Source organism: Canis lupus, chromosome 18 (genome assembly GCF_048164855.1).
Source record: "Canis lupus baileyi chromosome 18, mCanLup2.hap1, whole genome shotgun sequence".
NCBI classification, from domain to species: Eukaryota; Metazoa; Chordata; class Mammalia; order Carnivora; family Canidae; genus Canis; species Canis lupus.
The window spans coordinates 49,935,589-50,223,946 of NC_132855.1; the positions used below are offsets into that span (position 1 = coordinate 49,935,589).

At 34.5% G+C, this 288,358-nt stretch overlaps 2 protein-coding genes, 1 long non-coding RNA gene and 1 pseudogene across 9 annotated transcripts; 2 read left to right on the top strand and 2 right to left on the bottom strand.

The window, feature by feature from the left end:
• Window positions 1-354: 354 nt before the first annotated feature.
• POT1 (protection of telomeres 1) lies at window positions 355-85,752 on the bottom strand. Of its 6 annotated transcripts, none has more exons than XM_072784428.1 (21): window positions 85,616-85,752; window positions 84,651-84,834; window positions 75,686-75,758; window positions 72,353-72,444; window positions 67,637-67,756; window positions 61,426-61,539; window positions 60,601-60,648; window positions 58,395-58,509; window positions 39,744-39,874; window positions 36,254-36,544; window positions 32,148-32,303; window positions 26,631-26,800; window positions 25,473-25,561; window positions 21,058-21,114; window positions 18,652-18,808; window positions 16,917-17,122; window positions 13,441-13,576; window positions 10,352-10,440; window positions 8,396-8,487; window positions 6,575-6,680; window positions 355-4,149 (listed from the first exon to the last, which is right to left on the bottom strand). In XM_072784428.1, exons 2-21 carry the CDS (start codon window positions 84,771-84,773, stop codon window positions 4,037-4,039), a joined length of 2,478 nt encoding a protein of 825 aa, XP_072640529.1. In that variant the 5' UTR covers window positions 84,774-84,834; window positions 85,616-85,752; the 3' UTR covers window positions 355-4,036. The 6 variants fall into 6 exon arrangements, with proteins under 6 accessions (XP_072640529.1, XP_072640530.1, XP_072640528.1 ...); XM_072784429.1 differs by having other exon boundaries at window positions 84,651-84,831; window positions 85,616-85,672; XM_072784427.1 differs by having other exon boundaries at window positions 84,651-84,831; window positions 85,309-85,660.
• Window positions 85,688-207,600, top strand: LOC140609187 (uncharacterized). Of its 2 annotated transcripts, XR_012011128.1 has the most exons (6): window positions 85,700-85,777; window positions 172,207-172,342; window positions 176,511-176,606; window positions 185,299-185,383; window positions 204,017-204,114; window positions 207,388-207,600. It is a non-coding gene; the product is annotated as an uncharacterized lncRNA (long non-coding RNA). The 2 variants fall into 2 exon arrangements; XR_012011127.1 differs by lacking the exons at window positions 172,207-172,342; window positions 176,511-176,606; window positions 185,299-185,383; window positions 204,017-204,114; window positions 207,388-207,600 and adding an exon at window positions 86,391-86,853 and having other exon boundaries at window positions 85,688-85,777.
• LOC140608528 (developmentally-regulated GTP-binding protein 1 pseudogene) lies at window positions 151,734-152,969 on the bottom strand (annotated as a pseudogene).
• LOC140608529 (ubiquitin-conjugating enzyme E2 N-like) lies at window positions 192,046-192,723 on the top strand. Its single transcript, XM_072783266.1, has one exon. The coding sequence runs from the start codon at window positions 192,046-192,048 to the stop codon at window positions 192,721-192,723; it is 678 nt and encodes a 225-aa protein (XP_072639367.1).
• Window positions 207,601-288,358: the final 80,758 nt, after the last annotated feature.

Below are 288,358 nucleotides of genomic sequence, written 5' to 3' on the forward strand. Positions count from 1 at the left end.
CCAGTGATCTTGCAGGGCAAGCACAGGAAGAGATATCTTTATTTCCACTCAAATGATGTTTTACAACTTTAGGGTGACTCATCATGGCTGGTTCTATGATGTAATGAAAAGCATTACAGGACTCATTCTCCTTTCTTACATTAACATAAACTCATTTCTCTTACAATGAGTCCTTTGAAGCATGAAAGAACATTTCAAGATGATTGTGTCATGGTAGAGTCCTAATCTGTACCAGGAGTTGGATAGGTCTTCAAAATTCTGATCATCTAAGAACCTCCAGTAGATATAATGAAACCAGGTCCCAGGAGCTTCAGATTTACTTAAAGGGAAAATAACACCAGACAAAAGACAGACTAAAGTAATAATAATATTATTATGAATAATGATAAGGCAATAAAATCAACAAAACAAGTAATCTGAATGCATTCCTATAAAAATATAAAATTCCAAAATTGTTACAATAAGAAATAGAACACTTAAATATGCCAAAAACCACGATAAAAATAGAAATAAATAATCAGAGAATTCCTACTTATGCTGAATAATTACAAATAAGTTTGTCCTTCTCTGTGTATTTATATAAAATACAAAGTCTACTTTATAAAGTGACAAAAGCAAGTTGCAGAAATATATTTATAGCATGAGCTATTTTTAAAAGCATATATACATATATTTACCCATTCATAGGGAAAATAGTCCGCAAAATTATATACCAAACGCCCTCTGGGGTACTAGTTAGAGTAAGAATTAATGTTCAACTTCATATGCTTTATATTGTTTCAATTCATACCAATACAATTACTTTTATTTCAAGAAATTCTGGATACAAACAAAACTTAGTGAAATACATGGCCAAAATTCAAAACACTGAAAATAATCAGAAGAATCTAGCTATTTTCCCAGATATCAAGGAAAGGTGCCAGAAAGTGTAGAAGAGAATCATCTGGCTTGAGAGTCACAAGTCATGACAAACTCATGCTTTGACTTTGGAAACACAAAAGCACAGCTGGTTAGATTCTGGCCTATCTCTGGGACCTGCAAGTAGCTACAACATGGGAGCTACACGGACTCAAAAATTGTGCAGCCAGTACCCTATTGTGTGGAGATTGCTTTCTTAGGTAGACAGAGGTGTATTCAGCGTCTATTCCATTAACACCAGTCTTTCTATATTCATTCAGAAACAGTTCCCAACATGCAACATGACCAGGGGTTAAAAAAAGGGGTGGGGGGAAGAAGGAATGATGCATCTCATCTTGGCCTGTGTAGTTCCCTTAAATAGCAGTGTAATGGAGGGTAGGGAAAGAAAGAGCCTCGGTGTCCATTGAAAGATGAATGGATAAAGATGTGGTCTATGTATACAATGGAATATTACTCAGCCATTAGAAATGACAAATACCCACCATTTGCTTCGACGTGGATGGAACTGGAGGGTATTATGCTGAGTGAAATAAGTCAATCGGAGAAGGACAAACATTACATGGTCTCATTCATTTGGGGAATATAAAAAATAGTGAAAGGGAATAAACGGGAAAGGAGAAAAAATGAGTGGGAAATATCAGAAAGGGAGACAGAACATGAGAGACTCCTAACTCTGGGAAACGAACTAGGGGTGGTAGAAAGGGAGGTGGGCAGGAGGTGGGGGTGACTGGGTGATGGGCACTGAGGGGGGCACTTGATGGGATGACCACTGGGTGTTATTCTATATGTTGGAAAATTGAACATCAATAAAAAATAAATTTATTAAAAAAAAAAGCGTGTGAGCAGTGCATTTTTCATTATTGTGTAATTGACTACCTCAGATTTTCTAAGCTACGCCCTCTCTTCCTCATATAGAACAGTGCAGGGGTGACAAGAGACAATCCAGTAGTAGCTAATGGATGCTGCAGAGACTGGAAATTGAGCAAGAAGTTGTGCACAAACTACATTCTTAAATTTATGTAATTTTAAATCTGACATGAAGACTACTGGTATTCACATGAACAGGAAAGAGGACATGGCTCAAATCAGAGCACAGTGAACTACCATCTACTTGTTCCAGAAATAGAATTCTCCTAGCATTCTGCGTTCCTGCTTCATGGTAAGGTGCATACATCATCACTGTATAAGCACTAGGTGTTGAGAGACCAGTTCTTGTTACAAGCTGAAAGGTTAAAAAACAAACAAATGATGACAATGTGGGGGAGTTTATTAAAAAAAAAGAAAAGAAAAGAAAAGAAAGGAGACGGCACTGTGACCTGCTGTACCTTCTGACCCCTCCTCTTCTAGACTGGGTGTTTCCTGAAGAGGAAATGGCTCTCTCGCCTTCAGATCCCCGCATACCACTGATACTGAAATCGATCTGTTCTTTTATACAGTTCCTAAAACTTTTCTCTGAAGATGTTTTGAACCAAAGTTTATATCCCCAAACCAGCAGCATCAGCCTCTTTTTCTACCATCTCCAACAAGCTGATAATTCAGTGATGAGAGACGGGTAATTAGGTCTGGGGATAGGCTAATGTACTCAGAAACTAGAATTTGGAGTTGTTATGAGCAGAGGAAATCAGATATTTGACCCTTTCTTGGCCAATAAAATGTTAAAAGCCTTTTGATAGTCTAAGAAAACATAACATGGACTCCTCTCATAATTTATTTCCAATGTTACTTCAAATATTTAAGGAAGGTCTCATTTGTAGAAAATCCCATGCTAGCTTTTGCCCCAGAATCCTGGAGTGGTTAATAGTGCAGCCTCTGAACACAGATTACCTGAATTCGAGTACTGACTAGCATTTAATAACTGTGTGAACTTAGTGAAGTCAGCTCATCAATCAAGCCTCAGTTTTATCAGGAAAATGATTGTTGTGAAACTCAAATATAGTTAAATGCTTTGCACAGTACCTAGTATATAGACAATCTTAAATATCTTCTATATGGACACTCCTGTGTGATTCTTTGCCTCTAATCATGCTTCAACTCAACACAGAGCAAATAAAGAAAACAGGTGTAATATGTGTATTAATTTATTCTTCACTAATATTGAACTAGGTAGATCTGTATGTCTCAGTATTTACCAAATAATATACGCAAGTCTATACATATATACAAATATTTGTATATTTGTATAAAACTGAATATTCACGATTCTAAATTTCACAACCACTGTCATATAAAAAGTAGACTACCATATAAATATCTCATTCTATGTTCAATCTGAAATATAGATATATATTACACAAGACAATTTTAAAAAAGGTAATATAAGTCACTAACACTGTAAAATCTGACTGCTTTATTAGATCAAGGTGGACTGCAATACCTTCTAATACCATGTAGAGACGCAAGCAATCAGAAGTACATAATTCAGGTCTTAAAAAAACAGATTTATCCTAAATTGGTTTACAGCACTGAAAGAAAGCAATCCTGCCACATACACTAAAGTGAATCAGTCCTGTAAGCGTGCTGTCATCAGTCAGAAGAGCACTGATGAGTGCTCTTTAAGCAGCAAGAGTACTTCTTTAAGCAGATCTGTTGTACAAAACCAAATCAAACCACTAGCCGCTACATGCCTCGCACTTAGTAAAAGCAGAATGAGTTAATGTAAGGACATTTTCTAACCCCATATCCATGCTAAAATCATTAACACTGCTGATATAAAAATCAGGGCAGGAAAAGAAGGTCAAGTATAGATAGAGGCTGGCAGATAAATCACTGGCTGACCCATGGAAAAACCAATAAGGAAAGTGATTTTTAGTGTAGAGTATCAGAACAATTTCTCTGAAAGGGCTACTAGGGGTAAACAAAGACAGTCCTACTTATTCTCCTTTCTCCTTTATACCCCTAGCAACCACCATACTGGAAATTTTGAGCCAAAGAAATATTTTTAACTTACTCACAAGAAGGCAGTAAGATAACATAATGTCTATTTGTGGAAAAAAAATTAAATGTGGTTAAAATGGAAAGATAAACTATACAGTTAAACTATGTGTTTGATAACAATCTCACAGAAAATTATGTTTTCTAAAATTATAATATTTTACATATGCTAAGCTAAATGACAATATTAGATTATATCTTCTGCAACTGTGGTGTCAAAAATCTGATAGCAAATTTGCTGCTCTGTTCCACTTGTGACATTATACGACTTGATGAAGCATTCCAACCATGGATATGCATCTACAAATGAGAAAAAAAAAAGTTATTTAACTGTTAACGTTAAACAAGTATCTCTGAAATATGTATCTAAGTATAATGCTTAGCTAGAAAAATTAACATTTAATTTAGCTTGAAAAGTAAATAAATACACTTTAAATTTAATATTATCTACTCTTCCATTATACACTGGGTTCTTGTTACTGTTTTGCAACAATCCTAACTAATTTGATTTTTTTTTTCCCAACAGAAAACAATAATTAAATGTGGGATTTTCCAAACATTTGACAGCAAAGGTAGCAGTCATCTCATTCTGAACTTTTCTTCCTGCTGCTTACTGACCTCCCCAGATTTTTGTTTTTTGCTTTTCCTTTTTTTTTCTTGGTTGACTGCAAAGAAACTGTGAGATTCACATCAGCTGCTCAGGCTCTTATACTTGTCTAGCTGAAACTCCCATCAGGTACCAGGCTCTGAGTTCAGACAATGTTGGCACCTGAGGTGCTATTTCTAACCTTTGGTCAAGACCACAATAAATCTATTTAAAACTTCTAGAAAAGTTTCTTAATGCTTCTTCATATTCAAGTTTGAAAGACACTTAATATAGTCAATACTGGCAAGAGTCAAGCAAGACAGGCATTCTCCTCTCCTTATATTTCTGGTAGAACTATAAATAGGTAAAATATTCTTGAAAAGCAACCTGGCAACATTTATCAAAAGCCTACCAAGCCCGTGCTCTTTGATATGAAAGTTTTATTTCCAGAAATTTATCTAAAAGAATTAAAACCAAAATTTAAAGCTGACATCAAATAAAAGTATGTAAGTTAAACCTAGCTACAGATTTATATAAAAGCTATCTTTTTGGAATTGTTATAAAATGCAGACTGACCAGGGGATAATAAAGTCTGATTAAAAATAACCTAAACAGGGCAGCCCCGGTAGCCCAGCGGTTTAGCGCCACCTTCAGCTCGGGGTGTGATCCTGGAGACCCAGGATCGAGTCCCACGTTGGGCTCCATGCATGGAGCCTGCTTCTCCCTCTGCCTGTGTCTCTGCCTCTCTCTTTCTCTCGGTGTCTATCGTAAATAAACAAATAAAATCTTTTTTAAAAAAATAACCTAATAAGTTAAAGTGACAGCAGCTAAATCTGCAGCTGGTGAAATTGGTTATTGATGAGAAATTGTTAGGGGAGTCAAGCTGTTTTTCTATGATGGAGGTCTGTAAATTTCTTTCTCCTTCCTTTCCTTCCTTTCTTTCTTTCTTTCTTTCTTTCTTTCTTTCTTTCTTTCTTTCTTTCTTTCTTTCTTTCTTTCTCTCTTCTTTCTTTCTTTCTTTCTTTCTTTCTTTCTTTCTTTCTTTCTTTCTTTCTTTCTTTTTTCTTTTTTCTTTTCTCCTTCCTTCCTTCCTTCCTTCCTTCCTTCCTTCCTTCCTTCTTCTTTTCTTTCCTTCCTTCCTTCCTTCCTTCCTTCCTTCCTTCCTTCCTTCCTTCCTTCCTTCCTTCCTTCCTCCCCTCCCTTCCTTTTCTTTTTTCTTTTCTTTTTTTAAAGATTTTATTCATCTGTTTGAGAGAGAGAGAGAGAGAGAGAGAGAGAGAGAGGGAGAAGCAGATTCCCTAACTCAGCAGGAAGCCTGAAACCATGACCTGAGCAGAAGGCAGATGCTTAACTGACTGAGTCATCCAGGTACCCCTAAGGTCTGCAAATTTCAAATAAACAGAAATGATGGCCACAAAAGGAAGTCAGTGGCAGTAAATGTAATCAACATGCTTTGATCTGAAGATCTGTTTAATGCATAAGATGTTATCCAGAGAACAAGTAAAGCTGACAGAAAACAATTAATAAAATAAAAATGTATAAAATCTAAAACTAGTTACTACTAAGCAGAAATTCATGAATGAATTAAACTGGCTAAATGAAGTGTTATAGAAAATGTCTCTTGTCAAAATTTCATCTCTTGGTATAATCTCAACAAAAATATTTGTATGCATAAACACAGTATCAAATGTGCTTGTGATCAAAACTACCTCCCTTTTATTATATTTCAAAAGATTTTAAAAATCTTTTCATTTCATGAATTCTGATTCTTACCTATTTTCTCCCTGCTGTCTTCATCAAAAGGTAAACCAGACAATAGATTATTTAGATCCAGACTTCCAAGTTTTCATACCTCTATTTTCTTCTTTTTAAAGATTTTATTTATTTATTTATGAGAGACACAGGGGGAGAGAGAGAGAGAAGCAGAGACACAGACTGAGGGAGCAGCAGGCTCCATGCAGGGAGCCCGACATGGGACTTGGTCCCGGGACTCCAGGATCACACACCCTGTCCCGAAGGCAGACGCTCAACCGCTGAGCCACCCAGGCATCCCCTTTTCATGCCTCTAAATCTACATATTAGATACATGTCAAGTACTGTTTCAAAAAAAGAATGAATGTTAAAAATATTATTGCCTACCAATTTTTATTCCTGAAGGACAAAACATATCCATGATCGAATCCATACTCTGCTGAAGGTCATCATTGATGAGGATTTCTGATGCTGGGATCTGGAAGAATTTGTCCTTGAAAAAATTTAGAGGAAAAAAGGAAATTAATCTTTTTTATTTTTTTGAAGATTTTATTTATTTGAGATAGAGAGAGCACTGGGGTTGGGTGCAGGGAGAGGGAGAGGCAGGCTCTGCTGAGCAGGGAGCTGGACGAGGCCTTGATCCCAGGACCGAGATCATGATCTGAGCCAAAGGTAGAAGTTTAACCGACTCTGCTACCCAGATGCCCCAGAAGTTAATTTTTTAAAAAGTTATAATAAAAGTATTTCATTATTATCTAATTAAAATAATCGAGACTATTTTACTCTACCAATATTGTAGAATTCATAGAGTTCTTGTCTGAATTCTTAAAATCTGATTTACTACTGGAATCTAAAGACAGCATAGAGGTGTGTGTGTGTGTGTGTGTGTGTGTGTGTATAATCCAATTAAACTGCTTTGACTTAATGATAAGAATAATGGTATTTAGGAAAGAGTGGGGTCTATCATTCTCCTTGTGTATAGGAAAAAAATCTAGTGTTAAAGTTTAAAAGAGTATTACACATGATGAAGTGTATTCATTTTTCCCTCCTCTATCAGATTATAAGATTATACTTTCTTAAAAGAAAAGATTTTGTTTGCTTTGTTTTGTTCACTGCTATAACCTCATCACATACAACAGTACCTGGCACATAGCAAGTGCTCATTAAATATTCATTCAATAACTGGACAAATGAATTGTTTAAGTGGGAGGGAAAATTCTCTCAGCGTTACCCCAGACTGTTTCCCAATGTGTGCAGTAAAAATATTCAACCTTACTGCTAACAGAAATCTGGCCTCTGCTGTTGGCTTCTGGAAATAATCTCTCAGCCTTAGAAAATGCCTGTTAGGAATGTCCATGTTTGTTACACTAGAGGTTTAGGTTGTGAGTTTGGGGCATGTGGTATTTACTTGATCTCTGAGGGGCTGAAAACTGAGATCAGCCATATGGGCTAATTAACCATGAATGACAGAGTCCCAATAAAAACTCTAGACGCTAAGGCTCAGTGAGGCTTCCCTGCTGGCAAAACTCCATGTGTAACATTACACATCATATAAGGCTGGTAACACTGTCTGCTACTCCATGGGAAGAGAACCACTAGAAGCTTCATGTTTGGAACTTCCTGGACTCTGTCCTATGCACCTCTTCCCCTGGATGATTTTAATTTGTATCCTTTAGGTATAATAAACCATAATAGCACAGTAACTTACAGAAAGTTAACAGGAGTCTTTCTAGCACATTATCAAAACTTCAGGGTGGTCCTAGGAACCCCCAAACTTAGAACTGTTGTTAAAAATGAGGGAGGTTTGTGGATAGCTCCCTAGCTACACACAATATAACCATCTCCCTTCTGAAGTAATTTAGTTCTCTCTAATATGGACATATGGAGACTTAAAAAACCTCGTAAAATGGTGCTAGATAATGTCTAGAAGTTGTGGTCATACTTCTGCCTCTGGCTCCTGGAGTAAACCTTCTGAAGACTCTCTCTTCAAATTCCTATTCTTCAATTTTTCATGATTTGGATATTAAATTTACAGAGTCAAAGCAAGACAGGATAAATATATAGACACTTCAAGATTTATGTGCTTGTATTTTATTTTTTTAAGTTGCCTTAAATCCTCTCAGTAATAAAGTAGGTATGAATACATACATTAGAATTTAAAAAAAATTTTTTTTTGTTATAAATACCTATACCAACTCTGTTACTTACAGAATCCATGAGATAAGCTTCCAATACTCCTGTTCCATCATCAAGAGTAAATGTCATTACAAACACATGTTGAAGGGGTACAATACCCAGTACTAGTGAAGGGAAAAAAAGATCAAACTATGTGAATCTTCTATTCCTTATAATCAAAGTGAAGTAAAAATTGTCTTATGCTGTTATGTTTTGTTTACTAAAATAATTTAAGATAAAAAGTTATATATGTGACTTTCGTTCTTTAATAACAGTATATTATATTCATTTAGCAGGTCCAATTTAGAACATTACATTATACCTATGTAGGGACAATGACTCATAAGCAATTGCTTCTATTTTTTTGATTAAATATTAGCATAATATATCATTAAAATGAGTTGCTAACTTGATAGAAAACATAAAAACTGATTCATGAACTACAATTCACTGTATGTCTGCCTCATGAAAGACAAAATTAAAATTCAGAATGTTCTAAAAAAATAGTATACAGTTTAATATTTATGATTCTGTAACATGTCTCTCCCCTCTGTATTATAAACATGGGGATCACTTATTTTTTAAGATATCATCTGGTTCAATGGACAAAAATATCAGAAGATGAGATTTCATAATTTGGTAAGATGAGGAAGAAGAAATTAAAGAGAGATACTAAATGATATGAAAATTCATAGGTTAAAATGGTACTTTGTATTTGGAGATAGGAGACATTTAAAATTTATAAAATGAAATACTGTCTTCCATTTGTGGAATCCATATTTAAAAGGAGTAATTAAGAATAAATTAGGATAGAGAGAAATGAATTATGGCATGCAGACATGACAAAAATTGTTACTATAGAAGAACTGATTTTTAGGATTCTAAAGGTCTCCATAGGTTAAAACTAAGCTAAAACCAAGAAGGGTGACCATAAAATCCACCCTGAGGGACCTACCTAAACAAAGAACTGCATTAAGAATGGGATAGGGAGACCACACTGTAAAGCAGGGAGCTCACATGAAAGTAACCTGGAATTGCATGGACCACAAACAAAATGTGAGGTAGCAATATCATATAGCTAGATTACAAAAGAAAGAAAATAAAACCAAGTATACAAATAAATATCTACACAATAAAATTTTCAGGCTAGTAGAAACAAAGTGTCCAATTTTAGAGAAATAAAGGTTTTCTTTATATGCTCAACTGGATAACATTTGCAGCCCTATTTGCAGCTTTAAATGATAAACTTTGAGAAGAACAGTGGTAAAGTGAAATGTTTACTAAGGAGGAGAAATGAAATAGTAAGGAATGTGAGAAAATACCAAATGAAGTGAGGGTATGTACCTAGCTGGAGAAATAAAAACTTGGTGAAGGCTTGATGGGGATCTTTAAATGCACAAAGCCGGTTAATCTTATTGAAGACATGTACTCTAATTATAGTTGACAGAACATGGTTTATATTAAAATTTTAAAGAGGCAGATTTTGCTTAAAAATTAAGGGCATATGTTGCTTTGCAATGTAATGAGTCCTCTGTCACTGAAAGAGTTTTACGCCGCAGCTGGATGATCACAGTTGAAGAATATGATATAAGAAGTTTTTGTTCCAGCTAAAAAATGTATATTGGGTAAAGAGCTGTGTAATAGCCATCATTAAAACTGTTTTTAATCCTAAAATACTGTGAACTGGAGAGATTTTTCAGAATCTGTATCTGTAATTAATAATTAAAACTGAAACAAATTATTGAAGATTAAAATGTAATGGTTAAAGATATTGGTAGATGCTTGAAAGCAAGTTTTCAAATATTTTAAACTTCACTTTATACTTTTATTATAACCACTGATAAAACTGGTTATAAAATCACCATAAAAATGGTTTTGCCTAAGTAAAGTTAAACTATAGCTCAGTCTTTGCTCCGGTTTTACTATACCCACAAACACTGAAATATAATCAGTGAGGTCACAGTTGCACGACACACAAATTTAGCTCACCTTCAGCCACAGAAGATGGAATCCATTGTGTTTTATCAACCAGGGAATTTAGATTTTGAATTGGTCTCAAAGTAGAACATTGTTTACATCTGAAATTAATGATAGAAAAAAACCACAGGCATTTAAAAATAATTATTATAACTCATTTATTATACTTTATTTTTGTTGTTCAAACAAGCAGTTTAAAAAGTTAAATAGTGTTGTACCTTCCCTACTGTAATGCACAGAGTATAAGCCAAATTATAAAAATATAAGCTTTTTACAGTAGAAGCAATTGAAAAGAAAGAATAGTTCAGAATAAGGAACTAGGTTGAGAATAAGAGAGAGGGTCCAGATCCAGATTGTTAATTTGGCTGATTTCTTTATTTGGTAAAATGAAAAAGTGTGAAAGAGACAATCTCTAAGGACTCTTTCATTTGATGGCTCTGTGATAATAGTTACGGTCTTAGGTAAATATAACCAATAGGAAAAAATCATTCTCACTAAAGAAGTCAATGAGACTTTGGATAATATATTCAGTGAGCACATACTTAGATTTAGAGGTTCACAGTTTCTAACACCTACTACAATACTTATCTTTCATAATAAAATCAATGTGAAACTACACAATCTACTAAAACTGCACATTATTTAGTAGAGGTATTTTGCTTTATTTATATACAAACATACTTTAAGTACAAATAATTGTTTTTTTTTATTATATATCATCGTAAGATTAGGAGATGTTGATAAGAAAATATCCTTGAATAAAAATATAAAAATCAATGTCCAAAAGGTTCATGCAGACTTTTTTTTTTTTTTTTTTTTTTCAGACTCCTTTTCACTTATAATCTAGGGAAAGATAGAGGGTACTTATATTAAATATTATCTCCTCCCACCCTTCAAATACATAGATATTTCTTCAACAGAAAAAGGGAATATTGAATGAAGGCATATTATTTCCTAAAAAACGGGCTGTGATAATAACTTTAGACATTGATAAAGTATGCAAATTAAAAATTAAATATACAGATTAAAATATAAGGGTAACATAAAAATTAAGTACAGAATTCATTACTTCCAAAGTAGCAAAAGAGGAAAAAGGGGAAAAATCAAGAACATTTTTATAAATAAATCTAACAGAATACTAGAGGGAAAAAAAAAGCTAAACAATAACAAAAAAAGGTGGGGAGGGGAAAGAGTAATAGTTTTTTTTTTATTTTTTTAAAGAGTAATAGTTTAAATAGACAACATAAAATGTAGAAACAAAACCTAAATATATCAGTAATTAACATATTTTAAACTCATTTAAACATATTTTAAAATAACTAAAATCTAGTCCTAATTATTTATGAGACTTCCTAAAATATAACAAAGAAACATGAAAGCTAACCAGCAAAGAGCCCTGAAATCTACAAAAAAATCCTGATAAAAAAAAAAGATCATAAACCTACAACCACTGAGGATATTAAGCAATCACTCTCTCAGAAGTGATTAAATAGACAAAGTTACAAAGGAAAAAGAAGTTTTAAATATGATTAACAAGCTTGTCTACTGGACATAACACTATTAAATACTAAACACAATTACTAAAAAATACATGTTCTTTTTAAAATATAGGCAATATATACAAAATCTGAACAAATATCCTGGGATACAGCAAAGCTAAGTGAAGCTTATAGAATCATTATGAAATGTATCAAGCTATGTGGTTAAAAAGTAATCCAAATAAAATACAAAAAAACACAGCACCTAAAATGTGTGTGTGAAGATTTAAAAATACACAGCTAAATAATTAATGGGCCTAAGAAGAAATCACAATGAGAATTAGGAAACATTTAGAAGAGACAAAACACAACAAAAACACACAAAAAACTCACTACATATCAAATCCTGGGTTAAAGCTATGGCCATTTTCTCAGGGGAAATATTAGGGGCCTAAATGTAAATATTGAAAAATATACTAAAAATTAATGAGTTAACTGAGGTAAGCATTCAATTAAAAATGCTTGAAAAAGAAAAACTGAAGAAATCTTAAAAAAGTAAATGCAGAAAATAAAAATACAAACAATAATAAAACAATAGGGAGTGTTAACAAAACAAAAGCTATTTGCTTTGGCAAAAAAGGTCAAGAAAAAAAGGTGGCAATAATATTAAGTGGATTCAGGAACAAAGTGGAGATTTAAAAATCATCAAAAGCACTATGAACAAGTTTATGTCAACAAATTTAAATTTACATGAGACAAAAACTTTTCTGAAAAAATTTCATTAGTAAAAGAGTCAAGAAATAAAAAACCATAAAAGATGTGTTACTATTAAAGAAACTGAAGCATTAGTTTTTTAAAAATATTTTTATTTATTTTTTAAAGATTTTATTTATTTGAGAGTGAGAGAGCACATGAAAGTGAGCAGGAGCGGGCTGAGGGGCAGCGGGAGGAGGAGATAATGGGCTTCACATGGGGCTCAATCCCTGGACTTCAAGATCATGACCTGAGCCAATGGCAGATGCTTAACCAACTGAGCAACCCAGATGACCATGAAGCAATTACTTTAAATTCTGCTTTTTAAAAAAGAATCAGGTCCAGAAATCTGAGTAAAGTAACTAAAACCTAAGTAAGTAAAACCTTTAAGGTTTCACAAGCATTTTGATAAACATAATATTTTAAATTTGTAAAACAGAAGAAACTATAAAGTTAAAAAGGTACAAGACAGACTACAAATTACTTGATATGCATGCCTGTTTCTAGTTCCTAATATATCCTGATTATCTTCCAGTTCCTCAGTGGCAACAAATCTGGTACAGAAATTTTGGAATTCAATCACTTAACTTCTAGTAGGATACAGCTCTAAACCATCTTTGCACGAGTATCTAAATCTTTGTGAAAGAAAACAAATGAATATTAGCCTCTGGGTGAGCCTTATACTTGGCACATTGTAGGTAATTGACACATATGCTATCAAAAGAATAAATATATACCAGAAAAATCTAGTACCTATAAGTTGGTATTCAAAGAGTATCCACTGAATATACAGCAACTAGTGGGATAAAGTAATAAAAGTTATTTCTATGCAGTTTTTAATTCTCAAAATTCTCAGATTTGAAAGCATACCCATAGTGATGAATTTTCCCTTGTATAAGGAATGGTGCTGAAAGATCAAGGACTTCCAGGTCTTCATGGCCAGATCTCACAGGAATTACACTATGAAACTTGTCTGCGAGTTTGCAGATTTCACTGAGTGTACCTCCTATTAACAAAGAATAAATAAATCCTTTAAGTAGTACAAATACAATGAAGGCAAAGTTGAGTGTCTATTAAGTAACACATGAGGTATAGCAAAAGACTAAGGGGATTGCAAGAAAAAGACAATGAAGGCATGAATTTAGATGATTAATACATTTATACATTGTAAAATACAGTAATTTGTAAACTTAGTATACTGCCCTGATCACAGAAACCAATGCACAAAAATGCCAGGACTTGAGCAAAACACAAGGCTTGTGAAATTTTAACCATTTCCCTAAATTTTTTTTTTATTTTTAAAATTTATTCGAGAGAGACAGAGAGAGAGAGAGAGAGAGAGAGAGGCAGAGAAACAGGTAGAGGGAGAAGCAGGCTCCATGCAGGGAGCCTGATGTGGAACTTGATCCCGGGACTCCAGGACCACGCCCCTGGGCCGAAGGCAGGCGCTAAACTGCTGAGCCACCCAGGGATCCCCCATTTCTCTAAATTTTTATACAAATTGCTCTTTTATGCCAGAACAGTTTGGTTCAAGTATTCAAAAGAAAATTGAGAGCCGAAGTTTAACAGGATTCTCATTATTAAATTTGCTATGTCTAAGTAAATCTAATATTGGGTTTGAAATAAATCTTTTAAACTTTTAGGTTATTATATTTAAATATAGATGCAAACAGTCTGTGTAATAGGGATTCAAATATAGTGTTTGTTTTTCCTGAAAAATCCTCAAACTTCCATTAAAGCCATCATGTTGGCAGAGAAGAGTGAGCATGCCCAGTGGTGTACTACCACAAGGCACCGATATCTATAATAACTCAAACCTACTGGTACCTTTTCTGGGTGCACTTTTCACCTAGATTGATAATTCTCCCTCTCCAGGGAAAGAGAATATGATTTAAAAAATATTTCTGTGTATTTCCTAAAATCTGTAATGTTAAATTCAATTTTGAGGGGGAAGCACTTCCCGCACAGCAGAGTAAGGACATCCAAAAATACACTTCTCCAGAATAGGAAAAAGAACAAAGGCAAAAACTGTCAAATTTGACTTTTTCAGAACCCCATTAATTAGCCAAATTCTTGAAACAATCCAAGAAGCGTTTATTCAGAGAAAAGAGATAAATCTTGGTAAGGACAGCAAGGTCTGTGGTGTTTTAATGTGCCCAGGTCCCATTCCTCTTTTCACAGCTTTGTGAGGCTGGAAATCACAGTTCTGCTATGTCATACTGCAGTTAGGTAGGCCTTAGCCTATGATTAGGGTTATAATACGATAAAATAAAAATAATTTTATTAAAGTGCTTTCAGATATATTTTCATTAGCATCTTATTAAAAAGCTCTGTAAGTGTTATTACTCTGGATTACCTATTTACTCAATATATATTTACTGAGAACCAGTTGCATATCTCTACTGTTATACCCTCGGAGCTAAAGATCCATAGATTAAAATAAACACATATCCTGTATTAGTTACATACTGATAAGCAAACAAGTCTATAAACAGATATAATGCAAATATAATACAAAAAGAAAAGTGATCCACTGAAAGTTCATACACCATGCAGTAAGAACCACTCAAATCTGCCTGGTGAATCAGAAGAGTGCTTGGTACGTGTAAGTGCTCATTAAATATTTCACATGAACTGCTGAGTAAAGGGAATTATTGCGTTACTTATGAACATGTACTGGAGCATGGAGAATAGCGATGGAATGGCAAAGAGGCACAGAGAAATATCCTGGGTTTAGGAATTGCTACCAGTTTGATATAGCTGGAGGGTGGAATGAGGATCGAGAAATTGTAGGAGTTGAGACTGATAGGTTGTGAGATGAGTGATAATTAAAGACAGGATCAGGAACTAAAGGTACTTCTTCATTCAAGCTTCCTTGGGACCCTCAAGTTTCATTTGGCTTCAGCACAGAATTGTGGGAGGCCATATAACATAGGAGAACTCTAAGACACAGGATATCCTTTTAGCCCTACAAGGAGAGTTCTTATAGAACCTGATAGATCCAGGGCTTTATTTTATTTTTAGGGCTTACAAATAGTCTTATCCATTTTATTGTGTGTGCATGTGTTTGTGTGTTTTGTTTTTATATCTATTTCCTGGTAGAGATTAAAATATTGCTAATGGAGTAAGATACCACATTTCAGTCACTAAAGTAGACAAATTTTCTTAAGTGCTAGTGTATGATGATGTGGATGGGGAAACAGATAATCTCATATACTACTAAATCATATGAACCAAGATAGCTTTATTGGAAAGTAACTAGGCAACATTTACTTTATTCCATGTGTCCTCCTAATTACACTTCACCCAGAGGGAAGATAAAGTTCATCATAGAGTTACTATGTCAAAAAACAGGAAACAATTCAGTTCCACTTACTACCTGTACTGGGAAAGATCTAAAACTTCTCTATGATTCAGTTTTCTCATATATAAAAAACAGCTTTTAATAGTACCAACTGAATAGGATTATTGTGATGATTAAGTACATAGAAATTAAAATTATTTCTGGTACACTATAAACGTGTTAAAAATGTCACAAAAATAATACCAATGGTAAAATTCATGTGTATTCATATATATATATGAATATATATATGAATATATATACTAACAATTTACATATTACTTTTATAAATAGAAAAATGTCAGTAACAAAAATGATCATAAGTAATAAAGATCAGTTCATTTATAAAATGAAACTAAAGATTTTCTGCAAATTAAAGATGATGTTTCCTTTTATTATAGAATATTCTCAAGGAAAATAATAAAACTTTAAATTTGGCATGGGAAAAGAATGTGGTGTGTGTGTGTGTGTGTGTGTATATATATATATATGAAATAAACATCAGATTAAAATTAGACAAAAGTGGAAAGGAAATGCAAAAATAAATGACTCGATTTCAGTCTTTTAAAACATGTCAAGTCTTCTTTACTCATTTCAAGGGTCCCTTCCTTGACTTACATATCAAGAGATGACTTTCTTCTACTTTTATGGAACAACAGTGACATCCAGAGGCTAAGACAGCAGCAACTGTACATAACAAGCAGCCTCTTGATTAACACTACTCAGCTTGAGAATGAGCTTGAATCTGTTTAAGATTATATCTAAAATCCAAGATGTACAAATGCAAACACTTGAGTTCAATGTATAATCTCAAAAGGTCATTCAGATTAATTTGTGTGTGTGTGTGTGTGTGTGTATGTGTATATATATATTTAAATCTACCTGTTATATATATTCCATTTTATCGAATTGTCCTAGGTTGCCCTAAAATATATTTAATGATCATTAATCAAAGAAAGACATAGACAAAAGCTGTATTCTAATAAAACAGTAATTTAAATACCTTCTATCAAAATCAGACAGTCACTTGAAAGTGGAAGAATACCATTATTTTTTACAAAATGAACAGCCACATTTCGTTCTCCTTGATCTGTAGTGGTCCACATTTTTGAATCATATAATGATGTATTTTGTAGTTTGGTATCTGGGGTCTTACTTGCACCCTCTTGTAAAATTATATCCATATCACCCTCATGTGGAACTTCTTGCCTAAAATCATCAATGACGAAATACAAACCAATTGGTATAAACTTAGAAATTCAAATTTAACAAATTATCCAATTAAAAAAATTTTGTTTATATGCTGATGAGCCAGCTACTTATTTTAAAATATGGAGATAATTCACTTTGCAGATTGAATGACTTATTCAACAAAAAAGATACATTTGATGATACTTCACGTCTGAGTAGATCTATCATAATTACATTAACCACCAGCAATTTCCTTATCTGGTTTAGTAATAACAAGGATCTTATAACTATTTCTAACACCAATTCATTCTCCTTTTGTAAAGAATGTTAAACTTCTCTGTGGGGGGAAAAAAGACAGTTGCCCATTAAATATCCACTTACCTAACCTAAGTAATCCCCCTTTCGTAGGGCACCTACTTTACAAACCGATATTCCCTTCGATTACATTTAACCTAGAATAATAATTTTAAAAAGCTGCATGCTAAAGTATGTATACGAAATAAATGACATGATCCAGAATCAAAAGGTCTATGTCCTCATCCTGGTTCTGTCCCCAACCTGTTGTGTAACTTAAGGTAAGTTTAAGGTAACACCTTTAGCCTTTCTGAGATGATTTTATTTGTTTAAAAAAATGCTCAGAGAGGATGGCTTTGTTTGGCAAAGCTATACAACTTTACAGAATTTGACAAGCTTTAACTTAATATTTCAATAATTACCTAAAATCTGTATTTTAATTCCAACTACCATTTCAAGCTCAAATGGGTAGCAAATGGCCCCCCCATTTTATATGAGGAAGTCTGATGATCAAAAATCTCTACAAATAGCACTATTTTGTAATGTAATTAGTATTAGTGTACACAGATGCACACAAATATATATACACACAAATATGTATTTTAAAATGGAAATGTACTTTATTTACACATTATATATTTAGAGGGAAGACAAATTGCATGAAAAAGGAAAAGAGATTAAATATAATTTCAGAATATGTCTTGACCTAATAAGTACATATTCATTCTAATGTCTTATAAAGTTACTTACATATGTATAATAATTGATGTTTGGAATAAAGTCTGCTGTACTGAGAAGTTCTCAATGATTAGTAAAAATTTAAGTTATGAATACTATATTGTAAGACAGAAATATTATCAACAAGGCTTTCTTTATCATTTATTTAGAAATTTCATCTAAACAGAATTCTTCTCTATTTAAGAGTTTTAGTTACTAAAGGTTTACTTTTAAGAAGTTCTTTTGTGAAAAATGAGAAAGTCTCCCCAAGTATTTTTATAGTTTGTTTGCATGAATCAGAAATACTAAATAGAATTTCAGATTTCAAAAAAGCACTCACTTTTATTTATAATTACTAAGAAATATCAGAAGGATTTACTTTTTAAAAATTTAGTATTTTTTCTTAAAAATGTTACCAGTGTTTCAAAATACAATACACAGTCACAATTTACTCATTGCCAGGACTTAAAGTGATATATAAGAAAGCATAAATATTATGAAATAAAAACTTTTGTTTTATTACAGAAAATACTTACAGTGCATGACATTTAGGACAATGGAGTTTAACAGACTGAAAGAGTCTTCTGGGCTTATATGACCTTAATTTGGCTCGGATACGATACTGCTGAGGAGCTTTTTGTTTCAAAATAGTACATATTGGGGTTTTCTCCAAATACTGATGATCTGTAAGTACTTAAAAGAATTTTTAGATTAAATTAGAATAATCTACAAGAATAAGAATATTCATAATATGAACTCCCCCCAAAACAGATACAAAAGTGAATTATTTAAGGCATATTGTCAGCCTTGTTAATATTTTACCACATTTATCATCTCCATCTGTCTTTAGCTCTCTCTTCATATATATATAACTCCTTATAGATTCATATATACACATATGGATCATTGTAGATTAATTTCCAGATATCATGCTCCTTTATCTCTAAATATTTCAGTGTATATTTCACAAGAAATTTCATTGACCTATCACAGTGCAATTTTCAACCTAAAAACATATAACATTGATGTAATATTATCACTGAATCAACAGATATTATTCAAATTTCTTCAACTGTCCCTATAATGTTGTTTAGAATTTTATTTTCAGGTCCAGAATCCAATCCTGAACCATGTATTGCATTTAATTTTCCTATCTCTTTGGACTTTTTTTTTTTTTTTAAGATTTTATTTATTTATTCATGAGAGACAGAGACAGAGACAGAGAGAGAGAGAGAAGCAGAGACACAAGCAGAGGGAGAAGTAGGCTCCATGCAGGGAGCCAGATGTGGGACTCGATCCCGCATCTCCAGGATCACGCCCTGGGCTGAAGGCAGCGCTAAGCCACTGGGCCACTGGGGCTGCCCCTCTTTGGAATTTTTTAATGTAGAAGGTCCCTCAGTTTTTCTTGGTCTTTCATGACACTGATAGATTTGAGGAGCAGAGGCCATTTATTTGGGTGTGTCTGATTCTGCTCATGATCAGATGCAGACCAGGCATTTTTGGCAGTATATTATACTGTAAGTAGTGATACAAACATCCTCTGAATTGTATCAAGAGATACATATATATTATTGATGTTTTCATTCCTGTGGATGTTAACTTGGCTCAGTTGGTTATGCTGGTGGTGTTCAACAGGTTTCTCCACTATAAATTCATTATTTTCCCCTTTATAATAAGAAAGTACTTGGGGAAGTATAAATATCCCATTCTTCAGTAAACATTTAGGATCCTGATAGTTTAGAATCCACTGATGATTTACAATTAAATCAATTATTACCATCATGGTTGCAAAATGATTTTTCCCCCCAACTTCATCAGTCCTTTTACATTTATTAGTCGTCATTCTATTATAAGTAAGAGCTTTCCATTCAATCTCATTTAATTGTTCATTTGTTCTTTTATTTAACTATCCACATGGACTAATGGATTCCTACTTTATTCAGTTTTATTCAATTACTAGTATTTTTTATTTTGATGCTCCAATTGTATCAGATTTGACATGCTCCATCATTACCTGAGAACTTCTTTACCTTCTGGCACAAGATGTTCCAGACTCATAATTCTCCTGCCCCAATCCTGGAGTCTGCTATTTCTATAAGCAGCCCTGACTCCTTTTAAGGGAGAATATTATTTATCAGCCAAGATTCATGCACTAGGTACATTCATTGCTACTGGGCCATGCCATTACTTTGAAGCCCTTTAGCTGGACAGAATTGGGTGTATATGCACATGTGTTCATACCTATACTTACACACATGCACCTGTATATATATGAATATATATGTAAAAAGACACATTTACATCTACTTCTATATCTATAAAACCATGAATACATACTAACACTTCCTATTCCAATAACACCACCATAAGCTTCTTTCTTCTAGCTTTCCCCTGTTTCATAGCTGTATGTTCTTTCTCCAGTAATGAGAAACTCATATTTCTTAAGAGTATATTATACAGAATTTCACTTAATAGGCTTGTGCTTAAAAATATTTTTTTCTTAAATTATTTTATCTTAGCTAAAGTAACAGAAAGAGGTATCTGACAGATTTACTATCATTGCTAACATTAAAGTTTTGGGGTATATTGTAAGGAGCTCCTTTATAGGCAGATGGCTAAATGAACAGCGTGAAAAGATAAAAATTATGTCATATTTTACATTCTCAAAATAAAATAAGCCCCACTCTACTGTTAAATGGAATATGTTTTATAAACCTTACAGATATATGACTTAAAACATATAGTCAATGTAAAACCATGTATCTTTCTGGGTTCCCATTTTATGCCACTTAGGATGAAGTAGGGAAATAAAATATAAATAGGGATACATTTTTGCCCTCATGGATCTCTGTTCTCAATATCAGATAGGAACAAATTAGTTGGTAAGACAATTTTATTATGCACACTATCACACTCATATTTTAAAAATGAACTGATCTTACTTGTAGCTGATAGTTGCTGACATCTTTCTATTTCATACAGTGATACTGATCCAGAGCCTACACGAAGGAGAAGGGAAAAAGAATTAAACAATTTTAAAATCCGTTAAAAATTCCATGTAGCACTGAAAAATTGCTGACAGGAACTGAAGAAAATCTAAACAAGAGTAAAATATGCTATGTTCATGGACTGGAAGGCTCAAAACTGTTAAGACATCAATTCTCCCCAAATTGATCTATAGATTCAATACAATCCTAATCAAAATTGCAGAGACTGTATTGCAGAAAAAGACAAGAGATTCTATCACTCAGGTATAAATGGGAAGAATCTAAAATATAAAATATAATCCTGAAAAAGAACAAAACTGAAGGACTTATTCTACTTGAATTCAAGACTTATTATAAAGCCATAGTAATCAAGGTAATATGATACTGGCATGAAGACTCACAAACCTATCAAGAGAATTACAAAGGAAGCCTAGAAATAAACCTGCATTTCATTTTTGATAAAGGCAGCAAAGCAATCCAAAGGGAGAGCAAAACTCTGGTACTGCAACAACTGGAAATTAGTATGAGGGAAACAAATGTTTACTCACACCATACTACTGAGAACTTCTGACTGGAAAGCCCAGAAATAAATCCACATTTACACTCATTTGATTTTTGACAAAGACACCCAAGGCATTTTACAGAAAAAAAGGAAATTAATGGTGCTATAATGATTGGAAATTCATCTTTAAAAAAAAGTCTACCTCTAATACATGCGATGTGGATGAATTTCAAAAACATATAGTACATAAAAGAGTATGTAACATATTATTCCATTTATTTGAAATTCTGGAAGAAGCACAATTATCTATGGTGGAAAAAAATCAGAACTTATGGGGTTGTAATGGGGATGACGATTGACTGGGAAGGAGCATGAGGGAACTTTCTGCAACAAGGGTGATGTTTTAGATTTTTAAAGGGATTTATTTTATTTTATTTTTTAAAGATTTATTTATTTATTCACGAGACAGGCAGAGACATAGGCAGAGGGAGAAGCAGGCTCCATGCAGGGAGCCCAATGTGGGGCTCGATCCCAGATCCCAGAATCACTCCCTGAGCTGAAGGCAGACGCTTAACAGCTGAGCCACCCAGGCGTCCCTAAGGGGATTCAAGTTACACCACGAATTGGCCAAAGCTCATGGACTGGTACACTCAGGTTGTCCATTTCACTGCATATAACTTTACACCAAAAATAAAAAGGGTCAACAAATATTGAATTCTAGTTAACGATATTCATTGGAAAATGTTTAGGAGGTGTATTTATGCCTGCAACTTTGAATTGTATCAGAATATAAGACAGACTGATGGATTAAAAGACAGAAGGATAGAACAGAGGAAAGAGAATCCAGATAGAATGTATATGAGTATTCACTGTACAACTGTTTTGGTTTTTCTGTATGTTTGAAAATTTTTATTATTTTGGAAAAACACACTGTGAAAGAAATGAAAACAGAAATGGATAAGATAATAAACTTACTCTATTGAACAGGATGACTGGATGAAGACCGTAAGATAGGATTTTACTTTAACAAGAAAGTAGAAGTAATGAATGTAGCAATAGGTTTTAATAGTGCTTTCTAAAATGAAGAATTTGAGACTAAAAAGTACTCATATTTTGCAATTACTTTAGCTTACATTCTATTATATAGAACAGCATAGTATGTTTCTATAATTTATGTGGCATCATATACAAACATATGCATTAATTGTCCTTCTTTCTCAACATCACTAATAAATGGCATAAGAATCAATGACAAGAGAACCTGAATGGAATCTTAAGCTGGCAAAATATAATTTCAATGAATCTGATTACTTAGCATCAGCTGTTCTGCATGAAGTGAAAATAATGGCAAAAACTTTAAAACATTCAAATAATATGAAAATTAGTGTAAAATATATATTCATGGTCTCCCACAAACTGATAAGATGGTTAAAAAAAACCAACAGAAAAATCAGATAAAGAATAAGAACAGATAAACCAAAAAAGAGGAAGTAAAATGGCCGATGAATATATAGTATTTTCAAGTTTCCAAGTACTCAAGGAAACTAAATAAGATATCGCCTTATACCTGCCAAACTGTCAAAATTTACATACACTGCTGACCTCCAATACCACTTGAGAATGTAAGGAAAGGACATTTTCCTACAAGTGCTATTTGCATATGAATCCTATGACATTCTGTCATATAATCTGACAGCATCTCTTAAAATACAAAGATGTGCTTACCCCTTGATCTATCAATCCCTCTTTTAGGAGTTTATTATAGAGAAAGAAAAGCAGGAATGTACAATTGTTCAAGGATGGTTTCTAAAGCATTGTTTGTAAGAGCAAAAAATTGCAAACAACTTGAATGTCCATGAAATGAAAAACAGCTGAATTTATAAAGTTAGATTCACATTATAAAATATGTAATTATTAAAAGAATGAGTTTGAGGAACATGGACTAGCCCATAGGTCTATGGTGTGTACTAATAAAGAAAGCAACTGTATAGTATGGTCCCATTTTTGTAAAAAAAAAAAAAATTTTTTTTAAAGCATGGAGCCCAACACAGGACTTGACTCACAACCCTGAGATCAAGGCCTGATATGAAATCAAGAGTCATACGCTAAAACAACTGAGCCATCAGGCACCTCATTCTTTTTTTTTTTTTTTTAAAGATTTTATTTATTTATTCATGAGAGATACAGAAAGAGAGAGAGAGAGAAGCAGAGACACAGGCAGAGGGAGAAGCAGGCTCCATGCAGGGAGCCTGATGTGGAACTCGATCCCAGGACTCTAGGACCACGCCCCTGGGCTGAAGGCAGGCACTAAACCGCTGAGGCACACAGGGATCCCCTGGGCACCTCATTTTGATATTTTAAAGAGGGGAAAGTCATGTTTGTTTATGTACAAGTGTATATATATTTGTATAAGCATGAAAGTGTTGAAGAAACTACACTACACTAAACTGTTAACGTGACCTCAGGAGTGGACACAAGGGCATGGGGAAGCTGTGTAACTTGATATCACGACACGTATTAACTTTATAATTTAAAAAAGATTTAAAAATCTTTGTAAAAGGAGAAAAGGGATTTCATAAAGGATAATTACAAATTATGCTGTCCCCACATGACTGTCAGGTAAAGTAAATTAGCCTGCTAGTGGGAGTTTAAGTAATCACAGATCAGGCTAAAATGCCATCACCAAGGCACTAAGAAATGTGGAGTTTTAAGGCAGGATAAAGAAATAAATTTAAAATATGTACAAAAAATTAAATAACCTGTAGTTGAATCTGACTTTGCCATCAGTTAATAGCTAAGTAACTCTGGGAAAATTACATGATCCCTATCACTCAAAGCCTCAGGTACCTTTCTGTAAAAGGGACAAAATAATTTCAAGCTGAAAGGAATGCTGTTAGGATTAAATAATAATGCATGTAGGCACCAAGCAATACAGGTTAATTTTAATGCTTGTCATTACTGGTATAGAAAGAGAAAATACTCATAAAATAGTTTATATCATAATAGGGAAGGAGTTAGATTGAAAAAAAATATGGGATAAAAATATGAGATAGATTCTAGGTCCCAGAATGTACAAGAAGATATTAAAGCAAAATGGTAAAGGAGAAAATCTTACAGATTTTTAAAATTTAGACTTGAACTGTCACCTTTCAGGTAGACAATAATATAAATACAGAACCAAATATTTAAGATCTTGCAACTAGGTACCTGATGAACTTGATAAAGATTGGGAATCAGGGTTACCTGGGTGGCTCAGTGTTGAGCATCTGCCTTCAGCTCAGGGCGTGATCCCAGAGTCCTGGGACTGAGTCCCACATTAGGTTCCCCACAGGGAGCCTGCATCTCCCTTTTGTCTCTGTCTCTGCCTCTCTCTGTCTTTCGTGAATAAATAAAATTAAAAAAAAAAAAAAAAAAAAGACCGGGAACCATGTGTATATCTAAAATATGTGTGATCAAAAAATAATCTAGCTTTTTGAAATAAAATAGCAAAAACAATCACCGTTCATTTTAGAAACTGACAAAGTGGTTGCCTAGGAAATACAGAATTTTAATGAATATACAAACACACATATGTATCACACATATGTATACATATATACACACATATAAACATATATACATAAATACTACATATACCACCAATCAGTATATATCATCCCAATTTGAAAATGCAATTAAATAATTAAGGGAGAAATAATGTTAACCTCTGCACAGGATACAGATAATAGATTTAGCCTGTTCCTTTACAATGAATACGGATTTAACAAAAAAAGCTAGGCAGAGATAGGAAAGTATTAAAAAAGAGAATACTGATAAAGCCATTTTACTTAGCAAAGATTAAACCGTTAACATTAAACACTGTCCTTACTCGAAAGAGTCCGAAGGCTGTCCTCCTGTTCTGAATGACATATAGCATCGGAACACTGACTGGCTGTCAAATCTGCAGATTCTAAAACCCTGTAATTGAAAGAACATAATTTCACATCAAATTGCATAAAATAGTCAATATGACTAGTTTAATTCTATTCTTAGAAAACAAGAAATCACTAAAATTGTGTAAAAGATTATGTGTGTGTGTATCTTCTTCAGTAGAAGGTCTACAGCTTTCCTCAGACTATCTGAGGTTCTAAGGTCCCCCACGTTTAAAAAATCTGATCCTCGAAATATAGGAGTAAAACAACATGATGATGAAATGCTGCAAACAAAAATTAACTGGGAATTTAATGATGGCATTCTGTCAAAACAATCTCATTCCAGAATCAAAAAGTGAAATATTGTGCTCTATATATGGCAATATGAGAAATAAAGAAGTAAAACTGATACAGGATTATAAAAATAGCTTATTGGTTTTAAAAGTCATACTGATTTCAACATATTAAAACTTAGAAATATTCCTTCATTTCAACTTACCAAATGGGTTTACTTAGTTACTTATCCAGAATATTGTACACAGTGAGCAGTAGAGATACTTTACAAAAATGAGAGCTGCATGTATAGCAGGACTTAAGATACAATTCACTTCCTGGGCACATCTGTAAGTTTTTAAAATAGGATACTCCAAAACATTTCTGTCACCTGTTTTATCAGTCATAAGCACTTTAAAAAGGTAATATTCTTTCATGGCAGGATTAAGTATGTCTGGAATTCTAGATATGTATCAAGTTTTCCAAACTTTAGCTAAGCTCCAATTTCAACTGTTTGTTGGTATGCTTGGGAAATGTGCCAAATGGTGGAAAAAGAGCATAAGCACACTGTAGATATAAGTGCACAAGTCACTACTGGAAACCATACACAATACCCTGCCGGGCTCTGCTACTACTTATCTATTTGAACTTACAATCATTTAACTTCTGTTTCATTTGGTTCATCTATTGAAACAAATGGATAACTGGCACAGTAGATTATGAGGATCAATTACAAAGAACTCATTGGATCCATCTGCCCCAATCTAGAACAACAGCATCTTGGAAATCAGCTTAATTAATACCTTATTTGAAATTTCTAAATAGGCATATGATATGCTTACTTTTTCAGTTGATCCACATCAGAGTTACTCTCTGGCAAGACTCTGATTCCCCGGCCGTAACTGGTACCCCCATGGAGATGAAACTCTAGAGCTAACAACGTTGCCTGGTTCTCTGAATTCAGTGACTGAAGTTTGGTATGGAGGCTATAAATTCTAAGAAAGCTTCCAACCTAAAAATACATTATTTATTATTTAGAAAATGAAGAAAAATCAAACAATTTCTGATATATAAAATACTTAGCCAAAATGGGGCATAAGACCAATAATCAGGAGTGCAGAAAGAATCCTGGTATGTTATCCTGGTGTGTACAGAGTATCACCCCAAGGACACTGTATCAAAACTAAAACGTGTTCGTTCGTGTGTGATGTGCACACGCACATGTATGTATATATACAAATGTACGCGCGCGTGTGTGTATATATATATGCATGTATATATGTATACCTAGACCCATGGATATACATCTACATTAAATATGTAAGTGCATATATATATATATTCATATATATCCATCTATATATGTTTTTTTCAAATGGAAGACATATATCCATGTCTGAGATATTCAAGTGTGACATAAGATTGAGTCTTAGCATTGATAAAATACAATAGTTAAGAAACCCACTATGTAAATCAAACTCAAGCCCTCTATTTAATTTAGAAAACTGAGTCTTCTGAAAATAACTTGTTTTAGCTACTTAAAGGTAAGATTTAATTAAATACGATTGCTAAAATACTCTCATTATGCAAATACTAGAAAAATTTTTAATGTAATATAAAAATATCCCCCTATTCCACAAGTAATAATAAATATCCCCCTAGTCCACAAGTTTTATGGAAAGAAAACTTTTGTAATAAGCACTGTGTCTTTACACCATAACGTGAAACACATTCTAAAATGAGTTCAAATACAAGATTAAACCATTATAATTTTGAACTAAATGTTCCGTAATTTTAGAGGTCTTGTTTAGTCTTAAAAATGTCTTTATAGAGTATTTGATATTCTTTTAATGTAGAAGACTTAAAATGACAGATGCAGAATGTTTATCAAAGAAATTGACACCTACTCAAAGGAAGAAGCTATATAACTTTTTTTCCTCTCAGTCATGTTTTTGTGAGGAGGAGGTAGGGATTTAGGTCTTTTTGTCTCTGATTCTTCCACTGACATCTACCCTGCAGGGGAGCAGGGTAAAAAGTCAGAGAAGGAAAATACAGAAAGCAAAAAATAAAAGAGAAAACTGATTTTCCTCATGGTCTCCAAAGTATGATACTGGAAAAAAAAAAATCAGTCTACTTCTATTCACTCTTTCCAACGTTTATTATTCTATGATTCTTTTTAAATATAGGTTATACACTAATACAGGACATGTTTATACAAAGCACTGAAAATGGGCCGAAACACATGCGGGTATGTGGCTGGCTCAGTCAGTATAGCTTGTGACTCTTAATCTTGGGGTCATGAGTTCCAGACCCAAGTTTTGGGAAGATATACTTAAAAAAAAAAAAAAAAAATTAAAAACCACCTCCCTCTAAATAAAATGCTCTGTATAGATATAAAAAAAAGTTTAGGGGCGCCTGGGTGGCTCAGTCTGTTAAGCGTCTGCCTTCAGCTCAGGTTATGATCCTGGGGTCCTGGGATCCGAGCCCTGCTTCCAACTTTCTGCTCAGCAGGGAGCCTGCTTCTTCCTGTCCCTGCCACTCCACCTGCTTGTGCTTTCTTTCTCTCTGTCAAATAAATAAAATCCCTAAACACGTGGAGAAAGATATCATATTCATAAATGAAAAGTTTCAACATTATAAAGATAGCAATCCTCCCCCAATGAATTAATCTTTAAAATCAGTGTAATTTCAATCAAAATCTCCACGGTCTTTAATGGAATTTGAAAAGCTGATCTGAAAATGTATATGGATATGAAGCACAAGTCAAGTTTGAAGACTAAACTGGGGTGGGGAGGAAGTTTGCTTGATCTACAGAATATCATTTAAAGACTAAGCTATAAAAAATAAAAATAAAGCTGTAATAATTAAGACCCTGTGGTATTAATGCAAACACATATATGAACACGGATAGATCTTAAAAGTATAACATCAAAGAAAGAAAGCAAATTACAGAATAATACATATTCCATATGCATTTTTCAGAGATGAATACATAAAAGTATAATAAACATGTGTACATACCTACATATTAGGATAAAAAGAAAGAAGATACTAGGGAGCAAAATTTAGAATGAACAGACGTACAAAGAAGATTCAAAATGTAGAGATTTATGTCCTAAAAATTAAAAGTACCTGAAATTAGTGTGGCAAAAACATTTAAAAATGTTAAGTTTAGATGACATGCACATGGGTATTTATTGCATTAACTTTTCTACTACTGTCTTTCATAATAAAACAGTAAAGATTAAGAAAGAATTTATTTATATAAATAGCCTATCAAGATGACAAACTGTTATTTCCAGAAATTCCTTCTGGAGGCAGCATTGTATTTTTTTTAAGCTTGCTAAATATACTATGAAATGTGCCAGATGCTCTACTATAATAGATACATATTGCCTCATCTTGTCAGTAATGTGGTAAGATTCTAAAAATGTGAGTCATAATCAAAAATTATAAAAATATACTTTCAAAAATTGTGATAAAAGTCCATTTCAGTAAACATAAAAAATAAAGCAAATATAGCTATCAAGAAATTGCTATCCCTTTAGAAATAATTTTAATCTTCCACAAACTCTCAAGAAATTCCGTTTAAGTTTAACGTTTTAATTACTTGTGTATGTCTGAAAACAATCAGTTGAACTGAGAGTCAGCTCTTGGGACACTGAAGGCTAAAAAATAATTAAGACTATATATTTTTTATAATTACTTTTAAATTGTGTCAGGATAAGACTAATGATTGGGAATACACTGCTTTAATTTCTAGACAAAAACTTTGAATTGGAAGTTTGTGTGTGTGTGTGTGTGCGCGCGCGCATGCATGTGTGCCCATATATATGTGGGTTTGTGCATGTATGCTTGTGTAACACTTTTAAAAAGCAAAATTTAGGAGAAATGTTAAAGGCAATTTCAATTATAAAATGTATTATATATAAAAGACAATTATTCTTTAAGATTGCCTTAACTATTTTATTAAAAAATATTTTTTCCCTGTTCCTATTCAATAAAAATCTGTTCCATGTATTTCAGTATCAATTTCAAACAGTTGTCACCAAGTGCTGATAAGAATTCATTTATATCAAGGTCATCTAACTCTGGGGATTTCTTAAATTAATATCAAATGGTTGTCTTAGAACAAATAAAATGGGATGTCAATATACATTTAATAAAAGCCAACAGATGCATTACTTACACAGAGAAAATCCTTTTCATTTTCCTATTACATTGCAGATAAATAATATGATATCTTTTGAAAAAGATGAAGTGTACTATATTTCTAATAATGTGTGCTCAGAGCACCCTCTAGTGGGTGAGATAAAGCAGACAAAAAGGGAGCTGAATAAAAATTTGAAAATTCAGTGCTCACTGATTCATTCACTACTAGCAGATATTATTCACTTCATCCTTACTAAAAGGAAAACACTGTGCTAGGCGGTATTCAATAACTTAGACAAGGAAATCAGGACAAGCAAGGGGGGATAACAGAAAGACCTATAAAAGCAGCATAAAGAGAGAAGGGAATTACATTGTGAAAGTAGAATTTAACAGAAAATGTAAACCTTTTTCATTCATAAGAACTCGATATATTTTTTTTAAGATTTTATTTATTTTATTTGAGACAGAGTGAGAACGAGGCGGTGGGTGGGGCGTAAGCAGAGGGAGAAACAGACTCCCTACTGAGCAGGGATCTACTGCAGGACCCTGAGATCATGACCTGAGCCCAAGACAGATGTTTAACCAACTGAGCCGCCCAGGTGCCCCAGAACTCTATCTGCATTTAAAAGACTTTGAGTTAGCTTTATCATTACATTTATTTTTAAAATAAAGTAATCCGTGTAGAGAAAATCAGGGAAAAGCATCAAAACATGTATTTTCAAAAGCCAATTTTCTCTTGATATTTAGGTATGAAAACATGTACACACACACACAAAGGACAAGAAAGTTCAGTTATCACTTTCCTCACTTTAACCTAAATTTATTGACTTGAGTTGGATGGGCTTATTTGTAATGCAGTGTAGGAGGAACTATTTCCTTTTCCAAGAACATTTATTTACAAGGGAAAACAGGGCATAAAATTCAGATCTAAAACAACTGCAATTCACTTTTACTGTTTTCGTCCGATAAGCGGGCCATATAACTTTCTATAAGTAGGTTGTATAATTCCCTAAAGGTAGAATGGAAACTATTTGCAATAAACAGAAATCATTTCTTTATACTGCTTTAAAAGGACTGGCTTTGGATGCAACAACTAGATTCAAATACTGGCTTCATCCACATAGCCATGAAATCTTGGGCTTAAGATTACCTTAACTATTCTTTATTAAAAAAACTTGCTCGGTTTTCTAATTTGTAAAATAGGAATGGTGACAATGGTGACCAACTACACAGGATAGTGCTAAATATATATGATGTGCTTACCAAACATTACTATTGTTATTAATGATGCCATTTGTTGCTAGAAAAGATATCTGCATTAAAAAAAATAAAATATTCCCAATAGTAATAATCAAGAAGTGCCATATCTGAAGTTCACTTTTACCTAAAAAATAACTCAGAAGCAGTGAGCAAATTCTAAAAAACTGTACAGTACAAAAATATAATTTATGATATATATTAGAAGTGGATTAACAATTTATTAAAATAATGAGTACAAAGTTGTAGGCTAGATTTTGAAAAACCAATTAATAAAGCTTAACATTTAAGCTTACAAGTTTTTTATACAATTTCGTACAATAAAATTTTTCCTATTTTTATAGTAAAACTGTGTACAGCTTTAAAATATTCAAGAAATATTCTTTATAATTTCAATAAGTTAAGACACTATAACTTAATGCATCTTCTAATTATTTTTTTTAAAAGATTTTATTTATTTATTCATAGAGACACAGCTAGAGAGAGAGAGGCAGAGACACAGGCAGAGGGAGAAGCAGGCACCATGCAGAGAGCCCGATGTGGGACTCGATCCCAGGTCTCCAGGATCACACCCTGGGCTGCAGGCGGTGCTAAACCGCTGCGCCACCGGGGCTGCCCTAATAATTTATTTTCAATATATTTTACACATTAAAAATTAAAGTTAATTTCTAGACCTCAAATATCTGTAAATGTGATTTACCCATCTGTAAAAACAAAAAGAGCAAACATGGGATCCCTGGGTGGCGCAGCGGTTTAGCGCCTGCCTTTGGCCCGGGGCGCGATCCTGGAGACCCGGGATCGAATCCCACGTCGGGCTCCCGGTGCATGGAACCTGCTTCTCCCTCTGCCTGTGTCTCTGCCTCTCTCTCTCTCACTGTGTGCCTATCATAAATAAAATAAAATAAAATAAAATAAAAAAAAAAAGAGCAAACATTTGCTACCAACATCACCTTTAGAGATTTTGCCACTTGAACATGATTATCATAGACTAAAATGTCCACTGTCAGATTCTGCAGCCGATGGATATGACTTAAATCTCCTTCAAGTACAAGGTCTTGTATTAAGACTCTCCATGATGGGAACGGGGTCCTGGTGCCATCCCATACCTGCCATAACAGAGTAGAGCAAAGTTTAAGGATCTTTTTGTGTAACTGTGGAGACTTTTAGAAGAATTTTATTTGCTGATAACATAACTTAAAAGTAATTAAATGTATTCTTTCAAATATCTGCTAAACCTTAAATATGGTGTATGTTCTGATAACATGTATATAAAAGGACTATCTATGTAAAAGGACTACATAGATATAGGACATGTAGAAAATACAAAGAAGAAAGAAATTCATACTGCTTAGAAAAAAGTATTAACATATTGTTGAATTTATCTTTTTACCATCTTACATACAAACCTTTATGACTATATCTGCTCATTTTCTTAAGTATGAATCCCTAACTTTTAGGAATGTTTCCTAAACTTCGCTCATTTTTTCACTTTGTTCTATTTTGGAAAAGGCCTTTAAAAGTACAGATAGGAACATTCTGTTTATATCAGAGATTATGAATACAAATGAATGAAACTCATGGGTGCTGGAAAAGGAAAAGATATACTGAACTGCTATGTAAGCTATGTTGAGATAAGGATGCAACAGGGCACAGGATGAGTAAATATGCACCATGCCATCCTTAAGATGCAAGCTAGCCTGTGCTGTGCTAGGCCCTTTGTTATAGAAGGGCATGACAAAAGACATCTGGCATGAGGTAAGAATCCCTCTGTATGTAAGAAATTTGGCTAGGCAAGAGAAACAGGCTCGCTAAACAGAAAACACTACATTTCTACAGAGTTCTTGTCTGCCCGTGTCCACTTACAGAGGAAGTATTCAATAACGCTGGTGACTAGGCCAAGTTTCAAATAAACAATCATTGAGTCTGGGTCACTCACTGTTCCCTAGATTATTCAAAGAACTAGGACAAACACTTTGGAACACTTATATGTCACAAACATTTGTCTCCACTTGGAATTTGTTCTTTCATTTTGTGTTACTGTTTTTATGACTTTAAAATAGCTTTACAGACAAATCTACCAGTCTTTTGGGGGAGGAGCTGAGAGAGCAGTGTAGCTACATTGCTTTTATGCTTCAGTTTTAATCACTTACAACCCAGTCTTGCTTTGTTTTTTAATGACTTCTGGAACTTTTGTAATTTTGTATCAAAACTTAATCTGTTAGAAATTATGTATTATATATAGATCTGATTCTTTTTTCAAAACAGGTAATAATCACTATTTAACAACCTATCAATTTGAAATGATTTTTAATGTTATTTTTATCATGCATATATTATACGTATAGTGTAAGATTGTTTCTGAGGTTCCCAATCTTTTCATCAGTTTTACTATAAACTTAATTAATGTAATTGAACAATATGCTTTGATATCTGATATGGTAGAAAACGACCGAGTTTTCTTTGTCAAGTTTTTCTTGTCTTATTCTTGATCATTTAGTGTTTCTAGTAAATTTCAGAACCACTGTCAATTCAATAAATACAGTTATAACAAAAAGAGCACTTCATTAAAAAAAAACAAACACTTTAAAAAAGAATAAAAAATCTTTTAGTAGTCCTAACTTTTCTTTTATGCTCCTCAGTAAATCTTTCTAGTTTTCTTCACAGACGTTCAGGGCTTTCTTGCTATAACTGTCTTGTTTTACAGTCACTGCGATGTTGAAAGAACTTTTGCTCAATTATATGTTCTATTTGTTATTAATATGGAGCAAAGCTGTATTTCACTAATGTTTTAAATCAGCTATGTCAATGAATAATTTTATTAATCCAAAAAGCTTTTCAGTTCATTGTTTGGGTTTTTACATCTTAAAAGTACTGATTTTTTTTTTCATTCTTTTAAAGAGAGTTATAACTCCATTTTTTTTTAATCTTAGTGAATTCTTGAGATTTCCTGAACAATGTAACAGAGAAATAGTGGGTATTTTTGTCTTGTTCCTGGCATTACTGACAGAATTTTACCACTAAACATTTTGATTAATTTACAGGAGAAATTGTTTATCAAGTTAAGGAGGCATACTTCTATTTTGCTAAACATTTTCACAAATATATTTAACATTCACAAAGAGGATTATAGTTTTCTTTAAAAACAATCATTTCTGATTTCTAAAAATAAACTGGATTACAGTGTATAATTGTTTTAATGTGTTACTGGTAAAACATGTCTATAAGAATAATTAAATTAGTATCATAGTTACTAATAAAGGAAACTGTACTACTATCATATCCAGGATGAGACAGGAAATAATTGTTACATTTCATGCTTTCCATACCTCACCTTGGAGTAATGTCTGGCTCTTTTTGTGTTTAAAACATAATTTAAAAAGTTATTTCTGGTATGTGATAGGAAAATCAATTTCAGAAAAAAAAAATCACTCAAAATTTGACTTCCTAGAGATAACATGAGTAAAAATATTGCTATATATTCTTCTTAATGTATTTTTACTATGCATATAATACATTTTAGTATGTAAATAAAATTGCATTAATTGCCAAGTAAAATTATGAATATCCATATTAATAACTATGTCTACAATGTCATTTTATTGAAAGAGTATTACATAATACATTACTTCACATAATTCTATTGTTAATGAATTTTTCCAATTTTTATTACTGTAAGAAATATAAGAATATTCTTTTAAATGCAATTTTCCATATTTACAAAATAAACTTAGAAAACTTACAAAAATAAATTTAGAGAAAGAAAATTGTTGAGTCAAAGAGTATACAGACTTCTGAGATTTATTTTAAATTGTCCTCAAGAAATTTTTACATTCACTTCTGAATGCTGTATTCTAAAATAACATCGACATGAAAGCTGTTTTCACTTATGTGAAATGGCTATCTATAAAAATGGGATGCAGGCATATGTTTTGTTGCTTTAGAGTGAATGCAGATTCAGCCATGTCAGCTAAAAGGCTGCAGATTATATCTCAGAATTTAAGAATTTTCTAACCCAGCAGTCAAAAGATGGGGGTATACTCTGCACAATAGATTACTTGTCATCAGAAACATTCAGTGATTAACAAAAGCTCATTTGTTAAGAATGTCACTTTGGGCAGAAACTATAACTGGCTGACCTATGATTCCTTCTAACTTTGGATGATTTTACTTTGCTTTAACTTCAGATGTCATACTTGACTTAACTTTTTTATAGCACGCAATTAATTTTTTTCAGAGTACTTACAACTTTAAAAAACTTCATCTTTTATTCAGGGATTTCTATCTTCCCCATTCCTTAATAAGAGCAAGTTATAAATGATAATTAAGGTAAACCCAATACTTGTCCAATACTTGTGCCTCTGTATTGTTTCTTGTCCTATTGTTTCAAAGAGTCAGAAGCTAAAGAAATAACCATAGGAGCAGAGGTGAAGCAGTGTTTGTTTAAATGCATCCTGCCTAGGATGAGTAGGTGAGGATTAACATCAGACAACTGTCTTTTTCAGAAGCCATTCATGAGTAAATTGGGGTATGTAAACAAAGATTATATGGTCTTATGTTACTTTTTAAAAATCATGATGATTTAAAAACAAAAGAGAACAAGAATAAAAATAAATACTTCAAAATCATCTGTGAATGAAAAAAAAAAATCATCTGTGATCTACCCAATGAAACAAGCAGTGAAATGACATGGGAAGAAAACCCAACATCCATGAGCCAAGAAAATAAATGAGAAGGAAGGATACCTTGACAGGGAAGCAAAAACATGCATATGTAGAACTGTAACTAAACTAAAACAGTAGAAAATAACTATATTTTATTAATTCTAAAATAAAAATAAAGCATAAACTATGAACTATTGTAATACTATTTTTCTCTGGAAGTATAAAGAAATTCAAGAGTAGAGTTGCATGAATATCTCAGCTCATCATAAATGGTTAAGCTGGATTTAAAGCTCTTAATATAATAACACAGTATGCATACTTATCCCATCAAAATGAAACATAAACTCATATGCAGGTGGTGTTAACTTACAACTTAAAGCATTTAAAATACCTACCTTTAAAAGAAATGATGCTCCATCCACTTCTGCTTTGCCCAAGAGCTGACAAGTCAGGTCAAAATACTGCAATGGTTGAACATCACACAATTTTACTAATGTTGAAGAAGGTGAAATATGAGTAGATGCCCAAACACGTAAAGCTTCTACCATTTTCTGGTCCTCAGCAGTGAAGTTAAAATACTTGCTTGAAGTACGAGGTATGACAGGAGCTCCCAAAGTCCCCTCAAATGTCAAAGATGCAAAGCCAGAGCTGGTGATACCTTGAGTTTCATTTTTATATACTTGGATCTAAGAAAGTTGGGCAGAGCAGAAAACAAAACAGCTTACCTATGCAGAACCCAAGAACTGAAGAAATTTGAGAGATTATAAATTCTGCCAGCATAGTTGAGAGGATATAATTATTTAATATGTTCATTTAATTAATATACAAAATGATAAAATCAACCGGCTGTATCAAGATCCACAAGCACCATACAAACCATAAAACACTATGTAATATTTATTGGTCTTTTTTAAAGATCTAGGTGATCCACTCCCTGACCCTATCAGGTTTGCACTTTTACATTTGTTACTTTTCTTACTAAGGTATAATTTACAAAAGGAAAAAAGATGCTAAGTGACCATTACTTATGACTGTTACAAGGAAAACTAGAACACTTAAAGTACAAGACTTCAACTTGACTAAGATGCAGTGAGGCTATGATTTCAATGCAGTGAGGCTATGATTTCAGCAGACTGAGAGCCAAGATCATCAACAAAGACTCTGGCTTTCCAATTCTGAAGCTCAGCTAGTGGATTCATGTGTATGTCCATTTACCATGGTTGTATCTTCTTCACAAAGAAACCTTTTTGTCCTTATGAGATGCATCCCTTTTTAATCTCCTGTAATACTGTGATATTAAAATAGTGTTTTCATTTTCTTTATGCTATTGTTTGCTTGGTATAACTTTTCTACAGTTTTACTCACAACTTGTTTGTGTCTTCATTTCTTGTAGGGAGTGATATTTGTTTTAGCTTTTTTTTATTCAGTCTACTTATCCCATACAAAAGAGCTGTTTAGTCCATTTACATAAAAGTTATTGATATGGTTATATTTTACTATCTTATTTGTTTTCCTTTTGTGTCTCCGTTTTTGCTTTTTAAAAATTTTGCTTTTCTATTTTTCCTTTTGTCTTATTTTGAACTTATTAGTATTCTGTTTACTTCCTCTGAGCTATGAAAGAATCCTTATCTCAAAGTCTACTTGGAATCAATATAGTTCTACTACATAATCCCTACTTTCCATATCACATTCCCCACATGTCCATATCTGTTTTACACTTTCTACCGAAAGTGTAATAACCTCTAAAGGTACTAACCTTTCAATAGTATGATTCCATTTAACTATACTAACCATCCTTTGAGCTATCGTTCATATTCTTTTACATATTTTATAAACTCCATCTTCCTAAATGTTTTTCTTTTTCTTTTAAGCAGCCATTTATCTTTTAGTGAAATTATGGGAAGAACTACAAAACAGTATCTTTTACCATTTACTCACCATTTCCTTTTTTTGTTTGTTTTTAATCATTTCCTAACCATGAAGTTTCTGGTTAGTAGCATTCTTTTTTGTCCTGAATACCATCCTTTAGCATTTACTTGTAGTGAAGACACTGGCCATGGATTCTCTCATTTTTGAAAAACATTTTCTCTGGATACAAAATTCCAGGTGAATAAATTATCTATCACCACTCTAAATTTATCATTGTTTTGTTCCTCTCAAGATGGCTGGTATTACGGTTTCCTATATGGAATGTCTTATTTCTCTGCCAGCCCATATGAGGATCTTTTTTTCAGATCTTTTTCAGTGGTTTCACAGTGATTTGGTTAAGTGTTTTTCTTTGTGGTGCCATGCATGGGGTGCACTGAGTTTCTAAAATCTCTAGGTCCATGTTTTCTATCAAATTTGGAAAAATTCTGGTTGTTTCTATTTATTTCTATAAAGACTTTTGTTTCCCATTCACATGGATTTCTTGTGCATCTCAAATGACATGTTTCACCATTTAACATTATTTCACAGGTCCCTAAGGCTCTGTCAATCTTTTATTTATCCTTATTCTTCAGAGCAGATAAATTCTATTGATCTATCTTCAAGTAAACATGATATAGCTAATCTATGTAGTCTATCCAGTAAATTTTCCATTAATAAATAAAATTAATATTAACATATATATTCACTAAAAACCATGTATTAGACTATTTATAAGCAGCATAATATCCTCATACTTACTGAATGTCCCAGATTATATAAATTCTGATGCATTCACACAATGGAATACCACTTACCAATGAAAATGAACAAAGTGAAACTATATGCAGTAATATGGTTGAATCACACAAGCATAAGCCAGACATTAGAAAACAAAACCTAGAGTCTATTCTCTTTAGAACAAATAGAACTGAGATGTATATTCTACTTCAATTAATAGCAAGAACAACTAAAAACATTAGTAGGGAAGAGTATACTGTCTGAAAAAAGTGTGTGTAGGAAATAAGTTATTTTTTGAAGTTGGAATAAACCTGAAATATAGTGCTACAATGACAATACTTCTATTTCCTTTTTAACTTTTCACAAATATTCTCTACTGTTCTCCTATTCTCGGGGAAAGGCATAGAGATTAAGAAAGGTAATTCCCACCAAAGCCAAGAATAGAACACTTCCAGAATATTTTGCTCGCTTATGAGCATCGCACTGACCATGAGAGACACGATAAACTGAAGCATTACAAAAAAAAAAAAAAAAAGACAACCAAGATAATAAAAGAGCTTCATGGAAACCCATGTAACAAGAGGAAAAGATGAAGGGATTAAAATGCTTAAAACCTAAAGGCCTGAAAATATTAAAGTAATTTCTTTTTAAATTACATACTATTTAATAGCTCTACCTTCATATTAAAGGTTTCCTTACATATAATTGTTTGACAGCTAGCATAATTTTAAAAGTACCAAAATATCTGTTCATGCTTTAATACATTTTTCATAAAAGAAGATGAACTTACTGATTTTATACTTCTCAATGCTTTCACTGTACTTGAATTAATACAACAAACAGGGAAAATAGAACTTCTCAATTGTTTATATACATACATTATATATGTATGTGTGTATGTGTGTATATGTATATGTTTGGTTTTTTTTTTTTAACCCAGCTCTACATGGAAAACCTCTAAAAGTATCAATCTATACTCAGAAGTGAGAAGACAATGCAACTAGTCTTAATCTTGGCATCTAACACATTTTTGGTAGAAGGAGGGCAGGAAATTTGTCCAAATGAAAAGGCTTCCTAATATTAATTATTTGAAGTCTGGTATTATTTACATTTCTTCTTATCTCTTGAAATGCTTGATGTCATGTTCTACCACAGTAACCACATAATTAGTGCTAACTAGTATTAGTGAAAAATAGAGTTCTCTTCAAACAGATAAGTTCTAGATAGTATGAACTATACCTTCAGCCTGTGAAAGCGAACAATATCTCCATTTTTATAAATTATTGGAAGGGCTTCATAATTTCCACTAAAGAGCATGCAGGTTAGCTTTACATTTGTCTGGTCCACAATTGTTACAACCGAGCAATAATCTGGAAAACACAAAAATATTTTACCGTTTAGTATTTCAAACCATTTGACAAAATAAGAATATAGTTGAATTCAAGACACCAAACAAATTCTTATCCCTCCTTTTAATTAAGCTTTGAACAGGATCAAAACAGAGACAATTTCTTGGCTCTTAAAATGCCCTGCCAAATTATTCTGCAAGAGTGTTTCACAGAAATTAATTTTAGAAAGTTTAGTAAAACAAAAATAAAAGTCCTAATTAACATAAATTGTCTGGGGAGGTAGTAACTTTATTATTTCAAAGTTTAGAAATCATGAAGCAGATAAGCATGTTCAAATAAAAATAACTGATAAAATAAACATAATTAAAATTAGGGTGAAAAGAAAAGACTAGCAGATATTTGAAGCAAATGTACTAAAGACTCAATGTACTGCATAAAGATCCTATGAAAACTGCTTATGAGACCCAGGACTTCACAGTAACTGTAATTCAAAGTAATCAATAATTCATAGAAAATTATATTAACAACAAACTCAAAAGAAAAAAATGAGAATTTGCTAATTTCTTATAGAAGATTACACATTAGAAAAAGAAACACACTTTAGCTGGCAAAAAAATTTAATAGTTGGGCTGCTATGAAAATGAAAATTTCAAATACTAGTGGTAGTAAAAACTCTGATAGATGCTGCTTTTTGATATGCATGTTCCAGAAAGTTGCACACTGAGAAAATGTGTTCACTTCTAGTACTCCCTAGTACCCTAGTACTTATAGTACCGAGACAGAAAAGCCTAAACCCACAACAGTGAAGGAAGAGAGGAGAGGAGAGTGAAGGAGCAGGAGAGAAGATAGCAACATGTTTCAAGAAGGGAAAATAAAGAGTTAGGAATAAAATTAACAGAGGAGACAACCCAGAAGACAGTATAAAGTGGTTACACTGAAGATGGGAGTCACTGAGATTAAGGGTGGCAGTGAAAAGTAGAGCCAAAATCAAGGTTGATTAAAGGTTTACAAACAGAACAACTGTTGCAATAACCACCCATCATGATCTGTATTGCCCAGGAAAATGGTTTCAGGTTGGGAGGCAGAGTATTTAAACCTACCACTTCCATGAATACAGGCTGTTTTCCAAGAATATTTCACTGAATAACGGAAGTGCTAAGGCTTCCGGTGTGGGTGTTACCACCCAGAATGAATCCCTCCTCATTAACACATTAGGGAGCCCAGAGCCAGTTGGGCAGCTCTTTCCACCCACCCAACAGTGACAATGTCAGTTAACATGCCCTATCTCTATCAAATTTCCCATTCAAGGAGAAAATCAAAACAGAAAAGCAATCATGAAAAAGAACAAAGCTGGAGGTATCACAGTCACAGACGTCAAGATGTATTACAAAGCTGTAGTAATCAAAACAGTATGGAAAAACAAAGTACTTACATAAAAAGCAAACAAGACAAATGTTTATAACCTAAAATAAACCATACCTAGTTTTAAATATAAAGATGATAAACAATTACCAGATACAGAGCAAAATTAGAAGGAAGGAGGGAAGAAAGGTAGGAAGGAAAAAAGGACTGGTGGACAATGGAAAGAGGGGAAGAGTGGAGAAGAGAGCAGGAGTGAAGGGACAGGGAAAAGGAATAGGAGGGAAAGGGAGGAAGAAGGGCAAGGAGAGAGTTAAGGAAGGAGGGAGGAAAAGAAATCTGATTCTATGAGGAAAGGGAAACAACTAAGAGAATATTAAAAAAAAACAACCTTAAAAATAAAACCTTGATAAGCATCTTCAAAAAGTAAAATATATTACATTCTCATTCTTAATACATCAGCAGAATCTACTGGATCCAAATTTATATTCTGAAGTTTTTTTTCAGTAGCTCTCTTTGTGAGGAATATTGTTTCATGACATTTTTTTCTCTTAGCAGTCTTATAAAATATCAAAGGTCAATTTTATTTATCTTTTTAAAATATTTTATTTATTCATGAAAGACCAGAGAGAGAGAGAGAGAGAGAGAGAGAAAGGCAGAGACACAGGCAGAGGGAAAAGCAGGCTCCATGCAGGAAGCCCGATGTGGGACTCAATCCCGGGTCTCTAGGATCACACTTTGGGTTGAAGACGGAGCTTAACCGCTGACCCACCCGGGCTGCCCAATTTTACTTATTTTTAATAGAATCAAACACACAGCCTTTTTTTTCCCCAGTTATCATATGGCTTTCTTGTACCCTTCTATAAATCTAAGATGAATTATGGGATCTTAATCATCTGTATTCCTGTATCTTGAAATATTTTGCTATTTCATTACCCTAGTAATTATTTTGTCATTATTCCTATCTATGTTGTAAAGGACTAAATTGATTTTTAAAATGGAAAAATGAGACCTTGCTTAGAAGACAGATACAAGAGTAAAATGAAGCTTCACTAGTGCACTGGATTGCTCAAGTATTGTAAAAAGAAGATAAAGAACTTTGGAGACACTATCTTCGAGTTTCTTCTTTAGCTTTATGTAAACACTGTTAAGAATTAAGAACTGAGAAGTTTTTGCAGATAGTCACTGAGAAAAATTGAAAGAGCAGTCCCTTCACCCTGATTAGATGAAATCAAAAGCTAAATGCAAAGACAGCCACACTTTAGATTCTATTGAAAATTCTACTGAAATCTGTTCAAAGTACAAATAAATGCTTTGAATAAAACACAAATGCTCTGAAGGTTTTCAGTTTCATAAAATTTCATGACAAACAAAACACAGGGCAAATAAATTACTAGTCTATCAAAATCCGATTCAGGTATGCATCGTCAAACTTGACTTTTTCACATTTTTGTTTCTTGATAGCTTCTGCAAAATTACATATTGCAGATTCATTTGTAATAGAATGTGCAAACTTACACATCATATTTGTACTGGAGAACTATTTACTACTTATATTCATAATGTTATTTTAAGTTTTAGTAATCCTTTATTATTCTTCTCACTTTATATGGCTCGAAATGAGCCACTCTTATAAATTGGGGCTACAACACAAAAACAAAACTGCAAATTTAGCAGACATAAATAATAATAGCTAAATTTAAATCTTAGCTAAGGTGAAGTGACACAGTTGAGTCCTGTAGCACATATATAATATTAAAGAATAAGTGAAAAAAAATCACACTGGGATTTTGGCTTTAAAAAAAAAAAGGTTTAATCTGAATTTCAAAATATTGAAAACTATTTTGTTTTTCCTAAGAAAAGTGTCAGCTTTCCAAAAAATGACTCAATGGACAGCAAAGGATGCCAGGGGACACTGAAAATAGTCCTACTATCTACAGGGCCTTTACTAGCTTTTGCAGTGCCTTTCTATAAATTAGAAAAAAGGTGCCCCTTTTTCAAATAGGAATATTGACAACCTGAAGAGCTTTCCAGAGGAACTTCACTGAGTCCAAGAGAGTAGCAGTCATGGCTGCACACATACATGCATCTACATTCTGGCCTTTTCATATAAACCATCAGTAAGAGGGACATACGTGCTACTTGCAATGTACACATTCCTTCCTGGGCCCTTCCACTCCCTCCCCCACAGAAGTATCTGTGTCAGGTTCAGAGTTAGGACGGTTAGGGTCTTTGTCAGGTTCAGAGTTGAAGCAAGAATGGATCACCGAGAGACAACAGTAACCTCAGGGGATGGCTAAAGATACACATAGCAGGTATGTATCTGCCAAGTGGTTCAGTATGTGCTCAGAACTGAGTCAGTAAATGGGATGGCTCCATGTGCTGGTACAGATTTATGCAGAAGAGGGCACTCCCCAGCTGCTTCGGGATGTGACTGCAAGGCCTGAAATCTACACATTTGTATGTTTTCATGTAAGTGACTCTATGTAGATGAAAATGGCATATCCTTAGATGGAGCATATTTGCACACCACATATGTGAGCTATCATATGCTAGTAAGTCATTGTTCCTTACTCTTTTTCTCTTGACTTATATTTTCTCCTTTGAAAGCATTATCCATGACTTCTATCAAGTTTAAACCAAACAGACCCACCTGTGTTCAAATCCTTTTGTATAATAAGATTTTATTAACAAAGAAAGAAGGAAACAAAAATTCAGATTCAGGAAAACAAGTGGCATTAAAAAGAAACAAAACAAAAGAAAAAACAAAAAAACTGTCCAGGGGCACCTGGGTGCATCCAACTCTTGATTTCTGCACAGGTCATGGGGTTATGAGATCAGGCCCCATGTCAGGATCCTCCCTGCTCAGTGGGGAGTCTGCTTGGCATTCTCTCCCTCTGCTCCTCTCCCCCTGCTCATGCATGTGCATGCTCTAAAATAAATAAATAAAATCTTAAAAAAAATCTTGTCTAATAATTCACTCTCAATAACAAAAACAAGTAACAATCTAAATGAAATATTAAGTAGCTTTCAGGTTCTTTCAACTAATATGATTCATGACCAGAAACTAAGCTACTCATTTTAACAAATACTAACAAGGTAAACTGCTAAATGTTTTACTGCTTCAAGGAAGTGAAATGTCTTACCAAATAAACAGTCCATCAAAAATGACTACATAAAATAATAAATATACTTACTTTCCCCATGCCTCATTTTTAACTCATTCCCAAATGGAGGAAAAATAACTTGTGAAATTACAAACAACTTCATATTTTAACAATGAAGTTACAAAGCTAAAAGATAATAGTCCATTTTCTTGATAGCTAACACCAGTAGGAAAATTAGGAAGAGTAGAAAGAGCTTTCATAAATCAGTATTTTTACCTTACCTACCTAAATAGTACATTTAGGTGCTAATGTAATATAAAAATAAATATAAATTACTTTAAATACATTTTAAAATATATATTTAAACTTGATTAAAGTCTTGACTTTAATGCTTTAATAAAACTTCATATGTAAACTGCTGACAAAGCATTTAGACTAACTCCTCATGTAATCTCATACAAATCTGGAAAAGATAACAAATGATAAATTAAGTCCTATATTCTGCAATCTTGAGTAATTCACCTAATTTCATCAGCATGATTAAGTGTAAATTGCCTTGGAGTTTTACTGTAAGGGAAAGCTGGTAATTCATCTAATCAAAGAAGCATGCATGTATAAATTATACAATCCACAAAAAATTCCTTCACAAACGTTGTTTCACCTCCTTTTTTTTTTTTTTTTTTTTTTTTTTTTTTTTTTTTTAATTTTTAAAGTATTTTTAAATTGTATTTCTTAAGCATTGATTCTCCAGGTATTTCTACCGGTCTTCCTGTTCATCTATCCACCCATCCACATACACCCCTTTTATTTTCTTCTTTTTTTTTTTTTTTTTTTTTTTTTTCCTGTTTTTTTTTTTTTTTTTTTTTTTTTTATTGGTGTTCAATTTACTAACATACAGAATAATACCCAGTGCCCGTCACCCATTCACTCCCACCCCCCGCCCTCCTCCCCTTCTACCACCCCTAGTTCGTTTCCCAGAGTTAGCAGTCTTTACGTTCTGTCTCCCTTTCTGATATTTCCCACACATTTCTTCTCCCTTCCCTTATATTCCCTTTCACTATTATTTATATTCCCCAAATGAATGAGAACATATAATGTTTGTCCTTCTCCGACTGACTTACTTCACTCAGCATAATACCCTCCAGTTCCATCCACGTTGAAGCAAATGGTGGGTATTTGTCATTTCTAATAGCTGAGTAATATTCCATTGTATACATAAACCACATCTTCTTTATCCATTCATCTTTCGTTGGACACCGAGGCTCCTTCCACAGTTTGGCTATAGTGGCCATTGCTGCTAGAAACATCGGGGTGCAGGTGTCCCGGCGTTTCATTGCATTTGTATCTTTGGGGTAAATCCCCAACAGTGCAATTGCTGGGTCGTAGGGCAGGTATATTTTTAACTGAGGAACCTCCACACAGTTTTCCAGAGTGGCTGCACCAGTTCACATTCCCACCAACAGTGTAAGAGGGTTCCCTTTTCTCCGCATCCTCTCCAACATTTGTTGTTTCCTGCCTTGTTAATGTTCCCCATTCTCACTGGTGTGAGGTGGTATCTCATTGTAGTTTTGATTTGTATTTCCCTGATGGCAAGTGATGCAGAGCATTTTCTCATATGCATGTTGGCCATGTCTATGTCTTCCTCTGTGAGATTTCTGTTCATGTCTTTTGCCCATTTCATGATTGGATTGTTTGTTTCTTTGGTGTTGAGTTTAATAAGTTCTTTATAGATCTTGGAAACTAGCCCTTTATCTGATATGTCATTTGCAAATATCTTCTCCCATTCTGTAGGTTGTCTTTTAGTTTTGTTGACTGTATCCTTTGCTGTGCAAAAGCTTCTTATCTTGATGAAGTCCCAATAGTTCATTTTTGCTTTTGTTTCTTTTGCCTTCGTGGATGTATCTTGCAAGAAGTTACTATGGCCGAGTTCAAAAAGGGTGTTGCCTGTGTTCTTCTCTAGGATTTTGATGGAATCTTGTCTCACATTTAGATCTTTCATCCATTTTGAGTTTATCTTTGTGTATGGTGCAAGAGAGTGGTCTAGTTTCATTCTTCTGCATGTGGATGTCCAATTTTCCCAGCACCATTTATTGAAGAGACTGTCTTTCTTCCAATGGATAGTCTTTCCTCCTTTATCGAATATTAGTTGCCCATAAAGTTCAGGGTCCACTTCTGGATTCTCTATTCTGTTCCACTGATCTATGTGTCTGTTTTTGTGCCAGTACCACACTGTCTTGATGACCACAGCTTTGTAGTACAACCTGAAATCTGGCATTGTGATGCCCCCAGATATGGTTTTCTTTTTTAAAATTCCCCTGGCTATTCGGGGTCTTTTCTGATTCCACACAAATCTTAAAATAATTTGTTCTAACTCTCTGAAGAAAGTCCATGGTATTTTGATAGGGATTGCATTAAACGTGTATATTGCCCTGGGTAACATTGACATTTTCACAATGTTAATTCTGCCAATCCATGAGCATGGAATATTTTTCCATCTCTTTGTGTCTTCCTCAATTTCTTTCAGAAGTGTTCTATAGTTTTGAGGGTATAGATCCTTTACATCTTTGGTGAGGTTTATTCCTAGGTATCTTATGCTTTTGGGTGCAATTGTAAATGGGATTGACTCCTTAATTTCTCTTTTAAAAACATATTATGAACAGCTATACGCCAATAAATTAGGCAATCTAGAAGAAATGGACGCATTCCTGGAAAGCCACAAACTACCAAAACTGGAACAGGAAGAAATAGAAAACCTGAACAGGCCAATAACCAGGGAGGAAATTGAAGCAGTCATCAAAAACCTCCCAAGACACAAGAGTCCAGGGCCAGATGGCTTCCCAGGAGAATTTTATCAAACGTTTAAAGAAGAAATCATACCTATTCTCCTAAAGCTGTTTGGAAAGATAGAAAGAGATGGAGTACTTCCAAATTCGTTCTATGAAGCCAGCATCACCTTAATTCCAAAGCCAGACAAAGACCCCGCCAAAAAGGAGAATTACAGACCAATATCCCTGATGAACATGGATGCAAAAATTCTCAACAAGATACTGGCCAATAGGATCCAACAGTACATTAAGAAAATTATTCACCATGACCAAGTAGGATTTATCCCTGGGACACAAGGCTGGTTCAACACCCGTAAAACAATCAATGTGATTCATCATATCAGCAAGAGAAAAACCAAGAACCATATGATCCTCTCATTGGATGCAGAGAAAGCATTTGACAAAATACAGCATCCATTCCTGATCAAAACTCTTCAGAGTGTAGGGATAGAGGGAACATTCCTCGACATCTTAAAAGCCATCTATGAAAAGCCCACAGCAAATATCATTCTCAATGGGGAAGCACTGGGAGCCTTTCCCCTAAGATCAGGAACAAGACAGGGATGTCCACTCTCACCACTGCTATTCAACATAGTACTGGAAGTCCTAGCCTCAGCAATCAGACAACAAAAAGACATTAAAGGCATTCAAATTGGCAAAGAAGAAGTCAAACTCTCTCTCTTCGCCGATGACATGATACTCTACATAGAAAACCCAAAAGTCTCCACCCCAAGATTGCTAGAACTTATACAGCAATTCGGTAGCGTGGCAGGATACAAAATCAATGCCCAGAAGTCAGTGGCATTTCTATACACTAACAATGAGACTGAAGAAAGAGAAATTAAGGAGTCACCTCCTTTTTTTATCTATTACAGCACTGTCTATAAACCAATCAGCATTTCAATAAATTTCCATTTGTATAAAAGTTTATTACTGAAACACCCAACTAAAGTTATGAAGGCAACTCACTGAATCAAGGCAATATTATCTTACTAATTTTATAAGAAAACTTTACTACATATAGTAGCATTCCTTTTATTATGCTGGTGTAAAATTAGGTAAATTTCTCCTCATGTTTTAATCATATTGAAAAAAGTAATGAGGGATGCCTGGATGGTTCAGTGGTTAAGCATCTGCCTTCAGTGCAGAGTGTGATCCTGGGGTCCGGGATCAAGTCCTGCATTGGGCTCCTTGAGGGGAGCCTGCTTCTCCCTCTGCCTATGTCTCTCATGAATGAATAAATAAAATCTTTTTTAAAAAAAAGAAAAAAAGTAATGAAAGGCAGGAAAGAAAGCATAAATATTATGCTAGAGATGTATACATGAACATATATATTAGTATATATACAGATTAAACACAAATTAGAAAGGTGCATGCGTGGCTCGGTCAGTTAAATGTCCAACTTGTGATTTTGGCTCCAGTCATGTATGATCTCATGGGTCATGAGATTGAGCCCTGTGTCTAGCTCCACATTCCGAGGGAAGTCTGCTTAAGATCTCTCTCTCTGTCACTCCCCTCACTCATACTTGCATTCTAAAATAAATAAATCTTAAAAAAAAAAAACAAAAAAAAAACAAAACACAGGACAGGTATGAAGGCTAATATTCTGTGACTTCATAAATGTTATTCTGGAATTCTGTCTGGATTTAACATTTTACTCCACATACTAAGCAATCACAGTAGATGGTATTCCTAGATTTAAGGATTTATACTAAGCAATGATCTCTATCTTCAGAGAATTTGTATTGAAAGTAAGAAAGACAAAACAATTAGAATAATTTGTTAAATAACTATAAAAGTATATTGATATTCAGCAATAAACATGAACACATGCTATACCATGACTATACATTTTGATACATGCTACATGAATAAACCTCAAAATCATTATGTTAAAGTGAAATAAGCCAGAAGCAAAAAGACCATGTTATATGACACTATGTGAAGTGTCCAAAAGGGTATAGAGCCAGAAAGCAAAGTAGTATGAATATTGCATATACATGCAACATATTCCTGCAACTCTTAAAAAATACTAAAATGATAAACTAAAAAGCCTGAGATTAACAATAAGACTGTATTATATGAAAAATTAAAATTGAGATAAAGAATCTTATCAACCCATTATCTCCAAAAAGCTCATGTGGAGATTGTAGCAAATACTCTGCCTAATGATTAAAAATTGGACTACATCTGAATAGGCCTCCTCTTAACAAAGGAGAACTATCACAGGGTCACATACGGGAAGAAGAAAATTCATCTCAGGCTCTCTGTTAAGTGTTGCTCCATAGATCTTTATATACAGGTATGACTTTTACATCACATGATTTAATAAACGATTTTCAAATAAGTGAGTTAACAACAAAAAGATTATTTCACACTACATACAAAACAAAATTCCAGGTAGTATATACAATATGTTTTTAAAAATATAAAAGAATTTTAAGAAAATACAGACTAATATTTTTCAGATCTTGTAATGAATGGGTAAACCTTTCCAAACAAAATTATGACTCCAAAGGTATGTTAAACATTTGTATTTCAAAAACCATCAGCACTAAAATGCTAGAAAAGCATCTAAACACTTATGACAAAAAAGAGATTATCATTAATATATGAGAAGCTTCCAGAAATAGCTGAAAAAAGTCAACCAAACTGATAAAGAGAATATATTTTGATTTTCTAAATCAGTAATGTGTAAAGTGGAGGAAAAGCAGTCCACTGAAAGAGAGGACCTTAAAAATGCAAATGGAAATCAAAGCAATTTGTAACCTGAAAGTAATTTTTGTGAACCTAAATATTAGAATACATTTGACCTGAGAAGTAATGTAGCAAGCCATTCCATTGATAGCTGCTTAAAACATTTTATCTGTAATAATTCTGAGTACATCATCTTTCAAAGACCAACTGCTAACTATATTACAGTTCTATCATATAAACTTACTGATTACATACATATTAGAAAATCAGTTTTACCATATATAGAAACTATAAATTAAATATAAAAAATACTTTAAAATTATGGTCTAGAATATAAACAAAGTGTACACCACAAAGTATCAGAAGTCTTTAATAATGATCTCTGAAAAAGACTGCTTCAAGAGCATAAAATTATGCATCAATATCCTGCAGACATTTCATTGCTTAAAATTATACCTAAGTCAACTTCTCCAGCAGTTAGCTTTTGAAATTAAAAAGTTCACATTTTCATTATAAAAATCTCAACTTTTGTTGCAATTCCGAAGTCTGGAATGTTAGCCTCTTCTTCCTCATCTATCAAAATCCAATTTATCCTCAAAAGTTTAGCTCAAATGCAGTATCTCTTAGAAGTCCTTCCCCTGTTAGCATTAATCTCTCCATTCTCACTCCCAAAGCACTCTGCTTGTTTCTGTAGTTATAGTATACAACTGTGCTTTAGCTAGTTGATTAAATGTAGGTCTTCCTCATCTCCCTCATGATAAACTCTCTGAGAGTCTATCACTTTATCACCATCGACAACTACTAAAGTCCAGTACAATGCCATACGAGACTAGCAAAGAAATTTTTTAATTGAATGAATAAAAGCACTAAGTTTTAAGAAAGAATGAGGAAACAGTACCGATTTTTATGATCCATTGAAGTAATTGAAATTATAAACTAATGAAACCTAAGGGTAATCTCTAAATTAGCAGGTAAATAATTTCTTAGAGGAAAAGGTCATAAAATACACAGTCAATCCTAGGATATGGATAGAAAGCCAGATGGAGATCTCAAGCATCATCACAGTCATTCCTGAATGTAAGCAACCAAAGTAATACAAAGGTTCAGTGACGGGAAGGATGATCTTTCTCCACCTTCATTTTCTAAGTGGAAATCAACTTCTTACTGGCATGGACAAAAGAGAAGAAAATAATAATGAAGAGAGGCTTAGTTCATCTCTCCAAAGCCTTAAGGAGACACATGATGATTAACCATGCACCGCTAGGTGTTTTCCATTCCTGAAATATAGCCGAACACTCTTACCTGAGTCAACTAGACATAATTTTTTAGCTCTTGGTAAATGGAAAACTCCATGCCTACCCAATCCACAACCTCCAGCCTTTAGAATAGGTAAAGCTATTGTTCAACTTTATTTTTTTTTATTGTTCAACTTTAATAAACTCAAAAGGACAGTGTGTTTTACAATGAAAAGTCTATCTTACATAGCTGACAATAAGAGGACAAATAAAAGTGGAGCCTTATAAATTGAGGAAAGACTAAAAACAGTAAAATCACAAATAAATATATTCATTGTATCATAGTCTATCTGTCTTAACTATTTCTTGAGAATAGAAACAATGACATATATCTTTGAATTTCCTACATCTAATATAACACCTGGCATACAGAAAGTACTTAATGCTTATTGAATAAATGAATAAATGAGTGAATGAAAAAAAAACTCTATATATTTATTTATTTTAAAAACCACACATTAAACCAAAAATGTATGTGTGGCTTTGATATTAACTGAATATTCAGATTACATATGTACATACCATTGATTAGTACTTTGCAATCTGGTGTTCACAGGGTGGGGCACGAACTTTTGGTATGTTTAAGTCTTTAGGCACGTATGTGCATCCTGTGCAGCAAGCTCTATAACATTAACTATCATCACATTTTCTTACGGATAAAGGACTGCTAAAGGGTTAAAACTTCTAAAGATGCAAAATTCCAGACTTCAACCTCTATTACAAAGCTGTAATCATCAAGACTGTATGGTTCTGGCACAAAAACAGACACAAAGATGATTGGAATAGAACAGAAACCCAGAAATGGACCCTCACCTCTATGGTCAACTAGTCTTCAACAAAGAAAGGAAAAAACATCCAACAGAAATAAAAGTCCCTTTAACATATGGTGTTGGGAAAACCAGACAGAAGAATGAAATATGGCTCACTTTCTTACACATACACAAAAATAAATTTAAAATGGATGAAAAACTGAAATGTGAGACAGGAGTCCATCAAAATCCTAGAGGAGAACACAGGCAGCAACCTCTGTGACCTCAACCCCAGGAACTTCTTACTAGACATGTCTCCAGAGGCAAGGGAAACAAAAGCAAAACTGAACTATTGGGAAACTTCAAGATAAAAAGTTTCTGCACAGCAAAGGAAACAACCAACAAAACTAAAAGGCAACCTATGGAATGGGAGAAGATATTTGCAAATGACATATCAGATAAAGGATTAGTATCTAAAATTTATAAAGAACTTATCAAACTCCACACCCAAAAAACGAAAAATAATGGGCAGAAGACATAAACACACATTTTTTCCAAAAAAGACGTACAGATGGCCAACAGACACATGAAAAAATGCTCCACATCACTTGGCATCAGAGAAATACAAATCAAAACCACAATGAGATACCATCTCCTACCAGTCAGGATGACTAAAAAATTAACAAGTCAGGAAACAACAGATGTTGGGGAGGATGCAGAGAAAGTGGAACCCTCTTATACTGTTGGTGAGAACTCAAGCTGATGCAGCCACTCTGGAAAACAGTATAAAGGTTCTTCAAAAAGTTAAAAATGGAACTATCTACAACCCAGCAATTGCACTACTAGATATTTATCCAACGGATACAAAAACAGTGATTTGAAGGGCACATGCACCCTCTTGTTTACAGAGGCATTATCAACAATAACTAAATTATGGAAAAAGCCCAAATGTCCATCAACTGATGAATGGAGAAAGAAGCAACACACACACACACACACACACACACACACACACACACACACAGAAACATTATTCAGCCCTCAAAAGAATGGAATCTTGCCATTTGCAAGGATGTGGATAGAGCTAGAGTACTATGCTGAGCAAAATAAGTCAGCCAGAGAAAGACAAATACCATATGATTTCGCTCATATGTAAAATTTAAGAAGCAAAACAGATGAACATAGAGGAAAGAAGGAAAAAAAATACAGAGAGGCAAACCATAAGAAACTCATAGCTACAGAGAACAAACTGAGGGTTGCTGGAGGGACAGAGAGTGGGAAGATGGGGAAACTGGTGATGGGCATTAAGGAAGGTACTTGAACACTGGGTGTTATATTAAACTTGATGAATCACTAAATTCTATCCCCAAAACTAATAATACACACTATATATTAACTAACTTGGATTTAAATAAAATCTTAAAAAACCCAAATAAGCCCAAACAAAAAAATCAAAGCAAACTTCCAAAGATGCATTATCAATTTTAAAATATTAAAACATATATTTTAATATACATGTAATTTTACATTATAGTAAATGCTTTAATCTCTCTTTGATGAATCAGAAGTGTCATGGATCTTATGGAACGCCAATGAGTTATGAATTATTCAGTAATTAATGAGTTCTCTTTTTTTACCATTTTAATATGGAGTTTGTTACACTTTAAAAAATTATAAGACACTACATAATCATTTAATATGCAACTAATATTACCCATGCAAAATGAAATATTCAAACAAGAAAGCTATGTATATTAATGTACAAATGTCAAATCATTCTCCTAAATGAATATATTTTTACACAGCCAAAAATAGCATTCTAGTGTTAGATGGGATGTTATATAGACAGGAAAAGAAAAACTCCTAGGGAGGGCCCTATATCCTAGCATCCTACTCCAAGAACTAAAAGAAAACAAAATAGATAGGGGCTCTCAGAAGTCCAATGTTTGGATACTGCTCTAAGAAATTTGATTATAATGCTCAGTTCATGGCTAAAATAGATATCCTTTTATGATAATGAACAACAAACGATCTGCTTCTAGAAATACTCTAACATCCAGAACTGTTCAAGTTTAATCAAACTGCTTTCCAAAAATGGAGAATCTTAATGGGAGACAAGTATGGAAACCAAATAATTTCAGAACATAAAGCATTCCTGAGATAAGACTAGGGACCCACAGGTGATGTACCACATTATGTGGCACAAAAAGGCTGAGACCTATAGGGCCCCAAAGTTTGAGGAAAGGAAAAAAAAATGGGGGGAGACGTGGACAGTCAAAAAATGATATATCAAGTATTTTGGCTATCCTCTCCCTTCTTCCACACTCAAATATTAGAAAAGTAAGCACCTCTACTCCTCCCGTTTGCTTCAAGAGCGAGCAGGCATTATGATATTAATAACAGCAAGTATGAGCCACATACTATTAAGTCTGCAAGTGTTTGATGGCCTGCATACATTTATCTTTACTTACCAAGAACAGACAATAAGGACAGAGTAAATGTGTCTCAAGCTTAAAGAAACTGTAGGCTATTTCTTAAAATCTGAGACAAAGTAAAATTAAACTTTTCATAGGCATTATCTAAAGAAAATATGATCAATGGTACCTGTGTAAGGCAAAAAGCTTATACACCAGTCTAACCAGCTCTCTGAAGCAAAAGTAAATGTGAGGCTTTCAAAAATAAATGCTATAAAGTCTCAAAATCCTAAGAAGGCAGCAATGACCTTGTCTTCCTATATAAAAGAGGACATATTATGTACCCCGGATGAATCAATATCAAAAATCAATTTTGATGATACAATGATCTTTTAATAAATGTTGTTTCCATAATCTTTGAGAAATTCTCAGTTTTCATGATGAATCTTATCACAATTAAGAATGTAACTATCTATTTCCTTTAAACAACGGGACTGATAGACTTCTGCAAGAATAAAAAGCTACAGCTTCTCCAAGACTGAATATAAAGCTTGGGAAATAAAGCATTTGCTACCAGAAGTGAGACGGCAGCATGCTACAGGTCATATGCAATCACTATTACTGTGGAGAGAAAAGTCTTTAAGAAAAATTTTAGTCAAGAAATACAAGTGCTAGAGTATACCAGTAGCCTTAGTAGCACTGAATTTAACATTTATAAAATAAATTTTAATGAAAAATTCCAGCTAATGATATATATAAGAGAAGAAACTTTTTTCCATTTACCTAAATTTGAGCTGCATAAAGGTAATCTTCCTCCACATAACTAGTTATGTACATCTGGATGTAATATTTAAGATGGTGGTCTCATATTTGCAAAATAATATTGCTTTATGTAATATAAAAAAGGCACAGCTGTGGATTGTTCCTGTACATTTGTTCTGGTACATCTCAGTGGTAACACTAATGAAGTTGATCCTTTCCTCAACACAAAAAGTGTTATTTGTCTGACTCTCCTACAGCATGTTAAAGGATGAGTTCTATCAATAGAAATAAAAAGTATAACTAAAGTTATGTAACAGATAATTTTAAAATTTACCATCTTGCTAGTAGTAGAGACATCTCACTATATTTTAAAATATACTTCAGAGTTTCAATGAATATGTTGTGATAAAATTTATGACATTCATTTTAATTTAGTATCTCAGAATAAATAGAGAAACATATTATCATTGTAATAACAGATGGTTTATCACTACTCATGAATTTTTTTATTAAGGGACTGGATCCAACTAAACATATCTGATAGAGATATAAAATACATATGAATATATAATAAATATTACAGTTCCCCAAGGCTTTCATTATATACACATGATTTAGTAACACTGTCAGAAGAAAACATAATTATGCTGTCTAATAACAGCTTAAAATTAATACTGAGTCATCAATGTTTTAAAATCAGCTATCAGGGAGCCCAGGTGGCTCAGTGGTTTAGCGCCACCTTCAGCCCAGGGCCTGATCCTGGACACCCGGGATCGAGTCCCACATCAGGCTCCCTGCATGGAACCTGCTTCTCCCTCTGCCTGTGTCTCTGCCTCTCTCTCTCTTTCTCTGTGTCTCTCATAAATAAATAAATAAAATCTTAAAAACAAAAACAAAAACACGGGATCCCTGGGTAGCTTAGCGGTTTAGCGCCTGCCTTTGGCCCAGGGCGTGATCCCGGAGTTCTGGGATGGAGTCCCACATCAGGCTCCTTGCATGGAGCCTGCTTCTCCCTCTGCCTGTATCTCTGCTTCTCTCTCTCTGTCTCTCATGAATAAATCTTAAAAAAAAAAAAAAAAAGCTATCAATTTATTCTATATTACTAACATGTTATTTTTGAATACATTTGTTGATTTAGTAAAAACGTACAGTGACAAGAATTAGCAACATATCAAGTGTGAAAAGTTTTTAAATTTTATCTTCTATCAAGTCAGATAGACATAACTGACAGTAATGTAGTTTATTCCTAAATTCAGCAGGCCAATTAGAGCTACCAGGTAACACTCGCAACTGGAAGAGGATCATAGTGATCACACCTTTACAGTAAATTCACAGAATGTTAAGATTCAGAGAGGAGTAAACCTGATGATGAAAACAAACCACCAAGGTAAATATCCAAGTGTATTTTGAACAGTATTATGGAGTGGGGAATGTAGACTGTGGGAGAAAGTAAAGTCAAATGAAAATATTTGAGAAATAAATACTTAAACAAAAACTTCTCTGCTTCAACCTGTTTAACATTCCCTTTCTGCTAAAACAGAAATCATCAGTTTTTAATAGAACATCCCTCTGCAACCTCCAGACTTAGTTACCACCTATTTCAAATTTCTCTGGATTTCTTAGTTTTCATGCAGTCACTTTCATGAGTAAGTCTTTATATTCTGCATTAACAAAATCCTCTGACCACATGAAAATAAGATGTTCTTCTCATCCTGCACTAAAGAGTACATTTCAAGTTCACTCAATAATAAAATTTGCATATGTATAATTTAATAAAGTATTTTTTAAAATATGAACTCAATGAGAACATTGAGTTGTGTTTCTAGCAGGAACCACAGCAGCTGGCATGTAACAGATAAAGACTATTTCACCAACAACACTGTTTTGCGTTAACATATCTAAAACATGGCTACATCTTAAAATTTACAGTGAAGCATAACTTAATTGGCAGAGCTTTTCCCGATGATACATACATAATGGTGCCTTTTACAAACCTTGTTTCAGGTCAGATTAAATAGATTAGTAACTATTAAATTTAGTTGAACTGAATTAAACCAAAGTAAAGGTATATGGATTATTTACTATCAGAAAACTGAAATTCCTGTGTTCTGATTCTTTTCCACATCAGTCTGTTTAAAAGCTGGCATTATTATATAGAATTAGTATGTTATATATTAATTACCTTTAAAAAAACCAAAGTACTATGCCTTTTGACTGAGGTTTAATTTATTCTTTCTTTTTTTTTTTTAAAGATTTTATTTATTTATCCATGAGAGACAGAGGCAGAAACACAGGCAGAGGGAGAAGCAGGCTCCCTACAGGGAGCCCAATGCGGAACTTGATCCCAGGACGCTGGGATCACGCCCTTAGCCAAAGGCAGATGCTCAACTACTGAGCCACGCAGGCATCCCTAATTTTTCTACATCTGAAGTCGTTATTGATAGGAAAGTACTTACTACTGCCACTTGGTTAACTGTTTTCTGTCTTTTAGCAGTTTTGTTCTTCATATTTTGTCGATTTTTTTTATGTAGTGACATACTCTGATTCCTTTCTCATTTCCTTTCGTATATATTCTGTAGGTATTTTCTTTGGTCTACCATGGAGTTTACGTAAAGTTATAACAACTTATTTTATGCTGATAAACATTATACAAAAACTATACTCCTACTCCTCATACACACTTGATGTTGTTATAATTTGTATCTTTATATTGTGTATTCATTAACATGTGTTCACAGATATTTTTTATACTTTAGTCATTTCATTTTAAAGTTCTATACCAGAAGTAAAAGCGATTTATATATCACTGTTATAGTATTATTCTGTATTTGTCTATATATTAACCTTTTCTAGCCTATTTCATATTTTCACAGGCTATCATGTTGCAGTTTAGCAACCCTTCCTTAATTTAGTCTTTGGAATATAAAGACCATACTTACTTTATAAATGAAAATAGCCAAAAAATATGCATCAGCATTGTTTGACAATTATAAATCAGAATTGAGGGGCATCTGGGTGGCTCAGTCAGTTATATGGCTAACTCTGGCTTTCAGCTCAGGTCATGATCTTTGGGTCCTGGGATAGAGCCCTTCCTTGTGCTCTGTGCTCAGCAGAGAGTCTACTTGGGGAATCTCTCTCTCTGCAACCTCCTCTCCCCACTCACAGGCAACCATGCATGCATGCATGCACTCTCTTTCTTTCTAAAACAAAGTTTCTAAAAAATTTAATTAATCAAAATTGAGCCTCTAAGATTTACAGTATTGAAAGAGTATGTTTCTGAAACCAATAAATCAGTTCCAGCCCATCAAAATCTTTACCAATTTTAATACCTACCAGTTCCTTTGCTTAGATATGGAGGCTTAAAGAACTTCACAACACCATAGACATTGACGACTGTGCCACCCTTAAGTTGATTCAGGGGTGTATATATATAGTGTGTTGTTGGAACCTAAGAAAGAGAAGCCAGTGAATATATCAATACTAAGTATTTACATTTTAGAATAATGTTATGATTAAATTTTTAAATTATCAATCTAATTGCATTTTTTTCCCTGTTAAGTGTCTAAAAAGAGGCTGTAGCCTGAAAAAAAAAAGGAAATACACAACCTATAAAGGTTACTATACAAACCAGTTTTTCTGAGAAAGGATTTTGATTATAAATACTATAATTTGTATACAATACTAAGAAATGCAATTTAAGAGATTTTGGTTCTGGATTTTAACCTTAAGTAATACCACTTCAAAACTTGTGGTATATATTTCTTTTTTTTTTTTTTCCGATATTACTATAAAGATTTTACTTAGGCCTAAAAAGCCAGGTTTTGATTATAAATGGTATAAAGACACTAAAAATGGTAAAAATAGAAAAGTTTTCTGAAATTATTGTACATAAGTTTGGAAAGAAAGGGGAAAGTGATTTATAAGGACATGTCTGCATATTAGTCAAATAGACCTTAAAAGGGTTTAGACATCTGGCCCCAATACCCATCCATCCCATCCACATCGAAAATAAGGTTACTACCTACCACACTATGAGCTAAAATTTTAAAAAATCAAACCAAAATGAGTTAATTGGCTTTTTCAAGGAGTCTGATCCTTTAGTTCAAATGCAAGAAAAGTAGAGCTTAGAAATCTCATCAATCCTTGATATAAAAAGTTGTAGCTCATAAATGATGAAAGAAAAATAATGGTCAGCATTATGGGACAGAAAAGAAAGATGTGTGATCAACTGACAAAATAACTAGATCCAAGATATTATAGTTATCTCTCTAATGTATAGGTAAATGGGGCAGAAAAGCACAGTTCAATGACACTAACTATTATGGTATTCCATGTAGATGAACAACAAACAACTTTTGATTCTAATTTGACTTTCCATGTAAATAACCCAGTATATAATGTGCACAGCATTTAAGTTATATTCTAATAGTTCAGAATACCCCCTGGGCTCTCTGAAAAGACATTTTTGCCAATTTCATAGGCTTTGTTTACTTCTTCCTTAAATACAGGTTCATAAATGTATCAAATATTTGAAGCTGAGAATCTAAGAAAATTTTGAGAAAAACTAATACCTGGGGCTAATTCATGCTTTTAAAGTTTATCAATCCTTTTATTGGTTACAGTTTCTATAGACAAACATGAATTATACTACCATATAGTATTATTCAGAATTTAAAATCAATATCCCATAGTCACTGTTAACTAAAACAAAGTTCCTGGACTCTGTCCATTAGAAACAAAAGGGTTAAGAATATAGGCAGAAGGAGGATGCCTGGGTGGCTCAGTGGTTGAGCATCTGCCTTTGGCTCAGGGTGTGATTCCAGAGCCTGGGATCCAGTCCCACATCAGGCTCCCTTTGAGGAGCCTGCTTCTCCCTCTATGTCTCTGTTTCTGTGTCTCTCAGGAATAAATAAATAAAATCTTAAAAAAAAAAAAAAAAGAATATAGGCAGAAGGTAAACTTTATATTAAACTTCATCATATATATTACCTTTTTCCAATTCCACTCAGTTACATGTAGCTCACCTATAAAAATGGGAACCTTCCTATCGCTATAACAAAATCTTAAAAAATATTGAAAAAAAGATTAAAAAAATGAAAAATGTATCACAAATATAATAAACTTCTTAGGATCAAATAATTTGTCAAATCACAATCTGGCACATGATAATGTTTATAAATACAGCTGATGAAGAAACAAAAGTATCTGCTAGATGTTTAAATATAGTACTAATCCCAGTACCTTCACACAATTAAAACTTTTTTTCCCTTTTAATTTTCTTGATATATAACTTATACAAAATATCAGCAGATATTCCAGGCAATAGAACAACCAGGTTTTAATTACTAGGTAAACATATGACTCAAATTTAACATTTTTAGATATAAAAAAGTTAGAGACTTTGTTTTCCCATTGTATTGATAGTATTTTAAAATGAGTCTATAAAGCGGATCAAATATATATGTATGTACATACATGTGTGTATCTTTACGTGTGCGCGTGTGTGCATATTTCCAATTAAAATTGAGTATCATCTTACCAAAGACATTGATTCTGCAGAAAAATCTCTTACAGATTTAACATAAACCTGAAAACAAATAAAGAGCATTAACTTGTATATAAACAACCTCCACTGTGATTACAGACGTTTAATTGCACCTAAACAATTTGAATATTCAAATTCAAGAGAATGTCATAGAAGTATGGCTTATAAATTAAGATTGACATGTTTAAAGTTGTCTAAGTTAAATTTCAGTCTAATCCATAAATTTAATATCACAGGACCATCCCCAGCACATATAATTCCCTTTCGGATACCACAGAAAAACAGGCAGAAAGTGGTCTTAGAAGCACATGGCTTAGCCCAACTCTACTTGTCTGACAGCCTAGACCAAACAAGTAGTCTCCACATGTGCGCATGTGCACACACACAGACACACACGCACAGGGGGTGTGGGGGAAGGGGTTAAGACAGAGGCAGAGAATGAACATCTTTATAAAAAATAAAATAGAAGGAAATCAATTTTATGTAATAATGGGCACTTAATCAATTTAAAGTGAAATCAAGTAGACCATCAAAAGAGAGTGCTGGTTTAAGTGCAAAGAATAAGATCAGGTCTAAAAATTCCATTAGTAATTATCTTTAAGGGATCTTTTAAAAATTCCGTTATTTAAATAATTATCTGTGAGGGATCTTTTTTACCTGGAGTCATTCTAAACATAAAGCCAAAAAAAGAATTACGTTTTAAACTTAAAATATTTAATTAATTCAGTCAGACTAGTTTATCTGCAGCTTTACAGAAATACTATTCCATCCCCTTAACTCATTAAAACCATATGATTGGACTAAAAGTTACATACTTACATAAACAGTTGATTTGAAGTCCTCAAATGCTTTCAAAAATAAACAATGTTTACCATCTCTGCTTGTAGATGAAGATGCTGACAAGACAGCAAATCCAGCCACTGCAATGGTGTCCTACATAGGAAAAAGTGGTTTTAAATCATCAAAATATTTGTAATTCTGAATGTATATAAATTCTTATTTTTATTATTATTTAAAAACAGGAGTAATTCTACAAAATGGAAAACTGGTTACCCTAAATTTGTTTAATGCTTCCTGAACATAAGATTGAGACTCCTACTTCCTCTAAAAGGTATCAACAATGTAGTCCTAGACAGGTATAATGTGTCATGTTATGAACCAGGAAAACATTAAATCACTCAAAAAATTTTATTTATTTAGTTGGAGTTCAAAAATCAATGTTTATCTCCATTTATATGAATAGGTTTGCAGAAATAAACAATGGAGACATAACAGATGATTCAATAGTATTAAGAATGAAATTTAAATGAAACTAAATGTCACAGTTGACAGACTACAGTGAGAAAGACATGTCATTAGTATAAAAACTCCATATTGTCACAAAGCTAATATATGTGCATATAAATCCAGGCTATGAGACATAAATAAGAAATTTCCATTTACATACTAATAAGAAAAAAATTGTCTTTCTACTTAGGTTTATAATATTAATAAGAAGCCAGTCCCCATTTATTCCTGCTTCTCTCATTCTTTCGTTAAATCTCATTCTCCAAATACTGGATCATACGCATTCAGAAAATCTGGTCTTGCTGCACTCTACATATATAACATGTGTGAGATTTTATATATATATATATATATATTACATATATGAAATTATTACCCTATTCTCCTAATTTTAACACCAAAATCTTAAGATGCATAAAAATTCCTGGGCTTTAGGCAGCTTCCTTCAATAATCTTACTTCCTAACAAATGGAAGTCTTCTGCATTATTGACTTCTGCTTTGCACATACAAGGAAGGGAGGGTCTGGTCTCAATGCCTGGAATTCTCTGTTTAGATCCATTAAAAAAAACTGTAAACACCTTAACAACAGGGGTCATGTCTTATTCTGCTCTGTATTTATAAGGTTTGGCACAAAGTGGGCCTTTTGTTAACAAACTGTGAACAAAATACGGATCTTACATCGCCTTTCTAAAATCTCTAGCCCTATTCAGAAATTTTAGCTCTGCAAATTTCTGCATTTTTTTCTTTCTTTATGGGAGACTGAAAACATAATTGTGTCTGTGCTGATAATGCTAAATAACCACAACTCTTCAAAGATAAACGGGAGACAATATTCCTTCTCACTGAATATTCTCTGTTTTTACCATGTTTTTAGGCAGTTTTAAGGGGGAATAAAATAAACAGTAAGATCGCCTCTGGAATAAATAAATTACTCTTATAAACTGAAAAATACACAATGCTTTCAACTTACCTCAGACTAAAAATTCTGATTTAAATGAAAACTTGAGATTTTAGTCAAAGATTTAAAGTTGTTTAATCAAACTAACACAGGAAGATAAACAGAAGTAAGGTAGTCAATGGTTTATCAGTTCTAAATCCTCTTAAAAGTACACAAAAAAATAACCTATCTCATGTTATTTTCTATTTTACTTAAAAATGTCTTAAATATTATATGGAAAGAAATACACAAAATACAGGTGGTTAGTCATAGAGATGAACATTTTTCCATTTTTCTGTATAATCTAAATAATGAGTATTTTATGATGGAGAAAACATTTTAAATAGAAAAGATCACTAAAAGCAGGACATCAGCATTCATAAGAAAAAAATTTTTCAAAAGTCTGATTCTATTATAACACTAGCAATACAATTCAGTAGAAGGTTACAGTAAAACTTTTTCTCCAACACAAATTCAACAATATAGAAATACCAAATATATTTAAGAAAACTATTGTGTTTATTATATTTATAAACCTGAACTTATATTTGAATACACATCTATAAACTACATTAAAGGCTCTCAGTGATTCCATCCCCATCAACCTGGCCTGTTTTACTACCATATACATCTATTCAATACTTTACAAATCAGATTCTCTTATATGCCTAGTGCTTTTCCACATACATTTTTTGCTTATTCTGAGCCCCTGCTAACAGTACCATTTTTCTCTTTTACATATATCTGATCCAATCTATCTTAAAACCTGGACTGGAAATGCTTCTTTCTTATGAGGTCTATTTAGATTGCTCTCTCTGAGAAAAATAATTCTTCCTTCCTCTGAACTCTTCTTTGTAGTATTTTAATATTTTTCCCTTGTGTGAAAAATGCTTCTTAATGTTTTTAATGCTCTTGAAAGTCTGTAAGATCCCTAGGACCAAGAATGTCTTATCTATCTTTATACTACATACAAGTGACTGGAAGGGGCCTCTGTTCATAGTCAGTGCTCAACAAATATGTAGAATAAATTAATACTGGAAAATAAAATACATCTCTAAACAGGAGAGGGGAAAAATGAATGGCTCTTAGAATCTAGTTCCCATGAATTTACAAATCATAATAGTTTTTAAATTAATTCAAATGCACAGAGGATAAGATAAACATTTAATAAGCAGTATTAGTCTGTATAAACACTCATTAGACTGAGTTGAAAATGTGATTTAATATGCATTGTTCTAAGTTCTAAGCTTCTGAACAGAGCATACTGAAGCCATTTAAATAAGAACAGGAATGACACAATTCAGTGCTAAGACTCCATTCTGATATACAGAACAGGTATTTATCTCAATCTGCTGAAAAAAAGTATTAGGAAACCAGCCTGAGAAGAACACCACATTACTGAAAGTGATAAGGCTTTATACCTTAATGTCTGTGTATGAAAGTTCTAAAAAAAATTGACACATTTGGTATATCTTAAATCTTTGAACTCAGGATACTCAGATATCAGTAATGGGTCATTTTCCTTTTGTGTCCAACCTACACTTTCACAGTGTTTTTTAGAAGAAATGAAACTTTGTCATTAAACAATTTACTTTTTTTTGTTGTTGTTTAGCCAACAGGAATATTTCTGTCACAAACCAGTTTCAGAGAAATATCATTGAAAACTGTATAGGTCTTTTTTAACATAAACAAGTGTTCTTGGGCAGCCCAGGTGGCTCAGCGGTTTAGCACCGCCTTCAGCCCAGGGCGTGATCCTGGAGACCCTGGATCCAGTCCCACGTGGGGCTCCCTGTATAGAGCCTGCTTCTCCCTCTGCCTGTGTCTCTGCCTCTCTTTCTCTGTGTCTCTCATGAATAAAAAAAAAAAATATTAAAACAAAACAAAACAAAGTGTTCTTAAAAATTAACAATAAACCTAAAAAGAAAAAAAAGACCAGACAACTTATTTGCATATTAACAAATATGATTTTTACATGCTAATATCTCACACAGTGTAGAATACAATCAGTGATGGAATAAGAAAAAAATCAATGTGACTAAGAAAAATGTAAACTACAAATATTAGTGTATTAACTTGCTAATTTTTAATCGATAGTGCATCCAAAATTCTCAAGTTGTTACACTTTTAGTAAGCAGATAAAGGACTCAGAAAATATGAAAAAAAATGATAATCCAAAAAGGGAAACACCTCACTTTAACAGGCATGTTAAAGTCTTGTTATCATATTTTAAAACAAGTCTTGCAAGTCTTGTTATCATATTTTAAAACACTGTTAAAGAGCGAAAGAGGACAAGAAGAAGCCAGGAATCTGATGTCACTGGTAATGTAGAGATTGATAGAAAATGTTTTTCCATTATACAAAAAGTATTTTATGAATATTAACATCTATTCGGTCTTGTAATATCAAGAACTTAACTGGAGGTATTATAGGTAATATTAGCATAAAATCTAAAATTTTGAAATCACTATACGATCTGATGTCCACCATCTCACCAGCCACCTACTGTGTGACACTGTCAGGAATCCTGCTTCTCTATAATTTTTTAGCATTCCAGGTTCTTTAGTCAGGGCCTCCGTGTATGTTGTTCTCTTTTACTAATTCACTGTCCCAGTACCCATCCTCATTCTTTCTGCTACTTTTCTCATTCTACTACTCAATCTTAGTCATATCATATATGGATATAATAATTAAATAACAGCCATTTAATACCCTCTGTTCCATTGAACATTGTCCAATGATGGCAAGGTCCATCACTCTCTCTTATTCAGTTAAGAAGTATCTGACATCCAACACAGAAGACCAAAAACATTCAACAAGTGTTTGGACAACTAAACAAATAACCAAATATGTGAATCATACAATATATATATAATGCCTTCATTAAATCTTAAATACTGTACAAGTACTACAAAACTTACTTCATAGAATCTTAGCATTTCAAATCTGAGAACAGGACTTCAGAGATCATGTAATCAAACAATTTCATTTTTCACATAAGAAAATAAGGAGGAGAGAGGGTAAATGAACAGTGTAAGGTCACATTCAGCTAACTAGTTGTAGATCAAGACAAGAATAAAGATCTCCTAATTTCCAAGACAGGCATTTTCTACATCATCTCTCAGAACTAAATCTCACAGGAAGGGAAAACAATGTATTAATAAACATCTATAATTCTGATGGTTTTGTGACAAAATGCTTTTTTAAACTTTCAAAAACCTTGAAAAAGTCTTTCCCCATATTGTATGTCCATATAGTAAATGTTAAATCTCCCTTTAAAGGAAAGCTAAAACTGAAAAATGTATCTCATACAGAGAGAGGTTCAATTACAGCATGTGTATTCCTGCAAGTCTAGCAAAGGACTAAAATTTTATTAAAATTCATTTTAATGTTAGGATTTTATTTATTTATTTTTTGTAATCAAATGTGGAGCTAACCTTAAGGGAATAAGCCAGTCACAAATAAGAAAGATTTAAGAATTGAATTAGAAAATCCATTCTTGGGCAGCCCATGTGGCCCAGCGGTTTAGCACCGCCTTCAGCCCAGGATGTGATCCTGGAGACCCAGGATCAATTCCCACATTGGGCTCCCTGCGTGGAGCCTGCTTCTCCCTCTGCCTGTGTTTCTGCCCCTCTCTCTCTCTCTCTCTCGAATAAATAATAAAATATTAAAAAAAAAAAAAAAAAGAAAATCCATTCTCTTATACAAAAAGTTTTACCTCTGATTTTCAATAATTAACTTTACTTTTATAAACCCTAAAAAAATAGGCTAATTAGACCTCCCCTATGATCAGCATTCATGGATTTTAAACCCAGAAAGATTTTAAAGTAAATTGTGACCTCAGTCTTTTACCATTATATTTTTAAAAAGGAAAAACTTTGACTTACCATTATTAACATTCTCTGTTACCTGACAAGTACTAATTAGCCAGAGTAGTTCTATTCTGTTTTAATGAATACCTATTTAAAATATATTTCAAATGCAGAAAACACCTTTCATATGGCAGTTAGGTAAAATATTAATATCTCATATATTGTGTATGTTTTATAGATGCATTGCACATGTTTTGGTAATTCACTGTATTGTAATCCTTTTATTTTGTTTCCAAGTAAGAATTTTATATAAGAATCTTAAAGGGAAAAGATAAAAATGTATTTAAAATATGAACATCACTAATATTTAATACCATGTATTTATTTTTAAAACCCTTTTCTTGGGCAGCCCGGGTGGCTCAGCAGTTTAGTGCCGCCTTCAGCCCAGGGCCTGATCCTGGGGACCCGGGATTGAGTTTCACATCAGGCTCCCTGCATGGAGCCTGCTTCTCCCCTCTGCCTGTCTCTGCCTCCCTCCCTCCCTCCCTCCCTCCCTCCCTCCCTCCCTCCCTCCCTCTCTCTCTCTGTGTGTATCTCTCATGAATAAATAAAATCTTTAAAAAAAATAAAACCCTTCTTCTCTTAAGATGTGCAAGATATGGTATAAAATGAAGCAATTTACAAAACATGAGTAGTATTGTCCTATGATGGAAAATGTGCATATGAGCTTACCTACATGCATACATAGATACATACATACTTATGTAAGTATATATAGATGCACATACATAAAAGCTGGAAAAATGCAAGGAAAAGAAATATAGCAGTGATTTTATCCAATAAAGGGACTAGGCTATGTGTGGCTTCTGAGGGAAAGGGGCAGCTTCCACTTTTCTGGTTACACCCTTCTATACCCCTTGAATGTTTTTTTTTAAACCAAGACCAAGCAAGAAGATCTTCTGGGATCCCTGGGTGGCGCAGCGGTTTGGTGCCTGCCTTTGGCCCAGGGCGCGATCCTGGAGACCCGGGATCGGATCCCACGTCGGGCTCCTGGTGCATGGAGCCTGCTTCTCCCTCTGCCTGTGTCTCTGCCTCTCTCTCTCTCTCTCTGTGTGACTATCATAAATAAAAAAATAAAAAAAAAAAAGAAGAAGATCTTCTAAACCAAATTATTTACAAGATCTAATCTAAGTCCACACTATCTTCCTGAGTCAGGAAAAGAATACAGCTGTGGAGATAGAGTATATATCCACTTACTACAAGTTCTGTAACAATACTTAGAATAGTATATTTGTAGGGAATTTTATTCTACACGTTTATCATTTGAGCCTTTAGGAACCCTCCGCAGTGACGGTCATTTGTAATTTTATGAAGATAGCCACTGTAAAGTTAAGGTTTGTTACAGGACTTCTCACTAAAAATAATACAAGATTTTTAGAAGATACTAATTTCTAATATCAAGTCATTATTATTTCTATGTAACACCTCAACTATATACCATAATAGAACCATATAAAATCTGGCTCTTAAAAAGTAGTTCTTAATGATCATGGGTTCACAGATCTTTCTGAGAATGAGGCAAGAATTACAAATGGCCTTCTCAGAGATGAAAAAATATACATTTACATACACATTTAATTGATTCAAGAATCTCTTTTGATGATCTGTACACTGCTGGGGTTCACTGGAGATCCCTGTACCCTAGGATACACCTAGAGCTACCGATTCCTACCCTGAGTGGCCTAAAGCAGACCGTCAGGTTACACCTATTTTTTTAGTCTATTTGCTTCTGGAACTTTGCTGAGCCATACCAACTAGATTAGAACTACATATCTCTAATTTAAAAATTTGTACCTAAAATTCCTCTAGTTATCATTTTGAGAGAAAGTCTGATGAAATGTTATAGGAGTTTTAGGAAATGAATCACAGAGCAAACATCTTATTTCCTTAATCCTAAAGTAAAATGTTAAAATATACCAATATTTAATAAACTTTTCACATTAAGGAAAAATCACTACACTGATTCTCCTTTCCTTTATTCAAATTACAAATTAGGAAAAAATTAACTGGTTTACTGCTTCTTCACAGAAGCTTTAGCAAAAAAAAAAAAAAACAAAACTTGAGTTTGGCAATCTATCCCCAAAATGCTTGTTAGAAGGAAAAAAAGGTAGATGTTCTGACAGTTTCCATGAAATAAATCTTTATTCTAGACTCCGCAAGACAGGTTTTATAAAAATAGTATCATTTCTCAAGTCCACTGAATTATTTATAAATGATCAGTTTCTGAAACCACTGTATGCCAGAATTATTCATAATTCTCAGCTAATCCAACATTCTTACTTTATATCTGATTAAATTTACATCTGGAGATTATCAATGGTTACTCAAAATCCAGTAATTAACTGGAAGCCACACTCCTGGGCTCAAACCCAGTTGCCCTTTCTCTACCCTGCTTTTTCTGATTGGGGTTGCATCTAATTACAGTAAGATAAAAAGAATCCTAACAATAACAACAGTTGCCAGATACTGAGTTCCCATGTAGTACCAGGAGTAAGTACATTTATCGTTAATCCTGACAACAATCCAGAAAAGGAGGTATTACTACTCCTATCTTACACTTTTTAAAAAGATTTTTAAAATTAATTTTTATTGATTTTAATCTAAAGTTTAATTTTTTAATCATTAAAAATTTTTTAAAGAATCTTTTAATCTTTAAAGATTAAAATTTTAAAAAGGCTGAACGGAGTCAAGCATTTTGTCCCAGTTACATCTGCTGGGATTTAGACACTGACCCCCTGCTGTGTCTGGAGCATGCACTCATACTTCAGAGGCTTTGTACTTGCAAATTCGTGTTCTAGAACACTTTTACTTCACATACCTAAGGATCACTTTACTTCTTTCAAGTTTCTGCTCAAATGGCACCTTATCAGAGTCCTTCCTTCATCAGCTTAAAATATACCCTCATATCTCTCTCTTCCACTACTTTCTCTTCTCCACAGCATTGTCTGCCACTTGAAAAATTACATGTTTATCTGTTTACTGTCTATCTTTCTCCAACAGAAAGTATACTGTATAAGGACAAGAACTTTGAAGGACTCATGTTCTATTACATACCTGTAATGCCTAAATGTTACATTGAAGACATGTAAAACGTGCCATTTTAACCATTTTTAAGTACATAACTCAGTGGTATTAATTACAATCACAGTATGTGCAACCATCACTACTATTGTCGAAATCTTTTCTTTACCCCAAGTAGAAATTCCTTAACCATTAAGCAAAAACTCCCTATTTCCTCCCACCAACTCCAGCCCTTGGTAACCTCTAATCTACTTTTGGTCTCCATGAATTTGTCTGTTCCACATATTCACAGAGGTGGAATCATACAATAGTTGTCCTTTTGTGTTTGGCTTCTTTCACTTAGTATAACGTTTCCATGGTTCATCCATGATATAGCACGTATCAAAACTTCATTCTTTTTTATGGCTGAATAATATTCCATTATAGGAGTATATCACATTCTTTATCCATTCATCTGCTAACGGACACTTGGGTTGTTGCCACCTTTTGACTGTTATAAATGAAGTAGTCCCCCCTCATTCATGGCTTTGCTTTCCAGTTTCAGTTCTCCACTGTCAACTGTGGGCCAGAAGCAGATGATCCTCCTGATGTACTGTCAGAGGGTCAATAGTAGCCTAACTCTACATCACAGTGCCTAAGCCATTCACCTCACTTTATCTCATCATGTATGCATTTTATCATTTCACATCATCAAAAGAAGAGTGCTATACAGTATTTTGAAAGAGAAAATACATTCATATTAATTATAGTATATTGCTATAAATGTTCTAATGATTGTTGTCAATCTCCTACTGTGCCCAATTCATAAATTATATTTTATTATAAGCATATATGTAGAGGAAAAAACAGTGTATATAGGGTTCAGTACTATCTATGTTTTCAGGATTCCAGTGGGGGTCCTGGAACCTGTTCCCACATATAAAAAGGGGAACTACTATAATGCTGCAATGAACACTGGTATAATAATATCTGTTTAAGTGCTTGTTTACAATTATTTTGTCTATATACCTAGTGGTGGGTTGCTGGGTCATTACCACGATTCTATAAAGAAATGCCAAACTGTTTTCCACAGTGGCTGTATCATTTTACCCTGAGTGGACGTGGCACCTTTGTCAAAAATCAATTGCCCATAGAAAAATGGGTTTATTTCTTGACCCTTAATTCTATTCTGTTGGTATTCATGTCTATCCTTGTAACAGAACAGTTCCACACCACTGATTACAGTATCTTTGTGGTGAGTTTCGAAATCATTAAGTGTGAGTCCTCTGACTGTTATTCTTTTCCTAGATGGTTTTCCTAGATTGTTCAGGGCCCCTTGAAACTCTTATGTGAATTGAGGGTCAACCATTCCATTTCTAAAAATTGTTAGAATTTTGACAGGCATTACACTGAATCTATAGATCACTTTGGTTGATATTGATAGCTTAACAATAACAATACTCTTACTACCCAAGAACATGGATGCCTTTCCATTTATTTAGGTCTTAATTAATTTAACTTTCAGTGTAGAAATCTTTTACCTCATTGGTTACATATATTCATAGGATTATTATTCCTTCAAATGCTAACACATATTAAAAACTGTTTTCAGTTTCCTTTCCAGATCACTCATTGTGGGTTTTATAGTAACAACAGATTTTTATGTGTCCATTTTGTATGCTGCATGTTGCTGAATTCATTTATTAATTTTAGTAGCTTTCTTTTGATTTTTGGGATTTTCAGATACAGAATCATGTCATCTGAGGATAGAGACAGTCATTCTCCTTTATAATTAGGCATTTTTTATTTCATTTTCTTATTTAACTACGCTGGTTAGAACTTTCAGTAGAATGTTGAAAAGCAGTGGTAAAATAAGCATCTTTGTCTTGCTCCTAATCTCGGGGAGAAGCTTTCAGTCTTTCACCACTGAGTCTGATGTTACCTGTGGGTTTCCCATAATTGCCCTATATTGTGTTGAGCAAGTTCCCCTCTATTCCTAGTTTCTCCAGTGTTTTGATTACAAGAGTATAGGATTTTATCAAGTGCCTTTTGTGTATCAATGAAAAGGGCCACCTTTTTTTTTTCCTTTTTCTATTAATAAGATATATAACAAGGATTGATTTTTTTTTTTTTTTTTTTTTTTTAATGCTGAACCAAACTATCCCAAACTCGGATAAATCTCACTTGGTCATAGTGTCTCCTCCTTTTAATATGCTATTGGGTTCATTTTGGTAGTATTTTGTTGGATTTAACAGGCATGCATTTTGAAACAATTATCAGAAAATAATACAAAAATAGTTATAGCCTATATTATTTTTAGTAAGAATTATTTTAATTAAGTGAGGAGAAAATATACATACCTTTAAGACTTTCTGTTAAATACTAAGCATTAAAATGATGTGAGAGGAAAAATTGTCCCTTTCTATGTCAGTGATAAGTTTTACAACCTCTTAGGAATGTTGCAATTTTAAACCTGTAGCTTAAGTATCTTTTTTACATAGCTGCAAATATATAATGAATCTGTAAAAAAAAAAAAAACCCCAAAAAACAAAAAGCAAAAAACAAACCAAACAAAAAAAGATCTATAGGATGAATATAGCATCTATAATTTTAAATATATTCCTAAAACAAAGTAACATGAAAGTAATTTACCCCTTCATAGAAAACTTTTGCACAGTCCTTTGCTAATTTTCCAAAAAATAGTACATTGACTGTGTTGGTGTCTGAATTTGAATTTTCTTGTTCTAGGAGAAAAAACACACATACAGAAAAACACTAATTAGATTCAGTTTAAGACACACAAAAGCACTGATGACAACTACATTCTAAAAACTATAGTTACTCAAAATGTAATTATGAAGAATAATTAAAATTTTTATTATAGTTCACTTTTAGTTTAATGTCTTAAGTATTGCAAAGATAATGCAATTATCTATTAGGTACTAAAACCAAAATTTTAACAAGCTTCAACTAGAATATATTGTATAAATTTCTATAAATATCACATTAACAGCACAAAATAACCATGTCTATTTATTTTCCGTGTTTATAATCAAAAGAAGTTGCATAATTATTGAATTTTTAGACTATATATCACTCCCAAAGTAGTTCACCATTACTGAACTTCTAGTAATTTACAGCATTCATACATTGTTTTAATGTATGTAAGTGGGATTTTTCTGCTCCAACGTGCACAAATTGAAGAGTAAAAGAACAGAGTGTGTGTAAAGACCAAACTACCTATGATTTTGAAAATGAAATTTAATTGGAGGGGGAAAAAAGAATGTCCACAATCTTCACTCTCTAGAGGTCACCTACTATAACCAATGCAGCAGGGCCAAATGCTAAGAATTATATCATCTGAAGAAAGCCTCAATCGTATCAGCTTTCAAATACTCAACTACTCCAAGAAACTGCCATTATATCAGATTTTTATGCATCTATAGAGTATATGAAAGATCTTTCCCAAACTGACAGTCTTTTTTTGTGTGTGACTTAGAACTCTTGAATCTGCTACTGTCAGGTCAGGTGGTACTCAGCAGTGAAACAACTACCACGTAACTGCCAACTGCCTCCTTTCATTTATCTCTTCAACTACTCAAAACAAGTATATACATAAAATGAAACATTAATGTTTCTCAAATCAAAAACATAGTAGTTTCTAATCAAAATATAACACACTGTTAATTTCTTAAATGATCTATCAGAAATCTATGTCTGGCCGTGATGGACTATTACAGACTAGGTTTATTCTCCAGTCTTAAAATGACTAGAAAACTAAGAAAAAATATATGAAACAACAGTTGTCAGATATCAGACCACAGGAAGTGCAGGAAAATGATCTCTTTGAGAAGGAAAACAAGGCAATACCCCTAGCTTACTTCCTGGAGACCTTCTAGGCAGCAAAAAATGGAGCTAAAATCCAAACAAAACTCAGCAGCCTTCATTTAATTCAGAAGAGTTCAGATATGAGGATACCAAGGTGGCTAGAATTTGCAGGGCAGAGTGCCAAAAGGAGAACAGTAGCACAGGGAGTGCTCTGGTGATCTGAAGATGGGTGCCTTCAGGTCTTTGGCTGAATGGTGATCTCCAAGTGCACGGAAGTCAAGTACTTCATGAAGATGAAGAACCACTTGAAAGGAATAGGCAAAAACAATTCTGAAATGCACACAGGGCTAGGAATTGTTCTGGTTCCAACCAGACAGAATGGAATCCTCACACACAAGCCTCAAGAGTACAACTGTCAGAAAGGTATTTCCTCAGTGAGAAGGCCAAACTAGCCTGAAAATAAAGGCTGTTCTATACCCATCCCAACAACACTCGTCAAACTGATTCCAAGATAATTACATGTATCCCCAAATAAAGACAAATAATATTTAAAGAATGGATAATAAATAAAGACAACATTTGCTAATATAAAATTATAAATGTTTGGTATCCAGTAAAAAAATTACCAGGAATGAACACAATGAGAAGAAATGGAAGATACTAAAAAAATCTCATAATGAACTTTCAGAGTTGAAAAATATAATATTAGAAGTTATAAAATAATGTTATAAAAATATATATTAGAATAGTACACCAAATATACATCAAATAACAACATATTAATAGAAGAATCAATGAAAAGAAAAGCTGATTTTAAAGATCAATAAAATAAATATCTAGCCAGAATGATCAGGAGAAATGAGGCAGAGAATAGCCACAAATTATTAAATCAATGAAACAGGACATCCCTATAGATCCTACCAACATTAAAAGTATATCAAAGATACATTATGAGTAACTTTTTGCCAATATGTTTGCCAACTAAGATGAAATAAATTCCTTTGGAAACACAAACTGAAGCTTACTCAAGGAAAGAGATAAAAAAAGAAAAGTTCTATAACAAATGAAGACATTGAACTTATGGTTTGAAACTTTGGAACTTTCCCATAAAGAAATTTCCAGGCACAGTTGGCTTCACTGATGAATTCTACAAACATTTCAGGAAGAAATAAAAGCAACTGTAGGTAAACTTTTCCAGAAAATAGAAGAGAAGGAGGCACTTAACAACCTCTTTTCAGGAGGACAGCATTACAGATACCAAAATCACTCAAAATCATTACAAAAAAAGAAAGATGGGAACAACAACAAAAAAAAAAAAATTAAAAAAAAAAGAAAGATGGGAACAACATTCTTCATAAATCTTAGATGTAAGAATCCTTAACCAAATATTTGTAAATCAAACCTAAAAATATATCAAAAGGATGATTCGTCAGGCCTACTACCTTATCATGCTTTATTTTTCTTCAGATCACATTTCTACCTAATGTTACTTACATAATTACTTACTGAATTTATTTACCCCCCTAAAATGTAAACTTCATGAAGTCAGGGGCTTTGTTTTGGTCACTGCTATATCTCTCATACCTAATGGTGTCTAATATGTAACCGGTTTTCAGTAGTTACAGAATGTTGTATTCAAAGTCTATTTCCCATTCACTGCTGCAGGCCATTCTTCAATCCAATTTCAAGCTTCAGAGGAGATCTATTTTGGTCCTCAAATACATCATGGTAGCTCTTCCTAGCTTACCAGGATTATTTGAGGGTTACTAGGAAGAAGGAATAATCTCATATAACTATACCTAGGTAACAAATAACATGCTGAAAGGAATGCTTTAATAAAGTTAAGTTTGCTAAGCTGTTTAGGTCACACTAGTGTAACTAGAAGTAGGGGGATCAGTTACCTATTATGAGAGTCTAGATGTGATATTAAAGGAATCTGAAGTAAAATAAAAGAAATGAGTGAGGGGGAAAAAGCACAGATGGTGTGGGAAAATTTAGTAAAAAAATTTATTTCATTCTGTAGTTTTTTACACTATGGTGTGTGTATTACCCACCAGAAATCATTTTTGTGCTTACGGGTACATATACATATTAAGTTATCCATCTGTAGATTATAAGCAAAAGGTGAAGCAGAAATGGTCTTATTATATTGTATACCTTGTAGTGCAATCTTCAAAACAGCTGTTCTGTTTCCACCATAAGTTAAAGAAGAAATAAGTGAAAGTTTTCCCTAAAATGAGAGAAAAATGGTTATACAGAAAACCCAAAAGAGCTTCTTACAACACCAAGAGATAAGTTAAAATTGGAATAACTATTTTAAAAGCAATAAACTTTGATTAGTACTGTGTTCAAGTCACCATGTTTAAGAGACAAAAGTAATTTTACTGAAGAAATTTCAAAAGACTTAATTATATAAATTCATAATTTAATTTTTAAACAATCATTAAATATTATCCAATTCCTCATTTTACAGATAAAGATGAGCTGGCTCAACTTCAGTTTGATTTTAACCTATACAGTTCTCCACTAAAGAAAAATGAAGAGTTTGCTCCTAGAAAAAACAAATGCTAATTTAAAGAATAATTAAAAAACACAAAGTGGTAATCTCATAAATAAGGGCAGTGGAGACAAAGAAATGAACTACAGCATACATAAAGTCTTGTCCTCATTCTTCTGTAACTAACCAGGCTCTATCAACTTAAAAAAGCTATTTAATCAGAGTCTCTCAGATAAAAATGAAGTATTTAATCTAGGTAGTTTCTATAATTTTTGCTGGTGCTAAAATTTAATAATCCTATGAATAAGTACATTATAGGTCTCTTTGAAAACTCCACATAGAAATAAAATGTACTTAATAAAATTTAAACATGGATCTGTAATACACATCTTCCACACTAATATTCCAGACTTTGATATAGCCAACAACAACAAAAAGCTATGTTTATATACCAATTTTACTTTTAAGATAGGAATCAAGAAAATTAAAATAAGGCTATCAGTCGTGCGTGATTCCATCAAAAGTAAATAGTTTTGCTTAGGAGGTAGAAAGCTGGAAAGAACAAAAGGTTGGTCAATGTACACATTTCAACCTTTTCTTTTTCTTTTTTTTTGACCTTCCAGAGAATTGAAGTCAGAAAATAACCAACTAACCAGAAATCTAGGAAAAGAGAAGCACCTCCAGTAAGAGAGGGACAACAGTGAGATGAGGTCTCTCAGAAATATAAAGAAAAGGAAGATCTGTTACAGAGAGATGGGCAGTGAGTACTTGCTTACCTAATGTAAATGGCAAATGCTGCCTGACATCTGTCAGAAAATTCATCTAACATTTTTAATGAGTTACTAAAGGCCAACTGTAGGCTAGAAGACAGGGAACTTGTGGGAACTGCAAACACAAATGGAATTCACACCTACTTACAAGCTCTTCTCCAAAAAGCTGACAAAGTTCAGGCCAGGAGTGAGGGCAAAGGTAGTAGCAGTTACTGTAGAAAACCCTGCCTAGACCTTCCCCATCTTTCTTTCAATACAAAGTCCTTAAACTGCTGGGAGAAGGGCAACAAACCGATGAATCTCATTAGAGCTTTGGTGAAAACCCACTGCAGAAAAAAAAAATGTTCTCCAGCTTTTCAAGGGATAAGGGGAAATAGGTATACAGGGATGAGGGCCAGGACAGCTAGTGACAAGACAGAATCACGGGGAAGACCTCACCCACAAGACCCAGGCCACTCAGTCTGACAAGACTGAAGCTAAGCCCGAACAAAGAACATCCACTTACCAAAAGACTAATGAGTGTCCAGTAGAAATTAATATGACCTACTGCTAGGACAGAGGATCAAGAGCTGGGAGAGAAACTTATTCACTAGAGACACAGAGAGAGGTAGGGACATAAGCAGGCTCCATGCCAAGAGCTGGATGTGGGACTCGATCCAGAAACCCCGGGAATCCGGCCCTGGGCCAAAGGCAGGCGCTCAACCGCTGAGCCACTCAGGTGTCCCATAAGAGCTAGGAGAGAAACTTGAACTGAAGGTAAACACAAAGACCTAAAACTATAGGCAATGAGAAAAAGCCCTCTGGCCAACCAGCCAGCCTGCATTCTGAATACAATGTAACTCTAAAGGATTTAAAGCTTATAGTGCACTGAAGTAACCAGAACAACAACAACAAATCCCAAATCTCAACTTCTAACTATATTAACTCAATATACCACACTAAATGCCTACCAGAAAGACCCACACATTTCCAGGTACAAACAGGTGCTTTTGTTACTCCTGCACTTGATCCAACTGGATGAAAGCTCAAAGGAGAGTCTAGAATGATGGGAAAATGTGACATTATGGTTTCTGGAATGGGACACACAGATTTTAATAACAGAGAGTCAAAAACTCTGGCATCTAGGGAAAGATGCCTAGAACCTGGGGAGAAGTCCCTAAACCAGGGAAAGGAACTCCTTAAACATCAGGAAGTACAGGGGAAGATACTAATTTTAATCTTTGTCTTTTATAACGATTCCAGAAGCCCTCCCCACCCCTCACTCCAAAGGAAAAGGCACTAGAGCTGCTCTCACAAACTACAAGGGGCTCTGAAAGTTAACTAACTGCACCACACCCACCCCCAACCAGATGGCTCTAACCATGAGCCAAGCAGGACATGGCCCAGCTCCTGTACCTTCCACGTAAGATACTTTCAAATGTTTCCACAATTTACAGAGTAAATGAAATGGCCAAGGCCAGATTTAACTGACTGCCCTCAAGTGGTCTCCCTGAAAACAAGGACTAAACTGAAGTACTAGGACTGAACCAGGGGCCTTAAGGCTGGCAGACCATCAATCTTTGCTGCCTGACTCATCTATATCCTTTCTTGAGGGTCCTCAACAACTGTAAACTGTTTCCAAAGGGAGTATGTATGCCTTTAGTATGGAGGAGAACTAGAGACATTCCTTTACACTGTAAATGACGTATTTACATTCAGGAGATGAGGCTTCTCTCCATCTCTCAGGAGGGGAGGGTGAAATTGGAGAGGTATCTCATATAAACTCCCAGATTCATAATTTCAAGGTTCCTTTTCTATAGTGCGAGAAATCCCCCCTTACACACATGGGAAGACTTTTGATCCTCACTGTATTGCCTTGAAGGAGGAGATGGGGGATAGAAAACTGATGCAGTCATTGCTGACAGTAAAAATAATAGTTGGCCTATACTCCAGAAACTTCATGTTAGCTTTCAGGATAAAACTGAATTAATATTAGATATTAAAAATGTATCATCTCCACTCTAAGAGTGGAGTTTTTCTAAAGTCAGTGCCTCTCAGATGGGATACAAATGCTTTTGTGCACAGTATGAACCTAAACTTTTTGGCTCCTTCTGACCAGCCAAATCTACTGAACTGCAGCACCCCAACCTACAGGTTGGATTATACACTGTTGCTTGAGAACTATTTGACCACTTGACATTTACCCAAATAAATACCTATGTTTACATAAAAAATTTGTACATTAAAGTTTATAGCTTCTTTACTCATCATTATAAAAAACTGGGAAAAATCCAAATGCTGATACACTGAGGAATGAAGAAATGGACTGTGATGGAATTCTAGTCACCAATAAAAAGGAATAGTACTGACCAACATAACAACCTGGAAGAATCTCAAATGCATCATACTAAGTGAAAGAAGCCAGACTCAAAAGGCTTCTTAGTGTAGGATTCCACTCACATGGTGTTCTTACAAGGCAAAAGCATACGGTCAGAAAATTGGTAAAAAGTGTTTGCCAGAGCCCGGGTGGCTCAGCGGTTTAGCACCTGCCTTCAGCCCAGGGTGTGATACTGGAGACCCGGGATCGAGTCCCACGTCAGGCTCCCTGCATGGAGCCTGCTTCTCCCTCTGCCTGCGTCTCTGCCTCTCTCTCTCTCTCTTTCTCTCTGTGTGTCTCTCATGAATAAATGAAGAAAATCTTAAAAAAAAAAAAAAAAAAAAAGTGTTTGCCAGAGGTTGGAATTGGAGAAGCAGCTGACTATAACATTTGGGGGGTGGGGGACCACGGGCTGTTCTACAGCCTAATTATGTTTGTGGTTATATGTTCTTATACATATGCCACATCTTACAGAATTGTACACTAAAAACAGTGAATTAAACAGTAAAATGCATTTAACAAAATTCAAGAAACACAAATAAGAGGTATCTGCAGGTTAAAAAAGGATATGCAATTCAAATTGAGATCTGTAAAATAAGAGACTCACTCAGATATATGAAAGGACAGAAATCATATACTTTGACATAACATTTTTTTAAAAAAGTGAGGATTGTTCATGAAAATGTGATAATCATGAGAAATAAGTAAAAGGTATCTCCTAGTTTTAACCCTACTGAATACTAACATGTTCACTTACAGCTAAAAGGAATTATTGCAATAAAAGGACTAAAACTGAAAAATATTTCACTAATATAAGTAGGAACAAAAATTAAAAAAAAAATAGGAAAATACAGTTAGTAGACTGCATAATCAGGAGAAAAGTAAAAAATTAGCAAACAACTGCATTATTTAAATGCCTCTATATCAAGCACACAAAATAAAACTGCTACAATAGTACAACTCAGTAATAACTTGTATTAATGATGTTAGAAAGAAAACTGAATCACAGCACTTTATTAATAAAGTACATAAAAAACATCACACTAATCAGCCAAATGCAAAATAACTTTGACAATGCTAAGAAGTAGCTGATAAGACTTTAAATGCAATGAGGTAGAAAATCAACTGTAATCCCTAAAACTATTTCATATAAAAAAAAAAAAAACACCAGGGAAATGGAGAATAAACAGAAGAATAAAATATGTAACAAATGTCTAAATGAAGAATATTGATTAGAAAAGTAACACTAGGGGATTCCTGCATGGCTCAGTGGTTTAGTGCCTGCCTTTGGCTCATAGAGCGATTCTGGAGTCCTTCCTGGGATTGAGTCCCACATCAGGCTCCCTGCGTGGAGCCTGCTTCTCCCTCTGCCTGTGTCTCTGCCTCTCTCTCTCTCTCTCTCTCTCTCCTGCTTCTCCCTCTGCCTGTGTCTCTGCCTCTCTCTCTCTCTCTCTCTCTCTGCGTTTCTCATGAATGAAAAAATAAATTCTTTAAAAAGGAAAAGAAAAGAAAGAAAAAAGAAAAGAAAAGAAAAGAAAAGAAAAGAAAAGAAAAGAAGAAAAGAAAAGAAAAACTGAAATGTAGCAATATTCTCTTTCTTTCACTATCAGACCCATTTCACTAATAAAGCCCCCACCTCCCTCATGTTACATTCTCTCCTTAGTCCCTAATTTAGGTACAACAACTAAAATGAAAATTTCACTATCTATAACAGAATATTGGATATGGCAGAAAAAACATTCAATGAACTTGAAGGCAGATCAATAGAAATTAATTGGAAAATTTCACTCAGCCAAAAACCAAAATAAAATTGAAGAAAATGGAACAATACCTCAGAGACCTATGGGACAATATCAAAAAGCTTAACATACAAATATACATGTAACTGATATCCTGAAAGGAGAAAATAATCATGTGGTAGAAAAAAAAATTCCAAGAAACACATCCAATAATTTCCTTAATTTGATGAAAAACATTGACTCATAGATACAAGAAGTTCAGTTATATACATAAGGAAAAATTCAAAGAAAAGTCATACACAGGCACAGGACAGTCCAGTCCAGTAATTGATAGAACAAGGAGAAATAAAATCAGTACGAACACAGAAGACCTGAAAACACAATCATACAAGTTTAAACCATTAACATTGACAGACTGCCAGATCTGACAATTACTAAAAACACATTTCTGTCAAGTACACATGGAAGGTTCAGGAAAGGAAACCACATGGTGACCTAGTAAGTCCTAATAAATCTCAAAAAAACTGCAATCTTGCAGAAATCACAAATCAGTAACAACATATTTAGACATATCCCTGTTATTAACTCTCCCCAATGTTAATTCTTTAATCTTACATTTAAATGCATCCCTCCTCTTCATTCCTTTACAACAAATGTATTATTTTATTATAAAATGGAATATTTTTAAAAATCACAATTACTTTTGTTATTGATAGTTTACAGCAATTGTATTTACCTTCGCCACTCATTATTAATAGCCTCATGTAAATTTTTAGGACTGTGGTCAAGTTTGAAAAATTTCTATTAAGTTTCTTTCTTATATATAAGATACAAGATTTGTAACAATTGTCCTTGAAGTAGCTTCAGATTTCTAGTTTTAGTACCTATTTTCATCCACTAAGTATATACACCCCATGCTCGGTGTTGACAGTATATATTCATGCCCTGGTACAACTTTTGACTCCATACTTTTCTTCCATGCTACCCAGTGAGTTGGAATGTCCCTGCAAACACTTCTACAGAACTGGCATATCCCAGCTATAAATGGCAGTAACTGCAAATCACACAAATATATCCCACTAAACCTATGGTACAAGTCAACTACCCCTTAACTACATATTGCAAAAATGTTCTCAGCCATTCCAATGCCACTTGATGAGACAGGAAATGTGATGGAGGGGGGATGTCAAAATGGAAAGAGACAGCAATCTTTAACCATGTTAGGTTAAAACATCCCACTTGTGTAAATTTTACAAATATGAAAATGTAAATTCATTTCTAAAACTCCAAACATGGTCTTAGGCTTGGTCAAGTAAAGTCTTTGAAGCTTGAGTTTCACTAACTGCAAAATAATTCTATCTTTGGTCAATGAGATTATGGTACATTATTTTCACTGAAAACTATGACACTAGGTAAATTCCTTGTCCAAAAACATGCTGTTAATGATAGCAATATCTTTACCACAATAACCAGCATTTACTGAAGGCTTAAAATTCATTAAGTAAGTGCTTTACATTTAATCTTCATTGCATTTTTATGAAGTAGGTTCTATTATAATTCCTAGCTTATAAATGAAAAAAATAAGGCATAGGCAGGTAAAATCACTTCCCCAATCACATAGCTAGTAAATGGTGGATCTGTGCTTCAATCCAGCCAGCCTGTCTCCAGGGCTTCCATTCCTTTTCAGGATGCTAAACTGCTATTGAAGAAAGTTTGCGACCATGGCCTGTGATTTTGAGTTTAAGTGTACTGGGGAAAGGGGGACAGAGTGAGAGCAGAGTAGAAGAAAGAAAATGCAGATTAAATAAAAAAATAACTGAATTTATTTCACTTTAGTGCAGTAGTTGTGAAATTGATTTTAGGTAGTATGAAAGTCAGTCACTGTTAACCAAATGCAAAACTGACTAGGCTAAAATTAAAAACCTTCTACTCCTATTTCAGGACTATGACTTCCATAACCAAAATATCAAAATGCCACAACATACTCCTTGAAAAACATTTTTTTCTCACCCAACATTCAATCCTCAAACCACTAAAAAAGTCGACCCAGCAACCCTAGTCTTTCCAAGTGACCAATACTTTCTTGGTTATTAAATCTAACAGATAATTTTTCAGACCTTAGACTGGGGATCTAGCAGCAACATAATGCTCTGGTTAAGAGCCAAGCCAATGAAAATTCAAATGTCAGCTCAGCCACTACAAGTAAAAGAGGGAACATATGTAAAGCACTTAGGAGAGTGCTTACCAAAGAGCAACTTATGTAAGAGTTACTGATACTACTCCTTGAAACTTACCTTACTAAATATACAGACACCACTCTCTCCTGTTTTATCTCCTACACCTCTGGATCATCTATCTCTTATTCATGCTACCTTCTTGACATCCTTCAACAAATCTCATTTTATTCTTTGGCCCAAATGTCCCTGAGTAGGAACTCTTTTGACTTCCAGAACCCCAAATCTATTTGCCTATGGGACACTGGCACCTGGATCCCTCCAAAAACCTCTGAAAGATATCCAAAACAGAACTCATCATCTTTCTTCCTAAACACATGCTTATTATCTTCCCAGGGTTGTTAGGACTTAAAACATGTAAATTTCCTGAACTCTTTACCTCTTTAATCTAATTGTTTTCCAAGACCTGCTGCTTCTTATATTCTATCAGTTCCAAGCAGAATGTCTAGATTCTAACACCAGGTCAACTACTTATTAACTGTATCTCAGGCCACTTAACCTTTTGGAAATGCAGGATCCTCACAGTCAAAGAACAACAGGACCCAAGTTACAGGGTTTTGTGATGATTAAATGAGTTGATATATGTAAAGCACTTAAAATACTACCTAACTCATAGAAAGAGCTCAATGTTAACTTTTGTTATTATTATTACATTACTATTTTGTCTGTCTCCTTCCCATCATCTCCTCTGACTCTGGTTCAGACCAGCATCACCTCTAAACTAGATTACTGCAACTATCTTTTACCTAATTAAACATACTTCCTCTAATCTTGCCCTTTCTGATATGTTCTTCACCCAGAAGGCAGAGTAATTTGAACACAGAGTGAATCATGTCTTCATCCTGCTTAAAATCTATGGTCTCCCGTAGTGTTTAGGATAACATCCAAATTCTTCAACATGCACATGATGATTGCTTATACCCAAATTGGAAGGTATAATCTTAGTTATCTTTTAAGTTCCAGCTCCACTTTCCTGACCTAACTAGTCAGAACCAAAGGTTCTCTCCACTTTCCTAACTAGTCAGAACCAAAGTGTTCACATACCACAATTCTAAAACCAATTCATTAATTATAATTAGAGAAGGTAACCTGTCCACCTAAAAGAATTCAGTCCCCTTTAGCTCAAGGACCGTATTATCTTTGTACCCTCAAAACTTACTACAGTGTATCACAAAAGAATCCAATGTTTGCTAAATGAATGCTAAATAAGAATAACAGCATCAAAATAGTCACAAATAGGGCAGCCCGGGTGGCTCAGCGATTTAGTGCCACCTTCAGCCCAGGGCCTGATCCTGGATACCTGGGATCGAGTCCCACGCCAGGCTCCCTGCATGGAGCCTGCTTCTCCCTCTGCCTCTCTCTCTGTGTCTCATGAATAAATAAGAAATCTTAAAAAAAGTAGTCACAAACATTATGACACATGTAAAACTATACCTAAAACAACTCCTACAAATAAGCTCAACCTAAAAAAATGAGCATTTCTTTTGGAAGAAAAAAAAAGCATTCGGAGTTATGAAAATTCTTACCTGGATATATTTCTTGCTATAATCACAACCTGGTTGTAGAGACCTGAACTCTACTTTGTTTAATTCACCTAGCAGCTCAACCTCAGGTACTCCATTCACTTCTTTTATTAATTCAAGTGGCATATCAGATCTGCTTCAAAATATTGTCGAAAGCAAATTCAATTAGGAAGTTGACAGCCTGCTGCTGAAAACACAAAGACCAGTGTTTTACCCAAAGTGTAGTCAATAATTTTAAGCTTTTTTGACTTCGTTTTGCTTTTTCCTTTCCTTTAAATTCATTAGCAATCCCCGTTGGGGTGGAGTGGATTATTCTACAATTTTATTATAAGGATCAATACACGTATTTCCCCTAAGACATCGAAACTCAGGCCTTTTCTATTTAGTTTCTTTTTAAAGAAATCCCTCTAAAAGCCCGTTTTAGAATCTGTGAAAACTACACTAACAATGTCTTTTTTACCAAAACCGTGCTTTAAAGTGTACAAGTTACTGGGGAAGGGAAGGGGGACAGAAACGTATAGGTTTTCTTTTTTAATCTCTTTGGCAGTCGTAATACTGTGTACTCAAATTGGGAACCAGAAGCTTATTACCCCAAAATATACCCGGGGCCTCCTCCCTCCAGCCTCTATACAATCGAAAGGACTACTGAACTGATACTAACCTGTGCTTTGCAGGTTCAGTCTTCTCAAACCTTTTGGGCGGGACACGCACTAGTGTCGAAATTAAAGTTTAACGTGCGCGCATCAACCTTCCGCAAGACAGCTGAGCTCCACGAGGGCGGGGACTTGGACCAACTCAAGTCAGCTGCTCCCAAAGCACCAAGCAGGCTCACGCTAAAGACAGGGTCTTTCTGCAATTACTACACATTTTGACGTTGGCTAAACCAGTCTCCTTATCATACCTGTTCACAACCCGAACCACTTTGCACCCCTGCAAGGAACTCCAAACCGACTTAGAGATTCACTTACCCCCGCTCTAGAGAAAAACAAGGAAGTTTGGAAGGGCACGCCCGTGACGTCACACGCACGCTGGCGGCCCAGGCCCCGCGCATGCGTACACGGTCTCCAGGGCGAAATTTACCGCTCCCGGGCCCGCGGAGGGCGACCTGCATGCTGATTCCTAGGCCTAAGGTAACCTGGAAGGTCCACGCCGTACGGAGACGGTGCAGGCCAGGAGCGGGACCCGCCGTGGTACAGCCGCGGTCGGAACCTGCGCTGCTCCCCTTAGCCCCGCCTCCTGTCAGTCTCCCGCCGTCCCGGCTGTAGACGCGGGCCGGGAAGCTGGGACGGTCCGCTGGGAGATTCATAAATCCTGCAACCAGTAAAAAGCCTTTTTGAAAACCCCGGCGGAATCTGAGATTAGAGGCGCCTGTGGGCAGGGCCCTTCCGGTGACTCCGGGTTTTCTGCCTCAGAAGCAATCACCCCAACAAAGGTTTCACAAAGAAATAATTCCATCAATGAGTAATGCTATTTTTAGATAGGTTGGATTAACCTCGTTGGTCTACAGGGCTATGGCTTGGGGGTGTAATTAATAAGACGTATTAGTAAATGAATCTTTGGCTAATTTCTGTTTCTGATCATTTGATGAAGGTGAAACCACCTCAATGCACAGACAGGATGTAATAATTACATAAAGATTTCCAGGGCTAATTTGGACTAAATATCTGCTGTGGATACTTATTTGCAGGAGGAAATAGCTATGTTTGAAGTAACTACTTTTTTTTTTTTTTTTTTTTTTTTTAGCAGGAAACCTTCTGTGACCCGCCTTCTCTTTCCCCTCACCCCTCTGTATGCACAGGCCATGCACAAACCAGCGGGGACCGGAGGCGAGCTGAGCTGAGCTGAGCTGAGCTGTCCACTTCAAGGAAACAGTCCCAAGTAGGGCTTAGACCTCTTGTTCTTTACCCTGGCCTCGCCCGACTCAGAAATACTACGCCTTCTCCCTAAGTGAAGTCCACGTTGGCTCTGGATTCTGGCCACTTTCATTTCCCCACCTATCATTAGTTATGTATCTTCTCTCACCATATTTTCAGCTTCTCTTTATACTTTCCCGTTGGCATTTAAATGTTTCTTCCACAGCCTACGCTTATTAAGGGCAGGAAGAACTGTTCACTGCTAAATGCTTAGAGCCTGCGCAGTGGCAGGCATATTGCAGGAGCTAATACGAGCTATGTATTTGTTGAATGAATAAATGCTCGGGAGAATATGTTCCTCTTTGCTCACCTTTGGCTTCCACCTCTCCATCTTGGCGCCATCCCCACACCATTATTACACTGGAACTGCCTTTACCAAGATCACTGAAGACTTCTTTGTTGCTAAGCCAAAAGGGCACTCTTCACTCTCTTTATTATTTCTTGTTCATTTTTCTAAAACGCATTTTCATTTTGTTGCCACGTGTTTAGTTTGCTTCTTTTCCTATATCAACAGAATCTTTTAAAGTTTTTCTCCTCCTCTAGTTAGGCTATAAATGTCCATATTCTATTCTGATGAAGATATTGTAACTGCTTTTTTGGTTGTGATTTTCTGTTTCTCTACAACCTAAATGCTTCATGTACATCCAAGTAACTTACAATCTTGTTTCTCGCTCACTATTTCCCACTTAGTGGCAGAGCTGGGTGGATGCCTATGACTCCAGAGCTGATACTGCTTTCTCTCACATTAGTGACTAGTTGTTCTATAAACAAAGAAAATTGAATGTGACTATCCGATACAACTTAAGTTCAATCAGAGAAAAAAGAGTGGATCAACTAGATAAGGCCCTGAAGTCATATATTAAAACAATTATTACTGTTTTTCTATGTGTTGTATTAAAACAGCATAAAGAGCTCCAAGACTGAAAAAATAAAATCCAAGACTAATAATGTATTATTACAAGATGCCATTTTTTAAAGTGCAGTGAAGAAATTTTTTATACAAAAACTACTGTTAACTTGAAAATAACCACAGTGAGAGGCAAATAAGTGTTTTATTTGGGGATCAAAGAATTGCAATTCACAGAGCACAGAACCAGGTAGAAATTCAAAAAGTGTCCAGTTTGTAGGGTGAAAGCAAAGGTTTTGATGAGGAAATGAAAGGGAGCCCATTACATGAGTTGAAAAGGGAAAAAATGTTTTCTGTAGGTGTTAACAAGTTATTCTAGGTTATACATTGACTACTAATTCTATCTTCAGGAAAGTTCAGGTCTTGTAATCAGGATATCTGTTCTCAAGCAGTTGCTTAGAACAATTGCTGTTTTGCCCAGTCCAAAGTTTATGGCCCAGTTCAAAGATAGATAAAGCAGTTTCTCTGCAGTGGCCACTCTGGCTCTATTTCAAAATGGCTACAGTCATGTCAGTTTTTCATACTACAATATGAAATCCTCGATTTTTAAAAAGTTAAAATGACAGTCTCAGTAAAAAGTGGGTATTTTTATTAATAAAAGCATATACATAAAGATATAGTGCTGTTTATAAGTAATTGTGCAGAGATAAAAGGAATTAAACTGCAAATGTCTGGGACTTCTGTAATGGAGACCAAACTCCTGTTCACCACACAGTAGGCCAATAAGTTGAGAGGCAAGATGTTGGGGTAAGGAAAGCAACTTTATTTGGAAGGGCAGCAAACAGAGGAGATGTTGGACTGTGATCCCAAACAACCATCTCCCCTGGCATGAAATTCAGACTTCTTTTGTGTTAGCAAAAGGAGAAAGTAGGGAAGGAATTTGGAGTCAAAAGGTAACGGACCTCTGTAGACATCCCAGGAAGGTTGTGTAACTTCTGTCTTTGGTCTCTTGATCTTTGCATACAGGAATCTCATGATGCCATTTCTTAAACATAGCATAGTCATTTCTATTACGTTTACTTATCTCCTTGGATGAGGTAGATTTGGGGTAAAAAAGCAGTTTTTACAAATCTTAGCTGTAACATGCCCATATGCAGGGCTAAGCAGAAATTCTCAGCTTTAGGTCACAGCAGCAAAAGAAACAGAAGCACTATGGAGTCAGATATGCTAAGTTTCTCTCTGATACATTTCTCTCTTGTTAGCATTTTCACATTGCTCTTTACTATTTAGATTTTAACCGGAAACTTTGAATTGAATTTCCTGGTCACCCAGCACTTCAAATTTATTATCTTGGCAATAATTGCTGCATCATTAACCTCTTCCTATTGCGATTTACTGTCTTTCTCCAAGCTGTTGTCACCATGTTACATCCCTATAGTTTGACAATATCATCTTCTATTGTTTTCTGAGATTCCGTAGCAGATTTCCTATCTCTGCTACACTGGTTAGAGTTCATTTCCTTGTAATCTAAGAGCATTTTGGTCCAATCCTATTGAATGTCTAGATCAATTTATAAAATCCTATTTCAATGAAGCATCAAATTTTTATATTGTTATATATTTGAAACAAAATAATTCAAACACAAATTTATAGCAAATTTATGTTTAAATTATAAATTTAAATGATGAGGTTTGTAATCACTTAGTGCATATTAGGAAGGTAGCATAACAGGGAATTCAAGTGTGCAAAGCAAGGTCTGAACTAAGCAAGAAGGGCCAAGATTTTCACATGAAGAGAAAAGGGTCATTCATCTGTTTTGGATCATGCCATGTGGCATCTAGTGACTTATAGTACATAAAAGGGTTAAGATAGGCTGACTCAACAGGGATAGCCTTCTGTTGAGTTATACTAATGATATATGTTGACTTGGAAAAAACCTTGCATTTACAAAAATTAACATAAGTATTAATTCAGAAAAAGATTCTCTGAGAAGCAGGCTTATAGAATAAAACCAAGACTTGCAGGTGCCAATGTAGGGGAAGAATGATGCCTAAGAATATGGTTGGTTTTTCAGGTTTCTCTGTAGAGGTAGGAAAGAGAAAATGAAGAGAAGCTATCAAAAAGCTAGAAGGTGTGTATTCTCTGATGCTTGTTCTGTCTTCCATTCACCGATTCCAAAAAAAAAAATAAATAAATAAAAGAAAAGTCTTTACTAAAGTTCCTGAGCTCACAGTAAGGAAGCAAAGAACTTGGTTTATGTTCAGATTGATTCAAGTATAATTGAGGCAGAACACACAGAAGGGAGATGAAGAAAAATAAAAGAAAAAGACCTGCTGGAAATTAACAGACATGAGGATAAATAAGATCTTTCAACTTCTTAACGCTATAAAAGTAGGGGTCTTCTAGAGTTTAGAGTATCTCTTTTATACATACCCTTTATTGTATACCATGAGGATATGTCCTGGAAAATCCTGCAATAACACTCACATGTAGAACCTTATTTCTATGTAATCTTAGAATAAAAAATTGCATTGATGACTTGTTCATTTTGGAAAGTCAGTGGTCTTGAAGTTGGAAAGCACCATAGCAGGTAGATACTTATTAGCCTGATATTTTTCTCTTTTTTGAGTGACCCAAAATAGGCACACTTTTAAAACCTTTATAACGAAAGATTTTAAGTAATGGAAAATTGATAAGGACGTTGCCTATTTTTTAAATTCATCATGGTTATTTGAAATAATTGAGAACCATTTGCTTTAGATTCAAAATGCATTTTTAACACAAAAAGACATTTTGTAACTTTGTCAGATCCCCTATTAAATAGAATCTGCACTTATTCATTACACTCATACAGTTTTTTCAGGAATGGAAAAGTCAACATCACAGAGTTCTCTTGATAATACTGAGGGTATTTTATTCATTTTTCACCTGTGTACAACAGCGAGACTTTCTATGGCTAAATGACAGTGTATCCTTTCTTCCCACAACTTGCTCATCAAAGATTATGTGTTAGAATGATAGGGTTGTAGCTACTGTATTAATTAGAGGATAAAATATCATTTGTGTTGGCCCTGCTTTTATCTAGTTCTCAATAGTAAAAAAATAGTCCAAGACATCTTTCCTATGATTAGAGCAGAATAGAAATGATTACCATATAATCACATTTGAAAAACTTCAGCTTAATTAGGGTACATTCAACCCAGAGTGCAGTGTCAGGGTCTGGCACAGCCAAAGCAATAAAACAGATGGAGAAAAACAAATACTCTGCCATTCCTACTTATTTTCTTATTAAGATGGTATAAATGTGTCCAAGGTCTAGAGGCATGTTTGTTTAACAGTCTTGTAAGTATGTTAGAATTTTTTTAAAAAGATAAAAAGGAAATACATGGGTTTTTTTTGTTTTGTCATTTATATCTATTAAGAGTTTTTTATGTGCTTCAAGTAATCTGATAATTCTATTCCTATTAGACTTCCAAATGCTAAAATATTAACCTTGATCAGTCTCATCCCTCATTTTTCCTTATCTTATAAAAGCCTCTTTTTTTCCATTTATGCCTGATTTTCTTTATGTTAAATTGTCTATTCCTCCATCAGAAAAAAATCCTATCTTCTCTACTACAGTTATAGATTCAGGAAGGAGCATGTAACCCAAAGCAACCCAAGGAGAGATGAAGGGATATTTGCTGGGGACTACTGGGAGAGGGTTTTTTTTTTTTTTTTTCTTTTTTTTTTCTGTTTCTCCATGGAGATAACGTAGCCTCCTGTCTTCCTGGACCAAGTGAGGACACCTGTAGACCAGTAACTCCTGGCATCCATTCCATGACCAAAAAAAAACCAAATTCAAGGTGAAGCCAGTCTATGGTGACTCTGCAGAATGTCAGATTTTTTTTTTTTTAATACAGACTGGATGGTAGTGTTAAGCCCTTGAATATACAACTCTGAAACCTGACATATCTCTGAATTTCTAGTCATATGAGCTAGCACATTTCCTTATTTAAATTGTTTTGAATTTTCAGTTTTCTGTTACTAGCTGTCAAAAGCAGCCTTGTTTCAGGTGAAAGGAGGGAATTCATAGGTACAAGACATCTAACATCACCAGCAATCTTCACTTAGCAAAATCCAATACTAAATGAGAGAATGAGAAAATAGACTCTAAGAATTCTGATTTTAACTTCTTATCCACCCACCATCCTACAACACCTTGACATTCTATCAGTGAATCACTCCCTTCCCACTCTCAAAGCATATAGTTATATGTTTATGGTTTCCCAATTTATATCTTCAACTCTTGATATGTTTCCAAAATTTATATTCCCCATGAATTCTAGACTTGTGTTTTTTTTTTTAAGATTTTATTTATTTATTTGATAGAGTGAGAGAGATCCCAGAAGGAGAGGAACAAGAAGGAACAGGCTTCCCACTGAACAGAAAGCCCAACCCCAGGGAGGTCATTCCAGGACCTTGAGACCATGACCCCAGCCAAAGTCAGACACTTAACAGCCACCCAGTGCCTCTTTTTAAATGTGTGTGTGTGTGTGTGTGTGTGTGTGTGTGTGTGTGTGTGTGTTAACCGCAGAAAAAATAATCTGCCTTCCACCACCTTCACCTTTGTATTTAAATATCCTCCTCAAACTCTCTGCTAAACAGAGATTGCCTTGAGCACATATGTGACCTTCAGAGTAGGAGAGCAGCTGGCTTCAGGCCACCCCACAGATCTACTACCAGGGCTACCATTGGCTGAAGCCAACCAGAAGCCAAAGGATATGGGATAGCAAGAATGTCTGTACATGTCAGCCTTCTCAAGCAGAGAGCAGGTCAAAGAAAGATGGCAAGAAGGTCTAGAAGGGCAAAGAGGATATATGGCATGCCCTTCTGGGAATTTTTATTCTACTTTTTGAAGACTAATTAAAACTATCTATTTTCAGGATATGGATTAGGATGTAAAGCATTTACCATTTAGGGATTACTGAATAAAAAAGAACAAGTCAAAAAAAAAAAAAAAAAAAAAAAAGAACAAGTCCAGACAGTGAATGCTTCAAGGCAAAGCAAGCCTAATTCAAACTATTTGTTTTTTGAGGATAAATAAGCAATCTGGGAGAAAACAGGAACCAAGACACTTTTCAGGACATAACTGGGATTTGTGATAAATTGTTAATTTAATTCCAGTTTCATAGGATCCTTTGGTAAATAACAGTTACCTATTACAAAAATTTAGCACTATTGTAAATCCTGGAAAGCCTGTTTTAAAAAGTCATAAAATATTAATGTAAGGTTAAAATATTAAAATTATAAGACTCTTACCAAAAATTTTACATGAGATAATTTCTATAAGCCTATATAAACTTCACAATTTTCTAGCTTTCCCCAGAATAAAATAGTAAAATACACACTATAGCTATAGTAACAATTGTAGATTGGTGGTTTAAGCATTTTCCAATTATAATTGTGTAATATTCAGATTATATATTATATTCAAATAGCTCCAAGTTTTAATAGGACTTTCCAAGTTATCTTTGGCATATTCCCCATTTTTTAATGTAAGCAAATGGAGGGGAGCAAAATTTGCCACTCCAAAATGTGTCTCTTTGGCATGTGGTTATTTGGCTGCTTATTTTTAAGAAACAGAAAGCTCAGGAAAAAACTTCCTCCTCTCTAATTGCCTAAAAGAGTTCAGATAGAGGACCTGTTCCAAGAAATGAGATATTACCATAAATAACCACAGTATAATATGAACTGGGTGTGATAGAGAGGAATTTAGCAAAATCTGTTAAAATCCCTTTGTATGTCCCATTCTTTCAGAATGGCCCAGCAAACATTTGATTACCAAACAGTACTCTTTTTCATCTTCCTCTAATTGCTTTCCTTCCCTTTGAAGTCCTGAACCCCTACACCTTGTCCTTAGTTTAGAAAGACACTGGTCATCTGGGTGGCTCAATTAGTTAAGCATCTGCCTTTGGCCTAGGTCATGATCCTGGGGTCCTGGGATCAAGCCCCAATATCAGGCTCTTTGCTCAGTGGGGAGCCTGCTTCTCCCCTTGCCTGTAGTTCCTTCTACTTATGCTTACTCTCTCTCTCTCTCTCTCTGTCAAATAAATAAAATCTTTGAAAAAAGAAAAAAGAGACATATATACCTCACTTTGCCTTACTGTCTTTGGAATCGCTCATGTTTATGTGTATCATCATACATTCATAATTAAATTTTATTTTCTCCTGTTAATCTGTCTTTTGTCAATTTAATTCTTAGACCAGTCAAAAGAATCTTGAATGGTAGAGGAAAATTTTTCCTCTCCAACACAAACATAAAAACAACAGCCATTTAAGTTGGAGTGTAAATATCCACTTTTTTCGTGGAATCATCTGTACTATGTCTGCACCTTGATATTTGCATTCTGTGGCGATGACTACCACAGAGATGAAAAACATGGGTACTACCAAATATGTAAAATCCCCCAAGTAACCTAAATCAAAAGTTTAAAAAGGTCCCCTTTGAATTAGGACTATTAGATAATAAAATATCTAATGATATTCTTCAGATCTTTGTACCATGAATTATGTATAAGGTGTAATCAGGTCACTCTTCTATTATGGCCTTTATAAGCTGCCTCATCTTTTTTTAAAAATTTTTTTTATTTACTTATTTGAAAGAGAGAGAGAGAGAGAGAGAGAGAGAGAGCACGAGCAGGGGAAGCAGCAGAAGGAGGACAAGCAGGCTCTCCACTGAGCAGAGAGACTGAAATGGAGTTCAGTTCCAGGACCTTGAGATAATGATCTGAGCTGAAAGCTGATGCTTAACCCACTGAGCCATCCAGGTACCCCCCTCCCCATTTTTTTTTAAAGATGCTGCCTTATCTTTTAAATACATATGGGAAAAAAATTCTGCAAGTGATAAATTCCTTCACAAAATAATACCACTAAGACAAACCTCCAAATTTCTAAAAAAGATAAATCTATAAGATACTACATTATCTTCTTAGAAAGGTTTAATCTAGGCCACAGAAAAAAACAGGTTTCAAATCAGTAATTGCAGAAGTTCTGAGCAAGGACATTGGATGAAGGTGGCTAACAAAACATAACTCTCTCCAACCCAAATCACTTTTAAATGGCCATATATATTACAAAATAATAAATCTAAAGTAGTGATGGAAACATAGAATATCTTTTATCAATCAGTCATGTAATTTGAGGAATCCATTAAATGCAGAAAACAGAAAAAAGAGGCTCATGTAAACCACAGCCCCAAAGACTTAAGACAAGGATTGAGCAGCAGATGTGAAATGGTACCAAAGGATGCTTCAAGCCCAGAGCAACACATTCAAACAGTTGGAGAGGCCTCCAGAGAAGGGATTATTTGGGTGAATTCATGTGGAATAGTTGGACAGAGTCCTCTCCTTCCCTGGCCATCAGCTACATTTGCCCTTGGAGCAAAGTGGCAAGGGTGAATGCCTACATCATTGAAGCCAGACATAATCTAGAAATTTCTGGCATAGTCAACCAGCATTTTGCTCCCACAGTCTCCTAAGGCCAGCTCTTATGTTAGAATGTACATCCACAGTTAGGCAAAACAAATCAAACAAAAATATGAGGAGATAGCAAAAATATCACCAAAATTTTGAGGAAAATATGCTTTATTAATATGTCACTAAATCCAATTTTATAAGAAATTAATATTTTAGAGAACAAATAGACTTTAAAAGAAGTGTAGTTAACATCATCAAAGTGAGTCAAGATGTTACAAAAATTTCAGAAATAATAAAGGGACTTATAGATCTAGAATATTAGAAGTTATATTATAATTTATAATTGGTAATTTATATTACCAATATAAAATAATTGGTATAGCAATATTTGGTAAATATGAAATACTTAATGTGTAAATATTAGCACATTGCAAGGGCAATGAGCCAAATATAAAAATATAAAATCAAAATATGTCTCAAAAGAAAAAGAAAACACAATATTCCAAAATATATGGGATGCAGCAAAAGCAGATGTTAGAGTGAAATTTATGCTATAAATGCTTGTATTGAGAAAAAAGTTCAAATAACACTGCAAAAATTTGCACCAATAAAATTTAAAGGCTAAATGAAATGGATAATTAGGAGGGAATAAATTACCCAAATTCACTCTAGAGTGTTAGGAACTGAATTAATGAACAACTATAGATGAAATGAAGAGATAGTAAAAAATCCACTCTTAAAAAATACACAATGGAGACATTTCATTTTAAGCTGGAGGAGAAACAAAATCTCTGTCCATTTCTAACAAAGAAAATGACAAATGGAAGTAAGTAGAGATTTTATATTAGATGATATTAGTACAGATAATCCCAAACTTTAAAACACTTTGATAAAGTATACCATATGTATTGAACAGGGGACCATTTTGAGAGAGAAGTCTAGGAGATAGATCACTGACCATGTCAAATCATAAGCAAATCTATCAGCAGCAAGTTTCCAAAGTGGTTGGAGTCAACTAGTGGAAAATTAACTCCTGTGTTACACATAAGGCCCTAGTGTGTGGGCCGAAGCCTTTCTAATCCTTCTTTGTCCTCATGGAATGACAAGGGAGTAAGAGTTGAAGGAAAAAACCCTACATATATTCCATGTTTGAAACAAAGCAGTTTTCCATACTCTTCTTTTTTATTTTTATTTAAATTCATCATAGAAAACCCAAAAGCCTCCACCCCCAAGATTGCTAGAACTCATACAGCAATTTGGTAGCGTGGCAGGATACAAAATCAATGCCCAGAAGTCAGTGGCATTTCTATACATCCCTATCAAAATACCATGGACTTTCTTCAGAGAGTTAGAACAAATTATTTTAAGATTTGTGTGGAATCAGAAAAGACCCCGAAGAGCCAGGAGAATTTTAAAAAAGAAAACCATAGCTGGGGGCATCACAATGCCAGATTTCAGGTTGGACTACAAAGCTGTGGTCATCAAGACAGTGTGGTACTGGCACAAAAACAGACACATAGATCAATGGAACAGAATAGAGAACCCAGAAGTGGACCCTGAACTTTATGGTCAACTAATATTTGATAAAGGAGGAAAGACTATCCACTGGAAGAAAGACAATTTCTTCAATAAATGGTGCTGGGAAAATTGGACATCCACTTGCAGAAGAATGAAACTAGACCACTCTCTTTCACCATACACAAAGATAAACTCAAAATGGATGAAAGATCTAAATGTGAGACAAGATTCCATCAAAATCCTAGAGGAGAACACAGGCAACACCCTTTTTGAACTCAACCACAGTAACTTCTTGCAAGATACATCCACATCCACGAAGGCAAAAGAAACAAAAACAAATATGAACTATTGGGACTTCATCAAGATAAGAAGCTTTTGCACAGCAAAGGATACAGTCAACAAAACCAAAAGACAACCTACAGAATGGGAGAAGATATTTGCAAATGACGTATCAGATAAAGGGCTAGTTTCCAAGATCTATAAAGAATTTATTAAACTCAACAACAAAGAAACAAACAATCCAATCATGAAATGGGCAAAGACATGAACAGAAATCTCACAGAGGAAGACATAGACATGGCCAACATGCACATGAGGAAATGCTCTGCGTCACTTGCCATCAGTGAAATACAAATCATAACCACAATGAGAAACCACCTCACACCAGTGAGAATGGGGAAAATTAACAAGGCAGGAAACCACAAATGTTGGAGAGGATGTGGAGAAAGGGGAATCCTCTTTCACTGTTGGTGGGAATGTGAACTGGTGCAGCCACTCTGGAAAACTGTGTGGAGGTTCCTCAAAGAGTTAAAAATAGACCTGCCCTACGACCCAGCAATTGCACTGTTCGGGATTTACCCCAAAGATACAGATGCAATGAAACGCCGGGACACCTGCACCCCGATGTTTCTAGGAGCAATGCCCACAATAGCCAAACTGTGGAAGGAGCCTCGGTGTCCATCGAAAGATGAATGGATAAAGAAGCTGTGGTCTATGTATACAATGGAATATTACTCAGCCATTAGAAATGACAAATACCCACCATTTGCTTCGAGGTGGATGGAACTGGAGAGTATTATGCTGAGTGAAATAAGTCAATCGGGGAAGGACAAACATTACATGTTCTCATTCATTTGGGGAATATAAATAATAGTGAAAGGGAATATAAGGGAAGGGAGAAGAAATGTGTGGGAAATATCAGAAAGGGAGACAGAACATGAGAGATTCCTAACTCTGGGAAACGAACTAGGGGTGGTGAAAGGGGAAGCGGGTGTGGGGTGGGGGTGAATGGGTGACGGGCACTGAGGGGGGCACTTGACGGGATGAGAACTGGGTGTTATTCTGTATGTTGGCAAATTGAACACCAATAAAAAATAAATTTATTATTAAAAAAACAGAAAGAGAGAAATCCTAGACAGTCCAATGGGACCTGCAGTATATCATCAGGCAAGTCATGAGAGATGTGATATAAGCCCATTTTTTGTGCCCTAGATGTCACCTTCCATCATGTTGAGGCAAAAATGTAAAAGAAATCTCTTCAGGAAATATACTGATTTGAAATCATGAGAGTGATTTATAATGGTAATAATGTACACATGCTGAACAGGGAGATTACATATGCAATTCTCAACATGGATTTTAAAAAGGGTAGAATTCTGGGATTATAAATGCTTCTTTAATTTTAATAATCATTTTGGAAGTACTGATTTCTTTCCAGTAACCTTCAAGGATGGCAGATAAGACTCTCTATTTCCAGGTACATGATCTCATAGGAATCCTTTAGTTTCTTAATTTAATATCCTGATTTAGAGTCATGTTTACTTAATTTAATGTCTCTATGTCTCCATTTCTGATTCTTTGAGTTGGGATTATTTTTCATTCACTTAATATTTATTCAGTAGTTAATGGATTTCATACTCTGCTAGGCCATGGGGATACTATCCCATCTTTACCTCTCTCAATGTAATGGGATGTGCCAAACTAGAGTCCTGAGATACTGTGTTAAGTGCTGTGATAAGGAAGGACAAGCACATAGGAAAGGGTATGTAATTCAGACGTGGGAGGTCAGGGAAAGCTTCCTGAGAAATGTGATATCTAAGGTGAAACTTGAAGAATGGTTAGGATTTGAGACTTAACAGAGGAAGGGAATAAAGTACAGAGGAATGCTCCAGGAAGAGAAGCCAGCCATGCAAAAGCCTTTAGATGGGAGAGGGCATGGCAAATTCAGTAAACCCAAAATAACTCAGTCCACCTGAAATATGGAGTAAGGTGGAGTGAGAAAGTTAGTTAATTAGAGAGAGAAAGGTGTGAAGAAAGTAGTTTCTAGATCATGAAAAATGTAGAAGTGATACTTGGGAATTTGTAGTTTATTCTTTTAAAAATATATATTCATGAGAGACACACAGAGAGAGGCAGAGACATAGGCAGAGGGGGAAAGCAGGCTTCCCCTCAGGGAGCCCAAGGCGGGACTCCCAGCACCCTGGTATCATGACCTGAGTCAAAGGCAGACGCTCAACCACTGAGCCACCCAGGTGCCCCTACAGTTTATTCTTGAAGCAACTACAATTCATTCAGTGGTTTAAAGAGGGGACTGACATGATCAGATGTGTATTGTAGAAAGATCACTCTGGCTACAGTTTCGAGAATGGGCTGGAGGGAAATTTGGAAGCACCAGGGCCAGGAAGAGCTATGTGGATACTGTTAGTTAATCTGTGTGAAAGGTAATGGTGACTTGAAATGCACAGGTGGTGAAGTGGGATGGAAAGAGGAGTGCAGATTCCCAAACTATTTAAGTGATAGACTTGTAGGACTTGTACTATTAAAAAAAAAAAAAAGTCATTGGAAGCTAAAGTGTTACAAAAGAAATGAATATCAAAAGGAGTTCATAGAAGTGGTTTCAAGAGAACAGAGGTCACTATGAAGTAAAACTTAATGTTTAAGGAAAGTAACAGATTGAGAGAGCTGGGAGAGTGAGACTGTGCTCAGAGTGGGGCTTTCAAGTCCAGATTTCAGAGATGGAGGAATGTCAGGTGATGATAAATCCCAGGATATGGCATTGGGAGCTTGTGACTGAAGTTAAGTGGAAGAGAAGGTCATGGGAGGCAGAGAGCCAAGGAAGCAGTAGGTGTAGCACTAGAAGAGATCTCCACATTTCTTTTCAATTTAAAAAAGAAAATTGAGGCTGAGATGAAAACCATGAGTCAGACACTAAAGGCTTCAGTGAATGAGAGGGAGTTACATGGAAGTCTGTAGATGACAGAAGTAAGGAGGCATAGAGGTTAGTATAGACTGAATGACATGGTAGTAAGGAAGCCTGTCTATGTAACTCAGAACAGGCAGAAAAAAATGTCCTTCAGTGACATTTTTTCTCTAGCTTGCCAAGTCTCCCAGATGGAAGCTGATGAGTGCAGTGTTGCTTTTACCGCCTAGTTACATCTTTGACATCACTACCTCACTTAGCCTCTGCTGATTCACCATTATAGGATCTTGTTGAATCCCAGTCCTCCTGGAATCCTACTCTATTGTTTTCCCCTATTCTAACATGTATAGATCATTGGAAATCTGTTCAAGCATGTGTGCCTCTGTGAGTGTGTGTGTGTGTGTGTGTGTGTGTGTTGGGGGGTCTGAGATGGGGGATAATGGTCATTCTGCCTGTATAGTTTTTGTGTTCCAATTTTGGCTTATAGAAATGATGATTCTTTGTGAAGGTAAGAAGATGAATTCATGATGAAGAGATCAGCTAGGTATTCAAATGTAGTCAAGAGTGTATAGACAATTGCATATTAGTACAATGTAGTCAGGATGGATGTAGATAAGCACTAAGGTTGAAAATATAGGTAGTTAGAGAATCACAAAGAACAGTCTTGAGAGGAGAGGTGTTTAGTCTCTACCTTGCTTTAAATAGACTGCTATGCTTGAGGAGGTTCTGGATTTTGGGACTTTACTGGAGCCAGAATGAAACCAAAGGTCTGCTGGAGTTAATCTTTCTGTTAACAGGGACATAGGAGAAACAAAAGTGTGATGGAGGGGCAAAATTATATTTATAGAAACAATTATCATGACGGCCTCTCATTCCAAAAATAAATGCTATAAAACAGGGAAGACAGGACCTTTTACATGTCTCTAAACAATGAGATCATGGAAAATAAAAATTGTGCCTTACTATCTTTACTTTGCCTTTAGAGGTCCTTGCAATGTTGTTATAAAATTTAGAGATGTCAGTTTATCATTTTCTGCTTGGGATTCATTGAACAATTCATCTGCCATATAATCCTTTTATTGGGTTTCTTTAATATTTGCTTTTTCAATTTCTTAAAGTTCTATTTTTTAAATTAAACCCAGAAGTGCTTCAAATGAAAATTATCCCATTCAGACTTTCTTCAGACAGCAAAAGTGATAACTTGGACTAGAGGCTCAGGTGAAAGCTTGCTAATGGTTATAAATCCTCAATGAAGACATGAAGTTCTTTGTTTTTGTCTTCTAAAGAGAGAATATAGTTCTCATTCTTCTTTACTTCAAGTGTTTAGTATACTGGGGTCTATACACTGTTTAGGCAGCATGCTTTACTTCCCATTTCCTTCTACTCAGGCCTATGGAGGGGTTGTCAGAAACCACTGATAATAAAGCTAACTTTGTCACTTATGTCCTCATGTTCTTGCTTTCACTTCAGATTTTGACTCTATTCCTCAATTTTGTGCCAGGTCAGGTAGGCATTGAAAGGTCCATTCAAGGTATAGAACTTGAAAGCCCTCTGAGTTCACCATGAAGCCGGAGGATGCCAAATTCTGAGAGAGACAAGATGTGAGGACTTCCTCAGAGTAAACAGTAAAAGTTCCCAGGAATAAGGTCAGCCCAGAGTGATACTGGGGCTGCTAGAGCCATGAAGGATGAGACAGGAATCTAGTCTGATGAGCATGGAGGTACGATCAAGAGCTAAGACAATAGTGTAAGAAGGTTGGCTTGTGTGAAGGAAACATAATATGTGCCTCCCAGGAAGAGTGCAGTTTATATTATAACAAAAAAACTGCTTCCCATCAGCAATTTACTTGGAGATCCACTCGGGAACATATAAATTGAATGCATGTTATATGGTCAAATAAAGTATTGTTCTTTTATTGAAAATCAGGGGGAAATGCCAAGATAATTAATATGAAAGCAAATGATAAATCTTCCCTGTGAATTCAATGTTTATTCCTTTTTATTCCTTGGAAAGAAAATAGAACTATAAAAGCAAAAGAAACTAGAGTAGAGCACGAGGTGTTATTCTGTATGTTGGCAAATTGAACACCAATAAAAAATAAATTTATTATTAAAAAATAAATTCATCATTAGTTTCAGATGTAGTGCTCAATAGTTTATCAGTTGCATATAACTCCTAGTGCTCATCACATCATGTGCTCTCCTTAATGCCCATCACCCAGTCTTCTTTATGTTAGCCCAAAGTGCGAATCTGGTCTCTTCCCACATCAAATTCTGTTAATTACTGGGGCCAGAAAGAACTCCAGTTCACAGGTGTGCAGCATTGTAGAAGGAACATATAAAGCCAAAAGTCATAAAAAAAAAGAAAAGCTAAAAACAAAGATAACCAACAAAATATTTTAACACAGAGGAAATAAAAACTTTGATGAAATATTTTTCTGCGGAATCAAATAGCTTGATTAAAGAAAAAAGTTCTCTATGTGTGAAGATGTCAAGACATAAATACAGGAACTCAAGGGGGAAATAATAACAAAACTAAAGAAATGGGAACAAAGATAAAACCATCTGAGTGATGCAACAGTTGAAGCATCCCCACCATTGAAAAGAAATCTACCTAAATGAAGGACAAATTTCAGTATATTAAATTGTGTAATTAAAAAAAAAAGCATTTAAATAATTAGGAAGAAAGAGATGTGAAAACTTGCAAAAAAGTTTATACATGTTCTGGGGTCCAAGTAAAAAGAAAAGAACAATTAGAACAGAAAGTAGACTTAAAAATATAAATAAAAAAAAACTATATATCAAGAACACAAATCCTAAAATTAAGAAAACACTTGACTCAACAAATTGAAGATGGATATTGTATTCTAATTAAAAGGACTCAGTCTTATTATTATTTATTTTCACATAAATTTCCTGGACAAAACTAAAAAAAAGGTCTCTAAGGCATATACACCATTAAGTAAAATAAAAGGTAAACTCACTTTGAGGCGGTCATAAGATTGGTTTTAACCTTGTCTACAGCATTTTCCAATGTGAGAGGAAAGTAAAGTAATTCTAGGAAATCTTCAAGTATAAGTGTGACTCAAATATTTTGTACTGCTCTGAATTTTTGTTTATCTGTAAAGGCAACACAACTGATAGTGGCTGACTCTCTGGTATATCCAGATCTAAAAAAATAGGCTGTTTGCTCTCATTGGGTAGCCTATGTTATTTATACAAAATTTTAAAGGACTTTTTAAAAGCTTCTTAGAAGCTTTAATATTGAAATATGCTTTGTGAACCTCCAATACGAGAAGGTAAAAGAAATGTTTCTCCTACTTATTCTCTTCTTATTCTATGCATTCTTCTTTTCTCAGAGCATATTCCTAAGAATGGGTTTGTGGTAATGTTGTACAAGTGTTCCCTATACAATTCTTTTTAGCTTGTCTGTTGCCTTTCTGGGAAAATAAATAATGAAGGCTGGACACAGATGAAAAAAGTTTTCTTTTCTCCCCCTGACATTTGTAAGCATAATTTTACTGGGCTGTACTTATATTAGATATAAATGGTAAATATTTCTAATAATTTCAAATTATATTACAATATATATCTCTATTCTTTTTTTTTTTTCAGTTTTTAATTTTAATTTCAGTATAGCAAACATACAGTGTTATGTTAGTTTCAGGTGTACAATATAGTAGTTCAAAAACTCTATACAGTACTCAGTGCTCATCATGATAAGTGTACTCTTAATCCTCAAAACCTATTTAACTAATCCTCCCACTCTCCTACCCTCTGGTAACCATCAGATTGTTCCCTATAATTAAGAATCTGTTTCTCTCACTCTCTTTAATTTTTCCCTTTACTTGTGTGTTTTGTTTCTTAAATTCTACATGTATGTGAAATCATATGGTATTTGTCTTTCTCTGACTTATTTCGGTTAGAATTATACTCTCTAGCTCTATCTGTTACAGATGGCATGATTTCATTCTTTTTTATGGCTGAATAGTTTTCTTTTTTTTTTTTTTTTAAAGATTTTTTTTTATTGGTGTTCAATTTACTAACATACAGAATAACACCCAGTGCCCGTCACCCATTCACTCCCACCCCCCGCCCTCCTCCCCTTCTACCACCCCTAGTTCGTTTCCCAGAGTTAGCAGTCTTTACGTTCTGTCTCCCTTTCTGATATTTCCCACACATTTCTTCTCCCTTCCCTTATTTTCCCTTTCACTATTATTTATATTCCCCAAATGAATGAGAACATATAATATCTCTATTCTTAATGAATGGAAATGCCTTCATATCAATCATTTTTTATAAGTAGTTAAAAAACAAATATCTTTGATTTCTTTCTTTAGCGAATTATATTTTCTGCCTCTTAAATCTAATGATATATGGAAGAGACTCTCTCTGCCTTTTCTCTTCATTTCAAATTTCTCTCTTCTACAGCAAAGGCAAACGTAAATTAAAAATAAGAGACTTAATTCTCCATGTTGAAAATAAGAGACTCTGCCTCAACCATTTCTTAGAGAACTTTAGAAAACGTGTAAGTTCTTTCTCTCTTTTGAAAAGTATGTAAATCTTTTTAGAAGGAAAATAGATCTCTTACCAGCTTTATTACCCAAGTATATCTCTTTCAAGTATCTGTGAACCATCTCTTTGAAATATAATTATCAAGAGAGATAGCGTCCTGATCTCTTCCCATTTCTGAAGCTTCACTTAAGTGGCTGCCTTTTTCCAAGTTGCAAAACAGCCTCCTATCATAAAGATATAAGAAGTTTGTCTTTCCATTGGATAAAGCCAATTAACTAACACAGATGGTCATGTCAGTTACCAGGAAATTTAATGAACTATGTGTGGTGACAAATAGTGCTGTCAAGCTCTCTTTCTTGGTAAACTAAATTCCTCTATTCTAGACTTGGTATTTAATTTTAAAAATCTAAACATAGAATTATATATTTTTTTGCTTCAACTTTATCTGGCTATAATAAGCTCATTTTTTTCTAGTAGGTTTTTTTGAATGTCAATGTGTTCTTCAAAGTATTACAGATTTGATAAGTTTATCTTTTATTTTCCATTAGGTGAGAAATTTACTAGTATTAATTATTTTCTAGAACGATCCAATATCCAGAGAGATAATAGACCCCACAGAATTGAAAATGCATGTCATCCAACACATGGTATTTTAATGACACACTATTAGACTGAGTATGTCTTGAACTCATCTATAATGTTTACATATGCCAGGCACTGTTCTAAGAAGAAATATGAACCCAGTTCATCTGTATCACAGCTCTGTAAGGTAGTACCATTATCATTCCATTTACAGATGACTAAACTGAGGTACATAGTGGTTATATTATTTACCCCCAAAATTGGCTTAGGTAGTAAATAGTAGAGCCAAGATCTTAAACCAGAAAAATCTTATCCAGACTCATTGTTTTAAAACGAAGCTCAATTCTTGTTCAATGCCAATGTATTACTCTGTAGTAACATTGCAGTTTTATCACATGATAGATAAAATCACTGTTATTTTTATTATTGATAAAATCTTTGGCAGTATTGTAAAATGCTTTTTGTGTTTATGCTCAGAAATTTATTTTACCATTTTTTTCTTTAGTTCTAAGAACCCTTTTTGAAATAGTAGTAGTTAAATAGCAGAACCTAAGAAAGACACTAGGAAATGAAGTTATTTAATTAAGTTTCCACAACTGAATCTGAGCATTTTTATTTTGGAATATAACTGAAAGTACTGAAATACTCTGAAGTTAACACTTTATTAAGATAAATAGAGGAAATTCACACCTCTCTTGGTGTTAAATTGTTCCAGGCTGTCTGGCTTCATAGCAGTTTACAAGAAGCTAGTGCATTGATTTATAGCATGAAGGCTATCTCTGCAGCCAGAGAGGCTAACTGTTTATTATTTGGTAACTGGAACCTTAGATTGTGAAAACACAGCAAAATCCTTAGTGAGAAGAGTATGCTCTAACAATCTGTTGTTTGTATATAGAGCTCATGTGAAACCTAAAGTAAATCATCTGAAAAATAAAGGTATTTTAAAATGGAAACAGTCATATTTCCTCTTAATTCGTATGGTTAGCTATTATCTTATACTGATCTTCAAAATCTTTCTATGAACACATATATCAAGAAACTACTAGGTGAACTATAACACCAATGAGAATCTCTATAGAAAATTTAAATATAACAAATGACAAAAACTTATTCATTATATTTATACTTGACATTATTTTTGTAGTTCTGCTAGTTTGTTCAAAATATTTAAGAATTATTTTAGGACTAATTTTTAATGTCTAGGAAATGAAGTCATAATTTTCAAATTCTCTATTGGGATGGGCCAGAAATTTCACTTTTACTGTGAATTTTTATCTATCAAATATGAGTAATGCAGGCAGTCATATCTTTTCTCTTCAATGAGGCTTTTCTTCCTAGTATTTTGGGGCGGATGAAGTTTTTATTTATCAATAACTCAATAACGAATTGAGGGACTCTTAGATCTTATATATATTTAATAAAAAACTCTATATTTATTTTATTGAACTATTATTATTTGACATCAAACAACCAGACAGAAACATTTATTTTTTAAAATATTTTATTTATTTATTTTAGAGAGAGAGCATGAGCAGGGGGGAGGGATAGATGGAGAGAGAGAGAGAGAGAGAGAGAGAGAGAGAATCTCAAGCAGACTCTGTGCTGAGTGGGAGCCCAATATGGAGCTCAATCTCATGATCCTGAGATCATGACCTGAGATAAACGAAGAGTGGGTCACTTAACCAATTGAGTCATGCAGGTGCCCCCTCAAGGGATACTTTTAAATAATGAGTGATATAAAAGCAAATAAGCTACAAAAATAGATATGCTAAAAATAAAGATCTTATACTTTTACCTGAAAGTGAGTAGATTATTTCTATAGGGGAAGAAATATTCTTTAGAAATTAATTAACATAATCATAAAATAGCACTTCTATAGATTTTAAAAGATTAAATTATGAGAAAATGAGATTGGCATCAAGTGGGAAATGCAACTGAGCAAAACAGTTATTTATGAAGTAAATTCACATAGCTAATGCAAAATCATATTGAGAAAGCATATTCAAAGCTTCATTCTACATCAAACATATAGAAAGCCAAATATCTATTTTAATAAATAGGAAGTGTGCTTAAATTAGATTAATTTTCATCCAAAGCACAAGTTCAAAAATATGTGAAATAATTTTAGCATGTGTATAAAATCAGCTTAACATTCTGTAGACCTGTCCATCTGCTCCTGTAAAATCTGTGTTGTAGCTAAGAAAAATTATGGTTATACAATGTGTGCATACAGTTATGAAGTGTACAGCTTAGCAATTGTTTTAATTGATGGAGGAAGCCATATTGGCAAATTTACACATCCTAAGTACATTTTATGTCTTTGTTTTTGCTCATCTTTCCTGAATAAACTAGTAGAAATTTAATGCAGATACTGAACTTACTAGCTCTTCAACCAGGTTAAGATAGAAGTAGTCAAAGTTGTATGACTAGAAAATATTTTGGGGGGCTATGGGAATTCACTTGTGTTTTATAAGAAAACCTCTGGTTTGCAATTAATGTATTATTAAATTTTTATTAGGAAAAAATAAGTGTTGGTAAAATGCTGATTTATTACTTCTTGAAATGTATTTGACAACATACAACACAGGAATAGCTTTCCTAAAACAAAGACATTTTGACAAAAAACACTTCACTGTTTAAAATCTTAGTTTAAAAATATATTTCATAGATGACTTTAGAATAACATCAGTATGAATAAAATCAGAAGTAAAAATATTTGAAGTAAAAATATTGAAGTAAAATATTAGAAATAAGTTTATTTTATTATCCCTTTACTAGAAATGAAAGATGAATAGTCCATCATAAGAATTATAGGTAAATGTTCTCAAGATTATTGTGGCTTGTTATATCATTTCTATGTATTAATAATTAAGTTAGAAAGTTTCCCATAACTAATTTTTTTTTCAGTAAAATAGTTAAAATTTTCTCTGGAACCTGTGTTCTGAGACCTTAAAAATCAATTATTCAAATCATGCATCTCCCTGAATGTTTCACTGCAGTGAGGGAGAAGCAACATTTAGAAATTATATACTTCACTACAATATAATCTACCTTTATATTTGACTAAATGATTCCAACTTCAAGTAAATACGGTCATACATAATGTAGAATGACAGACACCAATTTCTTTGTTTTTCAAAATCAGTTTGTAAATTAGTTATTTGAAACTCAGAATGAATGTTTTCCTATGAAGAAAGAAATATTACAATATTAAGTCCCAAGGTAAATCAGACACACATGTAATCCACTGTATAACTAAATAATAATAACAAAAAATTAATCTAATAATTCCATTTATTGAGTGGCAACTGACTTATTCTAATTACTAATACATTGCTGAGCTCAGATTATCTCATTTAACCTGATAATAGCTTAATTTATTCAATATATAAATAATTTAGAGTATTCATGTTAATAGAATTTAAAATGCTTATTTTTTTGTTTGTTTCCACAGGAGAATATAATCCATATTTGAACTTTTTCAACTATATTTGAAATTTTAGTGTGGACCCTTGAAGTTGTCAAACAAAAATAATATATTTGAATTCTACTTCCAGTAAATATTTTAATCAAAATATCTCTGCTCTCATAAATACTTAGAAGACATAATAAGTTGTAACTCAAAGTGATATATATATCATATATATATATAAAATATATAAGCATATATCTATATGTATATTTGCAATGAATGAATGCAAATCTTGAAGTGTTAAAAATAAAGATCAATTAAGAACAGAAGTTGCTATACATCTAGGAGGTGATTATCAAATTCAGAGATCAGTTACAATGACCAAAGTCTTGAGTTTAATAGCCATGTAGAAACAAAAAGTAAGACTTTGGGAGGCAATTAAGACATGAAATTGGAGTGAAGGGACCTGCACAGATCTGGAGTCCTCTGATTTTTTTTTAACCTTTCATGATAAAGGGAAACAAAATGTTTCCAGTGATCCAATATGAATCATGTGTGTGTTCAGTTCTCTGGGGAGAAAATAGAAATATCTCAGAAGAATTCAAAACCAAGTGTTTGCCATGTATGGGTTTGAAATATGATCCTAAACTACCATTTATATGCATGAATCCTATATGTGTGAATCCTGAAATAGAAACATAAGTATTAAAATTGGTAGTTCCATGGAAGACTCCTAACTCTGAGAAACGAACTAGGGGTGGTAGAAGGGGAGGTGGGCGGGGGGTGGGGTGACTGGGTGGCAGGCACTGAGGTGGGCGCTTGACGAGATGAGAACTGGGTGTTATTCTGTATGTTGGCAAATTGAACACCAATAAAAAATAAATTATTAAAAAATAAATAAATAAATAAAATAAAATTGGTAGTTCCACTTATAAGGATAGACTTATAGATAAATGGAATAGAAGGAAGTAAATTGAAAATCCAGAAATAAATCTTTAAAATTAAAGCCAATTGAGTTGTGACAATGATGCTGTAATAGGGTTTTCAGGTGCTCCAGAGAAATAGGCCCAATAAGATGGATGTGTGTGTGTAGATACATAGATATCTATAGATACATCCATAGGTAGATAGATTTTAAAGAATTCACTTACACTGTTGTAGAGGCATGGCAAGTCCAAAATCTTTAAGGTAGGCTTGCGGACTGGAAATCCATGAAAAAGTTGCAATTTGAGTCCAAAGCAGTCTGTTAGAGTCCTCTTCTTGCTAGGGGGATATCTTGGTTCTATTAAGGCCTTCAACTGATTGGGTGAGGTTACCCCACATTATGGAGGATAATCTGCTTTGCTCAAAGTCTACCATTTTAAATGCTAATCTCATTTATCTTATTTTTTTTAAGATTTATTTATTTATTCATGAGAGATACACACAGAGAGAGAGAGAGAGAGAGAGAGAGAGAGAGGCAGAGAAACAGGCAGAGGGAGAAGCAGTCTCCTCGCAGGGAGCCGGATGCAGAACTCGATTCTGGATCCTGGGATCACCACCTGAGCCGAAGGCAGGTGCTCAACCGCTGAGCCACCTAGGCATCCCTAAATGTTAATCTCATTTAAAAACTCTTTCACAGGGATCCCTGGGTGGTGTAGCGGTTTGGCGCCTGCCTTTGGCCCAGGGCGCGATCCTGGAGACCCTGGATCGAATCCCACGTCGGGCTCCCAGTGCATGGAACCTGCTTCTCCCTCTGCCTATGTCTCTGCTTCTCTTTCTCTCTCTGTGTGACTATCATAAAAAAAAAAAAAAGGAAACTCTTTCACAGAAAAATTAAAAATGTTTGACCAAATATCTGGCTACTGTGGTCCAGCCAAGTGGACATGTAGAATTCACCATCACAAGTGCCAAGACAAGAGCAAAGATTATCTTTTCACGAAATTGTGCTAAAAAACCTCAGATATCCACAGGCAAAAGAATGAAATGGGACCCCTTCCTTAAACCATACATAAAAATAAACTCAAAGTGGATCATAGATTTAAAAGTAAGAGTTAACTGTAAAATTCCTAAATGAAAGCATGAGAGTAAAGACATAAATCTTCATGAACTTGGGTTAAGTAAGAATTTATTAGATTTGACACCAAAAATAACGTGGACAAAGGAAAAACAATAGGTAAATTGGACTACATCAAAATTAAATTGCTTTTGCTGAAAGTAATACCATCAAGAAAGTGAAAGGACAACTCACTGAATGGGAGAAGACATTTGCAAATCATTTATCTGATAAGGGACTGGCATCCAGAATATACAAACACTATAACTCAATAATAAAAAGACAACATACTAAAAAAAAATGGGAAAAACCATCTAAATAGACACACCTCTAGAAAATATATACAAAATTCCAATAGGTGCATAAAAAGATGCTCAATATCATTAGCCATTAAAGAAATTCAAATCAAAATTATAATGAGATACCACTTCATAATGAATGGTTTATAAAAAAACACTAGATCATAACAAATGTTGATGAGGATGTGGAGAAATCAGACACTGCTGGTGGATATGTACAATGCTGTAAACATGATAGCAAACATTTTGGCAATTCCTTAACATGCGAAACATAGAGTTACTGTATGGCATAGTAATAATACTCTGGGGATATACTCAAAGAGAAATGAAAACATACATCCATGCTAAAACTTATATATGAATATTCATAAAAACATTATTCATAATCAAAAAATGAAAACTACCCAGATGTCATTAACTAATGAATGAATAAGCAACATGTAGTATAGCTATACTATGGGATATTATTTGCCAATAAAAAAGAATAAAGTAGTGATACATGATTCTACATAGATGGACTTTGAAAATACTATGCTCAATGAAAGGAGTCAAAACACCACATATTACATGATTCTATTTATATGAAAAAAATTCCAGAATGGGCAAATCCTTAGGGACAGACAGTATTTTAGCAGTTGCTTGGAGAAGGGGAAGAGATGACCAACTTCCAATGGGTACATCTTTCTTTTTGGAGTGATAACTTTTTCTAAATTTGGATTGTGATGATGGTTGCAGAATTCTGTAAATATGCTGAAGCCATTGGTTTGTGAGCTTTAAACTCATGAATTTTATGATACGTGAACTGTATCTCAATAAAGATGCTTAAAAAAATGATTTCTGGGTGAGTGTTTCTCCTGACACACTTGGAAATAATAAATGTTAAATTACTTTGAAGAGATATTTTTATAATTTATGCTGCACAATATGCCAATGGGATAAATAATTGATTTGCAGGGTAAGATCACAATCAAATAATTAAAAAAAATCACAAGGAAATGATCTACCTGAGACCCAGCATATATATAAGAAATATGTTTAAAATATATAAAAGAATAACAAAACAGTTTGAGACAGAAAATAAAATAAGTTTATTTAATATAATTAAAGCCATATATGGATGGAAACCATAAGAAAATAATTAGGCACTAGAAAAAAATACAGACTGATTTGAGAAATCATCACTTAAAACTTTTAAAAATTAAAAAATTTTAAAGATTCTTGAAATAAAAATGATCACCGAGTGGGCCAAGTAGTAGATGAAATAAAGTGAAGAGAAAATATTGAATTGGTTGGCTGGTGAAATTTCTCAGGGTGTAACCCAGAGAGGTACAAAGATTAAACAAATGAAAAAGACTAAGACATATAGGAAACCAACATTTATATTAATCTAAATTAAAGAAGTAGAATAGGAGAAGGGCAATATTTGAAATGATAATGATTAAAAGTTTTTCCATGTTTAGGAAAAATAAGAATCCTTACAGTCCAGAAGTAAAATGATTTCTAACCAGGATAAATGAAAATAAAGTTATATCAGTAATATCTAGTTGAAACTGTTGGACAGCAGAGACAATAAAAAAAAAAAATAAAGATGGTCAGGAGAAAGATGATTACCAGGAAAGAAAAGGTGAGAGAAAGGAAGAGATTAACTACACAGCAATAACATTTTGACTGCAGCAGATATCTCAAAAACAATAAGAAAGCTTAGAAAATGAAGAATAAATAATAGTTTCACAATGCTTGGAGAAAATAACTACCAGTTTAGAGTTCTATACCCCACTAAATAATTCTTCAAGAGTTGTGGGTGGAGAGTGGAGATATTTTCAGACAGAGGACTTTTTGTTTGCTGGATTTTTTTTTTTTTAAGTCACTAGAGACTTTATATCACTTAAAGTATCACTCAGTAATTTACTGTTGGAAGAAGAAAATTATACCCAAAAGGTAGGAGCAGGATTCATAAATGGGTGATAAGGATGGATGTTGATAAATATGAGGTAAATCTAAATGAAAATTAATGAAAAAATAAAGACTAATTATTGTGGTTTAAAAATAAGACAATGAAAACACTAGACATGAATGATAGGGAAGATGTTAGAAGTTTACTTATATCATAGGTGCGGAGTATAAGGATATTGATTAATGTTACTTTGTCAGATTAGGTTACACATAATAGAAATTTAAGGGGAACCACTAAATTAACAGAAAAATAATGTATAACTTCCAATTGTTTAGAGAAAAAAATGGAATAAAGAAGTTGGTCAGCGCAATTGGAGACTATAAAGAAGGAAAAAAAGAACATAAAAATGCAAAATACAAAGTAAGTTGGCAGAAATAAAATACTAAGAAACATGGTAAAGGAAAATGTAATAAACCTGACAAAAGGTGAAAACTTGGGACTCCTGTGTGGCTCAGCGGTTGAGCATCTGCCTTTGGCTTGGGTCCTGATCCTGTGGTCCCGGAATCGAGCCCCACGTCGGGTTCTCTGTGTGAAGCCTGCTTCTCCCTCTGCCTCTGTCTCTGCTTTTCTTTCTCTGTGTCTCTCATGAATAAATCAATAAACTCTTTTTAAAAAAATAAATAAAAGGTGAAAACTTGATAGCTGAATTCCAAATTCAACTATATGCTATTTTTGGTGGGGGAGGACAAAGGGAGAGGAAGAGAGAATCTTAAGCAAGTTCCACACCCAGCATGGAGCCCCACATGGGGCTCCCTCTCACAAGCCTGAGAGCATGACCCAAGTTGAAATCAAGAGTCCAACACTTAACCAACTGAGCCACCCAGGCGCCCTAGCTATATGCTGTTTTAAAAGGCACATCTTAAACATAGTAACTTGGTAAAATTAAAAGTAAGAGGAACAAAAATTATATACCTGGCAAATATTAACCATAAGAAGCTGGTGTAGCTATACAATTCCCAGGGAAAACAGTTTAAGGTGGAAAACATTAGTAAGGTTAAAGAGTGTCATTGTAAAATGATAACTTTGAAAAAAACTTCTCTAAGACGATGTAATAAGAAAAAAAGATATAAAAATCCATTTTCCTATTACTTATGCATGTATAATTCTCAAAGGGCTTAAAACTAGATTAGTCCTACTTGAACACACTTCCTTTTATTCCTTGACATCTCTCCTTGAAAGCTTAGAACACATTTCTTTCACTAGGCCTTCCAGTATTGATTTTTTTCCAACCTTTTCTGTCTCCCCTTTTGCTCTTGCATAGCGTATTGTATATCGAGTTAGCTGGGAAACCTCACAGGAGCTTTGTCTTTTATGTGTTTGTAAGTGCCATGTACCCTTACAACTATTATAAATAAATCATCATCATCATCTTGGGATAAAAATGAAACATAAAAGTGTCAACCTTTCAAACAAAATGAGTTACCTTTCTCTCTTTAACTATACCTTAGAGATGCATTCTTGTAAAATTCTAAAAACTCTTTCAAGTATATTACTAAGTTAAAAAATATTATTTCAGTTTAGGTTGAACAACCATCCTGTTTTGCCTGATTTTAGCAAAGTCTTATAACTCAGGAAACTCTTTGGGCACCTGGGATACTTGGTTGCTGAATAATATCACTATTCTTTTAAGAAAGCCAAAGCACATACATCTTATACCTTTTATTGAAAATTTATCTAAATAAATATTTAGGCAAAAAGACTGAAAGTAAATATCTATAATGAAGAAAAATATTAAGTTTTCCTTAATATGAGTCTTCTATTCTCAAAACAAAGTCCACACTTTTGTAGCCTCTTTCTAATTTGATTAAATGTAGGGCATCTTATTCACTGAAAAGTTTACAAAGCAGTGGAAAATGACTTTTCGTTTAAACTAACATCTGTTGTAAAGAAGTCTCTGGTATTCTTGGAATTTTTATTTTAAAATAATTGACTAGAGAAAGTCAATTATTTTCGAGCATCACAGCATCTAATAAGTTGGAGAAGGTGAAGGAATATAAGGCTAGTAACCAGTTCTTAAAAAATAATACATCAGAAATGTTTCTTAGCCTTGCATTTGCCTATTTTGAATAGATTTTGTGTGTTTGTTTTTGTTTGTTTGTTGTAGCCAACGAAGTGGATGAAATTGACCAGAATTTACAGGCAAGGAGAAAATGCAGAGTTAGATTATGATGCATTTCCATAAGCAAATAATATAAACCTTTCTACTATCTGAATTACAAAAAAAAAACTATATTTTATCCACATCTGATAACTTAACAAAATTTAAACTTTCTCATGTGGTCATAATGGCTTTGGAAACCTAATAATATTTTCTCAAAAGTGTTTATCCACTTACAAAACTATATACTAAGTGGTTGGGAGTTCCAATAGGAATAATACATGACCCAATCTTTAGGGCACTTATATTTTATTAGATACCAAAAGTAAACAATGAGTTTATTAAAGTAGAATACAACTGTATAAGGGGGTGCCATCATTATAACAAGAAAGGAATTACTGAGGTGTATAGCAAAAAATTCACAAAGGATGTTATACTTGAAATGGATCTTGAATTCATTCATTCATTCATCCATTTGTGCATGCATGCAATTTATCAAAATCATTAAGCATCAATTTTGTGTCAGGCACTGTGCTCAGGGCTGGCTCTCATTGTGTGTTTATTTTTCTTTCAAGATTTTATTTAAATTCAAGTTAGTTAACATAAGTGTGGTATTGGTTTCAGAAGTAGAATTTAATGATTTTTTTAAAGATTTTTTTTTTATATGAGAGAGGGAGAGCACAGAGAGTGAAAGGGAGAAGCAGACCCCAAACTGAACAGAGAGACTGATGTGGAGTTCGATCCCAGGACCCTGGGATTGTGACCTGAGTCAAAGGCAGATGCTTAATTGAGCCACCAAGGTGCTCCAAATTTAGTGATTCATCACTTGAATATAACACCCAGTGCTCATCACAACACATGGCCTCCTTAATGAGTTCTGGCTATAGCTGTAAACAAGAAGAAAGGTTCCTAATATCACATAGCATACACTTTATTAGAAAAGAGAGATGATAAACATATTCACATATTAATAAAATACATTAATTTCAGATGGCAGCAAACGATAACAAAGAAATAAGCTGATGATATGAGAGACACTGCTGGAGAAAGCTGAGAAACGGATAGTTGTTCAGGCAGACGGGGTGGGGGTAAACAAGGACATTTCCAGGGACAGGTCCTTTTAAGTTGTCTGGCACCTCTCTACAACATAAAGTTGGCATCTCACATAAGTGGACACCAACATCCTTTTCTTGGTATCTCTTAACGAGTAAATCCTAACATTACATCCATCACATTCTAATTTGTCTTTAATCTTTCACTCTTTGACCTCACATCTTTTTTCTCTCTTTATTGCCTTACTAGACTGTGATTTAACACCATTTTCTTGCTTGCAAACTTTTCATGATTCTGATTCCTGTTCTTTCCCTGACATGGCCAGAGGTAATGGGAGTTGGAGAACAAGAGAAGAATACTAAACCAGAAAGTCATTATCTTCTGTAATTTCCAGGGCAAGACATGTAAGATCAGGAAGAGCCAAATAAAATCAAGAATATATCCATAGGGAGTGGAATGATGTAGAAAAAAGAAAAGGAGGTCCCGATATTTTGCCATTAACGGGGATGAAAGAACTAAAATTCTACCTCATTAGATACAAGTATGAGAGTGAACCAGTGTCAGATGTAAGTCCAGGGTTTTTAGAAACCTGCCAACCTTTTGGCACCAACTGATACTGTTACGAACTTAGGGACCAATTCCTGGCTATATAATGAACTGTAGGGTTGATGAACCAAAGCAACATATACCACTAGAAATGCTCAATCACTGTAGGTATGCACCTCCTTGCTAACTAGTCTTCTGTCCCCCAAGACATTTATGACCTGTTCCAACACTAAAAACTGGAGAGTTAGAGTACACAGTATATGAGGGCTTGTATTCCTTCTGCCATAAGTGTCTACTTTAGAACCAAGATCTGAAGAGAATAATTATCTTTCACTTCTACCCAGCTTGGGTCTACTTTGGCCCTATATTGAGCAAATTCCATTGATAACAGTCACTTTGATGGAAGACTGTAGCAGTTTACAACAATAATTAGACAATTATTATGTTTATGTCTTAAGTTATTAAAAAATTAATAATTAATTATGTCAAGTTATTAAAAAATGGCCTTACAATCAGAAAAACACAGCAACTTAAACAGAAATGCTAAAAGATCCATGATCTCACTGATACTTGCAATCCTTCTTTACTGTTTTCACTGTTAGTGTCTTAACTTACAAGGTAGGTGAGAAATTCATTTGGAGATTGTAATTTCCTTTACATACTTTAAAAGAAGGCAGAAGAGTCTGTTTAAAATGAGATATTTTGGTTTAGCACCCAACTATGACTTCTTTTCATTTAGTGTTACACTAATTAGTTCAGCACTACCATCCAACTGTCAGATCACAGTTACCTCAGTCAATTTCATTTACACCCAATGCTTTTCCATGAAAGTGAACAATAGCTTATTGTTTGTTTCCATCAATAATTTGTCATAGTGACTCGACTGTATTCAGGTATAATATTCCTTACCTTGGAAGATAAAAATTCTGTACACATACACAGAGATGTAAATACCAGTTTGCTGATAAATTCCAACAAAAAAAAATGGACTTACTCTCCTAATGAACTACTTCATAAACAAGGAGTTTTTGTTGTGTAACTTTGTATGTGTCTTCAGGGAGATTTCATTTTAATTTTCTAAGTGTCCTATACGGAGGACAGTATAGGCACATGGCTTTTTAAAATACAAACCTAAAATTATTTTTAATACATTTTCACTAAGCTTTTAACGTTATAATAATTGCCCTGAATATTTCTTTATAAGATACTTAAAAATTACATGTGGCTGTATAATCTGTGACATGACAGGCAAGTAGCAAATTAAATTTTAAAAGTTGGTCTTCTTTTAAAAGTGAAAAAAACAGACACAAAATAAACATTCTGTACTGAGCAATTATGAGTAGGATGTTTTTAAGGATGCAAAAAGTTATTTTTGTAAATGCAATTTTACTTCCAACTGCTGGCAGAATTATTTGTGTATCTGTCTATGTAAAAAAGAGATTCATATTTGAAAATATTATCAGATTTTTCCCTATATGGTACAAATTTGTTCCCAAATGTGTCCTAATTCTCTCAGTGCATCTGGATTTGCCAAGAAGATAAGCAGACATGACTCTTCAGATGACTAACTTTTGGTCCAGAGAGCAATGAGGTTTGTTAATCTCCCAGCCACTTTTTCTTTGCGTGAATTCTTGTTTCTTCTTGGTTGATATAAACATGCACTCAGGATTGGCTTCACATGAAGGGAATGTGTAAATCTCCCTAGTCTGTATGATTTCAAGGCATTATCTCTGGTCTAGATTTAAATTTCAAGGATTGGGAAAGCAGTCCTTTGTGTCTTCCTGAGAAGGAAGGCGAACTCCAGGACAATGGGATTGGCAGTACAGCTTCAATGGGAGGTGAGGAGCACCAGGACACCTATGATAGAGGGGCAGGTTGACCATAGAGGAGGAACTTAAGATTTGCTATAGATTTTTATTTTTATATATTTTTTAAAATTTTTAAAAAGATTTTATTTATTTATTCATGAGAGACACAGGGAGAAAGAGGCAGGGAGCCTGATGTGGGACTCAATCCTGGGTCTCCAGGATCACAACCCAGGCTGAAGGCAGCGCTAAACTGCTGAGCCACCTGGGCTGCCCATTATTTTTAGAATTAATGTTTAACTTTTACAAATTTTGACAAGATTTCCTATATCTTAGTATTCATTGGGGTAAAAGTACATTCATAAAGAACACTTCAGATCTTAATGCCATAAGAAGTAAAATATAACTTTGAAAGATAAATTGCAGCTTTTGCTTTGAATGATTTACCATGTTCCATTCCAATATGCTCTCATTGTTAGGGGAGTTGGGGGGAAAAAAGTGTGATTAGTAGTTTGTGCTGGTAGGAAAGAGCAAGTCTAAGGTGAATGTTATTAAATATTTCTAATGTTCATAATTCATGGTATAATTATTCATAAGAGTAAAATAATGAATATAACTCAAATGCTCAGCTATGAAATACCTGTTGTAGGTATCATGAGTATTAGAAATTAAGAAATATGCAGGCCTTTGGGAAATGTTCAAAATACTTTGTATGAAAAAATGAAGTTATAAAAGAATAACCCATAAATAATATCTTAAATACACTATGTAGGTGACATGGACATGCCCCACAGATCCCCCCTTCAAGGATAGATTTCTTGCTCAGCCACAGGAAGTGTGGTAGGCTGATAATTCCTTTTGGGTCAGCCACAGCTTCAGAGAACTGCTTTGCCTGACCTCACTCCCTCCTGGGGCAACCCACACTCAGCAATTGATGCAGTTTGGGGTATAAAGATTTGACAATTTGGACCTGACATAAACCACTCTGAAAGGTCAGACTTGTTCTAGAATTCTTCCTTGAGTTGGCTGCGGTTTTCAGACTTGACAAAGTTTGATTTCTTCCTCCATCCAAGCCTGTTTTTCCCTTCCCTTTCACAGATGAAATCCAGAAAAACATCTTCCATTCAAAACTCTGTCTCAGCATCTGTTTCTGGAGAACCCATTTGTGGAAGAATTTCCCCCCAGAGATATCCAAGTTATAATTCCAGAATCCTGTGAATATGTTACCCTACATGGAAGAGGGGACTTTGCAGGTAGAAGTAAATTGAGAATCTTGCAATGAGTAGAGCTTATTTGGTGGTCCCACCAAATGTGTGTAAACACAGTGGTAAGAAGGAATAGCAGACTCAGAGGAGGAGATGTGATTAAACCAAGATGCTAGTTTGCTGGCTTTGAAAATAAAGAAAAGAGACAAGAGCCAAGGAGACTAGGCAGTCTATAGACACTGGAAAATGTGAGGAGATGGATTCTTCCTCAGGGCCTCTAGAAGGAGCAGACAATTTGATTTCAACTTAGTGAAATCCATCTGAGATTTCTGACTTTCAGAACCATGAAATTGGAAATTTGTCTTAAGCCTCTATTTGTGATAATTTGTTACAACAGCAATAAAAACTAATTTGTCACCCAACATCTCTTTTGTATGAAATCACTTTAGTGAAAAATATTTTTCAAAGGAAAATATCCTGGACAATATATACTGAAAGGTATATAATATTTATCAATGAGTAAGATTTTCCTTATTTGGCTTATACCATTTCCTAGATTTCCTATAATAAATGTGTTTCTTCTGTATGTAATAAATGAGTTTTAAGGGGAGAAAAAGAATTGTCTTCAAGATTGTTCTGCAAACATGCTACAATTTAAATTTTTACTAGAAATACATAGGCACTACTCATTCCCCAGAGTGCTCTTTTAGATTTTTTCAAACTCAGACACAAATTACATGGCTGGGCTTAGGAAGCAGGCAGAACCTGGAGTAAAAGTGATCTGAAACTTAACTCAAGGTTTTTGACTGGGAAATATTTATATATCTCTTATTTCTAATAGAGATTGGTCCTGAGAGCAGGAGGCTGAACTGTTGCTATTGGCAACTAGCTTGGGTCATACATGGCCCACCTTTCCAGTCTCATCTCTGGTTAGTTCCCTTAGCTCTAATCCAAGCACACTGAGATTTACTCTCTTTGCTCTCCTTTCATTATTTACAGTTTGATTTTCTTCTGCCTGGAATGTTGCCCATTACCAATCTATTTTCATATTTGTGAAATGATGGAATCAAAGAAGTTCAGAATTTGGTGGGGCAAGATCTACACATTTCCATCTAATCCAGTATTCATTGCTCTTCTTCTAATTTATCATTTAACATCTAAACCTAAAACTGTGCTAGTGGGAACTTTCCTTCATTCCCTCAGCTGATGTCATCTTCACCTCCATTGGAATCTTTATGATATTTAGTTTGTACTTTTTTTAGACATTTAATACAGTAAGTACCTTGAAATTTAAATAGTCTTCTTCTAAATTAAAATTTAGGTAGTCTTCTTCTAAATTAACACATCCCTGAAGGAATGAGATGCCCTTATATTTTCTTATAAATCCCTCTTGCTCCTAAAACAGTATCTTATAATGAGTAGAAATATAAATACTTATTGAATAAAATGTATGCATATTTATAGTACAGATGTGAAACTATTTGCAGTTATGGCAAATAAAATAAACAAGAACAAAATCCCTAAATCCCACTAATATGCATAAGACAAAGACTTTGGGAAGTTTTCTTCTCAAAGAAAACCATATCTGAGGCAGAGAAACCATACCTGTAGAAGCTAGGATATATTCATCTGTAGTCAGAAATTTTAATAATTTGGAACAGTCCTAAATTTCTGCTAACAAATGTCACCAGGCAGCCTATTGTCATTTGTTGTGGATTTATTTATTTATTTATTTATTTATTTATTTATTTATTTTTTGTTGTGGATTTAAAATAACATGTTGAAAATTCTACTCCACTATCTCAGAATGTGACTTTATTTGGACAAAGAGTTGTTGCAGATGTAATTAGTTGAGATGTGGTCATACTAGTGAAGGGTGGGCTCTTAATCCAGTATAAATAGTGTCTTTATAAGAAGAAGAGAGGAGACATAGAGACAAAGGCACAAAGGGAGAACACCATGTAATGATAAAAGCAGAAGTTGCATCTACAAACCAGGATCACCGAGGATTGTCAGCAATCGCCAAAGGCTAAGAGAGAAATGTGGAGCAGTGTCTCCTTCAGAGTCCCCAGTTGGAACCAACCTTGTCAAGAACTTGGTTTTGGACTTCTAACCTCCACATTGTGGGAGAGTAAAAAAAAAAAAAAAATTTTTTTTTTGAGATCCTTCAGTTTGTGGTAATTTGTTATGCAGCCCTAGAAAACTAATATACCATTCTTCTCATCCTTTCCTCCCAGTAAAAATTTAAATCCAATGTTTTTGACAAGCTGATGGCCACCTGGTGTTTGAGAAAAGCTGAGAAGGTGATAACTGTTATTTATTATTACCTCTTCAGGCAGTGGGCAGAGAAGCCCCTGGAAGAACTGTGATGAGGGAAGCCAAACACAGATGGACATGCTATGTCTAGGCAAAGGAAGTATCCAAGGGCCAGGTAGTGGATAAAAGAGACAAAGCAGAGCAGGAGGTCAAAGGTGCATGTATTAATCAGCATCAGGGAGATCTGAAGAAACTGAAGCAACAGTAGGAGATGGGTTAGTTCCACACTGATGGATCAGAAGGCTTCATCAACTGAAGGAAGAAGGGCAATGTAACTGGAGAACAGAGACATGGAACCAGCGGAAGGAGAAAGAAAAGGAATAATTCTAAAGCTGAGGCTGTTTGTTTCCCTAAACCTCAACTTCCTTTGTTCTTGTCTCACAAAGCCAAGTTTCAGTGTTAAGGAACTCTCGCCTGGACGCCTATAGAGGTTTTACAGTCTAAAAACAAATAGCTGAGTACTGCAGGATTGCCAGAGCAGGGGTGGAGACACGATGTTGCCGGCGGAGGTAGTTCTTACATTGATCATTTCATCCAGTCTCTTCATAAAATATTAACATTACAAGGCTTAGTTAGAAGGTGTTAACTGCTGAGAGCTCTGGTGAGGTCTGAGTTTATGTTGGACTGTAACTCCAACATAACATTTTTCTTTTAAATCAGTAAACACAAAGACAGGTTTCCTTTTCGTTACAGAGGAAACCTCAGAATGTCACTGTGGCACGTCGGGCATTTATTGCACCGTGAAGAAATGGTCCTCATTGTCGTCCAGCATCGGAAACTCCACATAGATATAAAAGTACATACAAATGATTGTCAACATCTCAGGCCTCCAAATCTAATTTTCAGCCTTCAGAGTACAGTCAGCGTGATGCTTTGCCTGTAGACTGTTGGTATCCCAAATGAGAAGGAATGTGTGAGGTACTATTATAAATGAATACGTCAAGCTATAGTCAGGCATTAGGAGATAAATAAGGTAAATATGAAATTTTTCTATGAAATTTTTCAAAGATATTTCATTGCTCTAGAATAATACTTGGGCACTCAAATGGCAAAGGAGACATGTGGCAGAGGACCCCAGAGGATTTTTCCCCCCGTTTATGTAAAATGGCAAATCAAGATCTGTGAAGACCTTTTGAGGTTTTTTTTTGTTTGTTTGTTTTTGTTTTGTTTTGTTTTGTTTTAAATACAGAATATTTAAATGAAACGTTTGTGATCTTTTAATCTGCCATTTAATTCATTGACAACCCTTGAACAACATGGTGATTAGAGGTGCTGATGCCCCCCACACAGTCAAAAATCCTCTTATAACTTGATTCCCCCAAAGCTATTAATAGCCTACTGTTGAGTGGAAGAAGCATTACTAATAGCATAGACGATTAACACATATTTTTCATGTTCTATGTTTTACACACTGTATTCTTACAATAAAATAAAATAAGAGAAATGTTATTGAGAAAATACATTTACAGTACTGTACTGTATTTATACATTTAAAAAATCTACCTATAAGTGGACCCCTACAGTACAAACACATCTTGTTCAAGAGTCAACTGTAGTCAAATTCCACAAAATCTTCCAAATATAAATGGGATACAAAGTGACTAATATAGTTCCTGTTCTCTAGCACTATATATAGGGAAGAGACAGATGTATAAAATTAACCATAATTTATGGCAGAGTGTGATGAATCAATTATAGAGTCAAATCAAAGTCTGTATGTACACAAGAGAGCATAATTCTCACCAGGAAATCAGAGGAATTTTCTTGGAAGATAGGAGATTTGAGTATTTGAACAGAATTTTACAAGTTAGGTAGGGTTTCAGTAGTCAGAGGTAGAGAGAATGGAATTCAGACAGACTATCAGTGAAGGCTTGTAGGCAGTAAATGTAGAGATCAGGTAAGAGGTCTAGTGCAGCTGGAATGTAGGAAATGAGGACCATCACGTGACATTGAGATCAGAGAGGGCCTAGAATGCCAAAGTTAAAGTAGTTGCATGATATTTCCTGAGAAATGGGAAGTCATAAAAATATTTTAATGAGTTATAGTTATTTTTTTTTAAATCACCTTCCACTCAACATTTCTACTATACAAATCTTTCTTGATCTCATTACCCGGATGACAGATTGCAGGTTTTAATTTGTTTTCAGAGAATTATCCTCCTTTTCCTATACCCTGACAGCTTTTCTCTTCAGATTCTAACTTTTGACATTTAATACATAAGCCTCTGAATTTCAGTGTGTGTTGAATTATTTGATCAAGCCATAAGTTTGTATTTGTATATTATCAATATTTGTTTTAAGTATTGGTAAAGCTGAACTTACCTTGTAACAAAATTTTGGCATGAATGTTAACATTAGCTAAATGCTTCAAAATCAGTCTGACTCACTTTACTTTAACCTGAGATCCACAGAGATTACTCATCTAACATCAAAATATGATGTAGAAATAAGATAACTGAATTGACATGTATTCCTTAGAGCAACTCTATCCACTTTTTCTCCAAAAGAGTTTTGGCAGCTTGTCAAACATTTTCTTACAAAGAGTCATCATATGACTACCTTTATCAAACTACCCGTCAGTTCACACCCATTCAGGCTTAAAACAGAATCAGTGCACACCCGTTTGTTTCTAGCATTGTGAATAAGAATTGCTCAATTCAACACGTCCTGAGAGATAACATGGTCTAATGGATTGAGCAACAGAGAGAAAGTTTAAAGTTTAGGTATCAAAAAAAAAAAATTAAGTTTAGGTATCTATTTCTGGTGGGTTTTTGATTTATTTTTTTAAATGAATTTGTCATATATTTGAGACGAGTTTACTTTGCTTCTGTCTATATTCTCTTGCCCAGCTCCTAAACTTCCTTGGTGGTATTTGTCATCTGTCATTAAGGAGATGATGCTGATCTACAAGATATAATCTGTAGTAGAGAGCATTATTTCTACAAGCTCTTGGGAAGATATTTATTAAGGAAACACTGTTCTCCTATCCAGTTATAAGTTTTTGCATCTGATTCAATGTGCAGCTCCAAATTAAAAAGAGTTCTCATTCACTTGTTACAATTCCTGTCACATTTTGCCTTTGTTTTTAAGAGTTAGTTCTGTCAGAATGAAATGTTCCATATTACACTTCTACTTCTTTGGGACAAAGATGAAATCTAAGCTATTTCCAAGGGAAAAAAAAATAATTAGTTCCACTGGATGCTTATGCTCTCTCTCTCTCCCCCTACTTCTTTCTCTGATTCTCTCTTTTATTCTTGAGAATGATTACAAAAAAGTGTACTTTCATGAAATACCCTTACCCATTTTGGGGGCTTGTATTTTTTTAATATTAATTTTTGTTTTGAAAAACTTGTTTAGCAGTTCAATTTAATTTTACTTTTTGAGTAGGTGTGAAAAGTGGAAGATGCTCCACTTAATCTGAACACAACTTAGTCCTCACTACGATGAAAGCTACTTCATTTAAGTTCTAAATGCATCTCAGCCTATCTTTAAGAAACAAAAATAGTGTATCAATAAAGACTTTAACAGGATATCTGAAAATAAAATGTTCAGTGCAATATTATTTTTCAATTGCATGATGCCATACATGTTTTCATTATTAACTATTATTTTAAATTATTTTCTTGCAAGTTGTTAAGGTCCATGTCTGAAAGATTGCTGCCTATGTTCTCCTTGAGGAAACCTTGGTGGTTTCCTGTCTCACATTAAGATCTTTCATCTATTTTTATTTTATTTCTGTGTATGGTGTAAAAAAGTGGCCCAGTTTAATTCTTCTGCACGTGGCTGTCCAGTTTTCCCAACACTATTTGTTGAAGAGACTATCTTTTTTCCATTGGATATTTTTTCCTGCTTTGTTGAAGTTTAGTTGACCCTAATATGTGGGTCCATTTCTGGGTTTTCTGATCTGTTCCATTGATCTATGTGTCTGTTTTTGTGCCAGTACCATACTGTCTTGATGACTACAGCTTTGTAATATAACTTGAAGTCAGAATTATGATGCCTTCAGCTTTGCTTTTTCTCTTTCAGGATTGCTTTAGCTATTTAGGGCCTTTTGTGGTTCCATACAAATTTTAGGATTGCTTGTTCTAGCTCTGTGAATACTTGTAACAGTCTTAGAATACAGTTGACTTTTATATCACTATTGAAAAATAGCATCACTTTTGATAGATTTGGCCTGTCTTTCTCAATGTCAATTTTAAAACCTAAAAAAAATTCAATTGCTATCTGGCGAGTGGGCTTCTAAAAAAGGTTAGACAGTGAGTTCTTCAGAATATATTGAAGTCTCAGTAACAGGGAAGCTCTTGATTTTCTTTGGATTTGAAGCAACTATTGTAAAATAAATGGATTGTTCACAGTATTTTTGAGCATTTCTTTCTGTAAGTATTTTCTTATATTGTATTATACTTGTATACTTGCCTGAAAACTTGATAACTTTTTCAGATTTCCAGACTTATCACTATTCTCTTTCAGGGATGAAAATACATTTCTCTCAGTAAGTAAAAGAGTCTATGGCAAAAACGTTTGTCACCTTTGAGTATGATTTACTGTCATCCTTTTTTCAAAATCTATGAAAATTCATCATAAAAGATATTATTCTTTAGGTGATGACATAATTCATACAATGATTCACCTGTATGTATTTGAAACCTGCTTATTTTTCTGCATCCTAGAATGAAAATAATTTGGTTGGTGGGATTCTTTGTGATATATAATGCTACTCACTTAAAATGATCTTTAGTAAAAAAAAAAAAAATGATCTTTAGTTAAAAGATTTCTCTATCCTTACATTTTTCTGAAGTTCCAAAGAACCGAAAGTTCTTAGGGAATAGAAAGATGCCGTTAGATGTAGAAAGATTAGCATATCATAAAGACCAAATAAGAATACAAAGAAACTGAGATTACTTATTTTCCTCTCAAATATTCACCTAATGTTATGTGAAGACTTTAATGCATTTAGCAATGCTGCATACACATCAGACAGTCGATTAAACCTTGTTCAATAAATGAATGAACTCCAAATAAAACTTGCTTTAATTTTTTTATTTTAGTTATTTAGTGAGAATGAACATATTTTACTATGTCCAGATTATTTTATTACATTGTCAAGGAGAAATTTTTCATAATTAATTTGATATCATAATATACAGATTATGAAGCAATCATTCTTGGGAGATATTAAATAAATAGCAATGAATATAAAAAAACCCAACTTGTCACTTTCCACAAAACATGTTTTAAGCTAGTCCAAATTGTTTCCTTAAAATTTTAATATTGGGGCAGCCCTGGTGGCTCAGCGGTTTAGCCTGCCTTCAGCCCAGGGCGTGATCCTGGAGTCCCGGGATTGAATCCCACGTTGGGCTCCCTGCATGGAGCCTGCTTCTCCCTCTGCCTGTATCTCTGCCTCTCTCTCTCTCTGTCTCTCATGAATAAATAAATAAATAAATAAATAAATAAATAAATAAATAAATTTTTAAAAATTAAATATTTATTTAATTTACTATTTCAAAACTTTCATTGGTACCTAAAGGACTAATTTAGGCCATATTTCTGCTATCTGGGAGGATCATAATGACAAAAGTTTATGATACTAATAATATAGAAAAATATTATTTGTAAGAAGGATCCCTTATATTTAGCTAGTATTAGAAAAGTAATGCACATGTAAGGGATATATCAGTTATTTTCTGTTCATACATAAAATGTTTGAGGAAAATATTATTCAATATTATGTCTGCTTATATATCATTTTGTTTCAGTGATGCTGTTATACAGACCCTTTGTTTCAATGATGTTTTATTATGTATTCCTATTAATGCATGACAGTCATTTAAAATTTCAGAATAGATATACTTTTCTCAAGAAAAAATTACCAGATTACTCCCTTCATAGTCAGTTATTTTACACTTTAATAAAACATAGTTATTTTATATTTAATAAGATCTCAAAGACAATACAGCTTAATTCCTATTGTCTCTTTTCCTTTCTTCTATACATGCATATTGAAGATGGATGAAATTATATGTAATGAAGGTCACACTATAATTATTGACAAAGAGACAACCAAAATATCTGACCTGCAACTTGTGTGTGTTTTTGCCCACTACACCATTCTGTTTCTTCCAAAGTGTGAGCTTTTAAATAGCAATGACTTATGGTGAATTCAAGTCTTTTAAACCCAATTTTCCATTAGTTCCTTTTAATCTGTGCATAAATAATATGACCAACAAATCTGATTGAGATAAGAGGCATTCATAAAGTTCAAGGGACATGTTTAAGACTGTACATGTACTTAGCGTAAGAGCCAGGATCATAAATCAACCTAAGACTTTACTCAGTACATTTTTCACTGTATCTCACAGCTTTTGGTCTAAATGTGCATTCAAGCCAGATCATATCGCCATACTGGGGGAAAGGCGAGGATGGTTATGGCCAAAATATGTAAATGAACACCTGCTGAAGACCACCAGAGCCATCTGCTGCTTGGATTCTCATACTCGTTTGCCTACCTCTTTATGATAGCTTTTTTTCTCAGTTTTTTAGGATGTGGAGGGAGGACCACATTCTCTACACAGTTTAGGCGTTAGCAATCATTGAGATCACCTCATTAATTTACTTGTTAAAGAACTACTAAATCAAGAAGTACTTGATTTAGTGTACTAGGGTCCTAAATTGCTTGAAGACTCTGTGGGTCATTCTTATTTTTTTTTTTTCTTGTGGGTCATTCTTAGAATTCAGCTTAAAGAATACATTAAGTTGGCCCTATAGATTCTCAGTCATTCAATCCAGTATTCATTTCAGCATTGGCCATAACTCTTGATATATGATTCTGGGATCTTTTACAATTTAAATTTTCAATTCAAATCAATGTACTCACTGAATACTTTTTCTGGCCTTATCAGCAGCATCTATAAAAAGTCCTTTAGAAGATCATTCAATTGATATTAACATTATAAAAATAAAGCATAGTCAAATGGAAAATTGGAAATACACAAAAAAAAAAACAGAAAAAAGAATAAAAGACACAAATAATCAACACACAGACACAATTATTCAGATTACGTATATATTTTTCATTATGAATGTGTGTATAGTTTGTATGTAAATTTAAAATGTAGGTAGTATCAGGTAAATATTATTTATGTATATTCAAAACATAGTTAAATAATCTCAGGTGTACAAATTTTACCATTTAACAATATGTCATCAAAAATATATCTTCTTGGATGCATTTGGCTCAGATCATGATCCCAGGATTCTGGGATTAAGCCCTCTGAGTTGGGCTCCCTGCTCAGTAGGGGACCTACTTCTCTCTCTCCTCACTTGCGCTCTCTCTCACTATCTCTGTCTCTCTCTCTCTCAAATAGATAAATAAGTAAAATCTTAAAAAAAAAATGTATCCTGCCATCCAGTATTAATCTTTGGTATCATTTAAAATAGTTTCATAGTGTTTCATGATTCCTTATGAACTATTGATTGATTTAAATATTCCCCTTTTAATACTTAGGTTGCTAACAATATCTTTGTTCAAATTAACTTTTATGAAAATCTTTGTATACATATCTAATTATTTCTTTAGGAAAAGCTTCTCAAGGTGGATATTACTGTGTCAAAGAGTATGAAACTTATTCCTAACAAAATAAGTGACTTCACTTATTGAGGTGACTTCATTATCCTTTTTTTTTTTTAATTTTTTTTTTATTTATTTGGGAGAGAATGAGCATGATTGATACAGGAAGCAGAAGCAGAGGGGCAGAAGGAGAGAGAGAAGCAGGCACCCTGCCGGCTGATCAGGAAACCTGACAAGGTGGAGCTGGAGACCGGGACCCTGGAATCATGACCTGAGCTAAAGGCAGATGCTTACCGACTGAGCCACCCAGGTGCTCATCATTATCTTTCTTCTCACCATAGTTTCCATTTTTGAACATTTACTATATGTTGAGCACAGTTCACATTACATGGATTTTCTTGTTTATTTCATACAACAAAATCCTTGCTGTTTACTATTATTATACACAATTTACTGAATTGGTAGAACGTAACTCAAATTTTAATTTATTATATTTTTTAACATGCTTGGATGTCAGCAGTATGTATCCTTTAAAAAAAAAAAAAGATTTTGGGATCCCTGGGTGGCGCAGCGGTTTGGCGCCTGCCTTTGGCCCAGGGCGCGATCCTGGAGACCCGGGATCGAATCCCACGTCGGGCTCCTGGTGCATGGAGCCTGCTTCTCCCTCTGCCTGTGTCTCTGCCTCTCTCTCTGTGTGTGTGACTATCATAAATAAATGAAAATTTAAAAAAGAAAATTTAAAAAAAAAAGATTTTATTTATTCATGAGAGACACAGGGAGAGAGAGAGACAGACACAGAGAAGCAGGCTCCATGCAGGGAGCCCGATGTGGAACTTGATCTCGGGTCTCCAGGATCACGCCCTGAGCTGAAGGCAGATGCTTAACCACGGAGCCACCCAGGCATCCCAGCAGTATGTATCCTTATGTTTTATATAAGCTGGCTTTATACAGCTTTACTTACTAGTACTCCCTGGTGCTTCAAAGATCTTTTATTTTTCTAATGTAGAGAGGCACAAATTAGAAAACTACCCTACTAGCTCCTTCATACACTTGTACAAAGACCTCCCTTCAGCCAGATTGTAGAACCACCACTTCCTACCATTCTTCTCATCATTTCCTTCCCCTCTGACCATTATCTTCAAGTCAGGTGGGTAATTCGTGGACGTGTGCTCATTAAGCACCAGTGCATGGAGTCATTCTTTTTCTGAATCAGACACCAACAAACAGAACTGACTTCTAAAAATAATTGATGAGAATTATTTTACTACCAGATAGAGACACTATAGAGGAGAATTGGGGAAATGATTAAGAAGCGCCTCTAGTCATACTACATATTACATTACATGTGGGTGATGTAATGTTATACATCCCATATTCAAGATTATGTAACAAGATTTTTTTTGTAATGAATTACAATACCTTAACTGGTAATTCTCTCTCTTTTTTTTAATATTTTATTTATTTATGACAGATAGAGAGAGAGAGAGAGGCAGAGACACAGGCAGAGGGAGAAGCAGGCTCCATGCACCGGGAGCCCGATGTGGGACTCGATCCCGGGTCTCCAGGATCGCGCCCTGGGCCAAAGGCAGGCGCCAAACCGCTGCGCCACACAGGGATCCCGGTAATTCTCTTTTGACTAATGATACAGGATTATACAGAAAAAGACTTCTGGAAATATGGTATTTTAATATTAAATCATTTTATGCAAATCATTTCATTCTATTTTTACTTTTTATACTTCTAGTTAGGTATTTGATTCTCCTGTGTTATTATGTTAGGTTACATATCTATGCTTGTCAATGGATAGTAATGAACATTTAATTTATTAGTGACTTCTTTACCAATAATCATATTTTAGCAAGAATAGCTTAATATGCTGTCCCTTCTATATACATGAATCAATAAAATTATAAAATAGGTGCAATAAATATGATTATTAAATATATACCCAAATTATGAAAAATAGTTAAGTCAATTTAACATTCTCAAGAGTATTATTTACTTATAATTTTTTTAAAAAATCACTTTTTACAGTAATTTGAAAGACAGCTAAATTTTAGTCAATTCTCTTGAGAATTCATCTTTAATCATCATGCTTCTCTAATTAAAAGCAAAAAAGCTTTGTAGGTCTTAGACTCATAGTTATGCTTTGTGGTTTACTATGTTATTTCACTACAAAGAATACTTTTCAAGTTATTTTCAACGCTGTCAATACTCTAAACTTTTAATGAGTAGTTTTTAGTTTGATTATCTAGATTTGTTAACCAACTGTCCCTGAAAGTGTAATGAAAACCTTCTATGAGCTTGGAGAGGAAGAACATACTGGCCAAGCAATTTATCACTTAGTTTCACAAGCCAAAAAATACTTTGGCTCCCATTAAAGCACTTTTGAATGCCACGGTAGATCCCCTTTATCCACAGGGCATCTGTTGCAAACCCTCAATGGATGCCTGAAACTGCAGATAATACCAAAACCTATATGTACTATGTTTTTTCCTATACATACATATCCATGATAAAGTTTAATTTATAAATTAAGCATAATTAGAGATTAACAACAATAATAAAATAGAACAATTATAACAATATATTCTAATGAGAGTTATATGAATGTGGTCTCTTGAAATATCTTTTAAAAAAATTTTTTTATTGGAGTTCAATTTGCCAACATATAGCATAACACTCATCCTGCCAAGTGACCCCCTCAGTGCCCATCACCCAGTCACCCCAACCCCCGCCCACCTCCCCTTCCACTACCCCTTCTTCATTTCCCAGAGTTAGGTGTCTCTCATGTTTTGTCACCCTCACTGATATTTTCACTCATCTTCTCTCCTTTCCCTTTATTCCCTTTCATTAATTTTTATATTCCCCAATTGAATGAGACCATATAATGCTTGTCCTTTTCCAATAGACTTATGAAATCTCTCTTTTTAAGATTTTATTTATTCACTTGAGAGAGAGAGAGTGGAGCAGAAGGAGAGGGGCAAGCAGATTCAGGACTGAGCACAGAGCCTGACAAGGGGCTCCATCTCACAACACTGATATCATGACCTGAGCTGAAATCAAGAGACAGAAGCTTAACCAAGTGAGCCACAGGTGCCCCCTTCAAAATATTTTATTTTACTGTATTCATCTTTCTACTTCTTACGATGATGTGAGATGTTAAAGTGTCTACATGATGATAAGTGATTTCAATGACACAGGCATCATGATGTATGATAGGCTATTACTCACCTTCTGCCCATTTGTCTGAAGAAGGATCATCTGCTTCTGTACTGCCATCGACTGCAGGTAACCGAACCTATATAAAGCAAAATGTGGAGAAGGGGGAATTCCTATACATCAAGAACAACCAGTTTGTTAGTGTCATGGGTGTAGAAATCCCATCTCATAATTCTGAAGTTTAATTTGGTTTTTTCCAAGGATTTAGCAAAATTTCCAATTTTATTAGACTACCTTTTTATTGTGGAGTGACTTAATCTCTTCCTCTCTTTTTGAAAATTTCCTGGTAGGAGTTGGCATGTACCAACAAATATGATGGCCTCATTTCTTTCCTTAAACCAGTTTTTCATTAGCTTTGTAACAATAAAAACAAATTTCATTTTCACCTTTTATTATATGTGCCATTCATCCATTTTTAGTTTAGTCCTGAAAACCCAGGGGTACCTCTTTATTTTCCACATTACTGACTTTTTTATTGTACCTAATTCATCAGAAAATTTTTGGACCTGCAAAATGGCTTACTGGAGTTGAGATCAGCATGCATTCTACTGAAGCTTACTGGATTTGAAGCATCAGCTATCCAAGATCTCTCTCATGGAGCATCAGCTGAGGGCCCTATATTTTCATATTCCCAACAGTTGGTGTAGTCACGGGGAATAACAGAATAACTAAGCTGGAAGAGATTTTTAAAAATCATTTGATTCCAACCATTTGTGACATAGTCCAATATAATTCTTCCCAATTGCCATTAAACCCGTTTCTAAATTCTCCTGTTTTGTTGATCTTTCCAGTGAAATAGCTCTTGCATATTGCCAACCAATTGCTAAGTTCTCATCTTTATGCTACTCCATTTCTCAGCAGCATTAGACACAATTAACCATTATAACCTTCCTGGGCCACTCTGTTCTCTTGACTTCTCTCCATGACACTCTTCAGTAGCTGCTGCTTCTCATCTTACTTTTCTGGCTCCTTCTTTTATGTCTGATTTCTAAACATTGATGTGCCCTAGGGATCAGGCTTAAGCTCTTTTCTCTTTTCTCCGTAGATAATTTCATCTTGTCCTGTGGCTCTAAATACCATTTACATTCTGTTGACTCTCAAATTTGTGTCTTTAGCGCTGAATATCCAGGAACTCCAAATCATGTGATATGTCTACTTCCATCTATCAATCTAGACATCTAATAGGTATCTGAAATTTTCCATGTACAAAAAAACCAATTGGTTCTCACAATCCTTTCCCTTGCACTGTAGCCTTAGTCAAGCCACACACACAGTGGCAACCTTTGAATTCTTTATATTCCCGTAAATCCCATGTGAATATGCACCAGCAAAACATGTTAACATTACTAGCAAAACTAATCCAAAATTGTAGCAGATTTATTATGTGTAAATTACCCCCTAAGTATATCTCCAAAGAACAGCCACATGACACTCTTTCTCTAGGCCATGAAAAGTAAATGGTGAGTGGAGTGCCAACATCTTTTAGAAATGATTTGTGGAGAATTGTTTTCTCTAAAGCAAGGATATTCATGGTTTTAATTGTTGATGGAAATGAACATATCAACCAAAAATATCAAAGCTACTATAGATTAGTTATGGATACAAGAGTTCAGCAAAAATATGCACAATAGGATTTTGTCTCCATAGAGACACTATAGATGAAAAGGACTCCCTGATTTCTATGAGAATCTCCACGTCCCTAGGTTGTAGAGAACAAAGAAAGATATTTAACTAATAGAAACAAAGTAAGTATGGGTGGCTCAATAGAAATCAGCATTGGAGTGGCAACTAGGATTATCTAATGTACACATTTTTGGTGGTAGCTAAATAATTGATGGGATTATGACTGAAATAATTGGGCAGCTCCTTGAATAAAGGAAATACTTCAACAATAGCAAGTATGTCCTCTAAATTTCCTCCTAGCCTTCTGTATAGGGACCTGTGACCAATTCCACCAGAACACTATGGTGGGAAAGGAAAATACTAAAAATTCTTGGTGACTTTGGACACTGAATTTCATCTTAAATGAGCATGAATGCCACAAAGGTGCTCAGTTAGAAGAGGAGATTGTAGAAAGTAATAAAGTGAGTGCTGACCTTGGTTCAAATATACGTTAAACCTAGTACTCATTTCTGTTCTTTTTTTTTTTTTTTTTTGAGCGAATGGGTGGGAAATAAATATACTGAATGTTTCGGTTTGAGTCCCAATGGCAAACAGCACACTCAAATCAGGATAATTCTAAAAGTTTTTATTTACTTTTAAACAAAGGGGCTAATTTCAAAGGTGTATGAAGGTTGTAGAGAAACACAAAGTGAGGGAAAGAAGGGCTAGCAACAGTGTGGTTGTTACCATCTCTAGGCTCAAAGGGATAAGGAGAAGGAGGGATTACCAGAAACTGAAGGTAAGATGAGAGTTTAGACGAGAATGCCTTGAGAACAGCAACTTTCTATCAAGGGATGTAGCTAGCGTGACCTGAACTCACAGGGAAGAAACCAGGAAAAGAAATACTGTGACTTCACACCTTTGCAAAGCATCATTAGTGAAAACCAATCCGACATCAGAGGAATCAAAATTTCATGATGTTATCCATACAGGTCAGCCTCCTGGGAAGAGATCAGGATAGAAAATGATGGAAAGTGAATCTGGAGGGGCAATATTGGGCATATTCAAAAACTGACAGACTCCTCACATTGGCCCCCTGCCTTAAGGAGAAAAGGACAGTGTGGAGCAAGGGAAGATTCTAGAGCTTTTTTTTTCTTTACAAAAACAATATATAAAACATAATATCAATACTTTAAAGTTGTAGTTTTGGTGATTCTTATTCACACCCTTAATTAACCATCTGGCTTGTCAGGGGCAGAAGATGGATGCATTTTGGAGATTAATAGATTATCATAAGTGCAGTCAACTGTTGATAAAATTGTGATTTTCTCACTGAAGATTTTATTTCTACCTCTGGTGAATGATAAGCAGATACTGAGCTTAAAAATGATGTTTTGTCTTGTCCAACATAGCTGAAAGACTCCAGAAGTGTGATTACACTGAACAGGGATAGTAATACAAATCATAGTCTAGTCTCAAGGATTTATGCCAAATAGAGCCACAGCCTGCAGAAATCTTGATTATCTCATCATGCTGTAAGTTATCACTTTGGCCGACTGATGACATTAAGCTGACAAGACCTAGAAAGCCAGAATTTGTTTGTGCCTTCAATGCCCACATAGGACAAGTATGAGTAGGAAATCCATGGAAATATAAGTTCCTACAACCTCAGTGGAACTTTTGGGGGACCAGTGAGGCTGTCCTCTCAAAGGGCCAAGTTGCTTCATCATTTATCACTTACTTTAAGAAACACACATGCTTATTAGACCACTTGTTATTTTGATGACAGAGTATAGCTTTGTGCAATTCAAAAAGGCAAAAATTCAATAAATAAATATAAAATATACATTTATCAATATTTTGAGGTAAAACAAAGGATTTCTTTGTGCAAAAAAATAGACTTTGTTTTTCTTTGCTTAGATTACTAACAGTGTTTTTTTTTTAATAACCACATTTAAGTTAAGCTTTTTTAAATTGGGTGAGAACATAGAAGCACTTGCAAAACAATTTAAGTGCAGAGATCTTTACAGACATAGATTTTCCCCCTAGTTTTTATTATTGTCTTACACCTCACTAATAATTTTTAAGAATTTAATTTTATTAAATACTTTCATACATTTGACTTAGTTTTTAAAGAATCAACTTTCTTCTCACATTCATATTTCACTAGTTTACATAATAGTTAATTAACTTAAGCAATTTCAGACAGAGGCACAACATACACAAGTAGGTATCAGAATAAATACAATGCAATTTTGGCAAGCATATAACAACTCAGTTAGTGGACATAAAATTGTATGTGTATATAAGAGCATTTGTTAACTCCACAAATATGTAAAAGTTAAGTGGAGATGGATTAAGAGGGCTTGAGTTTACCATATTCATGTGTGTACTTACTCAAATTATCTAACAGGGGATTTGAAAGACTACTTACTTTTAGTGGGACCAAGACCAAGAGAAGGGTACTGTGTAAGCAGCTTTACTTCTTAGCCCTATGGTTCAATAGATCCAATGGAACTGAAATTGTTTGTGACAGGTCAGGATACTGTATGGGTTCTTAAAGAACCCTATATTTTAGAGGTCCAACCAGCTACCTAGTGGTAGGCTAAATCATTGGACAGCTTCTTTCATTCTCCTGAGAAGAGATATTTATTTTGGATAATAATAAAAAAAAGACACCAAAATAGACTCCCTAGTGCCAATGTACATATAGGAAAAACATGAAGTGTTGACCTAGGCTATATTAATAGAAAACAGGATGTTGATACACAGTAGGAACAGAGAGGAGTATGAATAAAATCCAGCTGGTTCCCTGGGGAGCCTCATGGTATCTGAAATGGCCAATAGTAGAAACTAAGGAAAGACTACTTTAACTCTCCAAAGTAAAACTACCAGGTCTTAGTAACGAAGATTGATCACTATCTTGAAGGCATCCTAATCTTACCAGCTTGAAAGTACTAAAGAAGTGTAAGCATCACCCCTCCAAAACAATTTAGAAATAGATGTAAGAACAGATGAGATCCTGGCTAGGAGAGTGTAAATATATATTGGGTATATTGGGAAGTCAAAGGTATACATTTTATGGAATATTTTTCATATTTCGCTACCCAACATTCAAACACCTTTTGACCTTTTGATTTGAGAGGACTCCAAACTAGGCAGAAAGAAGGTTTTGTTTATTTCTTAGCTTCTATAGAAGATAATGTGGGGTATATAGTCCTACTCCTGGCTTTCTGGCAGTTAAACATAGACTTCAGATCTACTTCAGCTATAGAGATGCTCTAGCTTCAGATATTTAACTTTCAGGTTGCTGGAGAGGAAACATTTTTTTCTGCCTTTCTAAAATTCTTCCAGCTAGTCTAAGAATTAAGTTGACAAGAGACAGATAAATAGGAGAAAAACAAATTTAATTTCGTACATGCAGGAACCCCATATCCATGAAAGGTTTGAAGATGGAAAGGCAAAATGAGGTATATGTGTGATCCTGAGCTAAGGAATGGGATAAGGGCCTGGAACTTCAAAGGGGAGGAGGTCAATTCACAAGGCACTAAAAAAAACCAAATATTTGGTAAGTAAGAGTTCATTCAGCCATACATATGGGCCACTCAGATAAAATTTTTCTCTGGGAATAATTCTGGGAAAGACCCTCAGTTTAGATTCTTCAGTATAGTTAAGGGAGGGGCAAAAGTTTCTCTTGAGTCTACAGGATCTCAGATGCCTTCAGTTCAAAATAGTCCACATGCAAAAGTGGGGCATTTTGGGAATATTTGCTCTGAACCCATTCAAGGTTATGAAGTAAAGACAGGGATAGTTGTTAGTGTTTATTTTTGTGATGATGCCCAGTACTTGAGAGGCCAGCGGTATGGCAGTGAATGTTCAGTTGTTGCGCAGGGAGCATCTGAAAGTCAAGAAGCATCTAATTGCAGTGCTCCTTGACCTCCTATGGCCTTCGCTTACTTTCCAACCTTGCTTATTTGCATACTAGCTGATTCTTTGGGCTTTCTTTAAATCCTTTTATAAATTCCTCCTCTGGAATGGTCGGCCAGAGCTAGATTCTTTTGTTTACAACCAAGAACTCTGATTTGGTAGTGTACTGTAAACACATACAAACATATTTTGCCTTTCACAACAGTCATAGATTTAGCACATTTATGTGGCAGGAATTCCAAATAAGCTGAACACTTTTTAAAAGATAATTTAAGCAAGCATAGAATTATAAGTTGATTTGAGATTTTCTTTCCCTTATTAAAGATATTCACCCAATCTATTCATATGCTTGCAAAACAACTACTCAAAACTATCTTTATACATTAGCTACTATTTTTACAAATGTTTGGAATTAATATTTACAAAGTTGGGTTGGAGTTTTCCCCTCTCAATATTCTGCTAGCATTAAATATATCATAATCTCAAAAATAAAAGTAGATCTACTGTTGCCAAAATAGCATATGGTATACATTCTTTTTTTTTTTTTTTGGCATGTTGATTTTAAATCAGCCTATTTATTGAGCTACTACAACCTTGTCTTTGATTCTTTGATTTTTATTTGCATTGTTTTATGTCTAGTATATAAAGTTGGACATTGAAAAATGTTTGTTTACATTTTTTCTTCTGCAAATTATCTTTAAAGTTATATATGGAAAATTTTGTATAGGTTACACATATTTCCCCCATTTTATTAGCCTGTTAAACTCATTTTTATAATTTTTGCCATATAATATGAAAATTTTAAATTGTTATTTTAGTGAACACAGCAATCATTTTTTAGTATTTTTCTCCTTTATTTTTGATCTTGGACCTTGGTTACACTGCCACTACTCTTTGTCCCTTAATCACAGGGAAGTAATAACAGCTTCTTGCTGTTGCTATATTTTGCATTATCTTTTTGGTTTTACAGCTATGCCATCACAGGAAAAAATAAATTTCCGTATTAGATTTTCTTTGTTTAAAATTTCTAGATGGGGGGAGTACTTTCAATTAACTGGAAAATCTCGGAAATTTGTTCCTCTAAATAATACAAGAAATGAATTTAACTTGATCATTTTCTTAATTTGAGCAGTTGTTACAAAAAGAGTTAATCATCCAGTGTTATACTGAGAATTAGAAATGCCACTTAAAAAAAGACAACTGAATAAATCTGTTTCTGTACTTTCCATCTATTCCACTAGTGTTTATATGTATGCCCTTTATAGTTTGTTTATAATCTAATACTATCTGGAAGTTTTAAGATTTTCATTATTTGATATGTTTTTCAAAATTATCTTTGTTATTTTCTTCCATTTATATTACTTTATTATGTTGTTTCATTATAATATCCTATAAAAATTACTATTATTTTTGTTAAATTTGATAAAGAATCCTTCAGGATATTTGTAAAAATGGCATTATTGTAGAAAGAACAAACATCTTTATAATAACCTATATTTGTAGCTAGGAACATGATATAGTTTTCATTTACTCATTTTGTTTTAAATATTCTAAATTTTGTAAATTTTAATTATATAGGTTTTGCAGTTATTCCTATTTACTGTTTTTAGCTAAAAATCAATAAATTTTATTATATTGTCTACATTTATTAATATTTTAGAAAACATACTGAGAGATATTCGATTTGAAATTTAAAATACAAAAATGTGGAACTTATGTGTAAAATCTAAAAAACAAAACAAAGACACAAAGAAACACATAAACCAAATAAATAGACTCTTAAATGCTGAGAACAAAACCTGGTGGTTGCTACAAGAGTTGTGTGAGGGAATGGGTGAAATAAAGAGGATTAGGAGGTACAAACTTCTAGTAATGGGATAAATAAGTCACAGAAATGAAAGGTACAATACAGAGAATGTAGTCAGTAATATTGTAATTACGTTGTATAGTGACAGATGGTGTAATGAGTAATGTATAGAATTGTTTCAATATGTTATTCACCCGAAACTAGTATTACATTGTATGTTTTATTTGTTTTGTTTGTTTGTTTGTTTTTAAGATTTTATTTATTTGAGAGAGAGAGTGAGTGAGTGAGTGAGAGAACAGGAGCAGGGGGAGTAGCAGGGGGAGAGGGAGAAGCAGATTCCCCGCTGAGCAGGGAGCCCAATGTGGACTGGATTCTGAGACTCCAGGATCATGACCTGAGCTGAAGGTAGACAATGGACTGAGCTGCCTCGGTACTCCTGACATTATATGTTAATTGTACTTCAATTGACTTTTTTTTTTTTTTTTTTTTGAGCTACAGAAGGATATTATATATACATTTGAAAAGAATTTAAGTAAATTCATTAGCAAGTTAAAAATAATACAAATATATTTAAAAGAGCAAACTAACTCTTCTATCTCCCTCACTTAAATTAAGCAATTACTGGGCAGCCCCGGTGGCTCAGCGGTTTAGCACCGCCTGCAGCCCAGGGCGTGATACTGGAAACCCTGGATCAAGTCCCACGTCGGGTTCCCTTCATGGAGCCTGCTTCTCCCTCTGCCTGTGTCTCTGCCTCTCATTCTCTCTCTGTGTTCTATGAATAAATAAATAAAATCTTAAAAAAAAAATAAGCAATTAGCAAGATTTTATTGCATTTGCCTTAGCAATCTCTTTTGTTATTACTGCTATTACTCATATATTAAATCAAATTCCAGACCTACATTGCCCTTGCATACCTCAGTATGCATTCATTGTTAAAAATTATGAGCATTTTCTTAATATATAGTAATGCCATTTTCACACCTAAAAATGGTGTTATGTAATATGCCATCCATACTCAATTACTAGAATTAAAAGAAAAAAGAAAACGAAAACAAAAAGAAGCTTTCAAGAGTTGAAACACACATTGTATTAGTAATCACTGCTGCTCCTTATGGCCTTTCCTCATGACCTAAAGAAAAAAAAATAAAATAAAATGCCATGTCATTAAAATACAATCTCAAATCTATTCTCTTATCCTTCATAGAAATCTGCGTGTATTAATAGTAATAAAAATTTGTTGAGCTCTTACAAAAATATTAAAAAATTAAATATTATATATATTTAAAGACTTTAATTTCTCAGGCGCAGTTTAGGTAAATGGCAAGATTGAGAAGAAGATACAAAGATTTCCCATTTACTCCTTACCCCCACACATGCATAGCCTCCTCCATTATTAACATCCCCTTCCAGAATGGTACATTGTTGCAAATGATGGACCTATACATCATCACCCAAAGTCCATAATTTATTTACATTATGTTTCATTCTTGGCCTTGTGCATTCTATAGTTTTGGGTGAATGTATAATGACATATATCCACCACAATGGCATCTTATTATATATTTTAAATATACAAAACACATAATTTATTCCCAAGTATGCATGAGCCAGCTCTATCAATTCTAACATTTCTCTATTTTTGACTTAAAATTTAGAAAATGAAAAAAATACATCACGTACTACTGAAACCTCCTACAGACCATTTGTCAATCACATTTTCCTTCCTCCTCTGCTCCCTGAAATAGTAACTCACTTGAATTTGTAGTTTATCAATCCTATGCATAATTCATACCATTACTTTACATGTACTTACTCACAATGAATATATTGTCTTGTGCATTTCCACAGCTTTTATGTGACATCATCTTATATGTGTCATTCGTAATGTGTCATTTTGTGCTTGTTTTCATTTCAAAAGATGTTTTTGCATTTAATGGGTATTATATCTTCATTTATGTCTGTAAATAGCTAAACATTATTATTTTTAAAGTTATTATCTGATTTTTTCTAATAACCTATGTAGCAAATTCATGGTCTGATTTTTATCTTTATGGCTGGCTTTCCTCATGAACATTCTATTTAGTTTGCTGATTTATTTGATTGAATTTTTGTACCTTTTCTCTTTCTCCCTCTTCCCCTACCTGTCAGCCCATTCCCTTTTTTCCTTTCCTTTTATCTCTATCTTCCCTGTAGGGGATCCAGAAAATTGCCATTGCTTTTACCTGGATCTTTGCTTCAGACCAAATCCTATTGTGCCTCATAACAGCATTTCAACCTACCCACCATCCCACAATGACGTATCCATTATTATTGCTTTGGGCTTTTGTAACAGAATCTGTGGAGCAAAGGCCAATGGAACATGCCAACTACAATGGTTTTGTCAAATAGAGATTAATTTTTCTCACATAAGAGAAATTCTGGACACAGGCTATCCGTGAAATCATAGATGTCTAAGCTTTTTCCAACCTTCTATTTCCCTATTGTTAGAATGTGATTTTCATCCTCAAAGACTCCAGAGAGCTCTTATATTTCCGTGCATCCTGAGGGAGAAAGGAAGTGAAAAGAGCAAAGGTCAATACAGCATACCAGCTACACTTGTAAATTAAATATTGCTGGAAATTCCACTAAATATTTTCCATTTATCTTCTTGGCCCCATTATGTATTTGTGACAACGTTACCTCCACAGGAGTCTGAGAAGGCAAGTATTTTAATTGGACATATTTTTCAGCTGAGAAAAATTGGGAACATCTTAGTAAGGAAGGGGGGGGAGAGGAAACATTGGGTGCTAAACTAGCAGTAATTTGACAGAGATGTTGGGGCTATTGCAGATTTATCCTCTGGGCCAGGGGCAGCCTAGCTGGGTGCCTACCTAGGTGCCTACTCACTTGGCTATGTTCCCATCCTCTCAACTCTTTCAAGCCTATAGCTTCTTCTTCTTTTTTTTTTTTTTTTAAGATTTTATTTATTTGTTCATGAGACACAGAGAGAGAGAGAGAGAGGCAGAGACACAGGCAAAGGGAGAAGCAGGCTCCACACAGGAAGCCCGATGCAGGACTCGATCCCGGGACTCCAGGATCATGCCCTGGGCAGAAGGCAGGTACTAAACCACTGAGCCACCCAGGGATCCCTTTTTTAAGTTTTTAAAAAAGATTTTATTTTTATTTAAGAGAGAGAGTGTGTGCACCAGCTAGGGGAGGGACAGAGAGAAAGAGAAGCAGACTCCCTGCTGAGCTGAGAGCCTGACAAGGATCTCAACCTGGGGCTTGATCCCAGGATCCTGAGATTATGACCTAAACTGAAGTCAGATGCTTAAACCAACTGAGCCACCTGAGAGCCTTGGACCTACAGTTTCTTCTAAAGAAGAATTGGGGGAACCCTGGGTGGCGCAGCGGTTTAGCGCCTGCCCTTGGCCCAGGGCGCGATCCTGGAGACCCGGGATCAAATCCCACATCGGGCTCCCGGTGCATGGAGCCTGCTTCTCCCTCTGCCTATGTCTCTGCCTCTCTCTCTCTCTATCATAAATAAATAAAAATTAAAAAAAAATAAAGGAGAATTGGTAACTCCTGCTGGCAGGAGTTTTACATTTTTTTTTTTTAAAGGGTTGTTCAAAAATAAAAGAAGGATATGTGAAAGAGACCCTCAAAACCTAAGATATTTACTATTTGGTCCTTTGTTTCTTTTTTTTTTTAAAACACTGACTCTTTTTTAAAAATATTTTATTTATTTATCCATAAGAGAGGTAGAGACACAGGCAGAGGGAGAAGCAGGTTCCATGCAGGGAGCCTGATATGGGACTCAATCTTGGGATTCCAGGATCACACCCTGAGCCGAAGGCAGACGCTTAACTGCTGAGCCACCCAGGCATCCCCTATTTGGTCCTTTGTAAGAGAATTTTTTGACACTGTTTTAAAGCCCCAAGCTCAGGCTCCTGCAGGCTTTCCCCTCATCTTCCTTTTTAGTTAGCTATAACTACTAGATACTGTGGAATATTTTTATTTTCCTATTACTCTATAGGAATTGTGTTTTCTACTCTTACTTTCTTCTTTAGCTTGGAAGCCCAACATCCCTGTGACTTCATCCCACCCATTATATTATACACACACATCACATCTACACATATGTTATGTTTATATATATATGTATGTGTATACATATATATGTATATATGTAATGACAGTGAATGACTCATGTATCCCAGTTTTGAGTCAATCAGCAGATGGCATTTTGCTGGCTGCAGGAACTGCTTCAGTGGGTTCAGGGAACATAAGCTTAAGCTTTTGGTTAGTTAGGGTGGGCAGTATTCTCTCCAGCTAGGCACAAAAGAGGAAATGTAAAGCCCAAATGCTTCTTGCAGACATCCCATGAGCAAGGTGAAATGAGTCTTAGAACAAGACTGACATTGCGAGGGACAATGGAAGCAGGCGGAGGAAATAGAGTAAACCGATTACAAGTTCTTTTCTGCCTCTGGATTTATGTCTTTATTTATGTCCTTATTATTATTATTATTATTTTTAAATTTTGCCACTCAGAGTGGTCCATGGACCAGCAAAATTACTATTGTCTGGGAGCTTGTTAGAAGACTCTAAGGCCCCATCCTAGACCAACCCAACAAAATCACAAACTGTATTTCATCAGAATCTCCAAGTGATTAGCAGACATCAAAATTTCAGAAGTATTTCTATAGGGATCCCTGGGTGGTGCAGCGGTTTGGCGCCTGCCTTTGGCCCAGGGCGCGATCCTGGAGACCCGGGATCGAATCCCACGTCAGGCTCCTGGTGCATGGAGCCTGCTTCTCCCTCTGCCTATGTCTCTGCCTCTCTCTCTCTCTCTCTCTCTCTCTCTCTGTGACTATCATAAATAAATAAAACTTAAAAAAAAAAGAAGTATTTCTATAGCAGTGGCTCTCTAGATGTGGTTTGTGGATCCCTGAGGGTTTCTAAGGCCTTTCTGTAGAGTCTGAGAAGTCAAACCTGGTTTCATAATAAGACATAATTTGCCCTATCTACAGTACCCACTGCTATAGTCTTCATATTCTCAGTGAGAGGGAGTTTTTCTCCCTCTTTACTTTATAGTAGACCTACGCACTTTCTGATTTTTTTTAAAGATTTTATTTATTTATTCACAAGAGACACACACACACACACACACACACACAGAGGCAGAGACACAGTCAGAGGGAGAAGCAGGCTCCATGCAGGGAGCCTGAAGTGGGACCCGATTCTGGGTCCCCAGGATCATGCCCTAGGCTGTAGGCGGCGCTAAACCACTGAGCCACCGGGGCTGCCCACTTTCTGAGTTTTTAGCATAGTTTTCTCTTTCTTCTTATACGAGTGACCAAGTTCATACTGGGAAGAGCCCACTCCTAATCCATGGAGGTTAGGTGTGGATGACCACCTACCTTTACTTAATGCTTTCTTTCTCGGTAAGAAGAGATCATCTAAGTTTGGCCAATTAACAAATTTAGTTTTCCTATCCAGTGACTGATTCAGATTTTGGTATATGATCCATGTTGGTGCATTCAGAAGAAATACCAACACTTGGTTTTTCTGGCAATTTGGGAACAAGAAGCTCTCTTTTTCTTATTTGCTTTTTTTTTTTTTTTAAGATTTTATTTATTTATTCATGAGAAACAGAGAGAGAGGCAGAGACACAGGCAGAGGGAGAAGCAGGCTCCATGCAGGGAGCCCGATGCAGGACTCGATCCTAAGACCCCAGAATCATGCCCTGAGCCAAAGGCAGAATCAACTGCTGAGCCACACAGGTGTCCCTACCTTATTTGCTTTTTAAAAAGATAGTATTAAAAAAATAAAAATAAATAAAAATAAAAATAAAATAAAATAAATAAAAAGATAGTATAGGCTAGCATTGCCAGTAGTTCCCTTTGGAGATGGTTTCTCTGTTATAGCCAGGTATAGAATTGAAGTCTAAAATAACTTTGCTTAGAATCATGAAACATATGCTATGTAACTGAAAGCCAAATCTATTTTGTGAAACAAAGGCAACGTATAACATTAACTAAAACCTTAGAAATTTACCAGTTCACGTTCATTTCCTTCCAGGTACTGGTATTGATTTTTACTTGTCTTTGTAATTGATGATATTGAAAACATTATTTTCCCCTCTATTTTCATGAGTTCTTGAGTGAAGTTTAGGTAGGCTTCATGAATATCAAATCCAGATGTTTTGAATTGAAGTTTCTAGCAGCCCTTTTTTTTCTCTTTTAATTCTCAGTACCTAGCACACTGCTTGCTTCATAGTCATTGCTGAAGTGAAAAAGGAATTTTGAATGCAGCTATTGAAACTGCAAATCCTTCCTTGACTACACTGAATTATTATGTTGTTAATTTTGTAAAGAGTTGAAAACATTTTTTCAAGGTTAACATTCTATTATCCTACAAGGATCCCCAATTATAATTTGACTTCTAAAGCTTCAAAGAATATTATTAAAAACCTTATAGAAAAATGTTTCCTTAATATATTTATTGTGTACCTAATATATGCTGGGTCTTACCTTGGTTTGAATAAGATACAATCCACAATCTCAATACTCAAAAAAGGTCCTATTTGGTAGATAAGATGAACATAAGCATACTTTTAACTTGTGTTGTAAAAGTAGCAGATGCAAAACACGAAGTGATAAACTTTATCTGTGAAGAGCAGAGAAGTGCATTGAAGTGTGTGACAAGCAGAGCTAGAGGATATTATAGACGAAAGAAAGGCATATTCAAATGCACCAGCATTCGATGCACAGATATTTGAGGGGAACTGTAAACAGTTTAGAATTGTCTGAAAGAGGGATGATAGGAGATGAAACTAAAGAGAAAGGCTGAATCCAGATCAAGATTGTGTTTGTCATATCAAGGAAATTTGATGTTGTTCAGCTGACCACTGCTACTTACTTCTAAGAAAATCCACTTGAAAAACATTCAAATCCCTCCTAAATAATTTGAGATTATAGTATCTTGTATCTTCCTCCTTCTGTGGGAATCATTTATATATACAAATGGGATCCTTTCAAATGTCTTGTGGGGGACAGAGAGGTATTCCAGAAGCAATGGGGAAGTGGATGAGATGATAGACTTGAAAGGTAGGCTTAAGGCAGTGGCTGTGTGAATGGGGAGGTAGATAGGTCTTAAGAATTTGAGGGACGATAGGATCGAAGGAATTCTATAAATCATGGCTTTAATCTAACTTATTTATTTATATTTTAGTGAGAAGAAGGAAGCTTTAAAAATAGTTACCCCTTAGGTTTTCATGGATATAAGCAGTGAACTTTAGATCTGATAATAATATGTTACTTAATTTTACAAATTAAAGTATATATACAAAGTATTTTTAGGCTATTTATAGCCCCTTTAGAGAATAATAAACATATTAAATAAAGGGGGAGGGGCTACTGCCTCATGAACTGCAATAGTGAATTTACAGCTTTCCTTGAGACTTTGATTAAAGATGACCACTTACTCCTCCACTTCACATTCAATGTCATACTCATGTATAATTTTGTTTGTTTTTTGTTTTTTTTCTGTAAGATTTTATTTAGTTATTTATTCATTTAGAGAGAAGGGGGAGGGGCAGAGAGAGAGGGAGAAAGAATCTTAAGCAGACTCCCCTGCTGAGTGCAGAGCCCTACTACTCGGTGGGGCTCCATCTCACAACTCTGAAATCATGACCTGAGCCAAAAATCAAGTAAGGCACTGAACCAACTAAGCCACTCAGGTGCCCTGGTGTATAGTTTTATACTTTCTGAAATTGTCTAATATCTATTGGTTCCAATTTTATACAGAAAATATTAAATTAGTTTTGGTGATCCTGACTGTGACTTTTTCCTAAATTTCTTCTGTCTTTCGTTACCTTCATTGTAATTTGCATTTTTGATTTTATAACTTGGTTAGTTGGAGTAATCCTTCTCAATTTCTTTCTTTCTTTCTTTCTTTCTTTCTTTCTTTCTTTCTTTCTTTCTTTCTTTCTTTCTTTCTTTCTTTCTTTCTTTCTTTCAGATTTTATTTAGGGACACCTGGGTGACTCAGTGGTTGAGTGTCTGCCTTTGGCTCAGGTCATGATCCCGAGGTCCTGGGATCAAGTCCCACATCAGGATTCCTGAAGGAAGCCTGCTTCTCCCTCTGCCTATGTCTCTGCCACTCTGTGTCTCTCATGAATAAATAAATAAAATCCTTAAAAAGACAGAGAGAGCACAACAGGGGAAGCAACAGAGGGAGAAGCAGGCTCCCTGCTGAATAGGCTGCCCCATGCCAGGCTCAATCCCAGGATCCTGGGACCATGACCTGAGTTGCAGGCAGACACTTAACCAACTGAGCCATCCAGGAACCCTCAATTTCTTTTACATCATGACCATGTTTTTATACATACAATGTATGTATACAGAACATGAAAGGCAATAGATAAGGCTGCTTGCTTTAGGAGACCACAAGCCAGGTGCTGTAGCCTACCATACCTTATCAGGCCACTCAATGTTGGCAGGAATTGCTATCTGCTCATGACCCCATAGGCCATTCACACTGGTTGGAATGCTCTGAGTTGTGGAATGGGACTTAAAGAGCTCATTACTATAGGATGCACACCTGCACTGTTCAGCAAGTATTGTGATAGCACTTGACATATCATGTAACACAAATGCCAACTGGCTCTAGGAACAGTTGCTAGTGGTCCCATAGGTTTATGAAACTCAGGATGACTTAACAATCATTACAGAGAACATGACTGAAAGCATTTATTTTATTGATGAAAGCTCAGTACTGTGTTGAATAGCAGTGGTGAGAGTGGACATCCCTATCTTGTTCCTGATCTTAGGAGAAAGGCTCCCAGTGCTTCCCCATTGAGAATGATATTTGCTGTGGGCTTTTTGGAGATGGCTTTTAAGATGTTGAGGAATGTTCCCTCTATCCCTACACTCTGAAGAGTTTTGATCAGAAATGGATGCTGTATTTTGACAAATGCTTTCTCTGCATCTAATGAGAGGATCATATGGTTCTTGGTTTTTCTCTTGCTGATATGATGAATCGCATGGATTGTTTTACGGGTGTTGAACCAGCCTTGTGTCCCGGGGATAAATCCTACTTGGTCATGGTGAATAATTTTCTTAATGTACTGTTGGATCCTATTGGCCAGTATCTTGTTGAGAATTTTTGCATACATAGTACTGGAAGTCCTAGCCTCAGCAATCAGACAAAAAAAGACATTAAAGGCATTCAAATTGGCAAAGAAGTCAAACTTTCCCTCTTCGCCGATGACATGATACTCTACATAGAAAATCCATAGTCTCCACCCCAAGATTGCTAGAACTCATACAGCAATTTGGTAGCGTGGCAGGATACAAAATCAATGCCCAGAAATTAGTGGCATTTCTATACACTAATAATGAGACTGAAGAAAGAGAAATTAAGGAGTCAATCTCATTTACAATTACACCCAAAAGCATAAGATACCTAGGAATAAACCTAACCAAAGAGGTAAAGGATCTATACCCTAAAAACTATAGAACACTTCTGAAAGAAATTGAGGAAGACACAAAGAGATGGAAAAATATTCCATGCTCATGGATTGGCAGAATTAATATTGTGAAAATGTCAAAGTTACCCAGGGCAATTTACACGTTTAATGCAATCCCTATCAAAATACCATGGACTTTCTTCAGAGAGTTAGAACAAATTATTTTAAGATTCGTGTGGAATCAGAAAAGACCCCGAAGAGCCAGGGGAATTTTAAAAAAGAAAACCATACCTGGGGGCATCACAATGCCAGATTTCAGGTTGGACTACAAAGCTGTGGTCATCAAGACAGTGTGGTACTGGCACAAAAACAGACACATAGATCAATGGAACAGAATAGAGAACCCAGAAGTGGACCCTGAACTTTATGGTCAACTAATATTCGATAAAGGAGGAAAGACTATCCATTGGAAGAAAGACAGTCTCTTCAATAAATGATGCTGGGAAAATTGGACATCCACATGCAGAAGAAGGAAACTAGACCACTCTCTTGCACCATACACAAAGATAAACACAAACTGGATGAAAGATCTAAATGTGAGACAAGATTCCATCAAAATCCTAGAGGAGAACACAGGCAACACCCTTTTTGAACTCAGCCACAGTAACTTCTTGCAAGATACATCCACATCCACGAAGGCAAAAGAAACAAAAACAAAAATGAACTATTGGGACTTCATCAAGATAAGAAGCTTTTGCACAGCAAAGGATACAGTCAACAAAACTAAAAGACAACCTACAGAATGGGAGAAGATATTTGCAAATGACATATCAGATAAAGGGCTAGTTTCCAAGATCTATAAAGAACTTATTAAACTCAACACCAAAGAAACAAACAATCCAATCATGAAATGGGCAAAAGACATGAAGAGAAATCTCACAGAGGAAGACATAGACATGGCCAACATGCACATGAGAAAATGCTCTGCATCACTTGCCATCAGGGAAATACAAATCAAAACCACAATGAGATACCACCTCACACCAGTGCGAATGGGGCAAATTAACAAGGCAGGAAACAACAAATGTTGGAGAGGATGCGGAGAAAAGGGAACCCTCTTACACTGTTGGTGGGAATGTGAACTGGTGCAGCCACTCTGGAAAACTGTGTGGAGGTTCCTCAAAGAGGTAAAAATAGACCTGCCCTACGACCCAGCAATTGCACTGTTGGGGATTTACCCCAAAGATACAGATGCAATGAAACGCCGGGACACCTGCACCCCGATGTTTGTAGCAGCAATGTCCACAATAGCCAAACTGTGGAAGGAGCCTCGGTGTCCATCGAAAGATGAGTGGATAAAGAAGATGTGGTTTATGTATACAATGGAATATTCCTCAGCCATTAGAAATGACAAATACTCACCATTTGCTTCAACGGGGATGGAACTGGAGGGTATTATGCTGAGTGAAGTAAGTCAATCGGAGAAGGACAAACATTATATGGTCTCATTCATTTGGGGAATATAAATAATAGTGAAAGGGAATATAAGGGAAGGGAGAAGAAATGTGTGAGAAATATCAGAGAGGGAGACAGAACATAAAGACTCCTAACTCTGGGAAACGAACTAGGGGTGGTGGAAGGGGAGGAGGGCGGGGGTCGGAGTGAATGGGTGACGGGCACTGGGTGTTATTCTGTATGTTGGTAAATTGAACACCAATAAAAAATAAATTAAAAAAAATAAAAGCACTAAAAAAAAAAGAAAGCTCAGGAACATTTGACAGGACATTGTAAATGCCCAATTCTTTTATTTCATAAATGAGAACATATGAGATTAAAAAAATTGTGTCTTGACTTGAATAGACATTAAATGACTGGACTATAAGCTCTATGAAGTCAGGGAATTTTGTTAACTGCTCTATGCTGTTGTACTGTAGAGATCGTAGCACATGGCAGAAGTTTTCTAAAATTCTGTTTCATGAATGAATGAATTGGCTAGGGTCACTCAGGTAATGAAAGCCAAAATGAGAATTACAATCTTCTATCTCCCAGTTCAATGATTTGATCCACTGTGCCTAAGACTGTATGTCACATTGTTATCAATGCTCTGTGAACAATCCATTATGTGGCACAAAGCACAGAGGGTCATGAACACATCCTAGAACTGAATATTTTAAAGATTTACCTGCTGTTTTGTAACACTTCCTATCCATCATATTTATAAATCAAACATGAAAAATTTGGGTTGCCATAAAACTTATATTTATCTTAATATATTTCTGTAAAGAATGTTAAAAACAACAAAGTTGCTCTTCTATGAGCTTTCACAAAATTTTTTCTCCTTTGGTAGTTTATAGCATTTTGCCGTTTGCTTGAGTCATCGAATGTATTTAGATTTATCTTTACTTCCTACTAATTAAATAATGAAAAGCAAAACTTTAAATAAAGTAATTACTAATGTATCCTATATGCATTAAAATTAGAGTGAGCACCATCACTGAAAGTTTATATCACTCACACATTCATTAAACATTCATTAACCTCACCTCAGGTATAGGTGTCCTTGTTTACATATTTCAGATTTGCATATATCTGCCCTGAACAAGATTTCAAAAATGTTTATGGCCCTATGACCACCTTAATTATGAATCCCCAGGCAGATGTTTGTGAAATCCTTACCCAATGTGGCTTTTCCCCTCTTCTACCAGGTTTTTATTCAGTTCAGTATACAAGGTGACACTAAGATAGGACAAATGAAGTTTCAGTGTGGGTCCCTCCATCTTCCCCTTGTAATTCCTGACCTGGTAGGTACCAAAGCCAGAAGGGACCTGAGATAAGAATGCTGGGTCATATGAAAGCTGCTGTTTCGCCTGACTGATGGGGAAAGGAAAAGGCTTCGATTTTTCACAATCTAAATGACATTCTCTTTCTCTAATGTATGGTCTTAAGCCACTTTTTGAGAATTGTGTTTCACAGAAAGACCCCCAGACCAAAAGATATTTCATTCTTTGATAACGTTTTTGGGAATATTCATATAGAAATGCTACACATGATCCTGGGGTAAGGCGGCCCCACTGGAGGTGTGTAATCTGGCAACTGGCCTTTGGGTTTGGTGTAGATCCTTACTAGTTTCTGTTAGTACCAAATATTTTCCGACAGATCACCAATATTCCAGGTCAGAGATGGATGGACAGTGAGGCACCTTATATATGATACCCAATTCTTCAATGGAGATCTGATCAATCTTATTTAACACATAGATACAAAGGATATAAACTCTGTTTTCTTCCATCGCATCAGCGAGGTCATCTACTGTGCATCACTGTGCAGAGCCATACCGGCATTACTAATTTTATATTCAGCCAGAATGCTATTCATACTTTCAGCATTCAGCTCACTCTGAAGGCAAGTGATAGTGAGATTGATGCCTCCCTTATCCTTCTTTTTAAAACCAATGTTAGGGGTTTGCTGTTCAAGTGAAAGCTAAAGTCTTCCAGCTTGTTTTCAATTATCTTATGTCCCAGTGGTTTCAGGACATCCAGAACAATCAGGATCAAGTTATATTCTCAGGCCACTGCAATGACTTCCTTTACTTTTTCCATTCTTGGCACCTTCATTGATAACTGGGAGATCCAGAATCTGGGTCCTGGCACTTTTGTATCGATGACACCAGGATCTGTGGTGGGATAGTGAACTCAGGCTGTCTTGTTGAAATATCCCCTACCAGGTTACTGAGCAGTGTTGATTTCTCCACAGATGGAAAATCCACAATATATTTGAGCATCCCTATGTCCTGGTCACATCAAAATCTTCTCCTAGCCGGTGACCACCACCTTTTGGAGTAATGAGTTCTCTGCAAAGCTTAGAAAGGCAAGCCTTAATCAGATTTAGGTGGGACATTGTGGCCTTGTTTTTCTTGAGGTTAAGCCATCTCAGCTTTGATCTCTGTGATCCTGATGAAGATGCTGTTCCTGGTGGCAAATCTTGGGGGTTCCATGGTCTCCACATTGTATCCTGTCACACACCTGGCGCAGATTGACCACATCCATCTGGTGCTAATGCAGTGCACAGACGAGATACTTCCTACGTCTAGGGAGAGTTCCACGTGGGAGGTTCCCAGAGACACAGCGTGGAGCCTTCTCCTCTCCACTCCCCTCAGCCAACTCCCCATTTTTTAAGGTTGTTGTTTCATTTCTTCATTAAGGAAGGGGATGCATCATTTACTGTGGACCTTCATGCTGGCCCCTCTGTGCACACAGGTTTGTATTGCTGAACTCTGCACACTGAATAAAACAAAACAGAAAGACAAGTTTGTTGCAAAAGTTTTGACCTGAAAACTGGGAAACTCAAGGCTATGGGAGTTGTGAGTTCTGAGTTGCTCACAGACTAAAGGGTTGTTGTTGTTTTAAGATTTATTTATTTGAGAGAGAGACAGATCTGGTGCATGAGCGTGTGGGGGCAGGGGCAGAGGGAGAGAGAGAATCCTCAAGCCAACTCCTGGAGGAGCAGGGAGCATGAGTGCTGTCTCCATCCCAGGACCCTGAGATCGTGGCCTGAGCCAAAACCAAGAATCTGTTGCCCAACCAACTGAACCACCTGGGTGCCCCCATACTAAAGGGTTTTAATAAGGCAAATGCAGAATATATTTGGCTTTTTCACCTGATTGCCTAGTGGTCTTCTTCTTTATTTGGATCAGGGTAGCCTAGTCAGTAGAACAGGAAATCCAAAGATGAGGTGTAACAGACTTGGTGTTTGGGGATTGGCTTGGCGTCCTTTGCAGATTTCTGAGAAGAGCTGTAAGTTTCTGTAACTAAGATAAATTTGTTTTATTTTGTTTAATGTAACTGCACTGGCCAACTTAATTTTGTCCTTAACATATAGGGCTCCACTTTTGTTTTAGTTCTATGGTATACACATGTGTATATACACATCTGTAGGAGGCCAGAGCTCTGATGGGTTGAGGAGATCTACCTCTTTTATAAATAAGTGTATTAGGAAGAGGCTGATTCTAACAGATGGGTGGCTGTAGCCTCACCCTAGTGGGAAGCCAGCTCTTTCTGGATGCCTGGGTACAGCTAAAGCACTGAGGGTTGGGTGGGGGTGGGGGTAACTGGATGGTGAGAGGAGCTTAGGAGAACATATCAGCTTCCATCCCTCTCACCCTTTCCTGGACTGGTGGCCAGACCTAGCCCTGCCCCTGAGGCAGGTCACTGGGCTCTATGGGGACAGGATCTGAAGACTCTGAGCGCTCCATGGGACCACTCCTTGAGCTCTTCTCCATGCCATACTTGTCAGAGTCCATGACTCTTCATTTTTCATGATAATTTATATTAATCAAAAAATTTTGGGGGGGAATGAGAAATTGAATCATTGAAATAAGAATTGATAGCAACTTGGCAGAGAGATGTGAATTATACTGCTGTCCCTTTCTTTCTCCTCTAGACTGTAGTGTATAGAAAGCAGGTACTAAAGTGGTAATTAGCAATTGCCACATTATCTGTGATTTTTGAGATATTATGGAAAAAAGGGAAGATTACAGAATTTAGAGTAGAGAAAAACTAACAATTTGGGTTTTTTTAAAAAAGATATTATTCTGAAAATTGTAGGTTATTAGATTTGTAATTAATACCAGAGAAGAGGGGGCACCTGGATGGCTCAATGGTTGAGCATCTGCCTCTGGCTCAGGTCATGATCCCAGGCTTGTGGGATCAAGTCCTGAAAGGGGCTCCCTGGAGGGAGCCTGCTTATTTCTCTGCTTCTCTCTGTGTCTCTTATGAATAAATTAATGAAATCTTAAAGAAAGTGCTAGAGAACAGTTTCAATTTTGTTGTGAAAGGGACAGTTTATTCACATAAAGAACAGGGTGTATTGATTAGTAGGAGTTACTATGTGGTAATTTAGAATAAATTTTGCCAAAAAAATCCCTTAATTTCAGGATTTGGTAGGGTTTCACTGGTATACCATGTTCTTAGCTAATCACTTAACAGGTTTTTAAAACATGCTTGAAGGAGAAATAAAAACATGCTGACAAGATGATTCTTGAGAACTTTAAGCTTTTTGTAACAATGTAACAGAAGATTCTTACCTAGAAGTTGCACATTTCCTGTTTGAATATTATTACTGACTTAGAACACAGAGGCACACTTATAATACTAATCAACATTCATCTAGCAGTGTAAAATTAATAGCTAATGTAACTTGGAGTAGAATTAGAATTCAGAAATATCTCTAAGAGTTGGAAACAATGGGCTCAATCTGATTAGAAAGCATTTATATGACATGTCCAGAATAGACAAATTCACAGAGACAGAAAGTAGATGAATGGTTACTAGGGCTGGGGGAAGTGGGGAGTGGGGAGTGATTACTAGTGAATGGTTTCTATTTGGAATGATGAAATGTTTTGGAATTTGCTAAGGATAATGGTTGCATAATTTTGTGAATATACTAAAACCTATGAAATGTACACTTTAAAAGGGTGAATGTTATGGTAAGTGAATTATATCCCAATAAAAAGTATAAAAAGACATCTATGGCTAATAAACTGGGAATAGAACAAAAACTTATGAAAAACAGAAGGAGAGGATCCCTGGGTGGCTCAGCGGTTTAGCCCCTGCCTTCGGCCCAGGGTGTGATCCTGAGGTCCTGGGATCGAGTCCTGCATTGGGCTCCCTGCATGGAGCCTGCTTCTTCCTCTGCCTGTGTCTCTGCCCCTCTCTCTCTGTGTCTCTCATGAATAAATAAAATCTTAAAAAAAAAAGAAAAGAAAAACAGAAGGAAACTGAACACAGCAAGAGTTTTTATTTTGCACAGGTAGCCAGGTAAGACTAGTATTCAAAATAACTTATTTATTAAAAGATGGATAAAAGTAAAAGTATATTATCTCCGTTATTGTTTAGCAATGTTTTAGATATCCTAACCGGGATGTATGTTTTATATGTTCTAACATGATATATATCATATTTAAATACTGGAAAAGAGAAGGCAATGCTATATTCAGTGCAAATGGTTTGTTTTTCTACATAGAACACACTAAGGATTTAAAATGAAAACATTTATTTTTATTTTATTTTATTTTATTTTATTATTTTATTTTATTTTAGCATAGTTGACACACAATGTTGCATTAGCCTCAGGTGTGCAACATAGTGATTTGACAATTTGACACATTATGCTATGCTCACCACAAGTGTAGCTACCATTTGTCACTGTGCAAAACTATTACAATATCATTGACTACATCTGGTATGTTGCAGCTTTCATCCCCATGACTTATTCATTCAAAATGAAAGTATTTAGGGATGCTTGGGTGGCTCATCAGGATGCCTGGGTGGCTCAGCGGTTGAGCATCTGCCTTCAGCTCAAGGCATGATCCCAGGGTCCTGGGACCGAATCCCGCATGGGGCTCTCTGCAGGGAGCCTGCTTCTCCCTCTGCCTATGTCTCTGCCTCTCTCTCTGTGTCTCTCATGAATAAATAAACAACATAAAAAAAGAAAGTATTTAAATTTCAAATTGAAAGAATTAAAAAAGGTAGCTGGACAAAAAAGAATTGTTTTTAAAAATCAACAGCTTTTCTGTATGTTATAAACAAACCAACATAACAGAGTGTTAAATGGAAAAGAAAGCTCATTCACAGTAACAATCTAAATAATAAAATACTCAGGAGTTAAATTCATAAGATATGTGCAAGGATGATACTTGACACATCTCAGGGATGGATAATTATAGGAAATTGATTGAAAACAATTTTATGATACAGAGGTTTTCGAGGTAGAGAAGATATTTTTAAGGTAGAGAATCCAAAACTTCTATGAGATTTACAAATGGCTTTAAGAAACAAGAAAGTTCACATATCACTGTCCATGAAGCAGCACTGTCTATAACAGTGTAATGAGAATACATTGAGAAAGAAGCAGAGGAATAGCTTGATAGACAAATAAGTTGTGAGAGAAAGATAAACAGAAGCCTATAGAAGATCAAAACCTCAAGAACTAGTGTATTAAGTATTTGATTTGTGATAAAAGTGACACCTTAAACAATAGAAAAAATGAATTATTAAACAAAAGATTTTCAAGAAAATTATTTAGAAAAAAAATATTTTCTATTTCTTTCCTGCCCCAAATTTCAGATTTATTAAAGAGTTTCTAAGGGCACCTGGGTGGTTCAGTCAGCTAAGCATCTACCTTCAGCTCAGGTCGTGATCTCAGGGTCCTGGGATTGATCCCTATATCAGACTCCTTGTTTAATGAGGAGTCTGTTTCTCCTTCTCCTTCTGCCCCTCTCCCTGCTTGTTTTTGCTCTCACACATGTTCTCTGTCTCAAATAAATAAATAAAATCTTTAAAAAAGTTTATGGAAATTAAATCTTAGAAAAAGTATTCAAAGGAAATATAGGTTAATTTTTACATAATGTATATCTTGAAGAAGAAGGCCTCAAACCATTATTAGAAATGAATATTCTTTTGAGTACAGGAAAACATAGGAACTTTACATAGAGTATAACAGACAAATAACAAACTTGGAAAAGCAGTGCAATATATATGACAAGGCTTAATGTCCTCAATACAGAAAATTCTCTAAAACACTTCAAAGAGAGAGAGATCGAAAGAAAAGTGATCAAAGGCCAAGAAAAAGCAATTTCTAAGAAGAAATACAAATAACTGGTAGACATATAAAATGTTCAAATGTACTAATAATTGAAGGAATTCAAATTTAAATAACAATAATATAGCACTGGCTAATATTAAAAAGTCTGATAATACCCAGTCTTTAAGTTGGAGTTAGGAAATAGACTTTTCCATTCACGGACTGGTGATTGGGGTCTAAACTGCCATTCTGTTTCTGAACGGCAATTTGCTGGTATCTATCGAAAGCCTTAGAAATGTGGGTGAACTTTGACCTAGTAATCACTGTTCTCAGAATATATCCTAGGGAAATCATTATGTAAATACTCACAAATGTATATTTGAGAAATGTCTCTGCAGCATTTTTTATAATGGTGGGAATTTTAAACAGTATCAAGTAGGTTAAATGAATTACGGCTGTGGCAAAAGTAATTTCCCAAAATCGTCATAAAAATATTTCTAGTCCCACATGCTCTTCCTTAACCTTACCCTTCCCCCATTTACAGATGGAGTCTATTTTGCCTCCCCCTGAACCTGGCTAGGACTTTGTGGATCTCTCATTGACTAGAAGATGATGAAAGTGATGTTTAAAAGCAATATGACGTCCATCTGGCTCTGTCTCTTTTCGAGTTTTTGTCCCTTGAAACCTTGTTTGTTCTGTTTCTATGTCATGAGGAAGCCCAGACTCCATGGCAAGGTCACTTGTAAGTGTTCTAGTGGAAAGTCAGTATTTAATCATGTAAGTGAGTGAGATTTCAGATAAAACCAGCCTCCAGCCTTTGAGCCACTATAGCTGATTCTAAGTAGAGCAGAGACAAGTCAGTTAAGCTCTTCCAAACTCTAGATTTGTAAGCAAAAGAAAGATTTTTGTTTTAAGTCACTACATTTTGAAGTGGTTTGTTACATGGCTGTAGTACCTTGTACAGTGTTGTTACATCTGAAACTAGAGTATTGTGAAGCCATTTCAAATGAAATATAGATGGATAAATATTTATCTTAAAAATTTTAAAGACATTTACAAAGTTACAACTTGGAAAAACTTCATAAGATCATAGAATATATATAATTACGTTTTGTATGTGTGCACAAAAAAAATGCACAGAAATATCCAACAGCCAGCGTATGTATGCATAGAAAAAAAGGAGGTTGATAAAATATTTACCAAAATGGAAATACTAGTTGTCTTCACATGTTTGGAATAAAGGGGATGACTTATACTTAATTTTTATTCTTGCTCATCTTGCTTGCTGTATTTTCTAATTTTTCTTAAAGTGGATATTGATCATTTGTTCAATAAGGATGAAACAAATTTGGACTTGATCAACTGATGAAGTACAAAATATAGAGGAACCTGGCTCAGAAGCTGTTCATAAGAAAAAGACAGGAGTTTTCATTGATTACAAGTTCAAAGTCAGCCAACAGTGTGCTGTAACTGCCAAAATGTTAATGGAAAATTAGGAAGCAATTACAAAACTTGAGAGTCCGAAGCACTAGAGGCATAAGTCCTTATGAGACACACTGAATGGGGGCGCCTGGGTAGCTCAGTCAGTTAAGCGTCTGCCCCAGGTTCAGGTCATGATCTCAGGGTCCTGAGATCCAGCCCCACATCCTGCTCCCTGCTCAGTAGGGAGTCTGCTTCTACCTCTTATCTCCACTCATGCTATCTCTGTCACTATCTCTGACTCTCTCAAATAAGTAAATAAATATCTTTAAAAAATATGACACACTGAGTAGATTAGACTTTGTGGTATCACAGTTTAAGAAGGACAGCAACCACTTTTCTTTCAGAAGGAACTGATCCTGATGGTGGTAAGACCTGAAATAGGATTATGAGGCACAGTAGAAACATCAGGGACTCCTATTGTGTTAGAGAAGAATAAAACAATGACATATACAGGTATGGAAAAGTGGGATTAAACTTCATCTGGGTAATTTTAGAGAGCAAATATTAAAAAGTGCATGAAAACCTCAAAGAGACAGATTCTGCTCAGTTGGAAAGAATACTTCCAATTAAATTGAGATATTAAAAAATTGAAGAATGTAGTGAGTCCATGTCTCTGATGTTGAGGTTCCTGGATGTCAGGATTTTTAGATCAGATCTCTGTATTTCATGGGTAGGGGTCTACTGAGGTACCACTTAAAGTCTTGTTCTGCCAAAATCTACAAGAGTCTCAGTCATAGGATCAGAGCCTCAAGAATACACACTCCAGACAATATTCTGGAAAGTCACTCCTTAGCATACATTTTTATAACGGGATAGCTCTCTGAATTCCCAGTCTCTGCTAATTACTACAGCTGAGCTAAGTTTGGCAGTGATTTTTCTCAGAATTAAGGACTATTTCTGAAGATGATGTGTGTTTTAATTAAGTCTCCTCATTAAAACTTTCTAGCTTGAATTCAAGCTACTGTTGGTCTCCATGCAGCACATAATAGATATTTGGCCATTTCTTATTTAATCTGATTAATGTAGACAGCTCATCTTAATCACTCAGCCCCACAAAGTGAACTATAAGGCTTTTTTGTCCAGATAGGCTGAGTGTGGTAGATCTGTTTCTTATGTACTTCTTTTAAGTGGAGTTCATGATACACCTGAAAATTCTGGTTACCTGCAGATACAAGATTTTATCAAGTTGTTTGAAGAAAAAAGATAATATTTTCTCCTTTCTCTACGAGCAATTATGAGGAACCAATTTAAATGGAGCTTTTGAAAGAATATTTTTTTATTAAGAAAGGAATAAGAAAATAAACTCTTATGAGTTTTGTTAATACCCATGCGATTTTCCTACCATGAGACTCTTCGACCCTGAACTGCCCGTCTTGCTCATGTTTAGCTAGCACTGATGGATTTCAGGTGGTCTGTATTTATAATTAAATGTCACCCTACCTTACTTTGCTAAAGCATAGACACAAGTCTCTATAAACACTTGGTATTTCGACCAAATGGTCTTGCTTCCATCACCTCCTTCCATAGTTTTCCTTTGGTCTTGAAAACAGGAGGTGATGAGTGAGTTATGTAATTAAAAGCATATTCTCAGAAAATACATGGTCCTCTTCTCTTGGCTTTCACCCAAATATATTCAAATAACTGGACCCAGCATGTGGCACTGAAAGGGAGATTTTATGGTATCTACAAAATAACCAAATTTGATTTGTTAACTGTACCTAAGATGAACTTAGGCAGTTCCTAATAATATAATTAAAACAAAATCTTACATATTAATAATAGCAGAGAAAGTCTGTATGAAATTCAGGAGAAGATAAAGATACATGAGAGATATTGAAATATTCCACTTCCTAGAAATGATGTCTCTTTAGAATATATCTAATAGAACAACTTAAATCATTTTCTGTGGAAATTTAAAAAGACAAGTCCCCAGTTAGGATATAAATAATAAGCAAAAAGAAGAAATATATAAATGTATGATATATCTGTCTTTACTAACCATTTAAAAAACCTTATCAGCAAAAAGTCTGAGTGTAGACTGTATTCAAATGATCTGTATTATTTACTATCATTCAAGATATAAACCACTTTCAAATAAAATTATTCCTAGGAATAATATATATTTGGCTAATTTTTGCTTTATGATTTGTAAAAATTCCTGAACTACTTGCCAAATTGTTGAAATTTCCTTTTCCTTGTGAGGAAGATCTATGTAATGGAAGTCTATAGTGATTCAAAGGCCATCTTAGATTATTTAGACATCTTCAGACAGGCCTTCTTCAATCTGCCTGTGAACCCAGAGGAAATCCTCCAAGCAGGCTCAGACCACAAAAAAAGGCTTCTAAATGACTCCTAGAATTGTGAGTTGAATAAATGTTGATGTTTAAATCCAATGAGTAGTACGTTATGTAACAAAAGCCAACTGATATACTTGAGACAGTCCTGGTGTAGACCCGTTGTCATGGAGTAATTATTAGTAATGCCTCCTTTTATCCTCAAAACTATCTTTGTTTGAGTATAAAATCTACTTAACCAAGTAGTATTATCACCTGCTTATTTGCCAAGCATGTTTTACATTTAAAAATGTCATTAGACAGAGTTACTTTCCGGTTTGAACTCCTTAAGTGAAATCCTAGTTTAGAATAAAATTCAAACTCTTTTAGCATCTATAAAGTCTTATTATAATCTGTCTCTCCCCCCACCCACATTCTCAGCTAGACTTCACTCATGTTATTCTCCCTCTGGTTCTACAGTCCAGTGTACTGGCCTCCTATATTGGCTCCACAAACAGATGCAGTTCTTTCTTAAAACAGGGACTGTGTTTTTCTTTCTGCTTGTAAGTTCTTCTGCTTTAGACAAGCTGCTTCTTTTGTGATTTTAAGGCTGTGCTCAATGCTGCAGTTTGAGAAGTCTGCCCTCATCCCTCTACTCAAAGAAGCCCAACCTCAGTCTTAATTACAGTATACTCCGTATTTCCATCATATAATTTATCACAAATGTTATTTAAAAAAATAAGTTAGTCCACTTGATACCATCAGTCTCTCCCAGTAATAAGTAAGTTCCTTGAAAGGATTGCATCTCAAGGTCTTTTAAGAGCACCCGGCGGAGAGGAGATAAATAAATATTTGGTGAATAAATGCTACATGCTCAACTCTGAACTTAGAATGGAGAATCCTGAATTTGAGTGTTTTTTGTTTTGACTAAGTTGCTTACCCTGGTGACACTTGTTTCATCATCTTGAACATATAAAAACGGGATATTAAATGTGATAATAGAAGAGTGCAAGGTCAGCTGGAATGTGTTGGTAAATGTCAGCTATTATTGTTAGCCTTTATCTCTCAAGATGATGTGGCGCTTTTTACATCAGATATATACTTATTTAAAAAATATTTTTGATAAGCATTAAGTACTTTTGTTAAAGTTCAGGGTAGCCTGTACTTATCTCAAAAGTGAAAAAGTACTACCAATCCCATCCCATCCCATCCCATCCTGCTTCCTATGAATTATTATTTCTTTGGTGAATCTGATTGAACCGAAGGCAAAACAAGCAGCTGTGGCTCATCTTACTGTAAGTCTTCTGTCATGTATTTCTTGTCCATCAGATTACAGCTTAAAAAAAAAAAACTTCATTTTGAAACAGACAAGTAGATTAGGTTTTTTTTATGGGTATTTTTCCCTTTTAACTGAAACAATATCTTGAACTGATATCTCATCATACCACCTCAGTATGATGAAAATGATGAGACTTGTTCCTGATTTGATGTTGAATGATTATAAAACTGGAATTATGGGGATCAAAAAAGGTGTTGCCATTTTCAAAGAAATACTTCTGAATATCACTACTTATAGATAGACCACAATATAGCTTTCTATTAATAAATAATAGGGACTAGTGAAGAGTTACATATTACAGTGAGAATACATTTCACAGGGGCCTTTTAAAATGAATATATAAAATAACTCAAAGAAAAGGAAACAAACTATATTTTTGTGATATATATTTTTCCCGAAGGCATATTCATAACATTTATAAAATACATATATTTTGTGTTTATAAATTACCCTAAATACTCTCTGTCAAACAGGACTGGCCATGGGCAAGACTGGTATTGACAGTTTTGGCCTTGGCTTTTCTCTCTTCAGTTGGTATCCTTTACCAAGTGGAGCATAAATAACACACATTCAGAATAGGTAATATGTTCTCTCTCTCTCTCTCTCTCTCTCTCTGTTTTTAAACTGGAAGTGTAACATATGCACATAGCAAACTTTTCAGAAAGTACAAATGTGTTTATAGTAAAATATCAATTCTCCTCTATCTCTAGATTCTTAGCTCCCTCTGGAAGTAACCTCTGTTGAGTTTCTTTCATATATCTGTTCTGTGCATATGCATACATATTTTATATACGTATGATATTCATCTTAAGCATTAAGAAGAATCTCTTGTCCCTCAAATGGTTCTCTCCTTTGGAACTGTCTTAACCTTTGTTAATCTCAGATGCCTCATCTTTGTAATTAATCCAACTTCAGAGAGTTAATTTGGGATTAACTGGCTATTATTCATGCCCCTGGAAGAGTATGTGGCACAAGGGAGCCATTCTGTGTTAGCTATTATTGTATTCACATTTTTGCCCAAGATCTTGCATCACTGATTGACATAATTACCTCTTAATGGGGGAATTTAAATTTTGAATCCAAATGATTTCATCTCAAAAAAAAAAAAGTTCAACGGTAGAGACTAAGCTTCACACATAGATAAATTCTTACCAAATTCAAAAGAGGATTAAAGATGCTTTAAGCATGAGCTTAGAATATGCAGTTTACTTACTATAGAGCAGAATTTACCTTTCCTTAGATGCCTTTATTCTAATGGTAAATGTCAGAGGGAAATGAAATAATATAGATGGGGACTTAATTTGTCTTTACTCATTTGTTCATTTATTCATTTAAAAAGGATATGTACTATATACTTACTCTGTATCTGACATAAATATAGGTGAATAATAGGCAAATAAAATAATCACAGTCCTTATTATTGTGGGGTTTCCAGGATGGTGGGGACAAAGTTTATCAGTGAAATAATTATGTATATATCATAACAGAAAGTGAAATGTAAGATGTATTTGTGTGTGTGTGTGTGTGTGTGTTGTGTACAACCTACTCCAGCATTGGGTGTGAAGGAGGCCCTTTCAGTGGAATTTTGAAGGAAAAAGGTTTTGATCTAAGAATTTTATTTCAAGCCAATTTGTCAGTCAGTTCTGAAGGCAACTGAGAGTTATTTTCTGTTACTGAAAGGATTATAAAATATACCTCTCAGATACTTCCCTAAAACATACTGTTGGATGATATATTCCAACAGGATCTCTTTCTCATTCTTTTTCTTAACAAAGCCCTTCTTCTTCCTGTCTATATAGAAGTCTGCAAAATCAATGGGGAATACTTACACATGTTTTAATTTACTTTATCTGATTTCTTATGAACTAGAGTTTGTGTTAGTTTATGTAACCATGATTTTAGTTTTATTGTGTATTTTTAATAATTATTTTAATTTTGTTGGACTTGTATTTCTATGAAAATAAAAACAATTTATTGTTTTTATAATTTATTATAAAACCATACCATACCATAATTTATTATTAATAAATAATTATTAATATTATTAATAATCTCATATTACTTATTTTGATAATATAAATGTAAACTCTTTCTGTTAGACAATATGCTGCAACAAACAAATGTGTGCATCTATATAATTTTTCACCTGTGCAAATATATCTTAAAAATGTCATATTGGGGATCCCTGGGTGGCGCAGCGGTTTAGCGCCTGCCTTTGGCCCAGGGCGCGATCCTTCGAATCCCACGTCGGGCTCCTGGTGCATGGAGCCTGCTTCTCCCTCTGCCTGTGTCTCTGCCTTTCTCTCTCTCTGTGTGACTATCATAAATAAATAAAATTTTTAAAAAAAATGTCATATGTTGGATTGTTGTATCAGAAGTTTCTGTAATTTTAATAGTAATTGACAAATTTTTGTTCATAGTAATTGCATTAATATACATTCCAATCAGCAGTTTATGAGGATGCCTGTTTTCCCATCATCTTACTAATGGCGTATTTTTTCAAACTTTCCAGTTTTTGCAAATATGATAAGATAAAGTGGCATCTCAAAGTAGTTTAATTATACTTTTTATTATAGAAGAATTTGAGCATGTTTATGTGTTTAAAAGTTACTTGCATTTTCTTTTCATGACTTCACCTATTTTTCTTTCTTTTTTTTTTTAAGATTTTATCTATTTACTCACGAGAAACAGAGAGAGAGAGAGAGAGAGGCAGAGACACAGGCAGAGGGAGAAGCAGGCTCCCCATCGGGAGCCTGATGCGGGACTCGATCTTGGGACCGAATGGCTCAGCTCAGGATCACGTCCTGGGCTGAAGGCAAACCCTAAACCGCTGAGCCACCCAGGGATCCCTATTTTTCATTCTTAAAATGTATTTTTAGCAATTAATATATTCTAGCCAAGAGTAATCCTTTGTCGGTGATAGAATTACAAATAGTTTTCTCAGGTTGCCTTTTGGGGTTAGTTATGGTATTTCTTGACATACAGATTTTTTTTTTTAATGTAGTGAAAGTTATCAATCTTTTCTGTGAGGATTCTGGATTTTGAGTGATGGTTAAAACATCCTTTCCTATTACAGATTTAAATGTACTTCACAAGAACCAAGTGACAGAAAAGACTCATCAAAGACCCTGAAATAACAAGTTTATTGGGCTAAAAGAGATAAAATATGAGCATAAATATCTGACGGAGTATTGTGACACCATCTTGCCCAGAGTTCTTCTATTTCCCCTTGGTGACTTCCTTTGCAAAAGACATGGCTTTATTAAGTTTTTTTTTTTTTTTTTGTGACAGAATAACTGGTACAATTTTCATCTTATTTATGGTGAATGTTCTTTGTCTATTGGTAGGTTTTGCTGCTATGTCTCACATTTTTTATAGTATCCTCTAAATAATTGATTAAATAATTGATTTAGGTATACTTAGCATCCCTCCCTGATTTCTGGTGATTTTGTTGGCTTATTCTTATTTTTACATGCTGTCCAAAATTCAAATATTTGTTCTGAGTCAAAACTTCACCATGTGAAATTTTGTGTAGGCTTTTTTTGAGTTTATAATTTCTTCCCCCATATTTATGGGGTTTGCATTGTGTGTCAGGGTTTGCACTAAGCTCCGAGTATATAACAATGAACAGGAAAGGCAAGTCTTCTGTTTTCATAGGGCTTATAAGATTAGTAGAGGAAAAAATTAAATAAGTAGATTCAATATGGTGCATGCTAAGTATTATAAGAAATAGAGGATACTATAGAAACACATTTTGATAACATTAAACATTTATATTCTTCTAATGTGTCTTGCACAAATCCTGTGTTTTGGAGGAGAGCCAAGAATTCTTCCATAAGTAAACATTTGGAGAGTCATGAAATGATTCCTAGAAGAAGGAAGGTTTTAACTGAAATTCAGATCTGAGTGGTCCAGACTGGTCTAACTGTTCATAACAATATATAGAGATCAGAGAAAGAGCAAAAGAGTATTACATAGCAGGTGAAGGAGTTTCATGCTTTGTTTCCATTTTATTTATCTATCAATAGAGGAGATCTCTGAAACTCTTCATTTTAGAAACACAATTTGGATTTTATCTATTTATTTAAAATATTATATATTTATTTATTTATGAGAGAAGAGAGAGAGCAGAGAAGGGGCAGATGGAAATGGAGAGGCAGAGAATCGCAAGCCGACTCCACGGTAAGCCTGGAGCCCCATATTGGCTTGATCCCAGGACTCTGAAATCATAAGAGCTGAAGCCAAGAGTTCGATACTTAACCAACTGAACCACCAAGGTGCCCCAACAATTTGGATCTTAAATAAGATTTATCAGCGCCTTTAAGACTGTCTTCAGAAAAAGGAATAGCTGAGAAGGGAATTAAAAAATTATTCTGTTTGTGAGAAACCTTAGATTAAAAAGCTAATACTCAGAATCAGCAGATTTCAGGTAAAATATAGTCCTTTGGCTGATGTTCCAGTGAGGATTTGGAAAATTCTTTCTTTGGAAGATCCTTGTTGGTTAATGTCCCTGCTGTTATTCTTAATGACTATCCCGTTGTGAACTGTTTCCCAGCAAGATCTTTCTAGTCTTATCTTCTAACACCTTGCCCCAGCTGAACTTTGAAGTTTAAAATACAGGTATTCCCTGCTTTTTCAAAGTTTGTATTCCACCATTTTGCTTTTGTGAAAGACCTACATTAATACCTGCTTTTACTAACCAATGGAAATCTGGAAAGAATTTTTGCTTTTACGAAAAGTGCAAAATGGCATTCATTTTCCATAAAAGCAAAAATGGCGTTCAGCATTTTTGCAGGGAGCAATTACACTTGACAGTGTGCATCCCAGCGGCCGAGTGGCGCCACCTAGCGCCTTCCCCGGGAACTACACGCAGCATCTCAGCTGCTATTGCTTTGAACCATGTCTGTGAACATCTGTGTTTATCTCAATTTATTTTCTGCATCTCTTAGCAAGATGTACCCAAGGTATCAGCAAAACCTATAAGAAGTTATTTTGTGGGCCTGGGAATGCTTAATTTTTTTTCCATATACAGTTGATCCTTGAACAACACGGGGTTAGCAGTACTGACCCTCTCGCGGTCGACAGTCTGCATGGAACTTTTGACTTCCCCAAAACTCAAATAATAGGCTGCTATTGACTGATAGCCTTGCTGACAACATACAGTTGATTGACATATATTTGTATATTGTAAGTATTATATCCAGTCTTCTCACAATAAAGTGAGCGAGTGAAAAATGTTAATAAAATCGTAAGAGGAAATACATTTGTAGTACTTGTACTGTATTTATTGAAAAAATAAAATATACCTATAAGTGGCCCTGCACAGTTCAAAGCCTTGTTCAAGGGTCAACTGTATATTAATGATAGTTGCTTCTTTACATTAGGCCACTTCGGTTTACCAAAAGGTTTCATAGGAACCTATTTTCAGATAGTGGGGGGCCCTATATCTAATGTGATCCAGACTATTGCAAAGCAGCTTTGCGGGGGGGGGGCGGTGGTCTTCAGGATTCTCCCTTTGAAAGCAACATTTTAGGCCCTTATCTGTGAGTTCCTGCAGCTTCACAACAAAGGCTGCTATTAACCATTTTTTTTTCTTTAATAGTCATCACCTCCATAAGGCTATATTAATTCTTCCAATATTTCTGTTCCGCACTGAAAAATTCTATAAGGAATAACAAAATTTTTTTGTCCAAGAGCTGTCAGCTAATTGCAACTAATATGGTATCCATATGGCAAATTTCCAGCCTGTCAGCTGTGGCACAGCATTGAGGCTGGCTTGCTGGATCCTTCAGTTTGTTTCTGTGTTTAGAGAAAGCACACAAACAGTAACTAACCTATCATATTGATGTCACAAATGTCAAAGTCTTGTTATAATTAAATCCTCTGAGTATTTCCTTTTATGTATGAAAAGGAAAACATATTTGGGCAACTGTAAGTGCATGTTTTCTATTTTTAGAATGGAAGCCACAGCTTGTTTACTTAATTGATTTGGCAAGGAAAAAAACTGTTAGGAGAAAAACACAACAACTAATCTGTGGTCTTTTCTCATTTACCCTGTGTTTCCAAATATAAGCATTTGATCCTTTTTGTGAGGACCTACACCAGGTGAGACTAGAAATTTGCAAATTATAATGAACTGCAAGCAATAGTGTGGATCCTTCTTAGAGTGAAGTCAGAATAAGAGAATAGAGGAGTTAAGCTGTTTTTTAAAACTGTGATTCTGTTTTTTTTTTTTTTTTAAAGTGTTGCGGTAAACAATAGAAACCCAAAGAAGGTGATATTTTATTTTCAGAAACCTAAGTTCCAAATCTCTCTAGGGTAAAACTGGGAAAGCACAGAAAAAATATCAGCAGGGCCAATGAGGTGTACTCTTTTGATTCTGCCAAGTTAGTTTTCTGGTTTTGAGCCTGGTAGGTGTTTAAGGTTACTTGTCTCTTAGATTCCTGTGATATAGGGATATAATTTTCTCTGACTGGCTTCTTCCCTTCCTCCTACCTATCCGCAGTTTTCTGGTGGTTTACTTTATCTAGGCTTTTCTGTTTACATAACATAGTGTGGTGCTAAATGAACTCTGGAACGACTACCTGAGTTCAAATCCTGATTCTAAAATGCAGGTTACTTAATATCTTTTGCTTCAATATCCTCAATCTGAAGATGGGTTGATAATAAATAGAACTAACTTCATGCTGCTGAGAGGAAATTGTATCTACCTACAACCTATCCATCCATCCATACCACAGACAGATGTAATATTCATTATCATTATCATCATTTTCCCTGTGAGATAATGTTCGTCTACTGATCCACAGGGAGGGCTCATGCCTCCTTTACATGAACAACCTCTGAAGATGTAAGTGATGCCCAATATGCAGCAACCTCTCCACAGCTAATTTTGTACCTTTGGCATAGTTATCTGGTGTCTCTGCCTTTTAGGCTTTCTAGTCAACTGTGCCCCCATCCAACCTCGGGAGACACATATTGCTAGCATTGTTATATCCATCAGGTGAATTAATCTTTTCATTATGGTGGTGATGAATTTTACCTGTCAACTTGACTGGGCCGTAGTTATTTGGGCAAACATTATTCTAAGAGTGTCTGTGAGGGTGTTTCGATGAGACTAACATTTCATTTCATTACAGATTGAGTAAAGCATTTGCTTTCCCCCAGTGTGGGTGGCTTTTCTCCAGTCAGTTGAAGGTATGTTTAGAGCAGAAAGGCTGACCTTTCCAGTAGCAATAGGAAACTGTTTCTGCCTAATTGTCTTGGACCTGGAAGATGAGGGTCTGTTTTGTTTTGTTTTGTTTTATGTTTTTTTCCTGCTGTGGTCTTTCAGAATGGAACTACACTGTTTATCAACTGCAGATCTGGAGACTTGGTATCCTTCAAAATTCAATGAGCTAATTCCTTATAATAAGTCTCTTGATAGATGATAGATAGATAGATAGAGCCTTTTGGTTCTGTTTCTCTGGAGATCCCTGTTGCTTTGGAGAACCCCGAATCATTACGAGATATTTCTCATTTTTCTCCTTACCTTGATATGTATTTTGTCTGATATTACTATTAGCAATTTTTGTTATTGTTTTTTTTGGTAGTCGTGTGGCTATGTATTTTCATCCCTTCTTTCAAATTTCCTGTCTCTTCATATGTAATGTGTATCCATTTTAAGCAGTATTCAGTTTGGTTTTGTTTTTCTAACTAGCCTGACAGTCTTTTAAAGAAATTTGAAGTATTTAATTGATTTAAATTTCATATAATTAGTCTAAGTACTGATGCGTGTGGAATTTAAATCAGCTTTACTGTACCCCCCCCCTATTTTTCTATTTGGTTTTGTTTATTTTTTCTCCATTCTTATTTTCTTTTGGAGTAATCATATAATTTTAAAAATATTTTTTATCCATTAGCCTTTTAATTATATACTTGTATTTATTATTTTTAAATGAGATCTCTAGAGGCTTCCCCCACAGTCTACTTCTTGTTAATGTTTTAACCATTTCCTGGACAATACAATAATCATACACATTTTAAGTTCATTTTTCTACCTCCTGACCTTTGTACTATTGTTGTCATGTTGTATATATAAACATGGAGTGTATATTATATATGTATATTTGTATATATATGCAAGTGCATATATATGTAGGATATGAATATGTGTGTACGTATACACACACACACAAACCCATATACATTCATAGATACATACACGCACGCATTTCAAACTCTATGAGATGTTATTATTCAGGACAGTCAGTCTTCATTTAGATTTACCTTCATTTCTACATTTCCCAAACTTATTTATCCTTTTGCATTATGCTTCTACTTCCTGAAGGACTACTTTATCATATCTTTTAGTACAGTTGTCCTTGAAATGACTTTTCTCAGATGCTGTTTATTTGAAAATTTCCTCATCACAATATCGTTTTAAAGATGTCTTCACAAAAAAAAATAATAATAAATACCTAAAAATAAAGATGTCTTCACTGGCTGAAGGAATCTAGGTTGGAGTTTATTTTTTTTTCCCGTACTTTAAATCTATCACTTCACTGCCTTCTGACTCGCAACATGTTGCTCAGTGATCTGTCAGTCTCATTGTCACTCCTTTGAAGGTAATAGGTCCTTTTTGCCCTTTTATCTTCTTTTAAGTTTTTCTCTTTTCTTTTTCAGCAGGTAGACAGCTCATGTGCATAGGTTGTTTTTTCTTTATCCTCTTTCATGCATGCTAAGTATTTTCAATGTTCTCATTCTCTGTTACAGATTTAAATTTTTTTCCAACTTTGTACTTCAGACTGCTAATTTTTTTCCTGATCTATTTCCTAGTTACTAATCTTCTTTTGTGTGGTGTCTAAGCATTTACTAAAATATCTATTAAGTTTATAATTTAATTCATTGTATACTTTCTAGAATTCTCAGTAGATTGCTTGTAATAAAATCAGTTTTCTAGTAAAGTTCCATATCTTATCTATTTTCCTGGACACGTTAACTATAGTTATTTTAAAGTCCTTGTCTGATTCTTACAGTATATAAATGGAATACCTTTTTCTATTGCCTGGCTTTTGGGGTGTGTGTGTGTGTGTGTGTGTGTGTGTGTGTGATTTGGTGAATGCTACTATTTTGTAGGAAAAGTTCTAGAGGTACTAGGTGATGTTTTCTTCCTCCAGAGAGGATTTAATTTCCTTCTAGTAGGCAAAGAAATCACCTTTATCCATATATGGATTGAAACAATTTCAGAATTTTTGAGTGCTGTGCTGATTCCAGTTTGTCTTTACAAACAACTGTAGCCCTTCGGGAATCCCAACTGAAAGCCCTAAATATTTACCATAGGCCATCCTTGAATGGTCTATGGTAATAGAGAATCTTGAACTCGCAATTATAACCTAGAGGAATGGGCCTGCTATAGCTCTCAAAATCTGTGCTTTTGAGAGTTTTAACAAAAGCTTTTCTTATTTTCTTGATTTTTTTTTCCTGCCTGCTCAGATTAGTTCTAATCAAATGTTTCAAGGGAAAATGTGGGGAAGAAGTATGTTACACTTATTTCTTAGTGCTTCCTATTTTTCTAGATCTTGGTCTTTCAAATAATGGCTGCCTTGTGATCCTGTTGCCAGCTGGATTCTCAATCGACTATAAATGTGAGAAGATTCATATAAATTTTTAATTCCACCTACCCCACAGGCAACATTATAGACAAATCACCAGGTAAGCTCTCTTTAAGAAATTATTATATTTAGAAGGAAAAAACTGATACACTAGCTAGCTATTCATGGACAAAAATAAATGCATAATGTCCTATACCTGAACCTTGGAGTTGTTTTACTCTATTGAAAACAATAGTAAAAATTTGGATATCAACCCTTAGGATAGTTTTTCTTAAAGTAAAATTAGTATTAGCTACTGAGTGTCTACTCTATGACACCATGGCCCTGCATATTTTTCTTAGAACTTATCTGTCACGCAAGTACTATGTGCAATGTATATTATTTGTATTTTTACATAAAAGGAACAGAAGCTCAGAGAATTTAAATCATTTGCTCAAGGTCACACAGGAAGTGACAGAACTGTTTCTTATTTGTTTTGTTTTGTTTTTTAAAGAGAGTGTGGGGGAGGGGAGAGGCAAGGGACAGATAGGGGAGAGAGAACCTTAAGCAGGCTCTACGCTGGGGCTCCATTTCAAGACCCTGATATCATGACCTGAGCCAAAATCAAGTTGAATGCTTAACTGACTGAGCCACCTAGGCGACCTAATAGAACTGAGTTTTGATTCTAACTCTATAATCTATTTCCTTTATTCACGTGATTTTGCTAACTAACTATAACAATCTTTAGTCATTTCTAATTTATAAATAATTTCAGTATAATGAAGCTTATAGTCATACTTGTGCATTATATATTTAGATATAAATGAGGATGTTTGGAAAAAAATTTTAAATGTTATATTTTAGATTAGGAAATATGTTACTATGAAATTTCAAAGTAGATTTTGAAGTCCTGCTCAGGCTGCTGTCTCCTTATTGTGTGTTCTTATGCAAATCCTCTAAGCTTTCAGAACATCAGTTTCTAAATATTTAAATGTGAAGATATTAACTACTTCATAGAATTTTTCTGAGGACTAAATGACTTATGTGCATGTGAAAATTTTTGGAAAACTTAATGTCTTAGTTTCCTAATTGACTTTTTATTTTTTATTGTGATTTTTGTTATTATACATTTATTTTTTTTATTTTTTTATTTTTTTGTTATTATACATTTAAAATCAAAAGGCCAATGACTTTGTAGGGGATCTTCTCCCATCAGAGCTTAGATAAATGTTGACCTAAGAGTTGTATTATCACACTTTTAATAGAAGCAACTATTCAACTTCCTTTTTAGGTTCAATGCCCTACATAGTTTAGACCGAGGCTTTTTCTACTCTGGAATGAATAGGGTTCAAATGTCTAGAAAGTTTTCACAAAGTTGAGTTACATGATTTACAGACTGCTTTAAATTTATGACCCAAGAAATACTATTGCTATATAAACACTAAAAAGTGGTCAGTAACACAAATTTATTAGAGAAAGCTGATCAAAAACTACTCTTATCTTCTTCCTTAATGCAATGATGGATTTATTAGATAAGGGAATACTGGGGATCAATGTGCTATATATTCTAAATTCAATAAATTGTTTGATGAAATGTCACATAGCACAGTACCAAAAACATCAATTTTAAAATACCAGGACTTAAATGGTATTTATTTAAAAGGCAAGCAGGGTTAGAAGGCATAATGATCAGATATAAAGTTCCGTTATGTTTGTTTGTTGTAGCCTGCCTACCTTCTGTACTTTCTGCATATTATATGCACCTTTATTATGACATCACTTTAGTGAGTTATAGTTATTTGTCATGTTGTCTTCCTCACTATATTACAAGATCTTTCAGTTCAGAGAACCATATTTATTCATCTTTGGATCCTCAATGCCTGATAAAATGCCTGGCATAGATTAGAAATTCTTTTATTGTTACCTGAAAATGGTCCATTTCATAATTAGTAAAAGATAATAATTTTAATCTTAAACTAGGTCAAAATTCTCAAACTTTCCCAAGTTTGCAAGTTCCCATGTAGGAAAGATTGAAAATACTTCTCTGAGAAAAGAAATATTGTACATGAAAAGATCTGGTTTAAAATGTTTTTCCTTACGTAAAGAGAAGCCAACAGAACAGAAGTCACTATGGACAACAGGGAGGGATCTTCATTTCTCCATCCGTAAAATAGGTGATTGAAGAGTCAGTGCTTCCAAAGTACTTTATTTTGCTTTGAAAATACTTCTATGAGGTCAACCTTTCCCATTGTAGTATCATAGGTACAATGCTCAGGGACAGGAATGTAGAAGTGGATTTCTCACAACCAGCCCATTCTGTCAGTGTGGGGAATCTGCTAAGAATTTAGATAAGGTACGGGGCACCTGGGTGGCTCAGTGGTTGAGCATCTGCCTTTGGCTCAGGTCATGATCCCAGGTCCTGGGATCAAGTCCCACATCTGGCTCCCCTTAGGGAGCCTGCTTCTCCCTCTGCCTGTGTCTCTCATGAATAAATAAATAAAATCTTAAAAAAAATTAGTAAGATAGGAGCTTACCTGAAAGGAGCCATTGTAAATCTGACCACAGGAAATGTGCTATTATCTGTTTAAATGAAAAAGATATGCATTTGCAACAAAATATTGTTGTCTTCTTGGTATGGGACTTCCTTAAAGTTAAAAGTTCTGTTATACAACAATTAATTGATCCAGAAGGGTTTATGGTGGATAAATGTATTTAATAAAGCCTATCAATATAATTTAGTATTAATTGGAAAGTTGCTTCAAATATAATAGCTTCAGGCATATAACTAACTTGACTGCCAGCTGACAACAATTTATTGTGTATTTTAGGAAACATTAGTAGCTCCCTGCTGAGAATATAAATAGGAAGAAAGTACAGGAGCCATGGGGCTAGGTGAATATACAATATAACCTCTTTATGAGACAATTTTGGAGAATTCTGAAAAAAACTAATATAAAGAAAACCTTCAGTAGTCTTTCTGAAAGCAGATGTTTTGTGCTGAGAAATTAAGCACACAAAAATAATTGTATGAACTTTAGTAATCTTGCACATCAGAAATATGCATTTGAAATATTTCATTTTTTGTCTACTTATTGAAACTTCTTTCCTAAAACTAATTGTAAGACAAAATTCTTCCTGTTTTGAAATACGGAAAGTAAAACAAAAAATGCAGATGTTGCTTTTTAAAAAAATTGTCTTTAATTATAAATTTTCATTAATCTTTTCTACATTCTCAATATAGAGTTAAAATATGGAAAATGTGGAATTTAAAATATAGATAAAGAAAATGCAGATATTTATCTACCAAAGTATAAGAAATAGTCCAAAACTCAAAAAAGAAGTCATAACAAACTTTCAATGTAAAGTTGAGATGAGGTATTTGCAGATACATTTCACATACAGTGGGTATGTGTGTGTGTGGGGGGGAGGATTATGGAAATCCTTAACTAACATGTTGCTTAAAATTGTCACCAAATAGTAACTAGCTCAGATCCTTATTGGTGTAGAAGACTTAAAGTGGTAGGTCTTTGAAAAATTGATTCAGGGACCATAAATAACAAATAAGAATTTTTGCTCATCGAAACTAATTTTAAACAGGCACTGAAACATCTACAATTTTATAACTCGTTGAATGAAAGCTAATTGTGTTATATATTAATAGAAAAGCTTAGGTGAGTGGTAATTTAAGAGAAACACATCTAGTTTTTCCCAATATAGAGGTAAGAACTGAAAGGCCAAATTAGGGTTTACTTTCTGCATACTGGATTTTCTTGCAAAGCTTGAGGTGAGGGAAGGCTGACTTCAATTGAGAAGGCTTCTATGCATTGGTTATCAAAATAGCTGTTCAGTAATATGGACTTTGGAGCACAGTAGGAAAAAAGTAGAAGAAAAAGTGAAAGAAAAGTGGTAGGGGTTACAGCATAGGGAATATAGTCAATGGTGTTGCAGTAGCATTGTACGGTGACAGAGGTAGCTACACTTGCAGGGAGCATAGCATAATGTATAGCCTTGTCTGATCACTATGTTGTACACCTGAAACTAATGTAACATTGTGTATCAACTGTGCTTCAATGTAAAAAAAAAGAATTGATTTTAAAAAGAGAGAGTAGTGGTAGGAAAAGAAAAATGAGAGGGGAAGAGTAACAAATGAAAAAATGTGAGCATTAAATAGGAGCCCTTTGAAGCAGATTGTGTATATTAATAAGTAGCTTTTACACCTTCTGAGAAACCTAAAATAGAGCTTTAGCTTCCCATGGAATTTATGTTATTTATTTTCTCTTCAACTTCAGCCACCATTATTGAGTCCTCTTATTCACCGTTGGTGCTCCAGACTGTCACATTGTAGGGTCTCCTACAAGAGATCAACCAAACTTCCTCTTTACAAAGTATGTGTATGTAGGAAATGTATATATATCAAGTACCCATTATATACTCTGCATTTGTGCTCTTTTTCCCCCCAGATTTTATTTAAGTTCTAGTGCTCTTTTAAAATTCTCATATTTTACAAATAAAAAAATCAAATTTGTAAAAAGGTGATCCAAATTCAACTCCAAAGTTTATTACTCTCTACTCTGATGTTTGCTTAGTTGTTAAAGGTAAGTGGATAATATTTAAAAATAAGAAATAAATTTCTGCATAAGGAATGAATATTAACCTTGTTCAGATGGTTAACATGGTAAGTCTATAATTGTAAGGACACGTAGAGAATGTTGCGAGTTACTCAAGCAGTGACAAATTTTCTTAGAATAAGTTTGACAGTGACAGTTGTGTCTGAGCAGAATATAGAAAAATTCTCAGAAGCATTTTATAAGTGAGATTAGGATGTAGATGTGTTCAATTTACCCACTTAAAGTCAAACATAGTTTCTCATTTCCCCCTCAGTTAAAATTCTGAGAAGCATGGAACATTGTGTCACTCTTACCCTCCCTTTACATGGTAGAAGACAAAGTAATAATAAACAATAGGTATTAAATTAGCATTTTCTTAATTACATTCATAACTGTAGCAACTATATTCTTTTGAATTTAGTGACTGTGTATAGTCTAATTCTGAAATAGCATAACTATTTAAATTACAGTTTTCTACACCAGTTTAAGTAATCACCTAGCAATTTTAATAATCTTCATTAAATGGTGAAGCAGCTAAAGTTAGTCTTTAGTGATACTCAAAAATCTACCTTATTTTAGCTTCTTCATATTCGAAGTGTTACACTATTTTGTCAATTCACATTTTAACATCTCTGACATTGAAATGTAACTTTAAGTCAATGTGATAAAAAAATCATTATTACTGTCATGGCAAATTGGCATTTTTTTCCTTAGTGGTAGGTACACACAAAAAAATGGTGTATTTTACAACTAATGATATCTTAGATTTAGTGAAATTAAACAGAAGGCAATAAAGGCATATGGGCAATATATCCCTGTAGAGATTTCTAAATGTCCAATGATATTTAGATGAAGATCTTTAGACATTACTTCTTTTAGGGATACACATATGTTTAAAAATCTTCTAAAATGAAAATAAAATAAAATAAAATAACTTTGGGACTCCAAAGGATGATTTGCTAATGGCAGATTTGGAATTATAGTGACAGATGCTGGCAGGTATATTTTCAGTCACAGTTTATTTCTGGCACCACTGATATCTGTTCCACTTGCTCCAATCTTAGTTTTTGACCCTTGTGAGTCATGTGACCATGGCCAAACACTTAACCTCTTTTAATCTCAACTTCCTCCTCTGTAAAATGGAAATATAAGATCTAACTCATAGAACTGTAAACTACATGAGATGGCAGATGTAAAACTAGCATAGTTCCCAGCACATAAACATTAACTTTTTTTTTGAAGAATGGCCTTGACATAAACTTCATTTTGAAAATTGAAATTTGTCACAGGTGGTAAAAATTATTCCGATTGCTGGCTTAGTCTGACTGCGGACTGGAATGACAGTGTGTTTGAACTAGAATCTGTTAAGGCAGAGTCTTGGGATTGAATATCCTCTGCTCACTTTAGTACATGATTAGCAGGATATAACAGGATGAAGGATGGGAAGAAAAAAACTCCTGTTATGAAGTGATTATATTCATCAATCAAAGGTCTATGCCTGATTCTAAAACAGAAGGTGTGAGGGTCATATTGGGAATATCGCACTGTGATATGAGCAATGCAATTAAGTAACAAAATACTTTGGGGCACCTGGGTGGCTCAGCGGTTGAGCGTCTGACTTCCACTCTGGGTGTGATCCCAGGATCGAGTCCTGCGTTGGGCTCTCTGCAAGGAGCCTGCTTCTCCCTCTGCCTATGTCTCTGTCTCTGTCTCTGTCTCTGCCTTCTTTCTGTCTCTCTCATGAGTGAATAAATAAATAAAATCTTTTTAAATAAATAAATAACAAAATACTTTTTACAGGTTTTTACACCCGATGGCTTTAGGCATAATCCTTGTATAGGTATAAAGGTAACTACTTATAAATTCAGTCCAGTTATCTCTTCAAACTCTCTATCTCAGAGTTTGAAATCCCCATCATTAGAGTTACTTTGGTTAACTACATGATCTCTAGATGGACATTGTATATATGCACAACTATCACGCAGAAGGGGAGAGATATTTTGATTTATTAGCATATATTAGTGTGTCAGATTAGATAGGGAAGAAAATAGAAAACAAACCAAATAAGTTTGATGAAGATGAGAGAATTTTAGATATTCTTAGGAGAACAGCAGAATAACAGTCGGAAAACAAGGCAAATAATCTGTCCAGATGGGAGGCTTTAGGAGCTTTGTTATTAGGAAAAACATAAAATTATAGTTTTGCAAAAAACTATAGAAATATGCTGATATTTCACTGCTGTCTCCAGTTACTGGCACAGAACGTAGCAAGGAATAAGCCCTGAATAAGTATTTTTTGAATAAAAGAATGAGTGAATGAATGAGACATTTTTAAATGAAATATATTTTTACTGTCTGTATATAGTTAAAGTATCACAGAGTATAAAGTGAATTACATCTTTATGTGCTTGTATAAGGCAAGAACATCACAGAACATAGACAAATCATGTTAGATCAGGCTTTTGTTGATTTTTATTAAAAGGATTTTATTTATCTATTCATGAGAGACACAGAGAAGGGAGAGACACAGGCAGAGGGAGAAACAGGCTCCACGCCGGGAGCCTGATATGGGACTCGATCCCGGGACTCCAGGATCATGCCCTGGGCTGAAGGCAGGTGCTAAACCACTGAGCCACCCAGGGATTCCCTTTTTTGTTGACTTTTAAATAATGTAAGATGATTTATAAAAATCTAATCCTACGCAGTGAAGAAGTGACTTAATTAAGATGGCAGGTTCTCAAGTGTGTGGACCATGCCTGTTTTCATCTTTATAATCCCAGTGTTTATCATAATGCAAAATATGATAGGTATTCAATAGATGTTAGCTAAATAAATGGGATTCTAATACATACAGTTAACTGTCCAAAAGCTTTGTGCATATTTTGTCTAATAAGCCAGAAAATTGACTGTATATTTACCATGTGGGCATAGTCAATGGCACGCCTCTCTCATCTATTGATGGGTTATAATTTGGTTCATTTAATTGTGTTTATGTTTTACTGTGTTGTATTTTCTTTGTGAGAATGCTTGTTCTTCTGCCAAATTTTTGCTTAGCCACATTTACATGTGTACTGACAAATTAATATATTTCAGTGGCCTTATGTTTCTGTTGAACAGCCATGAGATGTTTTATTTGCAGCATCTGTGTATTTTAAAATATCATTCTGCCTAGGAGATGCCAATTTTTCATGTAAACGAAGATGAAAAATTAGAATAAAGCATTGGTAAAATAAAAGTGAATCTATATAGTTTCCTGAAAATATGTCCCTTCTTGAATTTTCTGATTTAGTTCCATAGGGGGAAGGGGTGAGGGATAGAGAAATTGGAATGTGCTAATTGATTTTAGTCTTTGAATTTATTTTTTATTTTTTATTTTTTTTAAGATTTTATTTATTTATTCATGATAGAGAGAGAGGGAGAGAGAGAGAGAGAGAAAGAGAGGCAGAGACACAGCCAGAGGGAGAAGCACACTCCATGCCCGGAGCCCAATGTGGGACTTGATCCCTGGTCTCCAGGATCAGGCCCTGGGCTAAAGGCAGGCACTAAACTGCTGAGCCACCCAGGGATCCCTAGTCTTTGAATTTACAGATACCTTATATCCATCCCTATTTCGAGACTTTGAATTCTATCAGGGTGGTACAACTCAGAATCTGGGAAAGATACCCCAGCTTCAAAAAACTTCCGCACACCACCCATATTGATTTAATTCATTACCTTCCACTCTCCTGACAGTGGAGAATTCTCAATTTCTTAATATTTATAAATACTTGTCTGTGATCTGAAAATCTTTAAAAATAGCAATTAACCACATATTGTTATTGAGCCTTCTCAAGGATATTGCTTCTTTTTTTATTATCTTGTTTCCAAATTCATTTGAAATGTATCCAGTAAATTTAAGGAAAGAAATAATGAGAAGAGCTTAAAAAATTAGAGTGAATTGGTGAATATCTAACTGGGAAATCTGAGTTAACAAACTTCCCTTTAACCTAGTTATGTCCTCTTAGTTAAAAACTCTCAGACTTTTCTCTTAAGTTGTTCTACAGGAGGAAAATGTTGTTGCATGACTGAGAAATAGTGCTTTTCAAATTATCAGAGAACAAGGGTGCCTGGGTAGTTCAGTTGATTAAGCATCTGACTTCAGATCATGATCCCAGGGTCCTGGACTCCCTGATCAGTGGGGAGTCTGCTTCTCCCTCTTCCCCTCCCCTGCTCTCTCTCTCTCTCTGTCTCTCTCTCAAACAAACAAACAAACAAACAAACAAGCAATTAATTACAGGACAAAGACATTTTTGGCAAAGTCAGTCAGCAAAACATTCCTTTAGATTATTGACTGGACCCCATACTTACCTGCTCGTATTTTTTTATTCTGCAAAAGCCAAGACAAATTAAGTGGCAAGAGCAACATTGTTATCTAAAACTGCTATTAGTTGAGGGGTGTTTTTGAGAAGAAAATTGTTCAGTTATTAATTGCATCAGGGACCTAAGATGGTCATTGCTGTAGCAAATCTATTCACAATATTATAATAGATGATCCTTGATCTATGCAAATTTAGAGAACAAGGGGATTAGACATCATCTTTTTATAGGATATGTGGGGTATGACTGACATTGCAAAATATAATATTATGAAAAAGTTTGGTATTATCACAATTATTGAGAATCTAAACTACATATGGTTCTGGATTTTAAATAAATTTAGAGATAGGAAAAAACGGGAGTGATAACTCCAGTGTCTAGACAAGTGTCAATTACACAGTGATCAATATATATTTGCTGAATGAGTGAAATTCATAATAGAATATTTTTAGTAGGTTATAAACATTGTAGACAGATGTAATGGGCATTGAAAACCCAACATTCTTTATCCTTCATATGCTGTAGTCTGTAGGAACCTTTTTTTTTTTTTAACACTTGGCTCTTTTTTGTCTGAATATTAATGAAAAATGAAATAGAGACATATTCGATATATCTACAGTGATTTCAGTGCTAATATTTTGATATTAGGCAATTTGGGGGCCAATATTCTTTTTTTCTCTAGGGAAGATGTGTCAGTTCTAATGGTGATTAGTTTAGAAGGTTTCTTTGATTACAAATGAGACATAGTGGGAGGAGAGAGAAAGAGAGAGAGAGAGAGAGAGAGAGAGAGAGATAAATGAAGTTATCTGTTTACAAAACCAGTATTATCAGGATATTTTTGTCTAATCTATCTTGCTGAGAGGAATTTACCTCACTATTCCAAATTCATTATTCCCAAAGCTTACAAATATCCAGGATATATATGTGCACCAAATTTGAGCCTGACTTCTCTGAAAATCAAGGATCAAAACTGATGTTTGTGGAAGTTGCAGTCATACATAATTAGTCATTGATTTTTTTTGGATGCCCTTAAATGAATGTTTTCCAATTAAAGTGGAATGATTGGAAGGTAGAGCATGGGTTAGGTATGTATCAGAAAGACTCAGCAATTTGAGAATTTTGCAAAAATGCCTGGGTGATTGTGATGAATGTCCCTTGGGTGAGCCCAACAGGGGAGATTTGCATATGATGGTGTGTTTTTGCTGTCTTTTTCAAATTACAATGCCCCACTCACAATCCATTCTGATTTCAAAGACATCATTCAAAGGTGAGAGGATTTTTTATTATATTAAGCTTTTAATTTTAATTCCAGTGTATTTAACATACAGGGTCGTATTAGTTTCAGGTGTACAATATAGTGATTCAATAATCCTATACCTTGCTCAGTGCTCATTATGATAAGTGTACTCTTAGTGTCCTTTACCTATTTCACTCATCCTCCCACCTATCTCTCTTGTAAACATCCGTATGTTCTCTATAGTTAAGAGTTTCTTTCATGGTTTGTCAAGAGAGACAGAGAGAGAGAGAGAGAGAGAGAGAGAGAAAGTTGTTTCACTCCATTTCTCTCTCTTTCCCTCATTTATATTTTATTGCTTATTATTTGTATCTTTCTGAGCACTATAAGCATTACATGGGGCACCCTCTATATACATACTCCCTAAGTATCTAACAGCAAAGGTTGAAATGTTACTAAAACATATTAAGTGAAGTTGTTTTCTAGGTGACATTTAAAATATAAGTATTCCTCTTATAAATCTAGACAACCATTTATATCAGGGCCTAATTTTACCACTTTAGGATCTCACGTACCTAACATGTTACAGGTTTTCATTAGATATTTGCTAAATAAAAAAACTGTGAGCAAATATTTCCTTCTTGTTTAATTTTGTGCTGGGGTAAGGTAGGAAAATATCTATTTGTATGGACATTGCAGAGATGCTTCTCTATCACTGAAGCTATTTTACTATGGAAATGTTCCAGTTAACAAGTATTTCCTGTGTCCACTCTTTCCTTAACCCCAGACTAGGTGTTGTTAGATTAGCAAGGAGAGCCTGTGAAGCATGTTATTTTTTTTCACTGTCTCCAAGTAAAATCTGTAATAAAACTTAAGCCATACTTGAGTCATTTCAGGGAAAAACTATTCAAAAGGACAGTTCTATATTTTCAGGCGACTTAGCAGATTAGATGCCTTTGGGTTCTTTGCATGACTGAGTTAAAGAGCTAGAATGTATATAAAAGTTTAGTGAATTGTGTTTGCAGTTTCACTGAATAGCCATAGGTAAAACTGGACTTTTGGGGTATCAGGTGTGACCACTGAAGTGGTTGCTTGTGATTGAATTGCAACTCCATTGAAAAACATCTCTTGTTTTTCATGCACAAGTTGCTAGTATGGCATTTATGCATTACAGTTTGGTTTTGCTGTTTGTCCATGTAAGACTCTCTTCATTTGTATCACCCTCAAATGAAAAATTAAACTAGGAAATAAGACTGACTTGTTTTGAAGAAGGAAGCTAATGCCTAATTAAACAAAACTTCTCTACCTATGACAAATTCCAAGCCATTATTTTTTGGTAGAAAATTTTCCTTAAAAATCAAAGCTTTTAAATTTATTATACTGATAAGCTAGCTCTGTTAAAATAATCAATAGGAAACATTTTTTATTAACCACTGCAAGTATTTAAGGATGTCGATAAAAGTGAAAATTTTGAAGGCATAAATTCCCTAATTACCGTTGAAATCCAAATTAACATGAAATTATTAAAGTCTAAATAACATTTGCCCATGTATCATCTGGGACACATTTTCTCCTGGCTGTGCTTCCTACCACTACTGGATGAATAGTCAATAATTATTATTCGGTATCACACATTTCATAGAAACTGTCAGAACATGCAATTAGTCAGGAATGATAAAATGGCAATAAAAGAGTTAGGAATAATGAATTGGCAATATAAGTCATCAATGTGTGATACATACATTTCTTAAAATGTTTTATAGCCTACTGGTTATTAAATGTAATCATGACTGGTAAAAGCAGATGAAATTTGATTTAGGGACTCAAATGTTTAACTCTCACTTGAAAGTAGACCACATTTGTTTGATTTTCTTGGCTCTCACCGTACAGTAAGCCACTGCAGAATTCTCTGTACAGAGATCTTCTTGAGATCTGGGACCATTGTTTGAAAGCATTTATTACAGAAAGTTGTACAAATGCCTCAGCTATAATACGATTTCACAGCATGAATGCCATGAACAGTAAGCCTCCAGAGAAATGATAAAATGTTTGCAACAGCTGAGCTCTAAGGTTAGAGTTTAAGACAGAATTGATTATAGAACTTTAACTTTTGATAGAACTTTTAACTTTTCAGCATACAACCTAAGTGGTCAAAGAATGCTAAATACACTGACTTGCTTTTTTAGTTCCTGCAAATAAACATGAGTAACAACCAAAAGGTGACCATAAATATCCTTATTACCACTGGTACCTTTCATATTTTATTTTGTGAAGTCACCCGTATAGATATATAGTAGTACCCCTTATACATCAGGAGATAGTACTGAACCCTATATACATTATGCTTTTTCCTATACATAACATGCCTATGGTAAAATTTAATTTATAAATTAGGTACAGTAAGAGATTAACAATAATAGCTAATAATAAAAGAGTTGTAACAATGTACTGTAATAAGAGTTATGTGAATGTGGTCTCTCTCTCTCTCAAAATACCTTACTGCAGTATTCTCACCTTTCTTGTGATGATGCTGTGAGATGATAAAAAGCCTATGTGAGGAGATGAAGCAAGGTGAATGACACAGGCACTGTGACTTAGCATTAGGCTGCTATTGACCTTCTGATGTCACATCAGAAGGAGAATCATCTGCTTTTGGACCATGGCTGAGCATGGGTTTACCGTGGGAAGTGAAACTGCTGTTTAGAGGGTACTACTGCATAGCTGTAATTCAGAGTGTGCTGCCTCTAAAAACAGGCCACGGCAATTCTCATTTTGAAAAATGCTCAAGCTTACCAGTCATAATAACTTAAATCGTTAATTAGTAAGAAGTAATGATCTGTTATGCTCCATTTCACCTTTGATTGTTGAAATCACACCCTAGAGGTAACTACATTATGGCGATGGTTGAAGTATTTAGAAAATTTCTGTGATCCAGAGCTGCTGGGATGCAGAAGAATATTTTACAGGTGTGTAACTAAAAAAAGAGTAGTTTAACATAATATTTTTATTCTGTAATTCATATTACACTGACTAGAGGAAGAGAACTGCTCATTTATGAATTTTTGAAGGTGATGACATGTGACATATATCTGATACGGGAGAATGAATTTAATATCCATAATTGTCAACATTCATGTTTCATTCTCATACTTGGTAATATTATACTGACATTACAGAAGAGTGGTATAGAACCTGCTGTAATGTAGCAGATTTTTTAATGGCTTTCATTTTATTTAATTAATCAGCATTTTGTGGCTTTCATCTTACATTATTTTTATTAAAGTATAATTGGCATATGACATATTAGTTTTAGATTATACCATAATAATTTAATATTTACATCCATTGTAAAATGACCACCATAATAAGTCTAAATGCCATCTGTCACCATATATAATTACAAATGTTTTTTTTAGATGAGAATTTTCAAGATCTACTCTCTTAGCAACTTTCAAATATACAATACAATATTATTGACTATAGTCACCATGCTATGCATTCGACCACCCATAACTTGTTTTAGTTGGAGGTTTGTACCTCTTGATCCTTTTCAGTCATTTTGCCCAATTCCTATCCTCCTCTTTTCTGGAAATCACCAATCTGTTCCTTGTATCTATGGGTTTTGTTTTTGTTTGTTAATTTGTTTTGTTTTTCCGATTTCACATATAAGTAAAATCATATTATATTTGTCTTTTGCTACACAGCTTATTTCACTAAGCATAATATCCTCAAGATACATCCATATTGTCACAAATGGCAAGTTTCATTCTCTTTTATGGCTGAGTGGTATTCCATATATCACATATACACAATATCTTCTGTATCCAATGATCCACAAATAAACATTTAGGTTATTTTCATATCCAAGCTATTATAGGTAATGCTGTAATGAATATGGGAATACATATATCTTTTCAAATGAGTTTTCATTTTCTTTGGATAAATATCCAGCAGTGGAATTGATGGATCATATGTTAGTTCAACTTTATGAAGAACCTCTATACTGTCTTTTTAGTGGCTGCATGAATTTACATTCTCATCAACAGCGCATCCCTTCTCTCTATGTCCTTGCCAGTTTGTTATTTTTTTTGATACTAGCCATTCTGACAGGCATAAGATGATATCTCATTGTGGTTTTGATTTGCATTTTCCTGATGGTTAGTGATATTGAGCCTTTCTTCAACATTAGCTATTGTTGACTGTTAGCTATTGTTGGCTATTTGCCTGTTGGCTATTGTTGGCTATTTGTATGTCTTTTTTGAAAAATGTCTAGTTAGATCTTCTGCGCATTTTAAAATTTGATTGTTTTTGTTATTAAGTTGTATGAGTTCCTTATATATTTTAGATATTACCTCATTATTGGATATGTGACATATATTGTAAATATCTTCTCCCATTCAGTAGGTAGCTTTTCATTTAGTTTCGATGGTTTCCTTTACTGTGCAGAAGCTTTTTTAGTTTGATATAGTGCCTTCTTTTTTTTTTTTTTTGGTTCTGTTGTCCTTGGAGGCAGGTCCAAAAAATCATTGCCAAGACTGATGTCAAAGAGCTTAATGTCTATGTTTTCTTCTAAGAATTTAATGGTTTCAGGCCTTGCATACAAGTCTTTAATCTATTTTGAGTTACTTTTTGTGTATGGTGTAATGTAGTGGTCCAGTTTCATTCTTTTGAATATAGCTGTCATTTTTCCAACACCACTTATTGAAGAGATACTATCACATATTGTCTCTTTCTTCATAAACTAATTGATCATATATTAATAAGTTTATTTCTGGTATCCCTATTCTGCTCCATTGATCTATGTGTATGTTTTTATTCCAGTACCACACTGTTTTAATTATAGCTTTGTAATATAGTTTGAAATCAGGATGTGTGATACTTCCAGCTTTGTTCTTTCTCAGTATCACTTTGGCTGTTCAGGATATTTTATGATGCTGCATGAATTTTTTAATTGTTTTTTTCTATTTCTGTGAAAAATGTCATTGAAATTTTGATAGGGATTGTATTGAATCTATAGATTACTTTGGGTAATATGTACATTTTAGCAACATTAGTTCTTCCAATCTTGAGTAAAAATATCTTTCCATTTATTTGTTTCATTGGTTTATCATACAGTTTCCAGTGTATAGGTCTTTCACCTTTTTGGTAAAATTTATACTTAGGTACTTTATTCTTTTTGATATAATTGTAAATGAAATTGTTTCTCAATATCTCTGTAGTTATCAGTATATAAAAATGTGACAAATTTTTGTATATTGATTTTGTACCTTACAACTGTACTGATATTTTCTAGCATTTTTTTGAAGTAGTCTTTGGAGTTTTATATCTATACATGCATGTTGTCTGCAAATAGTGATAGTTTTAGTTCTTCCTTTCCAATTGGGACGTCTATTTTTACCTACATAATTACTCTGGTTAGAACTTTCAATACAGTGTTGGATGAAAGTGGTGAAAGTGGACATTCTTGTCTTGTTCCTGATCCTAGAGGAAAAGCTTTAAGTTTTTCACCATTGACTTTGATATTAGCTGTGGGTTTCTGTTATTAGCTTTTTATTTCATGTATCTCATATGCCCTTATTATGTACAGTTATGTTCCTTCTATACCCAGTTTGTTGAGAGTTTTTATAAACAGATGTTGAATTTTCTTAAATGATTTTTCTGTATCCATTGAGATGATCATGATTTTTATCTTTCATTTTGTTAATGTGGTACATCACATTGATTGATTGATTGATTGATTGATTGATGGATTTTTAACCATCCTTGTATTCCTGGAGTAAATCCCACTTGATCATGTGGTATGATCCTTTTAAAGCATTTCTCTCTTTAGGTCTGTTAATATTTGCTTTATGCATTTAACTGTTTTTATGATGGGTGCATAAATATTTACAAATGGTATATCTTCTTGTTGGATTGTCACCTTTATCATTATGCAATGCACATCTTTATCTTTTATTATAGTCTTTGTCTCAATGCCTATTTTTTCTGATATAGGTATAGCTATCCCAGCTTTTGATTTTCATTACATAGAATATCTTTTTCCATTCCTTCACTTTCAGTGTGTGTATGACCTTACATTAAAGTAAGTCTCCTTAGGCAGCTGATAGATGGGCCTGTTTTTTTTTTTTTTTAATCCATTTTGCTAGTCTGTCTTTTAATTAGAGAATTTAGTCCATTTATATTTATATCCTTCAAATCACTGATTTTCCTCCTTCTTTTCACCTAGTTTTCTGTTAAACCCCTGTAGTGTATTTTTCAGTTCAGCTATTGCATTCTTCAGCTTTGTAACTTATTTTTGGTACTCTTTTATATTTTATTTCTCTTTTTGAAGTTCTCACTGCATTTATCCATTCTTCTCCCAAGTTTGGTGAACATCTTAATGACCATCACTTTGAACTCTTTATCAGGTAAATTACTTATATCCATTTCATTAAGGATTTTTCCTGAGGTCTTATCTTGTTTTTCATTTGGAACATATCCCCCAGTTTCCTCATTTTCTTGACTCTCTGTATTTGTTTTGATTTTTAGTAAAACAGCTATCTCCTTCAGGTCTAAAAGAGGGGATTGTATAGGAGATGAGACTTACTTTAACCTCTGCCCTAGCTCTTCATTGTCTCTCAAACCTTTGTGATTGTCTAAGCAGCTTGATTTAGGTTTGAAAGGTCCTAATCATTGAGAGTGTGTTAAGATCCGTGAGTGTTATGGAGGGAGAGATCCAGTCAGCACCTAGTTTCAGGGTCATTGAAAGTTAGTCCCTGAGGCAGCAGCTTTTAAGTTATGCAAATATATACAGTTCTGTGGAACCACAGTTGTAAATTCTGCTGGCCACCAGACTAGGCAATCTGGAGTTGTCCCCTTCAGAACATTTGCAAAAATTGGGGTTCTAGACAAGTTTCTTTTTGTAAGGTATCAGTGAGCTATAGCAAGGCCAATGGATATGTACTCCAAGAGCATTTCTGTGGCCTCTTGATGGTAAACCTGAAGCCTGCCCCTCAAGCTGAAGATCTTGCACAGTGGACCTTTTTCACAGGAAAACTGGGGATTGTCTGCTGTCTATGCAGTGATTGGGGAGTGGTAGCCTGCCAAGAACTGTCTTTCCAATTGTTTCAGACCTGTGGGGCCCAGAAATGTAATCCCTCAGCTACTAGAACCGGGTACTCAATGTGTGGGCTGTATAAGCTTGCCAGCTTTGGCAGGGGCATGGGAATCATGGCGGCAAGGGCACTTGTCTGTTGGCTTTGGTGGGACTGTGGGGTTGATATGAGGGCAGAATGTGACCACCAGCTTTAACAGGTCAGAGGGAGAGTGCAAAAATGGTGCCTTCCATCACCTCCATCCCTGCAGAGAGTCCCAACAGGCTCCTGAGTCTTTGGCAGATGCTTTAAGGTTAGCAAATGAATATCCTTCACATATGGATAGGTGCATTTCAAACTATTGCTTTTGCAATGGGTCCCAGGGTGAGTGAGTCTGTGTGCAAGCTCTTTGAGAATGGAATCTCTGTTCCCTACAGCCTTATGGTTCTCCTGGATGTAAGCCCCATTGGTTTTCAAAGCCAGATATTTTGGAGGTTCATCTTTACTGTGTAGATCCAAAGGACTAGAGTATGTGATGAGAGGCACAAACTCCTTGTGCCTCAGTGAGCAGCTTCATATTTGTGAGATCTCTTCAAATTATGGGTTGCCATACTAAGGGTGAGGATTTTGTTAAGACTGAGTCTCTGACTTTCCTATTCATCTTGACGTGGCCTTTTCTTTTCTTTTTTGAGACAGTGCATGCACATGCGTGAAAGAATGGGGGAGGAGCAGAGGGAAAGGGAGAAAGAATATTAAGCCAGTCAATGTGGAGCCTGATGTGGGGCTTCATCTCATGACTGGATCATGACCTGAGCTGAAATCAAGAGCTGGTTGCTCCCGACTGAGCCACCTAGTTGTCCCCTAATGTGACCTTTTCATCCTTTGTTATGGAGAAGCTGTTCAGCTAGTTTTTAGGTCTTTTTTCAGAGGGAACTGTTCCATATGTAGCTGTAGATTTGTTGTGTCTGTGGGACGGGGTGAGTTCAGGATCTTCCTGTGCTGCCCTCTTGAACCTTATCCAACAGATTTTTAAAGGAGTATATTCAAATTTCTATATGAGTAATGAATTAGAAATTGGCTTTGAGTTCAACTTGGTTGGCAGCTATTATTTGGTACATAGATCCCATGAGAGAGTAGAATGCATTTATATAATAGCTACTCTGAATTCTACATAGCACTACATGGTCATATTAAAGATAATTCTTAGGCTTTCCACCCATATCAAAAAATTTCTGAGGGTTTATTTTCACATTTATGTTGTAAGGCTGGAGCCTTACAGCACTACTGTGGAGAATGCAGAATTCAGGATAAAGTGGATGTGTTTTTGATCCTAACCAAGGGGATTTATTACTGGAAATACCAACAGGATCTCATTGTACCAAGGTTTTATTTATAATAGAGTCCCATGGCATGGATCCTGTGGATAGTATTACAAGATAGTTCCAGGTCTCTAGGATAAAGAAAGGCAATTACATATAAAAGAAAAGCAATCTCTTTTAAGTGGGGTGTTTGATTATACATAGTAATGTCTTAGGAAAGTTGATTGAGTTAAGATATCCTGAGCACTGTACTTGATAAATATTTGTTACACATTAACAACTTTGAGGTGTTTCAGGCCATATAGTACATTCAAAATTCTGTTTCTGAGAGAGCCAAGAGGGTGGTATTATAAGGCTTCCCAATTATTTTCTATGCTGCAATCTCAAAAGGTTAGCCTTTTACTTTAAAAACATATAACATTCACTCACTATTCATGACACAGCTATTGTTCATGAATCTGAGTTATTATTCATTTATATTTCATTTTATTTTTAGCCTTTAATACCTCTTGTTTTCATTAACTGGTGTGTAAAGTGCTATTTTATTTTATAGAACCTGACCCTATGTCATTCATTCAATATGGGATAATCCTGAAATTCTTTGAGCCTGATTTTCTTCATTTGAAATATAATAATAGTAATAATAATAGTTATTAGTCTAGTTTTAATAATAGTTTTATTCTCAAGATAGAATGAATTACAATAAAAAACAATTACCTAGCACATAGTAGATGCTATTTTGTTGTAGAATCTATTACCTTTATAGGTTATTTTCACGCTTTTATAAAATTCAGTTATGTTCTCTTTCAAATTTACTTTTTTGAGATTGATGAATCCCATTTCATCATAAGAAAAATTTTAGACATTCTCGATTTTAGTTACCTTTTCTTTTACCTTCTTTGAACTCTATATTGTCTTTCTTCAGGAATGGCATTGGAATTGTACCCGAGTTTAGATTTTTAATCAACTTATAATCAGCTTCTTCTAATTTTTTATTTTCATCCCAAAGGGAAAGTGAATTCTGGTAGAAATTAGAGGTAATGAAGAATTGCTGACTCATCATTTAACTGCTTCTCTTGCCATGTAAGATTTGGAGTGGGAAAGGAACAGTGTCTGTGATGGTTCATGGTTGTACCTTAATCATCAGCATTAGTCTATCCTGCATTGTGACAGATAAGCAAAAAGAGGTGAGAAATTGTTACCCTATTAACCTTTACATAATACCATTTTTTCTCCATGCCACTTTCATGCCTACATGTCCTTGAGAGTTTCTTATGGACTGCAGCAGGGTTTTCAAGAATTTCCACTCAAGTGGCAAATGAGAAGGGACTGAAAAGTCTTGAGGGCAAAAGATTTAACTATCCTCTTCAAATCTTATTTTGTATTTCTAAAATTCAACCTGACGGATGCGAGCGGAGCCAGGGTCCAGAGCAGAGGCCAAACCCAGGATCTGACAAGACGGCGGGGCTGCCCCGCAGGATTATCAAGGAAACCCAGCGTTTGCTGGCAGAACCAGTTCCTGGCATTAGAGCAGAACCAGATGAGAGCAACGCCCGTTATTTTCATGTGGTCATTGCTGGCCCCCAGGGTTCCCCCTTTGAGGGAGGGACTTTTAAACTGGAACTATTCCTTCCAGAAGAATGCCCGATGGCAGCCCCTAAAGTACGTTTCATGACCAAAATTTATCATCCTAATGTAGACAAGTTGGGAAGAATATGTTTAGATATTTTGAAAGATAAGTGGTCCCCAGCACTGCAGATCTGCACAGTTCTGCTATCGATCCAGGCTTTAAGTGCTCCCAACCCAGATGATCCGTTAGCAAATGATGAAGCGGAGCAGTGGAAGACCAACGACGCCCAAGCCATAGAAACAGCGAGAGCGTGGACTAGGCTATATGCCATGAATAATATTTAAAATCACACACACATCATCAAGTGTGCATCACTTCTCCTGTTCTGCCAAGACTTCTTCCTTTTTTGTTTGCATTTAATGGACACAGTCTTAGAAACATTACAGAATAAAAGCCCAGACATCTTCAGTCCTCTGGTGATTAAATGCACATTAGCAAATCCATGAATTGTCCTGATTCACTGTTGTAAAGCACGAGCAGAGGCTAGAAGCACCATCTGGATTGTGAAACGTTTAAAAGCAGTGGGCCCCCCCCCCCCAAAAAAAAGCAGTGGCCCCTCTCTGCTTTTATTCATTTCCCCCATCATGGCTTAAGTATAAAGCACTGTGAATGAAGGTAGTTGTCAGGGTTAGCTGCAGGGGTGTGGGTGTTTTTCTTTATTATTATTTTTGAGGGGGAGAGGTAGTTTTATTTTAATTTTATGGGCTCCTTTCCCCCTTTTTATGGTGATCTAATTGCATCGGTTAAAAGCAGCTAACCAGTTCTTTAGAATATGCTCTCTAGCCAAGTCTAACTTTATTTAGACGCTGTAGATGGACAAGCTTGATTGTTTGAACCAAAATGGGAACATTAAACAAACATCACAGCCCTCACTAATAACATTGTGACTTTGCTGTCAAGTGTAGAATCCTTCCTTCAAGAAAAAGCTTGTGACCATTTTGTATGGCTTGTCTGGAAACTTCTGTAAATCTTATGTTTTAGTAAAATATTTTTGTAATTCTAAAAAAAAAATTAAAAAATAAAATTCAACCTGTCATTCTTTTCTACATACTGTTTATATTTGAATATTTAAATAATTTAAAATACTTCCTGATTAAATAGCCTGACATGTCATTCCAAATCTTGAAGAAATTTTGATGTCTACAAGGTGTGCCATACTAGTCCTATGCATCCGAGCATCCCTGGCACCACCATATTTTCCTGGAGATATGAGTACCCTGGCTTGAGAAGTCAGATCAAGTTCCGACTCTTGTATTGGAATTTCATGATACTCTGCAATCCATCCTTAACTCTCTTCGACAGTCTGTCTTTCATAAATTCGCTATACAAATGTGATATTACAGCAACACCGTTGAACTTATTCTCACACAGACTCGTTTCTCCTGCTTTCCCATCTTTGTTTACAACTTACTTCCTTATCAATAACTTCTTCCCTGCTTTCCTCTCTGCCTATAAGAAGTTGATTAATTTTTAATATCAATTTCATACTCATCTTTTCTTTAAATACTTTTAAACTTGAAACAGTCTTTTCCATGACTGATTTCTCATAATTTACCAATAAGTTGCACTATGGTTTTTAAATACTTATTATTTGTTTTGAACAAAATTCTGTTCCATATCCTGCTCCTTCTTTCAAAGCTTTGTGTTTAGCAGTGACGAAGACTTTCTTTTTGACCAAATTTTAGTCTGGCTCCTTGGAGCCCACTTGTCAGCTAGGTCTCATTCTCGGTCTCATCCATCTTTAGCCTACCTAGTCTAGTGGTAGCAATAATTCTGCTAAGTCAGTTTATTGAGAATCTGCTAATCCTTGATATCTGATCATTGTGGCCTGTCCTCAGCAAGAAACCTGTGAAGTGGGTTTGGCAAGAATTCCTCTACATTTAATGTCTTCTCTTCATATTTTTCATTCATTGGCTCCCTCACTCTGTTTGTTGACTATATAAATCCCAGCTGTCTTTGTGGTATTGAGTTGAGTCCCAGTCTCTTTCCCCTATTGTGGTTGTCTTGACATCTATCACACTAGTCCCCAATAAAGTCTTCCTTACCATTTTAAAGTGTTCAAATCTTTTTTTTTTTTAATAACAGGAAGTGCTAATCAAGTTAACCTACATCCTGGACTATAAGGTATGGTATAACATAATTCAACCGGTCAATATTTTTTAACTGCAGTTTTCTTAATGGAGTTATATGGGTATGAGCCCTAAGCTGCTTAGGACCATTTCCTGCTATCACCAGATGAAGAAGCTGACATCAGACAATGAATATCATACAGACAGAAACAGAATCCAAGTTTAGTTGCCTTTAAGTCCTTCTTTATAGTCATCCTTAAAATCAGCTCTCCTGGTGCCCTTCCTAGTTGTGAAAGCAAATAATTTCTCTTCCTTCTTTCCTTCCTTTCATTGCCTTTCTTTCTTTTTTCTTTCTTTCCTCCTCTCTTCCTTTTTTCTTTCTTCTTTCTTTCTTTTGCTTTACATTCAACGAGATTTCAGATTCTTAAAGCTAAACTGTCCTGACTGATATATTTACTCATACAGTACTTTTCACCTATTCTATTACTAATTTGTAATCTTAATTTCTCAATTATACTATGTATAATTATATACCTTGTATAACTCCACAAAACATAGGCTTTTAATATTTACTGACTTTTCTCATTTTTTTTATGTTCTTGAAAAGTCAAGAATTACAATTTGTCAATTTTTAGAAGTTCTATGTTCTAAATAGTAAATTATTATTTAATAAAATGTATAAAATAAATAAATTTATTATTTAAAACATAGAACATATGGATTAATATGAAGGTAAACTTGTCTATAATTTCAATATGCAGAGGTGACCCATGAATAATCAATATATATCCATCTGTCATTTCCCATGGGATCATAATATAAATATTACTTTGTTTTATTTTCATTTTATTTTTTTCTCAACAATATATTGTGAACCTCATTCCATGACTTAATAGCATCATTTTATCATATAAAGACACTGGAGTTTAATATACTAAAAATATATTTTAAAATCTCCTATTTTAAGGCATCTAGATTACTTCCAAAGATTCCCTATGTTTAACACAAACAAACCAAAAATGGCTCAGATTTTTAAGTATTCTTTTTTACATGTTTCTCACATGCTTCACCATTTCCTGAGGAGATATATACATTTAAAAAAACTTTTGGTGCCTATTGCCAAAGAATCTTTCAGAAATATGGTATAAATATGTACATAAAGTAGTGAATTAACAGCCTTAATTTTTTTCTCAAATTGTATCTAAAAATTCTAGCTTTGTTGTTTTTAGCTTCTAGTGCATTGTGTATGGGGATAAATTTTTTTTTATTTATTTAACTTTTTCTTTGTTCAATTCTTATCCTTTATTTACAAAATTTTATTGATCTCAATTTTCTATTGTGATTGCTGTCTTTTCTTACTGATGCATTAGAACTATTAACATATTAAGGAGGTTAGAGTTTATCACTGAGGATGGTTATAATCATTATAACCATCTTTTTCTTTTATACATTAAGAAATTTTGTTCAGTTTTTTTGTTTGCATTTTAGTTTTTGGTAAGATATTTAGAAAAGCAGTCCATTTTTGATGCTTCACTCTTTTATTCCTGTTAAGGCTGGCCTGTTTGTATATTTTGGGTCTATGTATGTAGAACTTTGGATTATATATACGTATATGTATTTAAATAACTCTACTTTTTGAAAATTATGATCTGAGCACATTTTGCATTTTATATTTGTACTTATTTTATATCACATACAGAATATGTTATATATAAAGTTACATATTATATGTAAAAGGCATATAGTATATATAACTGTATTTTACAATTTTGCTTAATGGAATTTATGCCACGTTGTAGAAATTTGACCATAACTTTAAACTTGGAAAAGGTCAGAAGTCAAGGTTAACAAGTAGAAAATTAATATAACACTAAAATGTTAAGAATGTCCTGTAGAATGCAATTCTAGACATTTGTTACAATGGATCAATTTTTCATTAAATTCTTTAAATGATTTCAATACTTTCTTGGTACAAAACCAACTGCCCTTCTTAATATTTGCCAGAAGATGGCGCTATATTAATAAACTAAGATCTCTATACTTCGGGAATTGCAGATAAATTTTGTCAAAGTATTAAAAATAAAAAGAATCCTAGGGCTTGACAAATAAATCTCTAATGATATGCTCACCTTATCCTTAATGTCTGTATCTTAAATGAAAAGTTTTCTATGTGTTTGGAGGGGAGGGCTTAACCATATTTTACTCAGTGAAATTTTTTTTTTTTTTTTTTACATTTCCACTCTTCTTTCTTTTCAAGTTATAAGATACATTTGGGTATTAAAAGGCAACTAATTGCGGATTTAAAACTAAAATTATAGAATAGATTTGAAATCATGTGAAATCTTGTGCTTACGGAACATATACCCCCCCACACAACTATTTCTGTGTTTAGATTGCAAAAAATTGACTGAAAGAAACCAAAGTCAAAGCTTAACAATTGTGATGACTCCATGAGACTAACCACAAAATAGAGCTTCTATATTTATATTTATTTACATTTAATAACAGTCCACTAAAATTTAGCTTAAGGGAATGTTTGCACTGTATTTTACTTATGTGAGGACTCTGTCATTCATCAGAGGTTCTGTAACAGAGCAAGCATTTCTTTAACCACTGCTTTCATTTAATGCCATTAAACATAGGTGTCTTTTTAAAGGGAGTTAATTAGTATAAATTGAAATACCTCAATATGTGCTAATAATGGAACCTTTGTTTAGGATAAAAGAAAATGAACCTTAATAAAACCCTTTCTTTCTGTATTGCTCTTGGCTCCAGAATTTTCTAATGAGTAGCAACGGGAGCTCAGCAACCACTATGTGGTTTCTTAACCTGACAGTAATTGTGTCTAATAAGTAGTCCAGAGTATTCAGCAGAAGTTCTATTGAGGTATTCAGTATTACCTAGCTAATTCATACTATGGACTGGGAAACAAATTGTATGCATTAAGATTGTCCATGAGGCCCTGGTTCAGGAGAAAGATCTATGGAGATAATGTAAAACTTTATTAATGAGCACAAATAGTATCAGTAATTGTTTTATTTTGTTGTGTCTTTGGTATGTGCCTTCTGAATCCACATAAATACATAGATCAATGATGTCTCACTCTTCTTTATAATATGTAGCTCAATAATTATCTACTAACTATACTGAGTTCCTTCTATGGGCAGAGTGTCTTCAAAGTGTTCAGAACTGAAAGGGACATTAAAAAAGAAATAAAATCAATGATTTTTGGTAACAGTCATTTAATTAGGGAGATAGAAAAACATATTCATGCAGAAAATAGTAAGAAAAAGTTTATAGTATTAGGTAATATAGTGTAAAATGATTGTGGGATTAATTAGTGCCTTTCTTGATTTTTGACTAATGCTTTTATTAGACTCTGAAGAAAAAGTCTAAATATATTGTTTCATGCTCATCATAGTCCTACTATATAGATATTACCATCTTCTCTTCTTGATAAATGAAGAAGCTAAGTCCTATAGAGGTTGACTGATTTTCCCACTCATATAGTTAATAGGCCATGGGACAGGATGTGGACTCATCTGCTCCATGTCCAGAGCCTGAGCTCTCTCCAACATGCCAAACCCTTTCAGCATACTCCTGGCACCCAGCTTAGCCCCACACTCATTTTGTCTGCTTTCTAATGTGAAATTTTAGGTCACCTGTCTTAACTCTCTTCAAATAAAAATCCCACAGAAGATTTTTTGGAGTCAGAGTTGAGATTGATTTCTGTGATTCATTTGTCACTGTGAAAAGAGATTAGAGCTGAAAGAAAAGTGACTCATATGATGGCTCATGTTCACTGCTGCATGACTGGCAGCTTCTAGAACAGAAAAACAGACTTTTCCTTTCCTTTGGGGGTAAGCAACACAAGGACATTTCATTCAGTCAAGCTGATGACAATTTTGCTTTAAATTGGATACCCTAATTCTCCCAGGATCACTGTATAGTAATATTCCTGTGTCCATAAAATTTCAAGATAATCCTTTCCAAAGGGAAATTCGTTCTCCTTTTGCAACTGTTTACATTGTTTGCTTCTCTTAATAATTGTCACAATTATCTTACATATTTAGGCCTTTAGCAAAGAGAAGTTGCTTTCTGGGAAAGCTCTGGAAGCAGAACAGTTAAATATTTTTTAATGTGAGTTGTCCTATTCCCTCTCAACCTACTACTTAGATCAGTTTGTTCTAAATTGTCCTCGGAATGTATGTGTCCTTTGAAACTCTTTAGAATTTATTACTATGCTAACTGAAAAAAAAAAAGAGGACTGCCCAAGTGGCTCAGTTGGTTAAACATCTGCCTTCAGTTCAGGTCATGATCCCAGGGTCCCTGTTCAGCAGAGAGTCTACTTCTCCCTCTCCCTTTGCCCCTCCACCCCTCTCTGCTGTCCCTCTCTCTCAAATAAATAAAAAAAATCTTTTTTAAAAAAGGATATATCTTTCCTAGAAAGTGTTTTCCCTTATTTGCACTTGGATTACTGACTTTGATTCCTGGTTCTTAGTAAATGGATCCCTAAACAGTCTGGGGGAGTAATTCATGATTACCCTAGAATTTCATCTCTAAGTCGTTGATAAAACTATTTATTAATCAAGCTTGAGTCAACAGTGCTAAGGCTTTGTGAATTAGGAATAAATCTGTACTAGAAGACAGTGTCATAGAGACATTGAAATAAGCCCTTAGAGTCAGAAAATCCTGAGCAGGAATTGCAGTGAGAGCTCAGATAAGTTACTTAAATTCCCTCAGCTTCGATTTCTTCTGACTTGATTCTTCAAAGACTTCTTATAAAAATTAAATGAAATTACATGTGCATGTGTACTATATTGTTATATATACATATATTATTATATTTATTTATTTTTAAAGATTTTATTTATTTGAGAGAGAGAGTGAGCAAGAGAGAGAGAGCATGAGTGGGAAGAAGGGCAGAGGGAGAGGGAGAAGCTGACTCCCCACTGAGCAAGGAGCCTGACTTGGGGCTCAATCTCAGGACCCCAGGATCATGACCTGATTTAAAGGCAGATGCTAAACTGACTGAGCCACCCACATGCCCCTATGTACTTTCATTATTTAGCACACTACCTGACACTTAGTAAGTCCTTAAGTGATAATTTAAATTACTGTATCTTGCTTTTTTCTTTCATGGTTTTTAAGTCCTTATTCACAAACCAGACATTTTTTCTCTACTCCTTCTACCAAAGATGCATTCAGATTCTTAATTTCAGAGAGAATGACAATAGTCTATTGCCACAATAATTCTCTATAACAAGCAAGTAAAATCCTATTGACATACAACAATAAACACTTGCTTTTGCTTACAAGTCCATGGTTTGGTGTTTTTGTTGATCTGGGCAAGGCTGTGCCCATTTCCACTATGTCTGTGGACCTCAGCAAATCAGCTGGTGGCTAGCTTATTTAGGATTTTCTCAGCTGACTTATCTACTCTCTGATCCAAATGACCTCTCATCCTCCAGCAGACCAGGAGCTGGTTTGGGCTGGTTCTTTTCCAAGAAGCAGCATGAGGAGATATGTAAGATTATTAAGGTCTAGGCTTGGAACTGGCACACCATCACCTCTGCTGTATTCTTCTGTCCATAGTGTCTACCTTCTAAAAAAGGAGATGCAAAATTATAGGGCAAAGGATGTGGATTTATGAAAAGGCAAAGAATGGGGTTTATTTTCACAATTAACTTACCATAAAGATAAGGTGGCTAAGAACAAAAGAGACTTCAAAAAGTTACTAATCTGTTTTTGACAATTTTTGTATGTGTTGCTTTCAACTTCTTATGATTTTCATCTTCACAGCTGACATCAGTGCAGAATACTATTTTATGCAAATAATAATAATAATAACTAACCATTATTGACTCTATACTAAGTGCTAGGCACATTGGTATTTTATATTCCCTTTTTAATTTAAATTTCACAACTACCCTTCAAGGAAGATATTGTTATTTTATTATTATATCTCTATTTTGGAAGATAGCAAATCTTAGAGAAATAAATAATTTTATTTATGGTCAGGATGCTAATAAGCAGCAGAGCCAGAGTCTGAATTCAGGTTGGTTGGAGTATAGAATTTGCATTGCAATACTCCTTTCTCCTCTCTTCCATCAATCCTATTTATTGACTCTTGAATGCATTAGCCAAAATAAAGAAACAAATGCTGAACAGTTAGGTGATTTTTACTTCGTTTTAAATACAAATGAATTAATTCATGCCAGAAGCTATGGTTTTGGGACATACCTCTTTTATATATAAGTATTACAAGAGACAAACTAGAGAATACCTTGGAGGCCCTCTTTTCATCTTCAGTGTAGCTGAACTTAACACTTTCAGAGCCTATATTCTAATTGGTAGCCATGTTCTTGTAGCAGAATGAACCAATTAACTAAGTTTCCATCCAGCTTCTTGCTAAAATGTCAGGACTAAAACAGGATTCATTTAAAGGCATATAATAATAAATGGGGTCCATCTAAAACAAGACACCCTAGGCTGTATTCCTAGTTAGAAGATTGAAATGATCTCTATCCCAGAATGTAACATGTTCTCAGTATTTGCATGGTTTTATTAGATGTTCTGATGTCTAATATCACCTGAGTCACTGAGACATTTTTTGGAAAGTTTTCTGCTACATGAAATAACCTTCACATAGATTAAAACTAATTGGCTTGGATGCATATAAACTATACAAATTGGCAGGATAACTGTTAAACTAGATCTCTCCTAAACCTCAGAATCTCCCTTGGTTTCACTCTTTCTTTTGCTTCTGCCATTCCCCACTTCTGCCCCTTTCCCTGGACCAATTTTCCAATACATGTTTGTAAGTCTGTAGATGAAATCTTTTCCATTTTCCCTCTTTTTCCCATGATCCTGCTGCTGCCCTGGTCCTGACTCGTCATCTTTCTTTTGGAATGCAGAACAACCTTCTAACAGATTTTCTTATCTGTAGGGTCTTTTTCATCCACACCAATTCCGGTTAACATTTCAAGATAAATATCCCCAAATCATTTTAACATAGCCTTAAATACTCTTATTATCAATCTCTCTCATCTCTCTAGAATTGTCTTTCAGATTATTGGATGTGTTGGAGACATCTGTGTATTTGATGGAAAAATCTCCATCTCTCTCCAATCATTTTTAAGTGAGAATTGGACAGGGTTGGGATGTAGAACTAGGAAAGAGAAGTATGGCCTGACATGTCATTCTAATAATCTGTACAGGGTACCGACTGCCACTGACAATTCTGATCAGGTGTACAGGGTACTGATGAGGGGATCAGATGGCTACTTTAGGTCAGGGAAGCTGGAGACTAAATCCAGGGGAATAGGTTAACATTTGGAAGGCAAGGACCAGAAAATGTAGTTCTATGAAGGAACCATGCAATGGTCTGGGTTGGGGTCCACTTGAGAGGCACTAGGGAGATGGTACCAAAGCTGAGCTCTCCAAAACCCATTAAAAACTATGCTATAGAATGTTAAATAACATGAGGGAAATAAGATCATCATGTTTTATTATGAACATAACAGCATATTAAACAACTGTGTTTTTGTAAAAAATGCAATGTATATGTGTATACATGAAGGATCCTGTTAGGCTATACACAAAAATGCTCTTAGTGATTATCATTGAGGGTGAGATTACTAAAGTTATTTATTTTCTTTGTGTTCTTATACTTTAAGACATTCTTTAATGTTGATTTTACAATCAGAATAAAACCTATACATTTTATTTTTTAAAGTATTAACTAATATGCTTTATATTTACTTTTATTAATGAAATATGAAATTTTTTCTTTTTGTGCTTATCTAGGGATGATTTATATGAGGTCTATATTATTTTAAAATATATCTATATATTGCTAGTATTTATGTGAATAAAGTCACTATTAACACAATACATTTTAGCAGTATTAACATATGACATTTATTTAAATAGTAACATCAAGTTGGGAATTCTTCACAGAAAAACAAAGATATGGCAAGGAAAAAGAGGCTACAAAGGAAGTCATAATCACTCTGCTGAGGGCTTCTTAAGCTAACCTCCCAAGTCTTCCATCAATATCTGAAAAATCAATCTTTTTCTCTCAGATTTCTTCCCTGTCTTAAAGCTAAGACTAGCTTTAAACTGGATGAGTTTGGAGGTTTGGGAGGATTACCTTATCAGGATAGGTTTATCTAGTTGGTGATATGTGAAATTTTGCAAAAATATATTGGTAAACTTACAATTCTGAAAATAGATAGAAATGTTTGATGTTTATTAACTTAATGAGAGGTTACTTAACTCTGTTTATGCTATTAAGATATTCATACAGGTAAATTTTCTGAAATAAGTGCAGTCATTTGCAGTACATTCTATTCAGTGGTCATTTTCTATGCCTCTAGAGAAGCTGTATAAACCAGAAAACAATAGCAATGTAATTTTATCAGGTTGTGATATAGTTTCATCCATAGGTGCATCAGGCTTTGAAACAAGGTCCAATCTGATCTTGCATGGAGTGCACACTTACTTGCAGCACTGCTTTTGGGGGTTTATAAAAGGAATCTGGAGGTCAGAATGTAAAATTTAGAAGCAGCAAGACAAAGCACTGTAGCTGAGGATGCTATTCAGCATTACCTTCAGTTAAGAAAGTTTCAAGATAACTATCAGATATGCAAAGCTATAGAAACCACAGCTACTGATGATACCTTCATATCAAAATATTTTCAAATAGATTTGAGATCCAAGCCTATATTTCTTTGAAATTCTATCTGATTTAAATTACTCTTTTGAATAGGACTTTTTTTAAAAAGGAGGCCAAAGTAATGGATGTAAAACTCTAACCAGGTTAAACTAAGATATAACTGAATATTATTATGAAATTGAAGTAAAAATACTGATTTGGTACTTAAGAAGACTTTATTAATTTCTGGTAGTATCTTATCACCCCTGGTAACATACCACAATAAAGTAATCATACATGTAATTATGCTAAATACATAAAATGCTGGGTAAGTTCACTTATTTGTTATTTTTCAATATCAAAACACAAATAAAAGAAAATAAAATATGTTTTATTTTAAATATATCAAAGAATATAGTTAATTTTTCTGGAATTTCTTTGAAAATTCCATCATTGAAGTGCTATAAATAGGGAAATATTTTTTAAATTTTTATTTATTTATGATAGTCACACAGAGACAGAGAGAGAGGCAGAGACACACACAGGCAGAGGGAGAAGCAGGCTCCATGCACCAGGAGCCCGACGTGGGATTCAATCCCGGGTCTCCAGGATCGCGCCCTGGGCCAAAGGCGGGCGCCAAACCGCTGCGCCACCCAGGGATCCCTAAATAGGGAAATAATTATGGGTATTTAAACAGATTTTTATGATTAAAATACAGATATTTTTACATTTTATTATAAATGAACATAGTTCTCTAGATATCTGACCCACCGAAGACATTATGCCATGATAGTCAAATAAGTCTTTAAGCTAATAAAAAATAATAAAATCTTTGTTCTTACCCACAAGGTGAGATCCAGTAAACCTTCCCAAACTTCTCAAGATCAAGATATTTTATTATTCCTTGAAGAAGGAAATTATGAACTTCCAGTTTCCTCTTTATCTGGGTGAGTGGCTATTTAATGGAGTCAAAAATTGCAGTGGACTCTAATCAAATGATACAAATTGCTGAAGATTTCATAATGGGGGTCAGAAGTCCTATCACATTCATTTTCCTTTTTGAGCTATTATATTATATTAGTCTTAATACTTAGTGTCCTGCTAACATGAGCAAAAATCTGTGAGATGAGTATGCTTCCTGTAGAGCTGGGCTTAGATAAGCCTTATGGCAGGCAGTCCCCTCCATTATTTCAGAGCCTGCTCTACCAAATCAGATGGTCAGCTTTGGCCTTTGCTGTCCATGCTGCTTTCCTGGGCTCTTAGTTCATGTCATGTTTCAATATAATTCGATAAACATTGCCATATTATGTCACCTATCATTCAAATAAAATGTAATCTAATGAGCTATGTAGACCAATAGGACCTAATAAGTTGCCTATACAAACAGGAAAAGCTTCTAGATAATATTTCATATGTTACCTGGGAGTAAATGGACAAAATCCTTATTTCACTTGCATGATCTTTAATAATTATAATTTTGGAACTTTCAATCCAAACGGTAGACTATGAGGAAATATATTTTCATATATTCATCCATTTAACATATACACACATATATAGATATTAACATAGATACATAAATCTAAGACCTACTAGGTGTCAGGCATAGTGTTACTGTTAGAATGTGTTGGTGAACGAACACACTATTGGTTGTAGGAAATCCACTTTCTAAGGTGGTGGAGGCATTAATTAGGTAATATAATAATGAACATATACAAGTGGGAAAAGTGCAATGAAGAATAGCTTAGTGGTGCTATGAGAGGATATAATCGGGGATTGGACCTAATTAGTAATTTTGATAACTGAACCCAGATAAAAAATAATATATATATAGGTATTAACTAGGCAAAGAAGGGAGTGGGGTGAACACACTCCAAGCAAAGGCAACAGAAAAGGTGGAGTTTCCTTGAGGAATATGTATCTTAATAAGTCATCTCCACTTCTTGTTCTCTGAAAGTTAACGGCAGAGACCAGGGTGGTATTCTCTTTCCTTTACATCCCCCAGTTTTTCCACAAATGGTGCCAACTCTCAGCTTAGTTCTTGAGTCTATGCTGTAAGACTGAGGGACACAACAGAACAGAACAGAACAAAACAAAACAAAAAATTAGCCAAATTATTTGTTTAGTAACTAAGATAAGGAATTAAAAATATAATTTGCTAGCTTCTCTGAGTAAAGATCTTTAACAATTTAAATCCCTGTAATCTGTGGCTGATTATTATTTTTTTGATGCTTATTATTTCTAATGATTTAACAGTAAATCAATTAAATGATGCTTTATAGAAGACTTTTAAACTTATGAAGCAAAGATCCATTTAACCTATATGGAACTTAGATATTTATCAATAATATCATGATTAGCATAAATCTATGTGGATACTTAATATTGCTTTGACATTTTTCACATATCAATTTTTTTCACATATCAATTTTTTTGAATAAACAAGTTATAGAGAAAGCATAAAGAAAAAAGTTTGTAGACCTTTGGCCACAGAAATTTGTTAATTCTTTGGCAACATAGTTTGCTTTATCTGTCAAACACCTTTTCCCTTTTGAAATAATACAACTTTCCCAAACAGATAATAATGGTTATCCTTTCATGTAATACCTCCAATGTAGTTCAGCTCTATATCACAACTGGTGATTCTCCCAGAGTCTAGGTCAGGAAGCAGTGTATTTCAGAGTCTTGAAGAATAGGTAGATGCTGAAAAAAGAGAATCAGTAGTGACTCTTTAGGTAAGATAAGGAAGATAAGGGAAAGAAATAAGAAAAATAAAATAATATATCTGCTGTGGAAATCACTCTAATGGACAGACAGATGTAAATATATACACACATATATACATATATTCACATCTACCTGTCTACTAAAGTGATAAGCATATATACATGTACAATTATGTGTGTCTGTATATATAATTACAGTGAAAAATGACATGGAAGATTGTCAGTACTACCTATGTTATTGTTACTTGAAGATGAACTCATTATCAAGATCTGAAGATAAAAGTCATAAACACAAGTTTTTCTACCCCAGGCTCCAAGACTATGAGACTGTCTATTCCTTTTAGAAGAAACTTCAAATTAGACAACTAGTGTGTGGTTTAGTTCTGTGGTCCTAATGAGACAGTCACATAAAAGTCCTGGTCAACCAATCTTAAAGAACACTACATGTGATAATCACAGCCTAGGCCAGGTGGGGATTCTAAGTAAAGACTAAAAATGTGTTAGAATTATAGTAAATAGTTTAGGCATATATGCTACATGGGTCACAAATTTAGATGTCTTTAGGGCTAGCAAATAATGTAAATGCAGAAGTAGTATAGGACAATGATTGTCAAAATGCAGTCCTGGGAGCAGCTACATAAGCAGGGAATTCATAACTAAACGAATTCTTGGGCTTCACTGAAGACCTAGCAGATCAAAAAATTGAGGTGAGGCCAGCAAAATGTGTTTTAACAAGCTCTGCTGGTAATTCCGATTCATGCTCAAGTTTGAGAACAACCACTGTAGAATAATGGGGAATTGTGGATTATAGTGAATTTGAGAGTGAAAACCCTAAAGCATTCAAATCCAAGGTCAACAAACTGAGCTGATCAAAACAAAACACAAACACCATATAGAAGCAAAGAATTGAACCCATGGTACACCAATTTAAGAGTAAATAGTTGTAGGAGTAGTTAAGTTATAGCAGTGGTTATGAGGAAGAGTCAAATACATGTATACCACACACTGAAAAAGCTGCATTCTTTTTGGAATAAATATTCACATTTATAAATTATTAATATATAACATGTAGGAAACAAAAATTTTCAATGAGAATATATCTATAAATTTATAATCAAGATCAATGTGAGAATAATTCAATATTTGCTTCATGGAGGAGTAGTGTGAGAATGAAGTATTCTTATTATAATTAATACACTTAAATATGTGCAGCATGTAGCATAACAAAAGAATTCAGACAATTTACTTTGTCTGATTCTTCTATCCATGGATCATAGGTTAGAGTGCCATATATACTTGGAGCTCCCTTCACTACATGAAAAATTTATAAGAGAAAGGTTCTTGTTTGCCAAGTTTCTGTTGTATCCTATTTTCCAGATTCTTGGCACACTGTCAGTACTCAATAAATATTTGTTGAATAGATGAAAGTGAAGACAAGGTATTTAATTTTCCTGCCTACTCACATCTTTTTTCCCTGAAATTATTCTTCCATAGTCCTTACTGTGTATACTATGGGGCCTGTACTACCACCATTTCATCATGGCTGATGGACAGCATAACTGATGGGATCAAGATGAATTTGGGCATTTGCTTCTTTGTCCTGGAAATATGGAATTGGGATACAGAGACTTCATGAAACTGTATTTGGCATTTGAACTGGATAGTACTAGTTTGGCTATTTTCTTTCAATGGTCTTGAATCTTTCAATGGTCAAGTAATGATTGTCCACCTACTATACTTCAGTCAATAAAGCATGCTTAATTTATTGGGATGTGTAGATTGTTAAGATAATTATATAAATAACGTTAAGAAATTAGTGTTGTGAAGAAAATTAAAGCAAGGAAAAGTGAGAGATAGCAAAGGAGGGGTTTTATTTTAAATATGGCCTGAATCTATGTTAGTGCCATTAAATCAAAGACTTCATGAAATAAGAAGCAAATCTTGTGGATAGCTTGGAGAATAATGACCCAAGCAAGGAAAATAGCAAGCACAAAAGCCCAACAGCAAGAAGACCAGTTTGGCTGTACTATGCTGAGTGAGGTAGGAGATGAAACTAGAGAAAGAGTCAGGAGCCAAATCTTTGGGAGGATAAGCTCTATGGAATTTTTTCTAATGGCAATCTTAAATCTTTTATAAAAGTTTTAAGAAGGGGAGTGATTTATGTTGTCAAAGGATCTTTTTGAGTGGCAAACAGTGGAAACAGGGAAACCATTTAAGATGTTAACACTGGTTAAGCAGTAAGGAGGTAGTAGTGGATGTGCTGATGGTTAAATTCAAAATATATTTTGAAAGTAAGCTGACAGGATTTGCTGTTGCTTTGAATGTGAAGTATTAGGTAATGAATAGATTTACTAGGTGAATCCCCTAAGTGAATGGCAGTGTGGTGATATTTTGGAAAGAGGAACACATAGGGGCCAAATAAGTTAGTTTGGGGGTTATAGTGGCAACAGACTCAAGAATTTGGTTGTGAGCCTATGAAATTTGTGATGTCTATTAGACATGGAAGTGAATATCCTGAATAGACTTCAGGTTATATATCTAGAGTTCAGCACAGTGATTGACAAAGGTAGTCTTATTGGATTAGAGGGGACAAGAAGTACAAGGTGAGCTCAAGAGTGAATTCTTATTTATTGAGCAAGAAAGTATAAAGGCAATTGCTACAATGAGGTTTTTAAAAAAGAATGGAGAAATAGGGCACAAGCTATGAGGGGATTATAGATCAAAGTTTTTTATTAAGATGGATATTTTAAAATATTATAACTTGAAGGTATGTACTGCTATGGGATGATCTAGCAGAGAGCAGAAAAATGACACAAGCGAGAGGGTAATTATAGAACTGACATCTTTGAGCAGATGACAGGGGGAAGTGATCTAGTCCACTAATGAAGGTCATAGATGGCCATAGATGGGGAACAATTTCTCTATTATAACAAGAATGAAAACAAACTTTCTGAAGATAGACACACAGGCCATTTGGTAGATATAATGGTAGACAGAATGTGCAAGTGGTTTTCTGATTATATCTACTTTTCAATGACAATGAGGTTAGGTTCTCAGTTGAGAGTGATATGTGGGGTAGGAGTGCTGAAGATTTTGAGTGAGAAGAGGTACAAAATTGTCTTTTTAAGGTATGTAATAATGAATTAATCAGGGAAAAATTTTGTGCATGAGAAAAGAGTGAAGGAAAAATGAATATGAACTGTAGAAAGAAGACCAAATGGTACAATGGGGACAGAAAGAGTGACTTTGAGTCTTGTCTTACAAAAGGCCCAATTATTCCTTTTGCTCTTGGGCATATTTCTTTTCCATAAATCCATCCCTCTTCCCAGCTTTTTGTCTTGTGTTGCTGAAACAAGTTTTAAATATTATAGTTATTTTTTAACCATCATTGACTCTTGTTGAAAACTCTGTATAAATATAAGAAGGTATTATTGTGATATAATAACCAACATCTTTTTGATCCTGATAGTTTCTCCAAAGTCTTCTCCCAGTCAGCAACAATCATTGTCTCATAAAAGCAGATGGCAGTGGAGTTAATTTTTTAGCTTTAGAATTACTAAATAAAGCCCTGAAGGACACAGAGAATTAAGTTTATGTTATTAGAAAATAATTTTGAAGAACATGTGATAAGAGTCAGTTTGTTTTCACTGGTTCAAGAAGATGGAGATAGTTGGGTGTAACAGTGCTTCCTTTTACAAGTCATGAATTCATAAACATTTATAAAATTTGTAGAGGCAACTAACTGGGAGAATCACATTCCAGGCCATAGCCAGCTATCTTAAGAAATGAGAGGATCAAACCTTATCACACCTGGAACCCATTTATAGCACCATTGCCCACCAAGAAAGCTGCTAAAGGAAAGAGGAGGGCATAGACATTGGTACCTGTGCATTAGGGGCTTTAAAAATTGAGTTATGATTCTTCCACTCTTATGTTTCTGGATTTGTATTTTTTTCTTTTTTTTTAAGGGAAAAAGGACACTTTATGAATTTATGGACAGATGAGAGAATCTGGCTTCTTGTTTTTGTTTCTTTCTCCAACTGCCTCTATTTTAGGATCAGACAACAGAATTTTTCTTACTTTCAGGATGTTGGGTATTGATATATACAATACTATGCCACTGAAAGGAAAGAATTGAGAGTTGTAGATAATGTATGAAAATAACTAGCCCACAGGCCTGGGATAATATATGCTTTAGAAATTTGTTGAATGAATTGAATGACTAAAACTTTAATGAGTAGAGTAGCTTAAAAATTCTTATTGGGAGGGTACTGAATCTTTGGTGTGATCCTGTTAATATGGATTTGAGCCTCTTCTTGTTGAGTATGGTTTTTTTTATTTCTGGGTAATTTAAAAGTGTGATTAAATGAAATCCTAGAACTGTTAAGGATCCAAAAGCAAGTTAATGACTTTTAAAGTAGAAATTTCTGTCCACCCTCCACCCCCAAATGTTTTCTCTGGCTTATGAAGTAATTTGGGTGAAAATTATGAACATTAAAAAAATTAAGTGCACATTGATGCCACTAGCTCTAGAAATAAATTTCCTTTAAGGTCCATAATTAGTGAAAGAGAGCATGAGATTCCCTGAATGACTTTATTTATTTATTTATTTATTTATTTATTTATTTATTTATTTATTTAATTTTTTTAAAGATTTTATTTATTTACTCATGAGAGACACACAAGAGAGAAGAAGAGGCATAGGCAGTGGGAGAAGCAGGCTTCATGCAGGGAGCCCGACGTGGGATTCGATCCCAGACCTCCAGGATCACACCCTGGGCTGAAGGCGGCGCTAAACCACTGAGCCACCAGGGCTGCCCCCCTGAATGACTTATAATGGGTGGCCAGAAATAATTTCACTTGACTGTATGCAATTTAAGTAAGAAAGAAACATAATTGGGTCAATACAATATTTGTGTCAACATGGAGATGATCACTCTTCTACGAATTATAATCTACTTAATATACATATTCTGTAGATGTACAAATAAAAGCAAGATTAACAAGTCAATAAGCAGAAAACAAAAACATGTTTATGACTTTGTATCGACTTTTCATAGTATATAAATTAGAAAATTTGACTGATTCTGTATGGAAAAAATTAATAAACAACTAACAAACAAAGCTTGTGAAGAACATGGTCATGATTTCCAAAACTGTGGGACCCACAGCCAGGGCTCAGGTACATATCCTAATTTATAGTCAGATGATTACAGGGAGAAATGTTAAGTATTGCATTTTTGTGCATACAAGCAGAAACTGAAAGAAGATTAGATTTTAGGGAAATATTCAAGATTTGTACATCTTGCTCTTAAAAAGATATTTAATTTCTTGAGAAATTTGAAGACGTTTTTGTCATATTTTCTTGTTAATAATCAAAATAAGATGAAACATAAATATTTTTATACACAGTTCAATCCAGATAAACGGCAATAACTTAACTGTTTTGCTAAACTGCAAACAATCTGTTGTTGCTTGTCTTGTGTTTTGTTTGTTTAATGTGAAGATGCAGACAGCCTTCTGTTCTTTTGTTTATCGGGTCTCTTTATTCTGTGGCTCCCCTGGCAGTAATTCTTTTCTTTCTTTCTTTCTTTCTTTCTTTCTTTCTTTCTTTCTTTCTTTCTTTCTTTCTTTCTTTCTTTTTCTTTCTTTCTTTCTTCTTCCTTCCTTCCTTCCTTCCTTCCTTCCTTCCTTCCTTCCTTCCTTCCTTCCTTCCTTCCTTCCTTCCTTCTTTCTTTTCTTTCTTTTTCTTTCTTTCTTTCTTTCTTTCTTTCTTTCTTTCTTTCTTTCTTTCTTTCTTTCTTTCTTCTTCTTCTTCTTCTTCTTCTTCTTCTTCTTCTTCTTCTTCTTTCTTTCTTTCTTTCTTTCTTTCTTTTTTTCTTCTTTCTTCTTTTCTAAAAGGTAAGAGTTACAAGTACAAAACATTTATTTAATTTGTTTAAATTTATAAAACCATGCCCATTCTCTAAGCCTTTGGGGACAGGAACTAACTAAGAACATATGGCATAATCTATTATTTTCTCAACTCTAGTTATGTAGTAAGTAGGAAGGCATTGTTTAAATGTCAGTGAGGAAACCTCGGATTGCTCTCCTTGGAAGAGTGATTTCTTGGATAATGTTTCAGTTAAATTTAATAAAGGGACATTTTAGTTTCTTTAAGTAATCCACCAAGGCCATTGTTGTCAATCTTTTAAGAATAATAGGAAACATTCAGAATTCCTTTCTACTCCTGGAAATCCAACTAACTTAATTAAGCCATTGTTGTAGGGCATATACTGTAAGTAAATTTGCAATGTATTCAGATGGCTAACAGTCATGACTTTTATTTTTAGTACTAATAGTCTTAACTCCTAAATGAAAAGAGGTTTAAAATGTGGCAAGTCAGGGAATATCCTTTTAAATAATATTATTTTATTTACAATAAGTTTATATTTCCGTGAGTCATGTTGGCAGAATGGTTGCAATTGTTTTAGAATAAAAATGACTATGTTGAACAGGGAAAGAATGGATGAGTTATAACAGGCCAAAGTTTCTAACCCCCAAAGCCTTTGTTACCAGAAAACATGGATTTAGGGTCTGCCTAAAAGGCCAACACGAAAGGCAAAAGGATATTCTACTTCTCAGGAGGGTTCTGCTTTGATTTTATCAGTAAGTAGTTGAGAACAATTATGAAACACTGACCACCTCTTCCTAGTTTCTTTCTATTGCTTTCTTCCCAATTTTCTACTGGTATTATCTGCACATGCACATCGTATACCACCATGTTACTCTCCGATGGTGGGGTGGCTGAATTACTGCTTTTTCTACCAATTTACATCTTGGCTTTTATTAACATTTTTATCTCAAAAGCTTTGTTGAACCTCTGCAATGCTCCTATGTTAGAGATTTGTACCTATTTTGGCTGGAAAAATTTAATGCCATCAAGAATTTCACATGTCTTAGAACTACATAATTCTTCCTTTGCTTTCTTGGATAGGAGCAAACAGCCTGTTAAAATCTTTGAAGAGAGCCTAAGTTGGAAAGAACTCCATGTCATATACCAATAACATAGAGCTTGTCAAGAACTATGATATAACTGGCTAAATAGAGCATCAACCCCTTGAATATTCCCCCTACAGACATTTTTCTCATTTTACAAACAATGCTATTAACATTCAAAAAACAAAGTTAGGAGAACAAAGTACCAAAGAAAATATAAGGATATTTCTTTCCAAGAAATTGAAATAGAAGTTTATTATTTCTAGTGGTTCATCTGTGTTTTTTTAATTTCTCACTAGTGATTTTTAATCTATTTATTTGGATAATAGGCTTAATAAGAGATCATGATCCTACCTCACATTCACTAATGAATTTCATGTAGGCTCAAAAGACTTTTTATACCTAAAGAGATACTTACCTAGTATTTCACAACAAAAACATAAATCCACATGCTGACACCTTACCAAGCACTCTTCCTAGGCTAGATCTCCTTCTTGGCACCAGATTGTTGCTGATCATTTCAACTTGGCCATTACATGGAGAACTGACAGTAAATCAACAGTAGAGCTAATCATCGTCTTAAATCTGCTATTACTCTTGTGTTACTCATCTAACAAAATTTGCACTTAACTGTTTCCTCTTCCTTACCTCCACACTGAATCCATGAGAAATCTTTTTGGTTTTGACTTCCTCATATCTCTCAGATACAGTCAGTGTCCTTATTTTCTTTACTTTAAGCTAGGTCCTTTTTTCTCACTTGTACATTGTGGCAACATTGCTAGAGTCCTTTTCCTGCCAAAATTGGCAATCTCCCAGTCTGTAGAAGTAATTTTATGAAGTACCAATCTGAGCTTGATAAAACCTGCTTAAAACCCTTTGATGGCTCCCTATCACTCTCCTTACAAAACCCAAACACCTTGACCTAGGTCATAACGTCATTAATGATTTAGCTTTGAACTTCTCTACTGACATTAATTAGTCTCAGGAGTCAGCAGAAGTCCCCAATAGGATGGTTTAAAGAATGATTATAGTGGTGTCTCTCCTGTATTATATGGGAGATGGCCTTTACTGTCTAAGGTATCCACCATGCTACTAGTTACTGAGGATGAGCCGTACAATCATGAACATCGCGGTCAAAATTTGGAGATATGTTGTTTGCCTTGTTGAATATTCTTGAGTATTAGACAATAGTTTCCTTAAAGGACATTTCTATGTACTTTAATTTTATAAAATGGAGCATGCTAACTTTTGGAAATTTTAAATTTTGAAATAATTTCCAACTCAGAAAAGTTGCAAGGATAAGAATTTCCATCCACCTGTTATGCAGTTTCCAGTTCACATTTTTCTCCATTTGCTTTATTATTTATCATTTTTTCTCTCTTGTTCTTTCTCTCTCATCTACACACACATACACAATTTTTTCTTAAACTTTTTAGAGTATATTGGGATATAATTCTTCAATACTTCTAAATACTTCAGTGCAAATTTCCTAAAAACAAGGACATTTTCTTTCAGAACACATTATACTTTCAAAGTCAGCATTGAAACAAAACTATTATCTCATTCACAGCCTATATTCAAATTTTTCTCAAATGTATCAATAAAATCATACAGTGTGTTCACTAATTTGTCCAGCTTATTACACACAGAAAAGTGTTTGTGAGATTCACCTATCTTGTAGACTTGTGTAAGTTTTTCCCTTTCTTACTGCTTATTGAGTAGTATTTCACTCACATACCTCAATTTGTTTATTCATTCTTATGGTAGTGAATATTAGAGTTATTCTACTTCTGGCAATTATGAGAAACCTACTATGAACATTCTTTTTCGTGTTTTTTGGTATGCTGATGTTTTTATTTCTCCTGGGAAATATCTAGGAATAGAATTGCTGGGCCATGGTTGAGGAGAGTTCCAGTGCTTCTACATCTTGCCAATATTTGTTGTTATCAGTTTTAATTCTAGGCATATTAGATATTCTCCATAAATAACTCACTGTGGTTTTAATTAATATTTCTCTAAAGATTAATGGTTGAGCACCTTTTTATGTGGCTATTAGACACTTTATTTTTTCTTTGTTAAGTATCCAAGTCTTTTTTTTCCCATTTTTTATTGAGCTGTTTTTTTTTTTTTCTATTGCTGAGTTGTAGGAGTAGTTATTTATGTATCATGAACATAAGCCTTTGTCAGTTATATGTTTTGCAAGTGTTTTCTCCCACTGGAAATTCTCCCAATGAAAAATCTCATGTTATGGTTTGCCTGTCCATTTTTTTTTTCATGGTGCCTTTTTTGATAAGCATAATTTTTTTGTTTTAATGAAGTATAATTTAGCATTTAAATTTTTTTTTGTCTTTGCTTTCTGTGTCAGGTCTGAAAAATCAGTGTTTAATCCTAGATAAGAAAGATACTCTCTTATGCTTTCCTTAGGAAGTTTTAGAGCATTAACTTTATATTTAGATTTAGCAACACCTCAAATTAACCTTTCTGTGTGATGTGAAATAGTGGTTGAGGTTCACTTTTTTTCCATATGAATACTCAATTATCCTGAAATCATTTGCCAAAAAGACTTTCTTTTCTCAATTTAATTACCTTGGCTTCTTTGTTGAAAATCAACTAAATAAAATTTCTGCTTCTGCCTAGCATATATAAATCTAGAAAGAGTGCCTTATCCATTCTAATGACTGTACAGGGCTGGCTAAACTCTACAATCAACTTCTTAGGACTATCAAAGAGCCAAAGCAGCAGGGCAACCGTGTAATGTGGAATCCAAGGCACAAACAGCCCTTCCAGGGAGTAAAAAAGCACGTGCAAGGTGACTTATTTGTAGCAGAACATGGGAGGAAGGGGTGCTACTGGACAGAGAAGAATCAGCTAAAAATGTAGCATATTATTGGAGGCCAAGTATGAGTTGGCATGTCTGATTATAGTGGCCCTTGCTCACAGGTCCTTTTGCCTCTTTAGCCAGTTCCTTAATACCATTTGTGTAATCCTTATTATATTATTACTGATGATGTGCCATCATCTGTTCAGGTGCTGCCTCTGAACACTGGCTTCCAATGATTCCCTCAGAGGTAGTTGCTGTGTTTCATTGATGACAATGACAAGGGTCAGTCTTACCCAAAGCATGCAAGTTAAATCAGAATAAGAACTCACTTCCTGTTAAATTTATCATTCAAAATTTTATAGCCTAAAAGGAAAAAACACTTCTTTCAACCTTGCATTCTTTGGTTGGAGTCATTCATTGCATTTATAGAAGTATTAACTGCTACCTCCTCCTTCCACATACTATCTCCTAGATAGGAGCAGTGACCCATGGGCAGGATAGACAAGAGACTCCTGGACAGAGCAAGAGTAGTCTCTTAGTTTGAAAAATATCCATCTCTGTCTGGCATAGCTTAAGACTGGCCCAGGAGACATACTATTACCACATTCATCAGAAAAGAGAGAACCATTCAGAAGAATTGGTGTTGTAAGTAAGAGTCTTCTAAAGCTTTCAGTGAGAGATAATGCCTGACATGTACCACAAAGCCTGCTAAGGGGGTTGGGTGATGTGTAGCCATGCTCCAGCAGACTCTAAGCCAAGGATGAGTGATGACCTGGTGAGACTGAAGAAAAGACCCAGTGACAGTAAAGGGGATGTTGGGTTATTGCAGGAACTTATGTACAGGGTGTCTGGGAAAGGCAGACTGAATGAAGCATCTGCTGCTGGGATCGACATGCCGCAAGCTTTATAGTACAGCAATTACCCTAGCAAATCTCTGTAGCTTTCCCCTTCTTTGCACAGCCAAAGTTCTAAGATCAAAGCCTATCGCCTAAACATTCTGTGTTACAAGGAGATGCCCCAGGTTGGCCACCCTGAAGCTCCTGACTCAGATCTTTAAAAACATGGTTTTTTTTCTATATATCTTCCTTGCAGAAAATAACAGAGAATGAAATCTATACATTCTCTGGATCATGATTAAGATCTGGGCATTCAGAGTCTGCCTGTACAAATCAGCCATCTGGCACCATACAGATGATCTCTCTGGCTATCAGCAGCAAGGGCACATGTAGTAAAAGTCACCTACTACCAATTCTGGCACCATTTTATGCTATAGACTAGAAGTGGCACTATAACTGGAACAAGGGGAAGGGCTAATGCATGGGCCCATACATGTGATTCAACCCCAAGGATCAGTGGTTGTCCATCAGTAGCCAGAACCCTGAACTCACCCTATGTCCAATATGAGTAAAAAATCACTCAAATCAATATAGTGGTTCCATTTTGTTAGATCCTACAAAAGCAATACTTTGCTGAGCAACTGGAGCAATCCTCTCACTAGACTATCTTCCCAGATCTGGTGCTCAACCATGAAGAACTGGGAAGATTATATAAGTTGAGTGAGTCTGCTCCTTGGGGCATCTGGTTGAGCCCATGTACCAGACAGAGGGTCAGAGAATGCCCCAAGCAGAGAAATGGGCACCAGACTTATCTGGTCCCCAGTCTGGTCTATGGGAATATGCCCAGATAGAATTGTAGGCAGGCCATGGACTATTCCAGGGACAGAATGACTTAGAACATTTTGAAGAAAGCTCTTAGAGGCATGCATCCTCTGAGGTGGAGGGCCTAGAGCAGAGGCCCCACTTGTCTAGGTCTAAAGGCAGTACTGGGTCAGCCCTTGAGAGTTAAAAATACCCAGGACATCAAACTTTCAAAGTGGTTGAATAGAATAATTTTGTTAAATGGAGATAAACCAAGCTGAATTAATTAAGTGAGAATGGTAATTTTTGAATAGTCAATGTCACATACTTAAGTATTCACAATAATTTAAGAAATAATTATGCTGTATAAATGCACATACAAATTGTCCCTTTTACCTGAAGCTTTGTAAACTTGTGACAGTGTCTCCTGAAGTGAAGGAAAGAAAGAACAGTAAGGGATATTATATGTGCAGAGATGTTTTCCTTCCATGATATTACCTGCAAAAGTTGTATGGTATGTATTTGTCCTAAGTAAATGACCTTGAGATTGAAGAAATAAGAAAAAAGTTCTAGTATTCCTAAACTTGTGCAACAAATATGTGGTTATATTATCCATGGAGCCCTATATTTTCAGAAGTTTCAAGGAGCTGCAGTTTTCTGGAACCACGCATAACTCTTACAGTATCCATTGTTTATATATACTGGCATAATTATTTGCAAATGTTAATAAAAACAGTTTTACAAAACTCTTGATTTTTAATCATTTTTTAATATTAGAGATTCCATGCTGCGAAGTAAGAAAATTTCTCACAATTTAAAAATATACCTAAAGTATAAAACTTTTCTAATTTAAAGTCTTTCAATTTTAGAAAAATGGAGGAGTCTGAAATCTTTAGTTAATTTTGAAATACAGGGTTTCTTGGGTTTGTAGTTAACATTCAAATAATCTGAATTCACATAAATCCTGCATCTGTAAAATTCCACTAAAAGAACTGGCAAAAATGAAAAGTTTAACAAATCCAATTAAATACTGGTAACAGACCCACACTAACACAGCACAAACACGAATATATCTAGGTACCAATAGATATTTTAAATGTTAAGCCTCCCCTGCCCTACTTTGAAGAGGATAAATTGAGTGAAATGGGGGGTGTATTTGACCATAGATTAAGATGAACTGAAATTTTCAAGGTGACTAACTCCTCAGTCTAAATGAATTTGATGCTTGTCAGAAGTTGTTAAGAAAATCTGACTCACTCTAGTGGTCTCTTGAAACCTTAAAAAATATTATAAAAACTCTCAGTAACCCTCGAAATATGCAATGAAAATGTAAGCAGTGATTATGAATTTAAAAATGCAAGAAACTTTTCACATAAGGGAACTACCCCATTCAATAATTACTGAGCTCAAAAAAGGAGCAACACTCTTGGACCTGGACCTGTTGGTTATATATCCAGAAAGCTGATTTACCAGGAAATTTCCTTTCTTTCTTTTTTTTTTTTTTTAAGGATTTTATTTATTCAACAGAGAGAGAATGAGAGAGAGCACAGGAAGGGGGAGTGGCAGGCAGAAGGAGAGGAAGAATCAAATTCCTCGCTAAGCAGGGAGCCCAATGCTGGACTGGATCCCAGGACGCTGGGATCATGACCTAAGCAGAAGGCAGACACTTAACCGGCTGAGCCACCCAGGTGCTCCCATGAGGAAATTTTGGAAATATATTTTTATTAGTGAAACTTAAGTTCCCTAATCATTATATGGTAACCTAGAAAATGGAAAATACATCCAAATGTACTCATTTAGCCTGCTGCAATAACAGTCCAGTTTGAGTATGTGGATTCTTTATTTTAGTGTGCTCAACTTTTTTGAAATTAATCTCCAACTCTTCAGTTAAAGGATATGAAAATAAAAATGAGAAAGTCTAGGAAAGATAAAAAATAAAGACTGATTTACCATTAAAAAATCACTGAAAATACAGATTGCTATTTTGGCTATCCATTATTAGTAATTATGGTAAATTGAACATCTACATAGAACAGCATGAGCTCTAAACATGGTGGAAGACTTGAAGACTTTAACACATCTCTGCTTAAGGAAGAGAAAAATAAGTAGCAATGATAACGATTTTCCTTCTTCCTGTTCTTTTTCTCAAATATTTCTACCATGAGGCGCAATGAGAATAACAAAATTGAGATAAAACACTCTATTCCAGATTGGTTTTGACCAACATAGAAGTGGAATAAAATTAAAACACTCCACACTGGGATCCATTCCTTTCTTATCCTACATCTTTCAAGTCCTCTCAAACATTTTCATCAATTTTTTTTTCTTTTTTTACTTTTTCTCATACATTAAGCTTCCATGAGAATTTTAGGAAGTATTAAGAATTTGGTGGTATTGTAAGCCTGAATTTCTTAAACTCAGTCCCACTGACATTTGGGGCCAAATAAGTAAGTCTTTATTGTGGGACTGTCCTGTACATCTTAGGATGATTAACAGATTCCCTAGGTACTACTCACTAGATATCAGTAGTATATCTATTCCCCATTGTGACAACCAAAAAAATCCCAAGACATTGCCAAATGTCCCCTAGCAGGCAAAATAACTCCCAGTTGAGAACCAAAGCTATAAAGTAAGGTGATACAGGATTTAAAATCCTGTCAACAGGTAGAAACTGAGGAGTTTTTCTGCTTTATCAGAAAAACAAACATCTTAACAGGTAGGAAGAGACAAAGAACGATATGATGGTATACATTTCACTGCTTATGTCTGCATAGCACAGAAATAAGAAATTTAACACTGAATACATCAACAAATGCATATTGTTTAATCCAATAAATATGACCCTGCATACTGTAGTTGTTTCTTGTTAAATTGGAATTCGTTGTCAGCATTTAAAATTGAAATTATTTCACTAAAATACCTCAATTATGACTTCTGAAAAATTGGAAGTTCTAGAAAATTATCCCTAATTGCCCCCAAAATAATTCACTGGATGTTGCCTTCTTTACACATGTATGCCCTCTATTTTACCACAAATTTTAATTTGGAATGCATTACCTACATAGTCCCTATAATCATTTGAATTTGAAAATCAAATAAGTAAGTAATCTAGTGTTTAATCAAAAGCCCAATTATCTTTAAGGAATGAATTCTAAGCTCCAAAAATTAGGAAGAGAAGGAGAAGCTTAGTGGAGAAAGGCTCTTGGTGAGAAGAGAAGAAAGAGGATGACTTCTTATTTTATTCAATGCAATGTGCCTGAGTATTAGGTATTATTATAGCTCTATAGCATATTAGCTTATTAGGAAATCTTTTGAGCTTTTTAATAACTCTATATTTTTAAACTTGTAATAGAATAACCAATACAATGATTATTATTATCTGGGCTGCAATCATAATATTGAAAAGATCAGATGACTAAGCTGTTGGGAAAGAGACATATTTTAGAAAGGCTTCATCTTTGTCAAGTAAAGACAAACTATGGGCCAATTCTTTCACATCACTTAAGGAGACTACTTCTCCACAAAAATTAGTGGTGAAAGATTTATACTATGAATGTATATTCTTTAACCAGTAAAGATTATGGTATAGATTACCACCAACAATAGGTCATCTGCTTTTATTTTTTTGTTATATGGCAATTGTGGAAAACTGTGCTTAAATAATATACTCTTTCTAGGAGTCTTTTTAAACTATCACAGGTTTTGGTATTGGGGTGAGCGTAGAGTAGATAGAGGAGTTTAGAGTTCAATTTCTTAGTACTACTCTGAAAAATTGCCTTTAGAATCATAGTAAACAGTGATCTTTTATTGACTTAAATTGAGACATGATGGTTCCATATAAACATGAAATGGTATTTAGAGAAAATTTAAAAATCTGGGTGGAAATAAAAATAAACTATATTTTTTACTTTATATCATACACAGGAAATCAGCTCAAGAAAGATTGCCTTTCTTTAGGAAGTACCTAAAAATTCAAGGCCCTAGCTATTTTATTAGGAGGGGTTGGGCTTAGGTTCTTGAAGTTGTGTAATTGATTGCTTGTGTTATGAGAGTTGGGTATATCTGAGAGAAATGAGTATAAGTGGGTCTCTATAAAGTTAATGTATTGATTGCATGCCTGCCACCTCCATGCTTTTACTCTCATTGCACATCCAGGAAACTGTAAAGGAGATTTTGTGTATTATTTGTGTGGCCTCAGCTGGTAACAGATATTTGAAACTGCTCAGGTTTGTTTAGACCATCTAAGGTTTTATTATTGACCACTTATTTCAAAAATTAAGTTGAAAGAAACCTTTCTTATTTTTGTCCATTGCTTTTCATGGACAGGATACAAATGTATAGGTGTTTCAGGTTCATGCTTTCCTAGATTTTCTTTGTTTGTTTCTTTATTTCTTTCTCTTTTATAAAGATTTTATTTATTTATTCATGAAAGACACAGAGAGAGGCAGAGACATAGGAAGAGGGAGAAGCAGGCTCCCCGCAGGGAGCCTGATGCAGGACTCCCTCCCAGGACCCCTGGATCACACCCTGAGTTGAAGGCAGATGCTCAACCACTGAGCCACCCAGGTGTCCCTCCTAGAGATTGATTTTCTTAAGCAACTGTCATGCATTTGTCCATACAATAAATACTTTTTGTTTAAATGCACAAACATTCCTTCTTTGAAGAAAGATTCTGAGACAGACAAGTGACTACAGTACCGTAAAGTGGTGAGTGTTATCAAGGTGATGGAGATACAATGCTGTGGGAGTTTAGGGTTGGGGAATTCCTTCCAGCTGAGGGATCAGGGGTAATTTTGTGGGGAAACTCACAGGGATAAATAGTTAAGGGATCTAGGGATAGGTAGCTAAGATCTGGAACCACGGAGATGTGGCATGAAGCACTCCTGACTGTGGAAAAGTCCATGAATAGAGTGATAGAGGCGTGAAATAGACATACTCTAATCATTAGGTATAATTTAGGTAATTTGCCTCATTTACTATTGTTACAACATGAAAAACTGTTTAGAAATTATACTTTCACGTTCTGCCTGTGAAATATAATCTTCAATGCAAAAATGCAGTACTTAAATATCACAATAAAAATTACACATATTCCTATATAGCACATGTTTTGAAACTAATGTGACTATGTGCTCTAGTTTCTCTAAGAATCATCCAGAGAAGCTTACAGCAAAGCTAGGTTGCATAAGATAAATAGGTATTTCATATCACCTGACATTCTCTCTTGCAGTAACTTAATTTTATTTTATATGAAGTAGGACATTTTGTACAGATATAACTTTCTGTTGTGCACAATTCTCTCTTGACATCCATGTCATATTAGCTGCTTATTGTCATATATTTTCTCTAGTTCTCAGCAGTTTGTCTGCCATCTCAATTTGTAGATTCAAGGAGTTTTACCTCTGTTACATATTGCAGATAGGTACCAGCAATGATTACCTACCTGTAATAGTCAATTTTTAATACTCAAAGACATCAAAAGGAATTTTTCTTCCTGTATTTCATTCAAAGCATATTAAAACAACATATTTATTTATAGAATATCAATTTTACTTTATGTGAAAATTTATGAAGTAGGTCAAACAGGAAAGAAAAACAACTTAATAAGAAATATGAAGATATTAATTCGACAAAGGATAAATTGTATAGAATTGACTGAACCTCATCTCTCTCATTGTCAACATTTTTCTTTTTTAGTTTTTACCATGATTGTTAGATAAATATAATCAGGATAGAAAAACTCTGGTATTGACATCTGATACCCAAGCCAGAGAGGTGCAGCTTATTTGAATTATGTGGGAAAATAGAGTTTGTGAGAGTTTATCTTGAAAGGAGAGTCTTGCACAGAATAAGATGACATTTGGAGTTTAAGACTTGCACACTTTCTTTTTATTCCTTCTCTTTTATAGAAGCCATAACAGATCAGAAACACAAGTGTAATTAGGAAATTAGTTGGATGAGGGCAGTAAGTGGTAGAATTTGTATATATATAGAAATAAGTCACAGCAGAGCTCCTGAAATTGTTGCATTCTTGTATAGCTTTTTATTTGCCTTGAGTTCAATAACTGTCTCTGTTTTTTCTTTGCATAATTTTCAATTTTTATATTTCTTAACTGCTTCTAAACTTTTTCCCCAAGACTATAATTTATTCTAAACATATTTTAGGGATCCCTGGGTGGTGCAGCGGTTTGGCACCTGCCTTTGGCCCAGGGCGCGATCCTGGAGATCCGGGATCGAATCCCACGTCAGGCTCCCGGTGCGTGGAGCCTGCTTCTCCCTCCGCCTATGTCTCTGCCTCTCTCTCTCTCTCTGTGTGACTATCATAAATAAATAAAAATTAAAAAAAAAACATATTTTAACTTTCAGGTTATGTCCTTGGAGCATCCCTTTCTTTTTTTTTTTTTCATCCCTTTCTCATTACCCTGGAATTTGGGTTTTTTTCCCCCTCCTTTTGTGGCATCTTTAGTTTCCTGGGTCTTTTCTTGTTTCACTTCTTCACTGAAACTTATTCCTTAAGAGATTCCCAAGAAAAGGCATAAGGGAAGTAAATCTCCTGAAAGCATGAGAACTACATGTTTAAAAATGTATATATCCTACCTTATGCTATTTTGAGAGCATGGTTCACCATAGAATTCTAAATTGAAAGTTATTTACTTTCAGTGATTGAGAGGGTCCTCCGTTGTCTTGCTTCTACTGCGGCTGCCAAAAAATTCAATGCCATTTCTTTCTTGAACTTTCATAACAACATGCTTTGCCATGGAGCATTTTTCCATCTATTTTCCTGAATACTTGGTGAATTTCTAATCGGAAATCCCATATTCTTCAGATAGCTTTCTAGAATCTTCTTGAAATTATTTTATTGATAATATACTCCTCTTATTTTTTCTGTTGCCTCTTTCTAAAATTGCACCTATTCAGATGTTTCATGCCCTGCACTGACCTACTTGCCATTCTGTTTGCCATCTTTCTTTTTCTCCTAAGTTCTCAAAGATTTCCTCAACTATATCTCCTAAATATCATTTTTCTTCAATCATGACTTTTAGATTTAGTCAGAGATACTGTATATCTAAAAAAGTCTTTTTTGTTTTATTTTAGATATTTTCTTTTGACCATTCCTACAACAAAAATAAAATAGATAATTAAATTGTGGTGTATCGATATAGATACTATATAATGATAGAATGAGTAAACAATAACCAACACAGCTATCATGTGAACACTTTGATATTTAATAACCTGTTTTATTAAATTTGTGTATAAAAGACATATTCAGAGAAGAAAGCATACAGTATAATCTCATGTGTGTAAATTTCAACAGGGACAAAAGTTGAACAGTAGATTGGTTTGGTAATTATTCATAAGTGGTATAATTAAAAACTGGATAAGAATCATAGGCACAAGAGTGGTGGGGGCTGTTTTTGAGGGAATATGGCAGGAATGGGTACAGGAGGAGCTTTAAATTACTGTTCACCAGGAGATTAGCACCTAAGTATTCATCATATTCTTTTTGAAATAAACAGAAATAATCTAAATATTCTTTTGTTTATATGATTTTCTTCAAAATTAAATAAACAAAGCAACTGAGCAGTCAGGATGTTGAATGTTTCATGTGTGAGACGTAGATATAATGGATTGAAGTCAGGCTATGATAGCGGAACATAAGGAAGGAAGATGAGAATGAAACTTCCAGAAGAAATGAGATACAAAGTAGGAGAGGCTTTATGTGCAATGGTCTGCACAATTGAAAAGAAAAGCAAGAACATTGACTCCCTCACCTAATATGAGGTGAAAATGCTACAGAAAAAACTGTATCATCAGGGGTACATTTTGAAAGCTTAATCAGTCACATTACTGGGCAAAACAGGAGGGTAATATGTTGGGAGAAAATAGATAAGAAATACAATCTTTGGTTCTAGAATGAGGTAAACAGGGCTAGTCCTTAAAGTCTGTGCCAGGACAGTTTGCAGAAGACTGACAATGTGGCTTGTGTTTAGGTTATGGACAAGGTAAATAGTTCTTTTTCCTGTGGTCAGCTTGATTGGAGCAACTGGTAGGAAAGCAACTTCTAATTAGATGGTTCTTTCTGTGTGGTTCTTTCCGTGGGGAAGGATTAGTTTTCGTTCAATTTCAAAGCTGATGAGTTTGGCCCTTTGACTTAGGTATTTATTATTTATTCCTAGTAATCCCAATGGCCTGTTGATGCTAGTTGCTCCTATTTCTGACTCTGGGTGTCTCTCAGAATTTTTAACCAATGTACATACAGTGACCTGAAATGATTTATCACAGTTCTGATATAAGCTACCTGGATATCTCCAAGAGCTAAACTGATTTGGTCATTTTTCTCCCTTCTCACAAATTTTTGAGAACAGAGGGAAGGATCATCAATAAAAGTATCTTCCTTACTCTAATTGGCTAAATCCTGTTCATCTTTCAGGTTCTAGTTTTTACATGACTACATTGGGGAAACCTGTATCATATCTGATTTAGATCCTCCCCTTATCTTCCCCTTCAGCAACTTATCTTTCTTCTGTTAGAACACAAATCTCTCTACACTATTACTGCTGGCTCAACTGAAATTTTAATGTTTAGTCAGTTTCCTCTAGGTAACTTACAATATCTTTTGCCAGTAGCCATGACCTGCAGTGGTCTCAGGAAACACTATCAACAAACGTTTTAGTAATGTTCATCTCTGCATAATGCTGTATTAGGACAACTTTATCACATACCACTTGAAAAGTTTTCTTTTCATGATTGGCAGCTAAAACTGACAAGGGTCAACCAGTCAACACTGGCTTGTTGAAAGAATAATTTCATCTTGAACTGCTGAGAAGAGGTGACAGGAGCGTGTTTCCTTACTGTTAATATGTTAGGAGAAGGCAAGCAGGATTTCCTTCCCGCTAAGGAAATACAACTAAAATAGTGAAACTGTCAGGCTAAGCTAAGCAGGAGTAGGCTGGGTCAGTATTGGTGATATCTCTGAGGAACACCTTCTGTAGAATAGCTATTTTAAGAAATAATTTAACAATAGGACTATCTTTGAGTCAATTCTGAACTAGCCCTCTGGCCAGAGGTTCAGAAAGTGCTATACCAGTGGAAATGCTATCTTAATGATGGTCTCTTATACTTGTGATTATTATTTATTATGGAGACTTGACTTTCCCAAACAGGGGTGAGTCAGCCACTGCAGTCCTAGAAGCAGGAGGTACTCAAACTGAAACCTATCAAAAGAACACAGTTACAATCTAGTCAGTAAGGGCACAATTCATTTTTTCCCCTCTACTCTCCTAATGCCTGAGGTGTTCTGAAGAAAAGAGGACAGGCGGAAGAGGCTACTGGCTTTATGCCAGGATGGAAGAAGTATTACATAAAAATCATAAACAAATGCTAAAGGGAAAAATCCACTAAACTACATATTTGATATCTCAAAGGAAAATGTAAAGTAGAAGTAAGGTTTGTTCTGAAGAGAGTAAATGGAAGAGCTTTTAAAAGAGCCAAATATGTAATAAATACTGTTAATGATCTTACAGAAACTGTACGACCTACTGTGTTAAGTAGTGATTTATATTTGTGTGGGGGGCGGCAAATGTTATCTGTAACTATTTAAAACTTCTGTTCTCCTCATTTAGGAAGGTTTTTGTATTGTTTCCTTGACTCCTTGAGTTTTGTTGTTGGCCTAGGTAATAGGTGAAGATACAACATGATTAGATCTGGAGCAGTACTGATAAGCAAATGGCAGATAACCTTTTAAGGAGTGTGAAGACATATTGGCACAGACTCTAAGCCAAAAAAGATTCCACTGGTGGATATTAAGAAAAGACAGTCTCTGCAAGGTTGAGTATATTGGGCAGGAGTAGAGTGACAGTACATGCATGGAAATGAAAGAGTAAGAGTATGTGCATGGCCAGAAAGTTATGGAGAAAGCAACAGAGAGATTTAAAATTTGGGAGTAGCTTCTCTAGTGAGTAAATACTTTGAGAAACTGATGATTGATACCTTCACTGTAGACTGAAGTTAATGGAGACTTTTTAATACATTTTGGATGTCAGATTGGTAGGTAAGCTTGTTTGTTGTTCTTAAACAAACATGAATATTTTTATTTTATATATCATACACTCCAGATTATCAATTCTCATAGTCAATCATTAAGACTTTGAGGCATAGAATTAAACAAAACTGTATTAAACCTCAGGTGCTATGTTAGAATACTCCATATAATTGAGAACAAATTTTGAAGAATCTGAAAACACAGATAATCAGGTTTGAATTTTTATAATTTTGATTATCTCTACATATATCAAAAATGTAAAAGATTAAAAAGTGATTATTGAAAAAGTCATTAATAGGCCAGTTCAGTAGCAAATGAAGATTTCCTAATTTTTCTTTGCTATTTTAAATAAATTCTGAGAGTTTCTAAATAAGGAAAAGGCTTTTTCAAATTGGGCTTAAAGTTTAGAAGAAAAGAATTTTCCAATTATTAACTAATAAATCAATCTGATCATTTTTAAAACTTAAATTATTTTCAATGAAAATTCTCCATGTAGTATCACAACGTGTTTCCTAATGCTTAAAAATTTAATATTAATAAGAAGTTTTGGAAAAGTAAATGGAACAGCATTTTGTTCTGTAAGAAACTTGCAAAATTAATATAATAAAATTGGAGTAACTACTAAATTAGTAAAAAATATTCTAAATACATATTCAGAGCAAAACTTTTTGTTTCTTTTTGAAAGACACAAGGTTCTGTGGTTTTTAGCATAAAATGTTTGGGCTTGCATTGTTCTTAAATTTTACTAAAATTTATTTAAGTAAACAAATAAACAATTACTTTAAAATATGAAACTTTTTTGTAAGAGTGGAGAACATTGATAAGAAATATTTTATGGTAAGTTAAAGTGAGAATGGAGCATTTTTTAAAAGGGAAAATGTAATTTTGAGGAAAGCAATGTAATATTTTGGAGTCTCTATTTAGATGTCTGAGCTCTAACATTCTGTGGATACATAAAGTAGCCATAAGTGTTAATTGGTCATCGTAAAATATTGGTAAGCAAAAGAAAACAAATTTTGACCTTTGCTAACATTTATCTTAGCCAAATCCCATAATTCATTTTAATTTCAAGGATCAAGTAACCAAGATTTGAGCAAGCCACCCATGGATGATCCGTATATAGAGGTATGTGTGTAGAATGTTAGATATAGCAGAGAGAGCAGTTTCCCCATAAGCCATCTTTAACAGGTTAAAAGTGTAACTCTGAAATTCACAACTAGCTCTAAAAGCAAATTTCCTTTTAGGGAAGGAATACAAGACACACAATTTGTTCTTTTGACATTTGTACTTACCTTTTCTTTTTCCTAGGTATATAAACAGTGATGAAAGCCAGTGTAAAATTCTGATTAAATTCTTGATTCTTTTTTAAGCCACAGTATAGTCTGTTAAACTCTTTAAATTACTTATTGGCTCCAATCATCAAGCAGTAAGTTGAAGCTTGTTGGTACTGTATCCTTATATGTAATTACAAATTATTTATTTTTTAGATCAACGGTGGAAGTTTGATGTACTGTAATGAAAATATAGTATGAACTATATTTCCATAGAAGATAGGTAATTTTTTCGCAGTTTACTCCAATGGACTTTTAGTTTATTTATAAATTTATTATTAATTTATTTTATTTTTATTATTTTTAATTAATTAATTTTTTACTTTTAAATTTTTAAAGCTTAAAATGCAATTAACATAGAATGTATTATTAGTTTCAGAGGTAGAGTTCAGTGATTCACCAGTTTTATATAATACCTAGTGCTCATTATATAACATGCCCTCCTTAATGTCCATCACCCACTTACCCAATCCCCCTATACCTCTCCCTTCAAGCAACCATCAGTTTGTTTCCTATGATTAAGAGTCTCTTATCATTTGTCTCCCTCTCTGATTTTGTCTTGTTTTATTTTCCTTTTCTTCTCCCATGATCCTCTGTTTTGTTTCTTAAATTCCACATATGAGTGAGATCATATGATACTTATCTCTCTGACATTTTGCTTAACATAATACCCTCTAGTTCCATCCACATCATTGCAAATGGCAAGATTTCATTTTTTGATGGCTGAGTAGTATTCATTGTTTATATATACCACAGAAGATAGATAATTTTTAAGAATCACATTGGCAAAAAAAAAAAAAAAAAGGGATCCCTGGGTGGCGCAGTGGTTTGGCGCCTGCCTTTGGCCCAGGGCGCCATCCTGGAGACCCGGGATCGAATCCCACATCGGGCTCCCGGTGCATGGAGCCTGCTTCTCCCTCTGCCTGTGTCTCTGCCTCCCTCTCTCTCTCTCTCTCTCTGTGTGTGACTATCATAAATAAAAAAAAAATATAAAAAAAAATAAAAATAAATAAAAAAAAAAAGAATCACATTGGCCTAGAGACACCTGGGTGGCTCTGTGGTTGAGTGTCTACTTTTGGCTGAGGGCATGATCCTGGGGTCCAGGATAAGAGTCCCGCATCGGGCTGTAGGGAGCCTGCTTCTCCCTCTCCCTATGTCTCTTGTCTCTGCCTCTCTCTCTTTCTCTAATGAATAAATAAATAAAATCTCTAAAAAAAATCACATTGACCTAGACAAAAGTCAATTCCAATAGAAGTCTGATGGACTTAATGAAGATTTCTAAGAATAATATTTCCAAATTTTAACTTCAGTTATAATATTCTCTTCTATTTCAATCTTAAATCACATTGTAACTTTAAACCAAACCCTAATATTATGGTTTTATGAAATAAACAAAGTAGCAAGGAGATACCTTGATCATTAGTTCAAACTGGGTTCTTTTGGAGCATGACTTGGGAACTTTTGGTGAAGTGGGAGCTCCTAGGACAGGATCTGGTCTTACTAGGTAGGTTATACAGAGAACTCAGCCTTCCCTTTCCTTCCTAGAATATTCTTCCACTCTGTCAAAATTCTGCTTCACTCCCCCACTGCCATTGCTTTCAATAAGGAAAGTTTGGCCTTATATATCTTTGGATATAAACTGCATGGTTTTTGATCCCCAAATGAGAGGAAATGGCTGTTACTCTGAGTACTTCCTACCTCTTTTTATAAGAAATAATCATTAAAGAAACAGTGCTTTGTTCTTCCCATTGTCTTTGTTACCATTTCCTTCTTTCTAAATGCATTTGATATTTGAGGAATCCATTTTCCCCTGAATTCTTACATGCTGCCAGAGGCAATAGAAGATTATTGCAAGAGTTAATCACTGGCCTCTCTTTTGTAATATAGTTCTCAGATAAAGTTTTCTTACCCAAAAAAATGAACTTCCTACTGAGAAAAAGATTTTCACTTATTTCTTAGAGCTGACATGCATACAAATAATCTTTACCCTACCATGAACTGTAATCACATATATGATTAGTAATTTTGCCACCACTTAGACAATATATGAGGCATATGCATACATCCAGTATACTCCAAAAACATGAAGAAATAGTTACACCTGAAAATGGAAATTATATGCTAGCATAATGCCAACTAAGGTCTACATTGTATATCAGGGAAACTTGTTCAGGAAAAACCACTGCTGAATGTGGTTGTGGGTACATAGTTAGAAATAGCTAGGAAAAAGTCAGAATTGAAACAAAAAGAGAGACAGTGATAGGGTTGTAGAGTAAGTGTTGAAAGCTGGGACAAGGCATACTGTAGGCCTTCAAATATGTGAAGATGCTCTCTTTCTAGAAATCCTTGGATCAGTCCTTAAATAGCTACCATTGCAAAGAGATCCTTTTCCTATAAAAGCTTTTGCTAGGGTCAGTCCTCTTTTATTAAAAGCATTTTCATTTAAATATATTCATTCAAATACATTCATTTAAATACATGTGAAGAAGATAAATTTATCTTGACCAAATATGTGTGCAGCTATTAGGAAGATTATTATTGAAACATAGCTCATACCAAACTACTGTTTATTTACATAGAATTTATCTATATATACATAGCTGAGTTACTTTTAGGGGTTAGTACCTCAAATATTTCTAACTAAATGGACAATGTATCTTGAACAGCTTAATATTTACATCATTTTTAGACATTAACAAAAGAGTATTCTTTCTTTTTGAAGGTCCTTAAGGCAATGTTAGGAGAGTAGCATAAGAAATAGCCACTGATAAAGCCAGCTGTATGGAGAACCTGGAAACTAGAGGTTGCTTATATAATTTCCTTTGCAATGGACAAAGCAGAAAAGCTAGAGATATTGTTAAGAAAAGTAGGTTTCTTAAAATGCCCTATGCAAATACTTAGGCATGGTAGAAATAGAAGGACTAGCCATGGAGGGGACCCCGGCCCCATCAGAATCCAATTGTAAAGTGTTGCCTACTGGATCCTGCAGCTGTGAACAGGTGAACCAGAATAAAGAAGTAAGTCAGGATGGCAGAACTAGAAAGAGGAGGTAACTGAATATCCTTAGATAGGACCAAGGAAAATTAAAGGGAAAAGGACAGATGAAGTAACAAGGCCAGATGACAAGTGTTAGTAGCCACAGGCTATATCTGTACTGAGCAAACTAAGAATTCTGCATGGATATTTGTCCCTGAAGCCCTGTATTCTTCATTCATCACTAACTCTGTAAATATAGCCATAGTAACTCATGTTGGTGATGAATAGCAGTTGTATGATTCTCACAGATTCCTTTTCTGGACAGACCATATCAACATTTTTGGCCATGTCCAGACCTAATATTATGATGCCAAATCAACCAATAAAATACAAATACTTTAGTCAAATTGACCTTTTAACATTGACTGTATCAAAGATTCTGTAGCTCTTTAAATCCATAACACATAATAGGAATTTCTCAGAGTAATTTCCCTGGATAATCACCAGAGTAAGCAAGTGGCATGCAATTATGAAAAGATTTTCTTTTTTTTTTCTTTTTTTTTAGAGAGAAGGTGAGAGAATACTTGCGTACGAGCATGTGAGTTTGGGGGGTGGGACGGGGGAGAGGGAGAGGAAGAGAGAGAATCTTAGGCAGGCTCCTTGCCCAGCATGGAGCATGGACCCTGCCATGGGTCTCAATCTGGCAACCCTGAGATCATGACCTGAGCAGAAATCGAGATGGACACTTAACTGACTGAGCCACCCAGGTGTCCCTACAAAAAAGATCTTTTAAATATATACGTAAATACATCCTAGCTGTCATCCATTCTTTTCACAATAAGCAACTGTATTACTTTTTATTTATTATTTTTATATTTTTAAGCCTTTTCTCTATTTTTCCAGTCAACATTGACAGATAAGGGTGTAAAATTTTAGGGGCATTATTATTGTGTTTTGTCAAGGGCATCTTCATAGGGAATCAGGCTTGTGTTTTTGGGAAACTTTGAGCACAAAACTGATATACCCCAGAGTTGGAGATAATCAAAGATTAATTAGTCCAGTTCTTAGTTCCACCCCCTCTCCAACACACACACCTTCATCATCTTTACAGTTAGTTCCTACAACCTGCAGACCTTCGTGGTACCATGAAACATACATTCATTCCTAACAAGCAATAGACTTTCAAATAGCTCCTGATTTTATTTCATTAAAATTATATACATTTCAGCCATATCCCCAATGACCACAGTATGACACACTGTGAATGATTTTATTTTCTCCTTCTCTCTTTATAGATACACATGTAATTTTCTTATTTCAATATTTTAAAAATTTATGTCATGAAACCATTAAGCCAGTCCAGAGGTATGGGAAATCAGAATGCTATGTGCTTTGAGTAGTACCCAGTTTATGATTATTATTTTATTGATTCAAAGATCATAATGACATTAAAATAAGTATATTTGCTTAAACAAAAATATAAAAAATAGTTGTGAGAAATTTGCATCTGGTGTTTTTGAAAGTAAAAAAATAAAGCTGTAAAATTAAAAGAAAATATATAGAATAAAAATATTCACAGCAAATGAAGTGTGTGTAATAAAGAGTAACCTAAAATGAGTATAACCCAGTGTTAAAATTGAAAACCATCTGAATGAAATGACTCAAGAACCAAAAAATTACTTCAGATGTTTGTAGAGTTGGACAAAATTACATATCCACATAAAACTGGTCAATTTTCATTATTTAATGTCCACTAGTGATTCAATCAATTTTACTGTTAGAAACTCAACTAGAAATTTAGAAGCTAGTAATGGAGAAGAGATGAGAGAGAAAAAGAGGAGTGGAGCAGGGAGGGAAGAGGGGAAAGAAAGAAAGGGAGAGAGGAAGGAGGATAGAGAAAGATTGTAGGTCAAGAATGCCAATTAACTTGATTTATACTCAGCCAAATCTTTTTTACATCAAGTAGAAAAAATAATAAATAAAACAAAAGTGTAATGAATGGTTGAATTTTTTAGTTCTCAAGTTTTTGTTCTTGGGTTTTGCAGGCACGCCCAGAGGAAGATCAAAGAAAGCAGAAAAGCTATTCCTAAAATAAAATCTTGGGAAGACATCAGACTATGAACTCATGGAGAATTGTTCTATTATTTTATCTTCATTTATTCTTTCTTTCATGCTCTGCCTTTCTTAATGTAGATCTGCATTTCTGACCTACATTGTTTTTCTTCTCTTTAAAGAACCCTTAACATTTCTTGCAAGGCAAGTCTACTAGCAACAAATGATCTCAATTTTAGTTTGTCTTAGAAATCCTTTATTTCTTTCACTTTTGAAGGATGATTTCATAGAATTCAGAATTGTAGGTTGGTGTTTTTTTCTCTGAATACTTTAAATATTTCGCTTTGCTTTCTCCTTGCTTGTATTGTTTCTGAGAAGTTAGATGTAAGCTTGTTCCTCTATAGATGAGGTGCTTTTCCCCTCTTGCTTCTTTCAAGGCTTTTTTTTCTTTATCTTTGATTTTTCTCTGGTTTGAAGACAACATGCCAAGGTGGAGCTTTGGGGGCATTTATACTCCTTGGTGTTCTCTGAGCTTCCTAGATCTGTGGTTTGGTGTCTGACATTGATTTGGGGAAATTCTCAGTCATTATTGTTTTAAATATTTCTTCTGTTTCCTTCTTTCTTTCTACTCCTTCTGGGAATATGCATAGTCCCATTATGCATATGTTACATTTTTTTGTGCTTATCCCAGAGTTCTTGAATATTCTGTTCTGATTTCTTTTTCAGTCTTTGATCTCTGTTTGCTTTTGGTTTTGGAGGTTTCTATTGAGACATTCTCAAACCCAGAGATCCTTTCTTCATCTGTATCTGGTCTATTTATTAGTAGCCTATTTTTTTTAAATTTTTATTTATTTATGATAGTCACAGAGAGAGAGAGAGAGAGGCAGAGACATAGGCAGAGGGAGAAGCAGGCTCCATGCACCGGGAGCCCGACGTGGGATTCGATCCGGGGTCTCCAGGATCGCGCCCTGGGCCAAAGGCAGGCGCCAAACCGCTGCGCCACCCAGGGATCCCTATTAGTAGCCTATTAAAGTCATTCCTCACTTCTGCTACAGAGTTTTTAATCTCTGGTTTTTCCTTTTGTTTATTTTCCTTAGGATTGTCATCTCTCTACTTACATGGTCCATTTGTTCTTATGTCCTGTCTACTTTATACTTTTGGAGTATTTATCATAGTTGTGTTAAATTCCCAGTCTGGTAATTTCAACACCCTTTTCATGTCTCATTCAGATATTTGCACTGTCTCTTCAGATTTTGGGGTGGTTTTATTTTATTTTTGCTTATTTTTTATGTTTTTGCCATTGAGAATGCCTTATGATTTTTCTGGATAGCCAGAAATGATGCACTGGCTAAAAGGGGTGTTGTAAATAAGCCTCTAGTGAGTGTGGTGATAAGATATGGGGTAGGACATACTTTCCCAGTCCTATGGTTAGGTCTCAGTTCTTAATGAGCTTATGTCTCTGATCTGTGAGCTTTACAAGTGTTCTCTGTATTTTTTCCTCCTTCTTTGGGTGGAAGAGGATGGCTGTAGTGGGCAAGAGTTGGGTATTTCTCTTTTCCCATATAGAAGGCTAGAGGGGGCTGCAGTTGACTGTTTCTTTTCCCCCAGAGCAGTTAGGCTCTGATAATAACTAGCTGGGTTAGGCTTAGTTAACTAGTTTCCCCTGAAGCCAGTCCTTATTAAGAAGAACAGAGAGCTCTGGTATATTTCAAAATGGTTCCTTTCTCCCTCTCTCAGGCCAGAAGCCTGAGATTATCCCTGATATTAACTGTGAGAACCTAGTCAAGTTTCTGGAAATAAGTCTCACAAAATTGTGTGTTTCCATATGATTGGGTGCCCCTGTCATTTTTAAGTCTCAGATTTGTCTACACTGAATTATTAGTAGCTCCTGAATAACAATTCAGACTTTCCTGCCCAGCCCTGGGTTTTGAGGATCCTCTCCTGAGTCTCTGCACTGGTAAACCATGACAGCCTATTTCACCTGCTGGGCTCTTCAATCCAGGGATTGAAGGGCAGTGCTTTGCTCTATATATTTACCTCTCATGAATCCTGGATAGATTGTTGATTTTTCAATTTGTTGAGCTTTCCAATTGCTGTTAGGACAGAGTGGGGACTTCAAGCTCCTTACATATAGAATCAAAACTGAAAATTGATCTCTTATTTATACTTTTTCTTTGCTCATTTTAGTGTTGAATTAACAACTTATTGAACTGTTTGTGTTTATGCTTTCTGCTATATAACCATGGCCAAAAGTGGACTAAAGTTGTTCTTCATAAGTCCTTGATTCTGCTGCTCCTCTCTTGTCTCGTAAATGGGATCTCTTCTTCCTGTTGCAAGGTGCTGCTCAAATGCTTCCATGGTAATTCTACATCTTTCTTAGAGCACTAATCTTACTCCAGTATATTATCTGTCTGTCAGTCTCACTAAGCTGTGAGCTCATGGAAAATAGTACGTACTGATTTATGATTATATCATCAATGTCTTTAAACATTACCAAATGAAGGTGAAGTCTCTTCCAGTACCTTGCAGCTAAGGTTAGAACTCTTCTGGTGTGGACGTTACAGCACTCAATAGCTGAGTATCAAGGGACTTTTCAAAAATTAACTTGCTCTGACACAATTTGGAAAGATCATTCATTAAGTATTTACTGAGAACCTACTTGGATAAAGTACTCTTCCAGGAACTGGAATAGGTTTGTGAACAAAATTATCCGTGGTCTTGACCTCATGGTACTTGGGTTCTGCAAAGATGGCATAGGAACAAATAAAGATATAATAATGTGAGTACAAGAATAAACATAAAGCAGGATAGGAAAATAGATTGTGATGATGCTGATATTTTAGTTGGATGGTCAAATAAGGTTAAATGATCATTTTTAGAATACTTGCTTTTTTAGATGGATTTATCTTCTCATTTAATGTCTCACCTTTCTTGCCTTGTTAGATGATCAGTCTCATGATTTTGGTGCTTTCCTATTGCTTTCTTTTGACTTTCCTCTGGCTATTCAGCTTTAAACTATAGGATTAACCACCATCGCATCTAGTTTGAGCTGTCTTTAGGACACCATACTTCTAAATGGAGGAAGTTGGGGCTCTAATGATAGAGTGCATAGTGGCAATTTATTTGTGAATCTACCTAGTACTTACCTTTTAAAAAAAAAAAAAAAAGATGTTCATTTCTCCTTTAGGGACACATTATCCTTTCAATTTAAGTATGACTTTCCTTAAGAATGACTTTATTACATTTGACTTCCCCAGGCCAGTCATAGGGTAATTACACAGTTTGAGCTAATCACAGAAATGCATCTTTCTGGTTACAATAATTGGTATGGGAGTGGGCATTTAGCGCAAGTTGGGTCAGAATCCTTATTCAGGATTTTAAAACTAGAACCAGTTGGTAAGATTTTTTTCTCTGATTACAAAACCATAGGAATCTTATATCATTTAGGATTAGGTCAGAGAAACAGAATGCATTTCTGTTGTTAAAAGTTTTAATAGAAAAAAAAAGTTTTAATAGAGAATTAGGAACCTCCCCCTCTTGGAAGAGCCAAATATTTAAAAGCCAAATCACCACCACTGACTTTCTCAGCTGTGGCTTTGCAGCTCACTCAGAAGCCACTGTAATTATGGAAATTCTGGGAATTTCCCTCCAATTGTTGCAGATGGCTGCAATAGTGGATGCCAAGGTGTCTTACTTTGTTCATGTGTGTCTTCCACCTTCCAAATTTCGTGTGAGTGTCTCCCAATGACAAATTCAACTCCTGGCATACAGCAAAGGGAATTCTTGGAAATGTATTTTCTTTGGTTTTCTTCTGTAATTGTAGAGTCCTTATGAAAAGATAGTGGTAATGTACAATTGATCACAGAATCCAGCACAATTGTGATTCTTTTATTTAATCTTTTTAAAACATTTTTTGAAGTTTTTATTTTATCACCCAGTGTTCATCACAAGTGCATTTCTTAACTGTCATTACTTACTTCAACCATACCCCCATCCACTTCCCCTTTGGTAACCAGTAGTCTGTTCTATATAGTTAAAAGTCTGCTTCTTTGTTTGTCTCATTATCTTTTTTCCCTCTTTGCTCATTTTTTTTTTTTTTTAAGATTTTTTTTTAATTTTTTTATTTATTTACTTATGATAGTCACAGAGAGAGAGAGAGAGGCAGAGACACAGGCAGAGGGAGAAGCAGGCTCCATGCACCGGGAGCCCGATATGGGATTCGATCCTGCGTCTCCAGGATCGCGCCCTGGGCCAAAGGCAGGCGCCAAACCGCTGCGCCACCCAGGGATCCCTGCTCATTTGTTTTGATTCTTAAATTCCATCTTTGAGTGAAATCATCTGGTATTTGTCTTTCTCTGACTTATTTCACTTAGCATTATACCCTCTGGTTCCAACCATGTAATTACAAATGGCAAGGTTTTAATGGCTGAATAATATTCCATTGTATACCACACCTTTATCCAGTCATCAGTCAATGGACATTGGACTTTTTGAAAAAATATTTATTTATTTATTTATATTCAACTTGCCAACATATAGTATAACATCCAGTGCTATCTTGGCTATTGTAAATAACGTTGCAATAAACATAGAGGTGCATGTATCCTTTTGAATTAGTGTTTTCATATTTTGGGGTAAATACACAGTAGTGCAATTGTTGGATCATAGGGTAGTTCTATTTTGTTGGATTTGGTTTGCTAGTGTTTTGTTGAGTTTTGCATCTATGTTCATTAGAGATATTGACTTGTAGGGGCACCTAGGAGCTTCAGTCCATTAATCATCTGATTCTTGATTTCAGCTCAGGTCATGACCTCAGGGTAGTGGGATTGAGCCACCTGAGTGAAGCTCTACACTTGGCAGGGAGTCCGCTTGAGGATTTTCTCTTCCTCTCCCACTCAAATGTTCTCTCTCTCTCTTTCTCATAAATAAATATTTTTTTAAACAATTGACCTGTAGTTCTCTTTTTATGTGGTATCTTTATCTGGTTTTGATATCAGGGGTAATAGCTGGCCTCATAGAATAAATTTGGAAGTTTTACTTTTTCTGTTTTTTGGAATAGTTTGAGAAGACTAGGTATTAATTCTTCTTTAATTTAATTTAATTTAATTTTTTTAGGATTTTATTTATTTATTTATTCATGAGAGACACACACACACACACACACACAGAGGCAGAGACACACAGGCAGAGGGACAGCAGGCTCCATGCAGGGAGCCTGAGGTGGGACTCAATCCTGGGACTCCAGGATCATGCCCCGGGCCGAAGGCAGGTGTTAAACCGCTGAGCCACCCAGGGATCCCCTTAATTCTTCTTCAAATGTTTGGTAGAATTAACCTGTGAAGCCATCTGGTCCTGGACTTTGTTGGGAGTTTTTTGATTACGGAGTCACTTTCTTTGCTGGTCATCAATCTGTTCAAATTTTTATTCCTGGTTCAGTTTTGGTAGTTTCTATGTTTTTAGGAATTTATCCATTTCTTCTAGGTTGTCTAATTTTTGACATGTAGTTCTTTATAATATTGTCTTATAATTGTTTGTATTTCTGTGGTGTTTATTTATCCTCTCACTTGTAATATTATTTGGGTCCTTTCTCTCTCTTTTTTTTTTTTTCTTTAGAAGTCCTTCTAGAGGTTTGTCAATTTTACTGTGTCTGTGTGTGTGTGTGTGTGTGTGTGTGTGTGTGTGTGTTTTAAAGTAGCTCATGGTTTCATTGATCTGTTCTGTTTTTTAAGTTTCTATATCATTTATTTCTTCCCTAATCTTTATTATTTCTTTCCTTCTACTGATTTTAGGTTTTGTTTTTATTCTTTTTCTAGCTCCCTTAAGTGTAAGGTTAGGTTGTTTATTTGAGATTTTTCTCTTTTTGAAGTAGGCTTGCATTGTTACAAACTTCCCTCTTAGAACTGCTTTTGCTGCATCCTAAAGCTTTTGAAACTTTGTGTTTTAATTTTCATTTGTTTTCATGTACTTTACTTCTTTTATTTCCTGGTTGACTCATTCATTGTTTAGTAGCATGTTGTTTAATCTCCATTTATTTGTGTTTTTTCCAGAATTTTTGTTATGGTCGACTTCTAGTTTCATAGCTTTGTGGTCAGAAAAGATGCATGTTATGATTTCAATGTTTTGGAATTTGTTGAAGCTGTTCTGTGGCTTACTATGTGATCTATTCTGTAGAATGTCCTATGTTCAGTGGAAAGAATGTGTATTCTGCTATTTTAGAATGGAATTTCTGAATATATCTGTTAAACCCATCTCATACATTATGTCATTCAAAGCTGTTGATTTTTCTGTTTAGATGATATATCTGTTGATGTCAGTGGAGTGTTAAAGTCCTCTACTATTATCATATGGCTATTGATTAGTTCCTTTATGTTTGTTAACTGTTTTACATTTTTTGGTGCTCCCACATTGGATACATATTTACAATTGTTATATTTTCTTCTTTGATTGTACCCTTTGTAGTTTATAGTGTCCTTCTCTGTCTCTTGTTATAGTGTTTTTTAAAAATTGTATTTTGTCTCATGTAAGTATTGCTACTCTAGCTTTCTTTTGACATCCATTTGCATGATAGTTCTTCATCCCCTCATTCTCAATCTGCAGGTGTGTTTAGGTCTAAAATGCATCTATTGTAGGCAAGATAGATGAGTCTTGATTTTTTTTCTTTTTTTTTTTATCTATTCTGACACCCTGTACCTTTTGATTGGAGCATTTAGTCCATTTATATTCAAAGTAATTGTTGGTCCATATGTATTTATTGCCATTTTATTGTTTTGTGGTTGTTTCTGGAGATTTTCTCTGATCCTTTCTTGGCTTTTCTCTTTCATGGTTCGTTGGTTTTCTTTAGTGATACACTTGGATTTCTTTCTCTTTATTCCTTGCATATTAGTGGTTTTTTATTTGTAGTTACTATTAGGTTTGTATATGACATCTGCATATAGCAGTCTATAGTAAATTGGTGGTCATTTAAATTTGAACCCATTTTTTACTCTTCCCCTCCCCGTGTTTTAGGTATGGTGTCATCTTTTAAATACTTTTATTTTTGTAAGTTCCCTAATTTTTCACAGAAATATTCTTTTTTTTTTTTTTCTGTTTTTGTGCTTCCTGCCTTCATACTATCATTTTTGGTTTCTCCTTTCTACTCAGAGTCCCCTTTAATATTTCCTGCAGGTCTGGTTTAGTGATGAACTCCTTTTAGTTTTTGTTTGGGAAACTCTTCTCATCTATTCTGAATGATAGCCTTCTTGGATCGATCGAGTATTCTTGGCTGCAGGTTTTTCCTAATCAGCACTTGAATACATCATGGCACTCCCTAGGGCTTGGAAAGTTTTGCTAAAAAAATCCACTGATTGCCTTTTTGGCTTTTCCTTTGCATGTAACTGTCTTCTTTTGTATTGGTGCTTTTCATATTTTTTTCTATATCACTATATTTTACCTTTTTCATTACAATATATTTTGGTTTGGATTTTGTTATGGGGTCTTTGTGCCTCATGGATCTGGATATCCATTTGATTCCCCAGATTCTGAAGTTTTCAGATATTATTTCTTCAAATAAATTATCTTCCCCGTTTTCTCTCTTCCTCTTCTGGGACTCCTATAACACAAGTGTTGCTATTACCCAGTCACTTAGTTCCCTAAGTCTATTCTCAGATTGCATAATTCTTTTCTCTCCTGTTCAGCTTGATTACTTTCCATTATTCTATCTTCTCAGTCATTAATTCATTTATCTGCTTCTTCCAGCCTGCTATTCACTCCATAAAACACATTTCTCATTTCATTTATTGAGCCCTTTATCTCTCCTATGCTATTCCTTATCTCTGTGCTACTGTTCTCACTGATGCCCTCCACTCTTTTCTCAAGTCTAGTGAGTATCCTTATGATCATTGCTTTAAATTTTCCATCAGGCATGTTACTTATATCTGTTTTGTTTATATCTCCAGCCATGGCCTTATCTTGTTCTTTCATTTGGGACAAATTACTCTGTCTTCTCATTCTGTTTAAGTGTCTATGCCATTTCTGTATGTTAAAGTCAACTATATCTCCTGTTCTTAAGGTTAATGGCCTAAAGAGTTCCTATAGTGACCTACCATTTGGTGTATTCTATTCCCTAGGGCCTGGCACTTCTGGGAATGTATTCAATATGTGCTGCGTGCACTCTGCTGTTATGTTCCAGCCATTTTATCATTTAGGAAAGTTGTCTGCAGAGGCTCTCTTTGCCTGTTGTAGACAGTTTTTGGTCCCTGGCCTGAATGTGATTCATATTAACTATGCACACTCTGGTCTGCTTGTGAAATGAGACCTGTTGTCACCACCACCACCAGAACTAAGGCCTCACAAAACTCCCATTGTGTGTCCCTGGTGCTCTTCAGATCACTGTTTCCATGGGTTACATCCTTGGGCTATTTGCCCCACCTTTTTTCTCAAAGCAGCCCCAATGTCTTCTGAGCTCTCCTGGAGAGCTGACCTTCAAAACTCCAGGCTTTAAGCCCCATAGGGTGCAAGAATTCATGAAATTCAGGCCTTCTCACTTTCCAAGCCAATTGCTATGGGGATTTATCTTCCTTGTGTGCTCCTCTGTGTACTAGTCTCTCTCTCACCTTTCTCTGTGGCCCTGGTTGCTTCCCTACCATAGCATCCACAATCAGTTTCTCTCCCAAACTGTGTCTCTGTCCTTTCCACCTCCCTCAGTGTGGCCTCTTCTCTACTTTTAGTTGTGGAGTTTTTTCTGCCAGTTTTAAGATTTATTTCTGGGGCATTTAGGGTGATTTAATAGTTATCTAATTGAATTCATGGAACAAAGTAAGCCTAGGGTCCTCCGACACTGCTGTCATCTTCCCCTCACCTGAAGCCACTGTGATTCATGAAAAAGGAATGAGGATCGTTTAAATGAGTGTGCATATCTAATCAAGACAAATATCCTGTTAATTTACAGGGGGTATTTAAGTCTTTGGAGTACTTTTAATGTACACAGTCCCCCGATTTCTCTTTTTTCTTAAAATCTCTTTATTGAAGAAACTCAGTAGATTTTGACCTAGGGAGTTTCCTATAGTCTGCTTGGGCTTATTGCATCCCTATAGGATATTTTAACATGCTCCCCTAATGATCTAGATCTAATTTACTCATGTTAAATTTATTTGGCAAGACTTCTTTGTCGGTCTCTTGTATTCTTTTTTCAGGAGGCATAAAATCTTTTGTTCTCTCTCTTTTCACGATAAATTAAGCATAGATGCTCAAGGTCTATGACACTTGGCTCATTAAAGATATTTGTTAGTATAATGGTTAAAGGGAGACCCCTCTCATATATGAATGGCAGAATAAATATTTGATAACTAAAAATTTTATTTTGAAAAAGTATTGATCTTTGGAGGGAGATAGGAAACCATTTTTTTAAAAATATGACTTTTTAAAGAAATCTCTCAAGAGAAATTTTGTATATATTCATATACAAAATGCATGTTTAAGACCAGATCAGAAAACTATAAAAAACCTATTTCATTACTCTCTCATTAACTACTATTTATTTGACCTTTATTTTCACAGTCCAAATTTTGGTTCCTTAATCACTAACAGTGAATCTGTGATGGTAAATTCTCTGAAAGATATAGTGAAAATTATATCCTAGAGGGAGAAATTTTTTCTAAGTATAAATATTTCTTGTATTCAAAACTCTATTTCTTTTTCTTTAAAGATTTTATTTATTTATTCATGAGAGACAGAGAGAGGCAGAGACACAGGCAGAGGAGAAGCAGGCTCCATGCAGGGAGCCTGACGTGGGACTCGATTCTGGTCTCCAGGGTCCAGGATCACACCTTGGGCCCAAGCTGGTGCTAAGCCACTGAGCCACCCAGAGATTTCCCCCAAAACTCTAAAAAAATGTTGAATATGTTTTAATACATAGAACATTTTTATATTCAATAAAGATATATTTTATTAAATAGTTCAATAAAGTAGAAGTCTTAATTTCACTAAAAGAACAGCATTGTGCTTCACTACTAAAAGCAATGTGACCAACATAAAAGATTTTTCCTATTTATGATATGGAATTAAATTTGGAAGAAAGTTCCAATGGAGAATTTACTGCAAACTACACAGTACACAGACCATGTTTGTTTTTATTACTCTGTGACATTCAATCATCTAAGATCATCCTTAGACTAGGAATTTGGAGGAAATCAATGATGACTAAGCAAGGATTCTACTTTCAAAGGAACAGCATCAAGTACAACTTTGAAAGTCTGTGTTTTTCTATTTTGTTTTGTCAGTCTAGGGTATTTTTTGGTGACTATTGCATGTACATATCACCAAATCATTCCCAAATGTTCTTAGGAAACAACTCTGCCAAAAGTGTCTCTTGTAGCCTTATTTTATTGTTCTGTCAGCACTTGAAGGATGCAATAAAGAAAAAAAATAGATGAAAGGAAATATCATCTCTTGTTATCTAGAGCAGAAAGCTTAAAGAAAGTTTTAAAAAGGATGTTAGAAAATGAGCACAGAGGATAATTAGCTTGTATAGTTTACTACCTGTTGCCTAAAAGTATATTGAAATGTTTAGAAGAGAGTTGGGTTTTATTTAATTTCTTGTTAAGTATTTCTGTAAATCAAAGATTTTAACCTGTAAGGAAATAATTTTACTTACCAATGAACCTTATTTATAAAGCAGAGAAATAGTACACTTAAGAACTTGTAAATTTAGAGTCTTTTCAGATGTGATGAAGTTGACACTAAGCTATGATTAAATAATCACATTACAGATATGCTGTATTTCAGATATTAAGGTCAACAATATTTATTTTAAGCATTTGAATATTAATAATTTTTTACCATTAATTACTTTATTTCAGAATAATTTGAATCCTAAACATGTGGTAATCTTTTTTTTTTTATGTTTTTTTTTCTTCCTTTGTGGACAAAAACACAAAACATGGATTGATTTATGTTTAAAAGTTTAAAATAACACCTAGATAGGTGCTAATAAGCAGGCTTTTCTTTATACTTTTTTTAAACAAGAAAAGGGAGTGTTAGTTTTAACTTAGCACCTGAATATTTTGAGGCTGGTAGATTGTTCACTAGGCTAGAGCTTCATGGTCTGGTTGAGCTGGCATTTCAGTAAGCTTCTACAGGGAATTATGCCTTCCAGAAAGGGGAGATATGTAAGTATGCTACAGTATGAGATGTATAAGTGCAACTTGAGAAGCCCATGTGTGGGCACCGTTCATTTAAATTAAATAAATTATGCCAAAAAGTGTTTACTGCTTTGTGAGTGCAAAACAAGACACTCTTGGTCAGTTGAAAATATCTATGTGCATCATAAACACAGTTTGAGGCTACATGGGATAATAAATCTGTCCAAAACTGATCAAGTGTTTGGGTGGAGGAATCTAATTTTTTAATCATTATTTTTCAATGGGTAATGTATTTGTTTCTCTGCTTAGATTTCATATTTTTTAAAATATTTTATTTATTTATTTGAAAGAGAGAGAGAAAAGCTGAGCAGGGAGTCTGATATGGAGTTCAATCCATGGACCCTGAGATCATGACCCGAGCTGAAGGCAGATGCTTAATTAATTGAGCCACCCTGGTGCCCCTAGATTTCAGTTTATTGTATGGTTTGCTTAATAGAGTTCCAAATATTCTTTTACCATGTAAGCTACATCTTTTAAAGAAAAATAGATCATAAAATGAAAAAAAAAATGGAGATGATCATTCGCTTTGTTTAGCATTAAGAATGGTTTTCCTTCAAATAACTTATTTTCCTATTAATGTTTAAGGTAATTTACTAAAATTCAGGTTGAATATTACCTTTCAGGAGTTCAACTAATATATTAAGCAAAGTAACCAACTAATATAATGCAGACCATCAACTTAAATCATTTTTCCACTTTTTGAATTTATTTCTTTGTTGTTTATATGTGGCAGGTTGACATATTCAGTCAAAAAATTACTTATCAGTAAATCAAATAGACTCCTTGTCAGATACAAATTTAGTCATAAGCATTCTTTTAAACATGCATCATAGAAAACTATAATTTATTATGTTATGGTAAATTATGCCAGAGTTTCCTTATAAATTTCCAAATCTTAAATTGATAGGTAAGACCATTTCTTAACTATCACCATGTTTGTAACAGTTAACAATAGAGACTAAAATGGTACAGGTTTGATTAAAAGAGCTTAGCCATAGAAATTATGAAAACAGGAAATGTGTGACTGCTTTATAATAATCATATGTCTGAGGATTTTCAGCAGAGATTATGCCTGAGTTTCAAAGTATTTCAGCAGAATAACAAATGAGGGAGTGGAATCATAAATTATGTTTTAGGAATAAAATAGTTATTCTATTGCACTTTATTGCTTCCCTGTAGTGCTTATCATAGGAAAAACTTAGATTTTGGTGAGTTCCATGTCCACTCTTCCCTGAAACAAAGATTCTGGGTTATTCAATGGATTTTACTAGATTTGTGAAGCAAGCAAAGAATAATCTAGAATGGTATCAACTCCAGTCACACATCAAGTCCTCAATAAATGGTAGCCATGAGCAGTATCGGTAAATAATGTAATTTTCCTTAACAGAAGTTATCTTGGGGAATGTTGACTTAGAATGGAAGGATAAAAATTAAGAGCTGGAAAATGTATGTATGCTGCTCTGAGATACAGAGTACAGGAAAGAGCTGAAATTATTTTCCAGTATCTCAGCTTCACCTAACAAAAACATCTCACCTGGAGAGGAAACATTGGGGGAGATGAGGGGGATGATTTATTGTAATATTCTGTGCACTCCCAACAGTCAAAAGTGAAAATAGCAATTTTAGTCCCTTGTAATTTTGAATAGTATACTAGTGTACTTTATTTTCCTCTGCATGCACAAAAACTTGAACAATACCATTGGGGAAAAAAACATAGAAAATAAGTTGAATACATTGCATATTATCACTGTATTTACACTAACAGTTATTTATTGTAGATTTTTTTTTTTTGTCCATGACTGTAATCATGGATGATTTCTTTCTTTTTGACAAAAGGCCAAGGACAATTCGATGCCACCATTTCTTTTGGATCAGTTACCATTAGTGACCTATAAATATAGTGGAATAAGTTACTATTACCCTGAGGCAGCAAGGATTTTTATGACGCTGACTCCTTCTTTCTGCCCTTTGTCCTATCTCACCTGAGTGGAACGGAATGCCTCAGTACATTTTGTGACAACTTATATAGCTTGATGGGTTAGTTTGCTCACTGGGTAATACAGTTGCAATAATTCATACTTCAGATTGTCCTACAAACGTCCTGAGCTCTGAGCTCCACTACACATACTTTTTCACATAAACTTCCTTAGCTAAAATCTATCTTCAGATATTCATAAGCAATCCTACCAAACAGTATTAACCAAATATTTATTTGGGGTAAAGAGGTATCTAGGCACTGTTCACCTTTTAGGGAAAAAAGAAAAGTATTGTGATTGCAGTGATTTTGCAAGTTGTTACCTAGTCAGTGCCAGCTGTCACACTGAAAAGATTTTATTTTGGACCTGGATTATTTCCATTCAAATAAATAAATCAAGAAACACATCTTGGTGCCTCCGTCTTTAAGTAGCATGCCACGGTATTAGTACTAAGGTTGCTTAGCAACCACAAATAGTGAGATAGCAGGATTGAAGAGCCCAATAAAGTAAATAGTTATATTTACATATTTTCAGTGAGAGGAATCATGTTGGTTTAGTCAGCCTTCAGACCCATGAAATTTACAGCATTCATTGTTAAAATTGTGGTCCAGTTTTACCACAGTAACTTTAGTCATCATGTCCGTTGTATTTTAGCTCTGAGGAATACCATCTGCTGATTTCTTGTGTAGTCATTCATTATACTACTTTCCAGTCTTTGTAAAGATTTCAAAAAGCAGTTCACTGTTAAAATAGATAGTGTATAAGAAAGATTCAAATAGATTTTCCAAGTATCCTTTTTCAACCATGTAACATTTTATGATTATATACAGGATTTGGTTGGCATGTATGGCCCCCCCCCCCTTTTTGTTTCATGAATTCTGTCTCAGTGGGTTTAAATGGAAAATACTTAATATGTTTTAACAGAGACAAGGGAAGTCTGTGTTTATATGGGCAAGAAATAAAATATCCCGGTTTACTTGAAGTAGCAAGTGATCAATAAATGTTAATTTAATAGATATGTTTAATTACATTTTATCCGAAAATTATCTCCCATGGACATTAAGGAATACATATTTAGAGCTTTATAAGAACAGAATCCAGATTATATATGAGTTTGCTTTCTGGATAGCTAATAAATTCATTCATTCATCCATTAAGTGCTATCATATGCTATTATGTACTGAGCTGAATCCTAGGGGAGGAAAAATATTTCTACTACCCAGAATGCTAAATATGCTAATGTGGAGGAACACCTAGTAGTTTGAAAGTGTAAAGGAAGTCTTTTCTGGAGGAATCTGGGTAAATCTTCTAAAAGAGCAGTCATTTGTTCTGGATATTGGATAGTGACAAGGATTTGGTAGGCAAGGAAAGATGAGAGGGTATGTCATTAAATATATTTACATGGGGATATATGATGTGGAGGTGAACTCAAAAGCATGCACTTCCAGAGAAGAACCAATGTAACCCAGTACATCTGAAACTTAGAATTGGGTCATGTGGAATGGGAAAACACACCACCACAAAGGTAGATTCAGTCCAGCTAGTCTTGTAGAGAAACTTATTCTGAAAAAGAAATATTAATCATTTCTTTGGTGAAATAATATCAAGACTGGGTTTGAAGGCACTTGACTTTTCTCAAAGTTTTTATCTAATGATGGGCTTCCCAACATCCTTTGTGTTCCTCCCCAGCTGTACCAAATATGCTGAACACTTACACAAAACAATTCACGCTTTATACAATTTCTGAAATTTAATTAGCAAAGAACAGTCCATAATGAATGTCAGCCTTAGTATTTCCACACGTGTCATCACCTCCAGTGAGGAATATTTCTAAAATCTATCTACATCTACATCTCATATTTCTATCTTTTCAAATTTCCCACTGCTGCTAGTTCAAAAAAATATATGTAGCTAACAGCATATTAGAAACAGCAAGATTTGAAAATCTTTTGTTATTAATTTCACACAAATTCCCTGAACTGATGACAGAAAAATAGCATTTGATTTTTGTTTGGGTATCAAGTCTCAGCAGGAAATAATAGCACAATCAAATTGGAGAGAGTCGAGGTGAATATAATGAAGGGCTGCTACAAAAGTGAGAACAGGATATAGGGAGAACCCAGGGATACTTTGGTACCCAGGGGATAGCAAAGAAAGGATGCTAACACTCCATGGGGAGAAACCCCAGGAAGTGGCTACCTCCCAGGAGCCTCTGGGACCAACAGCTTAGGAAGACTTCACAGGGTGAGGGCTCAGGAATAAACTCCAAACAAACTTTGTTCCTTCCAATTTTCTGCTAACAGAAGCCAGAATATAAGGAGTCTGGAATGTAGACCACAGGGGGCATACACAGAGGGGCCAGAATCATGTGGGAAGGGTGGAGGGGATATCTTCAGGGGAAAATGGAAGATGTCCTGCAGAATTTTAGATTAGTTTAGCTTTCACTCACTTATATTGCTACCACAACATTAAAATGGTGATCTAAGGTTATCTGGGGGGGACGTAAGTATGATCTGATGTGATCCCCCTACTAACTCCCAGAGTGCTGAACTACACCATTTTCAAAAAGCTAAAGGTGTATGAAATAGGAACTGAGTTAGGACAAAAGGCTGTGGTGTGGTGGATAACCATGCTAACAAGTTTAGATTGGTGGTTTTATACTATGTGAACTTAGTCTGTCATAGGCTCCAAATTTTTACATTTCTGTAGGTTTTAATCAAAATGGAAATCATTTGTTATTTCCTTTAGTGACTAGGATTATAGTCTTAATTCTCAAATGATGCTAGTAGTTTTTTCAGTGTTTTTTGCTAAGACCTAGAGAGTGATATTATCTTTATTCAAACTTAAATATTAAAAATTTATGCAGCCTCTTTCCTAGCTTAATTTTTCCTATATAGTAAGTAACCAAACCTTTTTTTATACCAACATTGCCAAGATCATTGTGTGCATTAATTTCTTATTCATCCTGTTATAGTGTTTGCAATGATTACAGATACTATATACAGCACATCTTGCATTATGTATTTTGTTATCTTTTTGTATTGAACTCCTTTGGCACTTGTTATTCTATCAACATGACTTACAGTCCCTTCCTTTTAAGACCAATTGTGCAAACCTTAATTAAATTCCAAGTTTCAGTATCTTTAGTGAGATCGCATTTAATTTGCCCTATGAGGCTCCTGTGTCCATTCTTTAGAATAGATAGCCATTTCAAATAAACAAAATAGTGAAGAAATCGGTCATCTTGACATTTTGACAGAGCAAATCTATTTGTCTCAATGGTCTTAAATTTCTTCATTAAATTAGTGTCATGGACACACAGAACATGAAGAACCGGGAAGGCACATACCAGAAAATGCTACTTAGGAATAGCTCAACTGAGGTGGGAAGCACTCTTTAGGAAAATTCTGGATGCAGGTAATCCAGTCAGGCAGGTGATTTGAATGTCGATGGACTGTCCAGAGAAGAGATTCCTTTCAGCAGGAAGGGAGGTGGAGAGTTACAAAGTTAGGCAGGCAGCCAAGAGGGAGGGTATTAATGGGTTCATACAAGGAACCAATCAGGGACTGGAGTTTCAGAGAAAGGCTGTCAGTGGGGGAGACAGGTGAAGATTTAAAAAAAAAGGGAAGGTTCTAAGCTCAAAGTGCAGTTCATAGAAAGGTTCCTAAGGAGAGGGGTCAAAACTGTGGAAATCTGGTTGGAAAAGTACTCTTTCAAAAAACCATTCATGTCACTGCCAATTTTGTCACACTCATTCCAATATCCCTGCTGTTAACTTCACTTTATGTTTTTTATCTATTTCTCTCTACTCATCCAAATCTCATATTTCTAGTCCCATCTCCAGTCATACAACTTCCATAAAAATGTCTCCACTCTATTTTGAGCCTTTTTGATTGCTGGCCTGTCAAGGCTGTTTTTCTTAGTGAAGTACACTTTAATTCTTTATTATATTGTTATATATTACTTATAAATTTTCCTATAAAATGCATTTTTTTACAACTAAATTGCAAAGCTACTCAAAGTTGGGGTCCCTGTTGTTAGTATCTCTCATATTATCTACAGTGCTTAGAGGAGCATTAGACTCCTACAGTAGATTCCATGAAAATAAGAAGTATGTAAATATAATATTTACCATTTATCATTGAAAAGTTAGCTATTAATGAAAATGTTTCCTAAGATAGGTTAGAAATCATGTTCTATATTTCTTCTACTACTAATGATATTCCTCACTTCTTGATGCCATGTACCTCTGCCCCAGTCAAGCTGATCTCTCAATGTCAGGATTTTCTTCATGGTTCTTTACAGTAACATACAGGAATGGTCACATATAGAGCACTCTACAAATATTTGCATTTTTGCTTTTTAAGATGGGTTTGAATGCTTGAAACAGAAACAATTTAAGGAGCCACTTCACTTACATACACAACCCAACTTGGAAAGTAAGATTCAATTCTCCTGTTGTTATTTGACTTTCCAGGGTTGACTATCTCACATGTTCCATTAAAGTTTTGAAGTGGGATCACTGGGCACTGCAACTGTATTCAGAGTGACTTAGTTCGTCAAGCTGAACATATGAAAAATCAAATAGAAAAGATCCATGTAAGACAGAAGGGTAGTCTGAAAGCTATTGACATGGCAAAGCAGAGACCGACAACTGCAAGCAATTGAGCAGATTAAAATAGATGACAAGAATACCATGAAATATTTCACTGCTTGTCTCCAAGTAACATTACCATTTATTCTTAGGGAGTGACAGAAACAGGTGGATCACAGGGTCCTTCAAATAAATATATCATGAAACCAGGGAATCAAGAAAGAGTCATAAACAATAGGAGTGCAGGCCACACAGGGGTTACTTTAGCCTCATTCATATACCACGGAGGCCCTCTTAGCATCAATAGTAATTTTGTATATTTGGTAGCAAAGGTCAGAAATAGAGTATTGGCATACTCCTACTGAATTCTAAAAGGGAGGGTATTGGAAGAAAGCAGGTGGCTCTATAGATATGACTCTAATTCATCTTCCTTAGTTTGAATCTTGTATTTGAGACATAAATGAAAATGGCATCTGTTCCCTCATATGTTTAATTTTTTAATTAAACTTCTTATTTTGAAATAATTAAAAATTTAAATGCAATATTACGAAAATAATACAGAGATCTCCTGTACTCTTTATCTGGTTTTCCCAATGGTAACATCTTGCAAAAGTGTAGTACAACATCACAGCCATGATATTGAAATTGATACAGTCAAGATAGAGAACATTTCTATAACCACAGGGGTCTTTGTTAGGTATTTATATAGCTAGATCCACTTCCCTTCTATCCCTACCTCTGGCAACCACTAATCTGTTTTCTATTTTTGTAATTTTGTCACTTAATGTTATTGAATCGTAGGGTATGTATGGATTTTTTTATTTGGCATAATTATCCGGGTTGTTACATATTTGAATACTTCTCTTCTGTGTATCAGTGTAACATAGTTTAGTTAATTCACTCATTGAAGGACATCTGGATTATTTCCAGTTTGTAACTATTATGAATGAAGCACCATAAACATTCACATAGAGGTTTTATGTCTTTGTTTTAAGCCTTCACTTCTCTGGGATAAATCCTCAGGAATGTAATTGCTGGGTGATATGTTAGTTGCATGTTTAGTGTTTTTTTTTTTAAGATTTTATTCATTTATTTGAAAGAGAGAGAGGAGAGAGAGAGTGCACGCAAGAGAGAGAGTGAGAGAGAGAGAGAGAGAGCACACAAGCAAGGGAGAGCAGCAGGGAGAGGGAGAACCAGACTCCCCATTGAGCAGGGAGCCCAATGTGGGCTCCATCCCAGGATCCCAAGATCATGACCCAAGCTGAAGGAAGATGCTCAACCAACTGATCCACCAAGGTGGCCCTGAATGTTTACTTTTCTAAAGAAATTGCTATATGGTTTTTCAGGGTGGCTATACCATTTTACATTTTCAATAACAATGTATTTGTGATGCATTATTTCCGTATCTTTGTCAGCATTTGGTCTTGTCATTATTTTTTCCTTTAGCCATTCTAATAGATATGTAATGATATTTTATGAAAATATTTTGAACATCTTTTCATTTGATTCTTTGCTATATCTTCTTAGTGTCTCTTCACATCTTTTTACTTATTTTTCAATTTGATTGTTGTTTTTTTTTTCCTGTTGAGTTTTGAGAATTCTTATATATTCTAGACACTAGCTGTTTGTGATATGAAAATATTTTCTCTTACTCTGTAGCTTGTGTTTCACAAAATATAAACCATTTGTCTCAATGAAGTATAAATTATTAATATCTCCTTTTATGGATGGTCTTTGTCTAGACCTAATTCTTGAAGGTTTTTAAATTTTTTCTTTAACTTTTCGTTAGTTTTATTTTTTCACATGAATGTGCAATTCTCAGTTGCCCTAGGACCATTGTTTAAAAGGCTCCATTGAATTGTATTTGAACTTTTTCCAAAATCAGTTGGGCCTAATTTTGTGAGTGGTTTTATGGGTCTGGGTCTGTTCCACTGGCTATGTGTCTTTCAGCCATTTTTTTTCTTTTATTTTGATAGAAGTTTGTTAATTATATCTGTATTTTTCAAAGAATTGGTTCTTTGACCTATTGATTTTTCTCTGTTATGTTTTCAACTTCATTTCCACCATTGATTATTTCCCTCCTTCTATTTGCTTTGGGTTTATTTTGTTCTTTTTCTAGTCATGAGGTAGGAAGTGAGATTACTGAGTTGAGACTTCCCATTTTCTTTTTTTTTTATAAAGATTTTATTTTTTTATTCATGAGACACACACACACACACAGAGGCAGAGACACAGGCAGAGGGAAAATCAGTCTCCATGCAGGGAGCCCAAGATGGGACTCGATCCCAGGACTCTGGGATCATGCCCTGGACCGAAGGCAAACACTCAACCACTGAGCCACCCAGAGGTCCCGAGACTTCCATTTTCTAATATGTACTTGTTAATGCTATAAATTTCCTTTAAGTAACTATTATCACATTACAATGTTATTTTTATTGTTATTTAGTTGAATGTATTTTTTATTTCCTTTCAGACATACTCTTTTACCTATGGATTTTTAGAAGTGTTTAATTTTCAAGCATTGAAAGATTTTCCTGTGATTTATTATTTCTACTTTGATTCCACTGTGTATGATTTCAGATTTTGTAAAATTGTTGAGGTTTGCTCGATGGTCCAGGATATGTTCTATACTAGTATATGATCTGTGAAGAGAACTTACACTCTCTTGAAGAGAATGTATATTCTGCTGTTTGGGTGGACTATTCTATAAATATCAAATGGATCCTTGTATCTGGCAGAATTATTGGGTTCTATATCCTATTGATTTTCTGTCTTGTTCTATAAATTGTTGAGAGAAGGGTGTTGAGCTCTCCAACTATAATTTTAGATTTATTTATTTTTTCAGTTCTATCAGTTTTTGCTTCACGCATTTTGCAGCTTTGGGTCTGGTGCATACACATTAAGGATTGCTATGTTTTCTTGGTGAATTGACCCATTTATCATTTTTACTGTTCTTCTGTTTTGATATGAGATTCTGGATCTTATTCAAACCTATTTTATTTCATTTATTTTTTAAAAAAGATTTTATTTATTTGATAGTGAGAGCGCCAGAGAGAAAGAGCCCAAGTGGAGGGGAGAGGCAGAGGCAGAAGTAGACTCCCCACTAAGCAGGGAGCCCCAAGTGGGGCTGGATCCCAGGATCTTGGGATCATGACCTGAGCCAAGTGCAAATCTTTCATTCACAAGCCACCCAGGTGCCCTAAACCTTCTATTTTATTTTTTTAATTGACTTTGTTTTTGAGAACACTTTTAGATTTACATAAAAATAAATGAAGTACACAGATACCCCCTTACCTCTACCCAGTTTTCTTTATTATTATCTTGCATTGACATGGTGCATTTGCTACCACATGGTGATCCAGTATTAGTATACTATTGTTAATGAAGTCCTAGTTTACATAGGATTCACTCCTTTTGTTTATTTATGTGGTTGGCAAATATATAATGACATGATATTTATCCATTAGAGTACTGTGAAGAGTATTTTCACTGCCATAACAATTCTGTGTTGAACTTATCGATCTTTCCCTCCCAACCTAGAAACTCTGGTAGTAACTGATCTTTTTACTGTCTCCATGGTTTCGCTTTTCCAGAATTGACAGCATTGTCCTAACATAGTTGGAATCATGTATTATGTAGATTTTTAAGATTGGCTTCTTTCTCTTCTCAATATATATTTACATTTTCTCCATGTCTTTTTGTAACTTGATAGCTCATTTCTCTTTATCACCAAACAATATTTCATTATCTGGATGTACTATCATTTATCCATTCATCTATTGAAGGACATTCTGGTTGCTTTCAAATTTTGGCAATTATGAATAAAGCTGCTGTGGACATTTGTGTACAGAGTGTTGTGTGAACATAAATTTTCAACTCATTCATTCAGGTAAATACCAACAAGTGCAATTGCTGGATCACATGGTAAGAGTATGTTTAGTTTTATAAACTGTCTTCCACAGTGGCTGTGATGTTTTGCATTCCCATCAACAATGAAAGAGCATTTCTGTTCCTCCAATCCTCACCAACATTTGGCAGTTGTCAATATTTTTATTTAGGCATTCTAGTAGATATAATGTAGTATCTTGTTTTAATTTGCCATTCCTGAATGATCTATGATACTGAGTATCTCTTTATATATTTACTTGCCATCTGGTTCTCTTTGGTGAGATTGTCTCTTTTGACAATTTTTTAAATTGGGCTTTTCTTTATTATTGAATTTTAGGAGTTCTTTGTATATTTTGGAAGGTGGTTTGTTTTTGCTTTTTATAAGATAATAGCTTTGCAAAACTTTTTTTGCAATATGTGGTTTGTCTTTTCATTCCTTTAACTGTGTCTTTTGCAGAGCAGTGTTTTTAAGAAGTCCAACTTATCAATCATTTCTTTCATGGATTGTGCCTTTGCCTAAAAATGTCACCACCAATCGAAGGTTTTCTCCTATTTTATTTCCTAGGAATTTATAATTTTGCATTTTTTTTAAGATTTTTTATTCATTTATTCATGAGAGACACAGAGCATGAGAGAGAGGCAGAGACACAGGCAGAGGGAGAAGCAGGCTCTACACAGGAAGCCTGATGTGGGACTCGATCCTGGGTCTCCAGGATCACAACCCAGGCTGAAGGTGGCGCTAAACCGCTGAGTCACCCAGGCTGCCCTATAATTTTGCATTTTAAATTTTGGTTTATAATTCTTTTTGAGTTCACTTTTGTGAAGGGTATAAGATCTGTGTCTAAACACTGTTTGTTTGTTTTGTCATGTGAATGTCTAGTTGTTCCCGTACCATTTGTTAAAAAAGACCTATCTTTGCTTCATTGAATTGCCTTTGCTCACTTGTCAAAGATCAATTGATTCTATTTACATGGGCCTATTTCTGGCTTCTCTATTCCATTCCATTGATCTTTGTCTATTCTTTCATCAATACCACATTGTGTCTGTTGTGGCTTGCTAGTAAGTCTTAAAGTCGTGTAGTATTAATCTGACTATTTTTCTTCAATATTGTGTAGGGAATTCTGGGTGTTTTGCCTTCCACATTTACTTAGAATCAGTTTGTCAATATTCACAAAATTACTAAATCTTTTAGCTTATTTTCTTTGATACCATTCTACCACCTTTTTACTACCTAGTGGATATAGAAGGTTAGGCTTGTCACTAGGGCTTTATTGACATCTGCAGTTTGGTTTCTTTGTTACTGCTGTGGGTGAGAGCTTTGTTCTTCATTTGGTCTCCACTGACATCATTGTGGTGTGTAGCCTGGCTTTCAACTTTGACCTCATTCTGGCAGGAGTGCTAAGGTATCTTATTACAGTCCATGAATTTGGAAGTATAAGCTCTCCATTCACCCTTTCCTGGCATGGAAGAGGGTGAATCCACAACTTTTTTCTGCAATTTTTTTGTGGGATAGTACAGCTATTGCCTGAACATTTCTGCCGTGCTAGGTTGACCTTCTCAACCAGGCTTTTCTTGGAGATTTTTCTCTCTTATGACTGTAGGTGTTTTCAGGTTTCTGGTTTATTTAGCTATAAGTCTAGGCTTCAAGAGGCAAAATAAATCAAGGGATCTCACTACCATGTTGTTCCTTGAGCCCTGAGGTCCTTAGGTTTCCACCTTTAAAGATTCTCTTCTGTTTGTTTTATATGTCCTGTCCAGGGATTTTATTCATACTTAGTGAGACTTACAAGGAAATGTATATCTACTCCATCTACTCCTATAAATAGATTCTCTCCCCCTATATGTTATAAATAGAATTGTCTCCCCTATCATGATAATTGATTGGCTAGACAAAGATGAGCTAGGCAAGGGTGGAGACTTTGTATGTCAGGAAGTTTCAAATACATTTGAAAAATAAAAGAATCCACTGTAGAATTTAGAAAAGAGAACTGATGTGACCAAGTAGTATTTTGTAATTTTCTTTTTCTTTGCTGCCATATTTAGTCTGTAGGACTAATTATAAGGAGTCCTAATAGGAGACTAATTAAAGAGCTGTTAAAGTAACCAGTTCATGAAGCCTTAGATTAGGATAATGCAGGTGGTGAAGTGGGGAGGGGGCATGAACTCAAGTAATATTTTATCATTAATGGCATCAACTAACAAATATCATACAGCAATTATGATCAAGGTAATGATAGAGATAATGAACTTGAAAAGAAGTCAGGGAGTCCTTATTTCAAAGAGTTTTAAACTAGTAGAGAAAATATGTATGTAAGAATAAATGGACAACTTGGTGATAGCATACTAGATTGAATTGTGAGCTGAAAGGGGAAAAATAAAAAAGGAAAAGTGGTGCCATGGGGGAGAAAAGAAGAATTATGGTAAAAGTGTAGATTTTGAGAGAGAAATCAAGTTTTGGACATGTTGAATTTGATGTCTTATGAGATATCCAAGTGGAGATACTCTGAAAGCAGCTACTTGAACAAAGATTAAAATTTAAGTTATGTGTAATTATTAGAATTACAGTATCATTCTAATAAAAGATTTTGTTTCCCTAAGAGGCAATTTTTGTAGAAGCTCTTGATCTAAGAATTTTAAAATAGAATAGATCAACAACACAATGATTGCTGGAACGTGAACAGAACTCATCATGGGGTGGAAAGAACATGGATTTTGGAGTGAGAATCAACTTTTATTTAGACCCCAAGCAGGACTCTTACCAGCCTAAATTCATCTTAGAGACTAAATTTCACCTGTCAAATGGGAGTCTAATACTAAGTAATTAATGTTATATAGTTATGTATTAAAAAGCCTGAAACACAGAACTTATAAATATTGATTCTCTTTCCATTTATTAACCTTAAATTTGTACTGAAAGTAAATGCCTTACTCAAAATTTGTGCTATGCTTTTATGTTCTCTTTGATGCAGCTCCAGTTTTTTTGGCTATTAGTTAGTTTCAGACAAAGGCACAGGTGGAAAATTTATCGACCCTTCTTGGCCTATGAATGCTCACTATGTGAAAATCCCAAACTATCTAATTTAACAGTATCAATATTAAATTAACACTTCATTTTAAAACTTCATTGAAAGTGATCTACATGGTATGCAGATATTTTTGCCAGTTTTGTTCAAATATTATGAAACAGCAAACTTTTTATCAAGGTTGATGTTGGTTGGTAACTCAAATTTTGTACAAAGGAGAAAGAGAAATGAACTGGTAGCTTGGATCTAGGATCAAGGAGGGCTTTTATGAGAAGAAGGGTATTTTTATTGCCTTACTTATTCTAACTTGTCACCTCTCATCCTTTTTATTATTTTTTTAAAGATTTTACTCATTATCTATTCATGATAGGCATAGAGAGAGAGAGAAAGGCAGAGACACAGGCAGAGGGAGAAGCAGGTTCCATGCCAGGAGCCCAACACGGGACTTGATCCCGAGACTCCAGGATCGGGCCCTGGGCCAAAGGCAGGCGCCAAACCGCTGAGCCACCCAGGGATCCCCTCTCATCCTTTTTAGTCCAATAAATGAGGTTTTTATCCTGTGGTAGACGCTCTTTGTATTCACCAAATAGTCATGTTCTCCTATATTTTTCAATTTCCTTGGCTGCAACTGGATTATGCTAATGTGTATCGAAGTTATGAAAAAAAAAATCCAGGCCATGTCCTCAAAAATACTACCCCGTCATCTCTTACTCTCTTCCTCTGATGTGACAATCTTGCAAGCCATTTATTTAAAATGGCATATGTAAGATGAATGAGGGCTGCCAAACTGGGAAAGGGTTCAGTTGATGATCAACCTCTGAACACTATGTTTAACAAATAAGCCTTTACTGGGATAAACCACTGACATTTGAGGGTTTATTTGTTACTGTACCATATCCTAACTGTCCTTCACTAATACATATTCTCATGAACCCACTAATACAGCTCTTGCCACAATCACCATTGCCTTTCATTATGCTTCTGTCTTCTCTCTTGACGTCTGAGGATTCAACACAGTTACCTATGCCTTCCTAGAACGATTTTTTCTCTTGATGTTAATGACACCATACTTCTCTATTGTTTCTCCTCTCTCATTGGTATTCTTTCTCAGCTTCCTTTGCCATCTCCTCCTTTTGTGATGACCTGTTAATGATGGAGCATCCCTGTGCTTGGTCCTTTGTTATCTCTCCTTGCATCATTATCCAGTCCCATGGCTCTAAAAAGCAGCTATATATCTAGGGCATTTACGTTTATATCTTTTGTATCCCTAATTTATACCTTTTTTGAGCTTTAGACTTGTATAGTCAACTTCTTACTTGAGATCTCTACTTGGACGTCTAATAGATATCACAAAATTAATAATGCAGAGAATATATCTGATTCCTATCTTCACAATCTGTTTCTTCTTAATTTTTCCCATGTCAAGCAATGGCTCCACTACCCACTCATTTACTCAAACCAGAAACTTAGAGGTCATTAAGTTTTTTCCTTCCCCACATTTCACAGTCCAACTGTGCAAGAATCTCGCATTTCTGACCACATTTGTTACTCTCACTCTATTATAGCCACCATCATTTCTCACCTGGGTTGGTATGGTTCCTTCAAACAGCTCTCCTTGTTCCTTTTACTGGCTTATAATCAATCCATTTTTTATTTTGTAGCCAGACTATTCTTGTTTAAAATATAAATCAAATCATGCCAATCACTTATGATTCTACAATTTTGTTCTACCGGATTTAAAATGTAATTTCCTTATGATTTTCATAAATCATGTTTGCTTCCTACTTACCTCTTCAACTTCATCTCCAATATAACCCCTTTACCCTCTGTAATCCAGCCACCCAGACTGTCTTTTTTTCAAACACACTCAGCCACTGTTCCCTGTACCTAAATTTCTTTCAGTCACCATCTCAGTGTGAGGCTCCTTGTGAGTACTCATGTTTCATGTTTCAGGTCAAGTTTCATCTTCTTAGAAACTACTTTCAAACTCTTTCTCTTATGTTTTATAGACTTTACAAGGCTTATAGCTATGTGAAATTATCTTGTTTACTTAGTTATCGATAAATTTATATTACCTATTGTGTCTCCCTTCCCCTCCAAGAATATATAAGGTACATTGAGGGCAAGAAGTTTGCCTGTTTTTCGTTTTTGTTTTTGTTTTACTTATGTACCTTTAGTTCCGGAATAGTGCTGAGCACATACCTGGTGTACTCAATAAATAAATGAATTGATGAATAAATGAATGAAGGCTTGAATGAACAGATGTCATTATCCTTTGCAGAAAAGGATTATTTTAACTTATATGGTTCTATAGGCTCTATTTGGAGGTTTCAAATTTCTGAGGCTTCTTTAAAATAATTTTCTCACTTATACATGCAATATTAATTGTCCCTTTAATTTTAGGGCTGGGATATCACGGGTTTTTTGACATTAGAAATCTCAGGGAATCTTATGTCTTAGGTCCTTACCAGCAGGGACCATTTGTCAATACAACGCAAAGAGAGATACTCTGTAACTAGGATAAGAGCCTTGGTTCTCCTCAGGGGACTAATTCCTGAATTGTACATTGAAAGCCTATTAAATCACTCCAAACAGAGGAACACTGTTTACCTAAAAATCTGTGGCCCCACAATTAAAACTTCTCTTTTAAAGGCTTCTCCCTCTATGTTATTTTTATTTTTATTTTATTTTTATTTTTTAAAGATTTATTTATTTATTCATTCAGAGAGAACGAGAGAGAGAAGCAGAGGGAGAAGCAGGCTCCACGCAAAGAGCCCGACGTGGAACTCGATTCAGGGTCTCCAGGATCACGCCCTGGGCTGCAGGCGGCGCTAAACCGCTGCGCCACCTGGGCTGCCCTCTATGTGATTTTTATCCAGCATTTACTAAAAAAACAAAAAAAACAAAAAAACAAAAGCAGTGCTTGGAAAATGAAAACAAGAAATCTGAATGGTTTTTCCCTTTTTCATAAAAAATAGATCTTTATCATTTTGCCATTTCTTTGCAGAGCCTTTTTTACTTTGAGCATGAAATACTCAGAGATGAAAAAGTTTAACAGAAATTGGGAAAAGGAAGTAAAACATTTTCTGGGATGAGTGACTTTATTGCTTTTATACACAATCGTTTTTAGAATAATTTATATATTCCACTCCTTCTGGACAGAGTGAAATGCTATGACTCATACATATATATTTTTTAATCTTCTTCTTTCTAACAAATGGCTTTGTTTGTTTGATGACCTTTGCTGTGAGAACCTTTGATAATAAGGTTGAGAATTAAGACATTGCCAGATAGTGGCACACAGATGGGCTTCAGCTGATACTTTAGAAAAATAATATCTTCATCCTCCGGCTATTTTCCCATTAATCTAGCCACCTTACTGTTTCACAAAAAAACCCTCTGCTTTTTAATGCTACTGCTACTTTTTGTTATGATTAAAAATTGTCTTATTATTTCTGTTCTTCGAGTAATTGTATAAATAAAAAGCATAAAGTGGAAGTAACTAAAATCTCATAAGAAGGGCAATATTTTGTCCAGATCAAATATGCTGACATTGTTGAGGGTCACTTTAAGTTTCTGCAGAGCTTCTTTACGTTGTACTTCCACAGGGCTGAAAATGAATTAGCAGCCACATTGGGTCTTCTCAGGAAATTTAGTTTCTGTTTGTGCTATCTCTGGGATTTGAGCAATAGGTTTCATTTTAGTTAGAAGGAAACTATGCTACCGGAAATAAGTTTCTCCTTACCATTTTTTTTTTCCCAGAGCTATTTCAGGTGATCAAAAATAACTAACAAATTAGGAAAGAAAATAAAACTACCTCAATTGCTCAAGGCTCTAAAGAAATTAGGGGAAATCTTGGAAAATCAGTCAGTGGGATTGAAAACAAATGTTTGAACCCAGTCCACTCTCAATTTTGTGTATGTCAGGTTATATGTGTATTATTAAGCAGGCAATATGAATACCTTTATCATATCCGTAAATCTGGTCTCCCCAAATGGCAAGATAAACAGTGATCTCTGTGATTGTATTTAGAAGTTCTAGGTAAGACCCTCCTGTCCTTTTTCCCAATCTCCTTTACCTACCTACACCCTGAGTTCTGATACCTTTATAACATGTGACAAGGTTTTTAATTCTGCTTTTAGACTTCAGAATTAAAATGTAAAACATATGGTTTTGACTTATGTTTATATTTTGATTTAGGTTTGAGTAAGTACATAAAATAGTCTTTATTGATATCAAAAGATATCTAAAGGGTAATGGATTTCACATATGTTTAGTGGCAACTGTATGATGGACATGTCAACATTCCTTATCTCCCTTAAGATATAAAATAACTCTGTGAATTAGTTAGTATTGACTTATTTTCTCTGAGGATATCAAGATGAGAAGTGGATAACTTTTCTAAGATCATAGACAGAATTGATCAAACAAGAAATCAGAGCTGGATCCATCTGACTATAATGGTCCTAGGTCCTAGGCCTATTGTCCTGTGGAGCATAGTTAGAAAATCAGGAATAGCTATTGGAAGGGAAAGAGGAAAAGTTACTGAATTAAAGGTATAGTTAGTAAGCTTCATAATTTTAAATTATTTAAATTTGGGCACTTGGGAGGCTCAGTTGGTTGAGCATCTGCCTTTGTCCCAGGATCCCAGGATAGAGCCCTGCATTGGGCTCCTTGCTCAGCTCTCTCTCTCTCTTTCTCTCTCTCCTTCAAGTAAACAGAATCTTTAAAGAGAAGTTTATATTCACTGGAGCTACATTTATATATTATAGGCAAAAGTGGGAGTATTTTAGAGTCTCAGAAGCTGTGGATTTGTGTTCCATTAATGAATTACAGTTTGTAAACTTTATCTCTCACATTTTAGTGCAATTTGTTACACAAAAGTTGGTTGTAAACACATTTTGACTTTTGTTTCTAGAAGGATCTAGTTCGTGGCGTTAAATATTGTAAGTGCCTGATTTTTTTGAGGAGTGATGGCACCAACTGCCACTTTCACACACATTTGCATATGTTATTTGAATAATTCAATGTGTTTATATACATATATATATGTAAGTGTGTGTGTGTGTATTTCTACCCTATAAGTAATCAAAATAGAATGTTGTGATAGGTTTTTCCACAGCTATGTATATATGTGTATCTCTGATCACATACACCAAGTTATACCCTTTTGCTCTATGTTTCCATATTTTCTTGTGTTCCCTTTGTGACCTCATCACACATGGCTGTAGTACTTTAACATCTGTTCTCTGTAAAAATGTCATTTCCATGAAAGCAAGGCCGTGACTATCTTGCTCACAGTCCTATCAGTCCCCAGCAAAATGACTAAGTATATAGTAAGAGCTTAAGAAGTATTTAATGAATTGAATTGAAATTGAAATTCAATTTTCTTTTTGTAAAAGGCAACTGTCCTTGAAATAAGCAACACACTAAGCCATGTTACACCAAAATTATATATTTTCAGGCAATATCCTAGAAGACAATGTTGGAGAAGAAATCTATGTATAAATGGTATAAAGATGCTTCAAAAAGTAATTTGCCAAAATTCTAGCTTTGCTTAGAACTATCTCATATTTATAATGTTATCCATTTCTTAGAAAATACTTTTGTTAAGCATTCTATTAGATACTACAGATTGAAAGAGAAATAGAATAGATTAATTAAGGGAATTAATTCTTAGGAAGGTCAGAAGGCTTTTATGAAAATGCATGTTATGTAGGCCAGAGGTCTTCAAATTTTTGATGGTATACTCCCAATGAATATTTTGAAAAAAGTGTGGATCCCTTTACACATTTTAAAATCACTATAAAAAATTTCATTATATGTTTAAAAAGAAAGAGAGTGTTATTTCTGGCTTATTTTAAATATCATAATTTAAAAATAAAAAAAAGTACACAAATCTTTTACATTTTAGATTTAAGTTGAATTTAAATATCATAGCACTTTAATATCCACAACCAGCCATTTAATAATTACATTAGCAAGCTTTTCTTTCATCCTTGTAAATTTGATATATCTTTTATCCTTTAATCTTGTTTATATTTCATTTTCCCTAGAGAATTTTATCCTAAAGTAATATATGTATAGACTTGTATCTTTTACTAATTAAGTACTAAAATATTTCATGCTTCTCTGTAAGAAAAGTGTTTATAGATTAAACCTATATTTTTATTTTCCATGACTCTAAGATTTTAAATAGTAAAATTTTTCTCCTGTAATGAATATATTGATTGATTGATTGATGAGTATATTTATAATTAACATTAGTACACAGTTGATCAAAGCAACAAAAATATATAATACATTTTATAAGTATTTATTAAATGTACAAAGAAAAATTTTATTGTAAATGCTCCTATTAATAAAAAAGGACTATATTTTTCACATAGTTCCTATGTCCAAAAATGATTTTTTCTTATTGTTGTAATAATCTAATGTTCAAAGAATCAATTTTATTTCTATTTTTGTTGATGTTAACATTGAGAAATATTTACTACATATTAGGAATTTTGTTACAGATATGTCACATATTTTCTTGAACTTCTAAATTTTAAGCTAAAGATTATTGTGCTTTATCAGCATTTTTGATGCTATATCAGCTGATGATTCAATTAGGTCTTACATGTTTGATGAAAGCAATGGCTAGCCATTTGACTTTCAAATGACATCATATAAATAGAATCATCCACTTCCTCAATTTCTGGAAAATATATCAAATGACTTCACCAAAAATTATCAGCACCTTAATATGCATTTTACTTCTTAACCTAGGAGTACCTTGTTTAATCATACTGAGGAAAGGTTGGGAAAATTCAAATATTGTTAATTTCAGCATAATTTTACCAATGTAATATTTTGGTAAAACTATCTTACAATTTTTGAAAAAGTTGTTTTCAAAACCTTGGAATTGCTGACTTAGTTCATTCAATTTATGGAAAACAACTGTAATAAATCCTAATAGTGAAAGACAGTTCTCATTGTCAAATTAACCAAATTAGAATTATTTCTATGTTATAGAAAAAGTCTGACTTCATTTTTCAATTCAAATAAATATGTTAATGTTTCTTTGTGACAAACATCTTGCTTCTGAATTCTAACTCTAAGATAAACATATAGATAAGGCCCAAATTTTGTCTTGTGTAGATTGTACCCCAGATGATATAAGGCCTTGTTGCTCTTAATATGTTTTACTAGCCGTCCTTTTGTTTTCATAGACTTAATTCTCCCTTAGGAGAAATGCATGTAAAAGATTAGAAAGGGGAAATTTAAAAGATAATGTGATTTTAGTGCTTTTCCATGTAGATCGATTTTTTTTTTTTTTTTTAAGAGACTATGAACTTGGAAACCGGAAGATTATTTATCCTAAAACTCCTTACCCTTTACTCCTTGGAGAGTTTTTATGTAATCTTGTTTGAGTACTCCTAGGTTAAATGATTTGCATAATTTGTAAGAAGAAGAAAATTAGTTGCAATTAGAACCCAGGTCTAATCTCGATTTCAAGAATTTAACTATTCTGCTGTATGTTATGTTTTATGATCTCACAGAAGGAAATGAATGGCGTCTGTAAAATTTGGTATGTAAGATTAGGAGATAATTTTCTCTCTTTTCTCCCCTCACCCTCCACCCTCACCTTTTTATAAAGTGGAGGAAAGACCATTGTAAAAGAGGAGTTTAAAAAGTAGACATGGCATGAAGCCTAACCCCAAGGTCTTTTTCAAATATACTAGTTTTAGGAAATAGCATTTGAGTTTGAATCAGTTAAAAAATGCCCATGCCTAGGTACAAGTCTTCATGTATTTCCAGGACTGTACATGACGTAGATTGAACATCATTGACCTAAGAGAAGAAAATGCCTGAGACCAAGTAAGATGTCAGCCATAGTCTTTTTTTCTTGTCTTTTAAGGCAAAATTGGTTCTGAGAGTAGGCTGTCATTACTTTGGAGAGACCAATTCTAAGGGATAATGGGTGAATTTTTGATAGAAGGAGCAGAGGTGGTAGTTGGGAGGGAGGTGATTCATGATTATTATATGATCATGCATTGATAATAGGGCACAGTCTGAAAAAGGAAGATTAAATGGAATCCACAGTGAGACCTTGGAAACCAGTATAACTGTACTGAACTAGAAACTTTTATGTCCTAACCCACTATATACTGTACATGTAACACCAGATCCCAAGTTTTCTAGGCATGCCAAACTCAGTGAAGTCTCTTAGTTACATTTTAATTGTGATATAGATGTGTTCACAAAAAAAGTGAAAAAAATACAACTAAGGAAATATGTTGATGTAAAACATCACTTTATTAATTTTAAAATTTTATTTTGATCAACTTTCTGCTCTTAAAATGGGCTAATTCACCCCCTCCCCACCCTACACTCCTAGTATTATTTCCAGGGCTGATCAGTCTGCTATAGTTAAAAAGTGTTTCCCCTGTTTTGTGTGCAGGCTGTTATACTTAGTACTATTTGACTTCTAAATTCAAGCATTGAAAAAAAAATGAGTATCTTCATGTTTTTCATTTATTTTTAAAGATTTCATTTATTTATTCATGAGAGACAGAGAGGCAGAGACACAGGCAGAGACACAGGCAGAGGGAGAAACAGGCTCCATGCAGGGAGCCTGGTATGGGACTCGATCCCAGGATTGTGGGATCATGCCCTGAGCCAAAAGCAGATGCTCAACTGCTGAGCCATCCATGCATCCCAACTTTTTATTTTTTAAAAAAAGATTTTATTTATTTATTAGAGAGAGAGAGAACATGAGCAGGGGGTAGGAGCAGAGGAAGAGGAAGAAGCAGACTCCCTGCTGAGCAGAGTCTGATGTGGGGCCCGATCCCAGGACTCTGGGATCATGACCTGAGCCAAAGGCAGACCCTTAACTGACTGAGCCACCCATGTGCCCCAAACCTTAACATTTTAAAACAAAACAAAAACCAAACCCCTAACTTCTCCAGAAGCAGCAGAGATGGTATTCATATGTCATTTATTGGTCATATCACATAACCTTCCTTCCAAATCTTTTTCCAAAGCTCTTTTCTGGGGCACTTGGGTGGCTCAGTGGTTGAGTGTCTGCCTTCAGCTCAGGTCATGATCCTGGAGTCCTGGAATTGAGTCCCACATCAGGCTCCCCACAGGGAGCCTACTTCTCTCTCTGCCAATGTCTCTGCCTCTCTCTCTGTCTCTCGTGAATAAATAAATAAAATCTTAAGAAAAAAAACCACAATAAAACAAAGCTGTTTTCTGAATCCCATGCAAATGGAAAAAGCAAAGTAACAAGTGTTACTTTCATTTATGGGCTTTGACATAGGTATTGTTTTGATAAATATCTAAATGAAAAGAGGAATGGTGATCTCATGAGAAGCCTATGCTTATGCGCTTTGAATATGTGACTTGGCTTAGGACTCTTGTCTTCTTACAGATTTCTGAGAAGAGTATTTACAAGAATGTCTTCTATTTCAGGGCTTACAAGTTGGGCAGCTGGAAAGGAAGCTAACGAAAGAATCCATCAGAACATGATTCTCAGTTTCACTTACTCAGAATTAAAAGTAAGTTGGGCAGTGGATTAGGAAAACAGCCTATAATCACATCAGTGACCCCCGTGAGACCCTGTCATTAAAACTTTAGTGTTGAGCCTGCAAGCCTCTGTTTCTCTGATTAGGCAATTTACTCTATTTCCACTCTTCTGTCTGCCAAAACATTTAGTTGCAAAATGCTTTCTAATTCTCTAGACTCATAAAATGGTGTTCTGAGGAAAAGGAAAGGAGAATGGATTATCTTATTTAGCTATCCATCATGATGAAATCAGAAAACAGGGGGGATTTATAGGTAATATTATAAAGAGACAAAATCATCAGATTTCATTTAGATGGCCAGAAGGCCGCAGAACCCTGCTGAGTTCTAAAAGAGCAACATTCATGCCTTTGCTCTTCAATGTGTGTGGATCACAGTGATTACTTCTATCAGCAACATGGTGGAGGAGACAAATGGTGGCTGCATTTTTGCTAAGTTGATTATTGCTGAAAATCACAACTTGACTGTGCAGGGACTCAGTTTCCACATCTGTGTGGTATGAATAATAATTCTTTCCATTGCCTTACAAGTTTATTTTGATGCAGCAATTGCTAGGGAAGTGTTTTTATATGAATAAAAGATTATTATCTAACTCATAAATTCTGACTTTGATTTTTAATTCAGATCTAGCTGTGTTATTAAATATGGTCGTTATGTATTTATTGTACTTCTTATTTAAGGATGATACTGATTTAAAAAACTGCAAGGCAACATCTCATGGAGTCATTGAGGTATTTTTATTTATATCTTTTGTGAAAATTCCAAGAGACTACATTCTACTTCCATTAGGGATGATTGGAGACACCAGAAAAGACTTTAAATTGTGCATCTCATTTTATTCCTAAACCAGTGTGGGAAGCCACAAATAGAAACATCAAAGTAGTATGGGCTATGGAATTTTTCAGATGTGTTTCCTTCTCATTCGCTTTAGATGAACTATAACTAGGGTTCTGACCCCAGCTTGCTCATAGTTTGATCCCTAAGTATAATAGATTTCCCAATCATTTATCTTAATAAGGCAAGTAGAACTCACTAACATCATACTTGTTAATCTGATTAGATGCCAAGCCTTACTTTTTCAGAGATGTCTCACTACCTGTGAAGAGTAAATAGAGTAAAGGAGATGAGGTCAGCTTTGTAGAACATATAGAACATAAATAACAAGCAGGGGAGAAACACAGTTGAGAGAGATGACAAAGGTATCACTGTGTAAAACACATTTTCCCTTCCTCAGACTAAGGGCATTCTAAATTGTTTTATATAAGCCTTAACCTTTCCCACAAAGGTGTCTGTAAAAATAGTGTTTTTGCAACCTCATTCGTGATGATTCTGTAAATCAAGAAAATATCTTCAACAGTGAAAATGTCACATCTGCTTATGAGCCATGTTTAATGGAGTTTGTTTTCCGTGCTTTTTAAATCAAAGAATTTGCTTCTCTCTCACTTGACTTTGGAGACTGTGAATAAAACATTACATTGTGAAATGTTAGGGAGGTTATTAGTAGCAACTGGATTATTTTTTAAAGTACCCTGAAATATTTAATGTTCTGTGGCTGGTTTTATCAGGTGAAGTTTCAACATTAAATAAAATGCAAACATATACTGTATTTTAAAATGAATACTACATTATAATGGACATTTTAAGAGTGTAATTTGTTTTGGTTTTAACTGAGCCACAAATTGGCTTGCCTGCCAGTTACTTCAAAAAAAGCAATGAGTGACAGTGGAGATCACAAGTGTGTATCCTTAATAGTTTATCTGATGTGCTTTTGGATGTTGAATAAAAATAGCATATCCATCCAAGTACCATATTTTCTGTCTTTAAGGAGGAAAGTACATATGTATACTTTCTCTTTGTATATGCTATATATATTGTAGAAGAAATGGTTAAGATGTAAATATAGATACCAAAGTGATAAATTCCTTTATTAATCCTGCTTACCTTTCTCCAATACTAATAAGCCTCCTCCTTAACATACACTCAGATATTGTGAGAAGAAAATTATGAAAGAAAGAAAAAGAGTAGTATAAAATTGGCAATGTTGAAGTGGTGGCATTAAAATATATACAGATCCACAGACAAAAGGAAAAAAAACCCCAGCATTTTGGATAAGATATATCACCAATGGTATAGATTGGGACCCCCACCCTCACTGCCCATTACAAATAAAACAGAAAAAAGTTAACAATTTTAAAAGAACATATTATCTACCAAAAACCCATGTTCTCAATCCCAAGAATCTGAAATATCTGTCAGCCAACTCACTGAGAGCAATAGGTCACATTTGGAATTAGCAGCTGTGTAGAGCTGTGTAGAAGGAAGAGAGGAAATAAAAGTAACTTCTGATGACCTCGATAGCAGGAATACCTATGCATCTAATCAATAACATGAAATGCAGCCCAGAATTGCAGTTAGCATGGAAAGCTCGGTGGGCCAAATTCAGGAAAGTAGCCTAAACTAATTGGGCAGGTTTCCCAGACTTCAGTTCAGGAATGGATATAGGACTACAGAAGTGTTCATTGTTATGGATCAGACTGGACAAGTAAAGTCTCACACTAGCCAGCTGCTACTGTTTCCCAAAACCAAGACCTACAATATAGAAATGCTGCTGAAACTGGATTATGACCTAAGAAGGATAGGAACAAAAGAAAGGAAATGTTCAGAAAAGATGGGATAAGGGAGCAAAGGAGGCAGATCTCAAAAAAGCTCAAGACCATATTTTTGAATAATTTATTATACTAATAGAGTACAAAATAGTAAATATTGGAAAGCTGTTCTTGTCTACCTTCATCTACTATTAGTTAAGAAATCTATTTTGGTAAAATATAAGCAACATAAAAGGATTATAATAAAATTCTCACCCCAAATTTAAAGATAATAATGACCAGAATAAGGTTCATACAAGTATTGAAATAATCTTGCAATAGGAGCTAAAATAATTTAGGAAGACCATGAAAGCTGTAAAAGAGTAAATCAACCAGATAGAGTTAAACACAAAAGGTAAAAAATGAAGGCTTCTAACGTAATTTGACATAACTCATGAAAGAATTAAAAAATATGAAATCATTTAGGAAATAAGTTTGAACTACAGTTCAAAAAGGAGCAAATATTTTGGATAATACCATAAGATAAATACAAAATGGAATATGCAAAAGTTTTAAAAGAATTGGAGAAAAGGTATTGACAAGTAAATGATAGATATAGAATATTGGTAAGAACATAAAAGAACCCAAGTACTGAACAAAACTAACTAAAACTTACAATTCAATAAAAGATATTAAGCCTATATATTGAAAAGATGCACAGTACTTAGAGAAAGCAATAACATAATTTGAGATATAATCTAAAAAATTGTATTGGCAGTCAAGCAAAATGTTCACATACTTTATAAGCAGAAGATAAGCACTTAGGAGATTTTTGAGTTGTGATGGAAGTAAATGGCAAACCATTTTTAAGATAATCAAAGAAAGGAAAATGGTAGCTAAGAATTTTATATCTGGCTAAACTGACTTTCTATATAAAAACAACAAGCTAATAAAATAATTCAGTAAATAAATGTTGATTCTATAAAATCTAGATGGTGAACTTCAGACCACCAAAGTGACTGGAAAGCATCTACATCAATTGTGGTAGTGAGAATTGAGTCTATGTTAACTTGTGAAACTAAGTTATGGATCTAAGGAAGACAGTATAGAATATAAAGGGCACATGCAGTAAAAAAAATATAGTCAACTATTAAAATTGAGAATAGAAACAGAAAGTATATGGAAAGTAGAATATGCTCATTTATTAACTTATAGAAATTAACAGTGAAAGGATGTTGCTACAGATTAAATGCCTGAAAAAAAGGTTGCTAGTTAATTGTATTGCTTAGAGTAGGGAACCAATACAGAATATCTAAAATAGAAGGGACTAAGGATACTATATAAAGCCACCACTACATAACAATTGGAAGAAAAATAGATACCTTTCTAAATAAGAAAAAATCTTTCTTCCCTACTCCTCCAAAAAAAAAAAAAAAAAAAAAAAAAGGCAAATAAATCACAAATACAAGACCAAATAAGACAAACATATCAACAAATATAAAAGGGTCAAAGAGATATACCATGTAAACACTAAACATTAAAAAACTGATATTAACTGATATTCTGATTTCAGAGAAAGAATGCTACAAAACAGGTGTACTACCAAACATAAAGGAGAATGTTGCATAATGATAAAGGATTTAACTTATCAAAGAGACATAGTAATCTAAAATTCTTGTGCACTAACAATAGTTTCAGAATACATGGTGGAAGAACACCAAATATCACTTAGAAGTAGACAAATACATGATTTTCACAACTGTCATAGAACATTTCAATACTTCTAGTAATTGATAAAACAAGCAGGTAGAAGTTTAAAAGACTAGAGAAGGCTTCAACATACGAGTGACCAAATTGACCCAGTGTTCCAATAGTGGAGATAAAATGGAATATTAAAGTGGTCTATCCAAAAGACAAGAGAAAGGAATAAAGGACAGATGTGAGAAAACAGGACAATCTGGTTGAGTCAAAACTGACTATATCAATAATATATTAAATGAAAGTTGAAACAGATTTAAATGTTCAAGATTTGAAGATTGGGTATAAAGCAAACCTCAACTTTACAATGTCTATAGGAAGAACACTATAAAGACATGATATGTTTTAAATTGTGAGAAATACATATAATGCAAACACTAACCATAAGAAAGTGGGAGTGGCTATATTAATATTGGATAAAATAGATTTCAAAACCAATAATATTATAGAAGATATAGTGGGCCATTACCAATTGATACTACTGTCAAGTTAAGTTGTTTTTTAGATCCTCAATATTCTCTGAACACACATATGTATATATATAAAATGTATAAATGACTTACAATTCAATACAAAGATACTAAAAAATGTCCAAGAGTAGACAATGCACAAAAATAGATACAAAAATGACCGCTAATCCTGTGAAAAGATGCTCAGTTACTCATCAGAATAATGCAAATTAAAATCATGAATTAGCATTTCTCACTCTGGAAAATAGCTAAAATATAAAGATTGATAGTGTTGTGTGCAGGTGAAAAACTTCACATTGTTGTTAGTAGTATAAAAAAGGCAAAACCACTTTGGAAAAAAAAGATTGTTTGCTCTTGGCAAGTTACAGGTGCTCAGACCAGAATCATCAATTGCATTATTGAACTGGAGCCATCAAAGTGTCCATCACCAACTGATTGAATGTAAAATTACATTCATACAATGAAGTAATGAAGTAAACCTCTACAATGAAAACAAAGTCAACTATGGATGTACTCAAAAATTTGATGCACATCATGGTGAGTAGAAACATCCAGACATAAAGATTACTTTATGATTTCATTTAAATGAAATTCTTTTTTAAAAAAAATATTAATCTCAGAGAGTGTGTGTACATGCATGAGCAGGGGGAGGGGCAGAGGGAGAAGGAGAAGCAGATCTTGGAGGGCATAGAGTCCTACATGGGGCTAGATTGTGACCTGAGCCAAAATCAGACGTTTAACCAACTGAGCCTCCCAGGCACTCACAAATGAAATTCTTAAGCTAGCAAAATAAAACTCTAGTGTGTCATGTCACAAGAACTCAAGTGCCAGTATGATAGAGGCTTCCTATTAGGCAAAATGGGCATTGAGAATAATAACTGCAGTGACCTGGAAACACATCAAACATGTTTATAAGAGTTTATAACACCAAAAATTACCTAGTTAATGACTTGGAGAATGCTAAGGGATAAACTTGTGAATGTTTGTGAACAAAAGAAAATCAAGCATTTGCTCTGCGTTTTCCATACCATTTGCACCAAATAGTTGATAAGAGAAGGCTCCTTTTTATAGAAATATTCTGGAAAAAAACTGAAAACAAAGTTATAGAATTAGAAAAACAATCAGCATTTTACAGCCCTTGCATAAATAACAGATATTGGCATGGATCATCAATGACTGCCCATATTGCATACAAGCAAACAGAAGACAGCCAGACACTATGTGCCTTGTGGTGGATGTGCAGACTGCTCCATAGGAAGTATCCTTGACAAAAAATAATAAGCCTAGGTCCATGTCACTTCTGTATCTAACTATAATTTTTTGAAAATACAGATGACAGAGGAACATGTTAGATGGCACTACCGGAATGCTATCACCAAAATTCAGTTTCTTGAAAAAAAAAATTCCATTTCTTTTACATATAAATTGTAAGGATTAATTAGAGGCAGGAAGAATCTATAAATTAAAATAGACTTAACAGCCACCCCTATTAATTGCAATGTATGGACTTTATTTGGATTCTGATTTGAGTAAATATTTGTTAAAATTCTGTGAGATCATCAGGACAATCAGGAAATATTAACACTATATTCATATTAAAGAATCTTGTCAAATTTTAATTACTCTAGTGGTATTGTGGTTATGTTTTTGAAAGAGTTCTTATATTTTACAGAATAAATACTGGAATAATTTTAGATACAATGTTTGGGATTTGCTCCAGAATAACCTGGTCAGTATGACATTGCATCTAGATGACACTAGATTGGCCATTAGCTGCTAATTATTGAAGCATAGTTAGTGGATAATTTGGGGTACTTTATATAACTTCTTGATGTGGTTCAAGTGTCCCACAGTAAAGACATTAAAAAAAAGAAAAGGACAATCACTCTATTCCCAAAATAAGGTATGAATTTTAGTGAATCACTGAGCACCATCAAAGCAAAATGGTAGCTGGTAATGGATTACATTAATATATGTTGCTATCTAAGTGAACTGCCCAACAGGTATTTGACTTTATTCACTGCATTTTCTTGACTTTTAGCACGGGCACATTTTGCATTCTGTAGTTCTTATCCCTGGTTTATCATCCATAGAGACCTGATCTTAATTTTTGAAATTGTCTTTGCCCTTGCTGCTATTTCAACGATCACAAAGGGCATCACATATGCAAAACTTAATTACTTCTTCACAGTAATCAATCTAGTAAATTCTGAAAATCCTTTTCTTCTTGGAAAAATCTGCATTTTAGTAAGAAACTGTTCATTTTAACTTAATAGCTTCTCTTCTTTATTGAACCTTGAAATATAAAGCATTATCTGAGTTTACACAGGCAGTCCCACTGACTGAGCACTGCAAGACAATGGAAGCCAACTGAAGAAATAGTTTCAATAATTTCCAAAAAGTGTAGTTGTAAAAATTCAAGATGACATAAATGCTGTATTTGGTCACTTATTTTGGGACAAGGAAGAAGGTGGTTTTGAGGAGTGCCATGGGTTCTCGTCACTGAGACCCAACAATTATCAGACATTTAATGAATGTAGAATGAAAGGATAAAAATACAAAATAATTAACAGTACCATAGGTTGAAAAGAGAGTGTATAGAAATATCCATTGGACTTTTTATTTAGATGAGCCTCAAATGGCTGAATAAGTAACTGAACTGAACCTACCAAGATCATAATGAACAGGACTATGAGAGTGGAGAACTGATCAGATTAGATTGAGGAATGATCAGGGAGTTAAGAAGAGACATTCAAAATAGTCTAAAATCAGGGTGCCTGGCTGGTTCAGTTGGTAAAGCATGTGACTTTTGATCTCAGGATTGTGAATTTAAGTGCCCTGTTAGATGTGGAGCCTACTTTAAAAAAAATAGGCTAAAATAATTTAATGGGTCAACTTCTCAACCAAGAAAATTGTCTACAGATTATATTAAACTTTTTCTATAAATTTATTAACTTATGTATGAATATCCAGCTCCAAGCTCATTTTCATCGTGAAACTTTTTTTATCTCCCTCAAGTAGAACAGATATCTTCCCTTTGATCTATCAAATTGGCCCTGTTCCATTTTGCCTCATACATACGCTATTTACTATCTTACCAAGTAGGGATTAATACTTTTGTATACGTGATGTATTCATTTAGCACTTTACCAGATGTCTGAGGAAATAAATTATAGGAATTTTATGTCTACTAAGAGTTCTAATTTCAAGGTCTCTGGTAACGAAATATTTACAGATTCCCTTAAAGTAAGTGGAATATCTAATGCTTCTGATTATCTATTTCTCTTGTTCACAAGGAATCTTGATGACAGCTGGTGACTGCTGAGTAAGAGCCTGTGAAAAGAGGCTGCTAGTTGCATACTAACCATTTACTAACCCCTTCCTAAGTAACATCAGCTCTATATTGTTTGGAATGGTGAGGTACACAATACATAACAACAATTTTCAGTTTCTCTTCTATCAATAAGGTTTACATGAAATATAAGTAAAAATCTGCTGGCTTCTAGTTAGAAGATAAATTGAATTGAGGGATTCAACATTCAGCACAGTGACTATAGTTAATAGTGTATTGTGTATTTGAAAGTTGCTGTGAGAGTAAGTTTTGAATGATCTCATCACAAGAAAATTGTAGCTATGTGAGGTGATGGGTATGTTAACTAGACACTGTGGTAATCATTTAATGGTATGTACATATATCAAATCATTAGGTTGTACACTTGAACCTAATAGATTGTTTATCAATTATATAATTTTATATGAATAGCGCTGAAAAAAACTTTAATGGAGCATCTAAGAAATACCACCCTGTTCATCCCACTGCTTGGGCTATGGATATGATGGGTGGGATTTTAAAACCATTTTTTAACTGTGAGGTAAATGTGTGGATAGAAGCCAACCACAAAGGCTGGAGGATTATTTTATGTAAGAGAAAAAGAAACACTATCATGTGTAAGCCACTGTGTTGAGCAGTCTCTCACTATCAGTTGAATGTCCTTTCTGGCTAATACACCTACCATATTTCAAAAAATATTCTAAATCAATTGTACTTTCCTTAGAATGACTTATTTCAGTTATTTAAACCTTAACTTTATGACTAATTTCCTGGAAACCAGCATTTTGAAGACTGTTCTCAGAACACATTTGAATTTGTTTTGACTATCCAGTAACATTAAAAATATCAGAAGTCTCTAATATAGGGAAATTGAGTAAAACTATATGATGAGAGTTTCTTTAATTACTGTGGTATGGATAGTTATGTTATTTGTTACTCAGGAATACAAGATACACTGTGCAACCTTTAAAGATTAAGAGAAAAACTTACACAGCTTTTGATGTAATGGCATCAAAGTAACTGCAATTTCAGTAAACATATATTGAGTCTTAGAGACTGAATGGAAGCATGGGTTTGGCTCATGGTCACAAAAACTCATATTATTTCCTTTTAATTGAGGAGACCAGAATTGGAGGCAGATGTTCCTAAATATCTCTCTTCACTGAGCATTCAGAAAGACTTTTGCATGTGTAGATTTTGTTGTTGTTGTGCTTTGAAGTTAATTACTTTTTTCTGTACTGAAAAGTAATAAAACTACATTCTGAAAATACATAATTCAGATTTTTTGTTCATTAACTCAGACTAGCCAGCTCATGGATTAGTTGGCATTGAAAATGTTTTGTAAAATAAACTATTAGATTTTACACACAAAGCGTGACAGAAAATAAAATGTAGAGGCAGGAAAGAGAGAAAGCAAAAAAATCTCTTTGCATTTGAGATAATACATATACATTTAGGAAAGAGTCTGTTTTATTAGTCATAATGTCTATTCAAAATTAGATTTGCTCCTTTAGGTTCAAACTACTTTTACAGGGTCATTGAGGAGTCAATGAAATCTGCTAATGATTTTCATGTTTTTAACAAGGATGACATGGTTCTATTAGTGGTCATGCTTTCAGATTTGTATATTAAACATATTTTAATATCCCACTTGATGTAGGTCACTTGGGCTTCATTCTTTCAATTTGCAAGAGAGTTCTCAAATATTCCTTCTGAACCTGCCCCAGTAAGCAATTTTCAGAGAACTTTTTTTGTTCTCTGGTGGGGAGCATTGATGATTTCAGCATCCCCACAGAAGTACCTTTTATTTTCCTGAAATTGTAAGCTTAAGATCTTTGGAAGGAAATAAAATGTATGAAATAAGATTTGAGTTGATAGCTGGGAAAATTGGGTATGGGGGGTGGGTTTCAAATCTGCCTGAAAACTACAGGGAAGTGACCTCCTAGAGAGCTAATATAGATAGGCTATTTTTTTTCTCGCAGCTTGTTTTTTGTTTCCACTTTTCAAAGTGGGAAGTTTGTGTTTTTTAGTTGCAAAGAATTGGCCTACAAAACCAAAGACTTATAGGTTGAAGCACATACTTATAGTGTTTAGATTTATTCTTAATGGTTTGCATTTTGCAACATAGATGATATACTCCAAGCTTATTTACTCAAGTTTTCTCAGGTATTGTGACCTGACTTGAACATTGACCACAAGGAAACGCATGAAGCTTAAGTTTCCTTTCCCTAGCTTTTGTGTAGCAATTTTTCAACAGCTGTTACTGGCAAAGCAGCTTGTCAGATGTACATCTGAGTTTACAATTTGGGGACAAATCAGAAAGAGTTCTGGGGTATTTATCCTTAAGATGATGTGTTAGTTATGCTTCCATAGAGTCAAATGAAGCCTGAAAATAATTACTAAGCATAAAATAGTCCCTTAAATCTGATATATTCCATTAAATAAACCCAAGTTGCTTTTGTTCATCTCTGTTATCAAGTAGTGGGAGAGCAGCGAGAAACTCTAGATTTTTAATTTGTATTCTGGATTCAAATTCCAGCTCTGCAACTCACCGCTTCTATAACCATTGGAAAACTGCTTAAGTCCTGTGTTCAAATTTCTTCATCTAATAAGGGTGAATAATTATAATTACATATATTGGGTATTTTTTATGTACCAGGCATTGTGTAGATTACATGGATTAGTCAATTCTCTTAGCTGCCCTTCGAAGTAGAAGTAGACACTGTACTAATTTCCATTGCAAGTGAAGAAGGCTGCAACCAGCAAGAGTTTAGGTAACTTCCCCCAAATCACAAAGATTGCAAGTGCTGGAGTTGGAATTTATCCAATGTTTCCAGAACTCACACTTTTAACTTATATCTCATGATATAGTTTGTAAAGATTTAAAGTCTATAGAAATGTAAACTGGTAGCACTTTTATTATAAAACCTTGAACCATGTAAGTGTAAATTGGTTAGTAATGGAGACTGCTTGGTTTTGGCAGGAAGACCATCTACTGGGAGGCCTTTTGGCTGTTTAGCCAGTTTTTATTCTTCACTCAGGAAGCCTGAGGCAAAAAGATTGGATTAATGCCTGTTCTACCTACAGATGACTTCACCCTGAAATCTGCTCTTATTCTTGAGACTATCCAGTGTAATGTACAAAATACTTTGATCAGTATGTTTGATCAAAGCATGTGAAGCACTGTTTTTCTCAGCTTAATTCCTATCTTAAAGGGAAAGATAGAATAATTAGATAAATAGCATACTTTCTATATTCTTATTGTTCAAAAGACCATGAATATTTTGGTTGTATATTGCTATTAAGGATACTGAACTTTGTGTAACATTAACCCTAAAATTTAAAACTGCTGACTTACATCTTGAGACTTGACTATATATGCATTACGGTGATCTAATATCTATATGCTAATTTTCTCATTAATTAGTATGCCCTTGGCATCTGGCACCATATGCTGCAATGTTCCAAAAAAGTTACCATAGCATAACTTTATTACTGCAAATCATAACATTGGTGATGCATGCTATAATAAGCACAATGATATTTGACAGAACCTTCATGCAATTATTATGGCATATTTAGTATGCATTTCATCAAAGCCTTTTGTATAGTCTTAGGTATGGTAATCAATAGAGATGTACCAAGAAAACCATTAAAACCACAACAAATATGATCAATAATTTCAGTGAATAAGTATTCTCTATGTGATTTTTTAAATGTTTGTACCTATATTCTTACAGTCTCATTAAAATGATGCTCTCAGAAAGATAAGGTCACTCTCACAGAAATAAATGAAATATACATTTCTAAAAAAACATTTAATTCAAATTTTATACATATCCTTCAGTTACTTAATATGTATTGAACATATTTGGATATTAATTTCTTTTCCTCAAATACTCTTTAGGTTTTTTTCTTTTTACGTATATGTGTTTCCATGTACCTTTAGGAAATTGCAATCTTGTATCTTTGGTTTTCAGACACGGATGTCTTCAGTTGAGATTAATTGGATATGGTTTCTAATTAGCAAGTTAAAAAGTTGCGAAGAGGCGAGAGTAAATGATGGCATTATATTACTAACCACCATCCTCCATCTTTTGGACTGGTAAGTCTTTTTGGTATCTTTTTTCAGTGACTTGAGCCTATTCCTCAAGAGAGGTAAAAAAACCTATTGAATTTCTATATGTTACAATTTATCTAATTTTTAAAATTTTCTGTTAGAATGAGAACATTGGCTTTTTTGTGTGTTTCTATATTCTAAGAAGAAATAGAACACCTATTCAATAACTTAAACATAGCATATTTAAAATAAAGTTAAAAATTATTTTAAAAGAATAGAGGTTTTTGTTTTGTTTTGTTTTTTTGTTTTTTGTTTTAGAAAAGTAAATGGTCTTAGGAAATATGGAATTGATGTTGGTAATTTTAAAATTGAAAGAAATGAAATCCAATGAGTCAATGAAGTCAAGTTATACACCTCAGAATGACAAATTTGGGAGCAGAATCTGGATCTGCTCCATTTAATAGTGCTCTTTGGACTATGTTGAAGTTTTATTATTCACTAAAGGGGGTTGGGGAGCAGATAAAGATAATGGGAATGTTTTTTTGGTTTGTTTTTTTCCTCAGACACTAAGGGAACCAAGAGGTCTGAGGTGATATTTCTTCACTTACTGTGTGTCATTGGAACTCACTCCTTGAATATAATGAATGGGAATAAGTTTTCTCCGTCTCTTTTTCAGTAAATTCACCTGCCTTTCCTACTACACACTGGCTCATATATTCAGTGTAATATCAACCAAAATTCTATTAGATATGTTTATGAAAATTTAGAAATTGACAAAATTTATGAAAAACTTAAAATAATAGTTAGGCTCATCCTAAAATAGAACAAACCCAGATACCAATATTTATTCTCAAGCTAAACATAAAATTGGCACAATGATAGACAAATAAAATAGAATAGAGTCCAGGAATAGAATAGTCACATACAGTGACTCTTGATTTATGATAAAGATGTAATTGCAAAATAGTGAGAGTAGTTTATATTAGGGAATAGTATTGGGCCAACTGTATATGCAAAAAAGGCAGAGGAGGGTTTGGAATCCTCAATCCACTACTTGACATAATAGATGAAGTTCAATTCCAGGTGGATTATAAGTCTAAATATTAATGGTAAACAACAAAACTTCTTGAACATAAAAATAGAGAATTTTAATGAAAGTTTATAAAATAGTATATGAACTTCATTAAAAATAAGCTTTTAGTAATATTATTTCATTAAAATTTAAAAATTCTACTTATTAAAAGACACTTTTAAGAGAGAGAAAAGTCAAGCCATTGAGTAGGAGAATATATTTGCACAGATATAGCAGTTGGAAGTTTCATGTCAAATATATATAAAGATCTTCTATAAATAAAGAAAACTGGGACAGATGGTCCAACAGAAAATATGTGAGAGGACTGGGTTACCTCATCACAAATGAAGATATTAAAATGGCCAAGAAATATATTAAAAGATACTCAACCTTATTATTAAGCAGGGAAATGTAACTACAATATAATAGCCACACATTAACCATAATAGCTAAACTTAAAAATATTGATAATACAAATATTTCAAAGGTTGTGACACAATCCCATTTCTGATAGGACTCTAAATTATTTAATAATTTTGGAAATTACTTAGTAATCTAAGAATTCTATTCCCAACAGAAATGTGTGCATATGCACACCACAAAGCATGCATAAAAATGTTGAGAGCTCCAAAATGGAAACCTCCCAAATGCCCATCAATAGTAGAATGGATAAAGTCTGATATATTAATATTTTAGGGTATTATATAACAATAAATGTGAAATAATCACTGGGAAGTAAATAGTATAGATGAATCCAACAAACATTTTCTGAGGGAAAGAAGCAGCCAAAAAACACGTTTTCTGTGCTTCAATTTATTTGAAGTTTAAAAATAGGAAAAATTAATCAAGACTATTAGAATTCAGAAAGGTGGTTATCTTTGGGGAGAAAGGAAGGGTAGCAATTGTAAAGTGTTATAAGGGGAGCTTCTGGTGTAGTATTAATGGTATTTTTCTTGACTTTCATGGTAATTGTATTTGTTTATTTTGTGATAACTACTTGAATGCTGCACATATGATTTAGATATAATTCTACATTTTACTCCTTATTGTAAATAATTATTTTTACTTTTTTAAGTTTTTATTTAAACTCCAGTTAGTTAGTATACAGTGTAACAGTTTCAGGTGTATGAAATAGTGATTCAACATTTCATACAATACCTGGTGTTCATCACAGCAAGTGCTCTCCTTAATCTTCATAACTTCTTTTACTATCCTTCCACCCACGTCTTTGGTAACCATCAGTTTGTTCTCTATAGTTAAAAGTCTGTTTCTTGATTTGTCTTTTGCTTCCCTTTGCTTGTCCGTTTTGTTTCTTAAATTGCACATATGGGTGAAATAATATGGTATTTGCCTTTCTCTGACGTATTTTGCTTAGCATAACACTGTCTAGCTCCATCCATGTCATTGCTAACAACAAGATACACACAACATCTTCTTTACCATCCATCAGTCAATGGACATGTGGGCTGTTTCCATAATTTGGCTATTGTAGATAACACTGCAATATTATGTGGGGTGTGTGTGTCTTCAAATTCATATTTTTGTATTCTTTGGGTAAGTACCTAGCAGTGCAATTGCTGAATCATAAGGTAGTTCTGCTTTTAACTTTCTGAGGAAAATCTATACTGTTTTCCAGAGTGGTTGTACCAGTTTGCATCCTCATCAACAGGGCAAGAGGGGTTGCCTTTCTCAATATATTCACCAATACCTGTTATTTCTTTTTGGTTGATTTTAGCCGTTCTGATAGGTGTGCGGTGACATCTCATTGTAGTTTTGATATGCATTCCCTGATGATGAGTGATATTGAGCATCTTTCCATGTATCTGTTGGCCATTTGTATGTCTTCTTTGGAAAAATGTCTATTCAGGTCTTCTGCCCATTTTTTAAATTGGATTATTCAAAAGACTTATCAAGAGAAGAGGATTTGGGCACTATTTTCATTGACTACGCAAAGTCTTAAGCTTGCAGCCTTTTCTTGTTTTATATAATTTTCAACTCAGTCAAACTTTGATTTCTGTTTACATTTTTTATAGCCACACCTTATAAAATTAACCCTGTTGCTAATATCTACTACCATCAGCCAATTCATGGTGTCTCTGATATTTATAGCACAGAGAAGGGAGTAGATTTTCAAGCATTCTTAGGAGGATTTTTGTTTAGCTGTATTTATGTTTCTTGAAGAAGAATATCATTTCTCTACTCAATCATCTACAGACTATAATTGAGGTCCTAAATACAATTAACCAGCTTACTAGATTTTTTAGTCCCAGGAATCCAACATACTTGGGGATTTGAGAGTGAGTTGAGAGTCCTATTTCTAAAAGCTTTATTAATTATGAGACTCATTCTTGTGGGCTTGGCGGACTAGTGTTATTAGGAAAGTGGCTGAAGGAAATGGCTTTTATTTACTTTTAATCCATCTATCCCTGAAATGGAATTAAGATATTTTATATCTCCAGGCATCTGGAAATGATTTCTCTGAAGTAGACCCAGGCAAAAAATAAAATAAATGTTCTTTAACTTTTCCCTCTCGAGTAAACAATCCAAATGCATACAGTTTATTGAAGGAGCTCAAAGCTACTATTTAAGTCATCAATTAATATAGGGGGAGATTTTTAATACCCGAAGCAATTATTTCTACGCAAAATGAGATATGGTATACATTCCTAATGATATCAGTAGAGATTTCTAATTTTACTTTGATGAATTCAGGGTAAGTGATACTTTTTCAGTTTTTTTTTTTTAATACTTCACATTTGCCTCTAAGGCTGAGTACAATTTTATATTTGCTGTATTTGTGGAAAGTATTAGAAGTAATTATTAACTTAATAATTATTAATTATTAACTTAATATGATATCCTACTTTATATTTCACCCTTCAATTCATTCCACCTGCTAATCCATACTTCATATTTTTCTTTATTTTCAATGTTCTTTATCACAAAAAGTGATGTTTTTGAACAGACAGATATAATGGCACTGAATCAACCTGACATATAATAATCTATGTTTTGGTGCTCTATTGGAAACACATTTTTGTAGAAGTAGGGGGCATACTATTCTTAATTAAAAAGTGAAAACTGTCTCAATATATACTTGTAAATATCTATTCAAGGTCATGGATTTAGCAAATTTTTGAATACTGCATTTGAAGTTTTTATTAAATAACAAGTTGGTATTGGTATGTGATACACATAGAAATAAAATATACATAAATTATTATGGAAATAATATTTAATGAGGTCTTAGGAATATATGAAGTTATATCACATTCCTGAAATAATTTTTTATTCATTCATCTGACATATCACCAACTGTAAAGCACATAAAGAACAATGACTAAAGAAGAATAAGATGTGTATTATAGACAAATTCAAGCAGGCTCTTCCCACTGTGTAATAATATAGCCTTACTCCAGTGTTTGGATTTTTTAGCAAGAATCTGGATAGGTTCTGTATCTTTAACCTATTACTCATATTACTTGAAGAGATTTTAATCATTGCATAAATAAAAGCATAACAAGGGAAAAAGGCAAACTCATGACTCTAGATAAATATAAAATAAACATGTCAAAGATTTTATTTAACTCATTAATTAGTGAGGGCACTGGTAAGATGTTATGACTTGTTCAAAGAGCACTTTAGATGTTAGAGTATTTGAAAAAAAAGAAGTTGGAGAATTTGTAGGCAATTTATCAAAGAAAATTTAGGATAAAATTGCTGAGTTGGGTAAAATACTCTCTAATGTCTAATAAGTCACAAATCTTTGGAGTTATATGTTCTAACAAATAGAAATTATTTTCATTCTCATTTGATAGAAAATCTACCAATTAACAAGTAACTTTACTACATCTGTGATCTTTAATTAATAATAAACAATGCAATGAACTAAGCACATTCTAGGAGAATCCTTGGGTGGCTTTTGCTCCTCTCTAATATTGAAAGAATGTGAGTTTTAACTTATTTGCTTTATATACATGTTTTGGACAATTTTTCTGATACAAAGTAGATATGCAACTTGTCTTGATATAAAATGCAATTTGAAATTGACAAATAGTTTTCCCTACTTAAAACCATATTTCCAGAAGGGGTAAAATTATCCCCTAATTCAAGTGCCAGGCCACAGGTTATTAAATACCAAGGAAGAAATGTGCTTACAAGGGTGCAAAGAACTATGGGTGTTTATACTTCAAGTAATGCGATGAAATTGACTGTAACTAATAGAGTGTGAAATAGTCTCTCAAGGAACATAATGAAGTCCTAAAGAAAATAGCTTAAAACAGGAGTGGACGGAGGTCTTGAAAATACAAGCAAGGAAAATCACTGCTGCATTGGAAGGTGATTTTTAAGTTGTTACAAAATGTTGGTGCCTTTAATTTTGTTATTTTTATTCATGATTGGCCATGTGTCATTTTAGCGTTGATTTACCTAATTTATACATACTCCAGAAAACAAAATAGAATCAGAGAATCCAGTGCTTTTAAATACCAATAAGGCACAGCAAATATTTGCTCCTTAGACAGTTAGTGCTGTCTGGAGATTCACATTATGGGGAAAGTTGCTAAACTGGTTTCCCTAACAGATCTCAACACTGATTTTGTGCATCATTGATATTCTAGTCAAGTTTTTTGTTAAACATATTAGATGGCATGATAGTTTTGTGGTCTGGACAATTACTCCTGAGAGTCTTCACTAAGAGCCTAAACTACCTCAGTAACCAACAAAGTTAGATATAACTTTACAAACTTAATATTATATTAATAATATTATATTAATGAAATTAGATAAGCAATAATATATCCAATAAATATAGGAATTAGATATTCCCAGAGATTTAAATAAAAATGGCAACTTTTACATTTAGAGGTAGACTTCTATATGTTTTTTATCAGCACTTCATCAATATTCTCTAAAAGGATGATTTCTGTTATGAATCAGTGTTTTGTTTTGTTTTTATTTTTGAACACATTTTACTTAAATTCAATTATATAACATATTAGTTCCAAATGTAGAGTTCAGTTATTCTTCTGTTGCATATAACACTGTGCTCATTACATCACGTGCCCTCCTTAATGCCCATCTCTCAGTTATCTCATCTCCCCACCCCCACCCCTCCAGCAACCCTCAATTGGTTTCCTATAGTTAAGAGTCTCTTGTGGTTTGTCTCCCTCTCTGATTTCATCTTATTTTTTTCCCCTCCCTTTCCCTATGATCCTGTTTTGTTTCTTAAATTCCACATATGAGTGAAACCATATGATAATTGTCTTTCTCTGATTGACTTATTTCACTTAACATAGTACTCTCCAGTTCCACCCACCTGTTGTGAATGGTAAGATTTCATGCTTTTTAATTGCTGAGTAATATTCCATTTTATATATTACATATACCATATAATTTATGATTATATTATATATTATATCTTCCTTATCTATTCATCTGTTGATGGACATCAGTATTTTTTTAAAAAAACATATAATCACCAGACCATTTCTTCATCCTAAAATTTAAGGATTCTTTCATTTATACTAGTTTAGCTCCTAAACATGGGTTTGATGGATATTAGCTATAATTTCTCTTACTTAGAACTATTAAAATGTAAAGAGTTTAATACAAACATCAGTAGTATCAATATTTTATAGTCAGTGAATTTCCTGAGATTGTTTACATTTAATTCCATTTGACCACTGACACTGCAATTGTATAGTAATTTTAAGAAAGTTGGTTTTTATTATTTGTTTTGGTTTCCATGTTTGATTTAGGATGCTATTAAATAAAAGTGTCACTCAACTTTAAATGATATTTAAACTCATTTTTAAGGGAATTAAAAAAAAAGATTTTATTTATGTATTCATGAGAGACACAGAGAGAGAGAGGCAGAGACACAGGCAGAGGGAGAAGCAGGCTCTACCCAGGGAGCCCGACGTGGGACTCGATCCCGGTTTCCAGGATCACGCCCTGGGCTGAAGGCGGCATATACTGCTTAGCCACCGGGGCTGCCCTGGAATTTTTTATTGTATAAAGAAACTATTTTTGCTAGCACCTCTATACCACATATTTCACTAATATTAACTAATCAAGGCATGTGAAAATATTGTTTAGAATTTCTTATACTATAGGAAGAAGGATCCACCATAAAATACTTTTTGCTCCTAAAAACAATTGTCATTTTGTATTCAACAGAGATAAGCAAATGCAGATCCTTACATTTTATTTGCATACACAAACATTTACATTCTATGTGTTTATTTTTATTTGTTAAAATATGAAATGCAATGTTTTAAATTATGAAGAACAGGTGTTTTATTCATTTAATATTTTTTATATTTTCAATATGCTTATAACTTACTCTAGTTAATCACAAAAATATAGCTAAGCAATTTCCAAAATTTCTAATTATCACTAGATGAAATATGACTAATTTGAGATGACTCACCAAAGAGATGAATAAATTTAGCCTGTCATGATGTTCTATATCTATTTAAAATATTCTAAACTTGGCTGTATATATTCTTTAACCAATTTTCAGGAAAATTTTATGATGAATGTGCACGTGTGTGCATGTGTCTGTGTATGGATACTGTTTTTTTTTTTTTTTTTATCCAGAGAGCTGTTTGTTAAACATTTATTTTTACTGGCATAGGACCTTACTCTTGTCCATGAGAGGAAAAGCCGATTCTTATTGATCCTTCTCTCCCCAGCTTTTGCTTGAGCAAGGAGCACTTACCTTTGGCTTTTTTCCTAAGACCACTCTTGTTCTCTGGTTACTCCAATAGGTTCCTCATTCATCTTTCTTCTGCTTACTTCGGTTTCCATCCTCCACACGAGTGAACTTTATAAAACAAAGCCTGCCATGTTACTTCTCTAATTAGTTCTTTAAGGGTAGGGCTCCTGGGTGGTTCAATAAGTGAAGCCTTCAACTCTCGATTTTAGCTCAGATCAAGATTTCTAGGTCATAAGATCCAGCCCCATGTGAAATTGGACTCCATGCTTGGTGGGGAGTCTGCTGGAGATTTCTCTCCCTCTGCCTCTCCCCCTGCTCTCTCTCTGTCTCTCTGTCTCTCTCTCTCAAATAAATAAATATTTTTAAAAAATCTTTAAGGGCTTCTTACTCTGCCAAGAAT

Coding starts and splice junctions, on each gene's coding strand:
- LOC140608529 (XM_072783266.1), top strand. CDS start 192,046: ATGCCACTTTCATGCCTACATGTCCTTGAGAGTTTCTTATGGACTGCA.
- POT1 (XM_072784428.1), bottom strand. CDS start 84,773: ATGCCACTTGAATTAATAAAAGAAGTGAATGGAGTACCTGAGGTTGAG. Junction 58,510..60,600: donor CTGCAGAATCAATGTCTTTG/GTAAGATGATAC, acceptor TCTCTTTCTTAG/GTTCCAACAACACACTATAT. Junction 4,150..6,574: donor TCCTTCAGGAATAAAAATTG/GTAGGCAATAAT, acceptor TCTCATTTGTAG/ATGCATATCCATGGTTGGAA.